Below are 249,622 nucleotides of genomic sequence, written 5' to 3'. Positions count from 1 at the left end.
TCAAAAACTATCAGGCCAGAAAAGCTCAAACTTGTGTGGAGGCATCCTCAGGTAGTGTAGATTCAAGTTTGTTCAAAGCATGGTCCCCAGGGGAAGGGATGGGGCCACAAGAGGGGGATCAAGTTTTACATAGGAATATATAGAGAAAATCTTTAAAAATCTTCTTCTCAAAAACTATCAGGCCAGAAAAGCTCAAATTAAAATGGGAGCATCCTCAGGTAGTGTAGATTCAAGTTTGTTCAAATCATGGTTCCCAGGGGTAGGGTGGGGCCTCAATTGGGGGATCAAGTTGTACATAGGAATATATGGAGAAAATCTTTAAAAATCTTCTTCTCAAAAACTATTAGGCCAGAAAAGCTCAAATTTAAATGGAAGCATCCTCAGGAAGTGTAGATTCAAAATTGTTCAAATCATGGTCCCCGGGGGTAGGGTGGGGCCACAATTGGGGGATCAAGTTGTACATAGGTATATATGGAGAAAATCTTTAAAAATCTTCTTCTCAAAAACTATTAGGCCAGAAAAGCTCAAATTTTAATGGAAGCATCCTCAGGAAGTGTAGATTCAAAATTGTTCAAATCATGGTCCCCGGGGGTAGGATGGGGCCACAATTGGGGGATCAAGTTTTCCATAGGAATATATAAAGAAAATCTTTAAAAATCTTCTTCTCAAAAACTATTAGGCCAGGAAAGCTCAACTTTGAGTGGAAGCATCCTCAGGTAGTGTTAATTCAAGTTTGTTTAAATCATGGTCCCCGGGGGAAGGGTGGGGCCACAATAGGGGGATCATGTTTTAAATAGGAATATATAGAGAAAATCTTTAAAAATCCTCTTCTCAGAAACTATTTGGCCAGATAAGCTCAAATTAAAATGGAAGCATCCTCAGGTAGTGTAGATTGAAGTCTGTTCAAATCATGATCCCCGGGGGTAGGGTGGGGCCAGAATTGGGGGATCAAGTTTTACATTGGAATATATGTAGAGAAAATCTTTAAAAATCTTATTCTCAAAATCTATTAGGCCAGATAAGCTCAAATTAAAATGGAAGCATCCTCAGGTAGTGTAGATTCACGTTTCTTCAAATCATAGTCCCCGGGGGTAGGGTGGGGCCACAATTGGGGGATCAATTTTTACATAAGAGTATATAGAGCAAATCTTTAAAAAATTTCTTTTAATAACTATTTGGCCAAGAAATCTCAAATTGGCGTGTAACCATCCTCAGATAATGTAGATTCAAGTTTGTTCAAATCATGGTCCCTGGGGGTAGGGCGGGGCCACAATGGGGGATACATTTTTATATATAGAGAAAATCTTTAAAAGTCTTCTTCTCAAAAGTATTAGGCCAGGAAAGCCCAAATTTGAGTGGAGGCATCCACAGATCATATAGATTCAAGTTTGTTTAAATAATAGTCCAGGGGTAGGATGAGGCCACAATGGGGGATGAAATTTTACTTAGGAATATATAGAGAAAATTTTTCAAAATCTTCTTTTTAAAGACTATTTGGCCAGAAAAGCTTAAACTTGTGTAGAGGCCTCCTCGGGTAGTGTAAATTCAAGTTTGCAAAATCACAGTCCCTAGTGGTAGGGCGGGACCTTGATGGCGGTTTGAATTTTTGCATAGGTATATATAGAGAAAATCTTTAAAAATATTCTGGGAAAGTTTTTGGTCCAAAACTCAGTACTTAGTGTGAAAGCACAGGTTATGAGATTAAAGGTAGATTTAAGTTTGATGAAACCATGATTCCCTAGAGAATAGTGGGGCCACGAAATGGGGGGGGGGGGTATATAGGAATAGAGAAAAATCTTAGAGGTACAACAACAAAAGGGGCTTGGTATTTACCAAAAAATAAGAGGTGGATAAAAATGGGCAGATTTTCAATTTTTTTTTAGCAAGATCTACTGTACTCAGTTGTCAAGATATTTTGATACTGTAATGCTAATTTGATCAGAATTAAGGCAATTGTTGCTCAGGTGAGCGATGTGGCCCCTGGGCCTCTTGTTAATACTAATCCATGTACCTTATACTTTAGTTGATTTAAAAGATCTGATAGTTTAAGTTGCAAGAAACAAATATTTAAATATGCTGTGCTTAGAATTTATGATATGATTTTACGCTTAGATTAATTCCTCACGTTTAATTAGGAATCTACAGTATTTGACTTAAATACTTCTCATGCACTAGCACCATGCTGTCTTTGATAATCAATTAATTTTCTGCTGATTTGAGAAACTATTTTAAGGTTTAGTAAGACACGTCATATCAGTGTTTACAGATTTGCCCCTTAGAATTGTGAATAAATAATTAAATACAGTGTGAATTTTAATTTTCAGGAAAGTCTTAGTGAAGCTTCAAAACTAGAACCATCAGACAAAGGTAAAGTATCAAATAGACAGGCCATTCCCTTTTCATTTTAATTATATAGAAAGTATTTTAAACTTCAATGAATCATTTCTTTAGAAATACAAACTTTCACATTTTTGTATCATTAAAAAAACAAATCTGTCACATGGTTTAATGAATAGTTTGTTCATAGGGTTTTTGCTGTATTAGATATGCAGATTTTAAAAACTTGCATGCAATGACTATTGCAGGTATTCAGCGAGAGCTAGCCAAAGTAAAGAAAGTCCTCGAGGAATATAAAACTAAGGAGAAGAAAATGTATGCAAAAATGTTTGCATGATAAGATTCCAATTGATATACACATATAAATTAATTTCAGCATATGTGTAGATGTCAGTAACTAGCACTGGACATTTCTTGTTCAAATGTATTAGAAGTACTATTATGTAGAGGTCATCATTTTTATGATGTCATAATAGTACTGTGGAAACAGTCCACTCAAAATAGAATACAAAGAGAGAGAGTAAAGAAACCAGTGTGAATGTTTCAGTAGATGTATTTGTAGTTACCAGGTTTACAGTTTGTTGTTATATGTGGGTAGGTAGTCTTACATGCACCCACCGTTGAACTGTATTGTTGGACAACATGTAGAGGCACTTGCTGATTCGTTACTGCCGTCTGTTTCATCTCATTTTTGTTTTGTTAGCTTTATCTGTCATTGTTCATTTAAAAAATAAATATGTTTCTGAATCCTTGTTGTGATATATTCCTTTTATGATATGAATCAAAGTTTGCAATTACTTGACAATTGTAACGAATTTTTCTTCAATATTTCAAATGTTTGTTTTAATCTTCTAAAATGTCTTTGTAATAAAATTTTAAAAATAGAATGAGTGATTTATTTGTGCGTGGGTTGAATTAACATTCGCCAGTAATAAACATTGTGGTCAACCATGGCCAAAAAGCTACGATTCTCTCCCATACAGGAGAGAGAGAAAAAGAGATGTAAACTCCGGCTTGGCTTAAGATGATGGGAGATAGAAAACAAATGAGCTGGATAAAAATCACATTCTACATATACATCATAAACCAAAATATGGGAAAGTTTGTACCCTTTATTCGATCACACAGCTTTGGATGGATGTATAATGGCATGGTGCCGATAGTTATTTGTACCCCACACATGACCAGCGACACTGATTACATGTACGGGGGGGGGGGGGGTGTTGGGGGGTGTTACCCTTTTGAACTTAGAATTTGGCCATTTAATGAATGTAGTAATGAGTTATTTGTCAGTGCAACTCTCTTAAACTACCGAACAGAATTTTGTGAAGATTTGTATTTTCGAAGAATTTTTAACCTAGAAATTGTTATTTTTTTAACATATGGAAGAAGATGTGGGAATAAGCGCAAATGCCCATTGGTTTAATCGTAAAATACAATTTAATTTTTTTTTTTCAATCAAATCTATTTGATAATTTGATAATTTTATAGCACAAGTTTGCAAAACACAAAATTCCTTACAATATTCATTTTGAATATTTAAACAAACTATAAGAAAAAATATCATTGCCTCAATATATTAATCCTCAGGTAATCGAACCCTCAACCTAAGAACCTTGTTCTATACCTTAGGTCTGGTGCCCTAACCACTGAGCCATTTCAGTCACAGTAAATGGCGATATCCGACGTTGGTATCGCGCTATGTAACCAGTATAAACAAATGGTTGAAACAAACGTTTTTTTGTCTAGTTTAATCGGTTATTGATGTAAATTGTCAATGTAGAAAGAAGATTGTGCAATTAAAGGATGCTGTTATACTAAAATAAAAAATAAAACTGTAGGGAGATTTTACGAGCGCGCATAATTGTATCATATCCAGGCACATACCATATGGTTTTTGAAAATGGATTGGGAGGGCGGGGTCTCATCAAAAGAATTTGACAAACCAAAAAAAAAGGAAAAAGAAAATTACAATTTCCCAAATCGTGAAAACCCTAATCCGTGTTTGTGTGTTGGGGGGTAGGGGGGGAGGGGTGGTAGTGTACTTTTCTGTACTGCATACCTTAATTAAATCATACCATCATTTCCTTCTTTTCACAGATTCACAATTTATTTACTAGCTACGAAAAATGTGGAAAAGGTGTGTGTGTGTGGGGGGGGGGGTGATATTCATGTTTATTCACTTTTTTATATGTAAATTTATGAAAAATATCTGTTGCAAGAAGAAGTTGGGAGGGTAGCCCCCCTCCCCCGTTGATGCCACCCGCCTACCATCTACCAAATAAAAAAACAGTGCTGGCGGTAAAGTGCATGGTTTCAGGAGAGCGCTGCTGATACATGTACATTGTATTATACAGAGAAGTGAACATGCAAAGCAATCCTAAAGACATGGATGGTTTTGTCTGTCCACCTGTCAAAAGAGAATGTTTCAATCTATCAGTAGGTCGAAGTACAAAGATAGGCATTATACCTACGTACGTATGTATCAACACTGATAATTGGCGGACCTTACTATACTTCATCTTGAATTAAGGATTTCATTTAGATTAATGAATGATTAATTTACATTTCATCGTCATTGGAATTTATGAAATAAATGATAACATCTGCAACCTAGCTTTTGCGCAATTTTTCGTATACACGCTTGCAATCATGTTTTCATTTAAAGTTGCGTTCCGATTTTGATCGACAACATTCTCGTTTATATTTATATATATAGTTCATTCCATTCTTAATTTTTCATGAAAAGTTTATTCCCTAAAATGGTGTTTGCTATAGATTGTACGTGAATAAAGTACAATTCAATTATATAAAGGGCACTGAGATAAATGATAAAAGTAATAAAGGTACGTGAAAGTAAAACAAACTACAAAAAATGCGTTTAAGCTGTCTCCTCAAAGACTTAAAAGAAAAAGGGTCTCTATTTTTAACCAAAGACAAATTGGAATTTCGATGAAATCCTATATTTAAAACACTGAGTTCTATTTTCAATGCTGTCATTCCTCTTAACCCTATAATACCGGTATCTATATTTATTCAACAAATCTGTTTTGTTGAGAAATTCAAATGATTGTCATCGATTAAACATCCTGCATGACAGGTACAGCTGCCTGAATTGATGACCGTCGGTGCCTGGTAAGATACCAATACCCACTGCGTGTGCACATATATGTATTTCTTTCATGAAAGCATGGCATGTCGAACGAATGCATCTCAACAGGCCAGCGCAAACATCGTATTTTGAAAGAGTGGGGGGGGGGGGGGGGGGGTGGAAGAGCAGACCAACCGAAAATCAAGACGAAAAACAATTAATAAATTTAAAAATTAATCAGTTCACAAATTATCAAAATCCCAGTCTGCGAAGTTAGCGGGAGGGGAGGGGGGGGGGGGGTCTCGTATATATGTATCTTTGAATTTAATCAGAATTATATATATGCATACTTTCCCTTAGGCCTATATTGATTTTGCGTTGTGCTAGAAAGAAAAAAAAATAGGGACAGTTCGTTAAGAATTTATATTTCTATATTTGATTTCTATAGGAAAAAGTTGATTTCATAGAAAAAAATGATTTTCAACTCCAGCCCTCTCCAATATATATATATAACATCTTTCATTTTTGCGTAACAGGTGGGTTCATTTTATCAGAGAAACCACTATAAATCCATCTGTTAGCTCACAAAAGGAGTAAGTAAAAAATAAGAATCGCAATGTCTTTCACTCGAAATGTTTGCCTATTAAGCAAAACTATGTACATCGCGTTATAAATTGTAATCAAACGCACACTTTGCAATCATTTTAATTTTTTAGATAACTTTTGATGTTTTCTGTTTGGAAATTTAAATATTATCAAATGTTTTTTGCTGTAAGAAAAGTCGTTATTAATTAACGTTGTATACGTAAACTCCCGCACTGTTTACTCATCTTCAAATGACCGGCAGTACTGCATGCATACCTGCTATGAGGGGAAGATAACTCTTTCAGTACGATAACTCTAGTTTATGGGAAGACCGAATAAAATGGTTTGAAACAGTTTACGCTTTTTATAAACCGCTTCGCGGTTTATAAAGCGTAAACTGTCTCATTCGCGGTTTATAAAGCGTAAACTTTCCCAAACCATTTTATATCGTATAAAACAAATAAATATTGAATTCATTCCTTAATGGTGGGTCGCGGGTTTACCCATTAAAAATTCTCACGAGAAAACATACCCTGAAAATTTGTCAACTCGTTCTGTAGCATTTAAAGTTCATTATTTAAAATATTTATCAAATTTGTCTACGCTGTTTTTATGCAATACCGCCTTGAACTTGGTATTGTTGATGGTGCTGTTTTGACGCTTTTCTAATGAATACATAGGAAAATGAGCATTTTTCAAGATGGAGTTATTTTGAGAAATTGCAAGTAACTTTAAATCAGTTAAGACAAATTTATCAACTGTTTCTGTGCGTAAAGAAAAAGTGATTTAAAATAAATTAATGTAAAAAAAATTATATGTGTTCTCGCTAGATTTTTTGCTATTTTATTTTTAATTTTTGATAATTTTACCAAAAATTGCCGTATTCTCGTATTTGACGTCGTGAGTACGACGTCATTTATTTTTAACCCGTTCCACTTATTTATTGATAACATCACTTAAAAATCAAATTTAGACTTCTTAAGTTTAAACTAGAAGCTTACATTTCTGAAAAAGCAATTTTAGAGAGAATGAAATTAATACGGAGATAAAAAAGCATATTTTTATTATGAATTCGAAGTTATAAGGCCTCCCGTGTACCCCCAGTTAGTATTGGCCTGTAAAAAACAATAATTTTAATTTTGCTTTTGTATTATAAAGACATTCTTTTAAATAATTGAAACGATTTGTTTAGTTGCTATTAAGAATATTAAATTAAAAAGCCCACTTTTGCCCTCTTATTCTAAATCAGAGAACGCAGAGCATAATATTTTTTTATCTAAAATTTAGAGGAAAGGATGGTTCCAAATTTTTAAGTAGGTTCCCAATTTCCACATTCTCTTTGTCAAATGTTATGTTAAATGTTAATGTAAATATATGCGAATAGTCTCAAATCTATAAAACGGATGATATTTGTAAGATATGGACTTTTATTTTGGTTATCAAAATCTTCACAATTATTGAACTAATTTAGAAAATTTAATTCCCCGGCTTTGCTCGTCTCTTTTTTCGGTCAAAATAGTTACGATATACTTACAATTAATGCTTGTAATTTTTTTTCTTTTGAAGAATTATTACTGACCAAAACTATTTTACAGACTCTCTCTCTCTCTCTCTCTCTCTCTCTCTCTCTCTCGTTTGAGACTACATGACTGTCATTACTTAGCTTTTATGTACAATTTCACATAGAGTTAAAATGTAAGTTCTTGCAAATAATCTACGTAGTTATGATGTATTGCTTCCAATCTGCATTTCCAACTTACGATTCCTACATGAAAACAAAAACTTGGTATGAATTACTACTTTAGTATTTACACTATATACCTACTAGTAAAATGGAATTACTTTATTAGATCTATAACTAAGAGTATTTGACGTTAGAAAATGTGAAGCGGGAAACCTTGAGATGTCTCCTTTATGACGTCATAAACAAATGTGCACAAAACAGCCAGTCGAGTTGTCTTAATTGAGTACAGAATTTGATGACGAAAGCAAACCCGCGACCCACCTTAAATAAAACATTCATATTTGAACTGCGTGCGCTATCATTATCAAAGGGAAACGCATCGCTCTTATGACGTCATAATAGCTGCTCTAATATGCATGCTCTATTATGACGTCATAATAGCTGCTCTAAGATGCATGATCAAACGGTAAGTATGTACGATATAGTTTTATCGACGGTATGATTTAGCTTTCTCTATCATGATATACGAATGAAGGTATGTTATATCATCACAAGGACAGCTATACAAAGCTGGTATGTCTCGCAAATGAAATCCCCACCAGCTGCAAGTCCGTCACATATTTCCTTGTCTCTATGGTAATCTCGGATTCTTTTCTTTGATGAAAAAGGAATCGGTGAACCTTTACTTCTTGTGTTTTAAATGAAGGGAGTAATTCTGAAATCAGTTTAATAAATAAGACAATTATCATTATTATTTTTACTCCGTTAGTAATATTTTTTTGACAGTTGCTAATTTTTCTTGGTTTTGTTTTGAGCTATACCTTTCATTCGCCTTATTTTTGAGAGACGAACACTTTATAAAGTTTCACACAAATTAATTCAAGTACAGATAATCATAAAAGTTTCTTATTCAATTATTCTTCATTAGGTTTAATTTTAAAACTTGTCGTATGATTATTATTATTATACGGAGGAAAAAGAGACACACAGAAATACTTTAAGTTAATAATTTTAGAGTCCGTCATTCGCGTGAACTTTTCAGATGGAAATATGCACTTTAATCAAAAGAATTTGCAAGTGCGTACATTTTATACACACCGTGCGAACTCTAGGAACGAGGAAATCTTAATAAGAAATCAATAAATATAATTACAATCGCACTTTTAGTACTGTCAAGTGCGTTGACAAAAATAAACTGTCGTGTCATTATAAGATATATTGTCAAGTCGTGAAATGTTGAATCATGTATATATCATTCAATAAAGTTTTGCATTTTTTTTTTACAATTTTGAAAAGTACTCTTAATATAAAATTCATATCAAGAATATTTTTAAATGAAAAATTAATCAGTTCATCTTTCTGTCACCTTTATTCCCTCAGTCTAGAATCTGAGCAAAGCTATATATACATGAAGATATATATTTATTTTTTTTGCGGAGAATAGACCATCTCATAAAAAAAAATTCTGGATATATAGTTTTTTTTTTTAAGAAATAAAGTTGCAGTTTGACGATATCTTAAATTACAAAACTTAAGAGTATTTGGTCGAACCACAGTCACCTGACGTTGTATATATTTCACATGAGTTAAAAAATATACCCTTACCTTATTATTGGTGGGGATATAAAGATATATAGGGTTGAACATAATATGTTCTTGCTAAATAAATCCCTTTTTGACCGTGAAGATAGTACATTACATTATTGATAGGCAGTGAAACTCTTCCCAAATTTGATTATTATTACATGAATTGCAAACGAAAAAGGTATAAAGAGAAAATATCATGTATGGATGTCAGTACATCATACATATCCTCTTTTAAATGATCCGCGCTTGGTTTTAAAACAACAAAAATAAATAATTTTTTAAAATAAAAAGTGATCGAATTGGTTGCAGGAAAAATAACTACCGCATTTGAAAAAAAGGGTTGCAGTGTGTTAATCTGAACAATATAATATATAATATATATTTGGTGAATAAACACATTAAACCCTGTAGAGCATTCATAAATATAATGAAAACATAATGATGGCAAAAACCCAGTTTTTCATCACCCTAAACGTAACGCTATAACTAGCCGTGGATAACTAGATAACTAGCCCCCTGCATTACCCTCACCAATCCTTTAATCAATGCGTGGTTGCGCGCGCATTCGCGTTTGTTGATGTTGAACAATCTAAAATCTTATACACGCGGATATAGGCTTGTGGAAAGGGATCACACGTGTAAGTAGATGTATAACAATTAAATTCCTAATATAATATGTTTGAGTATAATTAATTTGTATTAAATAAAACATGTACAGATTTATCTTCATTACGTAAATCGACGGATCAATATTGCCTTTTGAGGTTGATCGGTTGATTAATTTTATATAAATGTACACATGTACAACGAGACTTCGTAAAATCGAAAGAAGAAGACTTAGTTCTATGTATGTTATAAAGTTTATTGTGTTCATTGCAGTATCTTTGGATGGATTTGGGTTTTCTTTTTAATTATAGTATAATATATGTGAATCTTAAAGACGTTATTTAAACCATCAATAAAATTGATGATGAAATATTGTACCAAATATCATGCATGTACTTGCAAGTATTACATATTTCAGCTTCCGGGTAAACGATCGTCTCTTCTCAAAAATACCAAGGTTTTATAATTGATTGCAAGTGTCTCATTTCAAAGAGAGATATTACGTAGACACGTCAGAAAGACTTCTAAGCTACCCCAGTTGTATTTAATTAGTTAAACCATGGAATGACAATACGTAAATTAATTATTTAATCACATTGCTTCATTGTATTTATATGTACATATCGTATTATTATTATAGTGTTGTAGGAATCGATACCCATATATGGGAAGTGAGATTTGGGGGAAGCTAAATCAGAACTTGCCATTACTACAGCGTTCGCTTCATCTTCCCACCCTTCTCGATAATCTCGTCAGAAAAGGCCAGATCGACCAACAAACTAACAAAGATCTGCTAAACTTAGAGGTAGAGGAAGCCGTGCCGAAACTACTAGATCTGCTGATGTCTCGGAATCCGTCCAGCGCCAGAGACATGAGTGATGCTCTCCAAGAGACCCATCCAGATATTGCCGAAAAAGTGGGCCTCGGCTCACTGCCTGGTACTTGATTTCATCTAATTTATTGCTATACATTACGTAGATTCTATTATTTTATTCGATAATTGACGTATTACTACAAGATGAATGTATATATGTTATATAATCATCTACGAGAGAGAGAGAGAGAGAGAGAGAGAGAGAGAGAGAGAGAGAGAGAGAGAGAGAGAGAGAGAGAGATTATATACTGACACTCATCCCAAATCCATTGATTCGCTAACAATACTTTGATATGCCTTTCAGCCGCAGAGGATTGTAGCGAACCGTCGGAGCACAGCCACGTTGTGAAATCCTACCACGCGGTGCTGGCGATATCCACGGAGCCACACAAACACCAGGAGGGGAACCAGCTACACCACTCCCAGAACAAACACTCGGCCTTCATGTGAACGGTACGTCCTCAACACCTGGCATATCTCTAGCTTCATTGTCAGAAGATACGTCATAAAATCGATATACGTAAAGTTTACAAAACGAAAACCGATACATGTAAATACATGTATGTAGAATGTCTATAGCTTATATTTCATTGTTCCATTATAACAAAATATGAAATTGTACCTTTACAATATATTTATCTTTTTTCTTTAACAGTGTGAAGAGCACAACAACAGTAAAAATGGATGAAAGATATAGTTTCTGTATATTACAGACATAATCAAACACATTATAAACATTTAGTTCATAGAATCTCTCCAAGTGAAAGAATCTCCGTATTTATTGAAATTTACTAATGTTCTTTTGTTGTTCTTTGTTGTTTTATAATTGAATAAACATTCTTTTTATTTTGATTGAAAAGTTTTTCTTGTATTATCAAGTAGAGATGCAGTCTGATTAACCCCCCCCCCCCTTCTCCTTACACTCGTCGGTCTGATTAAAACTGGAATGGTTTCAGTTAGACTGGCCGAGATGCACTATCTGGAGGTTTGATGTCGGCAGTTTTATGGACAATATATTTTATATTTTTAAATTTACCGAGTTTAATTCCGTTTATTTCTTACGGAAACGTATAGTAATTCACACCTCTATAGAAACAGATAGGACTGAAAATGTGTCTGAAATCTACACGCCCCATTTATCCATTGGTCGAAACCTACTGTGACCTAAGCAAAATCATGGACTGCACGAAATAATCATGATGATGTCAGACTAAAAAACGTACAGTACTGATGTCCATTAACAGTAATCTCTTTATTTGAAAGAACGATGTAAAAATAAACAATAAAATGCTTTCTTTGATGATTCATGTGGGTTATGAAGGTATATAGAGATCATTGCTGAAGAAACCCCGTTAACTTGGGTTATGCATTTTTTCTGCAATATCGCCACCTTCATAACCCGCATGTAAATCACCGAAGAAAGCATTTCTTTGTTTAGATAACGCATGCTTTATTGATTTCATTCGGGTCTAAGATTGCAGTAAAAATGTTAGTGTTTACTGCTTAAATGAGAATGCTTATAGTTGTTTGTGACCTACTTTATAAAATGTTCATGTATTTGAAGAAATCAGATTGATGGTTAACTTAATTGTATTCATCAATACCCAGGAAAAGATGGACGCAGTAATTGTGGGTACAATCCAGTCACACTGTCACAGTATTAACAGACAATTTTCGATTGCTCTAAGTGGGACAAAGCATATACCATATGTCGTACAATAAAACCTCGCCCTTGATATTACTACTATAAGTCTGTCCCAGGCTACTGTTCCCGTCACTTTGTGTGGTAGTAAGCATTTAACATCCAATAGTTGGCTTTTGCTGGAATTCAATAAAAACGCCACTGGGTGGCTTGCTTTTAAAATTTTGAAATTAGGTTCACGTTCAAATTTACATTGACTTCATTCTTGGCTTTAAAAAACTACATGTACCCAAACTGAAAATCGATACTGTGCAAGAAAAAATCAAAGTTCTTCATAAATAATTAAAAACGTCCCTCTTTTTACCACTGAAAATTTACAAGAACGAATAATCCTCATTTGAAAACTATAAATCAAAATCATACCATGCATTTTAAACAATTCATTCATTCTTTCCTTAGTTAACGCTGTATCTACTCCTTGCGCATCGATCAGGGACATAGCATTAGGGGGGCGGGACTACCTGAATGTGAATTATCAAGGAGTTGCCCCCCCCCCACCCCCGAGACCGACTGAAAATTGAAAAGTAAATAACAAATTGAACAATGAAATTGAAGTACTACTACGCTACCAACCCCCACCCGATTAGGAATTTCGCGTGATTTTAGGAAGTTGCCTTTTTGTTATTTATTTTTTTTTTTATTATTTATTTATTTTTTTTTTTTTTTTGGCTTGTCAAGAATTTTTGGATGAGTCTGCCCCTCCACTTTCAAAACGATGCCTACTTGCTTGTCGATGCAATCTTCATTCAAGTTTAGTCCTATATACGTGTACATGCATACTTCCAAAGCTTGCTTGACAATATTGGACCCTAAAGCGAGCTCATACATGTAGGGGCTAAGTAAGTTTTTCATAGCGAGCTCGTTGTACCCATGTAGTTAAAATGTTTCAATTTATAAAGGTACATGTACACTTTTAAATGTGTTTGTCCCATATGAGCAAGCTTGGTGCGCATATACAATGTGTCCTTCAATGAAAAGGGAGTGTTCCAATAAAATAAACGAGGGATTTTTGTCTGTAGCTCCTTAATGTATATACATGTTTTGATCAACTTAGTTGGGTTTTTACAAGGGTGTTTATGAATATTAGATTGTCTGTTGTTGAAATAGAGAATTCATGTAGTATTTGTATGAGATACAAATGTCATGTCGAATTTTCCCACAGGGGCTTTTGTTGTTACTTACTGGAATAATTATTTTAGATATTCATTTTTTATCCCCAAGCCGCTTATTTGACATTTGTACAGTTTATTTATCATTATATCTTTCATTATCCAAAAATTTCCTTTTATTTTGAGTGACTTTTTCCAGGTGTGTTAATTATTCCACCTTAATCACGCGGGAACTTGAAAGGAGTAAAGACTCGAGGTTCCATACTTGGGTTGGGGGATGGAGGGGGTGGTCCTATCCTCAAGCACATGTTACCTGAACATGATAAATATTATGAAAAATTGTGAACAATATCTCAGTACATAATAAAAACACGTAATGAATACAAAACGAATGTTTTTAATTTAAACTAAACCGACACGAATACGTTATTGTACGATCGACTTATTTTCATTGAAGTAAAAACCCGAGGTGTTCTAAACTATCACGAGATAGTCCGAATAATAGCAAAACCCGGATGTAAACGTCATAGAGAAAAAAATCCCAGCCACAACAAAGATCTTTTGTGGCCAAAATATTAACATCAAAAGTGCTTCATCTGCTAGACTGTGATAATCTTATTTCGTCTTATTGTTTAAACTATGACTACACCAGCAAGACGACGATTAATGAGAGATTTCAAAAGGTAAATAGCTATTATATGAACTTGTTTTGATAGCCTTATGAAAAGTTCCAAGATGGCCCCTATTTATATATCTGCGTCATTAATGTTTATATTTTCCTGTGTAATAGGCTGCAAGAAGATCCCCCAGCTGGCGTGAGCGGTGCCCCAACAGAAAACAATATTATGCTATGGAATGCTGTGATATTTGGGTAATATTTGTGAAGTTTTAAAAATCGCTGATTCATTAATGTTCAGCGGTCATATCTGTTTTTCATCCACTATTTTCAAAAGGTGACTAGAAGTACAGAATAGCCTTGGATATTGAGAAATGGTTTTCTAACAAGAATTTATCCTCCCATTTCTTACCAAACACTTAATTTGTATTTAGATTTTAAGAGCAAATTCTGAATATTTTTTTTTTACACATATTCCCATAAGAATACAAAAACTACTATTGTTTTATGAGAACAGAATAATAAGAATACAAAACCAGTATTATGGTTTTATGAAAACAGAATGATGCAATAAGTACTGGAACAAAATGATGGAGTGTTTACATTTATAGGGACAGGTCAAACTTTAAACTTTAGTTTCCATGTTCAAATTTTTTTTTCTTTATGTATTAGTGATAAAACTTTAGTTTCCATGTTCAATTTTTCTTTCTTCATGTATTAGTGGTAACATCTAACACAATGTAAGATGACCTTTCCGTTGAATTACATTTTATAATCACAGAGGATTTGTCAGGACTGAGGTATAGCCTTTGTACCAGTACATACTAAGGCCTGATCTCAGTCCATATGTGCTGGATTCTTCAATGTTCTTTATTTTTCTAACTCTTTACTAAAGCATACTTTAAGCAGAATTCAGAAGCCAAATATTTTTGATGATGTTGATGTCGGGCTTGGTGCCAGCCAGCTCATTATTCTTATACCATTTCTATGCAAATAATCCTTGGAGAACATGTACAATGTACTCGAGCATTGTCATCTTTGAAAACATGGTTTTCAGACTTTCAGTCAGAGACTATTGGTTCCATGCCTCCACCAAATGAGGTCTTCAGCTCTCGCCTCTCTTTTTCCATCACAATCTCAGATTTGTCTGAAAACATTGCTGTCAACACATGTGTTCTTCCTCTTTTCTATTGAGTCCAGTTGTTCAATATGCATTTTTAAACTCCCAACAGTAGATTTTGGTATTTGATAGCTGCAGGTCTGTAGCTCCTGGTCTGAAAAAATTTGAGTGGACAGCCTGGGAGCTACAGTTCCGTACGTGTTAAAAAGTTGCAATTTATGGTGCACAAAAACTTGCGCAAGTTCTGGACTGATTAATTTCTGAACACTATATGTGCAAATATTTGATTTTAAAAAATCAATGGTTTTACATATTTCAAATACCTGGTAATTTCTGAGTGATTTCTTAATTTTTTTCGTCTGCAACTCATTTTTCTTTTGATGACTGATTAGTTTGCAAATGCAGATGAAATAGAAATCATGTTACATATAAACGTTATTGATGACTGAATACTATTAATAACTACTGAAAACCCAATTCTAATTATAACCAATTTATAATTCCCATTGAAAATGAGAAAATGACATGATGTAACATCGAGCCATTTTGTCCAAATACTTACTGCATCACACTATATTTATGGGCATCTATTTCCATGGATTTAGAAAAGTCATAGTTTCAAGGAAAATTAAATATTTATTCTACACTTATTATATTTTCCCCTTAAACATTGAGAGAAAAGAAAAAAGCTATCTTTTTAAGCTCCATCAATGACCCTCTCTCTCTAACATCCAGGCGATGCCAAGAAAAGATATTCATATTAGTTATAAAACTTGTTTATTAATTGTGGTGTATTAAAAGAAATAAAGTCCAGTTCAAGTTCTACCAGGTATGGGATAAGAAAGCCAAAGAAAGAGAAATAATTATTGCGAGATCATACTCATGGAAATGTCTTTGAAGACTTTTACCAATTCGTGCCATAATAACTGAAGAAAGCATTTTAGTTACTCATATATGGGTATGTAGGGGATTTCACAGGATATTGATTTGGATAATTTGTTTTACCACGCAACTATAAAATGACTTATATAGAAATCATATAACTTTTATTCTTGTTCATACTGCATGTGTAATCGTTCTATTTTTAGGCCACATGATACGCCATTTGAGGATGGAACTTTCAAACTTACAATTGAGTTCACAGAGGAATATCCAAACAAACCCCCAACAGTTCGATTTGTGTCAAAAATGTTTCATCCTAATGGTAAGCATAGACAGTAGTTGTCTAATTAAAAAATATTTTGAAGGTTTTTTAAAAATTATCGGCGAGTTTTTACTAAGACCATTATATGTTTCAGTTTATGCAGATGGCAGTATATGTTTAGATATATTACAAAATAGATGGAGTCCCACTTATGATGCTTCAGCTATTTTAACTTCTATACAAGTAAGTTATCCATGAGTCTGACGTATTTATTTGATATGGTATCAAATTTGATGAAATCATTCAAAGAGAGTTCCTAAAGATCAAATTGAATGTGTGACCATATAGGGTATCGTGTATAAAAAAGTATAGAAAATCAAAGTTGTTACATTTTAAATCAGTTTTCAAGCAAGCATAAAATAATTGCAGACTTTTAAAAATTGCTAAAAGAAAAACAAGACAAAAACATTATTATTTTGTTTGTAGTCTCTTCTTCATGACCCAAATCCGAATAGCCCTGCTAATAATGAGGCGGCTCAGTTATATAGAGAAAATAGACGAGAGTATGAGAAAAAAGTACAATGCATAGTACAGGAGAGCTGGAAAGATGATTCCGATGATGACGATGAAAATGACGATGATGGGGGTGATGATGAAGATGAGGAGATGAAGTCTTAGCAAACATTTATTATGTATTTTACATCTGCACCCTAAATTTCTTGTGTGAAAAATTATTTCTTACAAAAACACATTATCAATTGTACTATTATTTATATTTACACAGATCATGTGAGTAAATTGATTCAGGACTGCAAATCTCATCATGTGAGGAGTCTGTATTTTGTTGTCATTTAAAGTGGAATTTTTGAATGTTTTTTCGGGTTGTTTAATGCTAGCCTTTCCCCCCCTCATCCTCATCATTCCAAAACATCCTGCAATAATTTTGTTTTGTCTAAGATTTGTAGTTTGAGATATTGAATGGCAAGGAGTTTCTGGGTCATAAAAATCATATTCTGTGATAATGTTTCATATATTAGTGTATAGTTATCCTAATTTGATAGAAACCGCATTTTTACATTTCATAAAATAGAATGTGTGAGAAGGAAATGTTTACATGTCTATTGTCAAAATAATTATATGTACATATTGCAGGATGTTTTCATACTTTCATATTTTCTATGCATTTTGATTTATTTTTCTCCCCATTTCAATGAATTAACTCTGGATTTTTCAGTCATTACTGGATGAACCAAACCCCAACAGTCCCGCAAATAATGTAGCAGCTCAATTATATAAAGAAAATCGCCGTGAATATGAAAAACGAGTTAAGGTTGTGGTCGAAGAAAGCTGGATCTATCATGGCGATGTTGATTGATCACTGTGGGCTCAAAAATACCAAAAAAATAATGTTTGCTTTTTTGTGCTTTGTTTGTTGCATGTAATGAAAGACTTCAAATTAAAAAAAACCCTTCATCTACTAAAATGCTTCACCTTTTTAAACAGGAAACACTGTATTCTTGTTTTATCAGCAACTACAGACTTTATCTCAATCAATGCCCTTTACTGGTATTAAAAAAGACAAAGGCATTTGATATTTTTTAACTAAATGGTGTGTGAAAGTCTGTTATTCTTTTATATTAAATGTGCTGCTACTTAATGCGATATTAAGGAATTCTGTGATGTCTTTCATGTTTACTTTTTTTTGGTTCTATTATTAATGTCTGTCATTTGCTTGTTTGGCCATTTCATAGATTTTTTTTTTCAAGATCTAAGAAAATTAACTTGGATTCAGTGTATTGTTGAGATTGATGATAATATTCCACATAATACATGTATAATATACCGAGTGTCTGTGTACTTGGTATGCTGTACTTGCTGTGTGTTCTGCAGGTGCATTTTAATGTGTAGATCAAAGTTTGTTGTTAAGTCATGAAATAAAATATATTTAAATACTGGTGTATATATAGTGTGATGCTTGTTTTTTATTTATTTTATATTCTGATTTATTAAATTATAAAATTTTTATTCATTGTAGGAAAAATAAAGACATTAAGTAATTTGTTATCAAGATAAAAACATTTTGTATGGCTGCTTAGTATACCCATCAAGCATGTAAGCAAAGCTAAATGAAGAAAAAAGAAACATAATTTGTTGTGAAAAACCATGACTGAGCAAAGATAGGGGTGAAAATACATTGGTTATGAGATAAATACAAATACAAATATTTTATCGGCACAAACATAATTACAATAATTGGCAAAGGCCCAATGGATATACAGGAAAATCATTGTATGTTTACAATTACTGATCTATATAGATCAGTTTAACATTTCCTTAGACTACCGGTAATTGACATCTGTGTTCAAAGCAGTCATTAATGAATTTAACGGTAATTTTTAAAATGGTATATATTTCAATATTTAAACATAAATGTAAAATGTATTTTTCTTTGTCCAAGTTATTGGCAATATTTATTTTAATTATATTATAAAAATTACTTAAATAGCTGTTCCTTAAGTGAGAATAGGCTTTACATTGAAAAAGAAAATGAGTTTCATCTTCAGTTGCACCAGTTTTACAAGCATTATACAATATCTTTCATTCCTAAATGTGGCATTATATCTACCACTTTCTATCGCAAGTTTATGTGCACTTAATCTTATTCTACTAATAGAGGATCTCTCAGATCTTTTCCTGAGTATATCAACATAAGGACTTCTTTTTCTCATATATATCATTTTTGAAAAAAATGGAGGTTTTTCCGAACCAAAATTTTTTTTATGATTGCTCTTGGATACATTGGTCAATGATTCTATGCTTTATGTTTGGTAAAAAGTGTTGAATTGTGCTTTTATAATTACTAATGTTTGAGAATCCAAAATTATCTAGGATGCCATAAATTTTCTTAGTCCAGGAATTTGAATTGATTGTTACCTGATATAATTTAAGTGCCAAAGAATTAGATGTTATCAAGTGATTCCAATATTTAATGCTTGAGAATGAGATTTTAGACCAAAGTGGTAACCTGTTTGATTCTGCCGAACAACCAGCATTACAGTAGATGCTTTGCAATGTAATCCAAGTATATCTTTTACATGAAATTTTTTGATAACTGAAATATCTTTCAATGAGAGATCCACTCCCCATATTTCACAACAATAAAGAAGTACAGGAAGTACAATAGAATCAAAAAGTTTTTCTAAGAGCTTACATGGATTATCAATACCAATTATTTTTTTCATTTTAAAATATGCTTTTCTGGCAACATTAAAAAAGAAACCAAGTTTAATAAATGAAAATAAAAAATGTACATTGCTGTTTTAAAAAAACAAACCTCAATTTTTCATTTTCATTTATTAAACTTGGTTTCTTTTTTTTTTTTTTTTTAATTATAATAAAATCTGTAGCAATATTAATGCCTAGAGCACATTATGGATTATATATCGGATACTCAATAAGATATAGCCTTTTTAAATTGACAACGAAGACCTTTAGATGGCTAGTCTGTAACTGGATTTTTCACTCCAATTTTGTTGCATGTAATATGAATGACTAAATATTAACTTGTTTGAAAACTTCGTTTTAATTTTATCCTCCTTCCTTATAAGTTTGGTAATTTTAAGGTGATTTTAAACATAGAATTTACTTTGGGTAGCCTTTGTGGTGATCGAATAAGGTCACTATGTAATCAAATCCAACAAAGCCCAAAGGGCTTTATGATAGATTTCATCGCATTTGATAATATTTGATCATCTCATAACATTAAAAAAAAAATCATTTCGTATAATTACATAACTTTCAACAATTGTGCATCAAATATTAACATTATTACATTACTTTTGTTTTCTAAATAATTATGCACACTCCCTCCCTCCTTGTGCCTCGACAATCATTTGCATCATCAATGAAATGTATTGAACTCTACATTACAAATTTGATGCAGTGTTATAACACATACACTAGAAATTGTAAGTATAAAACCATAAAATGTTTTCTTTTGGTGTATACAATTGAGATATAATTCAAGCAAAATAATCCTGCTGGTTAATATTTCTTCTGCACTGCTTTAAATTCTCATACCATGAAAACCAACAAATAAGTAAAACATAATCATCTTATATTTTATTATACTTTCAAAGTATTATAATAAATAAAGGAAGTGTATAAGTTTTTTTTGTTGCTTCAAAATATGTTACAGTGTATTATGGTCCACATCTCATTTGAGATATAAGCATTCTTAACTACTGGCATCTTTTTATATAAACTTAAGGCCTTGTAAGACTGCAATGTTTTAAATTTTTAATAGAACTACCAAACATTTAATAATAATTAGCTAGCTAGCTAGCGAGTAGTGACAGCCGCCTCCAATTGTTAGTTTGTGATGAAATATTTCTATATGGTTCTAGATGACTTTGGGCCTCTGGGGTAGGCACATATTGTAGTGGGCTTTCTTGTCCCAAAAATCCATCCCCTTCCAACCACACCAACCCTGAGAAAAAATGTGTATAATTAGAAAAGCCAATATCTAATCATAAAAGATTTTTAAAATATTCATAATAACAAAATATCAATTGAAACTAGAAATAATTTTGTTTACCTTTTCTAAAATAACCTTCAAATCCTCTGCCCCTGTGTAATGAGGATCTAATATAAGGAATTTGACGTCACCAGTCACTTCATTGAAATCCACTCCCAGAATAGTGTGAGCAAGCACTCCCCCTCCTTTATCCAAAAAATATTTTTTAAAGTGCAATTTAATGTAGAATAATTTTTCTACCAAGTCCTCAATCTGAAATTTTTTAGCAATTTATTGCAAACAGTTGTGCCATCAAGAGATAACTGATGTTACCGATATTTAACAATGTTTTTACTGATTTCATGAGCACAGACATTCCATACCAACCTATCATCACTGGTGTTCCCTGAATTTGGAAATGCTGGGCAAGTTCCCTCCCTTTAGTGGCAAGTTCACTCCCTTCACTGACAAAAGCAATGCGTGATGTGACCTGTAAAATATTTAAAAATAAAAATGACAGTTACCTAAAGGAAAGTAGATATTATTTGATAAAAATATTTAATGATAGATGTAACATATACCACAGTCGTACACATTCATCATCTTCATATACCAGTATACATATGTACTTGCTATAAAGATAGAACAAAAAGAAATAAAAATTGTGATTTGTAACCAGATGATGAAAGGGATAACATCGGTTATATTGATCCCACGCCGTAGACCTGGCTGTGAATAAGTTTGACAGTTATTTGTACTTACTCCAATTAGATGGTCCAGATGTGAATAAGTTTGAAGGTTATTTGTACTTACTCCAATTAGATGGTCCAGACAGTAGCTGACCTCCATGGATCCAATCCACTGCCGAAATCCCACAAACTTGGGCTCTTTATCACCAACATCAACCAGTGCCTTGCATTTGAATAGAATGATTTATTTCGTTATTATGTAACTCATGCTAAAAGGTCATTCATAAAGACAGCTGCTGTGTATTTTCATAAACTCTTCTATTAATTATAATGAAAGCATAAATAACCACATTCAAATATATAGTTAACTAATAGAAAATAACTAGAATATGTCTTTTTGAAACACAGTGCCTCAAACAATATAATAGAGTCCCATTGAAGCCAATTAGTGCATGGTCTTTTGCCTGATTCTGACACACTGTTGACGGAATAATGGATGACGTCTCTATCATTTAAAGTTAAAAAATTATGTTAAGTTTAGAGCAGAAAGACAACGTAAGTAGCACCTGTTGTATTTCCCTGTGAGTGGGTATGGGTTTATCTGTGTAGCCCTGAAATCGGAACCAGGAGACTAGAGTTTGGAGAGATCTGTAGGCACAGCCCCACATGTTGTCATCAAAGCGATCCTGCATGTAGTGGTGGTAGCTATACAGACCTTGAACTAAGTACTGCTGACCATCTTTCACTGTAATTTACAGGAATTAGATTGCAACATGATTGTCAATAATCTATGCCTCCCCAATATGTTACAATATTTAAACAGAGAAAACATTATCAACTCCTTATAAAACAAGAGAGTTTTGTCAAACACATATATGCCCCCTCCCTTGAAGACCTCTACGAAGAAAATGAATGGAAACTGATAATGGACTGACCACTTCACTTTACAGGACTGGTGATGGTGTTTAAAAGAGTATCAGAGGCAAGTTAAGTGTCTATATTTGTAGTGTCAGAGAAATCTTTTGGAATCAAATATTTGTGAAGAAAGTGGTAGGAAATAAAATTAATCAGTCCAAAACTACCAATAGTGATGAATTGTTTGCCGTTAACTGCAGATTTTTACTCTGGTTGTTCATCTGAGTTTTTTTTAGACAGGGAGCTACGGACCTGCAGCTTACAGAACATATACATACTTGGTTGTGTGTTTATGTACTGATGAGGGTTTATGAGATAGCCATTTTGGTTGATGTCCTCTGGGAACAGGGAAACATTTCCTCTTCTAAACACTGGCCTTGATAACGGCAAACAAAACAAAGAATGTAATTCTCGACGTCTGCTTTCTAAAAGTATATACATAAGTCAATTAAATGATTTGAAAATTAAGATGGAATCAGTGACAAAATTAAGCTTTAAATACAATCAAAATTATACAGGAATATTACAATCATAGGGCTAAAAAGTCTCCATTTTGAGGAACATTGCAAACATTCTGAATTGACAATGATGATTGGAAAATTAACCTTCAATGTAGACAAAGATTAATTATAATAAATGCAGTTCCATAGATATTTATACCTAGTTTCTCTTCTGACTTTCCCTCTGGATAGATCACAGATACAATTGCTGTAGACTTCCATGGTTGAAAATGAAAAACCTGTACTTTTGGAGGTACATCTCCCTTTCATATGATAAAAAAAACCTCACAATAAAAAAACTGGAAAAATTTTCAATATCTATATTTTCATAACAACAATGTGTCTGCATTATATTCAACATAGAACAATCAGGTTTTATAAAAAAAATTTTCATTCAAAGATGTACACAAATAATTTTTTGTTATTTGCATCAAGAAAATATGGTGATATTAACAAAACAAGGTAAGGTTTGTTTACAAGGAATATTGTACAAAATTTCCTCTTCTTCACACAGAAAACAAACTGTAACATTGTATACCATGCATAAAAACATAAATGTATTTACCTCAACATATTGAACAAAGCAATCTTGCATTGCTCTGAGCTGGTTGCAGATTGCTGTTGTCATATACTGTCCCAAGGTCAATACCGTGGTGTCCGCGGTGACCTGACAGCACACATCAACAGGGAGAGTCAAGGTCACTGCCTGGAATTTTTCTGAAGGGAAACAAAAGTATAAGAAGATGTACCAGTAATTATAATCAGGGCGATTATAAAGTCTCCCAAATGAAAGAGGCCATCATTTGGAGTAAGGATGACCCATATGGGTCAAACTTTACAGACAAAAAGATTAAGAACTTGATTATTTTTATTTCTAAAGTTTCATAATGTTCCCCAGGGGTTCATTACTATACATCAGGTGAACCAATATGACCTAAGGAACAAGAATATATATTATGGTTAAGGGGTGGGGATCTTAACTGTTTTCAAGTTATTTGGGCACTTCCTGTTTTAAGGGGGGGGGGTCAGGACCACCCCTGGGGCCAATGACCTACATACCATTTGCATTTGATGCCTCTTAACACATGGAACAAGTATATGGTTTAGGGGTGGGGATCTTAACCGTTTTCAAGTTATTTGGGCACTTCCTGTTAGAGGGGGGTCAGGACCACCCCCTGGGCCCATGACCTACATACCATGTGATGCCCCTTAACACATGGAACAAGAATGTACTAGTATATGGTTCAGGGGTGGGTATCTCGACCATTTTCAAGATATTCTAGCACTTCCTGTTTGAGGGGGGTCAGGACCACCCCCAGGGCCCATGACCTACATACCATTTGATGCCACTTTACACATTAATCAAAAATACATATGGTTTAGGGGTGGGGATCTTGACCGTTTTCAAGATATTTGGGCACTTCCTGTTTGAGAGGGGTCAGGACCAACCCCGGGGCCCATGACCTACATACCATTTGATTCCCCTTAACATAAGAAACAAGAATATATATATGGTTTAGGGGTGGGGATGTCTGTCTGTCCATAACAAAAGTTCTGTCCAAAAATGGTAATGACAGTCATAAGGAATCTATATTTTGAACACAATATTTAGGACTTTCAATAAAAAAGTTAGAACATGTTTCATAATTGTTTCCACACGTCACAACTTGAGTTTTCTTACACATGTACTGCACTTTAATTAATATTTTCACTGAATTTTCACTCTCTGTTTTCACCCAGTAAAAACCTTTAAAAAAACTGTTATGATTCTCCCTTCCATATTTGCAATTAAATACATGTACCAAACTGTCACACTTCGCTTTAAAATTACCGTAATTTAATAATTATTTTTACCTTAAATTTGCAGAAATCAATGGCTACTGCTTTTGGGAAGAATTTTGAGAATACCCCACCCTATCTTTATTATTTCCTAATTAATCATGTAGTACAGTGGCTAGCTCTTCCTTTACACAAACAAGAAACCCCTTCCTTCAAGAATGGTTTTCAAAAAGGTCAGTTGAATTTTGTCCATTTATTCTGGAGAAAAAAAATATTAAAATCTTGCTTCACGATAAAGATGACAAGAGACACTAGAATATTTTGATCAGAAAAAGCTCAATGGAGCCTTCTGTTCAGCTGAACTAAAATGAAGACAATTTGTTGTAAAAAAAAACTATAAAGTACATAACATAATGAATGACTTTTCTTTATTAACCTTGCATGACTAAATAAATGAATACCTAAATTGTGTTGTATGATGGGGGCACACAGAGTTCCCTCGCCACTGTCATCAGCGATAGATATATTCTGAAGCACCCCACACTGCAAAGTTCTCTAAATGGCCAAAGTAAAAGGAAAACATAAACAAAAACTGAATCAAAACAATGAACTCACTGGTTTTAACTGTATTTATTGACCGTGCCTGTACTACATGTGCCACATTTAATAAATTTATATCCCATCCACAAAACTCAGGAGTGAACAGTATTCAATGAAGTGAAATCCCTTTCAAATTGTTTTCACTCATTACTAGATCATTTAAAGGATGTGTAGTTTTTTGCTGGCCTGATTGGTTTTGTTTTTGTTCAATTGATATTAGATATAAAAAAAAAGCTACCACCTGTGCAACCCTTACCTGTTTGTAAGATTTAGAATGTTTCTGTTTTCCACTGACAAATTCATCTTCATCTGAAGTTGTGAGATCGAGAAGCCTTGAGCACACTGCTTCATTGGGCAGTCCTACCAGACTCGAGGAATTGAACACTACTTCAGTATCCTGTACTCGGTACACAGCTGATGGCGAGGATAAAGTATTGCACAAATTCTCTATCACATTTGAAAGACTGTTTTTCAGGGAACCTGTAATATACATTTTTTTCATGTCATGAAATGTTCTCAGGTATAACTAAATAATTATGAAATATGGCACCTTTCAGCATTCAATATAATAAAATCATATATTACTGTGGTCTCATCAATATTCGTTGAATACCAATTTTCGTGGATTTCGCTGTTAAGTTGATCCACGAAATTAAATGTTCATTGAAATTCAATTTTCAACAAACATTTTGTATTGATAGGATCATTGGCCACGAAATTACGTATCCTTGAAACTATGGTTTTCAGAAAATCCACGAAAATTGATACCCACGAAAATTAATGAAACCACAGTATATGATTAATTCCTAGCTCTCTGATTGGCTGATCTCGATCCAACAATCTAGAAACAAGTAAAAAGCTGTCAATGTGACAACAAACCGGGTTTTCTTTTATGTGAACTGAATCCATAATCCATGTCAACCCTGAATTGATAAACACTACCAACCGTATCCAGTGAAATGGAGTACCCTATATGCAATATTTTGCCAAAAAATGACTAAGTTCACAATGCTAGTATTTTTTCATCAATTATCAGAAATCAAAATCCTAGCAATATGCACACCTCTAATATACATGTATGTACAACTAATCTGCAAATTAACAACTTCCTATCATGAAAACTGTAGGAGGAGTTATCCGTACATTGAGGGTACCCTGTATGCAATATTTTGTTAAAAAATGATTAAGTTCAAAAGCTGGTATTTTTTTCATAAGATATCAGAAATCAAAATCCTAGCAATATGCACAGCTCTGATATATGTTCAATTGACCTGCAAAAGAACAACTTCCTATCATGAAAACTGTAAGAGGAGTTATCCGTACAATGAGGGTACCCTATATGCAATATTTTGTAAAAAAAATGACTAAGTTCAAAAGCTGGTATTTTTTTCATAAATTATCAGAAATCAAAATCCTTGCAATATGCACACCTCTGATAAATGAACAATTGATCTGCAAAAGAACAACTTCCTATCTTGAAAACTGTAGGAGGAGTTATCCGTACAATGAGGGTACCCTTTTGGCAGCCGCCCTCCTCCCACACGCCCGCCATTTTCAGATTTTTCACCATTTTAATAACCGGATTTTTCCGTCGGAAAACAGTCGGTTAAAAATGAAATGTTATATTCACTTGTGACCTAGGAGGTCAATATAACATTTGATTTTCTATACATTGGACTAAAAATTAAAGTCCAAAGCAATGTCACTTATCTCAATTTGTTCAGCTATTGCTTCAATCTAAAATCTTTGATTCGCTTGATAACACTCAATTTGATACATTTGTATCAATTCATCGCTCAATCATATGACAAAGAACTACTGCTGGGTTTTTTTATCAATAAAATCATTTAGCTACCCTCGAAGAACAATATTCACCTCGCCTTCACAAGGAATATCGTATATCTTGGGTATACCTAAATCATCATATTGACCCCAAAACAGCAATAATTGTATATTATTCCACAAATATATTCATTAATCACCAATTTTCTCATTAATACTGTAAGTAAAATGTGCATCTTTCCAAAACCAGTGAATTTCCATATGTATACAGGGCTGTGATTTCCTGAACATGTGGTACTGGTATTTAAGATTACCTTTTGCAGCTACTTTTACTGAAATGGTAAGTGGACATCTGAGCCTGGCTGTGATGAGAGCTGGGAGGTCCTCGGTTATATCTATAACTTTGGGTTTCTCCACAGTGTTCTGATCAGGAGACACAAAAATGTTGTCCTCAGTCACCTTGTTGTCCTTGGGTTGTTTGACTAGGATCACCAAACCATTCTATCATAATAGATAACTAGTGATTATAAATGAAAGTTAAAAATTAACTAACAATCTATAAAAATTCTAATAAAAACTTGGAAAGGGAAATAATAATATATCGTGTCTCAATCATTTGACTTTTATCAAGATGTAACATTCATAGTAGGATCTGTTATCTTTATCTATAGGTACAAAAATGACCTTATGTCAAAATAAAACTGTGCTTATAAGTAAACTATACACTCAACAAAACTTTTAAGCGTTCATCCAGTATAATGTATAAAAAATTTACTATATAAAATAAGCACATTTATTTGTCTTGTTGTCGGGTGGACTAATTTCCACTTAATGTCCAAATAGTTAAAAACGGTGCTTGACCTTGACCTAAGATTGTGACCCAAAACCTTGACCTTTGCTAATTATCACAAACACTTCTGGTTTGGTTGAATTATGCTGATAGAAATGACATTACTTCTAGAGGAGAAAAATTTTATCAATACATGTACAACGTTTCCATTGTGTTGCATAATATTTAAAAAAATGTTGAGAACAAAATAAACAGTGAATACAATGTGTTATAGAAACAATACAGGCACCAATATTCCGACTGCTCTGGCTGTTTTCTCAATAATCATTTTGGCCATGCTACGTGTTTTTCTTTTTAAACTGTATTACTAATAAAAGATAAATATATCGATAAAAAACAAAAACACATCACACAAAATTGTCAATCTTATTGAGAACAAACAGAAAAATACCAAAAAATGTTTCGACGTTTTGTCATGGGTAATTGATTTTAATTGATTTTAATTTTTGTTGTCTTATTTTATCTGTGCTATTGACGAAAAGACATATCAGTTATGAAATGTTGAAACTTTCACATAATTTCATTTCATTATTTTTACATTGTTCTATTTATCAGGGTGAACACTTGTAAGCTTTATTGATGTATAAATATTCTTGACACTGATATTTGAATAATCATAAAAGTTTTAACCTGGTTTTGAAGAGGATATTTGCTGACTTTCTTGACAATATCATCTGCTTGCAGTGACTGATTTTCAAAAAATATTCCACAAACTAATAATCCTGGAATCAAAACATTCATTCAGTAATAATTTAAAATACAAGCTATTCACTCGGGCCATTTCAGTCCCTGAAACATTCTATTTTCTGACTTGAACAATGAGTGCATGAACAGTGACCGAATGTGGAGGGAATGCTGAATGAACACTGAGCAAACGCTCAGTACATGGTGTTTGAACTTTGATGGAATCTGGTGAGCGATTGGTGATCAATGGTGAGTGCATGAAGAATGGGCTGATGGGCTATGTATTATCTCCAAGATTAAAAAATAGTATTGATAAATCATTCACACTAAATACGGTACAAATTGCTTACTACATAGATTGAAGTGGTGAAAATGGTTTTATAACAAGAGGCCCAGGGGCCACATTGCTCTACTGAGCAACAAAAACCTTAACTCTGATGGAATTAGCATTACAGTATCAAAATTAAAATATCTTGACAATTAGGAACTCAAAATTTTTAAAAATCTGCCAATTTTTTTTCCACATATTTTTATGGCAAATACCAAGCCCTTTTGTTGTTGTACCTGTAAAAGGATTTTTCTCTATTCCTATACCCCCCCCCCCCCCCCCCCCCCACTTTGTGGCCCTCTTTTCTCTAGGAAATCATGGTTTGATCAAACTTAAATCTACACAACCTTTGCTTTCACACAAGTTTCTACTTTTTGGACTGAAAACTTTTAAAGATTTTCTCTATATATTCCTAGTATGTAAAAATTCATACCCCATTGTTGCCCCGTCCTACCTCTGGGGACTATGATTTAAACAAACTTGAATCTACACTGTCTGAGGACGCTTCCACTCCAATTTGAGCTTTTCTGACCTAATAGTTTTTGAGAAGATTTTTAAAGATTTTCTGTATATATTCCTATGTAAAAATTCACCCCCCCCCCATTGTGGCCCCATCCTACCCCTTGACCTTTCAGCTCAGGTGAGCTAAAAAGTATCTTTTCAGACATATTGAACCAAATGTGACAAAGTTTATACATTAGAATTTTACATAATCAATTTATAATAAATGTTTTTACATGATCCTAAAGCTTTGTTAAACACACAACATTTACACTGTATTTTAAATATAAATTATTTGTCATTATAAAGAACACATGCTCATTTTCGTTTTCCTGTTTTCCAAGATGATCTTTCTACTTCAGAGTTCTGAATGACAATGAAGATTAAAAAACATGAATGGTGAGCGAGCAGTGAACGATAGTTGAGCTCATACTGAACTTAATATAAGAAAACGCTGATTGCTTTCTAAACAGTCAGCGCGAACAGAGCAGAGCAGAGAGCAAAAACTGTGAATGATGAATGCAGGTTGAGTGAATGGTGAACACACACTGAGCACAAGGTGAATAGATGCTGAGCAAACGGTGAGGAAACACAAAAAGGGGACAAGGACTGTATCAAGGAACATTGAAATTGAATACACTGTCTCTGCATGTGCATTTGTCTACAATTCATACATGTATAATGAATATTTACACATAATTTTAAAACAAATACATTCTTTAAAATTGAAAAACTTTAAAAACTTGTTCATGACCACTTACCACCAGAGAGATATCGTGTGACGGAATCTTTTTGGTTGGTAAAGTTGTTTGGACTGGAGTCTGTGAAACAGCAGCACCCTGTGACATGCCAGCCAGCCTCTGACTCATGACCAAGCAACACCCCAAAAAAAGGATCAGCTGTATTGCTATAGGTAGCCAAAGTCTGAAATCAGAAATAAATATACTAGTACTGGTTTAAGTTTATGTTCCATCAAAGTACATGTATAACTTTTCTTGGGATTCTACCATTTTTATAGATGTTCTGGAAAAGCAAATGCAACAGTTTTCGCACCTGTTTGAGTAACACAGGTGAATTTTTGTCCTCAAACAAAGTGTGCTTACACTAAGATATAGTTCGGGTTGATTGCTTTTTCATGTAGTTAAGTATAAACCTGTACTTTTGCCATTGAAACATGTATCTTAAAATCAAAGAGCAAATGCGCATTTCAGGAGGAAGATCGAAATTAAATACAAAATACACAATTATGCATAAAAAAGAAGAGGTTTTATAGAATAACCATTAGGTTTAGATATTGTGTTAAAAAACAGAAATGTACAAATGTTTCAATTATAAAGGTTTTACTGATATGACAGCCCGTGCTTCACCTGGAAGGAAAATGTGCCAAAAAGTCAAAAACCCATGCATTTTGGTATATATTACGCACCCCTTTCTCACATAGAAATAGTCTAAAAAATAAAGTATGCATCATATTTGGCAAAATAGGCTTTAACGATTTTAATACAAACAAAATACAATATTTTAAACTGATATTCCTATTTAATTTGATCCAAATTTCATTTTAATACGATATACATATGTAACAATCAAAATATATAACGAGTTTCCTTGAAAAAGTTGTTGGGAAAATCATTGTGATTTATGAGTCATGGAAAAAACTTAAATGAATTTTGTTACTACTAGTTCGAATGAATCTTGGGAGGAGAATTTAACTGGAATAAGAGGCCACCTGTCTCAGTGGCCACTTTCAAAGTTTCTCCGAGGTGGCCTCTTAAAATATTTGTGACTGTATACAAAATACACAATTCTGCATAAGAAAGAAGAGGTGTTTATAAATGTCGTTAATTATAAAAAAGCACAAGTATGCCAACAGATGGAATCGAACCAGGGCACAAAAAAAAATATCATTTTACGATACATATCCAGCGGTTTAACCTACTGAGCTATCCAGAACTTACACTAGAGACCACATGATAGAAATCACATTCCAAAACTTTTGTTGGTTTTTTGCAAAATTCGACCACAGGGCCAACGTGCCCCTAAAAAAATTCTATCTCAATGCAAATTTGAAAAATGTTCAAATATGTATCAATTATAAAAATAACAAAAAAACTTCGATTTTCAAAAGTGATTTTTTTTCGGGAAATCCATCTCCCCTACAGGTCAATTCAATTGTTATTTGCAACATATCCTTTACTACATTCATGTTCTATATGGGAGTTTTGCTGCATCAGCTCAGCCATTCTATGAAAAGTTAATTGCAGCAAGCTTTCTCGAGAATAAAAAACTTTCTCTTCTGAAGAGAAGGAAGAGTTGTCATTAAAAGTCTTTCTGTCAGAAATCCTATTAATGAAACGTCATTTGATTAACAAGAATTTTATAAAACGTGTTTAATAGCGAGCGCAGCGAGGCGGCGCGAAGCGCCGCTCGCGTAGCGAGCTCATTGACAACGTGTACGAACGGAGGAAATTCGAGTTGAAATCTGCACATTGTTCAAATTAAATTTTGTGGACCCGCGTGAAAACGTTCTACTATCCCAGTGATCCTTTGCGGTGCATAGCAACATGGCGGAACAGGAAGCGTTTCTAAGGAAAATTCCTAACTGTAAATCGCATACATCATTTTCATTTAACAATAAAAAATCCTTTTAGAAACATTAAAGTAAACAACACATATGCTTACGTAAAAAACTGTACCTATGACGTCATTTCCTTCCCCGAATTTGTCCGACAATATACAAAAACTGTCGAGCGCAAAGTATGACGTACAGTGATCTCGCGTGTTATATTCCTGCGATACATTTAGAGGTGGATCAAGCATCTGTACTGAATGTAACGTGTAGGAAGTACTCAGTAGGGAGTTACCGTTAATACTGATACTGCGCTCGCTATTAACGGTGACTCTTTGGCTGATTAGTTTTGTTTTGATGATTTTTTTTTGCTCAGTAAATACACATGCAAGTTCCATGCTAAATTTATTGTCATATTGATCCAATCATTGTATACATTACTTGTCATTAGGTAGGTGACAAAAAATTATTAAAAAAGAAAAGTCTAATCGTTATTAGATCTACGTGTAGCCACGTCATTTTGTAATGAATAAATAAAAGAAAAAAATTCAACTGTTGAAATATCTACATGTATTTGTTATAGTTGCATATGTGGTCAAACCTTTCAATAATATTGGATATCACACACTAAAAAAAGGGGGAGGGCACATATGTCTGCAATGCTTATATAGCGTACAAAAATTATATAGATTAAAAACAAAATTGATGTCACATAGGAAAATAATTTTAAAACACCGGTAACAACAAGGAACAAAATGAGATATATATAACACAGACACACATTTTATTGATTTTAATGATCATTATTAAAAGGAAAAGGAGAGATAAAAAAAAAACCCGACTTTGTGTTTATCAAAATATTTTAATAAGTCTGTATAACATTTTATTAATGCTCAGTGGTAGTTTTTTGTTTGAGTGTATAAGCCTAGGAAGGAACCATTGGAATAAAAGTTTGATATCTTCCGGTTCCTTGCGGTGGTAAAAGTTTTCGAGACAAAGCCAAAGTTTTTTGGTTTGGTTAAGTCCACGGGTTGCATTTAACAATGATGACAGATGTGTGGCTCCTTCTGCGCTCGCCCCAACGGTCGCACCGTAAAACATATTAAACATGTATATATTATTAGTATCTTCAATGATATAAAATGGCTTCATCATTAACTCTATGATGTGTATACTTTAACTATAAACACGTAGCATATAGAACAGCTGTAAAAAAAAAATGCATGCTGTCCATATGTCGGCAAATGTTGGGGGTGGGGGGTTAGTTTTTATATTTTAAACATTTTCTACTGTAGTACATAAAAGCTCATTTTAATCAAGGATATCTTTATGAAATCGTTTAAAAGAATTTACGTATATCCTTACCTCTATCACATTTCTGTTGATGTGTACAGCTGCCATACCTTCTACTTTCACTTTCAATAAATAAAGTTAAGTTGTACTGTATGCAATTCATCATTTTTTATAATATCAAATTATTTTCGTTCGAATTGAATTTCTTCCAAGTGAAAATCATCAGAATAACAAAGAAAGTAATACAAGCCAATTGAAGAATTCTTTGATGACGAATTAAAGTCTTTTGAATTTTAGAAATTATATCAATTTTATTTCTTTTATATAATAAACAAGTTATTTTTAATTTTATTTTTTTATAAAATATATCAACATAGTTTAACCACATTTTTAAAAAAAATGGGATTTATAAACTTCTTTTGGTGCTATAGTGCATAAAACTTGACCTTTTTGTACTGAAAGTGCCGCGAACCTACATCTATGCCATGTGGTGATAATGAACAGTGCTTAAAGTCAAAAGTCCGAAGGAAAAATACAAAACAGGAGCAAAGCAAACACGGACCTTTAAAAAAAGAAAGAGGTAGGATCAGGTTCCATGGAGCATCTTTTGCTGACTGGTCACACCGGTACCCGCCGCTGTGTACACTTTGTCGTAATCGGGAAAACTGATGGAAAAGTCCGTAATCATAAATCGCTTTTCCATCTATTATAATATTCTTTTTTTTTTATCAGAATGAACCACGAATTTTGATATATTACACGTACATTAAATAACCGATTCAAACATTCTTACACCATAAACTAAATGACAAGTTAATTGTTCAAAATGTTCACTAAATTCTTTGAAATACACGTACTTCGAATTTTTTGTAACTTTCTACGCAAAATACAGCCTTAATGTAAAATATAGATGTGCTAGAAACTGAATTAATACGTATGTGATGGGCGAAAAAACCAATATGCTTGACAGTGATTGTAAATATTCTATACTAATGTGGTTATTTTACTTTTTCTTCTGCATTTAATACAAAATCACAACTCTAATATGAAAGTAAATTCTATCTAGATAGCACCACATCCAAAAAGGGTATCATCATAGACCCTTTACCTGTTGTTTCTTCTTTATTTAAAAATAAAGTTGAGGGGGATACTTTTATATATGTTTACCCTTTATGGTTTATGATAGTTTAATGACCTTATAATGATATGTATGTTTTATGTCTGTTCTGTATGAAATCCATGGACTTCATGGTCAACGGTTGATTAACCAACAAATGATCTCTTAGCTAACATTTAACCAGAGATATAAAAAACATTTAACCTAGAGCGAAGACCGCGCATTGTTCTAAGCAGTCTTCGATGGCAGAAGACTTAAATGAATCTGACTTTAATGAATCATCCACGGTCTACGAGAACAGGTTCTTGCCTAGAAACCACAGGGGCATCGTATCCGCTCAACACTCTATGACATATATATAATTAATAATAATTTATTATTTATATTTATATATATCATAGAGTGTAGAGCGGATACGATGCCCCTGTGCTAGAAACCCTGTAAAAATTGAAAAGGTACGTGGATATTCAAACACGAATATGCAAAGAGTAATCGTTTTTTATGTGATTTATTTTTGCGTTGAACAGTCTGGTCAACAATCAAACGCATTTTATTTTTTAATAATATAGATATTTTTGGAATTGGTTATTTATCCTATAAATTTCACTTTTCTGGGGATAAGGTGAGGGTTATTTGCAGGGGACGATTCAAAGAATTTTTTTCCGGTAATTTTACTATATGAATGTTATTGGTTTGAATAATACCCGGCAGGCAGGTAGCATCGTTTTTGAAAGTGGGGGGGGGGGGGGGCAGACTCATCCAAAAAATCTTAACAAGCAAAAAAAAAAAAAGGGAAATAAGACTTTCCCAAAATCTTCAAAATCCTAATCCGGGGGGGGGGGGGGGGGGGGGGGGGGGCTGGCGTAGTTTATAACTTTGATTTTAATCCTAATTTCCTTCTTTTCATATCAATTTTTTACCGTTGTGGGAAGACAGTATCGATACAACTCGGGTCTTCAGTTGTACATGTAAGTTACGTTGCTTTAGTTATAATCATACACAGGTGCCTGGAGGCAGGGTCTCTCTATAGAGAGGGTCAGATTTTTGGGAAATGTTTGTTTTAAGTAGTTTTGTGCAATGAATGGGAAGCTTATCTATACCCCCGGCGTCGGCGTCCGGACCTGGTTTAAGTTTTTGTTGTAAGTCCTGTATCTTAGTTATTACTTGTCCTAACTTCACCAAACTTGCATGGATGATGCATCTGGACCTACTTATGGACTTGAAAGACTTGGATGGTGAATTTGGGTCCTGAAAGGAGGTTAACGTTTTTGGAGCAAGTTAAAGTTTTTGGTGCAGGTGCTCTTTGATAGCAATTTCAATTGCAATCATTGTAAAAAAAAATTGCATTACCCGCTACCGCGGGTTATGTATCTTTTCTGCAATGTCGCCACCTTCATATCCCACTTGAAACATCAAAGCAAGCATTTTATTGAAAAGAAGCATTGAATGCTTTATTTTGGATGTCGTCGGTATTATAACGCACCAGGCTGTGCAGACAAATTATTTTGCTGCGCTATTTAAGATGTGTTATCTAAAATAGTTAATGATTTACATACTCCAGAGGTACAAATTTTATTAAAAATAATTTAAATTGAAACACATTAACAAAAACAAAATACATGTACGAGTGATATACAAATCTTGTTTATATCGCAATTGAACTGCAAAACAAAAGAACATTAGCTACATTGCTCGCCTGAGCAGAAATAGTAAATAAAAATCTGGATAATGTAGTAGATTTTAAATTGTACCAGTAATATCAAATAATGCATATAAATAAAAACCTACATCAAACTTGGACCCTCTTGTGGGGTCCTAGAATTGTTATGGGGCATCAGTTTAAACAATTAAGAATCAAGATCAAGATGTTAAAATGTCTACATATAATGAATAATACTAACATTTGAATTTCTGAGAGTAATCTGTTAAAATTTTTCTGTAAAATTCAACTCTACAATGTGGCCCTTCCCTACCTCCGAAGACCACTACTTTGACGATCTAACACTATCTGAAGTTGCTTTAACTGAAATTAGAGTTTTTCTGACCAAGTGGTTTTGAAAAGATTTTTCTCTATGTATTCCACTGTAAAATTTTGACTTTCTCCCATTGTGACCCCACCCTATCCCCAGGTGATTTAAACAATCTTGAATCTACGCTACCTGAGGATGCTTCCATACAAAAAAAAATGTTGGCAAATTGGTTTTGACAGGAAAATTTTTTAAAAATATTTTTCTTTAAATATTCCAATGTAAAATTCTGACACCTCCACCCCTATTGGCGCCCACTTTACTCAAAGGAATAATATACATGTAATTTTGAATTTTCAGTACCCGAGGATGCTTCCACAGGTTTAGTTACATCTTTACTGGGCATTGTGAAAAATATTATGGGCAATCGGACAGGCAGACTAACAGACAGATGCTGGGAAAAACTTATCATAATAGCTCACTTGAGCTTTTAGCTCAGGTAAGCTAAAAAGTTCTAATCTTGAAAAATTCAAAAAAAAAAACGACAATAAAAAATAACCGAATAGGTGTACTAGTACTCTTTATGCAATACCAGTACTATGTAAAGACATGGCTAAGCCCGGTTGGTATTTTTTTTGTAATAGTACATTTCCGAAACATGAACAATTGGTTTGCAATACAAAATTCTTTCTTTCTTGAAAACCGTTGGAGGAGTTATCCGTATGATAGGGACAATCATATTCAATACAATGTATTATGCAAAAAACAATCTCAACAGTTAGTATATATTTTTCATTTCTTATCAAAATACAATGATATATGTACAATTGATATACAAAACTAAAAACGTCTGATCTTGAAAACTGATGGAGGAGTTATCCGTACAAAAGGGGTACCCTTTGATTGACAGTCATTTTTCTCCCCAACGGAAAACTGGTAAAAATTGTCAATAAAGAAGATAAGAGAGCATGTGCGCTGTTATTATAACTTCTGAGTTCTTTTGGTAGCATTACTTAGTGACATTTAAATTATTTCATACGAACTATATATGCAAAGATCCAAAAACAAAGCAAGATATTGGAATGTCCGCAGCATCATTAAAATCATCGGGGAAAGCAGGTCAAATTGCAACAAGTGGTACCTGTATGATAAAGATGATAGGTCTATTATAATCTAGGAAAATAAATCTCACATTTATTGATATGTTAATACTGTGTTTGTTAAGTTTAATTCTTATGGTACATTGTTTAAACAGAAATAAATACTCTCTCTCTCTCTCTCTCTCTCTCTCTCTCTCTCTCTCTCTCTCTCTCTCTCTCTCTCTCTCTCTCTCTCTTTCTTACCAATTGTATTTCGATGATAATATCCAATGAGTTCAAGCACTGATGTAAACTCTTCTTTTCCAATGATAAAGAATCTATTTGGATCTGGGTTCTTAATTCGGTAAGTTTTGACTGTAACGCCGTCACTGTGAATATAAAATTCTCCAGGTATAATCATAAAACTATGGCACAGCCACTGATTGGCTCTTCCCGTCAAGTGAAAAGAAAAACATGACGGAAAACTTTGCTGTTTGAATTAATGTGAATTAATCATTAGTAGCTGGTAAAAGAAACTAAACTATTGTTAATGTACATCAATAAGTTAATGAAGAAACTACGAAAGACGAATTTGGCCACATACTAGTAACTAATTTTTCTCTCGTAATTTTGAGAAAAGATCTCGTTATTATGAGTTAATTATTACGAGATCTTTTTCTAGTAATAACGAGATATGTTCTTGTTATAACGAGATCTTTACCCTAATTACGAGATCTCTTCTCGTAATAACTAGATGGTTAACTCGTTATAACGAGATCTTTTCTCGTTATAGCGAGATCTATTATTGTTATTACGAGATCTTTGCTCGTAATTACGAGATAAAAATATTTTTTCAGGTGGCCTTATTCGTCTTTCGTAAGATATAGCCGAGTCTTCATATATGAGAATTCGAGTCTGGCATCATCATGATTATTTCGCGCAGTCCGTGATTATTCTTAAATAACGAAGGTTTCAACTAATCGAAAAATTGGTTAGACAGAACTCAATTGTGTAAATTTCAGCCCAGTCAGTTTCTATATCGCTGTAATTTGCATTCGGTTTACTTAAGAGATATAGTATAGTAGTAATTTAAGTACATGTAGCGAATGTCCAAATATTTTACATGCATGCTGAAAGTCTATAACTCGATCTCTAATTTTGACAGGAAGTTTGGGTTTCTACATGGTGTGAAACATGTTCCAAACATACTACATGTTAAAGGTTTGCGTGTTGTTTGTGTGCCATATTTATTATGTCATATATTATGTCATATTTAACATATTATATTAAAGATTTATTTAACGGGGTATTGGTTTTCATTGGCTTACTTTACCTGATAAATTAGTGGCCCGCTAAAAAAACCCAATCGCAAATACCCTTACCTAATAACTGAATAATAATAGCGGGGTTACATTATAGCATGCAAAACGCCAGCTTTACACTCGCTAAAACTGTATACGCATTCCTTCAATTATACAACGAACTTATGAAAAAAAATATTTTAACTCACAAAAAACTACAACAATAGCCACCCTCTGATGAATCGCGAACCAGGAAGCACCCGGTCCGTCCGTCCGTCTCCAGAGCAGACCGACACTCCTCTTTTGGTGTTTCGCCAAAATACCACCTGCAATAAGTTGGTGGAAAACTTGCATTAAAATTACCGGCAAAGCATCCAATTTCTTCACACATACCGTATACATGCATATACTTACTTGTAATTTTCTAGAGATGTGACTTCTTCTAGATAATTCTTTGGGACGTGACCGGTTTTTCTAAAGATAAAATGATTGAGTCTTTAGTATCCCTTTATTGGTGTTGATGTACTTTCAATGTTTCAATTGATTGATTTCAAGTTCATTATTTTGTTCAGCAATGGTGAATATTACTTGCCCGTTTTGAAAGTCAGTTGCAAACCACCAGTCGTCCAGCGAATTCTCTTCTACTTCATATAAATTGTCCTTATCATAAATTTGGAAATACTGATTGACGCATTTAAACAGATATACATAGTTATCTTTTTATTGATACAAATGTTATAGTAAGAAGATCCGTTCGAAACAGGTTTATGGCTACTTGTTTTTGGTCAATTATTTAAAATGCACCAGAAAACCATTCTATACATAAAAAACAAAAATAAAAATCTTGATCTTAAATCGTGTCCAAGTCCTTTTAAACACCCGGGCCCCATCATACAATCGATTTCAAACAGACGGTAAAATTTCTCTTCTGGATGGAAAGTTTTACGCCTGTCATTGAACAATAGCATCGCAAAAGGTAACGCCCACCGATCCCGAAAAAAGCAAAAACGATTGACTGTGTTCACCCACCGGAACGTGTTCAATACACAAACTCATTATTTTTTCCCTCGTTTCACTCCTCCGAAAATAAATCTTTTCTTGTCCAATTTAAAAAACAACAACAAAATGAAATAGGTTAGGTGCGTTCGTTACAAGATCGCATTTAATAACAATTAGACACAAATAATATAAAATAATTGCATACCATATAAACAAACATGTAAATTGTGCAATACAGTTTACAGGGCGGGCAGGGAGGGATACTATCAACTCCTTACAATCTTGTAACGAACGTCGCAATGACCAAAATCACGCATGAAAAACTATTTATACTACGCGCCAAGTCACTCGTGCGTGACGAAACTACTAATAATAGAATAAAGATTTCCGTATTGTCGTAAAATCAAAAACGTTAAGGTGGATCTCTACACCAAATAATTGTAGGAGATTTTTGTTGCATGCATTTGTTACTAATACTCGCCACAATATTCAACAATAATAGACCTCAAAATACAATACTCTATTTTCTAGAGAAATTCTAAAATATCAGTCTGGTTCCATATAACCCCTTATTTATCAATTTTTTAAACATTTCTGTTTTAAAATTCTTATGAAAGTGAAATGTCATTAAAGTTAGAAATAAAAGACAAAATCATCATGAATGAAGTTTGTATGATTTTTATTGGAATCCACATAAATATGAAACTTAAATATAAAAAAATTCTTTTAAGGCAAACTGCTGGACGAAATCCCTCAAAAATCTGAAAATATAAACATTATTCGTTGGTTAATAGGATGAAAAAAAGAAATTGAATGAAATTGAATGAAATTGAAAAATTAAAGAAAATACTGAATTATTATGAAAGATCCTGTTTAAGAGTTGTCTTTCTTTTTTTTTACATGGTCTCAAATATCTTGGGACCATCTTTTAATTAATAAAATTAAAGCTGAACACCGCTCGTAAATAGGCACTGTCCGCCATATTTCTCTTTAATCACTGCTGTCCCTACAACCCTTATATAAGGGACAGACCTCTAAACAGTTCAAAGTACTTCGCTGTAGAGGTCTCACCTGTGTGGACGTACATTTTGCCTCGCCGTGTTACCCGGTCGCGATGAAATTATCAAATTTTACGCACTTTTTGAAGCCAGGAGAATACTAACATCAAATAAATTGGTCAATGCATTATTTACGAACAGAAAATGAACATAGGATAAGAAAAAAAATGCATAAAATCTAAAGATCACGAAAGGAATACTACATGTCGGCCACGAGGTTCAGGTGTGCAATCGGGTGTAACGAAATCGAAGGGTTTATATACCAGGTATCTCTGTGACAGTGCCTATTTACGAGCGGTGTTCAGCTTTAACGAAGAAAAAAAGGGGGGGGGGCAAGTCTATGCTGAATTTGTATATATAAGATTTGTAGTGCTTATGATAATATTTGAAGATGAAAAGTTATATTTTTGATGAACACCTTATATATATTTAACTATTCAAAACAAAATATTAGAAGTGAAATTGCTTTTTACTTTTTTATAAACAATAGCAATTATAAACAACAACCATACGCATATTAATACATACATTAGATGTCCATAATGATAAACATGTATGTGTGGAAATGAAAAACATGCTCCTGTTAAGAATTCTGTCCCTATCTCAATTGGCTTGCAAATATTATCGTTTTACTAACAGCATGCCAGTTTGCTTGTCGGGCCGTGTTAAAATTTTGTATGTCGATTATTATATTCCTCACCGATTGGTTGTTCGATTTCATTGATGTGAATGCTGATTTGCATATCAAACACAGAACCCAGAAACGCACTGACCAATGACATTACATGTACATGATGTTTTGGTAGTGAATATCAACACGTGGACAGTCCAAAGCCCGTTGTTTGTTAAATTTATTTCTTTACGTTTTAATTTCGTTAATATCCAATAGTTTCCGTAATATTGGGTTTACTTCAAGACTGGTTATTTCATGCAAGAGCGCTTCCTATCCCAGTATAAAAAGATTTACCGGGGAGTATTCGATTATTGCGACGTTCGTTAAACAAGTAGAAACAGTGGAGGACGTTGATTTCATTTAACAAACAACAAGCTTTGGACTGTCCACGTGTTGATATTCACTACCCAAAAAATCATGTAATATCATTGGTCAGTGCGTTTCTGGGTTCTGTGCTTGATATGCAAATTAGTATTAACTTCAGTGAAATCTAACAACCAATCGATAAGTAATATGATAATCAGCTTACAAAATTTTAGCACGGCCCGACAAGCAAACTGGCACGCTGTTAGTAAAACGATAATACGGGCTTCCACTGCTATTGCTACATGTACCTAGCTTTTTCTATTTAAATAAAAATACATAAGTTTAATGTCTAAGTTTCAAAGCAAGTCGTTTACTGCAAATGTTTTACATTTGGGAAACTGGGATCAATTCAAGAGATCGTACTTACGGTACTTTCGTTTTATATTCATCATACATACATGTATATAGTTTACGTGAAAATATGATATCTGCTTACCTATATTGATAATCCGTCACAAATGTATGATCGTCTGTTGCAGATGACATGACTAAAAAGTATTGCCAATAGCGGTGAAACAGTAAATTATTTAAATTCCACGTTTTCCGTACAAAACAGCTGATAATCAATGTTAGTTGAAAGCTTTAAACAGGAAGAAAATTGACATACATAATAAGCGTTTTGGTGACTTTATTTCTATATCATCTCCCTCGTTAGAAGAGTTCAATTTAACGGTGTATAGCTATTTTGTACCACGACACAAAATTAATAATCCGGAACAATATGGCGTTTCGAACGGATGTCAGACATGTTGTGACGATGTAGCCTTCCACCTTAAGAAATTCATATACAAAGTTCGATTTACGTCTCAATGTCATAATTGCACACAAAATCCCGTCAGCCACGTGACCGATCGAGATGATCTCCCCCTGAAGAAAAGAAAACTTAATTTAAGACTTCGATATTTTCCGTTATTACTTTATGGTTGATTAAAAATAAAAAAAAGACGTGTGTGAATCATGTAAGACACTTAGTGTAGATATTTAATTTCAATAAACTAACAGGTAGTTACTTATTTATTATACGAATTTTGTTTTATTCAGTTTTCCTTTAAAATGTTAACTATTACAATATATATATATGTAAAATGAATTGGATTAAAAGAAGAATCCGTTGATTCGAGTTATATTTCATTTCAAAATTCTCTCTCTCTCTCTCTCTCTCTCTCTCTCTCTCTCTCTCTCTCTCGTAATGGCTACAAAAGATTGCTTTTAAAATTGCAAGTTTTACGTTAATCACCTATTTTACTTAAATGTAAAATATTTGCTTTGTTCAAAATGCAATGTCTATAAATAAAATGTACGACTTTGAATTTTACTTTTGCCAAGATTTTTCCTTATTTTAAGGGGATTCCGTTTTTTTCTTAATTTTATCAAATTGAATAATTTATCAGCAACAAATTAAGGAAGCGCAATTACATATTAATTTAAAAATGACTTATGGGAAAAGATATAATGTCCGGGTAGTGCTGTTGTAAGCGCATTCACATCTCACCGCTGCGATCCGAGTACGATCCCCGTGATCAGTAGTGGTTGTACGTGAGAGGGTATGGTGGTCGCCCGCTCGGACACGTGGGTTTTCTCCGGGCACTCTGGCTTCCTCTCAATGTGGACTAGAAAACGTCTTCAGTTTCTTATACGTTCTAGTGGGTGAACACAGTCAATCGTTTTTGCTTTCTTCGGGATCGGTGCGCGTTACCTTTTGCAATGCTATTGTTCAATGACAGGCGTAAAACTTTTCATCCAGAATAGAAATTTTACCACCTGTTTGAAATCGATTGTACGGCTTTTTCGAACGCGGAGGCTTATAGGAGACTTTCAAACGCTGAACAGTAAGAAGTTTTACCGTGTCACTTAAAAGTTAAATCATTCCTTTATGATTTCAATCTTATAAAAAAAACCTTTTACTTTTGATTGGAGAGTTTAAAGAAAAATGAAAGTAAAACGGACGAACCTTTACTAGTGCCATTTCACCAGCCGAACTTGGTTTAAAGTCATAAGACGCCCAGTATAATTTCTTGAATGTAGATATTTCTTGTGAAGGGGACTGTTTTATACTTCTACTGACCGACCTTCGCTCGTCTAAAGAATCACGAGTCGATGGTATTTTGGGGGGTGGCCTGTTGATATTAGCAGCCGACCTCTCGGTTTTTTCGTGATCAGCTGAAGTAATTCCTGTAACATGGCGATCATCAACTTTTTGTTATCTGAATATTTTGACGGTTAAATGACACCTGAACAAAAATGTGTTGTCCAACATACGACAATATAGCAATTACCGTCTTCAGACAGGTGCATCAATTCGCAGCCTTTTGTCAATATACTCTGGCCTCTACAGCAGGTAAAGGCGCCATCCACATGTACACCTGGATGAAAATTCTTCAGAAACTTGGCGCCCGCTGAAAGTGCACCTATATAAGTAAAGCAGAAAATAATGTTTATATTGTATTTATTCATTTTCTTCACTTCCAGCTTTGATTCGACTCATTTGACCAGCCTAAAGCTTGCAACATTTTACTTGCTAAGCTACTAAGTCCGTATATATAGGCTAGCAGCAAATAAGGAAATTCATCAAACAATTTTGGTTTTAACATTTTACTGATAAGATAGAAGATGGGTGAACAAATGGTGCAATTGTGTAATCGTAAAATACAATTTAAATGTTTAATTTTTCCAACTATTTTCTTTTAAATGATACATTTTAATTTGCAAAATCATAATTTTTTACTGTAGTCAGTTTGAATATTTTAACAAAACATGAAAACTAAAAACAGTATGAATAATTGCTTCAAGTTTTGGTGCTATCGAACATGCAATCTAAAATAGCCCAGCTCTATAAGACTATTGAACTATTGCGCTTACCACTGGCTGAGCCATTTCAGTTACAACAAACTGGTTTATTCAAATGATAAACGTAACTTTGATCAAGGCTTTACGGACTTCCATTATTTTCTCAAAACGTCCGATAATTAGGATAAAATAATATATTTCTGATGTATTGTGGGTCATCCCTCAAATTTTGTGCTGATTGAAATTAGTTCGTTTTCCATTAGACCTTAGTTAGGCTATGAAAAAATGGATCCCAGACCCACTCTATATGAAATGTTTAAGACCGCGGAACTTTAACTGGCAAGATTGGAAATATACAGCTTACGCCAGTTTCACTTATTTGAAATGGGCGGGAACAAATTGACACGGACGTCTGAGAAAACATTGGATTGAAACTGAACATGTAGTTATAGGAAATGTATTTTCAATCCACCTCGGCATTTCTAACTTGCAGGCACGTAGCATCAGGGGGGGCCAGGGGGGGCCTGGCCCCCCCCCCCCCCACTTTTTCTCGCCGCAACAATTTTTTTAATATCAACATATAAAAAAATGAATTATAATGGAGTTGGCCCCCCCACTTTTTTGGAAGTTAGTAAAAAATTGATATGAAAATAAGGAAATGAGTAGTCAAATTGAAGTAACCCCCCCCCCCCCCCCCCCCGACGGATTAGGAATTTCATGATTTGGAGGAAGAAAAAAATTTTGGTAGGGAAGATTTTTTGGGAAGTATAGTTGACTCTACCCCCCCCCCCCCCCCCCCCCCCCCCCGGATTAGGATTTTGAAGATTTTTGGAAACTTTTTTTTTTTTTGCTTGTCAAGATTTTTTGGAGGTCTGGCCCCCCCCCCCCCCCCCCCCCCCCCCCCCACTTTCAAAAACGATGCTACGTGCCTGACTTGCTATATACATGTTAATTAAAGCCATCGAAAAACATTATATTTAGTATCAGCAAAGTGATTGAAAAAAATTATTTTACCAATAAGTATATAATCAGCAAATATGAGAAGTTCTCAATTCGGGAGAGATAATACGCAAGGCATTGTCCGATGACTTCAGAGAATCAGTCGTCACAAGACTGATATCAAGTGGGGTTTATTCACAGAGAAGAACAATCAAAGTTCCCATTAATAAGATTAAAATTATATCCAATAATAGAATATATAAAATGCTTCATATAAGAAGTCATCGGACAATGCTTTGCCCTGCGTATGATATCTCCGAATTGGTATTTTTTAACATTTGCTGATTATATACTTATTGATGAAATAAAATATCTTTCAACCGCTTCTCTGATACTAATTAAAATGTTTTTCGATCGCTTTACATTAGTATGCAAGTTAGAAATGCTGAGGTGGATTGAAAATACATTTCCTATAACTACAGTTTCAATCCAATGTTTTCTCAGACGTCCGTGTCAATTTGTTCCCGCCCATTACAAATGTTTTGACTGTAACAAGTGAAACTGGCGTAGGCTGTATATTTCCAATCTTGCCAGTTAATGTTCCGCGGTCTTAAAATTTTGAATTGACTGGGTTGATGTAAATACAAAATTTACAACATGATAGAAATTCTCTAAACAATATAGCACCATTTGATGATTTTGGTACGCATACACCAGTTCAAATCATTATATTCCAGCTATTGAATATCTCCAAGGGTAAAAAAAAAACCAATACACGTGGTTTGGAACGAAGTTTAGAAAAAAAAACTATCAGATATTACTGGTAATTTTATTTTTCAGTATCTAATCCTTTTTAATATAAGCACTTTATCCGCCTTATTCCCCTATCATCTTTACTAATTCATCTAAATTGTCATTTTTGAATAATGTAGTATAATAATATAAGGTAAATACCCCTTTATCTTTAAATACATCAATGAATACCAGTGCATGGAAAGGACCTACAGGAATACTATTTCATGTTCTCAGGGTTGAATTGTTGAAGTTTTAGAATGTTGTAATTTTGCTGCTGCTTTGTGGCTGCTAGTTTTAATTAACCAGGTGCTTATGAATGATAGTTTTCTTGACCGAATTTCATTAAACTCTGTCATGATGATGCAATTTTGATTTAATCAAGTTCTCCTTTGGGAGATCTATTAAATCACTTGTGTGCGTGCGTTTACATTTATAAACAGTTGCAATATAGGTGCATCAATTACTAAACACCTCACCTTTCCGAATAGCACTGATCCATTTTTGTTGGTCTTCTTTGCCTCTAGTTATCAGGTACAATTTTAAAAAGTCGTATCTGCCTCTACACTGATGGATCACCTGTAGTTTATCAGAAAAAAATGTGTCCCATTAAAAAAGAGAAATTAAATATGAATTTGAATATGCATGAAAAAAATGACAATAACAAACTGTCAACCATCTCAAAAATCCATAAAACGAAATTAGGTGATTAATTATTCATACTTTGTAACTCTTCTGCTAATTTTTGGAATCGTCATTGCTGCATGATATACATGTTCATTTTTAATTGTTATGTATAAATCAGATTGTATCTACAATCATGGACTTGGTTTTTTCCTTTGGTGAGAGAAAATGATAACCATTTGCTACAAAATTTAATTTTTTTTACTAATAAAATGATGCTTATCGAATTACACAGAATATTTTCACCCCTGCGAATATTATTGTCATTTAAATTTTAGACCACGTGGTTTTATTTGACCCTTTCAGTTTCGCAGTAAAATCATGCCTCGTGTTTATAGTCTATTTCATAGAATCTATGGGTATTTGTAATCAAATATAAAATCTAGAGAGGTTTATTGATTTTAAACTTTATCTTCATTAATTGTTGGATATAAATGTGCAACAATTAACATGCTTTGTAGAGACCCCCTTGAGGATTAGTTTTCGATCCGCGCATGACCTAGTAATATCATCGATAGTGAAACAGACTATACTATTTTATGCAGAATGTTCCTTTAAAATGGCTCGATATACTAAGTTTTTATGCAAAACAGACACCAATTTTTTTTTTATACCAATATTGCCCTCCACAAGTATCAAACATGGCTATGATTTTAAGCAACCCAATGGTTATTTTTTCAACCAATCTACACGTGGTTGAACACGAACGATAACTCTGTTCTGAATATTATCGTTTGATATTAATAACCGCTAGATGGTGAGATAAGACATACATCTTAAAAGAATTTCATGTTTTAACATAAATCAAATTAGGATATGATATGAAAAACGACCAGTACTTACGTATTTTAAGAATATTATCCGAACACTTATACTTCCGCTCGAAATTTCACAGGAACTGAACAAATCTCGGTGAAGTCTCGTGAACTTTCATTCGAGCACCTCTGGATTTATTACATACTTAGCAACGATAAAGAAAACATTCCGAACACATTCGCAGGGGTGATTTTGCTTTAATTTTTAGCCGGGCTCTGCTGAAAGCAGAGTCCTGACTAGGCAGGCAAATCGCCAATGTTACTATAAATAGCACAACTTCAAATGTAAACAAAAAACCAAACAGCGTCAAAGTAAAAGCTTCCGCTATACTAAATAGTTACACAAAGAGCCATGTTTTGTCAAAAGTGTTGGCATTTTGTTTTTGCTTTTTAATTTCGAGAGAATTGTCTTTCTTTTTTAGTTTTCTTATTAAAGTAAATCCACCCTCCTGTGACGTCATACATTTTACATAAACCATGAATTCATTAAAATTCTTGCAAGTAGATTTGTAATTTCTATGTTATCATAGGTGCACATCAAAAACTCAAATCATTGTTTACTTGGAGATATTTATTAAGCGTTTTTCATCCTTATATTCGACATAATCCAATAATGACAAAGGGAAATAACTCTTTTCTACTTTTCTCTAAGTGATATATCTAAATGCTATAATTTTTGTAATGTAAACATTTTTTTTTTCTTTTTTTTAAATTAATTTTAGTTTTCTGGCATAGTAAGCAATAAAATTTGAATAGACAAACAAGTATCCATCCACTTATATTTAATTTTTAAACAAAAAAAGTGTGATTTTCAGATGATAATTTCAGCCTTTGGTTTTTATTCCCTTACATCTTAAATAGTATGGAAACATATATATTTTATTTATTTTTGACGAAATTAAAGTCCAATAAGTTAAAAAAAACGTTAATTTTTTAACTTTGAACCCATGATTTTAAAGGTACGGAGTTACCTTAATTAATAACGTGTTTTAAAAACAAGACTATGCATTTTGGACACATACAATGCGCATAAATTTTCACGAACTACTTTGCTGCGCATTGAAGAAATGTGGATTGAATATATACCGCTTGTTGCAAAATTTAAGGCAGAAACTGTTGAACTTTTTTCTACTAGAAGACATATTTTTGTTTATAGCCGCTTACAAAATTTGGTCGCTCTCTGACGCTTTGCCGACATTTAAAGCATGAGAGAGAGAGAGAGAGAGAGAGAGAGAGAGAGAGAGAGAGAGAGAGAGAGAGAGAGAGAGAGAGATTTACTACACAATATGCATTAAGACACACCAAAAGAGCCCGGCATTCAGTGCTTCAGTACTTTGATTTTAATAGTTTGCATTATGCACTTTGTAATTTCTTTGTTTCTCACCGATTACTGAAAAAATACCTATCATACATGCCCTTTTTGCAATCGCGCAAACTTCGGTGAAATTTATTCAAAATGAGTATTTGATACTTTATGTACGATTTCCAATATTTCAGTAAAAATTCACAGACCTGAATGACGTTAGTTTTTCCATCAAGATGACAATCATTGACCGCCTCGACTCCGCCGATCATACTCAACTTTATTTCTCCTTTTTTCTCCTCGTTCATTTTCTGTCATTTAAATTCAAGAATTATTGTTAACGATATTTTTTAATAGTTGAAATCATTACAACAGTATAGCAAGAATAATTTTCCGAAAATAAAAATCGATGAAAGACGCTAGTTGCTTTAATTCCTCCAATATCAAGATTCTCTCTCTCTCTCTCTCTCTCTCTCTCTCTCTCTCTCTCTCTCTCTCTCTCTCTCTCGTTTGAATTATTAAGAGCTTGCAGAGGGAGGGTGTACCTTTGATCTAAAACATGGATAGACATATGCTATAAAAATATACGGTCAAAAATTGATAAATAAAACCTCACCGTTATTTTGCCGTCAAAATAGCTCAAAGCTTCGTCATCCAAAACGAACCATCGATTATGGTAGCCCGGGTTGTGCACAAAAATATTTTTGTCCACGGACTTTTTCTCTAGGAAAGCTTTTAGTACTACCTTCTACACAGAAAAGAGATCTTTTAAAAAGTTGATAATTAAAGAAACACCAACTCAGTTTTTGGTTTCCTTACATCAGTTAAAGTCTTTTACTCTTGAATTTAAATATGTAATGCAATTCATCCCCAATTTGGCCCTTATACTTTCTTTCTTTGTTTATTTGCACAAGACATACATGTAACAGTTATGGCATAAGTTATTACATATACTTAATAACAATATTGAAATAATGGTATGGTACATGTAGAACACATTGACAATGCATATAAAATAAAATTTTACTAACAGATGAGAAAAAAAAAAGAAACCAGAGAATTTTTCTTAATTATCATGAATATTGAAAGCTAGATGGAGATACTTTTCCAAATTACACAGTTCTTTAAAATTTTGAACACTTAATAATTGTATATATTTGTATACAGACGGTTTTTTCCAATAGTATTTCTTAATATATTTTACTCAGATTTCTTTATACTGTCGGCATTTCAAAACAAAATGGAATTCATCTTCAATATCTGAACAAAATTTACATAAGCTTGTATTTGAAACTGTACAAGATCTTTCCCCTAATGTTATTCCATTCAATTTCCCAGTTTCTACAACTAAACAATGATTTGTTGTACAAACTTGTAGGAATATTTTTCTAAATTAAGTAGGTATAACTTGGTAAACTAAAATCATCTTCAAATATCCTATACACTTGTTAATAAGTTATTAATTTCAAGACCGCTTTTGAATAAATTGATCTTGTAAAATTCGATGGGAAGTTACTATATTTGATATTCAAGTTGAGACTTTGTTGAACATTTATTGTTTGTCATACCATATAAGAATTAAAAACAATCTTTAATTACGGAGTTTTTTAAGTTTCATAAAAATGTAATTTAGATATGTCGCAAACGTTTGGATGCTTAATTGGTTAATAGTTAATCAATAGTTGTACCTACACAAGTACATAATTTTTAACACAGTGCGATCGTGATGATACATATATTACAATCGAAATTAATAAAGCAAATATTAAACATATATATAGCTTTGCTGTATCATGTACATTTTCTATCAAACGAGCAGTTTAGTTACTGTAGGTAAAATAATTTAATTGTAAAATTAAAATCTTACCGACATTATTCCCGTTAAAACTGAAACAATGATACGCAGAAGTTAAGGAAAAATGTTGACATGCGACGACTTTGTAACAGATTATTTCAGGACGGAAGAAACTTCTTTGCTGATATGGAGGGATCGGGCACTCAGATTCCGGAGAGATACCAACCACTTCGCATTTCTTGTCAGAAACCGCCAAATTTCTGATTATTATATTGCTGTCATTTTTCTCAAAGTTTTTTTTATTATCATTATCATTAGAGCTCTTAAAATCTCAAGGTTTTTTTTTTAAAAACATTTCATTATATATCTGAACCTTTTCATGTTGAAGTTTACTAAAACTTATGATGACGAAGATGCAACAATATTTATGATACAGTGGCGTCGGAAGCAAACTAAAAGTGAAGGGGGGGGGGGGTTTAGACTTTTCCGAAATCTTGATAACCTAAAAAAACCAAACTATTTCCGCCAATCCTCAAAATCCTAATCCCGGGGGTGGGGGATATTGTAGTGTTTGTGTTTTAGAATGCTACTGCTCAGGTCATTTTTTTTTATTACTATAACATCGTAATATAGAATTGAACTGAACTTTATTTATTTTACAACGATTGATAAACAAGTTCTACAACTTATATGAATATCTCTCGTTGGCACGGATGTTAGCGCGATAATATAGATAATATAAAATTAAACAGTGAAGCTGTGCAAACGCAATTTTTTTTTTCTTCACATTTGTATCGATAGCTAGAGATGATCATTTCGTCAAGGACGGTTAAACGCCTTACTACAATTTCATTTTATTTTAAATGTAATTTTTTCTTTTTTTAATTCAAACCTACATTGTATTTGATAGTTTCGTAATAAGAGTTTGAAAAGGCGCAATTTCTAACTATATTTAGTTTTGAATATTTTAACAAACAATAAGAAAAAACATTCCCTCAAGTGTTTGTGGTATCGAGTAAGTTAGTTTTCCAGACCTTATTAATGCTACGACAAAGGTACTGAACATATTTCAGGGTAAAAAATCGATGTTACATAAAAATAGTACCATATTTTTAACGATTATTGAAAGAAAAATCAGATTTGTTGATATATTTTCATTTTACAATATCCTTTTCGTCTAAATATAAGAATTTTAATCGCCTTATCCCCCCACGCCTATGTAATAACAATTGTGATTTTTATGTCTTAACAGACCTTCTAAACAATATGTTCTCTCTGATTTTAAGGTACTTAATCATTGGCTTGTCTAATATCAATCCCGGTTCCAAGATTTTCTCTTTACAGAGTCAATCACAGTATCAATATCAAATAAAGTTAATCAAGTTATCTGAGGCTAAGGTAAATGTAAAAATAAGAATTAAGCCGTTAATTCAAGTTAAAATGAAGGTCAACATGAGAATATTATGACATCTAGAACTTTGACTAAATCGCTCAATGACCATATCTTTTTTCATTATGTTTTAATCAATGATTTTATTTCATATTCCTAAGTCTATCCCATTTTGCAGAGCTTAAGTGCCCCTTCCGCACACGTTGGGCTTCATTTACCTAATTAACATAGTCTTTAGTATGAACTAATCACTTGATCATGCATATAAAGTGATCCTTATCTACAAGATTTATTTTTCCTTGAAACACGATTTATCCCCCTTTATGATAAATCGATCCAGGGGATAGTGTCCGAGGTGATTCGAAAGACTCAATTCGAAGAGATTCAAATGCAACTTTCGTCTGCTTTTTAATATTAACGATGTGGACCTCGGTTGACCACAGAATCACTTATTTGCAAAGTTTTCTATGCGGTTCTACAGCAGGTGTGCTAGGTCGAACTGTGACCGCCCCACTGGATGTCCTAAAGATAACCTGTCAAGTGAAAGGTTCTCGAACTGGAATGCTTTCTGTGTGTAAACAAATTTATGCAATGGAAGGATGGAGAGGGTTTTTCAGAGGGAACTTATCAGCCTGTGTAAAGATATTTCCATATTATGCTGTTCAGGTTTGGTCTTACAAAAAGTTCCGTTGGTACATTCAAGATGATCTAGGGCGTTTAAATATTTCCGGTTCAGTTTCAGCAGCCACTCTCGCTGTGTTGAGCGCCACTGTGTTCACCTACCCGTTGGATTTGATAAAAACAAGACTGGTCGTCCAGCCGTATGGCAGACATAAGACTGTATACAAGGGTATCTCCCATGCTTTTCTCTCAATTATCAAAACAGAGGGCCCACGCACTCTCTATAATGGGCTATGGCCTACTCTGTTAGGTTTGTATCGTGTTACATGTATGTTGATGGCTATGGCATCTGCATGTAAACTTGTATTGAAATGCTGCGTGTGATATTTCTTCTTTTCTTCGTGTATTAATCATACAGTGTATTCAAGCTTACTTTTCTGTTTGATTGGCATTGTATTCAATAGATCCGTTTTCATATATTTATTATATCATTATTTCATGTTACATGTATTAGATTATTGTTATAAAGACCATGACCCCCTACAGTATAGATGAGTGCATGCGAGTTATAGTCTACTGCAGCATATATAGCTCCAAAATTTGTTCAATATTGCAAAACCATAATCTTCAAGAAATAGTATGACAACATACCACTCTGCATGGTCTGGTATAAATAATATGGGTATTGATTAGACTGTAATGTTTATACAGGTACAGTGCTGTATGCCTTCTGTACGTTTGTGACATACGAAGCACTGGACACGTACTGGTGGGACAGAAGACTCCGTCCATTAGAACTGGTTGTACAGAGTGCGGCGGTGTCCTCACTGGTCATCACCTTCACCTTCCCGTTTGATCTTGTCAGAAAAAGAATGCAGGTATTGCCCGTCTGCACGTGTGTTTACAGTGAACCCATCTTCATGCAGATTTGCATTTTCTTTTGATTTATATTAAAAGCTTGTCACTTCTCAGGGTTTTTTACTCTTGAAAATTTGTTCACCCATTTTGTCATTAAAAACGGTCATCTTAACATTGTAAAACGATGACCCCGCTCTACTAGTATAAATTCTGGTTTCTTCATATTTATTAAAGGAAAAATAATGTTTAAATTTATGTATGTACGTTTTGGGCGGTTTTTTTTTCAGGCAAAAAGCAGCAGTCTTCCTTGCAACGGTGGGGTAGGGATTAATTTCTCCAATGCCAGAACCTGCGTCCTCAACACGGTACAGAGCTCCGGTATACGTGGACTTTGGAAAGGACTTCTCCCCACTATAGTCAGAGTAGGTAGTTTGTGAGAGGATCAGTTAGTGTATCCTGTTTATACCCTTGTCTGTCGTTTATGTTTTGACATCGAAGACTTACATGGTCTAACTACATGTATTTAGACAAACAGTAATAAATTACTAAATGTAAATAAAAACCCTTTTTTTTAGACGGGGCCATACCATGCGCTGATTTTTCTGTCTTATGGTATGTGTAAATCGGCTTGTTTGTACAGGAATGGTTACAAGGGCGGCATAGATCCAAACATCGAGATGGAAGAGCTGCAGGAAGCGGCGGATTATGACGTAGATTTTGATCTACAGTTAGACGATTGATAAAATCTCACAAATAAAAAAAACCCATCTTCTACGTAGATGTACTGATATTAAAAGAGATTTTTTTCTTCCGTTATATACATCTACTAAGACGTACATGTATTTTCTAACACTTAATAAAAATTGTTCTTGATAATAGAGTGTTTCTCATTTTTAGACCCCCCGATTAACAATACATGTATATTGTCTTTGCTTAGAGAGGCTGTAGCTTAATAACATTTAAAACTTTCTTTATTCATTTACATATTTCTGAATATAAAAAAAATCTTGAAGTTTGTTATCGTATTTTTCCCCTAGTAATTAAAATACTGGTCATTACAAAATTGTTGACTGAACCTAAATTTTCCGCAAATAAAATTGTTGATAAAAAAAAATTATTTGATAATATGACCAAACAGTTATAAGAAGGCCCTGTTCCTCTGTTTTCCGTTAAATATGGAAACTTGGATACATATAAAATATATTTCTTCCAACCAAATAGAAAAGAGAAACAATCGGCATGTACCTGTAAATCACTCGCAGCAGGGTGTTGAACGACGACCCAAAGCATTCCTGCATGAATAACAACTTCCATTATACACGATAGTATACAGTTGAGCCACTTGACAAAGCTGAGAAGTATTCCTACGTGTCAAACAGTGGTTTTATTGTTTTAGAATGCAATATGTTATCATCATTAACAGTGGTAATAATGCTCTAGCATATGAAGCAGTCCATTTCCAGTGGATTTTGTGCGCAAACTTAAAATCGTATTTAAAAAATTTCTACAGTGATTTTTTGATTGCATTTTCTGTGTGTGTTTGTCACTAACCATTCTGTTTCAAAATGTGAAATTTCCAGTATATTATTTGTATTCTAAAGTGGCACAATCGGTTGAACCATTACCATTCTAAGTAGTACATGTATTCCGCTTTAAACCCAAATTTGGACATTCAAATGTTCTTCAAGCATTAAAAAAACCCAGTTCAGCATTATAAATAGAAAACTAGACACGATCTCGTTGCAAGCAACGAGGTGGTCTTCCGTGTGTTTTCGAACATGATATACATGTACGACCTTGGTTTTGCTATTTAACGTGATTTAACATATAAGACAAAGGTCTTCATTCTAAGGGCCAGATACTATTTTGTTTTAGATGTATGAGCTTTGGTTGAAAACATTTAGATCTCTAATTCGAGGGGCAGCCTCTTTTTCCTCGTATCAAATGAAAAGTCATTTACATTTAAAGATATTTTGTTCAACAAGTGTATAGAAATTTGTTACCATTCTTGAGATATCTCAGAAAGAGCGTTTTAGGGGCCGATCCCTTATCTCCTTATTGGGGTCGTTTAACGAAATTTTGAAGAATCCATATTGTTTAGTAGATCATTTTGAGTATCTTTTCTTCTATACTGCATTTCAAAATATATTTTTCCTTTCTGAGATATCGGTGATCAAAGTTTTGGATTTTGACCCCTTAAAAACCTTAATTACGTACCACATTATAAAATCATGACACTGCTTGGATACATAACTGTAAGATAAACATATTTGCTTCTATAATCTTTCACAAAATATATCTCAGTAAAGGGGCTATAGATGAAAGACTTGAGAGCCCTTTGGTCCCCTAATTTGAGGGGCCAGCCCCTTTGTCTTGATATCAAATAAAAGTTCTTATAAATATAAAAAAAAATTAACATTATATGTTTTAACAAAATATTATTCAGAAAAGATATAAACAAAGAAAACCAGAACAAATTATGATATTTGTTTAATCTCAATTTTTGGGTCCAGGCGAGCTTCGGCGCTTTTTGCGATCGAAATGATTTTAAACCTTTATGCACAATTTCAATCTTCCGTCTACCATCACTGAAAATCTTAAGTGTATGTCTGCTATAGTTTAAAAGGAGTACTGCCGAAAAAATACCTCTCTGAAAATCGACAAAACGACTATATCTCAAAACCTGAAGTGACGTCATCAATAAAAAAAATTTGCAATACGGTTCACATCGTCATCTATTAGATCGACAAGTTTCATAAAAATCAATTGAGTAGTTTTCGAGATCTTGCGTGCACAAAATTTTTAAGAAAAAAAATAATAATATAGAAGAATAGGGAAAAAGTAACAAAGCAATAACAATAAGGTTTTCCGTTGGAAACGGAAGACCTTAATAATAAGAAAAGTGAAAAAGAAACAATAGAATAATAGAAGAGTCATCCGCTGAAGACGGAAGACCCTAATAATTAAAGAATGTTATTGTCAAAAACGAGTGTTTTCAACTTGTACTTCAGTCCAACAACCCCTTTATTTTGAATATCATAGTTAGAAAGTCAAAAAAAAAAAAATGGAGAGAAGGAAATAGAGAGAAAGAACAAATCTTGGCTCAACACGGCCTTTGCAGGTGTCATAACAGTATTTCATCAAAGGTTCGCGTCAAAACATGGCTGACGCGAAATAATTCCCGAAAACAATGACTGATGCATTTTACACATGTATTTCAGAGTAGAGATTTTTCGTGTCGTTTACTATTATGTTTGACTGTTTTATATCAACAGGATTGATAAAATTCTTATAAATGTAGAAATAACGAAATCAGTAACACGTGAATTTATTCATTAGAAAATTGATGACAGTAATTTCCACAGTTCTAACATTCATAAGTAGTTCACACGCTATCGTAGATACAGACTAAACGGAAAACAAGAAATATACATGCAACAGAAATATTACGCGGTTGCTTACATCCCTTGCACTGTGTAAATTTTAAGTCCCCGTACAGGCTATACTCGCGGCTTGATATCGGAAATTTCTTCTTAATTGTTCAACCCGCTGCAAATTTGGCAGAAAAAAAAGAATGAGGTCCGAGGTACATTTCCACAAAATTTCATGAGGATTGAGTGAAGGGCTCAGGAGTTAGAATTTTTTTCTACAGTACATGTCAAACACGAAAATTAAAACTCAAATGCCAAAAAGTTCATACAATGTAACTCTGTTAATAATGAACAAATTGGTCTGGTAATTAGTGCGGTAATCTAGAATGGTACTAAGTTGAAATTAAAGGTCCGAGATCAAAGATCAAGTAAAATCGGGCCAGAAAAACTAAATGATTTTATGAAGGGTGGGGGGGGGGGGGGTGGTCGGTGACTTCTATATTAAACGGAAAATACTAAATTTCCAATATTACTAGAGTTTGAGATACATGCTTGACCTTTATTTTGCTATTTACCAGCTAAACATGATTTGGAAATAGAATGAAAAATCCTTTGATTTTAAACAGACTCTTTTCTTCAATTTCTATATCCTCTTTTTCTTTTACAAATAAATCATAAATGTATTGGACTTCTCGCCCTTGTTTTTTTCTGATATATGTATAAGAGCTTTGATTGAAACATTTAGAGCCCTCTTATCATTTAATTTGAGGGGCTAGCCCCTTTTTCTTGATATCAATGAAAGGTCCCTTAATATTAAACACATTTTGTTCAACAAGTGTTTAGAAATTTGTTACTGTTTTTGAGATATTAGGGAAAGATTGTTTTAGGGGCCGACTCTTTATCTCCTTATAAGGACCATTAAACGAAACTTTGGTGGTTAAATATTATTACGAATATTATTCTGAGTATCTTCTCTTCTATAATGCATTTCAAAATATTTCTCCTTTTTAAGAAATAAATGATCAAAATATTGGACTTCTAGCCCCTTTAAAATCCAAATTATGTAACATATCAGAAAACTCTTAACAAATATAGGTAGATAACTGGAAGATACACATTTTTGCTTCTTTAATACATTACAAAATATTTTTCATTAAAGAGATATAGATAAAAGACTTTAGACCCCTCTTGGCCCCTGATATGAGGGGTCAGCCCCTTTTGCTTGGTGTCAGTTGAAAGATCTTTTATAGATTAATTTTTGATGCTCTACATGTGTTAGCAAAATATTGATTAGAAGAAAGATATTCGTGATCAAATCTCAAATTTCGTAAAAATTGTCAAAAAAATTTAACATCAACATTTTCAGTTCCGGGCGAGCTTCAAGGATGATGACTCCTGGTCAAATCTAAAACAAGCAAGCAAATCTACCATAACCAATCTATCTTGCATATAAATTTCAAGTCCCTAACTATAACAGTTTTTGAGGAGATGCGTGAACAATATCATGTTCCAAAATACATGAAAAAGGGAGATAATTCAGACGCGGAAGTGAATTTTCAGACAGGAAGTAGGATGCAAAGAGATATTCACCTAAGACATCATCCCTGTAAAAATCATTAAAATCGATTGAGAAATGGCTGAGAAATTAAGGGTGACTACCAAGAAGAAAAATAACTAGACACGATCTCGTTGCGAGCAACGAGGAGGTCTTCCGTCTGATTTTTAGATGGAAATATGACATCATCGACTTTAATTTTTGACAACAAAACATGATATTGAAAAAGGAGAGAAGTACTAATGCTTTATTGTATCGCTTTTTATTAGTTCTCTTACATTGCTCTTTTAAATACTTGCATTTCTTCCAATTAAGATGAAAAAAATTAATCTTGTTTACCTCTGGTCCCTAAAAATCCTTATTGGGTAACACAAGAGGAAATCATTATATTGTGAGGATATATAAACGTATTATACCTAATCTAGCTTTAATAACCATTCACAAAATGGCTCTTATTAAAGGGCTATAGATAAAAGACTTTAGAGCCCTTTGATCCCCTAATTTAAGGGGCCAGCCCCTTTTTCGTGATATCAAATGAAAGGCCATTTAATTCTAAACAAATTTTGTTCAACAAGTGTTTAGAAATTCGTTACCGTTCTAGAGATATTTGAGAAAGAAGGTTTCAGGGGCCGATCCCTTATCTCCTTAAAGGGGCTGTTTAACGAAATTTTGAAGGTTGCATATCATTAAGAACATCATTTTAAACAAATTTTTTCCTGTGCTGACCTACAAAATATTTTTCCTTTCTGAGATATGGGTGATCAAATTTTTGGGACTTTCGGCCCCTAAAAATCCCTAATTACATAACACATGATAAAATCATTACATTACTTGGATACATAACTGTAAGATAAACATATTTGCTTCTATAACCTTTCACATAATATCTCTCAGTAAAGGGCTACAGATTAAAGACTTTAGAGCCCTTTGGTCCCCTAATTGGAGGGGCCAGCCCCTTTTTTTTTTATTTCAAATGAAAGGCTATTTAATTCTAAACAAATTTTGTTCAACAAGTGTTAAGAAATTTGTTACCGTTCTAGAGATATATGAGAATGAAGGTTTTAGGGGCCGATCCCTAATCTCCTTATAATGGCCGTTTAACGAAATTTTGAAGGTTGCATTTTGTTGAGAACATGATTTTGAACAACTTTTCTTCTGTACCGCATTTCAAAATATTTTTCCTTTCGGAGATATGGGTGATCAAAATTTTAGACTTTTGGCCCCTAAAAACCCTTAATCACGTGACACATGATAAAATCATTACATTACTTAGATACATAACTGTAAGATAAACACATTTGCTTCTATAACCTTTCACAAAATATCTCTCAGTAAAGGGCTACAGATAAAAAAACTTTAGAGCCATTTGGTCCCCTAATTGGAGGGGCCAGCCCCTTTTTCTTGATATCAAATGAAAGGTCCTGTAAATATAAACCTTTTTTACATTACATGTCTTAACAAAATTTTTTTCAGAAAAGAGATAAACAAAGAAAACCACAAAAAATACGACATTTTTTTAAAACTCAATTTTCGGGTCCAGGCGAGCTTCAGTGCCTTTCAATCCAGATCAAAATGAAAATAAAATTGCAAATCTACACTCTTTTGTCTACTATCCCTGAAAGTTTGAACTTAATATCTTTTATAGTTTAGGAGAAGTTAGAGGAACAAGCCACCCCTCTAAAAATCGCTAAAACGTCAATATCTCGAAAACGGAAGTGACGTCATCAATATAATAAAAAAGCTATAAGGTTCCGATCACTATCTATTATATCTAAAAGTTTCATGAAAATCGGTCGAGTCGTTTCTGAGCAATCGCGTGCACAAAATTTGTAAGAAAAAAAAAGAAAAATAATAATAACTAGATACGATCTCGTTACGAGTAACGAGTAGGTCTTCCGTTCAATTTTTAAACGATACGATTAAAATATCAATGAAATTTCAGAATTCTCCCTCAAACATCCCCATTCCGATAATGTATACGATTGTCAATATCATTTAAAATACATAACAAAGTGTTTTGCATTTTCAAATATTGCATATTCAAGATTTAAGAGTTTAGTCCCCTAAAATCCCTAATTATGTCATCAATTGGTTTGGAAATGATTTTTACAAACTGATATTTTTACGGTCAACAACTTTGTTTCTGTAATGCATTACAAAATCTTGATCGTTTTAAAGGTATGTGAAAAAGACTTTACGAGTGTCTTGGCCCCTAATGTACAGGGCCAGCCCCTTTTTCTTGAGTTCTTTCCAAAGGCGTCACAAATACTAACATTTTTTGTTCTTAAACCTATTTAAAATTGTTTATTATTTTTGAAATACAAGTGATTGAATATTTTATGGGCCAGCCCTCTAGATCCTTAATGGGGACAGAAATTTGAGTTTTGATTGATGGAATTGATTAGAATCATCAATGCGAGCATTTTCTCTTCTACAATGCTTAACAAAATATGTATCCATCTTTAGATCTATTGCGTCAAAGTTTTAGAACTTTGGCCCCTAAAAATCCCTAATTACGTAATAAATGGGCGTGGCAATGATTATTCCTGATAGATATTGTTACGGTCAACGACTTTGCTTCTATATTGCATTACAAAATCTTAATCGTTTTTAAGTTATCTGTAATAGCATTTACGAGTGTCTTGGCCCCTAATTTAAGGGGCCAGCCCCTTTTTCTTGAATTCAATTGAAAGGTCTCACAAATACTAACATGTTTTGTTCTTACACCTATTTAAAATTGTTTATTATTTTTGAGATACAAATGATTGACTATTTTAGGGGCCAGCCCTTTCGATCCTTAATGGGGACAGAGATTGGTGTTTTGATTGATGGAATCGATTAGAATCATCAATGCAAGCATTTTCTCTTCTACAATGCTTAACAAAATATGTCTCCTTCTCTAGATATATTGCGTCAAAGATTTAAGAGCTTTGGCCCCTAAAAATCCCTAATTACGTAACAAATGGGCGTGGCAATAATTTTTCCTGATAGATAGTGTTACGATCAAGAAGTTTGCTTCTATAATGCACTACAAAATCTTTATCGTTTTTAAGTTATTTGTAATATAGTTTACGAGTGCCTTGGCCCCTAAATAAAGGGGCCAGCCCCTATTTTTTTGATTTTGTTGGAAAGAACTTTCGATTATCTACCAATTTTGTTATATATGTTTTAACAAAATATTAACTCATAAAAAGATACAGATCAAAACATGTGAAAATTTTGAATCGAAATTCGAACCCAATTTTCGAGCTTAGGCGAGCTCAAAGAAATTGCGCCACTGGCGCCAAAAAACTACATTCTGCACACCTTCAAACTATGGTCTACCTATCCTGAAAATTTCATATTTATATCTCTGATAGTCTCTGAGTTTTTGTCTGCACAAAGTTGGTCGTAAAAACTTACAAAATTAGCCGTAAATCGGAACCGGAAGTGACGATTTCAAAATTTCAAAAAACTTCTAGAATTATGACAACTGGCAATCATCTGTGAAAAAATGGTCGAAATCGGCCGAATAGTTTTTGAGATATCGCGTGCACAAAATTTGTGGAAAAAAATAATAATAATAACTAGATACGATCTCGTTACGAGTAACGAGGAGGTCTTCCGTTCGATTTTTTGAAACGGTACGAATTATATATCGATAAAATAAAGAACCCCCCCCCCCCCTCCCCCGACTTTTTCAGATAAAATAAAAATTGCCAAAATCTTAACAATGCGTTATTTACTGGGTGGGTGCCAATACAAAAGTTAGATAAGATAATTACAGTTTTATCATATGAAGGTGGTATGGGATATTTAAGCCCCCCCCCCCCCCCCCCCCCCCAAAGAAATAGATCCGCGTAATAGGAAAAGGGAAATTCAAAAGGGAAAAAATTACGTCGCAGCACAAAGATACAATTTAACCATCGTCAGCTTTGACGTCACAATAAGCACCGATAAGGGGAAATTACTCTAATTGAAGTTATTGTAAATCTGCTGAAATGACCAAAATCCTCTTAAAATCTTGCAAAGGCTAAGCTAAAGACAGCTGAAGAATAAGGACATTTCTTCGGATACAGGAAACAGTTGTAAATTGCAATCATTTGGACGAATGTCCACATTTATTTTATTCACTATAATTACGGTAAATTCCTGGAACGTATACACGTAGCATCGCCTTTTTTTTTAAAGGGAGTGGGTGGGTGGATGGGTGGATGGCAGCATCATTCAAAAAATCTTTGCAAGCAAAAAGAAAAAAAAATCATGAAAATTCTAACCCTTCAGCTCTTTAGCAGTTCAATGGTTTCTTTATTTTCATTTATTACATATCTTTAAACGTAAATTAAAAAAAAATAATTAAACATTAATTCAAAAAAAGAAAATATTTTTATTTAACATGGGCGGGGGGGGGGGGGGCTCCATGATGAGTCTAGTTTTATATGTAGCTTTAAGAAAAAATGTCTACTGCAAAAAAAAGGGGGATGGACTGACAATTGTAACAATCACTTTAAATGAGGAGATACAGTGCAATGGATATTTATATATTAAAATCTTTATTATTCAACAACATTGTATCTGAGTTTAAACTACTATTCTACTTATAAATAAATAATTATAACAAATCTCATAAACTATGAATAATGAAAAATTACTGAAAAATAGGTATGTTTTATTTTTATTTTTTTGCATTCAAATTTTACGTTGTTCATTTTATTTTTATTGATTTATTATAAATCATTGTTTGATCACATGCTGTGCTCGCCCCAACGGTCGCACCGTAAAACATATTACTAATTCGAGCAAAGAAACATCATTCACGCGGGGATATTTCAGAAAACTAACCAATTCATCACAAAGATTTTCTGGCTACAGCGCTGGATCATCATTTTTTGTTGTTTTTTTTTTTTTTGTGGATAAGATTGTATTTATCAAGATAAAAGAGTTTGGCTGATGCTCGTGATTTTTTAATGTGACTCGATTTGAGTATAGCACTTTTACAATATTCTATGAAAACTAACTAAAGATGTTTGCAATCTCGAAAATTCCGAGATCAAATTCTCCCACGTCAACGTTATACACCCCCCCCCCCCCACCCCATCAACATACACTTTTTGGATGAATGCCAAAATTATTAAACAAAATATCAATAGATATAGAAATCTAATGCCCCCCTCCCCCACTTTAAAAGACGATGTTAGGCCTATTAAAAAAATTGATTTTTTTTTTCATTTTATTGTATTTTTGTGTCATATTTAAAAATGGGGTTTTAATAGAAATAATATAAGAATCACATTCGGATAAAAACAGATAGGATCGGGGCATATTTGTAGGTTAGGTCGGGTTACCCTAAACACACAATTTTTTTAGGCCTTACGTGACTGATAGTGTAATTTTCATTTTCCATCGTCTTTTGTGATAATGTACAGTTCCCCTAAGTATAATTATTTTACAAAAAATGTTCTGTAATGTAATTCATTATTAATTATTCATAAGATTGATTTTATTGGGATACTAATTCATTTGAATCGCCATTTGGGTCCATTTGGGTCCATTTGGGTAAATCGACGCACCGAGAATAAGCCAATCGGCATCAATTGGGTTTGTTGACAAAGAAGAGAAAAGTTCTGAGCTGCTTGAGCATTTATATTAAAATAGTTGCTTGTCAGAGTGATCGAAGTATAAAGTTGTAAAGAGATACATTCATCTAGCTTCAAAGAGCGTGGCTGCACCACAGCAATTGTAAGTATATGGGGTATATGCAAAATTAACTTATATAACTGAACTAGATGAATGCGCCATTTTGAAATAAGATTACAGCGGAGACGTACGACGTCTGACATAAGTGGGTCAGTTTTCATAAAAATAAAAGCACGGAATCAAAATTGAAAATATTGAATCGCTGAGTTATGTGTTGTTTTATTTTCTTGTAAAATATTGAATCGCTGAGTTATGTGTTGTTTTATTTTCTTGTATATGTCTAAGTTCGGTCCTAACAAAAAATAACAGGTTTTACAAGTGAGGGGCACCGAAGGGGATAAGTGCTCTAAGTTGTTGTAGAGCCGTGTTACCCTTGAACATCGAATGATTAATGATGTTGATAATTGTCTAATACAACCCTGCGAATTTTATTATCATTTAAATTGTAGACCACATGATTTTATATGACTTTTTGAAGTTTCAGTTTAGCAGTAAAAAGCTTGCCTCGTGTTTATAGTCTATTTCAGCTGTTCAGAGAATATAGGTACTTGTCGTCAAATATAAAATCTAGAGGTTTATTGATTTTAAACTTTATTTTCATTAATTAGTGGAGAAAATGAGTTCTAGAAATAAATGTGACAATACAAAAAATAGTTTTTTTCCTGCTCTTGAAACAATTAACATGCATAGTAGAGATCCCCTTATTGGTTTATTTTTGATTCGTGCCTGATCTACTGCAGTAATAGGATCAATAGTGAAACAGAATGTACTATTTTATACAGATTGTTCCTTGAAAATGGTTCGCTATACTAAGTTTTTATGCAAAACAGACACCAATTATTGTTTAAAAAACATGGTTTTACAGTAACACACAACAAGCATCAATTATTTAGCAACCAAATGTTTATATGTTCAATCACTCTACACGTGGTTGAACACGAACGATAACTCTGTTCTGAATATCATCGTTTAATTTTTAAAAAAACACCAGATGGTGAAATAAAACATACTTCTTAAAAGATTTTCATGTTTTTTACTTAAATCAAAGTAGAATATGATAAGAAAAACGACCAGTACTTGCGTATTTTGAGAATGTTATCCGAACACATATACTTCCGCTCGAAATTTCACAGGAACTGAACAAATCTCGGTGAAGTCTCGTGAACTTTCATTTGAGCACCTCTTGATTTATTATATACTTAACAACAATAAAGTAAACAGGTGTGTAATATACGAATTATAAACGTTTATTTCATGCCTCAAGATGTTTAGGCACCAGCAAAGATGTTAAGGCACTGTTTTTGGTATGATATATCACATATGTATCTTAGTTCCATGCATTGATAGTTGAAACATCACAATCACAGCTCTTGAGCAGTTTTTAGCAAATTAGTGCATTTTTGTTGAATTTTTGTAAAATAATTAAGTAAACATGGTTATGTCAGAGCTGCTATACTGAGATTCATGACTATAGCCTGTCCCAAGTTATTGCTTTAATCACTTTTTGATGATTTTTGAATAAAAATGCAGATACCTGTAAATTAAAGGCTGTAAAAGAAGTACAGTTGAAAAATATCCAAGATATCTTCATTGACTAATTGACCCTTTTCAATCATAAAAGTTTACAGGAACAAAAACAAATTTATAACAGTGTTTTATAATGGGAAAGGTTTACATATTTTCTCCGTTCGGAAGTGCTCAGGACACCTTGCACAAATTTTCAATGTTATCATCAGGGCTTATTAATGGCTGATGCAATGCAAAAACCCAATAGACTATTTATTTTGGGATGTCTATTGAAATACCTAGTCCGACATATGGATAAACAGTTAATATATAACTTGTAAATAATGGTAACTTCAGATTCAGAACTTGATAATGATTATTTTAATAGTGGATCAGGTGTAAGTTTTTTTTAAGTAAGTTGTCAGATACAGGGCCTGATATCCATTATCAAGGATGCTAAAAAACTTTGTCCTACCTCAGTTAATTTTGTTTGATAGATGTGTTTGTTGGTAAGTTGGGTTTTCATTAAAATTTAGAGTAAGTGAAAGAAAATGAATAGTAAGGGCCACTATTGAGAGCAGAAAGTCCCGACTGTTTGAACTGCAAGAAGTGGGTTGCTCACCATGCAGTCATAAAGTTTTCACCTTGGGCTTAGCATTCACTTATCATTCAGTGAGATTATATTATATACATATGCTGATAACAATACATACATGTAGTTTATTATACCCCCGCAAACGAAATTTAGGGGGGTATATTGGTTTCACCCTGTCCGTCTGTCTGTAGACGCAACTTTCTCCCCCCCCTATAGAATTTTTCATTACTGCATGGAACAGTTTGAAAATTTGTACACATGTTGAACACCATCTGAAGATGTGCACCTGCTATTTTTTTAAAATTAGACAAGATTTAATGATTTTATGACAGTTTTTATTTTCCTTATTTTATATATTGTACACTAATGTTGAAAAGTAAGGGAAGTAATCCTTACAGATTTTATTAATTAATTAATAGTATTAAACATTCTAAAATAAATTTATATAAATACATCCAGATGGAGGTTTTTTGTCTTTATGTCTTAATTAATAATTTTTTTAATTTTTTTATAAGTATTCTATCAAGTGACAATTCAAAGTTTTTGTTTGTCAATGATAAATTCTTAGAAGCTAATAAGAACATCAAAGACAAGAGTGGCTGAATTCATTTGTCCCAAGGGAGCCATTATCTGAGCCATGGTTCAGATGGAGCATGTGTTTAGGGTAATTTGATAATCTGTAAAATGGGTGATGGTTTTGGGGGCTATTTTAAATCTGTTTCATGTAAACCAAAAGTTCTATCATTATAAGGAAATAAATAATATTATTAATAAAGAAGTTAAACTATTTTTAGAGGTTGTTTAAATTTATTTGTCAAGTAAATTGATGAGGGACCCTATTGGGCATTAATTTAAATGAAATTCAAAATTACTGATATGATTGTAGTGTTTTGGCAATTTTAAAATTGTTTGTAATATTAAATTTTCTTTTTTGCATATTTTTACATAGTATGGTAATAATGGTAATGTTTTGGGAGTTTATTGAATTTAACAAGCTCATCAAAGAAAATCATAGTCCTATGGGATCAATTTTCTGATATGGAGTTCCATTGTGCCATAGGAGAAAGTGAGGAAAATTTGAAACAACTAATTGCATCTGTCAAGACTCTTATTAGAAAGATATTGAAAGTTTTATCAACAGAAGAGCATTGCTTGGCTACCAGTATTTCCATTTACTGCGAAGGGAGGGGTTATTGTTATTTTGTTGGTTTTTCTTTAAATCAATTAAATTTAAAAAAAAATGTATCATCAGATACATACATTTGTAAATGTATTACTGTTATAGATATGAATTTACAGTGAATTTTTGACAATTTTGATTTTAATTTTTCTTGTTAACTGATTTTTTTTTTACAATTCTAGAATTTGTTTTGGGTATGTGTTCCAAACCTTTATTATTCAATTCAATTATTTGTCCCATTTAAAATTAGCCTTGCGGGGGTATTAGTCCCATTAGGACAGTTCTAGTTTGTTATTTTTTTCCTGATTACCAACGACACACAATGAAAGGAAGACTCCTGAGGCACCAAATAAATTGTTCATCTTGCGTTCACATAGCATTCACATATCGTTCAGCATTCAGTTTGCACTCTGTGTTTGCTCACCGTTCAGCTTTCAAAGGTACTCACCAAATTTCGTTCAGCGTGTGCTGAGCGTTCGGTCACGGCCCAAATGTGAAACATTTTAGGGATTGTATATAACATCCTATATCAGCCTAAGGTCACTTTAGATCAGCCCGTGAGCTGTCAGGCCCGAGGGCAGATATACAGGGACCGAGGGCTAATATATAGGAATGCAATATAAAAAATGGCATTTTATGAATTTTATATCATTTACTTGTAGAAAATATTAAAGAAACAGTATATAAGGCCACATAAAATTAATGATTAGATTCTCATCCCTGATCGCCTCTCTGAAAATGGCGTGCCCCGATGCATTTTATTAACCGGGTTTTCTAACGAAAAAATCCGGTTATTAAAATGGTGAAAATGGCGGGTGGGCGGCTGCCAAAAGGGTACCCTCATTGTACGAATAACTCCTCCTACAGTTTTCAAGATAGGAAGTTGTTCTTTTGCAGAACAATTGAACATATATTAGAGGTGTGCATATTTCTAGTTTTTGATTTCTGATAATTTATGAAAAAAATACCAGCTTTTGAACTTACTCATTTTTTGGCAAAATATTGCATATAGGTTACTCCATTTCACTGGATACGGTTGGTAGTGTTTATCAATTTAGGGTTGACATGGATTATGGATACAGTTCACATAGAAGAAAACCTGGTTTGCTGTCACATTGACAGCTTTCCACTTGTTTCAGTTTGAAAGAAATATTGTGTGGGGTAGAAATCGGGCTCGGTATACAAAAAATTCAAAACATTTTAATAGCTGCCTAAGCATGTGGACTAAGGGTCCCTGTGGACTACTGATTCCAGTCATGTTTGTTATCATAAGGATACAAATGTCTTCATACATTAACAGCTAAGTTGAAATAAAATGGAAAAAAAGATTAAAAGTTGATTTTTGAACTCATTTTAGCATTAACAATTTAAAAGAATAGAGCAGTTGTTATTTTTAGAACATGAACTGTGAAAAAGGTGTTTTTAGAAAAATAATAGATAAAATTCGCCCACCTGCCCCATATTTTTTTGCAAGACAGGATGAGAATCTTAATATTAGTTTTATGTGACCTAACATCATTTGATGATTGATTATTGTAAACACATTAAATAGGGGTAGACAGTACCTTAAATTCCAAGGTTGCCTGCAGGGCTACCAAATTTTATTTTTTACTAGCCCTTTCCATGAATGAGTAACCCACAGCCATAGGCTATTGGTTGAGTCCAAGAGTGACGGGGGTGGGAGGGGAGGGGGAGAGAACCCTTTGAAAAATTTGAAAATAAAGATGCCAAATCCTGCATGCTGGGTTTTTTTTTTTTTTTAATCAAAATTGCAATTTTATCAATAAAAATAAGATGATTTTTTTGTACTTTAATGGAAGAAAAAAGTTTTTTATAGGCAAGTAAGCTTATATTTTTGATTTATTGAATACTGGTACCAAGATTTCTATCATGTGAATCCGTCTATTGTTCCCGAATAAAGAGATTCTAAAGAGTCATGATAATATCAAATGATAATAATATCAATTCTATGGTAATGATAGTAACCCATGATAATATCAAATCTTAAAGAAATATTGATATCGGTTACGTTAACAGCCTTAGAACCATCGGTGATATTCTTGATCTGCCAAGTAATTCCATATTTTTCCCAGATCAACCATATATACGACGGTGCAGTGCTTGCATTCTCTGTTTATTCATTATTATTTCAAATACTTTAATAATCAAAATTTTTGATAAGTGGGACCAAAACAATGTCAAATTTAGTAGAGAGACCGAGTTATATCTCACTGATGATTCAAAATCTTGGTAGTGAATATTTGGAATTTGTATATATGTATTACATTTTCAGAATATAAACACATTGCTTTGTGTGATAGTATGGTATTTAGAATTTCAGTAGCCCAGTAGGACAACCCTTATGACTTATTTGGTAGCCCGACCTCAAGTTTCAGGTGTCGCAGGCTAGTGGGCTACCGTGTGTGTCGAACCCTAGTGTATATACTTGTCTTCTATAAACTTTCCTGTCAATTTGCTTTTGCTGTTTAAATACCAAGTTAACATGTATGTAACTATTTGACGTCATACTCGAACATTATAATAGAAAGATGCATACTGAATTCTATGTCATAATGGCCGATGATTTGAAGGAAATGGGTTCGAATAACAATCGATATATTCTCTGAAAGTATAATATATTATACATTATTCTATATTATTCAAAATTGTATCTTATGAATAAATATAATAGTGTATGATATTTAATATATGCTATGATATGATATTGTTTCAAAACATTTTGTGTAATACGATATTTTATTATACTTCCATGTTAAATGCTGAAATCTGATTGGTTTAAACGCAGTTGATAATCCGTTCTATTACCCTCAGCGTTACCAACTCACCTAGCAACGGGTAACACAACGAATTGTTACATGCGCGTAAATCATGCGCGTACAGTTCGCCGTAGAATTCGGGTTATTTCCATATAAAAGCAGTAAAAAATTCTTTAAGATTTAGACATTCAGTGTAATAAAAGAAATAGTGCCTGTTTGGAGGATAACAGTAGAAATTGACACCCCTTGAAAACCATTGTCAACCAACGCGAAAACCATTGTCAGCCTCCGCTTCGCGTTGGTTGACCATGGTTTCCTCGGGGTGTCAATTTTAACTGTTACCCTCCCAAACAGGCACTATTTATATAGTGTGATATGATCTATCATTTGACACAGAAAGATGTATGATTTTGTATCATATGACATGATGCAATGAATCAAATTATATTACACCATATGAAACAAAATAAAATAATTGATTTATGATGTAATATAAAATAATATCACACTATATAATACCATATCATTCAATATGAAATGTGATATGTATTGTATAGTATGATATTATATTGAATCATAAAATGTAATATTGATATGTGAAATTATACAATTATGAACTTTATTGTAGGTTGATATATGGTTATAAGGACCCATGTCAAGTGATAAATGAATTGTACATTATGGTGTTAAAATAATCTGCAATCCTTTCAAATAATGAATGCATCAATTTCAAATTCAAACTATCCCTATTTTAATAATCACTGAAAACATATAACATCATTTACAAAACCGTTATCAATCCTACAGACTTAAAAAGATGAGAGATCAAATTGCTGAATAGCTTACTATGACGTCATCTGCCTATTGAAGTACAAAGTGAACAGTTTGTTAAGTTTTAAATAACAGTTTCTAAACAACAAAATTAGAAATTGTAGATGAATGGATAATGATTTAAGAATTTAATTTTTTCATTATTTTGATCATGTTGATATTCTGTATTTGATAATTGCCATTTTAACTTATCTATACAATAGCTAATTTTGTTGTTTCTGTCAAGTCGTGTGATATCATTTTTCGCGTCAATATCGTGGAAGAAGGAATGTCACATTATGTACTTTAAGCCAATGAAAACGTCTCAAATTATTGTCTTATGTAATATTATGCAATTTTCTTAAAACATAGTTCAATATCGTATCATTTATGATACAATATTTTATCTTGATGTGATGTCATATGACACAATATCATATTGTATCATTATGATAGATTACTATAGCATTGAATCATGATTTTTTGAAGTATACACTCTCATAACTGCAGCGGTGTGTGCATACAAATTGAGTAACGTGCGTTTGTATGCACACACCACTGCAGTAATGAGAGTGTATACTTCAAAAAATCATGATTTAATGCTTATATTTACATTTTTTAACTTCTTGCCTTGTCTGCAAATGTGATTCATACCTTAAAATTTCTATCTTATCTTAAGAGTAAGTTAATATTAATGGAAGAGCCACAGTAACAGTCACAAGCGTGAACTCTGATTTTCGCTTGTGACGTTGCAGTTTACAGCGGTCAACGTTTGTGACGTCATAATAAAACTCGTCAATTTGACTTTTGACTACTTGTTGCATTTAGAGGCATTTGAAGATCACAGAATTCAATGAAAAAACACAGTAGAATGTAAATATAGTATTATCTTGTATCATTTGATGTATTATTTAATATTCTATAGTACCATAGAATACAATACAGTATTACAGATAATATGATTTTTTTTCAATTTTGTATCATATGATATACAATATTATTTCAAACCACACTAATGTATCTAATCTTTCATCAAAGATCATTTACAGTGATTTTCATTTAAGGTAGTCCATCCATAACTACGGTAACTAAGGTGAATTTAACAATTTTGATTAATCTATAAATACATATTTTAAAGCTGTTATGAGGCTGAGATAGACCAAACTTGTGTGTATGTATGTAGTCAATTAAATGAAATTTTTGCACTTAAAACTTTTTTAAAGAGTTGTCTGCCCTCTAGGAAAATTTAATAATAAAAAAAAATTCTGAAAATATGTATGGTAAACTGTGAATTATTTCAGCATATTCGAATATGGAGAAAGCTTTTGCAACTTTTTACCAAGAAAAATGTGAGAAAATTACTTGTACTAAAGAAATATATTTAAAAAAGCATTTTACCATAGACTTCAATGAAAACTTCAACATATGATAGGTTTATTAAAATTATTTTTTTAAAGATTTCATTATTTGATAAACTCCTTAAAATCACACTAAGATTTTATTGATCAAACTTGCTATCTATTAGATATGAAATATGAAAGTTATAGATGGACTGCCTAAATTATTTATGTTTTTATGCTAGTAGATGGAGAATTTTTTTGTAAATGCCAGTAGTCGTTTAAAAAATTTAGTTGCCCTCTTTTGCTTTGTTAACATCAAAAGCATTAGAGAGAAAGGTGAGAGAGAAATTGCCAGTCGTTACAACTCAATATGCATAATAAAGCATCAAAGGGTTCGACTTTCAGTACTTAATGTCAAGATCTAGTAATTGATTCCAGAGTGTCTTTTTGCTGCTAGAAGTGTTTGATGTCATATTTGATTAAAAGAATCTATCTCCTGTATTTTACAGTTTCAAAGGAAATAGGTAGAAAATGACACAAATTCTTTACATTCTATCTTAAATCATGAAGATAGCAGCCCAGATACCTATAATCAATATGACATCATTTTAAAGAGGATGTCAAAAACTGGTTTTATGCTATTTTTGAGAGACTAATCATTCTAGATATATTTCAAAAGTCAAAAATGGACAATCCGAAATGTGTCAATTATTAATTACTTCATATTTCATAGGAAACCCAACGACAGTTGAAAACATAAGTTTTAATTGTGTTTACTACAAATTTAAGCCTCGACACAGTCAGACAAACCCTATCAAACAAACCAATTGTTAGGAGCATGATTGGAAGAATTAATATCTTGAATTTCATAAACCTGTATTCACCTTTCATTCAGTAGATTTGACCTTAAATACTTTGGTTGACATTTGGAATATATTCTGTAATAATTTCAAAGCCCACAACAATCCAGAGAGAATTTACTAGAGTTTACTCATTCCCAACTTTTCTTGTCTCTGTCTTTTAGATGCCAAAGAGAAAGCGAAAGGCCATTAATGAGAGAGTCGGACGCCTCAAAAACAGGCAGAGAATGAGAGATGCTAGGCAACAGCAGCCAATCCCTTCTGGCGATTTGGGAGAACAGCCTCTGCAAAATTCTGCTAAGTCTCTCGAAGTAGTAGAAGGAGCTGTCATAGCTCCCCTCGGTAATCTTCCGGGGAAGGTTTCCATGGGGTTTCCTCTGAAGGAAGAAAAACCCCTGGCCAGGATGCAGGCCTCTCTTTGTGAGAAAATGCATCCAAATGCCCTGAGTTCTGCATCTTCTCAGGGAAGTCGTCTGTGTGCCCAAAGCGGTGGCATGGCACCGTCCCCTGACTCCCCACCGTGGGTTTGTACCTCACCGAGGGTACCTGAGCCGGACACCGTGCACGTGTCTGGCTCAGCAGGTCAGGCGCAGCTGGATATGTCATCCTCCTTAAGTGGGGATGAGTCCAGCAGGATACCAATTGATGCACCCAGAAACTTGACGAGAACTAAAAAGTATACTGAACGGAAATCTTATGATACTGTATATATGAGAATTGATGATGATGATGATGATAATGATTATGGAAACAATGTCAATGGAACCTCAAGAACAAATAAGATATGTTTTTCTGTTCAAGGGTCTTATCATCAAGCTGACATCATTTTTGGTGAGAATGCAGGAACACAATGTGTTGCAAACTGTCTTGCTGCAGTATCATTTCAAAGGATTAAGGATGCTAGTTTATGGGAAAGAGGAGACATGAACACTGTTTTGTGCACAGGAAATGAGTTATATACTTACTTACAGCAAAGTTCAACAATTGTAAGTAGATACCTTCTGGTAAATGAATTGCCACAGTTTTTTGAGTGTTACAGTCAGACATTTGAGTTCAAAGCAAATGAATCATTACCTAGTCTGATCAGTTTATCTAGAGTTGAACCTGAATATGATGATTTCAATGCTTATCCACTTCTAGAGGCGCTTCAGATTGCTCTTGCAGACACAGATGGGTGCTTTGTTTGCTTTGGCGGAAATACGTTTTTGATAGGGAAGAGTATGAATGCATATTTTACGTTTGATTCCCATTCTAGATCTAAAAATGGGTTTTTGAGTGAAAGTGGAAAGAGTACACGGATGCTGTACAAGACGATCCTTGATTTATTAAATCATATTGTGACTTTAGCCAAGTCTATGGGGTATTCTGAAACTGTACAATGTGAAATTACTGGGGTGCACTGCTCAGTAAAACAATTTCAAAGTATGGAATTGCCTGTTCAAATGCAACAAAACAGAGAGTCTGTAGGTTTTATAGAAAATGAAAATGCTACAGAAGTGCACGTTGGAGAAAATTGCAATACAACATCAAAAAGACATGATGACATAGAATATGTGTGCAGTGAAAACAACGGTTATAATTTTAACCCTTTGTCAAATGTGAAGAAACAGCAGTTGTGCAATTCATTAGGAATTTTTTGTTCATTTGAAAATTCAAAAGACATGACGAATATGGTTGTTAACATGGAAAAGCCAGTTCTTATGAGAGACATAGATCAGGATGGAAATTGTTTGTTTAAGGCAATTTCATTTAGTTTGACTCAAGCACAAGATTATCATGAATTAATTCGTTCAGCGGTTTGCGATCATTTAATTCAAAACCAGTTGCATTTTAAACATTTTTTGAGACATGAAGAAGACTGTGTTGAGAACCATATATCAAACACTCGAATGTATGAAAATGGAACATGGGCAACTGAAATAGAAATTCTTGGACTTTCTCATTTGCTAAAGACAGATATATATACATATTCAAACAATCGGTGGGTTCTTTTCTCTGGACGAATGGTAGATCCAAATTTAGATATTGATCAATCAGGGTCAATTTATTTGCATCACAAAGATCAGACTCATTATGATGTTGTTACAATGGTGTCCAGTAGGTCTACTAATCTACCGCAGCAATCTTTGGCACAGAACGTTGAGGGCATGATTAAATATAATAAGAGATTAAACAATCGAGAAAGAATGAGAGAAAAACGCAACATAGTCTTTAAAGGGCAAAGTGAAGATTCCATAAAAGAAGTCGGAAAATTCAGGAAATCAAAACGTTTGCTTGAGAAGAAAACGCGGTACATGAATGATGAGGCATTTAGGTCAAAGACTAAGGAAACCAGTAAAGAAAAGTATCAGAGTGACAAAAATTACAGGGGAAATTTAAAAGATAAAAGCGTGCAAAAATATGCACTGGATGTTGAACATAGAATAACCATGAAGCAGAAAAGCATTGAAAAGTACAAGACAAACGAGTTGCATAGAGAGGACGTGAAAAGCAAAAGCAAAATTAAGTACGGAACAAATATCATACACAAAGAAGAGGTTAAAAGAAGAAGTACAGAAAAGTACAAATCAAATGATACGCATAGACAAAATGTCAAGGAAAGAAGTACAGAAAAGTACAAATCAAATGATACGCATAGACAAAATGTCAAGGAAAGAAGTACAGAAAAGTACAAATCAAATGATACGCATAGACAAAATGTCAAGGAAAGAAGTACAGAAAAGTACAAATCAAATGATACGCATAGACAAAATGTCAAGGAAAGAAGTACAGAAAAGTACAAATCAGATGATGCTCATAGACAAAATGTCAAGAAAAGAAGTACAGAAAAGTACAAATCAGATGATGCGCATAGACAAAATGTCAAGAAAAGAAGCACAGAAAAGTACAAATTAGATGAAGACCACAGAGAAAAAGTTAAAGTTGCAAGCAAAGCGAGTTACCATTCGAGTTCGCATGCCAAAAGATTAAAAAAAGAAACTGTTTCAAAGAATAGACAAGAACGGATGGAAAAACTGAAAGTTGAAGGCGAAGTAGTGAATTCGTTTAGAAATATCGTCAAGCAAGGGCCAGAGTATACATGTTGTTGTTGTCATCGTTTGATGTTTGAAAATCAAGTTCGTGGATGTACAACCGAAATGTATACAGTAGACCAGAAGGCAAAAAATGTTGCAGATAAGTGTACAGATGACAAATATGTTCACCAGTGTGGCAAGTCGTGTACAGATTATTGCCCGAGATCTTCATTGTGGGTATGTTTTACATGTCACAGAAAAATAATGAGTGGAAAAATCCCACAAGAGGCTGCAATTAATAAAATGTCACTCGAGGACATTCCATCAGAGCTCAGTGATTTGAATTCCTTAGAGCAACACCTCATTGCTTTACACATTCCTTTCATGAAAGTCATGTCGCTTCCACAAGGTGGTCAAAGAAATGTGCACGGACCTGTAGTGTGCGTTCCGTCAAATATTAAGAAAACAACAAGTTTGCCACTGAACGTTGATGACAATCTTTTATTAAGGGTGAAACTCAAACGAAAGCTATCATATAAAGGCTATCATGAATACCAGTTTGTAAGTCCCCAACACATTAAGGCTGCCCTTGAATTTTTGAAACAAAACAATAAATGGTACCAAGACGTTTCTGTTAACAGTAATTGGACTGACAGTGACGATCATTGTTTGCTGACCGATAGTATTGAAACATGTGAAAGCAACGAGGAAAGTCTAGAAATTGAGGGAAATCACAACCAGGAAGTCGCAACTGACACATGTTTACAACCTGTGGACATCGCGCAAGAAGTGCTCGATCATTACTTTGATGATGTCTATAATATTGCACCAGGTGAAGGACAAAACCCAGTTAAGATGTTACAGGAAGAAGGAAATGAAGCAAAGTCTTTCCCACATTTATTCCCATCTGGCAGATTCTCATGGAATGAAGAGAGAGATGAAAGGATAACACTTTCTAGATATTTTAACAACAGACTTATGAATACAGACAATAGATTCGCAAAGGATACGAATTACATATTTTTTGCGCAATTTATGTCAGAATTGAAACAAGTGATTGAAAAAACACAGATATCAATACGGAAGTCGTTGTCCAAAAGTAACGATGGAAAATTGGTGACATCAGACATGCTACAAGACCCAAGTATGCTGTCTAAACTTCTCAGAAATGACGAAGCTTTGCGATTCATGCAACCAATAAGAGGAACACCTGCATATTGGTCAACAACACAGAAAGATCTATTTGCAATGCTGCGACAATTAGGAATCCCTACATGGTTTTGTTCTTTTTCTGCTGCTGAATTCAGATGGAATGATATAGTGGGTTGTATTTTACATCATGAGGATGACAATAGAAGTCCATCTGATTTAGACTGGTCGGAAAAAAGTGAAATTCTTAGAAGAAATCCAGTCACTGTTGCCAGAATGTTTGAACACAGGTTTCATTTATTTCAAAGAGAGGTAATTCTGTCTCCAGCTAATCCCATAGGAAATGTCGTGGATTATTTTGTTCGAGTTGAATTCCAGCAAAGGGGTTCCCCACATATGCATTGCTTATATTGGGTTGAAGACGCACCAAAACTAGGGGAAGATAGTGAGGAACGGGTATGTGAGTTCATCGACAAGTATGTGACATGTTCCTTACCATCAGAAGATGCTGAGCAAGAACTAAGACAGACAGTGTTAAGTGTTCAACAACACAGCAAGAATCACTCTAAATCGTGTAGAAAAAAGGGAACAGAGTGCAGGTTTAACTTTCCAAGACCGCCATCAGAAAGAACTTTTATAGCTGAAAGATGTGAGGAAGAAGCGGAATGTCTACACACCAATGTGCAAATGAATACAGCAGAAGCCAAGGATATTTTACTTATGGTGTGGAATAAAGTTCTTGAAGATAGTAGTGCATCTCAAACAACTGAAGAGATATTTACAGATTTATCTTTGTCGCAAGAAGAGTATGAGATCGCCCATCGCGTACTAACATCAAGAACAACAACTATTCTGAAAAGAGACCCAGTGGAAATGTGGACAAATCAGTACAACGAATGTCTCCTGAAGTGCTGGGATGCCAACATGGACATTCAATATGTTCTTGACCCGTTTAGTTGCATTGTGTACATTATTTCGTATATCTCAAAATCAGAACGAGAAATGGGCATGCTATTAAAACAAACGAGAATCGAAGCAACTGAAGGAAATCTTAGTGCAAAGCAAACAATTAAAAAAATAGGATCAGCTTATTTAAACCACAGAGAAGTCAGTGCACAAGAGGCTGTGTACAGAGTATGCAACTTAAAAATGAAAGAGTGCTCAAGGAAAGTAGTTTTTATTCCTGTTGGGGATAATCCAACACGCTTAAGCAAACCTCTTTCACAGCTGAAAAGAACATCAAAGTCGGACGACAATGATGATGATGATGATGAAGACATTTGGATGACCAATATTGTAGAAAGATATGAAAATCGCCCACAGACTGACTATTTCAATCAGATGTGTCTTGCAGAGTTCTGCTCCTTGTTCAGGGTACTTGCAAAATCTCAAATTCCGCAGGTTGAAAAGGAAGGAGTATATGAATTACAAAATGGAAAAGGTTACATACAGAAAAGAACAAGAAGTAAACCAGCAGTCATAAGATACCCAAGGTTCAATGCTGAAAGTGCCCCAGAAAAGTACTTTCAATCAATACTTCAGCTGTTTCTGCCTTACATAAGCCAAATTCAACTGAAACCACAAGGTTTTGATCTGTATGAGTCATTTTATAGCAATGGATTTGTCAGAATGGGTAGCGGTTTACAAGCAGTAAAGGATGTGGTTAATGACAATCGGAATCAGTTTTCGAAAGACGAGAGAGCAATTGAAAATGCTGAAGAAATGTTTGAAATGATTGGCGAGCCTGAAGATGCATGGGCAAATCTTTGTCCCGAAACTGAAATGAACCGAGAAGAGTGTTTAATTCAGAAATCAAAATTAGAAACAGAAGACATTACAACTAAGGAAGTTACTAAAGAAGTTGAAAGTGAAGATTGTTCAGATTTTGTATATCACATCAGGGAAGCTTCAAATTCAAGACAAGAGATGCTACCTTTACTGCAAACCTTAAATGATAAACAAAAAGAAGTCTTTTATTCAGTGCGCGAATGGTGTCTGGAGAAAATATCTCAGGGAAAACCAGAACCATTTCATATTTTTATAACGGGCGGAGCAGGAACAGGAAAAAGTCACTTGATTAAAGCGATCAATTTTGAAGCTTCAAGGCTTCTTGGAAAAACATTGCCCATACCAAACGCCTTATCAGTTCTTCTAACTGCTTTCACAGGAACGGCTGCTTTTAACATTGGAGGAAGCACAATTCACCATGTTTTTTCGTTGACAAAAGCACTACCTATTCCATATGAACCCTTAAAAGAACAAACTTTAAATGCAATAAGGTCCAAATTAGAGAACGTGCAAATCTTGATCATAGACGAAGTATCAATGGTCTTTAAACGTCTGATGTATTACATACATGAACGACTTGTCCAAATTAGAAAATGCAAACAACCATTTGGTGGTATTTCTGTCATTGCTGTAGGAGATTTCTATCAGCTCCCCCCTGTAAAGCAGCGAAAAGACGAGAGATTGTATCAGGTAAATGACACATACCCTGTTGACTATTGGTTAGACTTCTTCAAAATCATTGAGCTAGACGAAATAATGCGCCAGAGAGACGACATTGAATTTGCTGCGGTTCTGAATTCTTTGCGTGTAAGAACAATTGAAGAGCAAATATCGAATGAAGCTTGGATTGTTCTGAGAGACTGCATCAGACAAGGTCCAGATGACGTGTTGCACGTTTATTCTACAAACGAAGAGGTAAATGATTTCAATCTTGAAAAGTTGCAAACGTGCTGTGAAGATTTGATAGAAGTAGATGCAGAGGACTATCAAAAAGACAAGACAACGGGAAGGTTAAAATTACGTGAGAAACCATTGATCACAATCAAAACAGATGGACTGTCATCTTCATTGCTTTTAGCTGTGAATGCAAGAGTTATGCTCACAAGAAATGTGAATGTGGAGGATGGACTTGTAAATGGTGCAATGGGTTATATATCGCACTTTGAGTTTGGAAGCGATCATCAAAGAAAAAACATTCAAGGAGTTGGAGTGATATTTGACAGTAAAGAAATCGGAAAATTGCACGGAAGGATTACCTCGCACGGAAATCAGATTGTGATTCAAAGAATTCAGGAAGATGTCAAGGACAAGAATACCAAAAATATAGTTCGACACCAGTTTCCCTTGAAACTGTCCTGGGCATGCACAGCACACAAAGTTCAAGGAATGACAACAGACAAAGTAGTGGTCAATTTGGATCGTACTTTTGCTGCTGGTCAGGCATATGTAGCCCTTAGTAGAGTGACTTCAAAGAATGGGTTATTCATAGAGACAGCAAATGAAGATAAACTTAAGAAGAAAATCTACGCTGATCCAGATGTTAAAGCATCATTGAGCACCATGCAAAAATTCATTCCAAGCGGAATAAGTGAAATTGGACAAATAAAGGCTGAAGAATGTAAAACGATCCTTCTACTTAATGTTCAAAGTCTAAGGGCACATATACAGGACATCAAATCAGACAACAGACTCAGGAAAGCAGACTTGATATGTTTGACGGAAACATGGCTGAGAGACCAGGAAGATTTGTCAGAATTCGAAATTCCAGGCTTTAATTTCTACAGCATTTCGAGAGGAGAGTGTTATGATGATTCATCAAACACATTTCGTAAATTAAGCCAAGCCAGAGGCGGGGGAATAGGTGTGTTCCAAAGGAAAGAGGAAAATATAAGATTTCATCAACTTCCCCTGAAGAATATTGAGGGTATGGCCGTAGAGCTTGGCAGCGAGAACATGATATTAATATTGATCTATCGACCTGCCAATATTACTGTTCGATTCTTTTTAGATACCCTTCAGAATGTTGTAAATGTTTTTCAAGAACGTGGATTTCAGTGTGTTGTTGTTGGAGATTTCAACGAAGACGCCCGATCAAAAGGTCCAATTACAAGTACTCTTCAGTCGAAAGGGTTTGAACAAAGAGTTGATTTTTCCACAACTGAAGGAGGGACTATCCTAGATCACATTTACGTTACTGAAGGAATGTCCGTTAAGGTTGTGAAAGTTCCTGTCTATTTCAGTTATCATGATGCTATTAAGATGTACTTTCAGTTATCACACCGGTAATCGACCAATCGAATGAACTTTGTAAATTTAGTTTCATATACCAGTTTTCTTCAGAATAATTTTTTACTATACTTTTTTTCATTCTCCTCTACTCAGATTAAAAAAACATGTTATAATAAGAAGAATAGTTTACGTATTTCATATAGATTACATCTTTTAGTCAGATGTGGCAGATTTGTTGTCTGTTTACATACAGACCGAAACCATTGTAGACTTGTAAGGAGCTAGATATTTAAAAACAAATCTTTTTCTTTTAGCTAATGCAATGTACAACAAAAAATATCTCCACCGAATATTTTATGAGTGTCACTAGCAAACACTGCTTGCAAGACATATGAGTGTAATCAGCAAGGATGACATAAATAAGATACAAAAAGAAATATTTATTTCCGACTTTTCATTTGCAACGAAACAAATATCCCACGTCTACACGAGTGCAATCAGAAATAATTGCAGGTGTTGCACAACTATTACGTAATTAAGAAAAAAAAATGGAAAAATATAGAAAAACGTGCACTCATTTACAATGAACAATTAATATTCCCGCTTAAAAGAAACTGCGTGATATTAAACGAACAGTAATCATGAAAATACGAATAAAAACGACATTCATTGCTTAAAAAATCGTCAATCAAACAGATATACTCTCAACAAAACATTTAAGTGTTCACCCAGTATAATGTATTTCCTATATGAAATAAGCACATTTATTTGTTTTGCCGTCAAGGAGAATGATTTCCACGTAACTTGCAAATTGTTAAAAACGATGCATTGACCTTGACCTCTGGTTGCGACCCGAGACCTTGACCTTTGCGAAATATCACTAACACTTCCGGTTCGTTTGAATTTCGTAAAGAGCTTTTGGATTGTTTTAAGTTACCAATTAAAATGATAATACGCTTATGAAATAGAAAAATCATATCAAAATAACATTTGCTTTGGACTGCTTGATATTTAAAACAATGTCGAGGACAAACTAAACAGCAAATAACCCTGTATATTCGAAATGGGAACAGACACAGGTGTTTTGATAAATGGAATCGATTAGAATCATCAATGCAGACATTTTCTTTGTTATAATGCTTATCAAAATATGTTTCCTTCTCTAGGTATATTGAGTCAAAGTTTAAGGACCTTTGCCCTTAAAATTCCCTAATTACGTAATAAATGTGCATGGCGATATTCTTTTCAAACAGATATTGTTACGATCAACAACCGTTGCTTTTAATATGCATTACAATATCTTTATCGTTTTTAAGTTGTTTGTAATAGAGTTTTCGAATGTCTCGGCCTCCAATTAAAAGGACCAGTCCATTATTCTTGCATTCAGTCGAAATGTCTAACGAATACGTACATTTTTTGTTCTTACACATATATACAATTGCTGTTCATTTTTTAGATACAAATGTTTGAATATTTTAGGGGCCAACCCTCTAGATCCTTAATGGGGACATACTTTGGTGTTTTGATTAGTGGAATCGATTAGAATCATCAATACAGACATTTTCTCTTCTACAATGCTTAACAAAATTTGTCTCCTTCTGTAGATATATTGCGTCAAAGTTAAAGTACTTTGGCCCCACAAAATCCCTAATTACGTAATATATGGGCGTCGCAATGATTTTACCTGATAAATATTGTTACGATCAAAAACTTTGCTTCTATAATGCATTACAAAATCTCTATCATTTTTAAGTTATCTGTAATAGAGTTAACGAGTGTCTTGGCCCCTAAATAAAGAATAAAGGGGTCAGCCCCTTTTTCTTGAATTCAGTCAAAAGGTCTCACAAAGTCTAACATTTTTTGTTCTTACACCTATTTAAAATTGTTGAACATTTTTGAGATACAAATGATTGAATATTTTAGGGGCCAGCCCTCTAGATCCTTAATGGGGACAAAGATTGGTGTTTTGATTGATGGAAAAGATTAAAATTGTCAATGCAAGCATTTTCTCTTCTACAATGCTTAACAAAATATGTATCCTTTTTTAAATATATTGCGTCAAAGTTTACGAACTTTGGCCCCTACAAATCCCTTATAATGTAATAAATGGGCGCGTCAAAGCTTTTACCTGAAAGATATTGTTACGGTCAACATCTTTGCTTTTATAATGCATTACAAAATATTTATCATCTTTAAGTTATCTGTATTAGAGTTTACGAGTGTCTTGGCCCCTAAATAAAGGGGCCAGCCCCTTTTTCTTGAATTCAATCTGAAGGTCTCACAAATTCTTACATTTTTTGTTCTTACACCTATTTAAAATTGTTTATTATTTTTGAGAAACAAATGATTGAATATTTTAGGGGCCAGCCCTCTAGATCCTTAATGGGGACAAAAATTTTTGTTTTGATTGATTGAATCAATTAGAATTGTCAATGCAAGCATTTTCTCTTCTACAATGCTGAACAAAATATGTCTCCTTCTCTAGATATATTGCATCAAAGTTTAAGGACTTTGGCCCCTAAAAATCCCTAATTACGTAACAAATGGGCGTGACAATGATTTTTTCTGATAGATATTGTTACGTTCAACAACTTTGCCTCTATAATGCATTACAAGATCTTTATAGTTTTTAAGTTATTTGTATTAGAGTTTACGAGTGCCTTGGCCCCTAAATAAAGGAGCTAGCCCCTATTTAATGATTTTGTTTGAAAGAACTTCTGATCATCTACTACTTTTGTTATATATGTCTTATCAAAATATTAACTGATAAAAAGATACTGATCAAAATGTATGAAAATTTTGATGCAAAATTTGTACCCAATTTTCGAGCGTAGGCGAGCTCAAAAGAATGGCGCCACCGGCGCCAAAAAAATACCTTGTGCACAACTACAAACTATGGTCTACCTATCCTGAAAATTTCATAATTATATCTCTGATAGTTTCTGAGTTTATGTCTGCACAAAATGGGTCGTTAAAACTTACAAAATCGGCCGTAAATCGGAACCGGAAGTGCCGATTTCAAATTTTAAAAAAACTTCTAGAATTATGACCACTAGCAATCATCTGTGAAAAAATGGTCGAAATCGGCCGAATAGTTTTCGAGATATCGCGTGCACAAAATTTGTGGAAAAAAATAATAATAATAATAATAATAATAATAATAAGAAACAGTACGAAAACAATAAGGTCTTCCGTTGGAAACGGAAGACCTTAATAATAAGAAACAGTACGAAAACAATAAGGTCTTCCGTTGGAAACGGAAGACCTTAACTAGACACGATCTCGTTGCGAGCAACGAGGAGGTCTTCCGTCCGATTTTTAGAACAGGAAATGACCTTGCCTTTTATCTTCATCAACGAAACATATCAGGAAATGCAGATGTGATCTAAAAGAGCGATGGATGAAGGATTATACACCTGTAGGATCCTTAATTTTAAGGACCAGTCCAATTTTATTTCATATTAAATAAGAGGTCTATTGACTTAATAACAGGTCTAATAACCTGTAATAAAAAGAAGCCGAAGAAAAAAAGAGGGCCTTCCTTTGTAAATGGAAGACCCTAATAACAATAAGAATAGAAGGGTCTTCCGCTGAAGACGGAAGACCCTAATAATAAAAGACTGTATTTGTCTAAATCTTAATTGAAGAGTGTTTTTCAACTTGTACTACAGTCCAACAACCCTTTTATGTTGATTATTTTAGTTAGAAAATAAAATAAAAAGGAGAGAAAGAAATAGAGAGAAAGAACAAATCTTGGCTCCGGCGAGATTAGAACACACAGCCTTTGCAGGTGTCTCAAAACATGGCTGACGCGAAATAATTCCCGAATTTGTGTTTGAATTTGGGGCGTTTCCGCCCGGGAGAAGAGCTGAGTTTTTGTATGAGATGAAAAACAAAGTGTAAGATGTCTGACTATTTAGGTTTGGTAACAGTGCGAGGTCATTTGAAATATTGACGCGTGTTTTTGTCTGGAGGGGGGTGAAAAGACCCGAGCTTGATTTTCGTCGTAAATAAATCGAAAATAGAATTTTGAGGTGTAGATCTCTGATTCGTGTAACAACTATTAGGGGAAGTCCTAAAACAATGACTGATGCAGTTTACCCATGTATTTCGGTGTTGAGAATTTTTGTTCGTGTCGTTTACTATTATGTTTGACTGTTTTATTTCAGCAGGATTGATAGAATCTTTATAAATGTAGAAATAACGAAATCAGTAACACGTAAATTTATTCGGTAAAAATTTGATGCAGTAATTTCCACAGTTCTAACATTCATAAGTAGTTCACACGCTATCGTAGATTCAGACTAAACGGAAAAAAAGAAATATACATGCAACAGAAATATTACGTGGCTGCACAGGGGCCAAGCCCATTTCAACATTAATTTCAATGAAACCATCCATAAAGAAAGAGGTCGAACTCTGACCCAGATAGAAAACTACCAGCTCGCTTCAAAATCCTAAAAAATCAATTAATCTTTAAAACACTCGCAACGTGCATGTATTTTTCATAAAAGTAATGTCTGAGATACACTCCTGCCGAATTTTAAGTTGATGGGTCTTACAATAGGGGAGATATACGCATTATTCTCTCGAAGTCGCCAGTTTATTTTTACTCGGACATTTACCGGTCCAGAGCTCACGATGGGATTTTGCCTATGACAACAGCAGTATTGCAACAAGTCGAGAAACATTTGCAATAATCTTTTAAAATCTTACATCAAACGCAATTTATGGATTTACTTTTTACTTTTAAAGTTTTCAGAAATAAAATATATAAAATGCCATAACATTTACATGCTAAACACTAAATATGTATGATGAGAGAGAGAGAGAGAGAGAGAGAGAGAGAGAGAGAGAGAGAGAGAGAGATTAATCAGAAATCGATTTGATCAGAGACATAAATAACATTTACGTCTCTGATTTGATAAAGAAATTTATAATTGTTTTATCTGCTTTTTCATATGTATTATATTTCTTTTTGTCTCAAGTTTTTCTTTGCCGACAATAACTGCATAATAAAAAATTCTGGTAAGTCAGCAAATAAAATAACCTACATCATTAGAAATATAGTATGATTATTTATTCCCCATTTTCCCGAATCCAAACGATACCCAAATGTTATGTCTAAATGACCAATGTTAAGCATTCAGTTGATAATAAAAACCGGGTTTTTTTTAATCCCAGTCAATAGATTTATTATTAAATCATTGAACAGTGAATTCCAAAAAATAACATCCGTAGACAATATCCCGTAACTAGAAAAAAATACGTATTTACTTTTTTTGACGTCAAATGTACATTAGCCTCTAGCCTCATTACTCCATGTTACCTGTAGTAGATCTTTTAGAGAGAGAGAGAGAGAGAGAGAGAGAGAGAGAGAGAGAGAGAGAGAGAGAGAGAGAGAGAGAGAGAGATTTTAGTGTTCAGGAATTCAATATAAACGCAACATTTGTCAATAAACGCATGTATACATGCATACATGTACACATCTAAATGTTTGAATAAATACAAAACAACCTTTCTTTTTAAGCCATGTGAAATACTAACAAGAGGCCCATGGGCCACATCGCTCACCTGAGGAACAATAGGTATGATAAAGTCAGCTACATGGAGTCATAAAACAAACAATCTGGACAATGTACAATAATACATGTAGATCCTGTATAAATAAAATCCATTTTTCCCCCTTGGAACTCGGATAGCCCTGATTGCTGCCAATATTTACAAGAGCAGACTTTAATCACCGCTCCTGCACATATATAGGGACTCAAAGTTACGCAGGCAGGGATGACCGCACACCTACGCAACTCAACAGGTACCAACGTTTACGCAAGCAGGGATGACCGCACACTTGCACCAACAGCTCAACCTAACGCAAGCAGGGAGTGCCGCACACTTGCGCTAGAAAGGCCTGAACACCAGCATGGATGACCATACATTAGTGCTCCGCCGCTACCACCACCAATACAAGCAGATGTGACTGCACACTTGTATTAATGCGATACAGTGCAGGAATGACCCAAACTTTGTATCGAAGGTTAGAAAACACTTAGATTAGATAGAGCAAGGATGTTCACACACTCAATCTATCCATACCTGTTCAAGTTTAACCCCAAACAGTCGCTCATCGAAATGCAATAGACACTGTCCCTATATATGTGTCAACCTAAAATAATTCATAGTATCTAAAAATTGGAAATCAAAAATAAACAAAATAATCTGGCCTTACCCAAAACTTCTTATGCAGAACAACTTATATACATTGAATATTTATTATTGTATAAAAATAATCATCACAATAATTGGTTAACAGTGGATGCATTAATTAAAATAATCAAGAATCAATAAATCAAGGGCAATAACTCAATACAGTAATACAAAAAGATTCTAATTAAAAAATAGCTGCCTGCTTCAATTCTATAGTCATATCACATGTTGAGTATTGCAGTTCTCAAAAAGATCCTTTACAATTGTTTATATATGGGATATTTAGCTACATCAAACTCTGAACCTTCTTGTGAGGCCGAAGAATTGTCCTGGAGCCAAAGTTTTAACAATGATAAAGAATCATCTTGCTGATTAGTTTCTGAGAAGAAGATTTTTAAAGATTTACTTTATATATTCCTATGTACAACTTTAACACCCCCCCCCCATGTGGCCTCACACTACCCCCAGGGATCATGATTTTCACAACTTTAAATCTACACTACCTGAGGATACTTCCACACAAGTTTCAACTTTCCTGGCTGATTAGTTTCTGAGAAGAAGATTTTTAAAGATTTACTCTATATATTCCTATGTAAAACTTCGACCCCCCATTGTGCCCCACCCTACCCCCAGGGATCATGGTTTTCACAACTTTGAATCTACACTACCTGAGGATGCTTCAACAACAGTTTCACCTTTCCTGGCTGATTAGTTTCTGAGAACAAGATTTTCAAAGATTTACTCTATATATTTCTATGTAAAATTTTAACACCCCCCCCCCCAATGTGGCCTCACCCTACCCCCTGGGATCATGATTTTCACAACTTTGAATCTACACTACCTGAGGATGCTTCCACACAAGTTTCAGCTTTCCTGGCTGTTTAGTTTCTGAGCAGATGATTTTTAAAGATTTACTCTATATATTCCTATGTAAAACTTCGACCCCCCCATTGTGGCCCCACCCTACCCTGGGGGTCATGAATTTCACAACTTTGAATCTACACTACCTGAGGATGCTTCCACACAAGTTTCAGCTTTCCTGGCTGTTTAGTTTCTGAGAAGAAGATTTTTAAAGATTTACTCTATATATTCCTATGTAAAACTTCGACCCCCCATTGTGGCCCCACCCTACCCCTGGGGGTCATGAATTTCACAACTTTGAATCTACACTACCTGAGGATGCTTCCACACAAGTTTCAGCTTTCCTGGCTGTTTAGTTTCAGAGAAGAAGATTTTTAAAGATTTACTCTATATATACCTATGTAAAACTTCGACCCCCCATTGTGGCCCCACCCTACCCCCGGGGGTCATGAATTTCACAACTTTGAATCTACACTACCTGAGGATGCTTCCACACAAGTTTCAGCTTTCCTGGCTTTCTGGTTCTTGAGAAGAAGATTTTTGAAAATTTCTCGAAATTTTTCATTAATTTCTAATTATCTCCCCTTGAAAACGGGTATGGCCCTTAATTTTCACAACTTTGAATCCCCTTTGCCTAAGGATGATTTGTGCCAAGTTTGGTTGAAATTGGCCAAGTAGTTCTTGAGAAGATGTTGAAAATGTGAAAAGTTTACGGACGGACGGACGGACAGACGGACAGACGGACAGACAGACGACAGACAAAATGTGATCAGAATAGCTCACTTGAGCTTTCAGCTCAGGTGAGCTAAAAACGTTGGTGCATTGCTAAATGTTGTGTGTATACAATCATTGAAATGGCGGCATTTCTTTGATGCCGGCAAAGCGATCCAGTGAACTCTAATGCGGTCGAACTGCAGGGGTGCTTCGGCGGCATGTCTTTGATGCCGGCAGTGCGACAATCGTCCGAATTTAGCGAGCAGTTGACAGAGAAGAGCTCTATGTTTGTACTGAAAAAAGCCGCTATTATTTTTATTTATGACAAAAAGACAACGGAAAACATTCAAATCCATCATTATAAAGATAAAATCGTTAAACAAAACACAGTTAAGCAAGAACAAATAATCGGCACTCGGGGACTGAACCCGGGTCGCCTGGACACAAGTCCACCACTCTAACGACTGAGCTACGCGGACTCTCGCTTCAGAACTTTGGAGCCCAAAATCTCGAGAATGCATGGATCGATTTTAAAACAGATTTCATATTCAGAGGTTTTTAGAGTGTCTCTATCGAATAGTAACATAAAAAAAATTCAAGTTCAAAAAATTGAAAAATTAAGGTTTTTCATTTCCTTCCGCTGACGACCGGAAGTGACGGCAGACGTTCGGATATGCGTAGTACACTGTGGCCGTTCACTCTCTACGATCTCTGAAAATTTGAAAGTTCTATCTTAAATACTTTTGGAGAAAACTCGTGAACAAGCAAAAACATAAAATCTTTAATATCTCGGGACCGGAAGTGACGACCAAAAAAATCCCACGTACTTTTCTTACAAATGTTGTCATAAACAAGATCTGAAAGTTTTATCAAAATCGACTGAAGCGTTTTCGAGAAAACGTGGGAGAAAAAAAAAATAATAATAATAATAGAGGAAAAGAAACAAAGCAAAAACAATAAGGTCTTCCGTTTCCAACGGAAGACCTTAACTAGACACGATCTCGTTGCGAGCAACGAGGAGGTCTTCCGTCCGATTTTTAGAAGGAAATATGACATCATCGACTTTGATTTTCAACAAAAAAAACATGAAATGAAGAAAAGTGTGAAGAACTTATGCTTTTTTGTATCGCATTTTATAACTTCTCTTATATTGCTTTTTCCAATACTTGCATTTCTCCAAATTGAGATAGAAAAGATTAAACTTGTTTACCTCTGGCTCCTAAAAACCCTTATGAGGTTACGCAAGAAAAAATCATTATATTATTAGGATATATAAACGTATTATACCTAATTCAGCTTAAATAACCTTTCACAAAATAGCTCTTAGTAAAACGCTATAGATTAAGGACTTTAGAGCTCTTTGATCCCCTAATTTAAGGGGCCAGTCCTTTTTTCTTGAAATCAAATGGAAGGTCATTTAATTCTGAAAATATTTTGTCGACAAATGTTTGGAAATTCGTTACCGTTCTTGAGTTATATGGGAAAGAAGGTTTCAGAGGCCAATCCCTTATCTCCTTATAGGGGCCGTTGAACGAAATTTTGTGGCTTGCATAAGGTTAAGAACATCATTTTGAACACCTTTTCTTCTGTACTGCATTTCAAAATATTTTTCCTTTCTGAAATATGGGTGATCAACATTTTGGACTTTTGGCCCCTAAAGACCCCTAATTACATAACACATGATAAAATCATTACATTGCTTGGATACATATCTGTGAGATAAACATATTTGCTTCTATAACATTTTACAAAATATCCCTCAGTAAAGGGCTATAGATCAAAGACTTTAGAACCCTTTGGATCCCTAATTTTAAGGGGCCAGCCCCTTTTTCTTGATATCAAATAAAATGTCATTTAATTCTAAACACATTTTGTTCAACAAGTGTTTAGAAATTTGTTACCGTTCTGGAGATATATGAGAAAGAAGGTTTTAGGGGCCGATCCCTTATCTCCTTATAGGGACCGTTTAACGAAATTGTGAAGGTTGCATATTGTTACCAACATCATTTTGAACAACTTTTTTTCTTTACTACATTTCAAAATAATTTTCCTTTCAGAGATATCAATGATCAGAGTGTTGGACTTTTGGCCCCTAAAAACCCCTAATTCCATAACACATGATAAAATCATTACATTGCCTGGATACATAACTGTGAGATAAACATATTTGTTTCTATAACATTTTACAAAATATCCCTCAGTAAAGGGCTATAGATCAAAGACTTTAGAACCCTTTGATTCCCTAATTCAAGGGGCCAGCCCCTTTTTCTTCATATCAAATAAAATGTCACTTAATTCTAAACACATTTTGTTCAACAAGTGTTTAGAAATTTGTTACCGTTCTGGAGATATATGAGAAAGAAGGCTTTAGGGGCTGATCCCTTATCTCCTTTAAGGGGCCGTTAAACGAAATTGTGAAGTTTGCATATTGTTAAGAACATCATTTTGAACAACTTTTCTTCTGTACTGCATTTCAAAATATTTTTCCTTTCTGAGATATGGGTGATCGAAATTTGGGACTTTCGGCCCCTAAAAACCCTTAATTACGTAACACATGGAAAAATCATTACATTGCTTGGATACATAACTGTGAGATGAACATAGTTGCTTCTATACCATTTTACAAAATATGCCTCAGTAAACTGCAATAGATAAAAGACTTTAGATCCCTTTAATTCCCTAATTTAAGGGGCCAGCCCCTTTTCCTTGATTTCAAAGAAAAGGTCTTGTAAATAAAAACTTTTTTTACATTACATGTTTTAACAAAATATTTTTCAGAAAAGAGATAGTTAAAGAAAACCACAAAAAATTAAGACTTTTTTTCATCTCAATTTTCGGGTCCAGGCGAGCTTCGGTGCCTTATAAGCCAGATCAAAATGAAAATAAAATTGCAAATCTACAATCTTTAGTCTATTTTCCCTGAAAGTTTGAACTCATTATCTTTTATAGTTTAGGAGAACTTAGAGGGACAAGCCACCCCTCTGAAAATCGCTAAAACGTCAGTTTCTCAAAAACGGAAGTGACGTCATCAATAAAATCAAAAACCTATAAGGTTCAGATCACTATCTATCAGATCTGAAAGTTTCATGAAAATCGGTCGAGCCGTTTCTGAGAAATCGCGTGCACAAAAATTGTAAGAAAAAAAAAGAAAAATAACTAGACACGATCTCGTTGCGAGCAACGAGGAGGTCTTCCGTCTGATTTTAGAATTTGAGATATATGTTAGATCTTGATATTGCTAAACATGATTTAGAATAGAAAAACGGGGTCTACATTCTAAGGGCCGGATACTATTTTGTTTCAGGGATAAGAGCTTTGTTCAACAAGTGTTTAGAAATTCGTCACCGTTCTTGAGATATCTGAGAAAAAAAAGTTTTAGGGGCGAGTCCCTTACCTCCTTATTGGAGCCGCTGAACCAAATTTTGAAGGTTGCATTTTGTAAAGTACATCATTTTGAGTATCTTTTCTTCTACACTGCATTTCAAAACATTTTCCTTTTTGAGATATAGCTGGTCATAGTTTATGGACCCTTGACCCCTAAAAAATCCTTATTCCATAACACATGAAAATATCATTACATTACTTGGATACAGAACTGTAAGATAAACATATTTGCTTCTATAGCCTTTCATTAAATTTCCCTCAGTAAAGAGCTACAGATGAAACATTTTAGAGCCCTTTAGTTTCCTAATTTTAGGGGCCAGCCCCTTTTTTGATATCAAATAAAAGGTCAATTGAATCTCAACACATTCTGTTCAACAACTGTTTAGAAATTCGTTACCGTTCATGAGATATATGGGAAAGAACGTTTGAGGGGCTGATCCCTTAACTCCTTATAGGGGCCATTTAACGAAATTTTGAAAATTGCATCTTATTAAGTACATCTTTCTGAGTATCTTTTCTTTACTGCATTTAAAAATATTTTTCCTTTCTGAGATATTGGTGATCAAAATTCTATAATTTTGGCCCCTAAGAAACCCTTATTATGTAACACATGATAAAATCATTACATTGCTTGGATACATAACTGTAAGATAAACATATTTGCTTCTATAACCGTTCACAAAATATCCCTCAGTAAAGGGCTACAGATTAAAGACTTTAGAGGCCTTTGGTCCCCTAATTTAAGGGGCCAGCCCCTTTTTCTTGGTATCAAATAAAAGGTCATTTAATTCTACACAAATTTTGTTCAACAAGTGTTTAAAATATCGTTACCGTTTTGGAGATATATGAGAAAGAAGGTTTTAGGGGCCGGTCCCTTAACTCCTAAAAGGGGCCGTTTAACTAAATTTTGACGGTTGCATTTTGTTGAGAACATCATTTTGAACAACTTTTTGTCTGTACTGCATTACAAAATATTTTCCTTTCTGAGATATGGGTGATCAAAATTTTAGACTTTTGGCCCCTAAAACCCCTTAATTACGTAACACATGATAACATCATTTCGTTGCTTGAATACATAACTATAAAATAAACACATTTGCTTCTACATCATTTCACAAAATATCTCTCAATAAAAGGCTACAGATTAAAGACTTTAGAGGCCTTTGGATCCCTAATTTAAGGGGCCAGCCCCTTTTTCTTGGTATCAAATAAAAGGTCATTTAATTCTACACAAATTTTGTTCAACAAGTGTTTAAAATATCGTTACCGTTTTGGAGATATATGAGAAAGAAGGTTTTAGGGGCTGGTCCCTTAACTCCTTTTAGGGGCCGTTTAACGAAATTTTGAAGGTTGCATTTTGTTAGAAACATCATTTGAAACAACTTCTCTTCTGTATTGCATTACAAAATATTTTTTCTTTCTGAGATATGGGTGATCAAAATTTTAGACTTTTGGCCCTTCAAAACCCTTAATTACGTAATATATGATAAAATCATTACATTACTTGGATACATTACTGTAAGATAAACATATTTGCTTCTATAACATTTCACAAAAAAATTCTCAGTAAAGGGCTACAGATAAAAGACTTTAAAGCCCTTTGGTCCCCTAATTTGAGGGGCCAGCCCCTTTTTCTTGATATCAAATGAAAGGTCCTGTAAATATTCACTTTTCTTACATTACATGTCTTAACAAAATATTTTTCAGAAAAGAGATAAACAAAGAAAACAAGAAAAAAATACGACATTTTTTTAAACTTAATTTTCGGGTCCAGGCGAGCTCCGGCGCCTTTCAATCCAGTTCAAAATGAAAATAAAATTGCAAATCTACAATCTGTTGTCTACCATTCCATGAAAGTTTGAACTCAATATCTTTTATAGTTTAGGAGGAGTTAGAGGAACAAGCCACCCCTCTAAAAATCGCTAAAACGTCAAAATTTCAAAAACGGAAGTGACGTCATCAATATCATAAAAAACCTATAAGGTTTAGATCACTATCTATCATATCTGAAAGTTTCATGAAAATCGGTCGAGCCGTTTCTGAGAAATCGCGTGCACAAAATTTGTAAGAAAAAAAAAGAAAAATAATAATAATAATAATAGGGAAAAAGAAACCGAACGAAAACAATAAGGTCTTCCGTTGGAAACGGAAGACCTTAATAATAATAGGGAAAAAGAAACCTAACGAAAACAATAAGGTCTTCCGTTGGAAACGGAAGACCTTAATAATAATAGGGAAAAAGAAACCGAACGAAAACAATAAGGTCTTCCGTTGGAAACGGAAGACCTTAATTACTAAATTTAAAAGCTTGGAGCTCAAATCTTAACAATGCCTATCTACTGCTTTGTTTTAAAATAATACATTCCTTGCCTCCTAGAAGCTTAATTCTAATGGGAATTTTAGACCCTCCTACAAAAAAAAATAATTTTCATAGACAATTTGGCGGAAATTATAAAATGAAGGTGCGGATCTAGCAATTGCGTGATTTATTATTTTCCAATTAATATTTGTACATCCTGCCTTTGATAAATAGGTTAATTAACAAAAAGAGAGCTCAAAAATGGTTGATTTAAGTGGACCAATATCCTAATACTGGTTCATTTCTTAGAATTCTAATCTTGGCTTCCAGTCAATGAATTTTATATGGAAGTTTATTAGGGCTAGAAATACTAGTAAACAACTTCAATGAAATTTCATATTATTTTGCATCATAAAGTAATACATAAATTAACAATGTTACTATAACAGTTCAAGAAAGAATGTTGGTATTGCAAGTAGTTATCAGCATACACGTATATATGATATACTCAACAGGTGATGTAACATGAAACTTTTCTAACTAAAATCACAGCATTAAATCAAATCTGGCAATCTACACAAATACTGCATGTACAAATGAAACATGAAATGAATAATCTACCTGGCATTACACTTGCACATCTTTTGTGCATTATTAATCGATAAACATTTATGTATAATTAAACTGATTTAATTCAACTGATTCAATTTAGATAAAGAAGATGGGGGAATAAGATGGTGCAAATGCCCATTGGTTTAATCGTAAAACACAATTTGTAAAGGGGTTTTTTTCCCACCAAAATTTATCTTTTAATAATATAATACAATTTTGCAAAAGCATAATTTCTTACTAAAGTCGGTTAATTTCAAATGACACAAAGAAAATAAGAAAATATTTGATGCAAGTTTTGATGGTATCGAAGCTTCAACCCAAAATGCCTAGCTCTTAAGAGATATCAAAGGTTTGATGCTCCAACCACTGAGCCATTTCAGTATCTACAAAATGCCTTATGTAAATGCTATACGTGACTTTGCATACGAATTTATGGATTGGTATTATTTTCCTAAAATATCAATTGTTGGGATACAAAATGTTATTTCTAATGTATATTGATCATCATTCAAAGTTTTTGTTGATTGAAAATGATTCGACTTCTATTTGACCTTAATTATACTAAGACAAAAAATATATTTAACAGATCCACTCTATAAAAAAATGGCATTGAGGGTCTAAAAAAAATGATACTAGTTGAAGATTTTGGTACAGATACAGCAGTTAAAACCAATATATTCCAAGTATTGAACCTATTTAAGGGTTATTTTTTGTAAAAGAATTATCAGATTTGTCGATATTTTTCAGTATCTTATCCATCCTGATACATGTATAGGCATTTTATATGCCTTATTCCCCCATCATCATTACAATGTTTCGGGAAAAAAATCTCTTCAGTCAAAAAAAAAAATAATGAAAATATTCATACATAGAAATATGAAGATTAAAAACATGTCCATATCATAAAGAATTGATAGAAAAAGTAAAACTCAGTGTATATTTATACATCATGATTAACTGACCACAGCTTTTTGTTCTTCGAAGTTCTTAACTGAGATTTGTTCATGTACATTTACATTAAACTTTTCATGAAAATGTTACTTCACAGTTATGAAGAAAAGTAATAGTAAATTTATATCAAGTAAAATTTTTGCGATTAAGAAGGTGGCAGAAGAAGTGAGGCACTCAAGCCCTTCTTCATTGCTAAAATTTTACTTTATATGAACTGACTTACTATAATGTATACAGATTAAAAAGAAAGACACCCTGCCCCTCTAATTCACAAATGAAGTACATGAAAGTATTTGGTATGATGATGTGTTATATGATGATTGATACCCAATTAAAACTTAGCAGACAATTAATAATCTACTTGCAAAAAAAAAGCATATAAAAAAGATCATAATTTTCACATAATAAATTTTAAATACATGTATATGATTTGAATATGCAGAAGTTCAATCTGACTTCAGAATGGCAATCAATATCAAAAAATATAGTCAATATTACAACAAGTACAAGTTAAAAAAACAAATATGGAAGAACAATGTCATGTTAACAGTTGTACTGTGGGGAAGCACTGTTTACAAGTATCAAAATTCTTTTTTTTTTTCTTTTATAAAACTTGATTGTTACACAAAATAACAAACTTGTGTAGATAAAAATGTAAAAAAAAAAATTGCTTAGTATAGCTTTTGCAAACTTTTGTTATACAGATTGCATAACAGAAATGCAAATATGTGCATAAACAATTATTTTGCAGTGAATAAACTCGTTTCCACACAAGCTTTTCAGAGAGTACCGGTAGCATAAAACTTTTTGGTAGGATTGTCATGGAAACCAATAACATGCTAAAGAGTTGAAATTATCCATTAAAAGAATTATTAGAGAAAACCTCTATAAATACTGGTTTATTGTAGAATAAAGCTAGGTTCACGTGCAATTCAACAATGCCAAATCTGTTGAGATCACAAACCAATTATGTACTAATATATGGATAGTTCCCTTGTTCAAGTAATCCACTTAAAAGCTGTAATAAATCACTAAATGATGGTCTCTTGTCTGCTTCCTGTGAGAGAAAAAAACAACATGCGATTACTTTATATTGTACATAAGGAGCAGTGCTTCTTAATTGATTTATTTTCATCAGAATGTACTCTAAGTTGTGTAGGAAGTACAAACATGCCTTTTCACACAGGCCTATTACCCCATAAAATCAATTACTGTGATTCTACCTTAGTGAACGAACAATAATACAAAAACCATACATGTTTTTTACAATTTTTTTTTTTTGGGGGGGGGGGGGTGGTGGTGGCATGGTTTTTGCATACTTTATGATGATATTACATGGATTTCCAAGTTAAAATAGAACCCCATATGCATTCTACAAAATACATGAGCGATATATTTATTTCAACAAGTGAATTTCAGCACATAATACCAGTACATGTAATAATTAATAATAATAATAACTATAGGGAAAATTGCTCGAGTCAAAATAAAATTAAACTAGTATTTTGCAACTATAGTTTCTGACAATAATTTAGCTACCAGACTAGTAAAATATTCACTTTAAGTCCCAAAGGCAAGGTTATCATTTTACTTACAGGGTAGCTAAGCATATGCTGCTCTATAAATAAAGTTTAACTTTACGAATCAGCGTTTTGATAGAACAAACTTATCCAACCGAGCTGTATCAAGGGAGACAATCATCATCACCATCTTCAGAAAGCTGGCTGAAGTCTTCACCTCAATGAGAGGTGCAAAATTTTGGTTAACTCAAACAAATACATTTGGTTGCAAATTCACCTGGAAGGTCATGTGCAGGTGAACTTAAATGTTTTTATGATTTCTAGAATTATTATATCAGGCAACTAGTGAGCTAGGAATTTTTCAATCATGCAAATAAAGGTACAACATACCTGGAATGATAAAACCAGTAATATTAATACTGGCTAAATAATACATTGTAATTATACGTTTTGCCAAATGACACAACTACAAAAGAATCAAATACATACATGTTGCCAGCATTGAAGCATGACTTTGTAAATTTTCTCCGGACAAGAAGCTGGCTTTTCTAATCGTTGTCTAGAATGGCATACGTAATCTACCACCTCCACATTCTTCATTTTATCATATGGCATAATTCCACCAGTAAATATTTCCCACATCAAAACACCTGAAATACATTTATATAGGATCAGTTTACAAACTGTTAAAAAAATCCACACGTACTTGCAGCATTAAAAACCTTCCTACCATATGCCCATACATCCGATTTGCTACTAAAGCGAGTGTAGCTTAGAACCTCAGGGGGTGCCCATTTGACAGGAAATTTGGTCCCTGTTGAACTGGTGTATTCATCATCTATCACATACCTGTAATTACAATGTAGTAAAGCAAATGATATATGTAAATAGTGATAATCCATTAAATGCAAAATCATGTGCCCTATCAATCTAGGCCTCTATAAACTGCACCATTCTTTAGTTTCTTCTAGGTTTAATTCAAACATAACAAGAGCACTGCTAAGTAAAGCACCCCCTTGTGGCAGGAAATAGTAGCATCTCCATGGAAAATAAACTTGGTATTGTCCTCATAGCCATTATATAAATGTATAAGATACTGAAGAACAAATGCAACTACATAAGCATGTACTCCACTTAATTACACTAAGTCTTGTAAATTACTTCAAATACATAATATACAAATGATATACCTTGCCAGTCCAAAGTCTGCCACTTTGACTACTGTGCTCTGTCCCACCAGGCAGTTTCTGGCAGCCAGGTCACGGTGTATGAATTTCCTCTTTTCTAGATAAGCCATTCCATTGCAAACTTGTGAACACATGTCCAGTAAAGTTGCAGTCTTAACCAACAAGCGAGCTTTATGTCTCCGTAAGTATGAAAGCAATGAGCCTAAAAAAACAAAACAAGAGGTTAGATTCACAATTTGTAAGAAATAAACTAAAAATGAACATATTTCCTTCCCTTTTATGGGAAAATATTTGATTTCAGATGAATATCTAAACATAAAATCAAAGGAATACTTAAAAATTTTTTTTTTACCATATTGCATAAGTTCTGTAACAATGATAAGTGGTTTCTTCTTGGTTACAATGCCATAAAGCTGGACTAAATTCTGGTGATTTAATTGTCTAAAAATGGATAAATGAAAATGTATCATATGTACAAAATAAGACTCAATCTTCCCCAAAAGTCAGCTAGGGGGAGTATATAACTGAGAGAAACACTATTAAATCATTCAAAACTTGAAATGTCCTTACGTCATGGTTTTAGCCTCCTCAATAAAACCCTCATCTGACATGGCTGTTTCTTTCATCATCTTTACAGCTACACGTTTGCCACGCCATTTACCTTCGTGAACAGTCTGTAACACAAACAGCATGTATTTATAGAGCACACTTGGGATGAGGCTAATGACAAAGGGAAGTAACTAATTATTATATTACATGTACAAGCATTTGGAAATATTTATCAAATGAAAATTATTAAATCAAAATCTTTCCAAATGTTATTAATTGAATTACAAATCACATTTAAAAACCCAATTTATCGACCTAAAACAAAACTTAACAGGCCAACCCCAATTCAGAAGTCAAAACATCCTTTCTTTTAACATGCTAAATTTCAGATAGATTTATGGGTTAGACTTGGTGCAAAACCGTCACTACAACGTAAATCTTGTCCACAATGCTAAACATACTTACTCCAAAGCAACCAGCCCCAAGCTGGTCTCCAATAGAAATCTCTAATGGGTCAATCTCAAATTTACCTGTAACATGACATTTATGAAATTATTCTCACCAAATTTCATAAAAAAGAAATTGGGACCGAGTCTCTCCTAGGTTATGTTAAAATCTAAGCACAAGATTCTACTTTCCAATTGGTATTTTACAGAAAGTGAATTTTTTTCTTTAGCATTTCTGTTGAATTCTTTTAAAGATTTAATATCAGTGAATAAATGAATAATACATGTAGCTTAAAAGTACGTGGATTGTAAAAATCATCATCATTTATCAAAGTGCATTTACAGACATCTTCCAGACAAACAAACAGTACTTACTAGAACTAAAGCCTGCCGTGGCAGGAGCTGCTGTGCCACTTCTTGTGGGCGGAGATTTTAAGCGGGTAGCAAGCCCTGTCAATCAAAATATCAAATATAATAGCATTATTTACTGCTCTAAAAGTATCTTAAAATCTCCTGTGATAAACAAACACTACTTACTGGTGCCATGATAATCCCATTTTGGTTTTGGTTTCAATCATCACAAAATTAACTAATACTTCTATATTTGCTTGATGGGAATTAAAATTCTGTTCATTTCTAAATACATGTACAGTAAAACTTGGTTATAGGAATGTCCTAGGGACCAATGAATTTACTTTGTTATATCCATTATTAGGAATTATTACGAATTCATAATACATGTAATATCTTTAGCAAATTCACTAAATACATGTTTTTTCACCAGACTACAATTTTTGCTAATTGAGGCTTAGAAGGAAAATACATTTTTTGGATACCTTTTATAATTGGATTGTAAATTGAAGAATTTATGTGAAAATAAATTCATTCAAACTATTATGTTGAATCGTAGTGCAAACTTTTTAAATCGTACAGAAATTCGTTATAAAATTTAAGTGTTAAATTTTGTCATTACTAACCGCTACAGGACTCAAAATCTGTTCGCTATATCTGTAAATCCAAATTTGTTATAACCGTAAAATTTTGCAAAGATTTGTTAACAATACATGTATTACTGTGGACTCAAAAACCTTCGCTATATCCAAAATTTCGCTATATATGTGTTCGTACTATTCGAGTTTTATTGTTAGTAGTATATTTCCAATACGGTTTTCTGTAAAATCATTTCAAACACTGTAGGCAATTTTTTTACTATTACTAATCTGTTAATTAGAAGATTTTGAGAGGCTTCAATATTCAAATATCCCAGGTATTTAGGAATTAAAGTCCTCATTCTCATTAGAAATGTGTTCTTAATCTGTTTCTTAATCTAATTTTTTTTTTTTTTTTACATATGACATTGCAATAATATCTACCCTAATTGAGAAATTTTCAGTACCTTGTAATTCTGAGTATTTTGCAGCATACCATATTTAAATGCAATGGATGAAGTTAAAATGCCAGTTGAAATTAATTAAGGAATTTGTATAACATAGCAATGCATGATTTTAAAAATGGACACATTTGGTGACAAAATATGTTAAACGATGTTTAAATAGTACACACTGTCAAGTGGATAAATATACTAAAGGTAAAAGGGAAGAAATTAAGGATGATGACGGATCAGAACCATGGACTTCCCTCTCTCAATGCATTTCTCAAACTAAAGCTCTAAGACAGAGACTTGGTTTACATGGTTACAACATTCAATGAGCCAGCCATTAAGGAAATACACACAGGGACGTAATTCACAAGTGGGTTCAAATTTATCCAAAGTATGTCTATTTGTAGTTTGCACTTTGAAAGGTGGTGACATGGATGTTATGTAATGTGCATATTTTTTTTTTTTTAGATGGAGTTGGTACATGTACATGATCAAATCTACAATAACGGTCAATCTTATTTGACATTGAGTTTGTACAATATCATATCCCAATATTAATGTAAACTTCATTCAAAATTTGGTTGAAGTGTTACAGTCTTTCAAGAGAAGATGAAAACATAATGCTGCATGTGATGACTGCAAAAAAAACTGGACAAATTTTGATCATAAAAAGCTTCAATTGACTTAGATTACATGTACCTTAGTTAAAAGAATTTTCTAAGTAAAACATGTCACTTACAGCCATTACATGTAGATAGTTGAAGACTTTATGATGGTAACTTACCCGCAGAATTGTGTTTATGATAATGCACAAGCTCAGATATTGAAGGAAATGCGTATTTTTCTGCTATGTAATAGTATCCTTGGTCATTCTTCTTTATATGATAATGACGAACTTGTCCATCACTGAAACAGTTAATTCAGATACATGTAGGAAGGAATTTTCGATCATTTGAAGGAAAAACATTATCAAACATGGGCAGTTATTATAATTTAATAACAAAACAATAATTAATTTCTGTTTCTCTCATGCACTACTTTTATGGTTATTAATGTATATATCTATAGCTGGGTGCTTTCACAGAGACTGTGACTCGACTGGATCACTACAAATTTACAATCTTACAAATTGCAAAATTGATAAAATCCACATTTTTCTACCATCATTTTAGGAACAGAGAGTGCCTAACAAAAATACACCCATACAAGAATTAAAGAATAATATTTACATTTTCAACTGTCTTTGTCTGTGATAACATTATGAATCAATTTTGAACCCAAAACCCAATAACTTCATAAAACATGAGTGACACAAAATGGGCGTGTCTTATAGCATAACCGAAAAACGGTAATGGCTTTCGCCGCATAGCAATACATACATGTAGCATGTGCTACATAAAAAAATAGTGGTTTTAAAATAATGTTGCTTTAAAGTGTACAAATTGGAAATAATATAAATATAAGTAATAAGGAATCATTCTTTGAATATTAAGAGGTGATAATTTTGGTCGGAGCATGGTTAAATCTATCATAAAGCCGTTTGGGCTTTATTGGATTTGACCACGCCCCAACCGAAATTATCACTTCATAATACTCAAAGAATGATTCCTTATTCCTTAATTAAATAGGCAGAGTTACAAATGCAATAATAGTTATAATACCTTTGCAGATGTCACATTAAATTGGTACTCACTTTTCTGTTGTAAGTAGGGATAATGTAAACATGCCGGGTGCACTTGATTCACGCACCAGAAAACAACCTTCCCTCTGTTCCTCTCTTAGTATGGCCTCACTTCTTTCACGTGTACAATTCTTATAATACCAACTAACAAATAAAAAAACCCCAGAATTACATGTAGATCACACACCACCATATAACCATTCAATGAATGCTACAGAAGATTCAATATTAATAATAGGTTTTTTTTCTTTGACTTGAAAGAGAAGAGGGGATAGAGGTATTAATAATTGATTGTTGATTTATCTTCATAAGATTGTATTTTCTTTCTACTTAATTTGTCAGTTCATATATTTTTGATGATCAAATGTTACTCAATATGTTGAATCTTAAAACTGATAACAGAAAATATCAGTCGAAAGTACTTTCAGTGACTTTCAAATTTTCCTTCAGAAGAAGTAAATTGCAAGAAGGTTTTAGAACATACATGTACCCAGAATAATTTTAGTAGCAGATACAGAAAGGCTTCCATTTGAAATAAAATAGAATTTGATATGAAAATACTTACTCAAACATTTCTAGATCAAATTTCTTTTTGACGTAGTTTGATGGTATATAACCAGATCTCCTACAATGGCAAACAATGGTATTCAGTTTTCTACATGTATGTATTTGTTTCTGTTGTTTTTAATTTATAAAGCACAGTCTCTTAAATGTGGGTTCATGAAAACCACAATCAGCCTTCAAATTCATCATCCATACACATACCCATCCTTGTCTTTGGCTCGCCACCAGTGTTCTCGAGAGTCATCCAAAATCTCATATTCTTCACCCTGCATGATAAACGTATAACTATAATGATATCGATTGAAATGAGCTGAATGTTCAAAATGAATTAATGTTTTCACCAGAATTCATTCAATTTAAATATTATAAGTTCATTTGAAAATGGTCTTATGAACAGCAGCCTTAAAGTTTTGAAGTCCTATTTCTCACTGTATAAAGATGGAGATTCAAAGATGCATTCATTTGATATGGTTTCTGTAAGTCCTGTATATAATCAGGCTTGTCAGTCTTTTCAGGAATAACTTACTTGCAAGAGTGCCAAGTCCTCATCTTCTGTGGGTGAAAAGTTGTAAACTGCTACCACCACCTTCTTGGGTGTGGGCTCTGGTGATGGGAGAGGGATGGAAGGGGGTGGGGGAAGGGCTGAGGAAACACCACCAAACTCTACATAAATACAAAACAAACAATAGAAAGACCCAATTCATTATCATTGCCTTTTCATGATATGATAGGATTTGGGTTAACTCCAAGGATAATGATACATAGGCGTCGGAACCGGGGGGAAGGGGGGGGGGGGGCTTAGCCCCCCCACTTTTGTGAAGTTAGACCTAACCATAAGGCATATAGCAGAATAGAAGGTTCAGCCCCCCCACTTTTTTTTTCGCAGTTCCTTAATTGTTTCTTAATGTACCTTCGAAATATTGAGAAGTTGGAGTCAAAGGCATACTAGACCCCCAATCCCCCACCCCCCCCCCCCCCCCCCCCCCCCGGATTAGGATTTTTATGATTTGGGAAAAGAAATGTTATGGCCAGAAAATTTTTTTATTTTGGAAGTATAGGGTTTACCTTCTTCCTCCCCCCCCCCCCCCCTTAGGATTTTCATGATTTTGGGAATTAGGATTTTTTCTCTCAATATTTTTTCTGAGGATCAGTCTAGTCCCCCCCCCCCCCCCCCCCCCCCCCCCCCACTTTCAATTTGCTTCCGACGCCAGTGTGATAGTTAAACAGTGCTTTATTTTGGTTCTGACACAAAGATCAAGAAATTTATGAGTGGGGAATCAGTTATCATGAAAAAAGAGGCCTTAAAGGTGGGTAAGAGCTGACCACAAAACATTGTTCAAAACAAAGCGATAATCAAATTGGTCATAATTTATATAATTATAATGAATAGAGGGGTACTTGGTAAATTAATTATGAACAGTTTACTTGACAGATATGACATAAATAGGTTTGAGAAACCAGCCTGACGGTACAACATATTGCAATACATGTACATGCACTAAGTCACTCAGAAAAAAATACCATTAATTTTACCTCTCTCTGTGGAAGTTACTTCACAGCCAATGGCATTCTTTGAAATCTGGTTACAGCAAGTATAACTGCCATTAATCCATACCCCTTTGTGATACTTTGGTATAAATGTCGCCTCAGCATTTTCAGCAGCTACAAAACATAGTGCGATCATCGAATACAAAGACCACATAGACCAGTGTTTAGGCTACTAAGCATATTTTTCTCTGAAAACATACGTATCTTTTTAAGTTAAAACCGCATAGTCTCAAGTAATATATTGACCATATATTATCAAAATAAATTGTACATGCTCAGCTATTTATTGATTTCTAGCAAAGGCAATGTATGACCTTTCATATCAGGTTCACGTTATAATTCTATAAGTATCAAAGTCATATACCCATTCATATGAATAGCCTTATTATTTACATCTACAGAGTATGATTCCCTCTATTTCTTACGGAAACTTAGAGTTAATTCATAGTAATACAGAAAAAGCCAGCCTGAATTGTACACACCCTATTTATTGATTGGTTGAAACATACAGCGACCCAAGAAAAACCAGGACTGCACGAAATAAACATGATAATATCAGACACAAATTCCCATAGCAGACAATATGGCTGTTTCATTTGGCTAACGTACTGATGTAATTTAACAATAATTTGGTTAAATTTTGTTCCTTTTTGCGATCAATTAATTAATTTCATAAAGAAATATATAATGTGAAAACGATTGTCAACCTACGCTTTGCGTCGGTTGACAATGGTTTTCGAGGGGTGTCAATTTCAACTGTTATCCTCCCAAACAGGCATTATTTATTTTATTATACTGAATGTCTTAATTTAAGAGATTTTTTACTGCTTTTATAGAGAAATGACGTGAATTCTACCGCGAACCGTACGTGCATAATCTATGCGCATGTAACAATTCGTTGTGTTACCCGTTGCTAAGTGTGTTGCTAACGCCAAGGGTAATAGAACTAATTATCAACTGCCTCTAAACCAATCAGATTTCAGTATTTAACATGAAAGTATAATAAATCAAATTGGTTATGTAAGGTTGAACGTTTCATTTAATCTTACAAAAATAAATATGTGTATACTCAAAACACTTGGTGACGTTTATATTTGTGCTCATGGCGCATGAATTAGTACTTTTTAAAGTGTATTCATAGTAACTTGAATGTCGCAGATTTCCAATGCAAACACAAGAGGAAATATACACTGAATGTAAATACATTAATTTTAATCCTTGCAAATTTAGTCAAGCTAAGGCAAATAATTTCCAGGAATTGACCTACTTGTTCTAAATTTAAACAAGGTCATCCAAATATACACCCATAAAGGTCATTTGCTGCAGCAATAATTGAAATCTGAATCATTTTTTTGCATATATATGATGCACCAATAATGCAAGTTTGGTCAAGAATGGCCCATAGTGACTTAGTAGTTGACCAGCCACTGTACATCTGAGAATTATGACTGGAATTGGTATTTTGCATCACAAGATACACAATACATGTATAGGCAAATTTGGAAAGAAGGGCTGTACGTTAAATATTTTAATTTCACAACTGTAGATGCATGCATTTTGATTTAGCAAATTTCATTTTACAGAGTCCACTGAAGTCCTGCAGCCAGCAATCCATTACTGACCTTTCCTGAGATGTGTGACCCAGTCTTGTCTCTGAGCATCATTTGTTGCAACAATATACAAGGTTAATATGTCACTACTCTTCGGGGAACCATGGACTACCTGAAACACATGTCAGATTATAAACAATATATGTGCAGTCCAAAAGCAAATATTGATTACATCTATCATACTTTTTTCTACCATATTTTTATGATTATCTGGGTCATACAGTCATATTCTGTATACAGGGAAATATTCGTCCCCGTTTTATTTTCGCCCCTTTCACCTTCATTGTCAGAAGGTGGATTTAAGACTGGGCGAATTCCAATGTCTCAAATCAGTTTCCTTTCAACACAACTGTGTCATAGCAAATTCAGGACAGCTAGAGTGAAACTGTTTGCAAGTGTAGAGCGGCGAAATTTAAATGAGGTGAAAATAACCCTGTATACAGTACTCAAACTTAGTTAATCTCCTTCACTATTCAAATTTGACATTTTGGTACAATAAATTTACAAGTTATAACACAATTGACTTCAAATGTGTTATTTGAAGGAAAGCTATATTTCTATAATATTATATTATAGAACATTTTAACAAGAGCTTGGACTTTTTGATAAAGATCGAGTTGAACATTTAAATATATATCACACATACCTGAAATACATTGGATTTCTTATCCAAAACAAAGTCATCTACAGTCTCAACTGCTTTGATTTTTCGTAACTCAACCCTGCCCTTTTCTTTATTTTGTTTCTGTAAATCATGGAAGAAATAATTATGAAACAATTAATGCTTAACATGGCAAAACATGCATGTATAAAATCAAGGGGTCTGGACAATTTTTGGTGCTTTTATTACAAGACAAGGTTGCTATAATTTGCCAAGTTTGGATGATATTTATTCAATGTTTCTAGGAAATATAAAATGATTAAAACAAGATATCTGTGAGCCAATGCTCACTAGTGATACCCCCACTCTGATGTGAATATGCAAAATAAGCAAAGTCAACATTTAACAGAAAGCTGGCATCCGATTGGTACAGAAATATATCCCACAATATGGCATGCCTAAACAAATACAACGTTGTGTGTTAAAATTTCAAGCATCTGCGATAAATAGCTGCTGAGAAATCTTTGTGGAAAATTTGTTTGAAAATTTTGGCTAAAATAAACAAAGTACTCATTTAACAGGAAGTTGACGTCCGATTGGTACAAAAATATATCCCACGATATGGCATGCCTTAACAAACACTGTGTAAAAATTTCAAGCATCTGCGATAAATAGTTGCTGAAATAAATGCGACAGAAATTTTTGTTACGGACGGACATACAGACAGACAGACACACAAGGGTAAAACAGTATACCCCCTCTCCTTCGGAGCGGGGGTATAAATATGTCAATAATTAAAAAAAGGAGGTCAACAATTTTTTCATCACAGTCCCAGGTGAGCTCAATAGTAAAGAAAAAGTGAAACTATACAGTCATGTATAACTTACAGACTAAACAAATAACAGGAGAGGAAACATTTGTAGTCTCTCTCACAGGGTACAATATGAATAAGTACTAAATAAATAAACCAGCTATCATTGTGATATATGTAATTTAAGATTAAATTCATCCAAATAATGCATGAATATTCTATTTCCTGATAAAAGGCATAAATTACATGAGTAGAGGATGATGCATGCACTGATGTTAGCTGTGTATGTATAACATCATAATACACAGAAGACAGAGAGACAGCTTCCTGGGCCCTCCGCTTCCTTGTTCACTATATACAGACTTATATGTATGACCTACTTTATCACCAAATTTCATTCAGTCACATTATTAGTGACAAAATTTTAAAAGACTGAAGTTTTTCATTCTTTTAATATCGTAGCATCATTTTCAGAAACCCAAAGCAATTCCATCTACATGTACTGAAACATCCCTCATAAACAGTGGCATGTTTGGCTTATATATCATGTTAATTAAAGGGCTTCAGTTTCTCGTAGGTGGATGAAAAATTTGACAGAGTTGGCCCCAGTCTGTAGAAGAATATGAATTTCTGACATTAAATTGTTCAACATCAATGCAAAATACCTGATTGTATTTATATATCATATGGGTTCATTATGCTCAGATGCTCATTTCAAAAGAGTAAGTTTATTTCTTGTCCAAATTCGACCCCTAACCTCCCTGAAAAATTACACAGATCTGGACAAGAACACCCCACCCTTCAAACAGCATGTATAATATGCAAACATGAACAGCTTGAATTCTAGTCCTATTTTGTAATATTAGCTGTACAATTCTTCCTGTTGAACCTGGCACTGGATAATAATTTATTTTAGACGCCACATTTGGGCTAAGTGTGTACATGAAATAAATTTAATATATATCATCATGACTGACTCCATGGTTAAATTATAGGACAGATTTACATGTAAATGAAATGTTGAAAAATGTATCGTGTACGTACTTCAAATATAGGCATAATAGCTTTTATATATGTACACTCATCTTGATTAACTAGAAAGCACAAAGACTGGTTGTGTGATCGGACTTCGTGGCTTTACAATCTCACCATGTTGGGTTTGTTGGATCAATCAATTCAAGTAACACTCCAAGATAGGATATAATTTGATGAAGATCACATTATACACAATACATGCATTCCATGTTTCTCAGTTTATGTACCATCTGATTTGCTGTAGTTTTATTTATAAATTTGCATGAACTCTACATTATATATGTATACGTTATCTCTCTGGCATATTTTTTTTTTGTACACAACTGATTTTTCAGTTATCAAAAAGGTCAAAACAATAAACCAATTTTAAGAGAGGTATTCATACAATATACACACATTATCTTTTCAAAGTTTGTACCACTGGCTTAGTGTATTTGTCTATGATGGATATGATTAGAATATGTTTACTTAACCTCTAAAATCTTCACTGAATTTCTTTGAACAGAAATACCGTCTTATTATTAGTATATACATAAAAATGCATTCAATGAATTCTCACTTTACACTGAAACATAGTTATTTTCTTTCCCAATGCAACATTCTTAAAATTCTTTGAAGATTGCTGAACTTAGATATATGATGAATTTGCTGATACTTTAATTGAATGCAAGAAAATTTTGTGAGTTAAGCAAAATCATCATTGATCGATGAATACACATATTTCTCATATAATTTAGTCCTTTATTGTGTCTCGCATCTGTTTATAATTTATCTTTACATAATCATTCTGATATTCTCAGCTGAAAAAATTATTTGCCAGTGGTCATTATACCAACCAGTTTGTAAATGAGAAATCACAAAATAACGAGGTCATGTAAACACTAAAGTTTGTTTATTGATTGATGCAGTTTTTGGTGATTTCATACCTGAAACGATTAAACATGAGACTGAAGGGCCTAGCTTGTAAGTCACCAAAATGAAATTAAATGAAAATATATTCAAGATGTTAATAGTCAATCAATACATATGAAGAAGAGGGGGATGATAATAGTGCATGATTTGGGGTTGCTTATTTATAATGACTTAATTACAGGACTGAGATCTGTTCAATCTGAGTTGTTTATTAAGGAATCAATAAAACTAACGAGTATGGCTCAATTTTAATATCATGGTTAATTTGTTGGTGACCCCCCCCCCCCCCCCCACCACAAATCTATGAATTACGAAAACAGTCTTTAATTAATATTGATAATATCAAATCCACAAAAGCAGGTCTATACAATAAACCTTTAAATTACTGGTAATTCATGAATTAAAAAAAAGACATACAAAATAAGAATCAAATGATTGGATTAAGGCAATTGATCTGAAAACAATCTATTAGGAACATTTTTTATTTGCCCTACGTGCTTAAGACAATGCTCTTGAGTAAGTTTATCTGCTAAATTACCTTATAAGGAACAGAATAGATAATTTTTGGAAAAAAATTATGCATTTTCACTCTTAAAGATTAAATGAGCCAGAGATATCCTTGCATAATTCTTATCACCACTCAGTTTCCTTGATAAATACCAAAGACTAGAATACAAGATTTTATTAAAAGTTTTAATGCATTTTCACTTCAACATCAACTGTGCCTAATCCAAGCATCAAATGCATGTATAAGCCTGTCTAAAGGGTAATGGATAAGTTGTGTTTGAAGTCTCCTTGCTCATAATAAAAACACAATGAACATCTTTTGCCTGCAAATAGCTGGCTTGGAGTAAAAAACAAGTTAAAAAATAAATAAACACATTTTCACTTCAATATGAATTGAGACCCAACCTAGGTAACGCAAGAAGTCCAAGCTGACCTGAGGCAAAAAATTTCTCTATTTTGGTACATATCAATATCATATAACCTGACCAAAAATTATTACCAAATTTTTCAGTGTCTTTGCCTGCGATAACTCTGCGTATCGATTTTGTACTATACAGTCCAATAATTTCAAATGACGTATAATTGGGGCGCAGGCGGAGTTTGCCTTTATAATTCAAATATCTAATGAATTACGTATATTAATATTATGAATACATGTATTAAGGAATCCTTCTTTGAATAATTTGAGGTGATAATTTTGGTTGGGTGTGCTCAAATCTATTTTAAAGCCCTTTGGGCTTTAATTATTTTATTTGAGCAAGCTCCGTCCAAAATTATCACCTCAATGACATAATTAATACTCAAAGAGTGGTTCTTTATTCCTTAATCAAATTTATATTTCTTCACTCTCTTTTGGTCTGATTTGTTGCTGGTAGGACCTCAAAGCACTAGCCTTTCAAATATAATTCATCCCTTACTAAAGATTCAAATTTCTACATTCACTTCTCAATACTCACTTCTATATCCACTTCCAAGACTAGTTATAGTTCTCTTAATGCTTTATCAATCATCTGATAGCAATTTTGGTGCTCAAGAGTTTTTGTTACATCAAGTTTTGTTGTTTCCCCATCAAATGGTGTATACCGTAATAAACCCAAACATGTCTGACCTGTCCAGACTCACAATATTTTAACCGCTGAATTGGCTGATGTTGTGACTATACACCAGGATGTTGTTAACATTATGTTATTAAAACAAAGGCGTATGAAGAATATAATTTTGAAAAGACTGTTATTCAGTGACCCCACAAAGAACAAACATGAAAGAATATAATTGACATATACTGTGAAAAATTAGTCTCATTTTCTTAAAATTTAACATTGTATAGCCTAGACCATTTATAAGCCAAATCTTGTTGATGAAAAAAGTACTTGCTCAAATATCAAGTCACTGCAAAACTGTAGTGGTTTGTGATTAATGTGAACTGTAATTACCAGTAAACATGCAAGTCAAACAAATAACATATTCTAGCTGCAGAATTATAACTCTCAAGAAAATCTGTCTAGTGACAAAAACTCTGTCCAAATGCCTAGACTTACATAAAAGGAGGAATGTTTAATCTAATAATTTCTTCTAAATACAGTAGATAAATCCTGAAGTGCATGTATACTGGCAGTACTGCTTCAGTTTTCAGCAAAACTGAATCAAATCCAAAAAAAAAATTCCATGTGATATAAACTAGCAACCCCAAAGCTTCAAAATCTTTCATTGTGATTTCATTTTTGAGGATATAATCATATGATAACTGTTATCATTAATTTATTATATGTGTACAGTAAATGTGGATTTTCCAGGCATTGTTATTTGCACAACTCCATAGTAAATGCTTCATACATCAAGATAACATTTATTTTTTTTTAATATTATTAATCCTGTTTCTCTGAGAAGATACCTACATGTACAGTAGGTAAATCAGTTCAGACCATCCTTTAAAAATATTTTGTTTGGAATTGCCGCCTGGAGGTTTCCAGACCCAGGAGGGAGGGAGGGAATTTTTTTCTGTTATATTTCAAACAGGAAGTTTATAATAAACTAATAAAAATTGGTAAAAATAGAAATCTCAATAAACAGTAGAAATTTAATGCCTATTTCTTTTCTTGTCATTTTTTCTTCAATTAAAAAAAGTTCTTAAATTTTTGCTTATGAAATTTTATCAGCAGGGGGTACGTATTTCAATGATGCATGATGATAATTTATTTTAGCCTCGCAGGTAAAATTTTACATGAATCTAACAAGATAATGCACTTACATCTAAAGTTCCGTCGAAGTATCTGAGGAATTGGTCATCTAGGATAAACCAGCGATTCTTGTAGTTTGAAGCACTAATGAAGGTGCCCTTATTCATGGCCCTTTTCATCATAAAGTCCTTCTTTGACTCCCCCATTGCTATACAGATAATTCCTTTATTACTAGTCACAAAACACTTTCTCTACTACTGGGATGTGGTTATTTTATGCTTTCTTGTTAAGATGACTACATTTTCATGACTGAAAAATAAAAAAATGAAAATATTTCTGAAAAAGAAATTCAAAATGTTATGTATAATTATTAGTGAAAATGTACACCTATGGATTCAGGGTCAATGATTAAAATGTCAAATAAGTCTTAGAACTCTTAATCTTTTAGAAATAATCTATTTACAGTGTCTTTGTAAGTTAATTAAGTATATATTATCAATAAAAGACAAGACCTGTCTAATATTACAAATAGGCGTCAATAAAAAATACAAAAAAAAGATGCGACAGAAATCAAAAATAATCTCTAATTAAGTGTTTATCTAGCTGCAGAACTGAAGCTCCATAAAAAATTCGGGTTGATGGACCATGGAGCTAGTTCCATCCATACAAAAACTGCATATACAGTGCACAAACGCTTTTGGACTTATGAAACTAATTTAGGAATATACAAGTATTCTGTAAATATTTTCATGCCAAAAAATTCCTGAAAATTTTTACTACTGATTCACCACTTTACTTAATTGCCCCAATTTTTTTTCCAAAACACCCTTATTTAACCAACCTAGGATAGTGAATTATGTTGCTTTAACATTAAGATCAAGAGTCACCATTTTTGACCTGTAAAGTGTAAACAATCCACATTGTTTCACTTTATGGGGCTATATATTGAGGGTGTTTAAAAAATATTCAGAGGCAAGTAAAGTAATGACAACTATATAGTAAAATGTCTCAGGAATCTTTTAATGTTGAAAATTTCACAGAATATCTGCCTAAATTAGTTTAAACTTAGTCCAAAGATATGCACAACTTTTCTGCGCAGTAAATATACAGGTTTTTTTTTCTATGGATGGAACTGTAGATCCACAGCCTGTCAACCCAAATTTCCTTATTGAGCTTCAGTTCGACAGCTACTGTTTATCAGAAAATCTGAAAAATATCGCAGTAACATATAATCTATCTTCAAAATGAATATGAATAATCAAGTCAAACAATACATAGCAGTCTGGGCGGACTCCGAAAACGGAGTAAACGGAAGTGATTTCTCAAAAGAAAAAATACTCCGAAAAAGGAGTTCGGCGCATGCCCAGTTAATCAAAATATCCCATTTTTACGTGAAAACAGGGCACTCAGGAAAATTGATTGTGCAAAGTGGATTATTCATATGCAGGTCTGAAAATACGTTTAAATGCTTCATAAGACATGTTTCAACAGAATGTATTTGGCAAAAATATACGTTCGTTGGGCAAATCAAATTTTATTTGCTGTCAAAGTTTGTCAATTCTGTTTCCGATGACGAAGCCAATAAAGTGAATAAATTAATGTTTTTTTCCATGATTTCACTATTATTAAAGATAATTTATGTGCTATGGTGTGAAATACACTATTACTGTTAGTTTTTTTTATCCCGTTTGTGGTCATTACACCGTTCTTTTGATCACGCGCTGACTCGCCAAGTCGGCACTTCTTAAAACCTTGTATACATCGTAATTTTGTCGTATTTAAAAAAAAATCATCTATATTAAAGGCTTGAATACTTACATTAGTGCAACAATTAATTTTCAATTTCCATACTTCCAAGTCTTAATTTGAAGTCCGATTTTCTTATCTTATAAGTCCTGGTCGACCACGTATGAGTTTTAATATTTGTATGTATTTTTCCTGTTGTTTACCGAAACATTTCCACTTTTTTAAAAGTATTTTCTTAAGATTAATCATTTCTGAGTCGTTTCCATATTTTTTTTCACGCTTCTGAAGGATTTCAATCTATTTTTCAATCACGTTTTTACGGGAAAGGGAGGCAACTCTCCATTATTTACATTAGCTACAAAACAGAAGTTGAGAAAATCGCAATGCATGACGGTGCCAAATACTCCGTTTTCGGAGTTTACTCCTTTTTCGGAGTCCGCCCAGACTGCATAGGGGACTTAATTGTTCTGAAATTTTGTAAATATTTAACTTCAAATATTAAACTTCAAATCAATAACAAGGAATCAGATATCAATTGGCGTATCATTATCATGTATTACTTAAGGATGTATATCAATAAATGCTCTACAGCAAAATTGTTTTAAAAGAAGATTTAGTTTTCAATAAAATGCAGCACAAATATTAACAGTTTGATATACTTAACCCCCAATAAGCCATGTCAAACAAATCATAACGCAAATTTTTTCGCCCAACAAATATATATTATCCGTATAATAAACGAGAACATGTTTTTATTATCACACTTAATCTCACTACCCTACAGAGATTAAACAACCAGGATGACGTTTATTGGCAACTTGTACTTATCCAGGAAGTGAATATTGTGTATAGTCAATATTTGGTGTTATAACAAGTGCATCTATAAATTAAAAAATATCTTAGAAAATATTAGTACTTACTGTTCTGCTTGTATATATTCAATCCCATCCAATAAACATGAGGAAACTGAGTGCTGAGACCATTTCCTTAAGGATGTACGGCTTCTTATCTGAAAGAGTGTTGTTTTAGTGTGAGAGTAACATCCCTTGAAATCAGAAATAGAGGAGAAAACGAAAAATAATAACTATTGATCCCGACTAAAATATAAATGTTAAATGTCAATAAATGGGTTGCATTATTTGTTTCAGGCTTTTAGTTGTTGCTTTTCTGCATCATATTAATACAAATACACACCATAAAAACCTAATAAGATTGGATATAATAACAAACACATATTTGAAATAAGTTCGGGTTCGGCATCTTTCATTCCACAAAGGACGGAAAACCGAAAAGAACAAAGGTATACCATGTATACACAAGTAATAGTTTTCCCAAAAGCTTGCCTGACTATACAACATTATTCAGTTGTAGCATGCATGCACCAATTAGACTATGTTATAAGAAATTAATTTTAATTTTCGCTGCTTATCATAAAATTCATAAACGTAACGTGCAGATTTCAGAAAAAAAATTCCCAGTCTTTTTCTCCAGTGCCTGTACATTTAAATCACTTGAAATTAAATTAGTTTTCATTGTAACTTCAATTCAATTAGAATTCTTTATTTTCATGTTCATTTATTACATTCTCCGACAAAAGTGGAGGGGGGGGGGGAATCCAATTGAATCCATGACATTTCCATTTTTTATCTGTTCATATGTAAAGTTACAGTGTCTGCTGCAGAAAAAAGTGGGGGATGAAGGCAGCAATGGTTTGAATGAACTCATCCATTGACAAAGATCCATTACAAGTAAATTACGAGGAAGTTGCCCCCCCCCCCCCAATTTTATGGCAGCTTGTAAAAATTTGAATTGAAAGGAAGGACATTGACAGTGAAATTGATGTTATATGAAGTTATAGTTATGCCATCTTAATTTACTTTTTTATATGCAAATCTTAAAAAAATGTTTACTGTGAGAAAAAGTTGGGGGGGGGAGGGATTGCTGATTGTTAATAAAACAATGAATTATAAATGAGGAAAACCTGGGACAGTTTTTATTGCGTTAAAAAATTTGCACTATTGAAAACGGGTAACGCCAGGATATATAATTTAAAGGTTGTAAACTATAGTTTACAAATGATAATTTAAGTTTATCTGTTTGCAAATAACGTTAACAATAGATTTTGCTGTTAAATGTAAACTATAATTTACATTCTTTCTATAGTTAAGAGTTGTTAATACAATGTAATAGTATAGATTAACAATGAATAAATTTCTCAGCTGATAAACTAGGTTTAAGACCCCTAAACTATAGTTAACTGTTAACTATAGTTTATGAACGATACGCTATATGTAAGGATTTGTCAACTATATTTAACAATTCGTTTACTATAGTTTTCATCTGTTAAACTGTATTTAATGGTTGAAAACTATAGTTTACGAATGATATTCAAAGTATTTCTGTCTGCAAATAATGTAACAATAGATTATGCTGATAGATATAGATTCTCATCTGTAAACTATAATTTACATTCATAAACTATAGTCATAGTTTTACAGTCATGAAACTATCTTTATCATTGTTTATCTAATAAACTATCTTTTGCAATAGCAAATGGTAGATTTTAGTGTTCATTTTAGTTTTATACACTTCTAAAACATAGATGATGGTGTTAACTATGGTTTACAGGTGTAAAATATAGATTTACATCGTTAACTGTAGTTTTCTGTCTGTAAACTATAATTTACAACCATTAAACCCAGTTTTTTAACTGTGAAACTATGATTAGCTTATTTTTGTGAATTTGGTGTGCCATGAAGATAAACTGTTAAATAAGTGCTCAGTACAACTTATAATAGTTTTTCAAATCAGCAGAAAATTACATGATTGTGTTAGATAGCGTGATGGAGGCAAAAAATGTTCAATTTTAGATAAAAAATTATATTTTCAAAAATTTAATTCAGTAATCATGAACAAAAGCTCCAGGCAGATTCGAACCCACAAAACATTTTAATCGTGATCTTGGAAAGTAGTGTCTTAAAACGTAAAATTCTAGGTATAGTGAAGTACATGTACCCTAACTGATCCAACAAAGAGTTTAAACCTGTAGACGTTTTAAATTGATACCAGTGTGTAATAGAGGAGGAGGAATGACCACAAGAAGGCTTGAACCCAGGACCCTTCAGTAAAACCAACGCTCTTCTGACTGAGCTGAAGGGTTAATTCACTAGCTACAGTGCTATAGTAGGAGCGTGGCAGTACTGAGCCTATTATAACCTATTATACACACTATTACAAGTGAATATAGCTATGCACACGGATGAAAAAACACATTTTATATTTGCTGTGGATTTGATTAAATTGAATTTCTCAAAAGATGAACCATTGATCATGGATCAAAATAGAGAGATTAAAAAAGAGAGAAAATTAAGTTCTGTTTGTATTTGCTACAGATCAACATCTTTATTTAATAAGTTTCCTTTGTTTCCTTATTATGTGTGAACCATTTAAGATTATATGTAACATAATGGCTCTCAAGCTTTCAGGCTAGGTATTAATACTCAATACATTTGATTTTGTTTTAAGCTGTAACTATGGCTGAAAACCAAGGTGTAAGTGCTTTTCCCCTTCCTCCCAGCAAGTATGTTAACATGTACACGGATGAAAATGTGAAGCGAGGGAGAGCACCATTACCACCCCCTCCTATTCAGGTCAGTTACTATAAAAAGGGCATGCATGGTCACGTTTCAGCTACAAGTTTTTCATATTTTATTTTCCATTTCTTTTGTAAATGATGCTAATAAGTAAAGTATTTCTACATCTACTAGTCAATTAAACTTGGAAAGTTAGTTGTCTTTTGTCCAGCTAAATAAAGATCTCACATTAATTTGTAATTCAAGTGAAATCATATGCAACAACGCTAATCTTTGTAGGGATTGTATGGACTAATATCAGTCCTAATATCAATTGGAGCTGTATCTCTACCGAGATTAGTAAAAAAGGCTTTTGCCATATTTTGATTACATATTCATATATTGATTGCTGAATAGAAAGTACCACACTTAATACAAAATAAAAGTATAACATTAGAATCACATAACATTGTTTGTTTTCATAGTTGACTCTGTCTCTTATGTACTTGTATTTATTTGTATTGTTGTTTAAGATATTTTGTATATGATTCCATAAAGCTTATTATGGGGATTGTTGCTCAGGTGAGCGATGTGGCCCATGGGCCTCTTGTTTAAGTAAAGGGTTTAAAATGGTTCTTTGATTCATTGGTTAAATTGTTGATTCAGAACTATTTATGAGTATATTTTTAACAGAAATCCTATGATTTAATATAACAGCAATTAATCATTTGATAATAATTATCATAGGAAAAAGAACATAATTGGCTTACACCAAGTTTCCATCTTTTTCTGCATAATTACCATCATATAAACTATCAAAGAAAGCATTTTATTGATTGAAAACCATGTGAGCAAATAGAGTAACTGTGTTACAAGAAATTTATATTTTATTTTTAGGACACATATACCATGTTTGGAGCTCAGTTCAATGCTGATGATGCTATTATCAGACCTTTAGAATCTCAGGGATTTCGAAGACTGCATCCTCAAAACTACGATCATAAAAGAGAGCTGAAGAAGTTGAATCATTCTATTCTTGTCAACTTCTTAGATTTGATAGACATTCTGATCAAGGCTCCAGACTCCACCAAGCGCACAGAGAAACTGGAGGACCTGAATTTGCTGTTCATTCACATGCACCATTTAATCAACGAGTTCCGGCCTCATCAGGCGCGCGAGACACTCCGTGTCATGATGGAGAGACAGAAAAAAGAGAGAGCACAAATATCTAAGAACTTTGAGACTCATCTAAATAAAGTAAAAGAACTGATTCAGACCAGTCTGCAAAGTTTGCCTGAGGACTTTAGCTTTGATTCCAAGAGTTTAGTCAAAACTGAACTTCTACAAGCATCTCAACATCACAATGGGTATGACATGGAGACTGAACCGTGTGACCAACTAGACAGAATGATGTGTGACATTGTAGATGGAATGGGATGAACTTAAGGGTTGCTTGATTTTCCAATATTGTAGCTAGAATGAGATAAACATTATTTGCCTACTTGTATACTAAGTTTGTTTGATAATGCTTTGTATTATCAACAGTACTGGTCTACTCTAAATATTATTGTGTGAATAGTTCATGAATACATGTACATGTGAAGTAAATTAACAATGATGCAAATAACATTGTGACACTGTGTATATTAAAATTGCATAAGCTCATAGGTAACTGTTATGTTTTTAAGAAAAAGCAAACATATGAAAGTTGACAGTTTTACTATGTACCAGTAGACAAAAAGTTATGTATGAAACTCATTAGCAGTCTTGCATAAGCGTATTGCCCATGTGCTAATTTGCTTATTTATTATATAATTATGAACAATTAAGGAAAGATATCTCTATTATCCATCTGAATCCCCCCTCCCTCCAACACAGAACTCTTGTCCTATGGGGCTAAGGCTTTTTCATGATAACTTAAATTTGATAGACACATTCATTTGCTTTCTAAATATTTATACATATCTTCTACTGAAATTCAACAGCCAAACAAAAGAATATGATATACAATTTGGAGCAGGCATCCTTTGATGACTATATCTTACTACTGGTTCTATCTTCACCAAACTTGCATGGATGTTGCTTTTGCACTTTACAGGCTTGAATGCTTAATTAAAGCCATGAATTTCAGAATTGGATGAGGTTATGTTTTTGGAGCTTGTTAAAGTTATTGGAGCAGGTGCCTACTACTGGTTGTAACTTCACCAAACTTGCATGGATGGTGTGTCTTATGATACTTATATGCACTTGCCAGGCTTCAAGCATTCGATGCTGAATCTGAGCTATAGGTTTTTGATGCTGGAGGAGGTTAAGGTTTTAATTTAAGAGCAGTCAAGCTTGAATAGTTGTATGTAAATGAGTCACAGAGGTAGCTACAGACACAGAGAGTGATCTTTAAGTTTTAAGCTATAGGTTTAAGCTTTTAAAACAACTCAAGTTTTGTTAGGATCTTTGAGCTGGTTACTAAATGAAGTTAATTCTGTTTATATATTACCCAGTCAGACTTAAACAGTCAATATAACTATGGATGTGTAAATAGAAGTAGTTTTGAACGGTGTTTTGAACTAGTTTCAGATACAGATCTTGATGGAGGAGCATTGAGTGCAAGTTTTTGGAGTAGTTAAACGCTGGTTTGAATGTTTGAAAAAAATGCTGTCCTGACCAACTTTCAAGGTTCATGTAACTAAAAATATGGATTTGAAACATATGGCTAGATGTAGATTCAGATCTCGATCTCCATTGTCATATCTCACTCAAACTGGGTTGATAGATGTGATATTGTTGATAAAAATTACCGGTATATAATGATTCCTATGATATTGAATCTTATGATTAAATATTTACCATTATTTGATATTATGTCAACTAATATGATAAGAGTATTGTATTATATATTATAATATTATATTTTATTATATGATTAATTAATTCATAGCTCTCTGATTGGCTCATATCCAACTATCTAGAAAAAATAGCACGTATTCACCTGCATGTGACCTAGGAAGTCAATTATATATCATTTGATTTTCTTTAAAAAAACAAACAAAAAAACCCCCAAAAAACTGAACTTTATTTATTTTACAACGATTGATAAGCAAGTTCTACAACTTATATTAATATCTCTCATTGGCAGGGATGTTAGCGCGAGGGGGTCATTGGTGTAGGAAGAAGCCAGAGTACCCGGAGAGAACCCACTTGTCCAAGTGGGCGACCGCCATACCTAGCTAGCTATCACATACAGCCACTGTCGATCACGGGAATCGAACTGGGGTCGCAGTGGTGATAAGCGAGTGCATTGTCCACTATGTTACTTGGACACCCTGTCTGTCGGTTGGTCCACCAAAAGTGTCTGTTCATTTTCTTTGCAGAGGATGCATATATTGAAATGAAATTTGGTTTTTAGGTTTATCATAATAATATCAAAGGTCAAGTTCGATTTTGGGTACGTTAAGCAATTTTTGTCATAGATAAGCCCCTTGAACATGGAAAAATTCCAATTATTTGCAGTTTCCGTTCATTTTCTTTGCAGAGGATGCATATATTGAAATGAAAGTTGGTATACATATTTACCATAATAATATCTAGGTCAAGTTATTTGCAGTTTCCGTTCATTTTCTACACAGAGGATGCACAAATTGAAATGAAATTTGGTATACAAGCTTATCTTACTAATATATCAAGGTCAAGTCTGATTTTGGGTTTGATCAAGCAATTTTTGACAGAGTTATACATGTACTCTTCGGACTTGGAAAAATTCCAATTATTTGCAGTTTCCGTTCATTTTCTTTGCAAGGGTTTCAATTACCGGGTATTTGCAGTTTAGATTCATTTTCTTCAAAGATATTACAAGGGAGGGGGCATAGGTATTTTACAAACATCTCTTATTTTATTATATATGCATCTTTAGTAAAGAGTAAATTTGTAAAAGCAACTAAATTATTGTAAATGTAAATCAGTATGTTAGATAAAAGAAATAACATACAAAGAAATTTGAGTCCGACATCATCATGATCGTTAGTGCAGTCTGTGAATTTTCTTTGGTTGCTGAAGGTTTTGACTGATCAATATGGTGGTTGAAACTTGATCATGTAGATTTCAGTGAACGTATTAGCTTCAACAGCACTAAGAATTACAATTACGATGTAATTTCCATAAGAAATAGAGGGAATCATACTTAATGGCTGTAAATATATTAATGTGAATTGATACAGCTTCCAAGTCACACTTAAATAAACATGAAAATCCTTAAATTTCCATTAAGGCCTAAAGTTTTTTGTTTGAGTTTGGTTAACATTGGCTCAGTGGTTCTAAATAAATTGTAAAAAGCCAACAAACTGACAACAGGTGATAAAAAAGTTTTCTTGATCCTATGGTTCAGGTGAGCTGAAACACTATAACCACGTATATTATGTACATCATTGTTACATCATCATTACATCATAAGGATCCTGGTTTATGTCTTCCTGGCTATAAACATGTTTTCCACTAGATTATCAAACCAAATATAACAAAAAGATATATATTTTCCATTATTTATACTGCAACATTTACTCATTGTCAACATATAAAAAATAAAATAAAATAATTACAAATCTTTCTCAATTGGAAATGAACACAAATGTGGCAAATTAAAACAGCTATAAAAAAAGGATACACTCCTTTATAAATAACTGAAAAAAATGGAGGTGTATACACAATTCTACTACAGTTATTGCCGAAATCGAAGAGATGCCGCGGACATTATTCTCCAATATACCACAAACGTCATCAGTAAAGTATCAGATCAGAAATACCTATTTGTCTCGCACTGATCATGAAAGTACAACTTCAAATCATAAAAAGTTTAAAACCATGTCAATTCCATGTGTTAGTTCCAGTCAAAACGATGTATTGCCTCAAATGCTTATTTTTAAGATATCAACGCGGCTGTTCCTAGGACCTCCCTAGCACATTTTCAATGCGTGCTTTTACATGAAATATATAAGTGTAGTCGTAATAATCATATTAAATTGCCCTTAAAATATTAGGAATATGATTCAAAGATTTTTTATAAATAAGTGAAGAGTATTAAAAATCCAAAGAAAAATTCTGTCGTCTGCATATATATACATTTTTTTCACTAATTTTTCTGAAGTTTGATGTGTTTGCATAAAATGTTGGCTGAATTAACCCAAGAAATCGTGGATGAAATTAGTTTGTATGGAAAATTATTTGAAAATAGCTATGAGAATCATAACAAGTAACTTAAAATGTGTTTAAGTTATACCATATTATGGTGGTGACCAAGAAACTTAATATTTTTCTCCCTCTTAATCTTGATAATGATTTAAGAAATAAAGTACGAGTTATTGTGAATGTTGCAGAATAACCTCCGAGGTCGAGAAATGTTGTTTTGAAATATAAAAGCCGAGACTTTAATATTTCAAACAACATTTTGAGACCGAGGAGGTTATCCTGCAACGTTCACGATAACAAGACTAAATAGACTGTGATATTCGATAAAATAAATGCAATGTAACACAAGATAAAAAAAATTCATAATTAAAAGGTAAAAAAAAAAAAATGACAAGGCGCACAATATAAGGAGTGTATCATCAGGTATGTGAAAAGTTATTGAACCAGCAGTATGCATACAAAAATTTACAACATGGATTATTGTAATTTTAATCTACAGGAAATATATTTACAGTATGTATTACATGTATTGACCTCCTTTCTTATTGACATTTTAGTACTGCAAATACATCTTTTTGTAAAAACTGCACTTTATCACAGAAATAACACAATCACATTAAAAGCTTTTTAAAAAAACATTCTTACAAATGTACTGTACAGATACATGTACAACACATGTAGACTATTTTAATTGCTGTAGTTTACCTTGCTACTACAATGTTACACATATATGTCTTGAATATAAACTGTTCATAAACTGGAACATTTTGTTGAATTTGTGAAATGAATATGAATGTTTTCTTCTTGCAACAGTTGTACCCAAAGAAAAACAAACCGTCCTTAGGTATATAAAATAGTAACTAATAGTTATTAAAATAATAACTGTTCTTCTTGCAACAATTGTACCCCAAAAAAACAACAAACTGTCTGTAGGTACATAAAATAGTTCAGTTTACATCTCCTTCACAAAAATGAAAACTGTTCAAAGGTCAAAATAATTTCCACATAACTGCAATTTTCATTTCCGTTCTGCTAATGGAGACCGTGGGAATAACTGTGCCTTAATGTTTGGCATGGACCAAGTAGCAGACATTTTCTGTCTTGTTGGAGTGCTTCGTGGGACTGGACTCCTGTAAAATACCACAGGACTCTCGGGGGCCTTGTGAGGGGAGGAAACTTGAGGAAAACTGGCGGACAAATTGCCCTGAAATCGGGAACGTGCAGGGCTTGGCCAACTGAAAAAAAACCCCATAACTTTATTAAGAAAGATCCTAAAAGAAGGCTAGATGGTGAACATATTAAACATTGGATCTGCCTTAAACTTTTAAATATGATATTTTGGTCTATTTAGTAAAGAAAAATCTAAATATTTTAACAGAATATTTTACATGTAAAAAAGGCTGCATATAGCAAATTTGCATTTTTATATGAACAGAATAAATATCATGGCACAATATGGATTCTTGGTTCTTCTTCATAAAATGTATCATTGATATTTAAATTAAAGCAAGAACATTATGCATTAATTACAATAAAAAACATTTTGTTAAGTACATTGTACAAAATATATCTTTGACCTTAAACTTTGACCAAGAAACTTGGTTCAAGGTCATTGCACAGCTTTTACCCAGGAGCACTCTACAACAAAGTAATGACATGAGGCTAATAGGACTTCAGAGAGAGAAAAATAATTGAATAAAGATTTTTCACAGAGCCTGACAGAGGCTATACACAGCAAAATGTGCCACATATATACCATATATGACCTCAACTGTCGACCTAGGAACTTGCTTCAAATTCAATGCATACCCATGTTCTTTAAGCCCTTTTTGAATGAAATTGAGCCAGATTGGTCAAGGGAAGAGAAAAACAGTCAGCTATTAGTCCTGCTTTGTCCTAGACCTTTAACCAAACTTTGTTTATGATCACAACAAATGCTTTAGAGAAAGGAACTTTTTAAAGAAGGGACAATGGGAGAAAAAATATATCATCCAGATATCAGTGGCTGAGTAAAGAAAAAAATTTGGGCCCTTTAATATAAATAAACCAAAATTTTAAATATTTTACTAACTATGTAAAAAAGATTGGGTACAAAGTTTTAGAACTTGGTCCTCTTCTTAATTAACAAATTTAAAACAAGTACCAGTACTGTAAAACAGCTGGCAGGTAAAACAAAATTACTCAAATGTGTACATTACACTGCCAGTATATGTATGGGAGTAATTTGAGATTATCAAAGATACATTGTACCCATATATATTTGAAGTCGATAAAAATTCACTGCATTCAAAAGAGCAAATTATTTATTTACATGTACTTCATACATTAAACAGTATCTGGATTTAACAAAAGAATACATGGATTTACTGACCAGCAATTGGGATTGGCCATTCTTGAGGATACCAATGCTCTCCACCTATGAACAAGTGGATAGTTTTCCTTCCCCACTTCCTTCCCTTGAACTGCTCTGTACACATCTAGGTCTGTTTTGCTTGGCTGGTACCTATTGTAAAATTTGAAAAACTTTTATCTCAAAAAGATATTAGAATTTACAAAATCACACTATACATTCAAGAAAAAAGTACTGTAGATTTTTTCATTTTTCTTCCATTAGCCTCAACAGTATTAAATATGTACCATACTATTGAATCAATATAGTACGTAGTTACTATTTTTAATTATAATGAAGAAGTTATACTTATTACACTTACCCGCTGATAAAATAAATTTTTCCTCTTGATTTATTTGCAACAGCCAAAGCTGATGTCACTGAATCTTTCACAAAATTGAAAACGACATCCACCATGGCGGGAAGTTGACTAGGAAAAGTGTTGCCAGGTTTGAACTGACTGCCACGTATCACGAAGAAGGGAATGTTAGAGAAGATCGTCATTTCTGCTACTGTTGAATTAGGAGGGACAATGGCTACATTAAGTACCACACTTGAGACATCTTCGAGGTTCTTTCCAGCAAGGTCTAAAATAATGTCTCGACTATATATCACACGCTTCTTTGGACCAGGCTTTTGATTTTCTAAAACTTTTCTCTCAGTCAGCATTTCAAACATGGATTGGAACTCAAAACTTGGAACCCTGTCTTTATCTAACTGGAGGGTGATGTCAAGGTGACATGTATTACATGTTTCCTCCATCTCCACGGAGCTCTCCATTTTATCCTCAGTGGTGTCCTCAGAAAATGTCAACCTCTTCCTCGGAGTTTGAAGTTCTTTATCTGACTTTACACTTGCACTGTCTTTGTTTGAGTCTACAGATGTGTCGAGGATGACTTTATCATTGAATTGATTCACAAGGTCATCTACCTGGTCATCTGGCTTCCTCTGAATTTTTGTTTGAACAATTTCATCCGTCTGACAACTTTCAACTACATGAGGTTCCTCCTCACAAGAAGAGGTGCTTGAAGTCTGAGTTTCCTCCCTCCAATTCCTATCTTCGGTGATATGATTTTGTACAGTGCCTGCATTGTCCATCACTATTGGACTATCAAGCTGCTCATCAGTCCTACTACCTACAGTATTCAGGTTGTCATCTACTACAAAAAGTTCAGTAGACTGATAACCATCCGTGTTTTGTTTCTGTTCTTTAGTGTTGCTGTTCTTCAGATCATCACAATTATTATTATCAGGCCGAAATTTAGCTTCCCTGATGTAAGTACGCTCACTGTCTTGAGTTTTATCCCCAGTGTCATGCACAACACTGCCATTACAATGAACATCCGATGCCTCCATTTTATTACGCTCACGCAATGTAGACTTAACACGTCCAGGATAACCAGCCCCCATGCAGGAAATACTCAAACATCCAGGTGATCCAGACAGCCTACTTTGTCTTCGTGACCTGTCAAGGAGGGAAAGCTTGGAGAACAGAGCAGACAGACAAGACATGGGAGTCAGGATACCTGTAAAGCTCTCTTGTGACCAGTCACTGCTGTCCATGGACCACTCCATGGACTGATTCATTCTCCCATATTCATAGATGTTCTTCTTTGGTGTAGTAAAAGATTCATCCAGTCGGACTGATTTTTTCATGGCTTCTGTGCTTGGCACTGTGCCATTAGAGGCGCGGCACTTCACCTGATCCATAATATTGCCATGCAGGTATTTATCAATGTCCACAAATTCATGTTCATGGATGGATTCCTCAATGTCAGTTAAAGGAGACATTAGCCAAGACCCATTGATGCTTCCAATGCCATCTTTACTCTGATTGACTGACATGTCCATCTGGTTGTATTTGAATGAATGAAAACTGTTGGAGAGTAAATCTAACTTCCCCAAAGCTTCCTCTATACAGAGGGCCAAGCTCTGCTTCTGAAGGTATTCCTCTAGAAGGTCAAGACCATCATCTGAAGTCATGTCTGTGTAGGTCTGTAGAAAATCCCAGTACTCCACCCACGGAATTCCCATGTCATGGGCCAGTTCCCTACAGAGATCAATACAGAATCATGTAAACAAAGTCAGGAGCATTAACACAAATGTTACTTGCCAAGAAATGTAAACTATGTGAAGAAGTTTGTGATGCTTGTTGAGCACATGTTTTACTTTAGTTTAAATACCGCAAATTCCTTATTTTACGCGAGTACTTAATTCCATGATTCCCCTGATTTGCATCAAAATGTGAGAATAAAAATAGCAAATACTAATTGCTTTTTTTTATAATTTCATATAGCTAAAAACTGTCTGAAAAATAAAAGCGAGATTTTGTATCGCACAAGGACTGCTTCTTGCGATTTTACATGGATAATAACTTCTTGGAATTTACAATACATGTAGCTGATCTACATATTGATATATCATTCTCTACTAATTATAAAATCACAGAATAAATCCATTTTCAGAAAAAATAGCTGGTCACATTGATGAGAAAGTCTGATTTTTCATCTGTAATAGTCGTAGGTTTTACCTTCCTATCCTTTCTAGGCCTTTTTCACTGTCTTCTCTTTTGGTGGAATAAAACTTGCGCTTGACATCTTTTGGACTGTTAGATGGGGGAGTATTCCACCTCTTGTGAAACAAATCCGCCTGAAAAATCAAACAAAATTTTATGTTTTCTTTTTTATACATGTATTAATGTTTCAACAACATCAATCAAATAATTAAAAATGATGCTTTGAATCATTGCAATTACCAATTAACATGTTTTCAAGATTCTCAAGTACTAGTAATCTATAAAACATGTATTTTTAAAGAATTTATAATTTAATTGTCCATAAATAAAATTACACCACTAATTACTTTAGATGGAGTCATGGGTCCGGCACATGCTTTGACGGCCATCAGTGGATCTCTGGGACTCCAGGACATGGGTGGTACATTGACCCCACACCGGGAACTCTCCGGGGACCAGGGGGTGCCAATGAATGGCTGGGAGGAGTTGTCCTCAGATCTCAGTAATGGAACAAAGTACTGGCCTGGAATAGGGATAAAAGTGCAGTATGCTTCAAGATTTTCAAATTAATGAAAATGATATTGAATTAAAGGTAAAAAAAACAACAACCGAAAACTTAGCCTACAGCTACAGTAAAACCTTGGTATCTCTTACTTATTGGGGCAGAGAAAAAAACTGAACATATCTGTGAGAGATGCAAGTAATCATACTGTAAAGATATCGTCAAGATATCAATATTAAAATATATACCGGTAGTCAGAAACAATGGTTAGGACCTCAAACTTCTGACATATCCAAGATTTTCAAGATATGGTACAATATACATTCAGGTGAAAAATACCAAAATTTGACTGATTTTTTTTTTGCCTTATTATACATTGATACAATATATCCATACACATTTTCTATTATATATATTGACTGTAAATAATGACCAATAGTATGTTTATTCAGAAAGTACAACTTTGGGCAATACAGCCCATCAGTATAAAATAATAATTATTATAAGTACAAGTATTCAACATTTATACTCCCTTGAGTCTACAATATAGAATACATTTTTTATAATAGTGATTGAATCTGTTTATGTTATTCTAATATAATAAACAAACAATACCTTCCATAAGTTCTCTTATTTCAGCTTTAAGATCAGCAGTTGCATTTTGTACTCTACTGCAGATAATCTAAAAATAAATTAATCATCAGAAAAAGTGCTGCACATTATTGCTTATGAATCTCATCATAGATAGAAATATGCTTCTCAGTCATGTCATAAAATTGCAAGTGAAAGTTGTTGATATACATGTAATAATTACATACATTTACTGGTAAGTTACACAGTCATTGTCTCATGTATTATAAGAATCAGTGACATGCTAAACAGAAACATACATTCATTATGAATGTGAAAATCTTAAAGATATTATAAAATGGTGTAGTACATTGCTCTAGCCCCAGCCATCTCACAGCAGCCATTTGCAGCTTATTCAAATTTTATCAACAAATTAGCAGAAAGAATGATGCATTTGTATGCAACAAGTTATGGATTATGGATATGCAAAAAACAGGAGTAATTGGTTCAAGGAAATTTTCTTTGTGTAAAATGTATGCAAGTTCAAGACTAAAAGACAGGTTGACAATGTAATGTCTGCACATCCTTATCTTTTCTTACCTCCTTAGGAGTTTCATTGTACTTATTCCTCACAGACTTGTCAGTTTTGGGATGAGATATCAGCACAGCCACAACTTCCGCAAAACCATGTTTACAAGCAAAATGTAAAGGGACTTCACAACCCTGCAACATAAATAAATGTTCACTACAGGCATCAGGTATGGACTGGCTTAAAGTGCACCATTATATGCTAACTTTCACTATTTTTTAAGCATTGTATTCAAAATAACAAATTATAAATCATTAACAAAATATGTAGCTGCTAAAGGACTATGTGCGGTTTTATGCATTTTATGCCCCCAAAATTAAAGTTTTATAAAGCGCATTAAAAATAAGGTGGAAAATAATTAGAATCATATTAAAAATAAAGGTGTAAAAGGTTATCACCTCAGTGACGACATAATGTAGATATGACGTAATGAAGATTGGCTAATTTTGATAAATTGATGTTTTGTAGCGAAATATGGGTGTTTTTCGATGGTTTTTCGACTGGGAAACATCGAGCGCATGCTTGCTCAAGTACCATTTTTTAATATAAAGTGTATAATTATCTGAAGAAAAACATATGATAAAATCTTACTAGAGCAGACCTGCGCTCTATACTTCAGAATGCAATATAAAGCAAAAATGAAAATATTTTCATTTGTTTCCAAATTTGTGGGAATTAGGTCATTTAGTTGACGTCATAGATAAATAGAGAATGAGCAATGATGACTAAAATCAAGATTACAGTGATAGGCGTCCACTGTACAATGATTGATAAAGATTTGATTTTTATACAACAGTATTTAAAAATTGCTTAAAATTGGGGGCAGATATTTGACCATACCGCACATAGTCCTTTTAAATATACTTACACTAGATGACCAGGGCTGTGTTTCACAAAAGAACTTACGACATACGACCAAATTAATGAATGCTAATTAAATCAATCACAAACTAATCAATGTTTTATTTTCATGGCTGTGGAATATTATTATGGACATCAGAGTATATGTAGTTGTGCAAATAAAGTTCTGTCTAAGTTTTATTCTTTATATATCATTTCATAAGACTGAAAATATCTATGACTTTGTCGTAAGTTCTTTTGTAAAACGCAGCCCTGAATTATACACACACTGGTACATTCAATTGAATGATGCATCCATTGCTTACCGCTTTGTCTGGTGTGTTGATGTAGAGGTCTACGATAAAATTAATTCTATTGCTTCTGGTGCTATCTGTTTCATTTGTGTGACCATACAACTTGTCAATAAAACTGGGATCTTCCAGGGTATCTAACAGAAGCTGACAAATTCCGGCTTGGTTGCTGCGAGCTGCAACGTGTAAGGCATTGTATCTGGGACCCTCCTGAAATATTCAAATAGATATCTTTCTATGAAAGAAATTCTTGTTCTGGAAAATTAAATCTGATTTATTTTAAGGTCACCCCATCAGAAAAAATAATGTACCTTTTCAACAAGTACACCCACCCACAGAATCAAAATAGTTAGATGGTGATTGCATGTAAACATGCACCATTACCTCATACTCTACCATATTCTGCATCCATTATTACCTGTAATATAACGGGTGTATCTCCACTGCTAACCAGAAATCTTGGATTATCCCACACTAACGATTCCACAGTTACTACATCTCCTGTCTCAATGGCTTTCCTTAGATTAGTGAGTTCCTGTGGTTTGGGACCCTTAAAAGGACTGCTCTCCACTGATACTCCAGTTCCCAGCGTAGCAATGGCTCCATTTCCATTCTAAAATCAAATTATTATTTATTAGAGCTTAAATAATCTAATACATGTATACATGTGTAATACAAAGCATTAAACCATCAAATTCTCTTAAATTCAAATAAATATAAAGAAACATCATTTTACAGTCACATCAACTTGATCACATATTCAAAATGTTCAACAAGTTCAATACCATAATTATATTATATTAAAATTTTTTAAAGATATACATTACATGCTCAATGTCTTGCTGATCAAACATGACGAAATGAATACTTTTAATGTTGTGAAGGATTTTTTTTCTGTGCAATATCTTTAGTTTCCATGTTCATGGTGTTTGTTAAACTCTTTCTCAATAAGTCATACATAATTAAACTTCAGAAAAACAACCCCATTAAACCTCTAGTCTACTATTCAATCTGATACAAATTTAATTTTTTGTCAAGAAGTCTTTGTCAACATCAGCTTTAGAAACAAACTTTGGATACACTAATTACTAGTATTACTTTAGTTGTAGGTTTCCATGGGGAAGCAATATCATCTGGTGACGAATTGGAAAACTTTTCAGCATCTTCCTTTGTTTTGAAGCATTTGAACCTAGCTCCAGAAAATTTCTTCACAGTTTGCAATGCCAGTTTTTTGTCCGTAAAAACAAAAGTTTGATCTGTAATATACAGAAAAGGTGTGGTTAAAATATATGTAACTACCAGGTAAACAAAATAATATCGTTTTCACAATTGTGAAACTATGATTAACAACTCTTAACTATAGTTAATGAATATAAATTAATTATATAGTTTATAGAAGTGAATCTATTGTTAACGTTATTTGCAGAACTTAGATTATCATTAGTTAACTATAGTTTATATCTTTAAATATGGTTTTATAGATGAAAACTATAGTTACCTGTCGATAAATCTAATTTTTCAAATGTGAAACTATGTTAAGCTCATTTTTGTGAATTTGGCAAGCCATACTCATCTGTTCAAACATGAACAAATACATGTGTACATAAATAGCACTGTAGCAGTTAGTATGTGCACCCCAGTTCAAAGAGAAATACAGAATTCAAGCTGTAAAAAGGGCACATACTGTTACTCTACAACTGCTCACCTTCTGTTTCATCCGAGTTGATACCAACATTAAGGGGCGGACAAACACCATAATACACAGTCACTTCTGCTACCGATAAGTCTTCTCGAGTCTGAGAAACTTCAGCAGGTTCAATTTTACAAGCATGTTCACTTGTCTTCGTGGAATCTGCTTCAGTATGCAATTCTTTGACATCAGTTTCACTTTGAGTTCCCTCTGCAGCATCGCATACAGGTTGTTGCTGTTCATATAGTTTCTTCGCAAGCTTTTTTTGAAAGATTAACTTAGTAGTTGGTAAAATTGGACCTACATTTACTCCAAAATCAGTCAGTTTTATTTTAAGGTCGTCAATACTTAGTTTTTTAACTGCTTCAAGAATTTGATCCATTCTTAATTGTCATGTATTTGCCTTAAGTCCCAAATGGCTCCATCGGCATCGTTATCCCCAACTTCCAATATACACCGCAAGACCTTTCTTATATGATATCTCATTGGACTACCGATTAATTATTCAACCAATCAGAATCGATTTTTAAAACGGGCACTTGTTGACTGGTTCCCTTGTTCGCATTTCTCTGGAGTTTACCTTACCTTGTGCTGAACATGACAGTCGTTGTAGAAAATTCATTCAAACATATTTCACATGAAACATTTTAATATTTTCATTGATATTAGGAAAATAGAAGTAGCAAAGACGCTGGAATTTTTAAGAAAGTGCGATCTTCTTTTATGCACGCAGATCGTAAGTATGAAGATAGATAGCAAGTGAAGTAACTTTCATGTGTGTGATAGAGCAGACGAAATCTTAAGGGAAACACCCCCTCAACGTTCAATGTCTTACTTTAAAAAAATCCGTTTTTGTCTCTTAATTTCTCTTAAATATAAAAAACTGAAATAGATATAGAGCGAAAGCGGACAAAACGTCTATTTCTACGAGCCCAAAGGCAATGCATGATTAATTTGATGATCATATTTAATGAACATACCCAAGTTCAGAAGTTTCTTTATACTCAGCATTGATTATATCCATAAGTATGGAGAGGAAAACATGTATTTGTGATTAAAAGAACATAATTTTATAATTGTATTTTTGATATCTTGACAGAAACATGAACAATTATGAGAAGTTTGAGGAAAATCGTGAACCAGAACCTGCCCCAGAATTAAGAGTAACATCAGAATATGCTGGGAATCAAGACAGTACTGGTGATGTACAAATCAAAGTGGAGGACAACACAGCAAGTGACGGACGGCTTCAAATTTATAAATCTGAAGCAAAAGATGACGTTGATTATGTGGAGGATCCTGGGTCAAAAGAAATTCCCAAGACTGGAATTGAGTAAGATGGATGCTCTTTGTGTGGAGAGAAATGAATAAAAATAAGCATGAAATTAGAAAAAGATATAGAAACATAAAAAATGTTTTATTTTCTTAGGAGATATAATTGCAGTGTATATTAATGCTTAAACTAAGATCATATTCCAGACATTATTAAAACACTTTTAACTTGAAATCTTAAAAAGAATAGGATATCATAGTTTGATATAATTTATGTTTCATTTACTTATGGTCTTTTTCACAGCATGATGATTTAATTATATGTGTTTGAATTTTTTAGGGGATTGCAGTGGATTGTAAAAAGTGTGCTTGAACACATTGCCTTCAGACTCATCACTGTTGTCCTGATTCTTTTGGACTTCATTTTTGTTATTGTGGAATTAGCAGACAATGATTGCAACAGTAACAAAGGGAAAGGGACTTTAGAACTTTTATCCCATATTCTGATCAGCTACTTCATGCTAGAAGTATTTTTCAGAATCTTTTACCAAGGGTATACATATTTATATACATTGTACACTAAAAAGTTCATGAAAAAAAAAATTAAAAAATAGAAAATACAGATTAGTAAAATGTAAATGCATATACATTTAATATAAATTTAAAGAGGATAAACCAAATATATGCATAATTGTGTTGTTAAAGATTGTTTCATCATGACTGGCTTACAATGTTCATACATTAGAATATATCATCATACACAAAGCTTTTTCTTTCAGAAAACAGTTGCTCACAGAATGCCGAGTTTTGGAAATGATTGATATTGCTGTTGTGACTGTTTCCTTTGTGGTAGATGTGGTGTTTCTGATTGTGGCAGAGGGAATGTCATGTGCTACCAATTATTCCAAGCAAGTCAAACATATGATTGCATGCATGCATAAATTTTGATTAATTTAGATCTGTAGAATTATGACTTTTCACACGTAATTACTGATTTAGATACCAATACTTTCTTTCCACTGAGAAATTAAACTGATCTGCTGATTCTCTGATGATGTTAATCATTGAATTATTCCATTTTATGTCCATTATTGCTTAACAATCAGCAAACAGTGCATGCACTCTTTGATTTTTTATGTAACCTCAGCTATTTCTATATGATAGATATGAGAGGTTTATTATTCAAGTTCAAATGTAATTCATTTTGATGTTCATGCAACTTATAAATAGTTTAATACAAGGATTTATGTAATGTACCGTTACGAGTAGGAATCAACTTTATCCAATAACATTTTGGTTGCTTTATAACGTATAGTCATTTGATTACCGTTACATTCACAAACAGTTGAATTTTTCTGGTATTTTTATTCCTTAAAAATTGATAATTTGGCTAGAGATACATTTACACATATCTATAAAATGTTGATGCATTAAAATGGATATAATTTATATTGAACAGGTTGCTTATAATAGGTCGTTTTGTGAGAATCATAAGAGTTGGAAGAATAATTTTCCTAATGATACAACAAAAGCGGCATATAGCCACTGCTTCCAGGAGAATTGTTTCCCAAAACAAAAGAAGATATCAGAGAGATGGATTCGATCTTGACCTTTGCTATATAACTGGTTAGTATGGAAAAGCATGAAAAAGGTTTCAGCATGTTGTTGAAATAAATACTGTATCTTGGTCTGTAATTGGTTGCTCTATATTAAAATTAATTCAAAACATGATCAAGGCATTTAAAGCAGCGAGTTATCATGGTTATATTTTGGCCCCCTAGGGCAGTAGTGATTGGGGGTTGTGTTCCTAATACTGATATACATATGTGAATTGGATTTTTGCTAACTCTGCAGCAGTCTACCAGTTTGTCTGTCAAGTGGCAGCTAGAGGTCACCATTAATCTTTCTAATGCATGTATGCATAAAAGATTGTGAACTTTTGCAGATCAGCTTATAAAAAGGTTCATGCAGGTTTGAATGATTCATACTGATAAATCTGTGTTGGTCTGATTATGATTTTGGGGTCAGAGGTCAGGAAAACATTGACTGATTAATAAATGAAAATGCTTTCCAGGTTTTAAAATAATTTCTTTCATGTAACCTATTTGTGTTTTTGCATGATGAAATACTTGAATGTTTCATATTGTGATAAGTATCAATTCTTTTTTACTATTTTCAGAGCGTGTGATTGCCATGTCTTTCCCATCGACCGGAATGATGGCTATGTATCGAAACAGTGTAAATGTAAGAAATTCATTTATTTCCCTCCAACGTGTATGTTTCAAAATTATATATTCTGATAGGATTTATTAGATATATGTATGTATATCATATACTATGTCAAATTAATATCAAATCCACACCCAACAATCAACTTTTTTTGTACCAGGTACAATGCTAGTATATAAATATGCATTAGGAAATGTAAATTTAGCCACAAATGAATTGATATTTTTTTCTGAAAGTGAAAAACCACAGGTACACATACATGTAACATTCAACTGAGGTACAAAACCAGACTGTAATTATCATTTCTCATGTCTCCATCTCTACATGTGTGATTTGTATGGCACTAGAAGTTAACTTGAAGGATTTTAATTTTGCAGGAAGTTGCAAGGTTCTTTAATACAAAACATAAAGATCACTACAGGATATATAACCTATGCAGTAAGTGTAATGTACAGTTGTCATATACATGTATCTCTTTAAGCTAGCTATGCCATACTTCAACAAATGCTTTCATTGTATAAATCGAACATTTTTACAGGTGAGCGAGATTACGATGAGTCGCTGTTCAACAATTGCGTAGAGAGAGTGTTTATAGATGACCACAATGTCCCACGACTTAGGTAAGAACTACATGAGGGATATAATTATGGATTAAATTAGCAGAGTAATTGTCAAAGAATAAAATAAACAGAATGAAGTTGATATGTAACCTACCAGCATCAAGTTAAAAGTTTTAAACTTGATTTATTCTCAATACAATATCCTGGTAAGGGGTTTAGTGCCTTTTCCCATTATTTCGCCTACATCCATGTTTGAACGGAAAGTACATGTACCTGTTACTAAGAAAAGATGCAGGTACCTGTCACAATAGGTATCATCATGTTGTCTGTAACCACTGATTTGTCATAAATTAAGGAAACCCCAGAAAAAGGCAATGCAATAATTGTGTAAGTGTAAATAGAGTATAGTGTTACTGAAGACACTCGATTATATTGAGTGTGCTCATTCTCAGAATTAAGGTAGTCCTATACTCGGCACTAAATGGGCTCAATCATTAAAAGCTTAGCTTTAAATGGTAGATATACATTCTAGCAATAGATATACAAAAGAAAATATGCATGTTTACATGCTAGTTTGTTGGTTATCACCTCTCAGACGGGTGTACCCCCTGGCGAAAATTATTGACAATAATGAAATTTGCCAGACGTCCGTTTTTCCTAAAAATAATTACCAATTTTGGGAAAATTAGAACTGAACATACAAAATAGAGTATAAATATTTATTTAAGCCATATCTCATCAATAATTTTGCGCAAATTTTTGTAAGTAAGTACGCTTTATGGACCTGATGTATCAAAATAGAATACAAAAAATGCAATGCTCGTATCGCGTTTGGTAATTTTTTTTACTATTTTATGGACTCAAACTTAAATTCATGGTGTTTATTCTATAGATTGACATCTTAGAAAAAAGATTTGGTAAAATAAATTATATGTTGACGGATTACTTTTCACGCTATAAGCGCTAAACCAAGTAGACCCTGACGAAAAAATCCAAAAAAATCCCATTTTGCTACAGTTTTCTGCCTAGATCTGTCAACAATGTTAGATATCATTTAAACATTAATTAATTGACAATTGATTAAATTCGAAATAGCTTCTGTTTCTAAATTTAAACCGGTTTTAGTAAAAGAAAAAGAAAATTTCGGGGGGTGGGGGCATCAAAACAAAGAAGATATAAGCATACCTGAGATCATGGTTAATCAGAAACTTCGTTTTTCATTTTACTTTAACAGAATCGAGTTTCTCAACATTAATCATTTCTATCTCTCATAGAATACATATATTACCGTTCTAATTGCTTATTACTGCCATTGTTTACAACAGCGATGTAGAGCAAAATCAATACCGGGTATCTAAAACGCTTTGTAAAAGTCGAACCAATATTGTAAAATCCGTATTATGACGTAGTGCGATACTCGGACTACTTTAAACAAGAGAATTTGAAAAAAAATTCCAGCAGATTAGATGCATGTAAGTTAAACTCTGTATTCTTAATATCATAATTCAGTGAAAAGAAGATAAAATTACTACTTGATGGAATTGATCCAGCAACTGCAAAATCAAAAAGACCTATACATTACTACTAGGCCACTTACCTATATAACATTTTCATACTGATAGGATGTTTTTTCAATATATATGGTTATATAAATAATTGTATTAGAAAAGTCACTTATGAAATATTTGTCTAATTTTCAGTACAAAGATCATAAACCAAAAATAATTCACCCTTAAGGTGTTCTACAATACCAGGTCCTGTAGAACATAATTTTAATCAAAATTTTTGGGGTTTAAAGTATGTGGTTCAAATAGTCAAATACCCAACTTTTAATTGCATATTTATTATTCTCATATATCTCTAGTAAAACCTGAATATTTTAATGATGTCATGTAAAATATATAATTTAGATCTTTTCAACATGGTAATTGTGTAATTTGCATTTCTTTAGTAAGTATATTTTAACTAAATATTATAAAATATTGAAAATGTCTGAAGTTTACAAATTCCCCAAATGTAGCGGAATTGTAAACTAAGTGCACAATACGTCTTTACATGGTGTAAGTTGTAAAATTCTTCAACATTCTAATTAATATGTGACTGTTATAGAATTAAAATGTATTTTAATGTTTGAAACTTTCTCTCTGGAACACAGATTTGCAGCTCAATAGGTATTATGGATGAATTAGTCTTGTCAGTGTTATTTATTTCTGCTTGTGATTTGATTCTCTCTAACAGTATCTATAATACACATAGATAGAGACTTTCTGATGTTGTCCACATTTTCTGTTAATTTTCACTGAATTTCAGTTATTGGCACATTAACATTATGATCTTGATTCAGATTTATGTATCTTTATATTGTGTGTGTGGTTTTTTTTTTATTTTCCTTACATGTATATTCAAAGGATAAAATGCTTTCTTTGGTGATTCATGCAGGATATGAAGGTAGCAATGTTGCATAGAAAATGTGGAACCCGCATGATTACGTAACCCACATTAGTGGGTTATGTAATTTTTTTTCTGCAATGAGAGCTACCTTCATAACCCGCATGAATCATCAAAAAAGCCATTTTATTGTTTATATTTACATTTTTCTTTTAACAAATTAATTAAATGATCATAAAGAGTAACTTATGAAAGTAACTAATTTATTATTTACAATAATTTTGTTTAGATAAAAGAAAAACTAGCCAAATCTCTATGAGAATTTTAGTCTGACATTAATTATCATGATTATTTGGTGCAGTCTGTGATTTTTCTTAAATTGCTGAATGTTTCGACCGATCAATAAACTTTTTAGTTAGCTTCTGGGTTGGTAGATGTAAATATGGTGCATTTAAAGATCCTTTAAATTTAATTTTTAAATGATTACCCTTGATTTCTACTCATTTTACAGTTTGTTATATGTACATCAAAAAGTTTATTAAATGTTTACAGTATAGGTACATCCTAATTTACCAAAATGTTTCTTAATTGGCTTGCATGTTTTCAATTACATGTAACAATATGCTAGTTTACAATTAAGTACTTCTGCCTTTCTTAAAAACATTTGAATTAAATTTTTAAAAGCTGGAGTTTCTCTTGAAAAGAGGGCTCTTATAAATGCAGGCCTGTTATTCTGTATTTTTGGAAATACAATGTAGACATAAATGATAATTTTTATCAGACTGTACGAACCTTTTTGTGATTTACTATTTCAAGCTAGTGCATGATTCACAGCTAGATCGAGACCAGTGGTTGTTAATTTGATGTGAATGATTGTCAGCATAAACAAGATATATATACAACAAATTCAGATTTTAAATATATTGATGCTTTTTAATGCTTTTTAGATGTTTTAATTATCCTTCAATATTATAATTTTTATACATACATTGTATATTCAAAGTTTTCATCTTTTATTATTTCTTTATTTATGTAAATAGATTTGATATTTATTATTGAATTTAATTTTAAGGCTTCCTAAAACAAGGGGCAAAGATGTTTATTTGTCAGTCAGTTGGTTTATTACAGTAATAGAAGAATTAGTAATAGCAAAAAAGTTTAACTGCAATATATTCCTCAAGAAATTTTTGGGACCAATTAGGTTTTCTTCGCCCAAAAAATGAACATTTAAAATGTTGACACTTTTCTTAGGGAGATGATAGATTTTTGTGCCAATGTTGAGGAGTGGATGGAAAAAGATAAACAGAACGTTATTGCCATCCACTGTAAGGGAGGCAAGGGTCGGACTGGCACCATGATCTGCACCTGGCTTGTGCACTGTGGGGTGTTTGAAGAAGCAAAGGTAAGTGGTGTGGATCCAGTGGTTTTAGGTAGCATATACCACATGAAGGCACCTGAAACTTAATTAATATGTCATAGTCAAATCGATCATTGGGTCAAAATTCCTCTGTGTTTCGATCTACATAGAGAGTACGTGTGTTTTTTATTCGCTTTGGCTGCATGTACATTACATGTATGGTGAAAGCATTTAAAGTTGGGGTCAATATTTGTGGATTGTAAAATTTCTTTAGGTCAGATGCAATGTAATTTTGTTGGTTTGCTCTTTTGTACCGTACAATGAATAAATGAATTTCTGTTGAGAATGCTAAATCATTGGAGATGATAATTCATGGGTAGGGGTTGCCCTTGAAATCAACAAAAATCGAGTAGCCACAAATAATAATGAATCCACAGTATTAAACTTCATGGTAAAATTTGAGGTGCTTTAGCGTGTCTCACCACTTCAATTACTACAGTATGTACATGTACTACATTTACACAGGTATATATTCATGTAATGTCTGAATTTCAATGAACAGGAAAGTTTGGATTATTTTGGAGATAGAAGAACGGACCTCTCTGTTGGAAAAACCTTTCAGGGTGTTGAAACTCCAAGTCAGGTAGGAAAGATAAAATGATGTACGTTTGAATTGTCATACGGAGAAAGAGAGAAACAGAAAATGAATTAAAGATCATATACAGAATATGTGGAACCTTGCAAACCTTCATTTTCAGTAAAATCTGTGTCACAAGGTTTATTTCAATTTGAAAAAGCACGACCAGTTTCTGTATGTAGCATATAAGATATACATGTACTATAATATTACATATTACTAGGATTGTGAAATTGCATATACATGTACAATCTTTTATTGCATGACCACAGAGCAGATATGTTGGATACTACGAGAGAGTGAAGAAAGATTTAGGAGGACATTTACCCCCTGAAACCAAAAAAAGAATTACATCTGTTAAGATTGAAGGACTTGAGGGTCAGTATCTAATTATTGCTTATATGCAATATGCTGTATCATATTCTCTTTTTATCTTAACCAGGCAAAATTAATACCGGTATCTGGTTTGAATTAACTGTATTTAAACATACATAAATATCATAAAAGTTGAAAATTGAAAAAAAATACAGTTTAGTAAATGAACAAGTGGGTTGTTTTGCCAGGTGTTGGAAATGGTGATGGAAGTGACTTATCAATGGAAATTCGATTGGATGGATTATTGATCTATGAATGTAAATTTGGAGATAACATCAACTGTCAGGTAAGTAAACCATATTATAGAAAGAGGGAAGTCCCTGACTAGTCACAGTATGTCCATATAATGATACAGACAGAGGCTGTACTGATCAAATTTGGAATTTTTGAAGTTATGAGTATTAATATGCATGGTGTTTGATTCCAGGTTACAAAGTACACAGATACACACACTGTAGTGGCCAACCTTCAAAATAGCCCTGTCATTTTTGACGACGTTAAAATCCGATTCTTTTCAACAGCTGTGAGTATAACAAAAAATTCTTCATGAAGTTAATTAAAAATTTCTGGGTATGTTTATTTTATTAAAGAAATTTAATTGAACATTTAGATTTAAATATTTGAATACAGCATTTTCATTAGATTTTATACATTATCATATATTTAAAACCACTGACATGATTTTTCATTGTATGATCATTTACATATGTATTTATTTCCTTTATAGAAAAACATTCCCCAGATTTATGATCATTGTGCATTCTTCTTCTGGTTTCACACCTATTTTATTGCCGACAACAAGTGAGTTTTACTTTCTAGCTAAAGCAGCTAGTAAATGAATACCTGCTCTATACATTTATTATATACCCATCAATTTTCCCTTGTAGATACTGTCAATTTTACAAAGTGTGATAAAATTTGCCGGATCACCACTCTGTGGGGTTCCAATTCTGTATCACCACTCTCTGAAACTGATGACGTAGTACCCATTAAACAATGTCTGTATTTTTAATAAGCACATTTAAGAGTTCGTTTCAAAATAGCTTTGTTATATAAGTAAACATCATAAGATTGATTTTGAAAAGATAGTTTTGTAATTGAAACTTTTAAATAGAAAAGGGTATCTTTACTACTATATTAAAATAATAGACTCAATTTTTTTAGCTTTAATACCAATTAATCGTAAGAGTACTGTCTTTTGTTTTATATATTCTAAACATCATTGGTACTTGAAGATTACCAATTTGATTTTATTTTTTCTCAATCAAGCTTCGCTAATTAATAATCAACGAAAATTCCTTAAAAAAAATCCGGAAATCATCTGAATTTTTTGGATTTTACAATTTTGCGCATGTGCATTACATTCACGGTAAATCACGGAAGGCTCTTTATTTTATGTTTCCACAATATCACATTTGCATGGATAAACTCAGAGACGATAAAACAAATGCGTATAAATTTTCATTAGAATTTTTTTTCTGTTCATCAAAGAAAATACGGGAGATAACTCTAACACAGTGCATTTACTATAAAAAAAATCCCGAGAGTTTTGATTGTCAACAAGGTGTGTAAAAAACGTTGTTGAAGAAATGTTGAATTCTGCAATTATGAAATTAAACTTTTCGAAGAAAGGTATTTACAGCTTCAACATGGTTTGTTATGAACAATTTGACTGTTATTTTCAATGCAACTTTATTAATTTTCTCCAAAATCGTTTTGGAGCGATTCTGCAATTTTCTGCTACATTACAGTACGGGTATATGGGAGGCAGACACAGATTACATTATTCCAACTCAGCAGAATGTAGTGAAATTAATAGCATTATTGTAGGCTTAAAGCTTGGTAATGCAAATGTCAACAATATACGGTGTGTCAATGTATCTATTTCGTAAATGTCCAATATCATATGCTATGTCAACCCGTGCACGCACGGGTCAAAATCTAGTATAATAAATTTATCATTATAACAGTAACTTAATTGATTAAAAGAGTTGGATCCCGTCTTGTTGCCAGGCGTGAATCATAAAAACAAAGTAGACGCTTGACGTCTCATTTGACCTGATGATCCGCACCTGGCAACTCAAAGTGATCCGACCCTTTGGATCATTTAGTTCCTGTTATAATGATATATTAGTACCAGTAAATGTTTTTAAATTAACATAAACAATGAAATTAAAAGTTAATGTATCAAGTTTTAACAACTGTGTGTTTATTTAAACCCATTACGCACACCCCCCCCCCCCCCCATTTCTTTTATGCACATGCACAAATCATGATCTGACCAGTTTAATGCAATTTGTATATATTGTGCAAGTGAATATACACGTAAGCATTCTTTGAATTTTTTGAAAATGTCTTCAAACACTGTGGGCGTGCTTAATTTTTCAATAAGGTGTACACTGTGTACACTTTTATAAATCAATTACCGGTAAGTGCAGTGGTGTAGTATTTGGTCTGGGTGTACACTTTTCTACACCAAGTCAGGGGAATGTGTTGTTGGGTGCAGCACTGAAACCAATATGGCGCATGAATGCTAGGATTAGACACTTCACAAATGATTTTTGGTATTACAACAGATTAGAAGTCACATACAAGATATCGTACGTTGACAGTGATTACATTTGAAATATGTTTATTTTATTGCATTTATATTAGGAAAAAGCCCCAGATCGTGGCTGAATACGAAATCCTTTGCTAAAACTGCATCCTTGTCTGCCACATGTACCGTTTTTTTTCGAAAATTAGGTCGATACGGTTTATTGGGCGAAGGAGGCCGTTTTTAGCCAAAAAATAAAAAAAAGTATAAATAGGTCGATTTCTAAGAAATGGTCGAAAAATTACCGCTAGTTCTAATGAATAAATGGTTTAAACCAATAACGTTATCATATAGTAACCTTTAATCTTATTTCACAGTTTTAAACAAAAGGGAAATAAAATGTATTTCTTGAAAACATCGTAAGAAAATGTCTGAAATTGCATCAAAATTTTCAAACCAATTAATTCAGTACGGCCGGTTTTAATCTAAGATCGGTATATTAACTTACCTACACTACACAATTTAAGCACACGTACTCGTTATCCAATACAAAACGTGTACACTCAGCTGAGCTAAATCAAGTGTGCCCATAGTGTACAAGGAGCTTAGTACAGCTGACTGATGATACTATGCCTGACTTTTTTGCAGACTTTACCTACAGCGAGATGAAATTGACAATCCTCACAAGAAAAAGGCAAAAGCTGTGTTCAAAGAAGATTTTGCTGTGGAGCTCAAGTTTGAGGATGTTAATGAATAAATATTTTTTACAGAAGCATTTGTACAAGCTAGCTCATTAAAATGTAGAACAAATATTTCTCAATGTTCATAGATATAATTAGCTCATATATGAACTGAAGCAAGAGTATTATTGGTTTGACTTTGTAAATTATATCATGTCAATTCTTGTTTATCTTTTGTGTCACAAAGAAAATACTACACCTGTGATATGTACTCAGCTGATTCAAACAACTCTCTGAGATTATCTATAGTACTTAGTACACATTTCTGTTTCTTTAATAATACTCATAGAATTAATGATAGGTGAACAAAAGTGTTTTTTAAAAATGTGCATGTGGATATGTAATGCAACTGTGATACAAAGAAACTTATTGGTCAAAATACCTCATAATTATATATCACACGTTCAAGGTTCAGTCACCTCCATAAAGGAATCTGGATTGTGTGCAATTAAGGAATGATAAGTCATTTTATTTTGGAAATACCATTATCACCAAGGCAAAATATTATACTCAATTGATAAGGTAAATCTTATACTTATTTAAGTATGTACACCACATTTTTATTTTAGATACTACATTTATACATTTTTGATAGTTTAAGATTTTAAATAATGAATTTCTAAAACACAATTTAATTAATCAAAATAGTCATTTAATAAGTGTACATGTATGATGTATAAATTTTGATGTGTGCCAAAACGTATCCGTATGACGTTATATTTAAATTTGTTAGTTAAGAACCCAATTTGTCTTATTTTTCTGTACTAAAAGATAATTTTTAAAAAATAAAAAAAAGTCTTGAATTAATGACTATAAAACTGGACTTGAATTGGTAATTAAGGCTTATTTACAAACTAGTTTGCAATCATTTTCTAGTTATCTTTTACTTTATTTTACAATTTTTTTTATATCCAAAAAAAATGAAATGAGAAATTTGAAGGTCCACATCTTGTGAAGACAATGTTTATTATTAGTTTTATGTTAAAGGCATGTTATAACATATTGTTCAACATAGTGATACAGAAAGTGGATAGATCGACATACAGTTATTCTACCTGGCATATCCATACAAGTCTGAAGAGTTTTAAGACTTGATAAAGCGTGGAATGTGAATGCATGAATATATGTTGGTAGGAGTCATTATAATTATAAGTCATGGTGTTATCATTGTTTTGTGGTTTTCAAAAATACATTAAAACCAGCTTAAAAAGTTTCAGTACATGTATTATATTTAGTTTGGCTGATTTCTCTTCTTATATTGTTGTAAATTATTAACAAATTATGACCATATACCGGTATATTAGATATATCAAATTCATATGCTTTAATTGATTAATTACTAAATATTTGTTCATTTACCTATACTGATTATCTAACTTGTAGACAAAGATAATAGTAATTTAAATAGACCGATGATTTCTGTATTAACTAAGGCAATTTTTTTTTTACAAACAAGTATTAAATAAAGTGATCGATACAAAAAATGTACATTTATGCACAATAAAATACTATACAGAAGTAGAAAATGTAACAACATGTATTGAATATTCATAAATATGTATATATATACACAATAAAGTAAAGTATTTTGCATTTGATCTTGTGCTCGTTACTTAACCTATCACATCCAAAATGTACCACCATCGTAAGGTATACAAAGTATAAGCATCAGTTTCATAAGTTTGATGCAGACGTGGATATCGTTTTTAGGGTGTTGTCATTGTACCTATCTTTATTTTTTCTGGTTGAGGCTCGCACAGTTTGTAGACATCAAGCTATACATTGTAATTTCTTTCGATGCTTGTAATTTTGGTGATTTCATAATTAAATATATTTACACCATACAAGTTAACCATGAATAAATTAATAAATTTATTTCCTTAATAATAAAATAATTAGTCGTATATATCAGGATTAATGGTAAAACAGACTACTAAAATTGTACACAATATGGGATCTTCTCCGTCTTGACAAGTTTAATTTTATAATTGCCGTTAATTGATGACTACATTATATTTTACACTCCATTTTTTTATGATCATTTGTGTGGTTACCTGGATTTTTTATGTTGTACTTCAGAATAACTTGAACTGCTGTGGTTATCTTCCAACTTGTCGAATTCGTTAACAACGACAATATTACGACAAAACAGGTAAATAGCAACAAAATAACAGCAAATACAATGTGCATATTGTACAGGAAGATTGCAGATTTGACAGAAAAAATTACATGAGCAAAACGCGTTGGACAGAAGTATTAATTGAAAAAGATTACGTGGTGCACATATTAATTCTTGAAAGACACACTGTCAGTGGTTTAATTGTCTGACGTCAGAAGCTGCCCGCGCGTGTCCTCATTGGCGGACAATGTCACAGAGAATCGACGTTAACGCCTGCTGGAGTTTCCACATATCGCATCGTTTCCTTGATTCTGTAGAGTTAACATCACGAGGTTCACGTTGAACTTAAATGGCCGTTCCTGTCGCAGACTGGTCACTTTGGTAAGAATCTAGCATGATCAGTTTTGCTGGTGATGTCGTCTGATACTGCAACGAAACAAGCGTAACAGTCGGTGTAGCCTTTTACATTTGTGAGAAACATCAGCTTAACATAGTTTACAGGAATATACAATAATTTTATATCAGTGATAAAACTAAAGCTTGCAAGATTATTGAAAATAACATATAGAGACATATACTAGAAATTGTATATGATATCACAAACACACCCCTTTGTTCTCTTGAGCTCCAGCTAACAGGTTTGGGCGAAGTGGCGTCTCTTCCCCAGAATATATGTTTTCCACTGCTTGTGGTTCCTTTTTACCATTCAACTTCTTTCCAAGTTCACCAAGTAAAGTTTTTGCCTTCTGAAATAACCATAGTAATGTAGATATGCACAATATTGTTACAATACGGGTATAAAAAGTATAACAAGTAAATTTTTCTGAGAGATATAGAAATGGGTTCTAATTTGTTACTTTGAGCTTGTAGCTTTGCTTCCGGATTCTTTTTTGAATAAGATATTCAAATACTGACGTCATCATTGCGATTATCAGTCCACCAATCAGGATGTGGAACATCCCTGATACGTTACTGAGGGTAAGCGACCTTTTCTTCCCTCCATCCTGAATAGAAGAGCAAAGTATTGATATACCTATCAAAATACGCGTCTGTCGATATTTAATGGGAGAGATCTAATGCTATTAGTGCCTATTACCCACGAGACTAAGTCAAGCAAACTAATTTCTTTTACAATATTTTGCGAAGTAAATTTGAATAAGTGCGTTAAAATGAAGAAAGCACCTGTGCCGTTGCTGCGCCACACCGGCCCTTCTCCACCCACCACCTGGTCTCCAGGCGCAGCAGCTCTCCCAGCTCCCGAAGCCTTAGCACTTCTAAATTCAACCTCTTTCTGCCAACAAAAAAAAACCAAACAAACAAATAAATAAAATTTTAAAAAAACCAAATAGAATATTTTTTAACCTTATAGGGTTACATCATCTACGAGGATTATAACACAAATAGAGAAATGCTATTTTATTATATATTTGTAGTTTTTTTTCATACTAACGTATGAAATGATACATACCCAAGTTCCTCCCTTCTCTTTCTGTTGATAGCTATACCATAGTCGATGTTATTTATGAGTCCTCCGGTTGGCATAGTTTTACAAGGTTTCTGTTGACTGAGATATTCATTAAACACCCCCTCAAGGATGAAGGCATACTTTCCCTTTTCCTCTATTACTTTCTGGTAGCCTTTCTCATTGCTCTCCATCAGGTAAGGGGGCATTACGCTCCACATCTGCTCGTATGTCGTCACCTTCGATTTCTGGAGTGGAAAATGCAAATTATCAAAAATGATATTTCATATAACAAACTAGAGGTTAATAAGAACCTGAATTGGTAAGGTTTTTTTCTTCATTCAATTGCAAACAAAAATACCGATGCAAGCATGCTTACAGAAGAAAATTTTCCTGTAACTATTATAATTACCCCTTAAAATAAACAAAGGAAAATTCAACAAAAATGTGGGATACCTTAAAACATTTGGAAGATATACATATATTGAAAATATTTACTACTAAGTACTTGTCCAGTTTTATGTGTAAATTACATGTATATATTGATTAAAGTCTGGTTAAAATTGATTTCATTATAAATTTATATTCTTAGATTAAAGGTAAAATCTGAGATCTGAGAATTGTTGGTTATAAAACATTGGTTTCAGCCATTTATTTTAGTTGGTCTTCAATATAAACCAGGAAACAAACAAAAGAAAATTAACTAGACTCGCACCCTGAAGAAATCCTCGGACGACCCGCCTTGTACGGTGCCGTATTTGACCTTGGTTTGAGATACAAGGTCATCAACGTTTCTTATTTTGAAATCCATGCTTTCCACTGTGAGGAACGCCGCCAGGTTGGCGGTGTAGGACGCCACCAGAATGAGCGTGAAGAACCACCATGCACTCTCCGCGCACCTCCCAGAGAAAGACCTGCATCAATTCTTATTTTCATAGTTAAAAAAAAAACATCTAAGACACAATATAAAACAGCGATATATTTAGTAATAAGATAAAATTTCCGAAAATAACCTTGGTGATATGTCCGACCCTTGCTGCATCAGGGCACCCAGCGTACTCCACAGGGAATTGGACATGCTAAACTCGCTTGATGGACCTTCTTCGGAGTTCTGGGACCACTCAAATGGACTAAACCGACCAATCAGAAACAGAATAACACTCGTCGTCAGAAAACCGATAGCAATACACAACCAAACGTTTTTGTGAAGGGGTTCTTTAAAGGAGAACATTCCGGGTTTTCTTTTGTCTGGTTTGTAGATCATTAGGCTCAGCCCTGTTCTCATGAAAGGCTTGGTAAAATCTACAATCTTCTGGCGTTCCTTTGTTATTGTAATTGGAGCAATAGCCAGATCTGCCTCCTACAGGATGGTAAATGCATTTGTCGTTTAATTAGTCTAAAATTTGCTTTTGCCGAACGATAAAAATGGGGTTCTAACAGTTTTCTTACTAGTCAATATTATGTCTTTTATAAAATTTTATATTCTTGATATTTAAAATTTGGAAGTCATTAACAAATCCTTAATGAACAATATGGCGTCTTGACTTACGTCATCCACAAGTTTCCTGATCATGTTACCGTAGGTTTTATTCTCCTGTGGATATATCTTAAACGGCCGTCTGAAAACATTGGACTGATTCAGAAGTTTAATCAAGTCTACGATGTATCCTTCCGCTGTGCCGTTGGGCGTCATTTTAAAAAACGGATCCTCCTTGATGTAACATTAAACAGGTTAAACATGTTCCATTATATAAATAGTGCCTGTTTGGGAGGGAACAGTTGAAATTGACACCCCGAGAAAACCATTGTCAACCGACGCGAAGCGGAGGTTGACAATGGTTTTCTCGGGGTGTCAATTTCAACTGTTATCCTCCCAAACAGGCACTATCTATTTTGTTATACTGAATGTCTTAATTTTTAAGAAAATTTTACTGCTTTTATATAGGAATAACGTGAATTCTACAGCGAACCGTACGCGCATAATTTTCGCGCATGTAACATTTTTTAATGTTACCCGTTGCTAAGTGCGTTACTAACGCTGAGGGTAATAGAAAATATTATTAACTGCGTCTTAACCAATCAGATTTCAGTATTTAACATGAAAGTATAACAATATATAAATAGTGCCTGTTTGAGAGGGTAACAGTTCAAATTGACACCCCGAGGAAACCATTGTCAACCAACGCGAAGCGGAGGTTGACAATGGTTATCGAGGGGTGTCAATTTCAACTGTTATCCTCCCAAACAGGCACTATTTATTTTATTATACTGAATGTCTCAATTTTAGAAAAATTTTATATTGCTTTTATATAGAAATGACGTGAATTCTACGGCGAACCGTACGCGCACAATTTACGCGCATGTAACAATTCGTTGTGTTACCCGTTGCTAAGTGTGTTGCATACGCTGAGAGTAATAGAACGGATTATCAACTGCGTCTTACGCTTAAGGAAAGCATTTCCAATGATCAAATGAAATTTGAGAGTCATTTGTAAAGTTATAAACAAGACACAGGGCTCACAATTCTTTGTCATATAAACAGGGCTCGTATTCTTTTTTTGTTTACATAGGTTCAATATATCTTAGTAAAAAATCTTCTTCAAGCTTATCTGTCTATCTTCTTATCCATTTTAAGCATAAATAAACAGTTTCTAACGTTTAACACATTCATTTTAGGTCTAAAATTGGAATTTTCACTTCAACATTCAAAATGTAAACAAAAGCTTCGTTTACATAGCAAAGAATGGCAAGCTCTGTACCTTGCTTATAACTCAACGAATGACACTCAAATTTTGGTTGCCTATTAAAAATGACTTCCAAAGCATTGTAAACATTAAAATTGGAGGGAAATTTTTTTTAACCAAAATCGTGACCATGCCCCTTTAATAAAAAACTTTTTAAAAAGCATACATTCTTCTGTTTTAAATTTAATACAACGAGGTGAGTTTATTTTGTGTGTAGAGGGTTTTTCTTTTAAATGAATGACGAGGAAGACATACATGTGCAACTTTTACGGAAAAACAACCCTCCAAAAACCCCACAAACAAGCCCCCCGCCCCCTCCCCCAAAAACCCCCAACCAGGTAAACATTACATTTACAGTACTGAGTTTAATACTTACTTCGATTGTTACAATGATAAGGGGCCCATTATCTGAGTTAGTCGTTTCCGTTTCGTTGTTTCTCTGCAACTGTATACCTGACGCCGATGTCCAATTTCCAATCTAATAAAAAAAATCCTCGGCATTAGACATGACAAGTGTACGTCTTACAACCTTTACAGATTTTGACAATACATACGAAGGTCCAGAAAAATTTAACCGGGGGGGGGGGGGGGGGGAGGGCGTATACAATGTATACGAAAGACGAATAGGGCCACGTAAATAAATGTTTTTATCTCGTAATTACGAGAAAATATCTCGTTATTACGAGTTAATTATCTCGTTATTACAAGGGAGCGAAAAGATCTCGTTATTACGAGTTCATTATCTCGTAATTGCGAAAAAGACCTCGTTATTACGAGAAAAGATCTCGTAATTACGAAAAAATAGCTCGTTATTAACGAGAAAAGATCTCGTTATTACGAGAAAAGATCTATATAAAATGGTGCTTTTCTGAATAGACCTCTACGTTATGATTCTTTTGTGTAGTCCGTGATTTTTCTTAGGTTGCGAAGGTTTCGACCAATTGATAACTGTTTAGAACTCAATCGTGTAGATTTCAGCCCTTAAAAATTGTCTGATGATTAAAACCATTCACCTTTTCGTTCATCTTTGCTAACGAATGTTTCAGTGAAGTATTATTTCCTCTATTTCTTTCGGACACATATCCCTATAGAAACAGCCAAACTGAAATCTACAATTTACACAACTCTTAAAAAATTATCGATTGGTCGAACCCTACAGCGACCTAAGAAAAATCACGGACTGTACGATAGAATCATGATGATGTTAGACTCAGTCTCACAGGAGACGGTTTGGCTGTTTCTTTTAGCTAACGTACTTATATACAATAACAGTAATTTAGTGAATTTTACTAACTTTTCATAATCAATTTATTAATTACTTAAAAGAAAGATGTTCATATAAACAATTAAATGCTTTCTTTGATGATTCATGCGGGTTATGAAGGTAGTGACATTGAAGAAAAAATACATAACCCGCGTTAGCAGGTTATGTAATTTTTTCTGCAATGATCATATCCGGAATGAATCACTAAACAAAGCATTTTATTAAATGAATACAATTGATTTTTTTAAGATATAGAAGGAAAATACCGGTACATCTATATTTTAAATTAAAGAATGATAAGTGCCTTTTAGGTATAAAATCATGTATATTTCACCAATGAGTTTTAAGTGTAAATGTTTTTATCATGAAGTTTCCGTGTAATTGCGGTTAGCCCGGTAGCATGCCATTCGGCTTTCTACTAAAATACTTTCACGAACGTATCTTGTATTTGATTTGTATTGTAACTGTAAATTGTAAGGTAAACGTTCGTAAAATCTATATGGTGAATTCAGGGGAAAGCTGACAATTCGTTACACTCGCTCAAGTTTACGTTGAATTAAAATGTCACGGTGTGAAATTCAATCTTTCAGACTATTTTTAATTATTGTGTAAATTATGTTTTTCGGACTTTGTGTTAATTGTTACAAAAACTTTTCATCTATTTCGACAACTGTTTTATAAACGTTATAAATTCCGCGCAGCATTAATCCCACCTGAGGCACAATCAGTGATGGACAGCTAATCTTTTAATTGACTTCTGTTTATGTTTATTGACACTTAAGCTTCTTTCATCTTATTAATCCTTTTATGTACATGCTGCTAAAATGTCCAGAGTTTCTCAATAGCTGTTTGATAATTGATTTACTTACATCTGTACTGCTTATGTTAATCCTTCATTGTGTTGTTCCATTGTTTATTATATATTATTCTGAATTGTAAATTATAGTCAGTTGGAATCAGACCTTCGGTGCTGATACATACCAAACTCACGTAAAAGTATATTTCATGTAAAGTCTATATAAAAGTCTGAATCTAAAACGCGTGTTGGCTTGTAAGAGGTTTTATGAGGCTGGGTCCAACAATAAGAGAATCAGCTCACGGTTGGCCCAGTGTTAGTCCTGTACGGGAGAGAGAGCGCCCCGTAATAAAAACTCCAAAACGAGACAAAAAGTTCAACAAGATGTATTTAAGTTGATGAAAAACACGGTACATGGTATTCCAATATAAAACGATTCTCGGAGTTCCGATATAACAACTTAATAACGTGCGGATGTTCCAGCACGGAGAGTTCGATATAATTCTGTAAACAAAATCGACACTAACGTGCGGAAATCCAGCACATCTATCCCGATATCACACGTAATCCACTAACGTGCGGGATTCCAGCAAAGTTAGCCCAGCATAACACTCTCTGTCCTAACTTGCGGGGTTCCAGCACAGTTAGCCCAACATAGCACACTACATGCTAACGTGCGGGGTTCCAGCACAGTTAGCCCAACATAACACACTCTATGCTAACGTGCGGGGTTCCAGCACAGTTAGCCCAACATAACACACTCTATGCTAACGTGCGGGGTTCCAGCACAGTTAGCCCAACCGTACTCCAAAAGATCTTAAACCATTCTCTTTTTTTTTTGAAAGGCATTGCTCTTTTTTATCGATAACAAAGATATGGTAGTGACATGCCAGAAAAATAAACATTCACACATATATCTATTTCGCACTTCTATTGTCCAACAATTATTTTATTTGCCTGGCGATTAAGTTTAGAAGATATCAAAGACTAGTGTCGATGGGATTACCATTTTGGTAACATGAAAGAATCTCGGACTTTTTTTTTTTTTTTTTTTTTTTTTTTTTTACTAATGTCACGTACGTTTATCTAACCGAGAAAAATATCAAACTTGTGTTATCATAGCAGCTAGTACATTTTAAATCTAAAACCCGTTACATTCAAAGTTTAATATCAAAGATTTCTAAACTTAACTATAACAATCTCTCTCAGACTGTTATAAATAAGTTTAGAAATCTTTGATTTCAAACTTTTAATGTAATATATAGTCATTTTGAAGACAGTAAAACAATCGAAAATAAAGCTATGCAATTTAGTATACCTCTTTCAAAGGTGACCGGAAACCAAATTTAAACAATCTTAGGCCATAATCTTTTCTGTATCCTTTGTCGTCAAATGCAATTTCCCCAGAGATTCCTTCAAATTTCATCTAAAAAAATACAATAATGACTGCGCATAATACCAGAAACTAAACTTAATATAAATAAACACATATTACGAGCATTACAGGCACGTAGCATCGATTTTGAAAGTGGGAAATCTTGACAAGCAAAATAAAAAAAATAAAAAAAAATAAAAATGAAAAGGCAGTTTCCCAAAATCTTCAAAATCTTAATTCCTGGCTCTCATTTCTATTCCAATTTTTTACATACTCCCAAAAAAGTGGGGGGGGGGGGGCATCTCCATGATAATTAAATTTTTACTATGTAAATTTAAGAAAATTATTTGGTGCGAGAAAAAGTGGGGGGCCAGCCCCCCCCCCCCCCCCTGGCCCCCCTGATGCTACGTGCCTGCATTAGAATATTGCCCAACAATATAGAAATTCAATGTACTTGTTTAAGCGTTTTGAGCAGCAGGTGCCCTGTTGCGTCCGTGCATAGGTTGTCGTGACAGTACCGACACCTCCTGATGATTCCTTGCCGGGGCCTCAGGCTGTTCTCGATACTGTGGAGGGCGTGGGAAAGAAGAGCCACGCCATCCATAAAAAGAGCCGCTTCTATCTAAGGAAAAAAAAAAAAAAAAAAAGAAAAGATAATACGGTGGATTTGTAATTTACATAAATTGTTGGTTCACTTTTATTCTGAATAATATAAGTTGATCGTTATTTTATAAGATTGTCAATGAAATTATTAATCGAAAAACTATTATATACTAAACCGGCATGTAGATTAAAAAAAAAACATATAAAAATAACGTTTTAAAAACATATTTATCATGTATGTATGTCGAAATATTACCGACATAGTGTAATTCTGTTCAACAGTGTTCTTTTTTTTAAGTTCTTTGGTGACAGCAACATCCCAATGCTTTTTTGTCAGGAATTTGAATCCAGTTATATTAACTCCACCGTGCAAAAATTTTTCATTTAAAAATTCTTCGTATTCCCCAATATTCTGGAAAAAATAAAGTTAAAATAAGAGATTCTGTTTTGCAATTTAAAATGTGCTTAAAATATTTTGAATGAAACAAATCAATATGACCTTTCACTTATTGGTAAATACATGATAACTGTATACTTACAAAACCACCAATGATGATATGATAACCGTTTCTGTTCATTCCAGAATCAATCATCTGTTTAAAAAGATGAATTTAACCTGGAACACATCTTTATCATGTATTCTATGAAATGTAAATAAAAGTGTTCTATTCTTACATAACTTTAATTCATACAGAATCTTTTTTCTTACCATTTTCATTACACGTGTTGTTGCAGATTTCGTCCCAAAATCCAGGATGAAAACTTTCTGTCGGACGGTGGCGTCTCTGCGGTCCATGTGGTAAAGATCCGAGTACACGAGGTGGTCGGCGTCCGACATCCGGTGGTACGACAACCGGAAACTCCCGAAATGTTTCCAGTAAAGCATGGCTAATTCTTCCATCCTCATCAAACCTAGAACAGCAGAATGTATAGGCTATATTGATAGAGGACGATGGTCACGACTGATATTGAACGAATAATGTCGAGTTAATAAAATTACAAACCTTTCACTCAGTTGATGTCAAATTCGATCAATTTCGATTACCATTCAATATTATTATACTTTCATGTTAAATACTGAAATCTTATGGTTTAGACGCAGTTGATAATCCGTTCTATCAACCTCAGCGTTAACAACACACTTAGCAACGGGTAACACAACGGATTGTTATATGCACGTAAATTATGCGCGTACGGTTCGCCGTAGAATTCACGTAAAGCAGTAAAAATTCTCTAAAATTAAGACATTCAGTATATTAATAAGGAATCATTCTTTGTATTATGAAAATCCAATAAAGCCCGAAGGGCTTTATGATAGATTTGATCACACCCCGACCGAAATTATCATCTCATAATATTCAAAGAATGATTCCTTATTACTTATATTTATATAATTTTAAGCCATCGTACGGTTATATATTTAAATATTAATAAGCAAATCCCGCTGGCGCCTCGATTTGGCGTCATTTGTATTATGGGTTATATAGTACAAAATCGATACGTAGTGTTATCCCAGGCAAAGACATTGGAAAATGTAAATATAAATGAATAGTGTCTGTTTGGGAGGATAACAGTTGAAGTTGACACCCCTCGAAAACCACTGTCAACCTCCCCTTCGCGTCAGTTGACAATGGTTTCCTCGGGTGTCAATTTCAATTATTAAACTTTCATGTTAAATACTGAAATCTGATTGGTTTAGACGCAGTTGATAATCCATTCTATTACCCTCAGCGTTAGCAACACACTTAGCAACGGGTAACACAACGAATTGTTACATGCGCGTAAATTGTGCGCGTACGGATCGCCGTAGAATTCACGTCATTTCTATATAAAAGCAGTAAAAATATTCTCTAAAATTAAGACATTAAGTATTATATCCCAAATAGTGCCTGTTTAGGAAGATAACAGTTGAAATTGACACCCCTCGAAAACCATTGTCAACCTCTTCTTCGCGTCGGTTGACGATGGTTTCCTCGGGGTGCCTATTTTAACTGTTATCCTCCCAAACAGGCACTATTTATATACTATTACCCTCCCAAACAGGCACTATTTATATAATCCTGTAGTCAACAAACATGAATTTAATTCAAAGATTTAGATGGTGCTATCAACACTGAAAAATGTAGAGAAAACAAACCTTCATTGCTATCATATATGAAGTAAACTCTTTTCCAATCATTGAATATGATATAGTCCACAATAGCCGGGATATAAGACGGTGTCATGAAAATGGTGGAGCTGTTGTCTTGGCGATGAACACGAGGACCAGTTGATACTATAAATGGTAAATCCAGAGTCGGACCAAAGCTGTTAATGACCTCCATGGTTTGTTTTGTCGCCATGGTGACTACGGCTATGGTTTCTTTTAGTTGTTTACATACTACAAGAGTTTTGATTTTAAAAAAAGAGAATCGTTACTATTATCAGTTATTAAAGATGAAAAATATTGATGAAAACTTGACAACTCTTAGTCTACACTTACCCACTTGACTGACATTGTAGTTGTCGCTTATGTTAGTTCGAACGATAGTGTCAAACAGGAAGATTTTCTTGGAACAATTGGTAATTCCGTTTTCACAGTCGCTGCCGCTAGCGTTGGAGATTTTTAGGGCCGTCTTTATGCCACTGTCGAGGTCTACGGGAACCCGGGAGTCTAAGATGAATCCTCAAGTAAAAGAAAATATACAATGAACTTTCAAAAGCAACTCCCTTTTTTGGAGTTCTTGTTACGGTTTTAAGACAAAAGAGTATGAGGAATTGTACTTGGTTTTTAGAAATTATAATAGGACAAACTGGATGTTAATCACATTAATGTTTCTTCTTCTGGAAGAATAAACAATCGATATGTGATTCGTAGATAGACTTTCAAAACAGAATATAAATTATAGATGTGTATTTCAAATAAAATTTCTTTACATTTATATCAGCCTTTTAGATGTGGCAGTTATGAACATCAAATGATTGAGAAAAAATGGGATGGGCTAGGGTTGGATGGGAAAGGCTACAGCCTTTTTTTTTGGAATACAAATGAATTTTCTGAAAAAATTGGAAAGAGGACGCAGTGAATATCTAGATCAGTTTTCGTAAAAATGTGAATATTTTGATTTTGTCAATCAATATTTATGTTTCCTCTCTATTGTCTTGGACGACTAAAACCACAACAAATGCCTACAGTGATAACACTCATACCAGGAATGACAATCAGCCAATTATTGGCTCTTCAATTACCCCCACATGTTCTAATTCATAAATGCGCAATGTCCAATGTCCAATTTTTCACTTTATTTTTCCATGATTCATAATTGCAAAATATTTTTTTAATTGTATATCAGCTATTGTGAAAAGCATTGAATTATATATTACTTAGAATTGTTAATATTAACTTCTTTAGTACGACAATCTGAAACTACTATCGAATGACAATTTCTGTCAGAGTAATGAATAATTGTAACCTCCAAGATTTCTTATCCTGGTGTCTGGTTTTTCTAGCTTTTTGATAACGTTATTCTCGATGGAATTCTTCGTGAATATCTGTTTGATACGCTCTTCCCTGACAGCCAACAGAAATACCAAAATACTCCGAGTTTTATCTTGTGATTGTGAGAACTAGTCATTTTTGTCGGGTAATAACTAAAACTTTTATTGTGTGAGAGAATCAGTTCAACACAACTTCCATTAGCACCTAGATGGAGAGCTGTAAATTATTTATGTCCCCGGAATGCGGATGAAATATCAGATACTGCCAAATTTATTGTTTTACATGTATTCCTGAAAAAGATATTTTCAGTTAAACTATTTTTAATGATTGTGGATTGAATTGGTGATTGTTTACAAAATTGCAGAGTTTTATGCCAGTAATTAACCACCCCCCCCCCCCTCAAAAAAAAAACAACGATAAAATTAAATAAAAAACGAACTTATACATTGCATCAGTCAGACGGCGACTTTTTCCTGTATAATTGAATGTACCGTAAAAAAAAATTGAAAAATGATTCAAGTTTCTGCAGTTAAAGTGGATATTTACCCTTGGGACCTTCTGTCATAAATCAGTAAAACTGGTCAAAATCTAATTAGAATTACTTTTTGCACATTAACTACTTGCACTTGGTACTTTGTGACTGTTCAGAGACATGGAGTACTTTTTGGAGGACACCAATCGTCGAGCAGTCTCATTCTAGCAGTTCTGATCAATAACTAAACAACTACGCCATCAGGGTTTGATGAGATATATGAGCTAGTTGAATTTGTAAATATATCTCTAGAATTATATGAAACAAGATCAGAGAGAGAATTGTCTTTTATAATTATTTCATTTTTCAAAACAATGATAAAGTTTTCATAAATCACTTTGGAAGCATAGCGCTTCTCAATAAAACTTTTCGTTACTAACACATGTAGGACTCTTTTTCATCATACCTGACGAAAGGACGACTGAACTAATGGTTATCTTTTTTTTTGGGGGGGGGGGGGAAGGGGGTAGTACATAAAAATATTTTAAAACAAAAACTAGCCATGCCGACCATTGGTTAATTGACCTGGTCAATGACTACAAATTATCTTCATATATTGAATTTACTTCTAGTAGTTTTTTTTTCATCTTGGTATAATATATACGTCCACACAAATATTTTAAGATTAAAGTGATGACGTACCTAAATATAAGTACGAGATATAGAATAAAACGCTTTGATTGTCGTTTTACAAAATGGAATGCAAATTTTTAAAGTTGAATGGTTTACATACCGACATTTACCGTTATGGTGGCTGGATGGACAAAAGAATAGGGAATTCCTAGAAACGTCAGGTATATTCCAACAAAACAGAGAGACGGATGTAGATCCATTCTTGTAAAAGGTCCAGTAAATATTTCCCGATTTCAAAGGTAAATCCCATTCTTATGCATGCCCATAATATCCTCAAAATTAGATTATTGAAGTGTGAAACACAGAAAAAGGCCACAGACTCATTTATATTTCATAATGACAAATTCGATAGTTTCTAAATACTGGAGTTTGGTTTTGCTGTTTTAATTGAATCAGCAGTGAACAGCAGAATGATTATGAACGACTCCTGGAAAAAGAGAGGTGCAATAATTATGAAAACAGACCAGCATTACTGCTCCGATGGGACAGCGGCAATCCAGAGAGGGATATGTGCGGATTCCGTGTCGGCGTTTGCTATAGGTCTCCAATCAAATTGTCTATTGATGCCAAAGCTGAGAGTTGTTAAAGCAAAGATTGAGTCAACTAAATAAGTCCTGTGTCATGGAGAAATTAATGGAGAAGTAACTTTGTTTTTGGAGAAGTAACTTTGGTTTTTTCAAAAGGCTATTCATTAATATAAGTGCTTTCTTTTCTTTCTTGAAAGCGATTGCAGCAGGTTCTTCAGTTAAAATCAATTTGGGTTTTGTATTTCAGCTGTATCGTAAATCTGAATTAATAATTCTGAAAATCGTATACTTTCTGCCATATACTGTAGTCGGGAGGGGTACTAGTATAGGGATATAAGGAGTTATGTTTGTGAAGGTTTGTCGGTAGGTACGTGCTTTTCACGGGGTCGGGTGCATGGGGGTGGGGTTAGGGAGCAACCCAACCGTTTATCATTAAGGAATACTACACTTCATTGAGAATATTTCTGCCAGAATATTATAAGAAAGATGGAAGTCTTGTAGACTTAGAGGAACTGACCACCAACCAGGCTTATTTTACATCTGTACTGCTGTCCCAAAGGACTCCCTAATCACAGGGAAATCGCGAATCATTGATCATTGGGAAGTGTATGATGCTAGTGTGTCAAAAGAAACAAGACGTAGAGTTCTGCTGTATACAGAACTGGTGACACCGCCACCATTACTGAGGAACCCTGCCATCGATCCACAGTAATCTAAATCTAGTTCTCTCACAGAAATGTGTAGTTTATCAATTTCGTTTTATCCGTAACATAAATTATCTGACAACAGTCTGTATCTTGCAAAATTGTCGATTTTTAGTTTAACATCCTCTTTTGGAGCTTTCAAACAAGCTTTGATATAAGATCAGAACATAATAATTACTCTTTCCAATTATAACGAAAACGAAGTTAGCTTTCTTTCTTGAACGCATCTGCACACCATACAAAATTATTTTATTACCACAAATATCAGTTAAAATCTAATACAAAATGTATTAACGTTCGGGAAGCATGTTATTTGCAAAAATGCAAAAGCCCGCAAAATGTTTGGTCAATACATCTGATTATTTCCTTGACGGAATGAGACTGTAAAGCCAATAATTGTCTTTGTTTGGCAGATACGTACCAATCTCACTTGAAATTTAGTGACATAAATACATGTACTTTTATTACTATCGGTTCAGGCAATTTTGAGTGAGCTTGGTGGCTTTGTATGTATTGACATGGTCAGGTTGAGAGTACAGTTTTGAAATGTATTATAAAACTTTTATTATCTTGAAACAATATATGGAAAATGATAAACACTGAAACAAGAAAGCCATGTAACATTGATTATGAAATCACATACAGATACAATTATGAGTAAACTTTACAGTTCTCTAAATTAACAATGTTCAGTGATAAAAAAAAAGTTGTTCAATAACGCACCAATTTAAGGTAGCGGTCAATTGATTCATTCTGAGTTGATTATTCTTAAAGTTTGAATGTACAACATACAAATATAACAGATAGTAAATAAAAAATGTTCTTTCAATTTCCAAAATAAGTTGACTACCACATTTGTCAAATATCGTGGTTTTCTAGCGTCATTTCTGACGTCATTGCTGCTGTCCCCTTTTTATGGATCCCGTGACACGGGGAGGTTTACACTTGTGTGTGGGTGTTGTTATCGGGATATGGTTCATATTCGGGAACTTGGACGGGTCCAGTGTAAGTGTACTAAAATAAAAAGTAATACCTGTCAGACTGATATATCAATGCTATATATTCAAACAGAAGCTTCAGGTATCATCATCATTTAAATCATGAAAAATTAGTATTTTATGCTATAAATATAAACTCTTGGAGGCTAATCAAGACAGAAAAGGCAATCGGTGTGAAATAGAACCCTGCAGGTCCTGTTAAATATATGGAAAGGGACACTTAAATGTTTGTGTACCGAATGTTATGATGGATATCATCTGATAGGAAAAAGTCATTGTTTCCTTGAATGTTTCTCAGACGCTACGCGTCAGAATCAATATTATAGATTAAATAACATTAATTAAAGGAAAATGCTTTCTTGGTTATTTTGACCATTTCTCAGTATGTTTACTAGATACACAGGAGTCGAAACGATGATTTTAAAAGTTTATCAAAAATGTAGAGATTACTTGGTATGTTGGGCATGGTAAAATGATAAAGGGGGGCACATAAAAATTGGTTGACATACCGTTGCTGTTTGTTTCTTCTGTGGGGTATTTGGGATGGAGCTGTCGTCCAGAGAACCACGGAATGACAAACGAGCCTTGCATCGAACCATGGATCCAAATGATGTCTGTCACAATAAAGAAAAACACAAATAAATAGAACAAATCATGATCCAAAGCTAACCAACATCGCAAATGGAAAGATGAAAAAAGTACTAGTATATAAACTAAATACCAGTTATCAATGTAATTGTTATGTTAAGGTAATTATACTGAGGTACAATTTCTAATCTTACGCTTTTATATCATACCTTTGCTTTTTTAGAATCAACCACTGATTTATATAGAAATTCTATGGCAGCGATAACAACAGACAGTGTCAACCCACAGGACAAAATGTAGAAGATGCCCGCCACGTTCTCCAGTGTTAATTCAGCTTGGGACGGGTCCTTGGTTCATTTTTATAAAAGAATGAATTAATTATGAATTAGATATATTATTTATTCCAAACATGACTGTATTTGCTTCAAAACATATTGAAAGCAATAAGATAATGATAAAAGAAAGTTTTATTCTGGTGTTTAAATCATGATGTATTCGTACCTCTTTTTAGTACTAGTGTTTAATTCATGATATGTATTTGTATACCTTTTTAGCACTAGTGTTTAAATCATGATATATGTCAGTATATCTTTTAAGCACTAGTGTTTAAACCATGATAGATGTATGTATTTGTATATCTTTTTAGCACTAATGTTTAAATCGTGTTATATATTTGTATATCTTTTTAGCACTAGTGTTAAATCATGATATATGTTTGAATATCTTTTCAGCACTAGTGTTAAATCATGATATATCTTAGTACATCTTTTTAGCACTAGTGTTTTTAATTATGATATATGTTAGTATATCTTTTTAGTATTAGAGTGATATCATGATATAAGTTACTATATCTTTTTAGCACTAGTGTTAAATCATGATATATGTAAGTATATCTTTTTAGCACTAGTGTTTAAATCCTGATATGTATTTGTATATATTTTTAGCACTAGTGTTAAATCATGATATGTATTTGTATATTTTTTCAGTACTGGTGTTAAATCATGATATATATATATATATATATATATATATATATATATATATATATATATATATATATATATATATATATATATATATATATATATATATAAATTAAGTATAAATAAAATAAAGTATAAATATAAAAAGATATATATATATATATATATATATATATATATATATGTGTGTGTGTGTGTGTGTGTGTGTGTGTGTGTGTGTGTGTGTGTGTGTATCTGTATACCCTTTCGGCACTAGTGTTTAAATCATGATATATATTTGTATACCTTTTCAGTATCAGGATCACACTGGGAATTTTCATACCACCATTTTTTCTTAAGGCGATCCAATTCTCCGTTTTCGCGAAGCTGCAACACAGCAAGTGTCAACGGGTCTCTGAAATTGAAATTGCAAAATTTTAACGGTCTCAAGAATATACATGACAACAGTTCTGTAAAATAGACACAAAAACGAATCTTAAAAATAGACATAAAAAGCGGCCTCTGAATAGACATGGCAACGGATCTCTAGAATATACATGTACATGACAACGTGTCCGTAAAATAAACATGATAACAATTCTGTAAAATAGACATGAAAACGGATCTCAAATAATAGACATAATAATCATGGCAACGGATCATTAAATTAGACATGACAACGGTCTTTAAAATAGGCACAACAATAGGCCTTTTTAACATAAAAATTGGCACGACAAAGGGTGTCTAATGTAGACATGATAACAGATCTCTAGAATAGGCATAAACATGTCTCTAAAAACTGAGGAACACCTAGAGTAGGCAAGAGCAACTAAACTGCTATCCACTCCAATTAATTTTTGCATGCGGTTACACGCACACAGTTCGTTTTGCGGTGAGGTATACCGGTAGAATTGAGGAATACAAATGTAGTCGATAAAGAGACAGTGTCTTCTGATACAAATTAATAATTATCCCACTTTCAATGTATCGATCTTTATTGTTTTGTTGTAAATGATACGAGAGAGAGAGAGAGAGAGAGAGAGAGAGAGAGAGAGAGATTTAATATTAAAAGAGATTTAATATTAAACACTCGCCTGAGTTGGGAATCGACGGGAGTAGCTATACCGTATCCCTTTGAATCTAGATTGGAGCCTACTTTCATGGTGTTGCACGGTTTCTGGTTGTTAATGTATTCGTTGGTTGTTGACTCCACCAGGAAGGCGTATTTCTTTCCATTCGAGGCTCTGACTTTCTCGTATCCCTCATCGTTTTCTTTTACAAACACGTTTTCTGCTGACGTCATATAAGCATACATCCTTTCATATAATGCAAACTTTGATTTCTGGAAGAAAAAACAACATTTCATAAGGATATCGTTAAACACATTTTCTTTACTAGCTGATTTGTAAAAGGACAGACAGTGTGTCACTTATACTTGCTTTGAAAAATTCATACGTAGCGCCACTTTTAAGACAGCCATACTGGATTTTTGTTTGTTTGGCAAGATCTTCGACTGAACTGATGGGCGTATTCATTCGGTCTACCGTCAAAAACGCTGCAAGATTGGCTGTGTACGATGAAATTATTATTAAGGTAAAAAACCACCAAACGCTCCCAACTATCCTCCCTGAAATAGCCCTGTAAATGGAATGATATATACAAGTAAAGAGGCAGCGAGATATATACAAGTAAAGGGGCAGCTAGCCCTGCTTCTTAAGTAAAATAAAACATCTGAATTCATTATGATACTCTTGTGTTAGTAACACTGTCACAAAAAATTATCTGTCATATTTTTATGACTATCATTACCCAATCATTAAAGTTCAAATATTACAAAATACATCATACATTTATACCCGTTTGTGTTAATAGTCCTAAGCAAATACATTCTATATCAAATAGTCTGTGCTTACTTTGGTGAAATATCACACCCTTGCTGCATGAACGCACCCAATGAATACCATAAACTGTTAGAGATGGTAAAGTCATTACTGATTGTCTTCTCGTCCACCTTCCACTCCGAAGGACTGAATCTACTAACCAAAAACAGAACCACACTCACTCCCACATAAGCAAATAAGATACACATCCAGATCTCAGAGGATAGCGGGTCCATAAAAGAGAAAATGTGAGCTCCTTCGTTAGCTGGTTTCTTTATCATGATGCTGATGCCCAGACTCATATAGGGCTTAGTGAAATCCACTACTCTTTCCCGTGTAGAAGATATTGTTATGGGTGCTACTGCCATGTCAGCTTTCTGAAAAGAGAATAATATGCGTTATTGATATTTAAAACAAAATAACCAACAAAAGAACAACAAAGTGCAGGTATTTATCACCATGTTGAAATTCATTTTACTGTCATGTTTAATGTATGTTTATATGTTAAAATATTTTTCCGACTGTATCAAATTTTTATTTCTTAATATGAAATAATAAACAAATACTAGAAAAGTAAAATATATTTAAGGAGGCCGACTTTAGTTTGCATTGCGCATGTTTTTGCGCATTCTAATATAATACAGTTGATTTATACTTCTTATGAATTTTTTTCGATATCATTTATAAAATTGAACACAATTAACAAAATACAGATAAAAATATTTAGATTTTTAAAAGGAAATTTTTATTTTTAACACGATTTTTACGTTGTGCGGTAGGGGAGCATTGCCATTGCGCTTTTATGACGTTATGATAAATTGAAGCTTTGTAGGAGTACGTTATAAAAAATAACATAAAAGAAAAAGTAAAAATTGTACGCTGTTGAAATTTTATATACAGAATCTATCCTCGAAAACATTTTCCTCATTTTTGGAATGAATCCGTTATACCAATCATCATTCGTGAAGATCCAAATATATAGCAAAATTTGGTGCATTTTAATATTTTGAGATGGACCTCACTGTGTGTGTGTGTGTGTGTGTGTGTGTGTGTGTGTGTGTGTGTGTGTGTGTGTGTGTGTGTGTTCATATATAATTTACACCCACACACACAATAACTCTATAAAATGTGGCTACAGTTCCTATTATTACCTTTTGCATCAGCTCTCCAATCATCCCATTCCACGTTTGGTTTGCCTGAATCGCCCCATATTGACCGTCTTGTACCAAACATACTGTGTAGTTTGTGATGTTGAGTATTTCTGTCACTTTCTGAGCCAGGTCAATACAGAACCCCTCAAAATAATGATTTCCGCAAACTCTTTTCCCTTCTTCTTTCATCTTATTTACTTCTTTGGCATATTTCTTTTTGATAAAGACATATGGTTTATCCTGAAAAATTCCAATATTTATGTTTTTTATTCCAATCAAATCATTTCTTTCTTTACAACCTTATATCAACTTTTATAACATAACTAAAAACGTAAGGGTTTTTGTGAAAAAATATTTTTCGACACTCTGTAATCCTTAAGAAAGATTTGCCCAATTCTCTATAGTTATATACTTCTCACATGTATGGTTGTGATGATGCGTTCTTGGCCTGTAGAGACTTTTATCTCTGTCTTTTCTTTGCGATGTTTTTGAACCTTTATCTGGGAGGTGTTCAGCATGTCCAGACGTGCTCCTATATCTTCGTAGGATACCCATTTCCCAATCTACGGTATATTATTGAATTGTAACTGAAAAGCCACAAAGGCTATGGATAATTTTTCCTAACAACACAAGTAATAAGTTAATCCGCTATCATAATTTTAAAAAAAATGTCTTATTGCTGCGAACAAGTATCATTTATTTTATGAAAAAACACATAGTAATTGTTAATTAACGCTGATAGAGCAACACTGATGTGATTTTTTTTTTACAACGCCCTGATTTAAGGTCAGACGACACGTTCCTCAATTTTAGATAACTTTTTCCAGGAATTTGTTAATGGTTTACAACTACTTTGACAAGCTTTCTTGCAAAAAATTAGGGTACCTTACCAGGCATTTCTGCAAAATACTAGAATATGCAATTTCCTATATAATCTTCTTGAAGATACACTTGAATTGCTGATATGAAAATAAATACATCTACAGCAAAGCTATATTCTCTAAAATAGAACTATATTTCCGCCGGGGCGGGGCTTTGAACTCACGACCTCTAGAACCTATACGCTACTGGAAGTGAGCGGCCACGGTTCTAACCACTTGACCATCAAGGCATATAACCAAATACAAGTAAATTTTGATCATTTTAAAAGTAATTATAAAATAATTTTTATTTGTTGGAACTCTTTATTACGAGGAGATACAAAAAAGATTCTCGAGGAACGTGTCGTCTGACCTTAATTCATTGAAAATAATCCATATTGGCTAGGCCATAACTGTACCTCTGATTAAAACATTTCTCAATAAAGAAAAATACCAAGGGGTATTCAAATAACCTTTGACTAAAAAGAAGCTTAAACCATGTAGATCAGACGTTGCAAGTCTCATTTTTAATAAATTTACGAAAATCCCGCTTAAAAAATAAATAATCCTCATTTTAGTAAAAATTATTGATTGATTGATTGATTGGTATTCAATGTTGATTCGCCGATTGATATCAAAATATCACATTTCACTAGAAATCAAGACATCACTTCTCGATGGATAACATCGAGCTTTCATCGATGTCAATATACTTTTTATAATAAAAATGGAATGAGCATAATGCTCCAGGTATTCGTTAAACTTAACGTATTCCATCACTTTGCAAAACAAAGGTATTCTTTTCTTCATATCTTATTTCAACATTAGTTCTTCGCACACATGATAGCCAATAATATAGTGAAGAGAGTAATTCAATTTATTTGCTTGTGAATTTCGTTTCTAGTACCTGGTAATATCGTTACCTGTGAAATTTGTTGCTTGGGAATTTCGTTACCGGTGAAATTTTTTTCCTGTTAATCCGTTACCTGCAAATTTCGTTGCTGTTCATTTTGTTGCCATGAATTATTGTATTACCTGTGCAATCTGTCTCGTAACCAGTGTCTCAATTAGACGCAAAGTAAAGTTTGCTCTAATTCCATCTTCATCAAAAATATATGGTCCACTAGCTCCGCTGTATCTCATCTATATGACAAGAAAATCATCTCAATAGTTAAGAATTAAACTCTTATTATCAACTAAAAAAAACAAGATATCTGTGAACCAAAGCTCACTAGTAAAACCCCCGCTCTGATGTGAATATGCAAAAATATGCAAACTCGACATTTAATAGGTCCCATTGGTACAAAAACATATCACATATGGTATGCCGAAACAAATAGTTTGTTAAAATTTCAAGCATCTGCAATAAACAGTTACTGAGAAATCTTTGACGAAAATTTGTTAAAAATTTAGACTGAAAATAAACGAAGTCGTCATTTAACAGGAAGTTGACATTCGATTTGCACAAAAATATATATAACTCACGATATGGTATGCCTAAACTGTGTTTAAAAGTGTGTTAAAATTTCAAATTTGTTCGAAAATTTATGCTGAAAATAAACAAAGTCGTAATTTAACTGGGAGTTTACGTCCGATTTATACTACAAAATATATCCGTAACAAATAGTGTGTTAAAATTTCAAGCATCTGCAATGAATAGTTGCTGAGAAAAATGCTACAGAAATGTTTGTTACGGACAGACAGACAGATAAGGTTAAAACAGTGTTCTCCCTTTTCTTCGGAGCGGGGGTACAAAATCCTCATAACCATGGCCATATTTTAAGGGTCATACACACCTCTTTAAGCGCCCCAATCAGTTTTTGTCTCTTTTCATGAGTATCATTACGGCTACTAAGACTCAATAAATCTCTGTATCCACTCAGCACTTCTCTTGCGAAGTTAAAGGTGTCCTTCATTAAAACCTGGCTATCCTGGCATAATGATCAAACAACGTAAATGACATGTACGAATGATGATAATTTAAACACTTCACAAATTTCTAAATTAATACAATTAAATATCTTTGGTGTTCATTAAAATTCTACTCAATAATTCCTCTATTCGGTTAGAGCATAAAATACACATGTAAGCATGTATATACGTGGACAAATTGTTTTTTTTTCATAAAACCCCAATAGAAGACATGATTGTATTTGAGCTATAAGAAGTTTTAGAACTTTATTAATCAAAAATATTAAAAAATGATTGTTAGAAAAAAAGATAAAAAGAGAGATTTTTTTTTATTAAAAGTGAAAGTAGAATATTCATCGTCTACAAATGATAAAACCAAATATACTCAAAGATTGAACAAAAACCTATAAACCCATTTCTTCAATGGAAACAAAATTATTTTAAATGTATTTCAAGGTATTGAATTATTTTTCAAAGAAATCAAAACACCAAGAAGTATGCTGACATATTGATAAAGACAAAACAGCTTATGCATTGGGCTACATTAATGTTACGTGTTTTGCATCAATTCTACAAGCGACTCAACCGTCAGTTTGATAAAATGTATCTCGAGATCCGCTCAAAGAAGAAATATAAATTGAATAAGGAATCATTCTTTGAATATTATGAGGTGATAATTTCGGTCGGGGCGTGATCAAATCTATCATAAAGCCCTTCGGGCTTTATTGGATTTGATCACGCCCCTACCGAAATTATCACCTCATAATATTCAAAGAATGATTCCTTATTACTTATATTTATATTTATATATTTACATTTTCCTATGTCTTTGTCTGTGATAACACTACGGATCGATTTTGTACTATATAACTCATAAAGCCAAATTGAGGCGCCAGCGGGGTTTGCTTATTTATATTTAAATGTTTAATCGTAGGATGGTTTAAAATTATATAAATATAAGTAATAAGGGATCATTCCTTGAATATAATGAGGTGATAATTTCGGTCGGGGCGTGATCAAATCTATCATAAAGCCCTTTGGGCTTTATTGGATTTGATCACGCACCGACCAAAATTATCACCTCATAAAACTCAAAGAATGATTCCTTATTCCTTATATAATTTCCAGCCATTGTACGATTAAATGTTAAAATGTAAATAAGCAAATCCCGCTGGCGCCCCAATCATACGTCATCTGAAGTTATTGGACTGTACAGTACAAAGTCGATACGTAGTATTATCACAGGCAAAGACACTGAAAAATGTAGGTACTGTGGCTTGACAACATGTGATACTTACGGTTATATTTATGTCAACGTCCAGTCTGAAGCCGGTAATATTGATGCCCTGGTTGTGAATACTCCCGTTCATGTTATAAATACCCTACAGTGGTCAACAAACTGTACTCGTAAACACCGGTATAACCAAATTCATTTAAGCGGATCAAATGTCTCGCCTTCTGAGTTTAAACATATGGACACAGAAACGGGAAGCATTTTTGTTTTAAAAACAATCCCCATACCATATGTAGAATAATTTGTAATGTATTCTAAAAGTAGTTGCCCTTTATTGGCGGAATGATCCAAGAATTAGTAGTGTCATTTTAACAAGAGTGGGATGTAACTATCTAGTTTGCTGATCAAAACAAGCTGTCAAATACCGAGTACTTTCTTATGGTGGCATATCTCTGCCCCTTGTGTGCAAGTTATTTTTCTATAAAATATGTCGACATGCAAGATGAATATGTTGACATGCAAGATAATAATGTCGACATGCAACATAACTATGTTGACATGCAAGAAAATTGCAATTAGAAAAGAATTATACAAAATCTCAAAAAATTTGAAATATCGCCCACCTGTGACATCCAAGATGCTATGCCGACATGCAACTTATTTATGTTAACATGCAAGATAAATATGCTGAAATGCAACTCATTTATGTCAACATGCAACTTATTTATGTCGACATGCAACTTATTTATGTCAACATGCAACTTACTTTTGTTGACATGCGAGATAAATATGTTGACATGCAACTTAGTTATGTTTACATGCAAGATAAATATGTTGACATGCAACTTATAAGTTGTATGTCAACATAACTTAGTTGCATGTCGACATAAATATGTTGCATGTCAACATATTTATCTTGCATGTTAACATAACTAAGTTGCATGTCGACATAAATAAGTTGCATGTCGACATAAAGAAGTTGCATGTTAACATAAAGAAGTTGCATGTTTACATAAATAAGTTGCATGTTGACATCAATAGGTAGCGTATCTAGCATCTTGGATGTCACATGTTGGCGATATTTGAGATTTTTTATAACTCTGATTTGATTGCAGTTTTCTTGCATATCAACATAGTTATGTTGCATGTTGCAAAACTATCTTGCATGTCAACATATTTATCTTGCATGTCGACATAATTAGTAGAAAAACAACTTGCACACAAGGGGCAGAGATATGCCACCATACCTTCTTTCTGATTCGCTGAGAGCTCATTAATATTCACAGACTATCGAGATTAAGAAGTCTGACTGTTCTATTTGTGCAAAATTGAAGGGTTTCAACTGAGATACACATCTCTTGATACGGTCGGACAATTGCATTCAATGTATTCATAAGTATTAGCCAATGACTGGAAATTAATCATGAGTAAAACCCACTTTCAAGTCCAAGCTCTTGTTAAAAAGTCCAAGTTCTTGTTAAAAACTTATCCTCTTTTGGTAAAATAAAAAGCAATCATAAGTCGCACTTATAATTATGCATGAGGTTTTACGTTCAATGAGTTGCCTAAAACAAATTGTTGCATTGCCCATGGGCTTTTTAAGTTTCTAGGAAAAATTACCTCTTAAATGATTGCATGTACGTACACTTTCTATTGTTGGCGCTGTAATAACAACTAGCTTGTATGCATATTGCTCAGGCACGTAGCATCAGGGGGGGCCAGGGGGGGCCTGGCCCCCCCCCCCCCCCCCCACTTTTTCCCGCAGCAACAAATTTTTTAAAATTTACATATAAAAAAATGAATTATGATGGAGTTGGCCCCCCCACTTTTTTGGAAGTTTGTAAAAAATTGATATGAGAATAAGGAAATGAGTAGTCAATTTGAAGTTACCTTCTCTCCCCCCCCCCCCCCGGATTAGGAATTTCATGATTTGGAGGAAAAAAAATTATGGTTGGGAAGAATTTTTTTTGGAAGTATAGTTGAGTCTTTACCCCCCCCCCCCCCCCCCCCCCCCCCCCCACGGATTAGGATTTTGAAGATTTCTGGAAACTTTAAATTTCCCTTTTTTTTTTCTTTTTTCTTTTTTGGGCTTGTCAAGATTTTTTGGATGGGTCTGGCCCCCCCCCCCACTTTCAAAAACGATGCTACGTGCCTGTTGCTGAACACATGCCTACAATGCCTATTTACAAGCTCAGCATATCCTTCGATATGAGGAGCTAAATAAAAAGTGTACGTTTCTCAAGTAGAAACAGCTGATGTGGATTAGGATATATAAAGTTGTTATTATTGAGGGTTGTAGCATATACATATGTATTTTCCTGTATTGAATCCAGTAAGAGAATATGCAGAAAATATTTTGATAAATAACACTCCAGAATTGAATATGAATTCTCATATATTACATTAGATACCCTTGATATCATAACAAACACAGATCTACGATATTGAGATCTACTGTTTGTGTGAGGACTTCATTACTTTAACTTCATTAAATATAATATACAATACTCACCAATTTAGAAAGCAGAAAGTGAAAGCGAAAATTATTTACACTGGGGTCGTCTTTCTGAAACAAAATCCAAGATGGAATTTAAACATACGGGCATGAAGGGTCAGTGCATGTACAGTGACTATATCATATATTGATTATTAAATTTTTGTGTAAAAACGTAAAATTTGAAAAAAGATAAATTAGGCAACTGACCAATCTTGATATTACTGATTGACTGTCCTCTGGTTGTAAATTCAGAAGAACCCGGATATTTCCAGGGTCGTCGTTATATATTCTGATCAGCCGCCTATAGCAGTCGTTTATACTACTGACACGCAATACAATCACGTCAAATATTAATTCTTGAGAATGAATTTCGTGCAACAGTTGTTCATACTGGAGAATCCCTGCAAGTAAAAGAAAAACACCCCACATGTTGTTGCAAAACTTTAGTAAGACTCTGAAGTTAGGTGTAAATTTTTGATTCCCTAACTCGCTTTCTTTTTGTGTTCCGTTGTCAATTATGTAATTATGTGTCATATAATTTGAAAAAGACGTTATTTACCTTCATCAGAGTCATATATGTAGTAAATGCCTTCCCATTCTTTGTAGAACATGACATCTACTAGACCTCCCACCAATGAAGGCATGGGAAACAAGTGGAAGGAACCGCTACGGAGTTCAGACTTAAGACTGCATGTAGGACCAATGAAGAGAAACGCTAAATTGTAGTAGTCCACGTACGACTGAAGAGTCGGTAAGTGACAGGTGCGACTCACCGCTATAATGCCTAGCAGCCAATTATTCTTTCGATCTTCTTCCTGAACTAGAAGAAAACATGAGATAAAATTAAAAAAAATCATTAATAATTAATCGAGCAAACCTGGCGCTTTATCCACTTGTAATGATATTTTAGTTGATTTTCATTTTAATTCAAAAGTTCTTCCTTCTATAGTACAAACATTGCATCCAATAGGATTAAATGACTATTGATTTCTTTATATTTTTATTCAAAAAAACCAAATCTAAATGCGTGTTCTAAAAGTAATCTTACTGCGGACAGACATTTTTATCATATCTTATGAAATATGATTCAGCAAAAGCATAAAAAATGAATACCTTTCATATAAAATATCTATTGAAACAGAAATCTGGTTAGTCATTATTATACTTAATTGTAACATACCCTTATTAAATCAAAATAGACTAATATAATTGTGAATGAATTTGATATATAACATGTGGAAGACAATATATAACATAAGAATAACAGTTTTGAATATTTTATAACAACATCTGATCAGAGTAATCGGAGAATGTATTTAAATAAATGGTAAAAGCACGCGATCAAATTCTGTCAGCGAAATTGTCTAGGTCCTCTGCATCATAGCTATAAAAACAGGAGTCCCACATTGCATGAAAGGAAACTGGTTCTCAAAATGCATGCAGTTAAATGTCAGCAAAGAATTTCAAGGGACCAAAGTAAAAACTACCTTATAGCCGTAATTCGTTACACATTTATTGCGAATTTGTAAGAAATTTTATAGCGAATTTGTTGTAAAATAATCAGCTGACAATATTTCAAACTATATCGTAAGTTATCAAATCAATATAACTGTCATTTACAAAAGTAGTCAATGTTACCTCTTCTTTTCAATTCAAAAAAATATAAAATACTCAAAATCATATATCCTACGATACTCAAATTATCTTAAATGAAATTTGATTTGAAAAATTATCGTTTTATTATAAATGATGAATTTCGTTCAAATTTTGCCAGCGGGGGTATAAAAATTACTTCGTTGTAGCATGTAAATTCGCTATGTCCGGTTTCTTATGTTCGAGTTTTTTTTTTCAGCAGAATATTATAATATTTCAAGGTGCTATTACTTTTAATTCTAAAAAGGCAAGGCAAGTTCAGGTGATAGTCATTAAAAAGAACAGCGCCCTTATATACAATATGTACGTATGATAATTATGTTATGTACTTTCCTACGACCAGATTTGCTAACATGTAAAATAATGCTGTTGACATTGTTGATAAACCAATACCTGCTTTTCCTACAGCTAGACTGTCGGTAAAGTTGACTTCCAAATCGTAAAAATCAACATCGTGTAGAGTGCTATTTCGGAAGATTCCCAGCTCGTTATCGGTGTTTAGGTCAAAGAATACAACTGGAAAGAACAAGGTTCATAAACAAACGTAGATTTTATAAATTATAAAGCAATTAATTTAAGAGAGAATGCAACCATAAAATTCGGCAACTCTTTACGAGTTCCTTGTCGGTCCATCGTACAGAAGCAATTCAAATAAAGAAATTAAAATTAGAAAGTGCTCTCATTTTGACGATATTGGCAGTAAACTCAATCTTATACGTTTGGTGGTAACGTGAATAGTCTATCTTTTAGGGAAAGACGTTAATATTTATCGATCGAGGCCAAATTCAATTGAGACATTCGAAGCTGCTCCTAATGGTTCTAGGAATGTGAGGATCAATAGAATTCCTCTATCTACCGCACCACATCAGTTTTATGAACAGTGCTTAATGCTTAGGATGAACTTGGTTGTTCATAGAAAAAGCAGACAATAGCGATGCTAGATATCTAATAAAAGAACAGATAAGATTTTAAAAGATACAATATTATGTTGTAGAAACTTATAAACGTTTTTTATTTAAAGTAAATATTTTATACGAGTTTCTATTTTAAGAAATGTCATTTTGATGATTTGCAAAAATTCTTACCGATTTTTTTACTCACTGTCGCGGAAACCTGAAAAGAACAGCACGTCAACAGAATTAGGTAAACGAACCAGCGCGCCATTTTCTCCTTATGATGTAATGCACGTGTTTGGGTATGACGGAATGCGATTAGATTGCAACCCTTCTACATTTCCGGTCTCGGTGATTACAGAATCGCACAAAAAATCGGTCGATGAAACAGAACCACGTGGTCTGAAAAGCTTCTGTAGAATATTGCAATTCTAACACCATCAACCATTGAGATATTTTTCCCAAACTAAAAAGTATATAAATGCCACTTCAATACGGATCTCTATTGATTTTTCTAATACCGTTTTGCCATTTTTTGGATGGTTAAGATGGGGCAAATGTCTGTGTGGAACTGAAATCAAATTAAAATCGAGGGGAACATTGATAAAGATTTTTTTTACAATATGTTTTATTAGAAATTCATTATACATTCTACATTTATACATTCTACATTTCTACATTTTATCCGTGAAGTAAATAAACATGTATTCTATTTCATCGATTTTGATGGACGGTAACAAGTTGATTTCGAGCTATAGATTCGTTTCCTCTATCCTTAAAAAATTACGAACCCCCCCCCCCCCCCCCTCCAGCAATCTAAAAATTTACACCTCTTGCCAAACGATATTATTTTTTGGCTTCATTGAAAGAGAATGAATTGAAAATAATTTCATTTAAGTTCATCATCAAATTATTATGCCGGTATTTAGAATTAAACACGTTCATTTTTTTTGCAAAAATTGTATCACTTAATCTAAAATTGAAATTATCATTTTTAATTTGTATTTGTGTAAGTGTAAAAATCATATCTCCACTTGGAGATAATCGTTATTAAATACCATTGCTTCTAATTCTATTCGTATAACTAAAGTATACATGTACATATATTGTTATTTTAATTGATTACTTGTATAATTTGTCAAATGTGTTACCTCTCTTAATGTATCATGCTTATATCATACCTATATCGTACTTATATCATACTTACGGCGACAAAGGCACTTCTCTACAGCTTTAGGAATATTTGTGCAGAGAACATAACAACCCACAAGTCCTTAGAATTCCTTGGACAGCAAAAGATGGCATACGTCATCATAATTCACAAAGTTTTGTATTTTTAAACAATTACATGTTACGACCACCGGTTATTTGTTCGTAACGATTAACCAATTGGATGTCATAATTTTCACTTTAAGTCATGAAAATTCTTGAGTAAGAAGACAATTTGTTATAAAGAAAAAACTTTTTTGCATATAGAATATCAATATTTATATTTAGAAATGTTTAAAAGATATATTCCAATAACAATATCTTGCGATTTTCGTTTAATATATCATGGGCTCTTATTGATTGATGTTTAGCAAATTGCTTTATCATACTGTACAACGTCTATGAAAATGTAATTCCTCCTGGAAGCTTTAACTCACATAATGTCAACTTTCGTCGCTACAATAACTAGTATTCAGTTCATATTTTAATTTTACCAAGTGAGCAATGCTGATTTAGCGATTCATCTTGTTTTTATTGAATACACAACGTCACAATACCTCGTTTCTATTTATATTTATTAAACAGTCTACAACTTCAAATACAGTATTTTCTTTATGACATATAGTTTTTGCATGGAATGACCTGTCATGTCAACTATATACATATGAACAAATGTTATAAAATTGTCTTCTAAAACTACAACAACCAATGCAAAAGTCCTTCAACTTTGATTTATTTTCTTTATATCTTAAACATTATTGTTTCTCGGTCCTGAATCATAGATACGAAAAAACATCTTAAACTCAAAACTCTGCAATATTGCTTGCACGAATGGACAAAACTGATGCACACGTGTAAAAAAATAGACAGTAACAATTTCATAAAGCCGTTAAATTAAACTTGGGTATGCGTTTGGAGGTCAGCATAAGGTTCGAAACCCGGGAGTTGATTTGGACCTGCATATGTGTACTGAAAAGAATAGAAACCTTGTTAAAGCTTTCTCATCAATATACAATTGAAATTCTATGTGCTGTTTAAATGCAATCAAAACCCTCCTCTTTCAACTCTAAATACATGTATAAAAAAAACAAGACAGAAGGAAATACTGTTATCAAAAAAAGTTTTATATAAAACATAAATACAGTGTATGCAAGGTTTACATCTCTTTAATAATGATTGCAGCAGCGTACACATTCTGTAATGTATATATACCGAGGGGTTGTTTTTCTTTAGGGGAGTTGTCTGTCCGGTAGTGGAGTCAATGGATCCCCTGAATGACATGCGAGCTTTGCACTTCAGCATGGACCCAAAAGTTGTCTGAAAAAAAAAGATTGTTTTAGTTGTAGTAAACAAAGAAAATTTCTACACTGGCACACATACATTTTAGTACTCTATTTCAATATTATACATGGTTCTGAGTACTGTGTTTATAAGAAGGTTAAAAAAAACCATTTCATTATTAAAATTCAGCCATTTATACTTGATTTATTGATTAACATTCTATTAATGCTGAAAATCATAATTATATATATATATATATATATATATATATATATATATATATATATATATATATATATATATATATATATATATATATATGCGATTAGTCAACAAAATGGGATATACTTTTGATTTTCTTGAATCTACAATTGTCTTGTACAGAAACTCGACACCCGCTACAACTATTGATATGATAAGTCCACACGACAGAATGTAAAATATTCCAGCGACGTTTTTTAGATTCAACGATGCTTGTGACCCATCCTGCAATATCAAAGATTGTTCGCTGATTAATTAAATAAGTCGGCATGTAATTCATAATAATTATACACTTTTGATATCTATACATTTTTTGAAATTGTTACATATATGAAAAAGTTGACCGTCATTTAAATGAATGACCATTCTGGGTTCTATTATTTCAGTTCACATCATTTAAAACCAAACAAAGAAGGATGCTCCAGAGTTGCTCTAGAGTAAAGAAATGACGAAAACCATGGATGACAGTGTATATTTACGTCAGGACTCTCCTGGGGACATTGGGACATGTCATCAAACCACCTCTTTTTTATTTGAGCCAGTTCTCCGGATTCACGTAACGCCAAGACAGCCAGGGTCAACGTGTCCCTATTGAAGAACAAAGACCAGATGTAAGCTCCCAGGTGTTAGATCATTGTAGATGCTGAAAGAAACTGAATCACTCCACTAACTTAGAAAAGGCGAATTATTGTTACATTACTGTATATGACATTAAAATGGTTTATACATATATTTCTTTGAACATTTTAGCCTTATAAAAGGAAGGTATTAACTTTAATATCGAGTTCGGAGGGGTTGCGATGCCATATCCTTTAGAGTCAAGGTTAGAACCAATTTTCATCGTATCGCAAGGTAGCCTTAGGTTAGTATATTCATTTGTTGTCGACTCAAGCAGAAACGCATATAGACCATTGGACTCCCTGACTTTCTTTTTACCAAGTTCCGTGGAATTCACAAACACATCTGGGACAGAATTCATGTATGCAAACATTCTCTCATACAGAGGAAATTTGGATTTCTGAAAAATAAGAAATGCTATTCAGATAATTTCAGATAATGGTAAAACTCAAGTCACTCAGCTGAAATTACATAAAGCATTAAAAATAGGAGAGAATAGAGTAGATGCGTTTCAAAGATTTCAAAGAAATTACATTGAAAAAGCTATACGTTGATCCATCTTTCAGAGCACCGTACTGAATCTTGGTTTGCTTGGCCAAGTCTTCAACAGAATTAATTGGCGTATTCATTCTGTCCACTGTCAGGAAGGCGGCCAGGTTCGCCGTGTAAGATGAAATGATGATCAATGTAAAGAACCACCACACACTACCTACAATCCTTCCTGACACTGCTCTGAAAACAGGAGGCACCAGGCATAAACATATACCTGAAAACCCTAACTTTGAAAAATTGCTATAAACTAATGAAGCAAATTTCAAGTTTTTGAATGCAAAAGGCAATCTTAATGACGTATGTAGTAAAATCATTGATCATTATGACAAAGATGTCGGAAAACCTTACATATTACAAACTTGTAAATGACACTTACGAAGGTGAGATGTCGCACCCCTGTTGCATAAAAGCACCCAGTGCATACCAGAGACTATTGGAAATTGTGAAGTCATTGGTTATGTTTGTGTTATCCACCTTCCATTCTGCGGGGCTAAACCTACTCACAAGGAACAATACCACACTCACACCGACGTAAGCAAACAAAATACACATCCATATCTCGGAGGACAGAGGCTCCATGAATGAGAAGATATGGGCTCCTTTATCCACGGGCTTTTTTATGATAATGCTTATTCCTAGATTTAAAAACGGTTTGGTAAAGTCCACGACCTTTTCCCTGTCTGACGTGATTGTTATCGGAGCAACAGCCATTTGCACTTTCTACAATAAAGTAAAATGCTGCGTTATGACCATCACGATACCATTTTTTCCCCTTTCCTTTTTTTATTGTTTTCTTTTGAAAATGGCAGTTAATCTGAATAAATTCAATGTATGTGGTATAAAATCATTGTTTATCAATTGAGTTTCGGTAAAAGAAAATTTCATTTTAATGTATTTAGCATAGGAGAAATTAGATAAAATACATTTTTTAAAAATAAGACACCTTTTCTAGAAGTTCGCCTATCATCCCATTCCATGATTTGTCTGCTAGTTCCGCTCCATACATGCCATCCTGTACCAGACAAATATCATACGTCATGTTTATTTTTTCAGCGACCTTTTGAGCTAGGTCTATACAGAATCCCAGGAAATAGTGCGTCCCGCAAACACGCGATCCGTTATCACGAAGTTTCTTCACCTCATCGCTATACTCAGGTTTGATCATGGCATAAGGTTCTTCCTGGTCAAATAAATAAGTTTTACAAGTATATTGAACAGGTATTGTAAGGCCTAGTTCTACATATATCGTTTCCAACTTCAACAGACTTTCCTTGAAAGGAAGAAAGTTTGAAATGAATAAGAATAAAATAATTTTTTAAAAACTGCTGGTCACTTACAGCGATTGTAGTTATATTTATTTTAATTTCTTTTGGCACCTTGGTTTTTCTGATTGGTTGTCTAGTGTGTTCCGACTTGTGTATTCGCAAGCGGCTACCTTTAAATGGGACTGGACTCCATTCCCCATCCTGAAAATTTTGAATGAAGATAATTAATCATTATAGGACTAATTGCTTTCACACCTTTTATATTGGTATCCTCTCAATTTACCACGCCTTACTTTTGCAAGCTCTTTTTCCTTATATGTCTCCATCACTTGAAGTTCAAAATTTCTTCTTCGACCAAAGTTATCAAATTCTATGTGCCCACTGAGGCCCTTGATTTTAGTCTGAAATTTTAAAAGAAAATACACCGTCATTTAACTTTCGGCCTCCATTTTCCTTAATCTTGCACTTTACTGTTTTTAGACTTGAAAAAGTTTATTTCCAGATCGCGTATATATATATATATATCTATATATATATCTATATATATATATATATATATATATATATATATATATATATATATGCATGTATATATATATATACCAATATATAGCTTCTGAAGATTTTAAAATGAAAGCGCTTAAGCTATATTGAACGTTTTTCCCGTTAATAAGGCTATTGGCCCTGATAATATCAGTCATAGAATGTTGAAATATACAAAATTTTCCATTTCAAAACCTTTATGTATGCTTTTTAACAAATCACTTGTTGAAAATTCATTTCCAAATTATTGGAAAATAGCTCATGTTCTACCGCTCTTTAAGAAAGATGATCCATCTGTTGCAAGTAACTACAGACCGGTATCCCTGCTAAGCTGTGTCAGCAAAATTATGGAAAGGATCATTTTTAAGCACGTTTATAATTTCTTTCACGAAAATAATTTATTCTATAAATACCAGGCAGGTTTTTTGCCTGGCCATTCCACGGTTTTCCAACTATTAGAGACATATCATAGCATTGTCAAAAGTATAGAAGATGGGAAAATGTGTTGTATGATTTTTTGTGATTTGTCTAAAGCTTTTGACAGGGTGTGGCACGAAGCCCTAATTTTTAAACTTCAAACTTATGGTATAAGTGGGCATCTTTTACAATGGTTTAAAAGTTACTTAAGTGATAGAACACAAAGGGTAATGTACAAAAACAAGTTATCATCAACGTTATGTATCAATGCTGGTGTTCCACAAGGGTCAGTATTAGGACCACTTTTATTTCTTATTTACATTAATGATGTAGCAACGAATATGTTATCATTTTGTAGACTTTATGCTGATGATAATTCATTACAGCATTGTGATTTATATACTAAAAACATTGAAATTGTATTGAACCATGATCTGAAAATTCTCAGCGATTGGTCTGACAAGTGGTTATTGAAATTTAATCCGTCTAAAACAAAAGCTGTTTTTTTCACTAAGAAACATGTAGAAGAATTTCCTAAGTTATTTTTTCAAGGGTGTCAACTGGACTATGTTTCAACCCACAGACATCTTGGTTTACTTTTTTCTAATGATTTAAGTTGGTCTCAATATATTAATAATATATTAAACAGTGCATACAAAAAATTAGGACTTTTGAAAAAACTTAAGTTTACTCTAGGTAGAACAAATTTATCAAAAATGTATATCACGTTTATTAGACCAGTTCTTGAATATGCTTCTGTAGTATGGGACGGTTGCAATATGTTTGACATGGAGAGATTAGAAAAAGTTCAATTAAGTGCTGCAAGGATTGTTACTGGTTTACCCATTTTAGCATCTACAGATTCTCTCTACACAGAAACTGGCTGGGAATCTCTGGTCAGTCGACGAAATAAGGCTAAATTAATAACCATGTTTAAAATTCATACAAATCAAGTACCTGAGTACTTGAGCAATATTATTCCTCCCGTAACAAAAAATGTCTCAATATATCACACAAGAAATAGCGAAAATTATAGTGTTCCAATCAGCAGATTAGAACTTTACAAAAAATCTTTTGTACCTGACACCATTCGGAAATGGAATTCTCTCAAATTAGAAGTTAGGGAAGCAACGTCTCTCAACATATTCAAGAAAAACATTACTGAAAGTATTCCTCAACCTCCAAAATATTTTTCATTTGGTAAACGCACTATTAATATTTTACATACCAAGTTGAGACACAACTGTATTTTGAATTATGATCTGTATAGAAGAAACATTATTGAATCACCCAATTGTATTTGTGGTCAAAAGGAGGATGTTTATCACTTTTTCTTTGTATGCAAGAATTATGTAAATGCAAGAAACAATCTTTTTGAATTACTTTTTAATAGGCTTGATGAAACAATTTTAATCAACTCACATTTGCTTCTTTGGGGTAGTGACAATTTGTCTTACAATACAAACTGCTTTATTTTTTCAGCAGTTCAAAAGTTCATTAATGAGTCTGGAAGATTTAATAATTAAATTCCTTTTTGCTTTTGCTTTCTATACTGTACATTAACGTTATCTACTATATATTTGCAATTACTTTGTAAATGTATGTCCATGAATTTAATTATTATAAAGTCAATAACTATAAGTAACATGTAATATTACATGTACTATGACAATTGTATATATTGTATGTATTATCATTAGGAGAGGAACTTGTAAGTTGCAAGAACTTGTTTCCGATCCTTTTGTGTTACTTACACAATAAAATATGTTCAAATCATTGAACGTTTTTCGTGTTTTCTTATTTAATTTTTATATATATATATATATATATATATATATATATATATATATATATATATATATATATATATATATATATATATAAAAACGAATAAGTCCTTGGTATAGGTAAAGATATAGAAAAATGTTTTCAGTAGACGATAACACAATAATCCATTTCTTTCAAATTTAATCCAGAGCGCTTTCGCCTGATCGGCTCTTCAGTGGATTTCAAATTTGAAATCCACTGAAGAGCCGATCAGGCGAAAGCGCTCTGGATTAAATTTGAAAGAAATGGATTATTGTGTTATCGTCTACTGAAAACATTTTTCTATATATATATATATATATATATATATATATATATATATATATATATATATATATATATATATATATATATATATATATATATATATATATATATAAGAACACCTTTCTCAGATCCTCTGTGAATACCTCCCGGTTCCTAGTAAGAGTTACAGTTTTATTGTTGTGTCGACAAGAGAGCTTCTGGTCACTGGCATGCTTATTGCGAAACCTTTGCGATGAATTTTTGTATGTGGAATCAAAGAAATCGAGGGCATCGCTCAGTAATGCATGCGTGGGCTAAAAAAGATTTCAAGTATCATATGTGATCAAATACAAAAACTAATTAAAGGTGTTTACATACTGTAACCTTTCAATATCACGATTCAAAATTGCTCATACAAATAGACTACAAACTCAGCTGTTCAACATTCATGCATTCGTTCTTTAGTTTTTATTTTATTTTGAATAAATTGTTTTTAATTCATATGATATTTTCTTACGTTAATTTTGTTTGTGTTAAATGTGTCAAACCACTCTCTTTCCTTCATCACGTCTTTCGACCAAAGCTTAAATCCAGTAAAGTTGGCCCCTTTTAAAATCACAGTTTCATTCAACTGAGATATTCCCTGAAAGAATATATGAATAGTAACCTTTTTTGTGTTTAAAATTTTTGCTATCTTATAATTTTAATCAACTTTACAATACAGTCGTACTTGAAGGATATACTTACCAATCTTGTCAAAAGAAAATGAAATCGGTTCATTACAACTTGTGGTGTCTTTGTCTATAAAAAGTAAATGAGCGATTCTTGTAAAAATGATACTGTTTCGGTTCTATATGCTCATTAATTAAGATAATCCAATACTTTATCACTGTTTAAATGTTTTCAAGAGACAATAATTCAATAAGTTAAGAGTACCAGTAATTCAATGGTCCTTTGAACTTTCTTGAACGGTAAATCAAGAAGGATCCGCAACTCTGAGTCATCATGTTTGTAAAATTGAAGGATTTTTTCATAACATGATTGTGCATTTGGAATTCTCAGGAAAATAATGTCTAGCTGGGGCGATTTCTGTGCATTGATAATGTTAAGGATATGTTGTAGTCTCAGCAAGCCTGATAATATAAAACCAAGGATGTAACCCTTGTTCAAATAGTCAATGATAAAGTTAAAGTTAAAAAAGTTTCTACAATCCAATGAAGTTAACAAATACATTTGTAAAGAATAAATAGAATTCATAAAGTTTCGCTAAACCTTCGTCTGTATCGTAAATATAGAACACTCTATGCCATTGTTTATATATGACAATATCTAGAAGTCCTTGGATGAAGACTGGTGTGAGGAAAAATTGAAAGGAATCGCTGGTGACGTCATCCGGAATTGGCGCACTGCTGATGAGTAAGAATGGTACTTGAAACGTGTCGCTGTATGACTGAATAGTGGCCAACGCACATTTTTCACAGACACCTATTATCCCAATGACATCATTCTCCAGTTGTGAACAAACTGAAAAAAAATGACAAAATTTATAAATATATGCAACAAATAGCACTTTCCATAAGTATGATAAAAATCAAGGTTAGTTTTAGTTCGGTAAAAAATAAACTACATGTATTTAAACAAAGTCAAAATTAAAACCATCAAAAAGAAGGAAAATATAAGCCTGATAAGTGATTTGTATTTACTAGTGTGTGTTTCCTATTTTTTTTTATTTCTTTTAAAGTATGAAGTTCTATGAATCATTTACTTAAAATTAGATTTTAAAATCGCTGTGAAAAATCAGTAGACCAATCGGTAAATGGGAGACGCGCGCAGAGTTAATTATGGTGGTATAATTCCCAATGGATCCTCTCCGCTATATTGCCAAGCTTCGCTCGTTTTCCAGCACATTCTCGGTGTAAATAAATCAATTTTCACATTGATATCTTCTTCAATTTTAGTTTCCATGGAAACGAATTTCTTGATTCCCTGTAGGAGAACGTAATTTGGTTAGAGATGATAATGGTCTATGGAACCTTGCGTCGCCGTGCTGTAGATCTAGTAAAACCATAGTCGTTTTATTCAAATAATTGCCTATTTCATCAGCTCCAATAAGTATGTTGTTTGTTAGAGGAGGCAAATGGATTTTAGTGTAGTTAAATGATACCCCTGATCAGCATGACGATTAATTAAATCGCCGATAATTAAGCTGAAAGTATGTTGTTTCCAAAGGTCCATCAAAACGTAAAACAATTTCAGATACAGTCTCCAGTTAGAAAAACATTTTTTTTTATGTAATATGCCTTCACATTACATTCGATTAAAACTACTTATTTTGTAATTGTTTAACAAGATTCTTGAATAAGATTTCATACATAAATTAGAGGCTAATTAAAACATATTTTGGATATGTTTATCTCACTAATTAATATATTGGTGTATAGTACTAGTATTCCATATTCCATTACTATTCCCATCTGTTATACATATAAGCTAATAACAGGTGTATTTTTAAAATAACATCATACATTTAAAAAACACAAATAAAAGCATAAGAACAGGTAGATGATATATTGTTTCACCCCATTTTTTCAAATGCTTATTAAAAGGTTTTTATACCAAAAATATTCATGTTCATGCACCCTTTTATAATTTCTAAAACCATTATCTGGTAAAGAATTTCAAAAATAAATAGAATTTCAATACAGTTTATTCTAAATAGGCAGCATCAATCGCTTAGGTAGCAAGGGGTATTTTCGTAAAATTGAGAGTTACTGTGCCTGAAGGCTTATGAGTGTTGCTAAAATTATAAAATGATTTTTGGGAGCTGATTTTAATCAACTCTCCTATGCAGTTACTCTGGTAAACAGAAAGTGAACCAGTGTTTGGACAAAAGCTCAAATATTCACCGCTAACAAGACTTAGTACTTTTAAGTACTCTAAAATAATCGATAATTTCGATGTTTTGTAATCAGAAGCATTGTTTCTCAAGGAAACTTATTTATAAATACCTTGAAAATTGTAAGTTTTTTAAATGGTACAATAATTTAGATATTTTGTAGTCGTATGTATTCGTACGACAAAGTTCAAGATTGCTTGGTTATAATTTAAAAAAAAAAATGTTTCGAGTACTAATACACTATGCATCGTTTAGTTTGTAGTTCATCGAGATATTAGAGAAAAATGTGCATAATTATTTAAATATACATATAACTACAAGAAACTAATTGCCATGCAAAATTAAATATCTTTGATTTAAAAACGACCAATATTCAATAAAATAAACTCCAGCCAGTACTATGATTAATGATTATCATTAGTAAGAGGGGATGTCTCTTGTTTAATTTGGGATGCAATATGTAGGCCCCTAATGTTCAGTACATAAGAATCAGAAATAAAATGCAAAACTTCCGGCTATGACTGTTGTGTTGACTCACACAGTAAAATTGCAAGTTACAGACAGGAGGTAAAAACATGAAAAGTAGGTGGATGGGACATAGTTACCTTTACACCGTTAAGTTTCTGACATTTCAAGGTGCAACATACGCATGGTATGGAATGTAAACCCTATGTAGGGAATAAGGTGGAGGAGGTCTAAAAAGCAGAAAAAATCACGAAAAATGGGCGAAATATGAAAGGGTCGAAATTTCAGAAACACCACTTTGTAGAGAGTTTTACATTTTCTCTTCAGAAATTAGTAACCGGCTTTATAAGGAGTAAAATTAAAGGTAGTTGTGCTCAATGGGAACTGGCTACAGTGAATTGTATGAAAAAAAGTCCCCTGCCACCTTAATAATTTAACGTCCGACATATTATGAGTATGAATGGATTACGAAATATTTGTATCATGGAACAAATATGCACAGATTGTGTAGTCTTAGCTCAAAAGCCAGATAAATCTTGTATCTTTTAAGAGCCATGGCCAAGTGGCCTGAATGAAATAGACAGGCCGTTGTCACAATGCTCTTTGACACAACTACCCAAAGTCCAAAGTCTTTTGTTGAAATGGTTCTAATACAGTATTTTCGGGTATTCTTCTAATGTCACAACATTTGCAATGGTGGAAAAATGCATCACTTTTTAAAATATGCATCAGACATTTTTTCGCGAATAAAAAGCTTTTTACAACAAACAATACCGGATAAAGTTCCTGTATATTGAATATTTTGCAATGTTGGTTCGGGGGAAAAAGCGAAAATTAAATAATTGCTAAAATAACAGGATATACATGTACGATATGTTTTCTATTTTGTCTGACAGTACATTATAATGAAGTTTTTTTGAGTAATTGCTTCGGACAACACTGATCTTCAATCATTATGCTTTATACCACAAGTATTCTGAAAGTAATATAATATCGATTTTTATTTAAGTGTTTTCTTTATATCCTGCCCTACGATATCCTCATTTTTACATTTTGCTTAGTTATTTGATAATTATAAATAACTCAGGGTTCAAACGTTGTTAATTCAAAAGTATGAAAAATTTCCAAGATTTCTCTTTTGAAATACCTCCTATCAGGTTTCAACACATGGCTAAAAAATGTTTTGTTCACGGCGATTTTGTACTGCAACAGGCCCAAATCATAACATTTAAAAACTATGCGAGGTATTCCTAGTGACTTCCGAATGGAGAAAAGGTGTCAACATTCTCTTTTATAAATCTCCGTAAGAAATCAGTTTTCGTTCCTGTAAAATTTTCCGTGTGAAAAATTATGATATGTAAATGAAATTATCTTGGAAATTTTTCCCTCCATCTATTTCAATTGCACTAATATCACAGGTATGCGTATTTTTATTAAAAATCGTCCAAACGTGCGGCATAAATATCTTGGGACAGACTTTTATATAGTTTTTCATCTGCTAATTAAACTTGCATTAAAAATTTAAAAAACCGATTTAAGAGGTTTACCTTATGCATATTTGCCTTAGATATTACAATTAAGACCAATGAAAGTGACAATAATTATGTACACTTTTATTTGATAATAAAGTAATAAAAAGAACCCATATAAAAAATTTGATATTTCCTTAGATATTACAATTAAGACCAATGAAAGTGACATTAATTATGTACACTTTTGTTTGATAATAAAGTAATAAAAAGAACCCATATAAAACATTTGATATTCCAATGTAGATATCAATCATATGTTATTTTTTGTGTAGCACAAAAATTAATTTCATGCAAACTTCTGTAATACACTTGCTTTCATTGCTGACGGCGAAGCTGTCGGACAAATCAATAACCTGGCTGATATACCTCGGTCTGTATTTGGTGAAAATTTGCATAGCATCCACTGAATCATGGTCGAAAATTATTCCTGAAAAAAAAATTCAAGAATTCATAAAATCAATTCTATTCATTAAACTGAAAGGATTGCAGTGCAACGATTCATAGCGTATCAGTTTAAAATCTAGATGATTTCAATTTTAACAATTTATTGTATCGACGACTATCATTTATTTGGCAATAGAGATAAAATCAATGTAATAATTTTTTTCTTCAATTATTTCTATTTATGTTGCTCACACTGCTTTAATATTTCAGTTAATAAAACCTTAAATTGTACAATATCTTTGAAATACATTTCAGAAAGGTATAGGTTCTAGTATGGTGTAGAACTACAGGGTGTTTTTATGGAATGTAAGAAAGTAACTGCCAAAATGTTGCATCAATCCAAGTTTTACATATATTTCTATAAGGAATATCACCAGTTGATTCATTCAAGAAGTATGATTAAATTGTGTAGCTTTGTATCTGAAAAATGCGAAGAAGTAATATGTTCCCCATGAGTACACTATTCATGTCTTGTATCTATTGCTTTCGTCATTACATGAACCTGTATAATTATTTCATCTCTTTGTATATTTATATGAATTGTACATGTATAGCATCTGTTTACAATGAAGTTGGTTGAACGGATAGATTAAATTAAGGTAAAAGTGACTTAAACCTCTAGGTTTTTTTCTTATCTGATAAGCCTTTGTCTGTTCGTTCCGTACGTGGTTTTATTTGTGTTGTATTAAGATAACAAAATATGGTTCACTTTTCGGGCGATGGCTACTAGTATTCTGAACGTGACAGTTTTTCTTATCCATTTCAGAAACGAAATGCAATTATAGATATGTACCTCTTCTATCAAAGCAGGTATGATTGATGCAATTGATGTGATAGACAATTCAAAAATTTCTTTCTATAATAACCATGAAACACTATCAAATGCTTAACCATAAAGTTACACTGTTTATGGAGCACCATCTTGTCATTCAAAGCATTATACCCGATACCCTGGACATACTATACTACGTCTCAATATTCCACCAATTTTTCTTAATATTTCTGTAATCATCAAACTTCTGTGCCCAAGCTACAACCATACAATACAATGAAAAAAATCCTGTTATCTGTTTTGGAACGTCCATTTATTGCTTAAGGATTTAAAGGGGCATGGTCACGCTTTTGGTCAAATTTTATTTTTCTGTTTGATCATTTACAATGCTTTAGGAATGCATTTCTAATAATCAAATGAAATTGGAGAGTCAGTAGTGAAGTTATAAGCAAGATACAGGACTCACAATTCTCTGTCATGTAAACAAAGCTCGTACCCTGTTTTTGTTTTTACATTAGTTTAATATACCTATAAACGTTCTTTTTCAAGCTGATTTTTCCATCTTCTTATTCATTTTAAGCATAAACAAACAGATCATAAAGTTTACTACATTCATTTTCGGTCTAAAACTTGAGTTTTCACTTCACCATTCAAAATGTTAACAAAAGCTTTGTTTACAAAGCAAAGAATTGTAAGCTCTATAACTCGCTTATAACTCAACGAATGACACTTAAATTTTGGTTGCCTATTCAAAATGCCTTACTGAGGCACTGTAAACATTAAAATCGGGAAAATAATTTTTGACCAAAATCGTGACCATGCCCCTTTAATACACAACCAACAAAAGACTACGAGGATTTTGCATTACAAACATTGAAAGTACCAAAAGAAACGAATTTCCTTCCTGTGAATTTCGTCGGGTATAAAGAGGGAACGTGTGAAAAAGAGATCTTAGAGTTTTTGCCATGTATTAATTTCAAATGCTTTTAACTGATAGAGGTGTATTCATATAAAAAAAAAATCAACAACAAGTGATGGAAACAGTAATCTGAATTGACTGTAGCAAGTAAGCATCCACTCGACTTACAATACATAAGATAATACATTCTAGATAAATCAAGCGATGTCCCTTTGATAGTACTGTTACTAGTATATGATTTGTAATTGTTGTTTGACTGTATAACTATTTTATATTTCTTGAGAATTTTAAAAATTAAATTTGAATAAAAAGTTCAAAACATCATACAAAAAACTCATATTTTTCTTTTTTTCTTCTTTTTTTTTATAATGACCTTTATGAAACCAAGTATGTTTTAATACATATAGAATTAAATCTGTTTGGAACATAAAAAAGAGAATCTTGATGTATAAATTAACCATCTCAAAAAACTAAAAGTGAATTAAAATATGTCAATTTGAGTAAATGTATAATGATGTAAAATAACTATGCCTGAATTTTTTTTATTTTTGCAAAATAATGTCTTTGAGATTTCCAATCACCAAAATTAAAACAAACTGCTTATTAAAAAATGATTAAAATTTATAATAAGATACTAATATTCTTATTGCTCTAGAAATCTATTGCAAGGCGTGAATTTTTATATACCGGATATATATTTTTGTGATGATAAAAATTAAAATAAAATCTTCAAACCTTTGATGCACATACATACAAGACCTTTCATGGTTCGTATAAAAAGTTCCTTATTAATAAAATAATTATGAAAGTTTGTGAAGACGGACATTTAGGCGGGCAAATACACAGCCAAACATTTAAAAAGGTAAAATATTTTATAGCTTTTCATATTAATTTGATTTTGATAAGACTAGTTCTTGTATATGGTGGAAATATGGGAAGGGATATCATAATACTATGTGCAGGAAATTAAAGTTCAACGCGTTACGGTTGTTGTGAAAGAGGAATTCTCAGCGTGACGAATCAATATATTTTTACACCCAAATTGGAGCTATGAGGTTTCTGTTGTGAACCAAGCAATTACACATCCAATCTTGTAGAAGTTAGGAAGATCGATACAGTGAAACGTTCGCCTTATACAAGCGCTTAAACTCCATTACGAATCATTTGGTGAACATTGATGGTTATTTGCTTTACTCGTGTCAGTTGTCACAAGATCTGCTTAATACAGTTTGGAAGCATTAGGTTCTGGTATTAACCATTACATGTTACAGTTGCCAACACACGCATTAAACAGTTATACAATGTGAATTTTTTTTTTTATATTTTAGAAAACTATTAATAAATGATACTTACCAAATTTTGCATCACTGCTTTCAGTGCATCTTAGTAACACCAAGGCCAACATTTTGAAAATCAATGACATCCAAAATAAATCCATGGTTAGAATTTGGTTGTCGTTGCTGTATCATATAATGCAATATTGGTTATCATTCGCCATTGCTTTTCAAATCAAATGTCCCTTTCTTAAGCCTTCGACTCTTAAAAACTGCAATTCAATTTAACAGTTAACGAAAAAGAAACACGTAGGCGAACAATCCAAATATCAGCAACCAAATACTTATTCTGTCCTAATTCGGATAAATGTGCAATTAAGACCGGCAACGAAACGCTTACACATACACAGGCGTGAAATCAATTAGAACCATCAGTGAACAATATGAAGATCTCCTGCTTGTGAATATGGAAGCGGACATGATTATTTGCTGTTTTCGGTATCAGCAACATAAAGTAGTCTATCATTGGTTAATGGTCCCCATTTGCTTCAATAGGGCCATGTAAACTTCGAACGGATTGGTGGAAATTGACAACGACATCTACAGTATTCCGGAAATGTGAATATTTTTTTTCAGACAATGAATTTCAGTTGTGATTTTTCAATGAAAGTTAATTAACAAAAACCCCAAAAGAATGATGATGGAATGTAAAAATGGTGATGAACCAAAAACAAACAATTCTTTGCATCATAATGTTTTGTAGTTCCTGTGCTGTGATCACATAGCCATGAATTCTAAGTGTGTTTTGGTCGGTTACTTTTGGACAATTTTTACAAGTTTTCTGGATTCAAATGTTCAATCAAGTGTTGTAAAAATTGGTGAGTAGCTTTTAACTTATTGATTGATACCAGTGTTTCTTTACAATAAAAGAGTTTCAAATTCATTTGAATACTGACATAAAAAAAGATTTTACCCACTAGGAAAAAAAACCATAAGGTAGCTGTCGATTAGAATTCATACGCACAGTTTATGGCAATGTATATCGTTTTTTTCATTACGTTATAGCCCAACATCTTTGAGCAATGGAATCGTAAGACAAAGAGAAAACTCATCGTATCCCACCTCACAGACGCCATAAGATTTTTATTGATTTCCAGTCCAATTCAAATAAATTTATTTACATTTAAGCACACAAGAATAACCAAGATATTTGGTATGGAGAATTCGATTAGTGGAATCTCCTGGGCTGAGAGTAATGACTATCGAGGGCAATAACTCAGAAGTAGTAATATTGTAAGGGTAATATTGTTCAGATATAGCAGCTTCACCGCATAAATGATTTCATCGTAGAGTTGAAGCAAACTGACGTCTGCGTTCTCGTTGGAACGAGGCTGTAGCAGTTTGCTAGAACTGAGGTGAAGAGATGAAATCACGATGCTATAGTATATGACGAGATTTGTCATCTATAAAAGAAAAAAATATAATAAAATACCTGAAATATGTACAAAGATCTAACAATTAATGTCATATTCCGTCCTAGATTTTTTTTTCAAAAAAAAAAGCTAATTTGATAATACGTGTCTTTTAGTGGTGTATGTTGGTTTGTAATACCCCAAACATTGCCCATAATGATTATCAATAGTATAATTACAGAAAATAAATTATTCTAAAACCCAACTACCTACCTCTTTTAAATATAAATAGACGAAAACATACTATTTAAAGGGCATCTTTTATGACTGACCTTTTCACCTATTGCAATGGTTAAAATCTTAACCTTAACCTCCCCCCACCCCAAACTATTCATCTGAATGAAAAAAGAATGCATAGAATAAAAATTCATGGAATAATTCAAATATTTTATTTATTCAAATTTCAATTAAATTTTCTGCATATTTTGAGTTTATAGAAAAAAAGATGGAAGAATGGATAAAAAGAAACAAATGTGCATCGGCAGTTTAACATCGGGTACTTCTTTTCTGCAGGTTTTATCATACATAAAGAAATAGAAGACTCTTCCAAACTGTGGAGCGCCATTGAATACAAATTTAAAAAGATGGAGACTTCAGTGGGCAGAGGCTGGGTCCAAATCCAGGCGACAGAGAAGAACAGAGATGAGGCGCTCTTTGATACAGAGGAAATATTTAAACTACATCAAAGTGGTATTCAAAAACATTCAAACTTTTATATTGGGGGTTCTATTGGAATATATATTTTATTTAAAACCAATCATGGCGATGCATATAATTTGCATCATATATTTTCTTTAAATATGTATTTTCAGTTTGTGCAAAGATAAGACAAGGAGCAAAAGCTCTTTTATTCGTTGGAACCAGCAAGTCGACTGTGGCCATGCACTCCATCGCATACAAGCTGTCCATTCCGGTGTTAATGCCGCTATCAACGAAGTACTCACAGACTCACAACGAGTTCACTGTATCTTTACAGCCGTCCCTCATCAGACCCATCATCGACGTCATCCAGAAAAATGGCTGGAAGCAAGTCTTTTATCTGTTTGACTCAGATGAAGGTATACGAGAAAACACATCATTGATAGTTGATGATTACAATAAAAAATACCCATTAGTATCATAATTTTTTTTTTTGTGTTTTGGTTTTTAAATGAGTGGCTTTGATTTTCTTTTGCTTTATTTTGCTTCTCTTTGGCCTTTAACTTATTGAAACATTCAAAACTATAGGATTTATAAAAAAGAATTTCATTTTATAAAATAAATATATCCATTAATTTTGTGTAGCATAATGTTAAATGGTGTGTTTTTCCACAAGGTTTACTGCGTCTGCAATCACTCTTCCAAGAGCTAGGTGAGAGACACTTGGCCAATGACGTCATAATTCGATCCCGCCGGATAACCAACATATCTGATAGTTACGAGTTGCTGCGCTCCGTGGATCGGCAGGAATTGAATTGTAGCAATCTGGAACCATGTCGGTGCACGCGACCAATTATACTAGACCTCTCCACAGTCGCTGCATTTAACGAAACACGCAAACAGGTTCTCGAACACCATCAGATAACAATGCTGAATCATAATTACAGCATTGTTCGTTAGACCCGATTGGCATTTAGTAAAGTTTTTAAGATGCACAATATTTTTTAATTATATTGTTAGGTAATTTAAGACAATGTGTTGATGAATTAACATTAAAAAAAAAATGTTTGTTTAGTTGATGCAATTACATCTGTAAACAACCATTAAGCAAAAAGTATTGCATTTCTCATAATTCATTGTCAAATGGATGCTTTTAAATACCGGATCTGTTTAAATTATATTTGATAATTGATCATTTCAAACAGAAAATTGTATTTTCAATTATTATTGTTATAGATCATCGACGTCGGAATGAACAGAGAACACTATCATTATTTATTAGCAAACCTGGTAAGAGCAATGGATGTAAAAATTACAAATCCATTATTTTTGTACAAAAATACATATGCATGACTTTGTATCTTCATGCGCAAAATATTTCAAACTCATATATGTTATTTGTCCTAAAAGGGTGCAGATGAGCTGGATTTGTCCTCTTTTAAATATGGAGGCATGAACGTAACTGGATTTTCCATTAAAGATCCTCCATTTGAAGAAAATTTCCAACAGAGCGATTGTTATTCATATAAAGGACTTTGTCCTGTTAGCGTAAGATGAGACTCAGAAAAATGTCTGGTTAATCTTATCTGTATTTGAAAAATATCACATGAACGAGAATATGTACACATCTTCCTAACAAAATCCTTAAAAAATACCGGTTTGAATATATGGAATACTTATTGCTTTATATCCTCTTACTTTTCAACAGCATAAATCAGCGCTTGTGATGGACACCCTGGAGTTCCTGAGTTACGCAGTCAACAAGACAGGGACCTACAATAACCCCTCCATGTTCACTCCAAACAGCAACGGCTGTGACGTGTCAGAACAACACAGAAATTTTGGACGAAAATTTCTGAATGCTATAAAAGAAGTGAGTAGATTTCAAGATAATTAAAAAAACAATGAGCTTTTTATGCCTTGAGATTAATATTGAAATTAAAGCATCGAGCTATGTTTGCTGTGAGGAAAACGTGAGATGATTAAAAAAACACCCATAAGCTAGATATACTGTTAATATGATAAAGATACACAAGTTCTCTACAGTTAACTGAAAACAAATAATGGCTTATGTATGCTTTAAATAGAATTTAGATAGAAACTGGAAGAATCAATGAGCTATATGTATGCTTTCAGTAGAATTTAATTATGAATTTAAAACAATGAGTTATGTTTGCTATGAAAGATCCCAATTACAACTTATTATAATCAGCTTTCTTCAAGAATGAGAGCATTTTTCCTGACCATTCAAGCAAGTCGAATTTTACTTAAACTTCATGTATTTGTTGCTTTGATACAAAAAATAATTTATCAAGATATAATATTTATAATCACGTAAACATGAACGGCGACGTTTTAAGTAAGGAAAGACAACTCTGTTTCAGACAAAAGTACAAGGTTCATCGAATATCGGGACAGGGACACTGGCTCTAGATAGCTATGGCAACAGGAAGGACTACGTGCTCAACGTCAAATTCTTTACTTTTAATTTTTCCAAGCTTGAAAAGGTAGATAAAAGATGGAAATGTCGCTAGTTTTGCAGAAGGTGCAATTTGAATATCGGGAGACTTTGAATTATCCTAAGTAACTTGGTTGCTGAGAGTTTTAAAAATTGTGAACCCTTATTTCATGATCGTATACATTATTATCTGTCATTTAACGTTAAAGTATGAAAAAGATGTTGAATAAAGAAGGTTACAAAGAAAGCACTCGAAATTAAAATATAATATTTTAATTTAAATAAAGGTTATATTTGGGAATATTGTAATCCAATAGGTGGGAATTTGGCAGGAAACGGGTCTCAGCATAAAGTTGCACTATTGTAAACCGTCCAAGGAGCCAGTAGCCAGCCATAACAGAACGTGGATCATCACAACAATTGTGGTAAAATTACCGAAAACAACACACTTAATAAGAGATGAGAAGCATATAGTGTATCTCACGTGCGGATCAAGAATATTTCCACGGTCGGGGAAGGGGAAAATGTTGTTTGCCGGTGAGGGTTGGGAATGGGGTCGTTGGTCCTTAGGCCTATTTTTGGTAACAATGCTATACCGGGTATGTGAATGTAATGTAAGTTTAAACGGAGTTTAATTAAAAAGTGTCCTGATTGGCTTTGGTGTCAAGAATGAAGATATAATTGGTTAAGAAATGGTGAAATGCTTCTAACTGCAGTTGATAAAAAATTATTATCGGTTAATATGTTTTACGGGCCACCGTTTTGACGAGCGCAACAACAATTACACATGATACCTTGCAACATTGTCAACTTAGTGATATTTTAACAGTTATTTACTAACATGAAAGATTTTTTTTTACAAAATATATAGATTTGCTTCCCTCTAGAACCGTTCCTTCCTTTTGGAGAGAATTGATCAGTCTGTAAAATGTAATTTGTTTAATTTTGGTCAAAAGTGTAAACAATAAGTATATACATTGTTATTTTTCTTTTGTGCCTTGTTGTTGTCTGCCTCTTATCCCCCCCCCCCCTTGGTTCATATTTTTAAAATGTTTTTTAAAAAAATTTGCCTTCTAATTACAATCGTTGAATGTGCCCCCAGTCCCTGTTTGTAGGTGTGTAATTTCCTATTTTTGAATTTAATGGTTCGACAATATGTAATATATGCATAGATTTTTTAAATGTTAATTTTTTCTCTTTATTATTTTTTTTTAGTTTAAAATGTACATGCATGCAAAATTAGCTAAAATTTGGATCGATAATATGACAGTTAAGTATGGCTCGTGCTTGTATATATATAGTATCTCTCTATTAAACCAAAAAAAAAAAATTAAAAACAAATCATATGAGGCAGTTATCCCAGTTTAGACTGAAAAAGCTAGTACACGCATTACAGATGTTTGATCCACCTCTTAATTTATCGTGGGAAATATAGCTCAAGATGATTGTGACGTCACACGTTATAATCAATAATTATTTGTATCTCGACTCAATACGAAGGAATGGAAGCATGGAAAAAATCTTTAGGGTCCCACCAATGCTTTTGCAATACTTAAAACGTGTCTTCAAACCTCAAGGCACCCTAAATTACGAGCTAAAAGTCAGCTATTTTTGGCATAGCACCATGGGAGAAAACAGCAGAGAGCATTATGGGACGTAGACAAAAATGATTTCTTATTGAATCTGTAGGTTTAGCTCGTCCTTTGCCCCGCGCGCACTGGTTCTCAGAGCTCGCTTAAAAGGGGCATGGTCACGATTTTGGTCAAAAATTATTTTTTATTTTTATTGTTTACAATGCTTTAGAATGGCATTTTTAATAGGCAACCAAAATTTGAATGTCATTCGTTGAGTTATAAGCAAGTTACAGAGCTTGCAATTCTTTGCTATGTAAACAAAGCCTTTGTTTACATTTTGAATGTTGAAGTGAAAAATTCAATTTAAGACCTAAAATGAATGTGTTAAACGTAAGAAACTGTTTATTTATGCTTAAAATGGATAAACAGATAGACAAAACAGCTTAAAAAAGATTTTTTACTGGTATATTGAACCTATGTAAACAAAAAAGGGCACGGGCCTTGTTTACATGACAAAGAATTGTGAGCCCTGTGTCTTGCTTATAACTTTCCGATTGACTCTCTTTCATTCGATCATTAAAAATGCTTTCATAAAGCATTTTAAATAATGAAAACAGATAAATAGAATTTAACCGAAATCGTGACCATGCCCCTCTAACTCTGCGAGTTGGGCCTTGTTTACATGACAAAGAATTGTGAGCCCTGTGTCTTGCTTATAACTTTCCGATTGACTCTCTTTCATTCGATCATTAGAAATGCTTTCATAAAGCATTTTAAATAATGAAAACAGATAAATAGAATTTAACCGAAATCGTGACCATGCCCCTCTAACTCTGCGAGTTGCGCTTGCTATTATGTATTATCTATTAACATCTAGGGTGAACCATTCGTACAAGATTTAAAATTAAAAGAAGGAAGCCAAGTCTCACAGCAAGGTGTGGCAATGATCAACGGGAAACTGTACGAGGGATTCTGTATAGAGGTAGCCGAGAAGATCAAAGAACGATATGAACGCTTAGAAGGCAAAGGCCCCGGATCATTCAACTATAAATTCAAGCTGGTGGACGATAATAATTTTGGAAGTGCAAACAAAACCGTTGGAACATGGAATGGAATGATAGGAGAGTTATTAGATCAGGTCAGTTGAAATACATGTAGGTAAATGATATCAATTTTATTATTTTCTTAAATAATACATCGCTTTCTTGAATTGTATATTAATTTATTGACTTCATCTTTACAGAAGGCAGACTTGGCTTTAGCTTCTTTAACAATTACCCGTGCAAGGCAAAGAGTTGTGGACTTTACCAAACCTTTCATGAAAATTGGCATCAGCATAATGATAAAAAAACCTGACAAACAGAAACCTGGCGTGTTTTCCTTTATGGAGCCTTTAGACTCCATGGTTTGGGTCTGTGTTAGTCTTGCTTTTACAGGTGTTAGTCTGGTACTATTTTTTATCGGGCGTTGGAGCCCGTTTGAATGGCGCGCCGAAGCGTCACGAAAAGAGATTTCAGTGACGAACGCCTTCACGTTGTCCAATACTTTGTGGTTTTCTTTAGGAGCATTGATGCAGCAAGGTTCTGATATTTTCCCAAGGTTAGTTTTGTCGATAGTATGCCTATCCTATTGGAGTATAAATTGTCTGTTGAGGTACAATGGTGTATTAAGCACAATCTGCAATTTGCACATTAGTTCCTAACGAATACAACACCTTTCCACTTTTTATATTTTACTGTTTAAATCACAAAATGCACATTTCCATTTATATAATGCACATAATTAAATCAATGTACTTTACCAGCCAACATATAATCCAATTTAAGAACATTGTTTACAGCCTTATAATATAAGCTTAGCCTATTTGAGCGAGCATTGTATATTTGAAAGATTTAGCTATCATTGAGAAAGTATCAGACCTTGGTTGCATCTACGCACTCCAGTGTGGCATCTTTTACCTCATTTTAATGTCCGTGATACAGGTCTATTTCAGGTCGGATCGTCGGCAGCGCCTGGTGGTTTTTTACCCTAATACTTATTTCGTCGTACACTGCCAATTTGGCCGCATTTTTGACCATTGAGAGACTTATTCCTCCAATACAAGGGGTTGAAGACCTGGTGAAGAGTAAAGATGTGGAGTATGGGACTTTCAAAGGTGGATCAACTGAGGCATTTTTCGAGGTAACATACTTGGTTTAAATCAACACTTACGTCATTTTTAAATGAATACAATATAATGTCACTTTTATATACAGTAAAACAATCCTAATATTGGTGACGTTTGGATTATAGTAGTTGTTATAAGCAAATGGATGTCAATATTTGAATACTTACATGTATATATCTGACTGTATATTCCTCAGATGTCTCAGGTGCCAATATACAGGCAAATGTACGAGTATATGAAATCAAAAGGGGACCAAGTAATGGTAAATTCAGATAAAGAAGGGTATGAAAAAGTTCGACAATCTAAAGGTGACTATGCATATCTTGTGGAATCTCCAAAAAATGATTATCAGAACCAGAAGAAACCATGTAACACCATGAAAGTGGGAGAAAACTTGGATCATAAAGGATACGGAATAGCAACTCCTCCATACTCTCCGCTCAGGTAATCATCTGTATTTCATAATTTTATCATATATGATAATTCTTATATATCTTTATATATTGTAATAATTAATAAATAAAAAAAATCAGTGAAAATAACTAGTTAAATCAAATTACCAAACAAGAAAGTCTAACAGTGCGGTGGTTCACATTTGTTGAATAAGAAAAACCATCAAATTGTGATAAGGTTTTTAGCCGGGCTCTGCTGAAAGCAGAAACTGGCTGAAGGCCTGTCTTTAAATCGCCAATGTTACTACATGAATAGCACAACCTCAAAAGTAAACAAAAAACCGAACAACGTTAAAAGTTTCCTCTATAACAAACAATTACACAAAGATCCATGTTTTGTCAAATGTATTCGGTTTTTTGTTTGCGAATGAATTTACCTTAGAGTGTTTTTGTTGTTGCTTTCTTATAAATTAGATGTTTTAAAAACCAAACTATGCAATTTGGACACATACAATGCGCATTAATTTTTATGAACTACTTTACAAAGCATTAGTATTTGGTTTCACATCGAAGAAATGGGAGATTGAGATTTTACAACGCTTGTTTCAAAATTCAATGCACCTTTGATTTTTTTTTTTACTTGACAGGCATATTTTGTTAATATAGCCTTTCAGTAGTTCAGTACTTTGATTTAAAATTTATAGAACTCTTTGAAAGGTAAACATTTGTTTCTAAACATTCAGGAAGGATTTAAACTTGGTTGTACTAATGTTACGTGAAGAAGGGGAACTTCACAAGCTACAGAGGAAGTGGTGGTTTGATAAGGGGGAGTGTGGTACGATGGACTCAAAGGTAAGAAAGCCCAGGTAAATGTGCGGTCACACGAAGCAATTTTGCGTCCGATTTTCCATCCGTTTTCCTCATCCGACTCGCTTTCGGAAACCAACGAGCAATAAATTTGAAATTTTATCACATGTTTAGCTCAATATGCAGTAGAAATCACTTATGTAATAAATTTTCATATTCCCCTGTATGTTCTGACGCCACTTGACGTCATAATTTTAAAAACATTACGTAGCTTTAGGCGGACTATTGATGTAGAATGAAAAAGTAACAAAATTATTCAATTGAAAAGTGTAGACTTATGAATTTGAAACATTTAATATTGTTGATTTTTTTCCAAAAGTTAATAAAAATATGTTCGAAAATTAATGAAATCCTAGTTTGTTAATCTTCATGGAACTTTTTTCCATGCATAAAGTTGTTGACGTCTTGAAGTGAATTATTGTATTTGCAGCTGACAATTATGATGTTTACAGAAAAGATTGTGGTTTAAAAAAAGACGTGGTAAAAAGTAATAAAAAGAATCCATTATAATTTTTGATAGTATATGATTTTTATCCAACTCGTTGTGTGTTTTTTTTTATCCCCTGCCAAGACTCGGGGATAGAAAAAACACAACTCGTTGGATAAAAATCATATACCATCGCAAATCATTTTTCTATTCAAAATGATTTTTTGCGATAAATTTTTGAGAAGTTAGGCTGTCAGTGGGGTTTATTGAAATGTTTGATTATATTTTAATCATTCATGAATTTGAACATTTGAAATGTCACGAAATATTAAATTGTCATGCATTATAACGCCACAGGACACTTCGAAGAGTCCGTTGACACTAAGCAACGTGTCTGGAATATTCCACATTTTGATTGGAGGACTAGTTCTCTCTATGATGGTATCACTTGTCGAGTACTCTGTCCATCGATTACGGAAACAACACAAACTTAGATTTCGGAAGGTAAATCAATTTAATCATGGAAAAAAGTGATTAAAATTCCGATTTAAAACAATTTTGAGCATGTTTTAAAGCGAAAAATGCGAACCTCTAATGACGTTTTTTTTTCAGCAAATGGATGCACCCAGACCTGCAATCAAAATTGAAAAGAAGAATCCCTTGGAAGTATTGAAAGCCGCTGGGTACACGGGTATCTGCGACAACACAGTTTCTGTGAGTGAACGCAAATATCTATCTATCTATCTATCCATTCATCTATCTATCTATCTATCTATCTATCTATCTATCTATCTATCTAACACAGGGTCGTAAAGAAATAACGATTGAAGACTTGGACTCGTGCTTATAGATGCTTTTATATGATATAAGAAAAAAAACAACTTAGAAAACACAGAAAACACATTCACAACACAACACACACACGTTGACGAGAGACAATTACATGTACTACATATTTCACTAAATTACAAACACAATGGTTTTCCCAATTATAATACCGGTGATTTACCGACAGTATCACTGAATATGATGTTTCAATAATATGTTTAACAGTGATCTTACCAGGTATCCAGGACTTTAAATAATAAATGGAATATACTGAATCTTTGAAGATCAGAAAAGATCATAAGTACACTGGTACATGAATCTTACGCCGTAAAGGGTAGAATCTGTGGGTTCTGGATTTGGCGGGACTTGCGCTTGTATAGTGAACGAAGTTAGTAACGCATGCATATTAATGACTTAAAAGTCGTCTGTCATTGGTCAATGAGACATATATACCTGGTCACTAATAAAAACCATGTGACATATCACAACATTCACACGTGCATTCATTTATACATGCAGCAATGCGTTCTATCAGCAATGCGCGCTGATGAATATTAAATAAATAAATATATATGAACTTTGACACATTTATCTATCTATCTATCTATCTATCTATCTATCTATCTATCTATCTATCTATCTATCTATCTATCTATCTATCTATCTATCTATCTATCTAAATCTGACTAAGCACAAAAGGCGATATGATTTTTTCTGAAATTTTTATAGATTATTCATTGAGCAAATATTAAATATCATGGTCAATTATTTTTTTTATATTTTTTAAGGAAAATTAAACAAACGAAATAATAGAAGTTGAATTTGATATTAATCCATAATTTTTGTTGCTAATAACTCAAACGAATTATGCAAAGTACCTATTAAAATGTTATGCAGGTATTTTTCAAAATATACAGTTAGAATGGTATATATTTACTATTCATATAATTTGCGACTAAAAAATATTTTAAAGTACCAACTTTTTCTTATATATGTTTTTTTAAAAAAGTAAGACATTGCAGTTATATCTATTACCATTTTTTTCAGTACACATTCAAACCACCTGAGCAGCTTACGACTTTCGAAAGTGGTAAAAACACTGAACTATGATTGGGTTTACATAGAGAATCACTCGCGTTTATTCATCAGTATATTTTCTTCCGAACATAGTGTAATGGAATTTAATAAAGTAGACTTATGTATCATATGCAACGTTTGGTGGAATGTAATTAATCATTAATATTGTATGTAAATCGAAATCAGCCATGCATTTTGTTGTTACTTTCCAAATATTTTCCGGTTCCGTATACACTGTATGTGTTTTGTTTTAGAATCTGCAGCATCCTCTTTTTTATTTTAAACGTTTACATGTATTCTGAAATTAAAAAAAAACCATCATTGTCAGTAATTCACCGTGTGAACACGAGTTTATAATTATTGATAGAGGCAACTACGATCAATAGCTTTATAATTTCTTAAAAGAGAACTAAGATTGGTAAACCATCACCGTCCATAATCAGAAATCGGAGCCGCTCCATCATGATGTCATCACAAGCATGGCGTTTATCCTCTGAAGAAGCTGCTGTCCTTGTGTTATTGTAGTGATGGATCATCATTAGATCCGGAATCTGTTTGCTTTTTTGCGCTGATCGCTGATTACTTTTGTTTGACTGATGTTGTTGACAGATTCAATAAACTGGTCAATATGTCCTCATGTCTTCTTTATTTCTCAAGAACTTCCTTGTATGGCATTTACTGAAATGGAAAATGGCCTGGAAAGATATAAAAGGAAATTACGAAGTATATTGCATTTTTTATTCAACCCTACGAAATTTAAATTTAAGCTTGAATAACTATTATCAAACCTAATTTTCATAAAGATAAACCGGTGAACTCATTTAAACAATAAAATGCTTTCTTTGGTGATTCCAGCAGGATATGAAGGTAGCGACATTGCAGAGAAAAATACATAACCCGCGTTTTAACAAATTAATTGTAAAAAGTCAGTAAAACTAACTAAAGTAATGTTAATGTACATCAGAACAATAGCTAAAACAAACAGCCAAAAGTCTCAAATAAGAATTTTTAGTCTGACATCATCATGATTATTTCGTGCAGTCAGTAGTGATTTTCTTAGGTCGCTGTAGGTTTCGACCAATCGATAAACAGGGCGTGTAGATTTCAGTCCTGTGAGTGTCTACAGAGCTATGAATTACAATAAGTTAAAATAAAATAAATGCATAAAGCCGTTATTCTAAAGTCCTTTTATGGTAGTTTGACCTCATGTTATTTAAACCTTGACTCCTGGTGAATTGAAAACAGATTTTAAGAATGTAAAAGATGTGAAGTGTGTCAAAATGCATTATTAATTTATTTCCCGTGTACTGATTTTCTCTCGTCAGATTGTATGGAATACTGATTGCCTTAAAAATAAAACTCGTTATCGTAAGAGTTAAACATGATCATATTTCTTCGGAAATTCTTGGAAAGATAAATGTATGTAAAATGACCAAGCCAATCCCAATCCTTGGATGTAAGAGAATTCTACAAATAAAATAATGTAAATATCTCAGCGGACTACAAAACAATCATAAGGCTGAGATGTTCCATTCACCAGTACAATAAGATGGCTTTATGTTCCTGAAGCAATATAGCCGGAGAGCCGGCGGAACGCTTAGCATTCATTACTGCTAATACAGAAAGTGTGAAGACGTATTATTAACCTATCACAGAAGATTTAAGCAGCCGTACTGTAAAGGCGGGCAGACTGATAAATCGATGCTGAATCTGTGTTCCAAAAAGTCCTCCACGTAGTCGCTAGAGGAACGGCGCAGAAGAAAAGACGCCTTTTTTGATTGAATCCAAAAAGTAAGGAAGCAAGTGGAGATCTCTATACGCATATGTAGGAAACGAACAGCAAATAACTTTGGTGTAAAAAAAAATCGCCACAGCCATAAACGAGCCTACATCGAGAAGAATTATTTTAATTCGAAGTATTTTCTTTCTTTTTTGTAATCCCAGGATCTGAATTTAAAAAGTCTTGCTTTTAGTATTTGGAGAGAATCTACCAATGAATCAATCAATGTAAAAATAGCACAATCAGAAAGTGTGTTACAGCCAGAATTAAATGATTTACAAATCATTATCGAAAATGTGTTCAATTTCTTAAATATAATTAGTAAAAACAGTTTCAAGTATTGAAAGTTGTGCTTGTATAACTACTTTTATCATCATAGTAGTGCTGGATCAGTTGCTCCAGTGAAAAGGAATTAGGAATATCATACTTAATGTTTAAGTCACAGATCTTCTGTATCTTAAGTAATCGGATATGAAGCATACCAAATGAAATTATTGAATCGTAAGTGTATCTGAGAGTCCAAATAAAAACGTGATTCGTCCGACAGTAACGACAAAAGCCATCTGATAGCCAATGCCTACATAATCTAAGTAACTTTTTACAGCGTGTTACCAATTTACTTGAATAAATACAGTTCGTGGAGCTATTGCATTAGATAGTGATTCCTTGTTCTTCACTAGCGTCTGGACAGACATTCAATCGACAAGCAAATATAATCTCTGTTTTCTTAAGAAATAGTAAAGGATCCCCGCGGTAATAATTCCCTTGCATTTGAGCCCCAAAAGAGGAAGATCGATTTATCCTCTACAAAACAAGACATCTCTCCAATTTAATTTCTCTTCCATTTTGACCGTTTTCTCTCTTTCCAATTTTTAACGGTTGCCCTGATGATAGAATCCTTGGGTTGTCTCTAATTGCTTCCGCCGTTTTTGTGCATCGTTATTTCGTAAAGCGCATTCATGATATGGCCAATTTCATGCAAATTGCCAAAATCCTGTGTACAAATGAACTTACACTAACTGATAGAAATATGTTCTAATATTGATTAAAAAACTGTCTTATCTTGTTACATTTTCATTTTTTTTAAATTAAAATTTGAATACAATTTTTATAACAATTATAATGCAAAGTTTGATATATTTTATGTAAACTTTGCTCGGCTGAATAGAACAATAAGCGTTCCGTAACAGGCATGGGATTATAGTTACCAAGTAATTGTACTCGATTCTATTGATTAAGTAATTGACAGTAATCTGTAATCGAAGAGATGTCCAATTACTTGTAATCGTTATTTAATCAATTACAGCCTAAAATTCAGTGAAATTCTTATTACTTTTTCGGTTTCTTCCGATTATTTTTTGATGCACTTTTGGCATGAATAAATACCCTACAAGTGTTGTTTATAATATATTTATTTCATAGAATACATTTTTTTACATTCTTTTGTTATGATTTTCCTCAATACTTACATGCAAGATATAAATGTAGGTTCATATGAGTACATAATTAGTTGTTCACTCCAGTTTTAACTCTCCGTGTTTTACTTTTTCCTATCTTCATTGTATATATTGTATATTTATGCTTATTTACTATTTATCTACTACTTATCTATTAATTTATTAAAAATGTACCTCTAACTTTTGAACTGTATATAAAGATTGACCTCATTTACCATTTCATGTTTTGGGCGAATACACTAAATTGAAATTGAACTCTTTATTGTAGATTTTTTAATCATTTTACACAATGACAATGACAATTTCTTTATTCTCGTAATAGCACAATTAACAGTGTTGAGAAAAATCCAACCAACAATAATACATGATAAAATACTTGCGATGAAGGGTGATAATACAGATAAGAGAAAGAAAAAGTAAAGAAAAAAGTTGACAATTAACATATGAAGTTAACTTTTAAATTACCTATTAAACTCGTAAACTTCCAGGAAAAAAATAGTTTAGAAAGTTAAATAGGCTGAAATATCTATATTGATTGCAGTTCGACATTTGAATTTTGAATAGGCAGTAGAAGTTATAAAACGATACCTTATCAAGAAGAAGACCGCTTCTTAAATGTTCATATCATTCATAGTAAAAACGCTAGTCTAAGATTCATTCTAACTTACACAATATGTAAAGAAGAGATATCGTGCACAATTTATATCTTCAAAAACCCATTGAAGTAATCGATTTTAATTGATAACATATTATAAAGAAATCGATTGTAATTAATTACAGGACATAAATGAGTGTAAATGACCGTAAATATGACTTAGATTAAAATCTAAATGTTTGAATCAAAACCATAGGGAAAAAAAGCTTTTAGCTTAAGTAAAGAGGTTTTGAATAAAAATTCGGCAAGAATCCAGAAAAAGGGTAGTCAGGTTAAGATAGATCATAAAAAAATGTAAAAAAAAAAACCAAAACCAAAAAACCCACAACACAACGAAGTACAGACATTCGCACGAACAAAATCAAATTCAAAAGATTTTCTATAGTATTTTAAAGTTGCAGGCCATAAATTCAATAGTAGTATTTGCCTTGCATTCAGACAATTTTAGATGTTTTGATAAATTATTTTTTTTTTAAAAATGGCATTCGCTATTATTAAAACTTATAAATAAACAAATGATGGTCTTATAATTACACAGCAAAATGTGCAACATGTGTTTACACTAATCATACGTGAAACATAATTATGTTGCACAATTTGCTGTATATGATTGCAAGCAAAATGTACAATTGTCAAAAGATACATGCATAGAGATCAACAAATATTGCTTATAAGATTCAGGCATTTTTTCATTCTGTTTTTGACCATCACTATATGATATATTCTGTCGAAGTACACAAATAGTAAAGGGCAATAGTTCAGAAGCATACATTTATGATTTCATTTACATGTACCACTAGTCTAAAAAATGGTTAAATAGATATCATTATAATATTCATTTGTTACATGACTCTCATTATTCGAGAAAGCTATGAATTACTCGAGCCAGTCAAATAATAAAACAACACACTCGCATTTATGATTAAACAGCGTCAACTTGTGCATTTGCATGTAGCCAACAGCATTTCTCGAGGGATGTCTCTCGCAAATAATTTGAAACTTAAACTATAAACAACGGATATAAAGAATTTGTTGGGTTTATATTTCCATTCCTATAAACGTCACACTTCAATGTCAATTTTAGTATCTGTGAAGCCATACTTGGCGTAGAAAAGCAAATTGGATTACACAGAGTCGTCGAGCTTCCCGACCAAAAACAAGCAGCAAGAGTAAGGAACATTGGAGGCCCAGGGTGTGCGTTACCAGTGTTTGTCATTTTTATGATTTCCATTGTTAAAGTTCCGTTTGTCCTACCACGGAAAAGATGAAATAGAAGCTGATCAATAAACGGGATTATTATGGACTCCAGTTCTAAGACTGCGTAAAATTGCTGAAATCCTGACCAGTAGAGCGACCCTTCGTTTCGATGCAGTGTTTGAGTATGGGTACAGTTGTATTAGCTGTACTCACTGTTTTGATTTCGTCCGCGGATTGTACAGACAATAGTGTTCAATATCAACACGGATTCCCAATAGGTATGTTTATTTTAAATGTTATTGAAAGACGTTAGATGAAACAAGACGGTTTGCTGACGTAAAATTATAAAATCAAAGTTTCATTTGCTAATTGAAAAAAAATGTTTTGAAATTGAAATCATTTTTTTTTTAACATTTGCAATCATTGTTCTTTTGATACAATATTAAAAAAAAGTCATTATAATTATCAGTGATACCATTGCTCATTCCGCCGTTAAATTGCAGAAATACCATATGCAGTTGTCTAGATATCACTAATGATTTAAACACATTTCTCATGACAAAAAACATTTTGAGAGCAAAAGGCAAATATTTGTTTCTGATCGTTTTAACTTTTTCCCATGACACACAGGTGCCATTTTTGATTGGAATGATGTCTACGCGGAGACCGGATTTCGCTACGCAATGAATAAAATATTGCGTCAGAAGAAAAATCATTTCAACTTCTCCACTATTATTGAGGATGTTTCCATTAACGACAGTTTTCAACTTGTCCAAAAGAGTAAGCCAATAATTGTTACAGTTTAGAACATCGTAACTTATGTTTGATGTACTGTTGATATGATATACACTGTCGAAATGTTAGTTGATTCAAATACATTTAACCAGCTAATTTCATTATCAGAATTATACATGTAGTAACATGTTTGACAACTATTCCTACTATCAGATCACCTACTATTTCACAGAAACTTGAGTATATACATGTAATATGCCCAACAAATGAAGACCGCTTGTACTTTTATTATACAATCAATAGAATTGAGAAGTTCCAAATAGGTGTTACATCATTCTATTTTATTGCCTATTTTATACATAAATGATACACATTTTTTGTTAAAATTTGAATATATATATATATATATATATATATATATATATATATATATATATATATATATATATATATATACACAAGCATAGACAAATGCATACAAATCTATTTATATCATTTACAAGTTCATAATTCTTATTAAAGAATTCATTGGATAATGGTTTTATCGCTTTACTACATTTATTTTTCTTTGTAAAACTCATATTACTTTAAAGGGGCATGATCACAATTTTGGTCAAATTTATTTTTTATTTTTTTTGTTTAGAATGCTTTAGTAATGCATTTTTGTGATCCAACAAAATCTGAGTGCCAGTTGTTGAATTATAAGCAAGATACAGAGCACACAATTTTTTTTTATATATATAAACATTCGTGCTTTGCATTTATTTACATTGGTTCATTATACCGTTAAGAGTTCATTTCTTATTTTTCTATCTGATAATTCATTTTGAACATAAATAAATAGTTCTTAGCATTTGCCACATTCATTGAAGGTCTGAACCCTGAGTTTTTATTTCAGCAGTCAAAATGCAAACAAAACAAACAAGGAATAGCTCTGTATCTCTCTTGTAATTGGACGACTGGTACTCAAATTTTATTATATTAGTAGGAAAACATTTTTTTATAAAAACTTTTAAATTGAATACAAATGTGTATTGAATGGCGATATACAAAGCTTTTCTTCTAAAAGAAATTATTTAATACAGTCTAAATGGTTATCCAGCCCTCTTGATTTATTTACCACACATACTAATTATTGGTGAATTTTCTTTTACCTCGTCATTATTAAAGGGCAATTGTTTTTATTTATTTGACCCATTTAAAAAGTCAATGCTTACAAGTACATGTAAATTATGCCAATCAGGATTTATTTTTCTATTATTGCTTATTAATTATCAACAAAAATTTAATTTAAGTACAAAAAATTCGGAATTTTAACCGGAGTGATGTTGAGTTTTGCAATCACGAAGACCTGAACCTCTGCTCCACATACAGGTCAGAGCGTACTTCATTTGTCCCATATCGGCGTACCGGGAACTACAGTTTTTTTAAAAGTAATTACTCCACAAAATTCTAAAATGAATGGGGGGGGGGGGGGGTATTTACTCCGTTTACCTTGTCGATGACGATAAAATCGTGTTTCGCCTTTTCACTTATAATTATCAATTCATATCGTTCTACATTAATCAATATCGGTTTTACAATGCTTCGAGTGTCATCTGATGTAAGATCTTATTTAAGACATGAAAAACGTGATTCTGATTTGAACATATTTTATTATGCAAATATACATTTACATAAATGGATTAGGCAGCAGGCAATGCCTATGTAAGCCTTCTCCAAAAACGTGATTATAAATTGTAATCAAACTGTTCTTCCATTGTTTTTTCTATGCTGGATTTTCCCGCACTCATGCGCATGCGCAGTGGCGTTAAAAAAGGCGAATCACTTTAACATTCATCGGACGAGTAGCAGAGTTTTGAGACAGTTAACTGAAGACAGAGCATGTTTTGGGGCAAAGAGTTGATGAAACGCCTAACTATAAACTTAATGTATATTTTAACTCAAACTCATGTCAAAAATTTAACCCCAGATACGCCACACATACCTTTAAACGTTATACATTGTACTATAACGATGTTGATGAAGTTAAAATATTGCGTTCAATTAATCAACATGTCAATTTATTAACAAATATCTGCATTTTTTATCTCATTACATCACCTAACCAAGAGCTTTCCGCCAGAATTGAAATAAATTGCAAATTCCACACCGGTCTGTTTAAACCGGCGAGATCGGCACACACCAGTGAACCTTCCCCGGTAAAATCAAGCAACAAGCCGGGCTACCAAAGGTCAAGCTATGCATCCAGAGTATGCCGGTTTGACAAACGAAGTCTTACATAGTTGGTAAATAGAGCGTTTTGCAGTTTTAAAAAAGTGTACATTCAAGTTCTTCAAATGATATTGCTGTCTATCATGGCTTGATAATAAAAGGAATCGCACAGGTTAAATCTAATATTTCTGAATGAAACACCACGATTATATGCAGTGAAAATCGTAAATTTACTATAACTTTTAAACTAATGTCCTTGTTGAGTTGTTGACCTGAATTTCTCTGCACTAATACGTTTGTCAGCTGATTACCTATAGTCCCAATCAGGCTTGCGGTAGTGCTAAATGTAATGGTAATTCATCGCAATGCAATACATGTTTTCAAACTAATGCTAGTAATGTAAAATGCCACAAATTTAGCATTTCAAGTAATGGTAATGTAATGCATTACGTCCAAAATCTAGTGTAATGCTGACATTAGATGGCATTACTTTACATTACTATGCTTATTTGCTATGCATGATCATTTTTATAAAATTGTGATGAATTAAAGAACTGAAATTGTATTTGATTAAAAATTGTTTCAAGGAAGAAAAAATAATTCTTGAGATATATTTTAGTTGTATGATTAATAAAAAAATAATTAAAAACCCATTCTTAAATTGTCAATATAACTAGCTATTACAACAACAAAATTTCATAATATTTTACAAGTGTTGTTATTGAGAATTTTATATCATTTGAAAAATTTACTCCAATTAGTAACCATTGTGCATTTAATGGATTCTCTACTGTGAAGAATGTATCAACCACACACAATGGCCTACGGATAATCTAAGTATCAAAACAATCTACTGTTTTAAGAGGTGTTAAACACTTTAATCCCCATCCTTCTCTTGGCTGTGTTCCATTAGAATAAAGGACAGTCATACACTCTTAAAAACAAAAAAGAATGCACTTAAGAGAATGCATTGTCAAACCATTGTCTCTGGGAGCTTAAAACTTACTTCTAGTATTATAACCCATTTGAAAATACATGTAATTTTATTCTCTCTCTCTCTAAATGTTATTTTATCTCTCTCTCTCTCTCTCTCTCTCAATATCTGTGTTGTATATTAAATACAATGGTTTGGACTGATAGAAAATACAAGATTCATGTATTTTTAAAGCGCTAAGCATAGCTCAGCGCTTTATTGTCGTTAGACTATTACTTCCGGTGCATCAAATAACCGCCCCCTATGAGCAGAAGTAAACATCATTTAAACTGGTTAGGGAACCAGTTTCAGGGGTTTATGCACATAAATGCACGGGCTATTGTGAATCTAATGTACGGGGTATTGTGAAGTTAATGTAGGGGGCTTACATATATCATTGCACGGGCTGCCACGCAGTGATGAGAAAATATACAGAAGCTGAAATGTTATACATGTATACATATATCTGTTATATACATACAGAAGCTTGGTTAGCGCTTTCCAGTACTATCAGTACTTTGATTTTCTATTATTGCCTATTACATCTTAGATTTTCAAACCCAGTTAAAAGATGAAACCTTTGAAATTTTGATGATCCTAAAGTGCAACAACAATCTTGTATAAGTCATTAAATTTGAACGTGATATTACACATGAACCTGTAAAATCGTGAAATCTATGTTTAATCGTGTTTTATATATGAAACATTTGCAAAAACTTTTAATCAGCTTTTAAATTACTTTTTCAAAACTTATTGACTTTTCACAAAGTAATGGTAATGGTAATACATTACTTTATTCATGAAATAGTAATGTAATGCATTACTTCAAGAAAATTAAGTGTTGGTAATTTAAAGGGACTTGGACACGATTTGACTTAAAATTTTCAAATTTTATTTTTCCATTTTCAATGTTTATACTGATAAATATAGAAGTTTATAATGCTATGTCAAAATTTGAAAGTCAAATATCAAATTATAAGCAAGATACAGAGTTCATTATTGTTTGTTTGTAAACAAAGCTCAATATTGTCATTTTTTACATATGTGTTGTATTGGTGTAAGTTTCAATCAAATTTATCTTTCTTTTGTTGATAATAGTATCTATGAAGATATTGAATTAGTTTAAATTGTTTATGCATGTCATTTTGTCTAAGAAATGGTAATTTTCTACATTACATTTTTTGTAAACAACTATAAGACTCGAGCTTTGTTTACATAACAACCAATTCTTACAGCTGTATCTTGCTTGTAACTTGAATTTAACATTCAATTTTTGGTCAATCATTTAAAATGCACCAGTTAACCATTTTATAGATAAAAAATAAAAATAAAATTTTTGATCTTAAATCATGTCCAAGTCCCTTTAATGCCCAAATTCATGAACTAATGGTAATGCAAGGCAATACTTTACAATGTAATTCGCCCCAAGGCTGGTCCCAACAGAAGATAAATGTAATGCATTCCGAGTGAAGTAACGATACTCTGGGTAGAGCAGAGAAGCACACTGTTATACATGTACTAGATGGTGAACATATACTGGTGATTTCAGAGCAAAAATATATATTTTTTTAAACTGTAAATGAGCACAACAGATTTTTAAAAAGCGATTTAACGACAAGCAAAGCTACATTGACCATTTCATCACTATAGTTTAACATATTTTCCCCTTAAAACATCTATACTTAATATCAAATAAGTTATAGCATTAAATGTTGAACTTACTTGTAAAGAGAGAGAGAGAGAGAGAGAGAGAGAGAGAGAGAGAGAGAGAGAGAGAGAGAGAGAGAGAGAGAGAGCGTGTGTGTGTGTGTACATACTTTTCACTGTTGTATAAATCCATTACAAAGGTAGATAGTGTTTATTAAACGCTGCGCGATAAAGACACATTAAGTTACTATTGTTAAATGATCAATGTCGAACAAACTGGAAGAAATCAAGCTAGCTTTGTATTTCGATTGATTTGAAGAAATCAAACTCTGTATTTCGATTGATATGTATTTGGATGCATGTATGAGATAAAAAAAAAATGCTAGGTAAATGTCGCGTGTACTTTTTACTGTAGAAAAAAATATCGTAAAAATATTATTTTTCTGCGTTACCTATAAAGAGTTAAATATAACATTGAAATTTCACGGATGATACTCGCAAGATTTTGCTTCCTTTTAGAAAACTACACTGTAGATCGTAAGTAATTCTGGTATTATACTTAAGTATAAAGAGTAGGAAGAAATTTCACCGAGCTTGGTATATACGAGAATACATCAATCATGATTTCTTTTAACCGTGAATTAGCCTTTGAATTGTGAAGATAAATGTTCGAGTAAAACTAATAAAAAAAAAATTCTCGCAACGACAGATCTTCAATTTGAAATTCAAGGAATCCACAACCCCGCGTTATATCCTACCCATTACACAAACAGCTTGTTAGGGTGTAGCAGTTATATTTTAGCTATTAATTGATTAGTGTTGCTGACCTGATTTAAATCAAAACATTAAATGTCTCTTCGAATCCCAAATTGATGTGTCCATTAGCGTGATGTGTTGGAATAGGGACTCCATTCGTGGCATCGCAATTTACAAGGATAACAAAGATAAGACCGAATAGAAAACTATATATTAGCAAGACGAACGTTCCTTCCTATTCATTAGTCTTCGATTCTAAATTGTAGGTCTATTGTGACATGTGCTCATTTTGCCTCTGGGGAGATCGAAATAATCAAAGATCTTAACCTATCCAAAACAAAAAAAAAATCTTTGTAACGATTTCTCATCCAAACCAAAATCTGAATGTTTCTTTAAGCGTGGTAGACTTTTATTCTGAACAGCTTCAAAGTTGATTGTCTGTAGCGCCCTTCTTTTGAAGCAGTATTAATTAAAAACGTGACAATTCAGCAGCATCCCCTATGGAAACATCTCCTCTTCTGTCGACTCTTTCTGCCGTAATAATGATCTTGGGGAAAACTGTTTACCAGGGGCACTTTATACTCTCTCTCTCTCTCTCTCTCTCTCTCTCTCTCTCTCTCTCTCTCTCTCTCTCGTTTCTTTTAACATTTACCATTTGTGACATATTTAAAAGGGAAAAAGCACTTATCAACAAGAAATACCGGTATGTTCAACAATCAGAATTTCGTTTAAATGAGAAAATATTGAAATGCATATAAATTGATTTTTCAGTTGTTACACTTTGTATACTAGTACTTTTAACTTGAATTCATAATTTTTGGAAGGTGTCAAACTACATTATCATCTTGAAACCTCTCTCAGTTTTATTGATTAATTTACAGTAATTGTTTGATTTATTTTGGTTAATGATTATTTTTCGTTTTGTCTATCATTAAGATAATACACCCAATAGGCTTAGAATATATCACGTCTGGTCCGAATGTCACCTGACCAATCCATTTGGGAGAAATACAAAATGTTATATTAGATTATAACCTCGTTTTGAGGACATGAAATAGAGACTTGATGACTCTGTAAGGAGATTAAAAGACAGTCCTATTGCAAGGAGTAATTTAAAACAGAGCCCGAAATTAAGAATGTTAGCTGAGTCTCACGATGAAGTTAGATCAGCAGTTACATATCCCTGTCCCCTCGAGGGTGCCAAAGTCCGTAAATATGGAGACCCTACAGGGCATGTAACAGAATATTATTCAGAAGTGCTAATGAGACGGCGAAGTGATGGGCTTTTTGTGAAATCTTCAGTGACAGCAAAAACAGGCCGTGGAGTGAGAAAGATTATAGCTTAATGACTCCCCGATCTGTTTTTCACAATAATTTCTTCGTGTTCCGTGTAATCCCGGCTATAAAATTTTCATCAAGACTCAGACTTAGTCTCATAAATTTGTCACGGCTAGTTTAATGAAAAACGTCTCCTGGATTAAATTTAAGAAATGAATTGCTATTGGAGCATATCACGTGATTGTAAGAATATGGCGATCTCAAGAAAATAAAACACAAATTTAAAATAGACATTTTATGTCAGGTAAATGTAGAGAGTAACTCTTTTGTTACCAAAATCTGTGCTTTTTTTTAAAGGAAGATTTATTGTGGAGTTTGATTCAGTGTAAAGTGTGTGTGGCTGATGTGTCATTACGCTCTGTTTTACTTCTTCTCTGTATGAACATCAATCATGGCGCCCGGGAAGCCCCTTCCGCTGCGCTAGATTGTTTGTCAGTAAAGTAGTCTAATAATTCCATGTCGTAACTGTTTCCATTGAAACAAAAATCGATAAGGAAACAAATTTTAATGCAAATTCTAGTGTCGCAAAATGACAGTCGAAGAAAGATAAAAATACAAGCAGAATATCACTTTGGTATATCTGCAATAAATCAAACTGTCAGTGCAATGGCAGTGTCAAATCACGTATAACGATTCTCTATGAACCTCTAATATATTGCGATAAATAATCACATTTTTCAAAGAACAAAATCAAGAAAGTGAGTTTTTGTTATTTCTCTACAAAAACAATAGATTTATAGAAATTAACTTCCAAAGACTATTAGCCAATAAAATAATTTCATTTATATAGTTTACGTTACGTTAATTGTGCAAAAACTTAAACAAATGTAAAAATGTGCTGTACTGAGATAATCAGTGTATCAAGAATGTACATCTCTTTACTCTAAAAGCACAAGGCGATTGCAACAACTTCCATTTCGGTCTATTTTATTTTGGCTGAATGTTGTCAAAGTTTGATCTATGTTCTTTGCATATTTAATGTATTTCTTAATATTATAAATGTTCATCTAGGAAAAAAAACAACTTTATTTGAAATATGCGTGAATTTAAACTGTAGTTGTTTTGATCCAGCATCTACATGCAGATAACAATGATGACTACATGTACTACTTACAATCAATGATGAAATCATAGTTTGTAGTTTATATCGGAACGCATATTTTTATACTTTGATTTAGATTTTAGGGGGCATTACGGTTTGAACAGCAGAAAGTGGGGTTTAAGTAATCTACGACATGCTAGTCTACAGCATGCAAACGTTTTCTGACAATAGATAATTATTATTTCCTTACAGTCTGTGACCACCTGTCTAACGGAGTCTTTGCCTTGGTCGGATCTCGCTCCTACGTTTCCCGCGAAGTCATAGACTCGTACACTCGTGTGTTCCATATGCCATACCTAAGCCCTTGCACAGATTATCACCCCAAAGACCACAAACCCTTTTCCATCTTCATGAAGCCGGATAACACTCGGGCTATTGCCTCGATTATCAATTATTTAGATTGGAAAGAATTTCATTATGTGTACGACACAGATTATGGTAAGTTCCTCATTATTTCTGGTCAATAAAAGAGCTGTATTTGATAGAGGAATTACATGTTTGTATGACATTGGTCTAATTGGTGCATGCATTGTATCAGTAGGTAATTAGTAACTTTTATATGAAGTCCAAGGGAATAAGAAAAACTGATTATTGGAAATAGCGTGTTTTCTACAGTGTTATCATATCCCAAAGCGAATCAGTGCTTAGTTTTAACTCTGTCAGAACAGTTCCTTGAGCAGTTATTTGATTGTCTCTGCACACAAGTCGAAGAAGATATCTGGTTCCGACTGGACGAAGTAAAGAGTCACCACGATTTCTAAAAACATTGGGATCAAAGGCTTTCAAAGACTTTTAAAACATACTGAATTCGTAACGTTCTAAAAAGATAATTGTACAAGTAATAAGTAATTCGTGTTCAGTATTTTCATAATGTCTAAGAACCGATTTTATTCGCATCCATATTTGAATTTAATCGTCGCATTCAGGCAAAATGCCGACTTTTCCCGTACATTGTGATTTCTTGGTAAAAATGCCACATAAATGTCTTCTTATTTTTGACTATTGACGTTTAAACATGTCTTATGAAGTCTTATTTGTCAAGATTAACAAGTTGCTAATCAAATTAAAATATATTAGGATACGTTAAATTTAGAGTTATTTTAAATCTGAAATATTTTATAGCTCCATCGCTTGATTAAAAAGAGGTTGTTCGTTCGAATGAAGATATCCAGATAGTGTTTAGTTGCTGAATTCCAGACATATGTTTGTTTTAAATATAATATTTAATGTCTTCTTCAACAGAAAATAACTTTGCCGAACAAGTTATATACATGTACATGTAGTAATCAAATGATGTATATGTATATAGATACTAGTATGTAGTTTGTCGAATGGAAGGTACTTGTAATTTGATACCACGGTCAGTTTGAATCTGTAGCAACACTGGCGTCGGAAGCAAATTGAAAGTGGGGGGGCTAGACTAATCCTCAGAAATATTGAGAAAAAAGTAATTCCCAAAATCATGGAAATCCTAATCCGTGGGGGGGGGGGGGGGGGGGGGAGTATACCTATACTTCCCAAAAAAATCATGAAATTCCTAATCCGGGGGGGGGGGGGGGGAGACTACTTTGTTTCTGAACCCAACTTCTCAATATTTCAAGATAAATTTAGGAAGATTTATCTCTCCTGCGAGAAAAAGTGGGGAAGCTGAACCCTCTATCATGCTATGTTTCTAATGGTTAGGTATAACTTTGCAAAAAAAGTGGGGGGGCTAAGCCCCCCCCCCCCCCCCCAGCCCCCCCCCCCCCGGTTCCGACGCCTATGAGCAAGAACACTAGCTGCTCTTTAACTACTGTGGCGTATAAAATAGTGTTAGATGATGCAAAATGAAGTACAATACCTTACTGATGTGGTTCATATAACCCAACCTGACATGTAATATATGCTGTGATCGGTTGAGTGCTCTCTAAAATTGTACGAAATTTCTATGATTTATGAGGAACATTTATTCGAAAGGTTTGTCTCGATTAATGGATTTGAAGCTTTGGCTGAAAGATGGGGAAAATCAGGTCAATGTGATCAGTACATGGCGCCTGCGCCGTATACAGGAAGTGCACAGGGACCTGAGAGCGCTGGACAAACAGTACGGGCCCCCTACCAACTTCACCCCCATCAACGTTGTGTTTGACTTGTCCAATGAAACTGCTTATGGTGCAGTGCTGGACAAGGTGAGAAGTTGTCAATGTATTTGGCCTAAAAGTATTCTAACTACGCCTTTATTTCTGTGATTTTATGAAGACATTTCTTTGAAACAACGTATTATTTTGTAGATTCGAAATGTGGGGATGAACAAAAAAGGCTACTCGTATCTGTTGGGAAGTTTGGTGGGTGCACCATTTCTGTGTCGTCACACGAACCCTGAGCGTGCATACCTTTGCAATTCTTTACCTATAATTATTTAGTATCTTTAATTTATTTATTAACCCCATTACATGTATAAATATAGCCAATCATGTAGTGTGGAATTATATAATTCAAATCATATATTACCTTATTGAGAAATAAGCTTTCTTTTTATTATATAGAATATGTCATTTTCCCAATGTACATGACAATCGTGTAGTGGTCCACATGTATAGCTAGTAGACAGACCTTCAAACTACATTGAGCTCACTCATCTAGAAAACGTATGTGATTATTACCATCTGCAATATCTCTCAGTCGTCTTGGACGCACGCTTGCAAATCAATAAATAAGATGAGTATCATATCGGACAAAAATGCAATAGTACACTGACCCTTCAAGATATGATTGAAGTAACATTCTGTAGCTCTGTAATATAAACTCTATCATTTAAAAATCTTATGAATAATACTTTTTATTTATCAACCATTTTTTTCTAAATTGAATTTTCTGCATTGATTATTGAAATTTATACTACAGGTACATTTATCAATAGGCTGAATGTTTACACTCTACATTGAGATTTCTATATAATTAAGCAGTAATGGTTGGAAGAGGTTATTCAACAAGATATTGTGTTTGCACAATTAAATTTCAAACATATCCGTTGCAGTAATTCTCAACAATTTCTTCACGGCAAAACGATATCTTAGGCGTCATTTTTTATCCATTCAGCAGGACTTTAATTAAGAGAGTGTTCATTTGCAAACTCAGAGAACGTTGTTTTGTAGGACATAGTGAACCATGACCTAGAACGGTTCTCTCATGGTGGAGTGAACATAACAGGTTTCCAGCTAGTAGACCACGAGTCGGCCACGGTCCAGAGTTTTCTGGAGGAGTGGAGCGAGCTACCACGCTCCATTTGGGAGGGCGCAGGGAGCACTGTCAGGGTTAGACTTCACCAAATACAAACCACATTATTGTACTGTGTGAATGAACTAGTTACCAACCAACCACACCATCATAATGTGGGTGAACTTGTCACAAACCACACTTTTGTACTGTGCTAGTTACCAAGCACACTATAATTGTTTTGTGTAATTTGAACTAGTCACCAACTATACACTTTTTTTACAGTGTGTGGAACTAGTCACCAAACACACTATTGTAATGTGTAATTGAACTAGTCACCAAACATGCACTATTGTACTGTGCAATTGAACTACTCACAAACACACTCTTGTATTATGTAACTGAATAAGTCACCAAACATGCTATTGTACTGTGTGATTGAACTAGTCACCAAACACACTATTGTACTGTGTAACTGAACTACTTACAAACACACTATTGGACTATGTAACTGAATTAGTCACCAAACACGCTATTGTACTGTGTAACTGAACTAGTCACCAATCACGCTATTGTACGGTGTGATTAAACTAGTCACCAACCACGCTATTGGACTGCGTGATTGAACTAGTCACCAACCACGCTATTATACTGTGTAACTGAACTAGTCACCAACCACGCTATTGTTTTGTGTGACTGAACTAGTTACAAATCATACTACTCACTATTGTACTGGTTGTGAACTAGTCACAAACCACACTGTTGCACCGTGTGAATGAACTTGTAATCGCGTTCATTTGTTAAATAGTCATTACTAAAAACAACCACACCATTCAAACGCCATTCGTTTTTCCTTAAGTTCGTAGATTGCAATGTTGAGCTAAAACTGAAATAATCTCTACATAATGTCTGTTTGAATCTACTCGTGCTCCATTAAGACATGAGCCACTTAATATGAATTTTACTATTATAATATAGTTTCTTGCACAACTGTTGTGGATAGAACAAAATTGAAAACAAAGTCAGAAATATTTTATGGATTTCTTGTTGAACATCTATAGATGGAGTCTGCCCTGCTTGTGGATACAGCCAGTCTGTTGCGAGAGACAATCCACACAATGTTAAAGAACGATTCCACGGTATTCCGATCTACATTCAGACGTGCCAAGGTCTACAACTATGATCTAACACAGGGCATACCATGTACGGGAAATAAGCCTTGGATGCATGGTCTAAAGATAATGGAAAATTTAAAAAAGGTATGTTTTGGTAGGAATACTTTTAAACAAATTGAATTAAGATACTTAAAAGAAAAAAAATCTGATCATGGACAAAAATTGAGTATGTTTGATTAAATATAAGAGTGACTTTGAAACAAGATATCTGTGAGCCACTGCTTACCAGTGATACCCCCGCTCTGATGTGAATTTACAAAATTAGCTAAATCGAAATTCATTAGGAAGTTGGCATTCGATTGGTACAAAAATATATCTCACAATATTGCAGGCCTAATTAAACATTGTGTTAAAATTTCAAGCATCTGCGATATATAGTTGCTGAGAAATCTTTGACGAAAATTTGTTTGAAATTTAAAGCTAAAAATAAACAAAGTCATCATTCAACAGGAAGTTGGAGTCTGATTGGTACAAAAATATATCCCACGATATAGCATGCCTAAATAACTACTGTCTTAACAGGAAGTTGGAGTCCAAATAATAAAAAAATATATCCCACGATATAGCATGCCTATATAAATACATCTTCCCAAGTCAAGGGTTTCTGATCCGCTTTGCTCTACATAAACCCTTGACTGAATAGGCAGAGTTTGACAGGGTTAGAAACCTCGCACGCTGGTTGGTGTCATACAAGTTGGCATGATCCAATAAGAAACGTTGTTTTAATAATGATGTTAATTGTGAATTGATCAATGTTGTACCGTTGTTAAATAAATTAGAGTATAGTTAGTATTTGACTTACTGTTATCGGTTTTTAGTCTGAGTGAATCCATATTCTCTACAAATTTGATTTTGTTCATGGGAGCAGCCATATTGCTATACTGTTTCTGTTTATAAAACATTCTCTGATTGGTCAGAACAAGAGGTCACAAAAGTTAAAAATGAGTACTCTCACTAGATGGCGTAATCGTTAACCATATGTGTTGTCTTTTCGGTCAAGGGTTTATGTAGAGCAGAGCGGATCAGAAACCCTTGACTTGGTAAGATAATATAAATACTGTGTTAAAATTTCAAGCATCTGCGAAATAGTTGCTGAGAAATCTTTGACGAAAATTTGTTTGAAAATTTAGGCTAAAAATAAAAGACATAATATATCCCACGATATGACATGCCTTAATGAATAGTGTGTTAAGCATCTGCAATAAACAGTTGCTGAGAAAAATGCGACTGAAACTTTTGTTACGGACGGAAATACTGACAGAAGGACAGACAAACAAGGGTAAAACAGTATACCCCTTCTCCTTCGGAGCAGGGATATAGAAAGTAAAAAAAAATGGCAAAAAACAAAACATTTTCCGGTTAGAAGATTTAATAAAGATATATGAAAATTCAAAAAGTTGCACAGAAGATGAAAATTTTGTGTTTTGCCACCGTAAATGGACAGGTGAGCATCAATGGACTTACAGGCGATGTTCATATAGACCAAGAAGGCCGTCGGCAGAATTACTCCATTGGTGTATACAGAGTCGGATTCAAAGAAAACCCTAGAAAGGTATCGATGGCTAAATTATAACCAAAACAATGTTTTATTAGCTAGTAAGTCTTAGAGCTTTTGTATCATTATTATTAGCAGTGCCGTTTGGGATGTTTGAACTTGCTTCATTTATATTTCTAATTATCTGCAATTTTACGAACATCATTTTTATAGAGTGCTTTTCTTTGTAAAGATAGGGAACTGGGTTGATAAAAAAGGCTTTGTCCCGGAGGGAACCAATGATACTCTTACGGAGGATGGTGATGATCTTTCCAGCCTGATAGTTACCAGTATATTTGTAAATATAGTATTATGTTCACTAGTATACCGTATTTGTATATGCCGTATTAAGACATTACGTTAGAGTCTTTCTGGGTGTTTTGTAACTTTTTTGATTAATATCCATTTGTTTTACAGGAGAGACCATTTCTGCAGTACAAAAAAGAATACGAAAATCCAGAAAATAGAAAAAATGTGAAGAACCCAAACGACCTGTACGAGGGTATTCCAATGATGATTCCAAGACTTCCATTACTTTCAGCATAATTATCATTAAAAATTTAAATTGAATAAATCTAACAAAAGGAATATCATTTACATATATAAATCAGTACTAGTATAAAGATTATGCACGTGAAGAATATGTAAATTAAATCTTATCATAGATATTAACTACCAGGCACATAGCATCGTTTTTTTTCAAAAGAGGACACTCATCCAAAATACCCTGACAAGCTAAAAAAAAAAAGAAGGAAATTTGCAAATAAAGAAAACCCTAATCGGGAAGGGGGGGGGGGGGGTGGGGTGACGTTTACCTTCAACTTTAATTTCACTGATAATTTTTCTTAATTTCATTCGATTTTTTTTACGAAAGAGAGAGGGGGACAACGTCATAATTTAAGAAAATATTTGCTGCAAGAAAAAGTCGGGGGATGGGGGGGGGGTCCTCCGATGCTACATTCTTGACTACCTTATGTAACCCCCAAAAATTAGAACAAGACAAGTGTCAATTATGATTTTATTATCCAATAAATCGCTTTTATATAAATTCGTCGTTGGAAATACCATTTTCGTCATAAACCCGTTGGATACAATTTTATTTAATATTTAAAAGATTATGACCATAAGAACTGAAACCGCGATTCTGTTTATCATTGGTAAATTGCGAATAAAAGTCAGTCAATAATTATACATGATTTTTTTCTCGTCACCGTTTACTGTTGATTATTCCAGGCTACTGTGTGGATCTTATTGCCGCCGTATCTGAACAGTTAGGGGGATTCAAGTACACCATCAGACCAATCAAAAGCTCGGTGTACGGAGCCAAGGTCAACGGAACGTGGACGGGCATGATTGCGGAGCTCGTTAATAGGGTGATACAATTGGCTCTAATATCATTGTCTCTGAGTGAATCAAAATACAGAAAAATTATTATTTTTTAAATCTACTTGATAAAAAATATTTGATATAAATATACTCTTTTTTACTGGAAAAATCATATTTAAGTTTGAAATTGATAATAGAAAATTGTAACAAAAAAAACAAAACAAAAAAAAAGGTTATAAAGTGTTGAAAGTATAAAACAATTTAATTTTTCATTTGTATCAGAAAGCTGATTTAGCAGTTGCTCCCCTTACGATAACAAAACAACGGGAGGAGGATATTGCCTTCACCAAACCCTTTATGAACAGTGGTATCAGCATCATGATAAAGAAGCCAGAAATCCAAAAACCCGGGGTGTTCTCTTTTCTAAAGCCGTTTTCGATTCCTCTTTGGATGTGCATCATCGCAGGATATTTTTGCGTTAGTTTTGGGATGTTCATAGTCAGTCGCTTTAGTCCCGCGGAATGGAGGCGAAAGTGTCTCCGAGTGGACAATGGCGTCGTCAACAAGTTCACATTAGAGAGTTCCCTCTGGTTCACTATGGGGGCTCTTATGTTACAAGGAAGTGATACCTGTCCAAGGTAAGCTTGGAAATGGTAAATATTGAGATATTCATTATGGTCGGTGACAAGCTTTAATATTTGTAAGGTTTTTTAAATTTCCCCTTAGGTCGGTGGCTGGTCGTATCATAGGTGGAACTTGGTGGTTCGCTGTTCTGATAGTCATTTCTTCTTACACAGCAAATCTAGCTGCATTCCTCACAATAGACAAATTATTAACCCCGATACAAAACGCAGACGATCTAGCAGCGCAGACAGAAATTACCTATGGTACGCTTGAGTCCGGATCTACACAGTCGTTCTTTAAGGTACCTTGATGAAAATTTTATTCTTGTCTAAATTTTGAGATGTATATATACAAAACCATTTCTAAATGAATATTAAAGAACGCTTTGTTCTGACTGTAGGACTCCAAAGTACCGACTTATCAGAAGATGTGGGCGTATATGTCCACGGCGTACCCTAGGGTCTTTGTGAAGACCACGGCGGAAGGTGTTCGAAAGGTCCGTGAAATGAAGGGAAAATACGCTTTTCTACTTGAGTCAGTGTATAACGAATACTTCGGCCAAAGAGAGCCCTGTGACGTCATGCAGGTTGGTCCACCTCTGAATACAAAAGGATACGGCATTGCAACACCAAAAACATCCAAACATCAGGAACTTTCGTAAGGCATAAAATAATTTTTAAAAAAATAAATTCTAATTAACTATTTTTTTTTTACATACACTTTTTCAATCTTTTTCGTAAAAGATACAAATATTCTTCAATATAGTGAAAAAATGTCCATTGCAATACTTCAACTTAAAGAGAATGGGTCTTTGATTAAAATGAAGAGACGATGGTGGATAGATAAAGGAGAGTGTGGAGTTCAGGAAGATAACCAGGTGGGAATCACAAAAGTTCCCAGTCCTTGCATTATTTTTTTAAAGCAATCTCCTGTAGCTTTATCATTATGATAAAAGTATATCTATCTGTTACTTCAAGTTGTGTATACTTGTATACAACACCAACTCATTTCTGTTTTACACACAGGGCAATAAAAAGAAGAAATCGTTATCGCTGAGTAACTTGGCTGGGGTTTTCTTTATCCTCATAAGCGGCCTGGTGTTCTCGATTATTCTTGCCGTCTGTCATTTTCTGCGTTCAAGGTCCAACAACAAACAAGGGGTAGGTAAACTTGAAAGCATCTCAAGAAAGACAGGAAATCATATTGACGCAAGCGTCAAATGGGCCGCAAAAAATATAATTGTTGTATGAATCATCATTGGTTGTTTACATAAAAACCCACCACAAAGAAAAAAAAAACGAGTTGGTTGTGCTAATTTTTATGGTAAATTTTAATACATTTTCAGCAACACGTTTTGAAGTTTAACATTTTACTGTTGTTATTGAGAATCGAGTACGTTACTGTAAGCATTTCTAACGGTAATTGTATGATCATTACCATAGTATAAGTAATGAATTGATTTGTACATTATTCTAATACAAGTTCAACTCATAATTATTCTCTTGAAGATTATGTATTTCAAACCATTTTGATTTTTTTCGTTGCATGGTAGTTGTTAAAACTTAATGCATTAGTTAATAGGATTTCAAGGGACCACATAATAATATAGAAATGGATTATTTTAAAGATACATGTAAGAACATGTTCATCCTGTAGCATCTGCACATTAATCTTGTCTACAGGCCATTTTATGAAGATAATCGTGGTTATTTCATTGCACGAGGTTCTCAAAAGAATTAAAAATAAATCCAGATAGCTGGATTTTCCAGGCAACTTCAAATTTCCAGTTTCCTTCATAATTTTGCGTAAATGATTGATATGGATGTCATATCATAATATTTTTTCTATCACATTTCACATGGAAATATAATAAATACATGGAAAAGGCCTAAATTTGAATATATTTCTACATGCAAATTTACTTTTAATTCATAAAAATAAGCATAATATTAATTCTAAAAAAAAGACTACCTTGCAGAAACGCAGCTACAAAATTTAAATGTATATCAAATAACGGACCGCCTCCTGGCGGCCCGTAATAACTCTGTAACAATCAACTGGACTATATTATGCGACATTCAGTTAAAGCTGACATGGTTATGAATTCTTATTTCCTATGTAGCTTGTAAAAGGAGATTTGATTGGCTAACAAGTCGGGTGTAAATTTCCGTACACCCGACTTCAGCCAGGGTTGCGTTCAAGATCATAGCTGCTACGTAGGGCTACGTAGTTGAACGGTAAGCTAGCCTAGCCGCTAGATTGATATTTGTAGCCTAAATATTTTAGGCTAAGCATCGAATACAAGATGGGCACCTTAGTTACTTGTTTGTAACACACATGAAATCTATTTATTTAGTGATATTTTATTCTTCCTTTAAGTGAAAATGAATTTTAATGTATATCTCCGCTTGAAATTAACAAATTATGTCGATGTAATTAGTCTTAAATTGAATATTTTCAACTTCAAATCTGAGACCTAGCGGCTAACCTAGCAGTCCGTTCAACAGACCTAGATACATGTATCTACGACCTAGCGGCAAGGCTAACAGCTACGATCTCGAACGCAGCCCAGGTGAAATAAAATGTGACGTCACAATGCAATTCTTATTAACTTTACAAGTGAACCTGTAAATCTGTGCGAAAAATAATGTAACTTTTAATGAGGTAAATGAAGAAATTATTTGTCAGAATCCCTCTTTCCAGGGACATATATACTAAAATTTCTTAATATTTTATTGTTATAAATAAATGGTTTTCATCACAATTTCAATTTATTAATTGATTTTCAAGCTGCAAAGCACTGGTAAAACAATATAATTTTAAAATTTGTTTCACATAGGAAATAAATGCGTTACCCATGATAACTAATAATATAAACGCATTATTTACCTTTTATCTCCGACTACCGCAATTTATATTGTTACGTTCATCGCTACACATTCCTTTTAAAAGGGATTAAAGCTGGCATCATTTGGTCGCCATATTAGCTTTGATCGCTCCTTAACTGCCAATGGGATATACTAGTCGAGAAAGTTACGGTCGGTTGCTTTCCGATCGAGGCATTCAGATTGCACGGACTTCTAAATACATGAACTAAAATGGTAGGCATATATTCGTAAAAAATAAATAAAAATTAAAAAGATGGTGATTCCAAAAAAGTAACAACGTAACATCGTTTCCATCGGTTTCAACAAAACACTAAAATTCATGCGGTCATTGGTATTTTTTCATCTGCCACATTGTACGGTTGGCACATCAGCGATATTATAGAGGATTCTTGAAATAAGTGTGCCTGAACTATCTCTTGTTTCGCACTTTACTGGATATACCTTACCAGTGCAGTGTTTGTCATATTATTTTTGTGCAAGACGCTTTCTGCAAGTCTTTTCGTCCTATGTAACGTATGCGGGTGAATGAAATACGTGAATGCGGTAAAGCAAGATGACGATATGGCCATATTGGCCGTAGGACCTGAGCCTCTAACCATGAATTTCACAATATAGGTTGAATACTAGATATCATATCCATGCAGTAAGATTTTCACAAACGTTGTATGGGAGTAGAAAAGAAGATGTTTAAAGATCTAATACATTTTAACTTTATGGCTATATTGGCCCCGCCCTATGGTCTGTACCCTTGTGCCAGGGGTTATGAGTTTCACAATTTAGTTTGAGGATTTCATGGACAACATAACCATGCATTTTGTTTTTCACAAATATAAAGGGAGTAGAGAAGATTTCATAAGATCTGATACATTTTTATTGTATGGCTATACTAGTATTGGCCTCCACCGAGGGTCTAAACCTCCTGACCAAGGGGCCATTAATTTTATAATATTGGTAGAGGACTTAAAGGACTTAATGGACATTATAATTATGCATTTAGTGTTTTCCCAACATGTAAAGGAATATATAGAGCAGAAGAACTGAAAATTTGGCGCTTTTTTGCATATATGGCCCCTCCTACGGCGCCCTAGGGGTGGTAGAGCCATGAATTTTACAGTTTATATATTTTTCTTACCATAGAGACGATTCATACCAAAAATTATAACAATTGGCCTTGTAGTCTTCAAGAAGTTAAAAATGAAAAATTGTTAACGAACGACGCACGACGATGCATGGAATAAGACAAATTATAGGTCACCTGATTCTAGTGACCTAAAAAGGTGCTACGTCGTTTCTTTCTTGGATTTACTGTCACTTATGGACTGTGTTGGTTGTAGTGCGGACGGGATCTACAATAAGATTTAGACGTTATGCACGCTGTAATTTCGCATTTTAATCAATTAAGTCAAATGATATCACTCGATTGTCCAAGCCATGAGCTCTGCGTTAGGAAAGCGAACAAATACGCAATTGCAACGCGTTTTTGAAGAAATTTCCTATTTCGCGTTTACCCACCTCTAATTCATATATCACTCGTCATATAAAACTTTTTTCCACAAATATTTGCTTTCTTACCCTTATCGAATGCTGTCAATACCCACTTTCTACGATTTCCCACACATCTGTTCTATTGAGAAGCCATTGCGTGACGTCACTTTTACTGCGTATGGTACAGATAATTATCTTGAAAGAATAAACCATTATAGAGTTGGCAGTTTCTGTCATGGCTTTATTAAGTTTCTGTATTTCAGTATGTACATTTCATAAAATGAAAAATGGATCCTCAATATGCCTTTGGCGCTTTCAGTTAGTTAATTAGTTACTAGTATTATATATAATGATAACAAAGAGTCATGTATAGTTGACAACCCTGGAAGGTGAACAGAAGTTGCCAGCAATGACTTGTTGCAAAATTCTGCCAAGTGGATTGCGGGACCTGAGACACGGGTACCGCAATATATCCGCCACTGAAAAGGACGAACAAGACGTCATGCCTTTTAATGCAACGCAATTTTAATACATCGCAACAATTTACAAAAAACAGTGAAAATGATTTCAAGAAATGAATTCAGTTCAATACTTCAAGACAAGTAACAACGAGAAAAATCACTTCGTCATGTTCAATCATGGCAAATAGCAATTATGTTTCTAATTCATCAAACACTTTGGAGATGCACAATGTCTCCAATACACATATATCCAATTGGGAGTTGCATTATTAAAATCAATAAGGTATTTATAGATAGGTTGAAACAGGGTGTAACGGGGCAGTAGGTTTTGTTCAAAAACAAAGTTTTGGACAACCACAAACAGATACCGCCGAATTAAAGGCATGGGTAGACATTTTGTTTCGCTGTAAAGACTTATTGGGGACAGTTTTAATGACATTTGTAAATATGAAGTTAAAGTAATGATAAATAAACACAATTTTGGAATAACTTTGACTGGTTGGTATCAATATCTTGATGACGTATTAGTGCCCCGTTGAGTTTTTTTAAGAAACACATAACCCCGATGAGCTATTTATTCGTTATTTTGCCTGTTCTGCTACTATGCTTGATATAATGTTGACGTTTTTTAAGTGATACAAGCCCAACACTGTTACCACAGCAGTGAATGTGCCATTCTCCTGATGCAGTAGTGAAATATGATCTTCCAAGTTCTTCCCATTTTAGACCACCCCTTCCTGATCAATTCACTATGATCATTAAGGATTCCAGAGACAAGTACCTAACCTAAGTTATGCAAAGTAGATATGCAAGTTATAAACTGCAGAGAAAGCGAGAAAGTTCTAGTATCTTTTTTATGTTTGATTTTGAAACGGTATTCAAAGCCGTTTAGTAATTCATAAGCTGTATTTTTGATCTGAATAATTACTAAGCATTGAATTTAAGACATTAAGTTCGACCAGGGTTGGAGCCATGTCCCATAGGTCGTGTGTTGGCCTTTGACTGCCCACGGCCTTACTTCTATATGGGAATTGTCGTATGTGGTCAAATGCAGGGGTGTTCCCTTTCTCTTGGCAAAGGGGTTGGTAGTTGTTTACCCTGCAGTAAATAGAAGGATGGTTGTTGGTGCAATTCAGACACACGTGGTGATAATTACAGTATGCACCACTGCACGAACCTTGGTAATAAATTCAAAGCTTTTGGCCGATTTTATTTTCGAAAACTTTGACATTTGCGGGCTTGTGAGGAAAGTGCTACGTAAAAAAGCCAAAGCTCAGTATGGATAGAACCCCAGTCTATAGTTTGATTTCGAGAGCATTTGAATCGGAGCTATATGTCGTAATTTAACCCGTTAAATGTGCATGTAAACAAATTCATTTTTACAAATACATTTGGATGTGAATCATAACAGGTTTGGCCATATCGGGATTGGTAAGACGTCCACAGTTCGTTAATGGCGTTAAAAAGTTCATCAAAAGTCCTTATGTTTCGGACAGTACTTCGAAGCTCTCTTGTAATACGAAGCCATATATTCTCTATAACATTTAGGTCTGGAGCATGGGCAAGCAAAGTCAAAGAAACTAATATTATTGTCACGCTTGTTTTCTTCTATAATTCTTTCTCAATGCACAGGTGCATTGTCGTCCTGAAATATATACATTACATTCCATCGGTGAAATGACGAGCTTAAACCGACAAAAGGTTGTTTTCAAGAATTCCTTGATCTTTTATGGCATATATTCTTCCATTTGATTTGCATAAAGTTTCGACAACATGTGACAATTTGCAATCTCATATCACTTGCTTCCATTCATTCTAAACTGACTATTTTCTCCTTGCCAGACACCACGAAAGTCGCTTTCTTCTGTTCACCTCCCCGACCACCATTTTCTTCCTAATAGCTTACCTATAAACCATATTGTGGTGCAATATTCTTTAGACAGTGTGTGATGGACATTTACTGTAACTTTCGGAGGTCTCCCGAAATGGGACAGATTTTCCACATTTCTTGTCGTGCAAATATTTTGCCATATAGATCTAGCTGTTGTTGACTCAGATATATTCAACAATCTCCAAATTTCACAGTTTCTGTGTACCTTCTCTTTAAATCTACAACCACTTGTTAAAGCTCAGTACTAATTTCTTTTGACTTTCGCTCTATGTTGGAAATATCGTGTGATAAATATAACAGAAGACAACAATGATACGTCATATGGTCTGGTGAATATCCACGTGATATGTGTGGGAGATAACCTAAATTAGTAAACACGCGAAATGTTTAGATGTGATTCATTTCTATGATTTAATGTTTTAAAAAAAATACGCCGCCATTTTGTTTTTCTACGAATATTTTAGCAGCAGCGCTGAACATGGGTACCAAATGCATCTTTTATGCTACATATTATTTGCATGTCGTTACTTAAAGCATTGGTACAATTTTCAATAGCATTGATTTTACCAGATGAATGGGCTGCCATGACGATGGTGGTCCAAGTAAGAGTGGTAGATGAAAAGCTGGACCACTGCCATCAGAATGGGTCTCTAAAGTCAAGGATTCAATTGCCCTTGCTACTGTCAGGGTCATCGGTCGCTATTTCTGACTGACCCAGTTGCGGCGGTTGTTTTTCTGGCTGCAGGCATATGGTAATTTCGACCTATTTAAAGGTTACATCGTATTTAAAACGTTTGCCAATAATTAGTTTAATTCTACAGGTAAACATTATTCGATCTTTATATATATATATATATATATATATATATATATATATATATATATATATATATATATATATATATATATATGTGTGTGTGTGTGTGTGTGTTTGTGTGTGTGTTTGTGTGTGTGTTATGTAGAACAAGCTAAATTGGTTTATAATAAAATATTTGTATTTGCACATGATTAATTTATTAAAATATTTTTTTAAGTCGAAGTCTTATTGATAAAATTAACGAAATGAAAATTTCGTAAATATCCTTTTCCATGGAGTGAACGAAACGCCCAAATTGCTTCCACCGCCTCATCAAATTTATAAACTGTTTAACAATACATACCAAATTTTCAATACATACAAACTAGTATTTTGGAATTACTGATCTGTCGACCCACGTCCGTCATCTGTTCGATATCGACCGCAGGTAACAAATCGATAATTGCACATGTAATAATGACATCATTACATAAATGACAATTAAGTACCCGCTTTTATTATTTTAGAGTTATAGCGCTTGAATAAAATATTGATTACTTTAATTATTAGAGTTATGCCGCTTGGTTTATTCTTCTTTGAAAAATGGTATTTACCGTATATAGCGATAAATATATATAACTTGCTTTCAGATTACTGTGGATTTTTTAAAGACATGCATGACATCTTGAATGAAGAATTTGCCATGCTCCCTGAAATAAATATCCATAAATATCCAGTTAGAGTTTTGTGGCTTCTGTGGGAAAAGCATGGTGACAAATGAGCGATTTGTATATGCACTGTCGGCCATGACATGGTCAACAGCTATTCATGTCACCCAGTAGATCTACACATTTTTAGAACGCTGTGTACAGTTGATGAGCTGTAGCCGGATTGGCACCAAAGAAATCAACTGGCCACCTTTAGTAAAGAATGAATATTGTACATGTACATTGTATATCAAAACTCATTTTCTTCCAAAATAAAGTAAGACTTTTATAAATGTAAAAAAATGAAATCTCTTAATCTGCTGCATTTCTCTATATCATTTTTCATAAATTCATTCCGGTTCTTTGATATATAATTAAATCTCTAAACAGTAGATATTGATTGCCTACAAATACCTTTTAATTATAATATATCAGTACCTGGAGACAGTAAATCCATGGAAGATGAACTTGAGAGCATGAGTTGTTAGCTGAACTTTCCTCTGTCCGTTAGAAATGATGTTGATACTGCCGGTAGTGTAAATATGAAAGTATCTCACCATATTCTTGGGATCACCAGACTTTGTTATAATCAAGTCATCTTGAATAGTCATTTCATCGATGACTATGCCTCCATGGCAACCGAATTCTGAAATGTTTTGTTTCTATATTTCTTTCTTCATCCATGTTGTTTGCTTCATTAAAACTGATAGTCTGCTTGACAGAGTTTTTGTAGCATTGTAATTATCATTTAGAAGGAATTTAAAGAAAGTTTTCCCCAGATATTTATTTACAAAAGTAAATGTTACAAAAAAATATATTTTTTACTCTTGGATAATTAATAATTCTTGGTTTTGCAATGCAACAAAAGTAAATTATACATGGCAGTGGTGTCATTTCTAATAGAGTAAAAAACCGAGAACTAAGAGTTTCCATTTAACATCAAAACCAAAAAAATTGCTCACTAATATCCATGTATGTTGTACATTAACACACTAAAAAATAAAGTGATGTGAATGTTCAACTTTTTCTGTACATATTTTACACATATAATCACAACTTTTATTAATCTTACTTACAAAATGATTATTTGAAAGTAGATAATTTAACAATTTGTAATAAAATTCCAAATTATTTTTGTCTTGTAGTGAAACAATTTTATACATATAAATATTTTCTCAATCGCTTTTTAAGAATATCAAGTTCCTTGTACAGTTGTATTTTGATTGCATGGTTGGTATTTGAAATTTCTTCTTTATAAACTGTTTCTAGAAATCTTTTGTTGATTATTATTTTTCTTTATTATTAAAATAAAATTTCGACAACAAAAAAGATATTTGACAGCACTGTCTTCTTCCCCTTTTCATTGTGCATGCTTTTTAAATCCTTCTGTAGATTCTTTAATCTAAATATTGGACCTTGATAAACAAATGTTCATCCATTTAAAAAAGTTTTCCCTAAAAATCCAATTTTTCGTGTTTTAAATAAAAAAAATTCCATTCTACTGAATCAAAAGCTTTTTCAAAGTCTATAAATAACAGGATCCACTCTTTGTTAAAATTTTCACAATATTCAGATTTATCCCAAATAAAACGTGTATTTATACCTATATATCGGCCTTTAATATATGTAATAGCTGTTAGCTTTGAAATAAAGGTTTGTAGTTTACGTGCAAAAATGAATGCTTTGATTTTGTAGTCTGTATTAGTTTGGTCGGTAATCTTTAAATTCATTTTTCTTCCTTTTTTATGTATAAGGGAGATAACTGCTTGTCTTTGAGAAAATGTCATTTACCGTTCAAAAAAATTCCTTTATCATCTTATAAAATAAAGAGGATAATTGATGCCAAAAACATTGAGAAAATTTATTTGGCAAACCTTTGAGGCCCTTTGAAGTTGAAGAAAGTTGGACTTTCTCAGATCCTCATACGCTTGAGGCGAGCGTATGTACAAGGTGAGACGGAGACGACTAATAACTTTAGAGTCTCACCTTCTTTGGTGTATTTCCAACTCCTTGCTACAATTTTTGTAATTGAGACTTTAGCAAGACTACAAACTCTTCTGGTAGATCACATTTTGCCACAAAGTTCAAGATTCTTGTGATCTTCTTCATCAAGGGTAATGACTCTGTCCTTAAATGATCACTCTGTTGACACGATGAGCTTTCCAACATTGAAGAATCTGTAACTTTCTATGTGTCCCACTCTGGCTCTGTGTCAGAACAGGGACGTTCATTCTCTTTATTTTCTTTCTCGTTTTTCTCTTCAATTTTTTTTCTCTTCTCTTCCTTGTATGATGCAGTTCGTGAAAGGAAGAACAAGTTATTTTCCTAGTTACCAGCTAGTCCAATATTAAGTGCTTAAATGTGTTGTTCCTGAAATCCTGCTACTTGAGGAAGGCACACAAGTAATTTTGGTAAAGAACATAGCAAAGGGTTGTTTAATGGGATGACAGGGACTGTTCATCATTCAGAGAAGGGAAGCACACAGAAGGTAACCTTAACGGCAACTTAGTCACAGTATCCGAGACCACATTTGAAGTACTAGTATATGAGAGTAGACAACAGAATAATTTAGCCAGTCGTACACAGATTCATCTGATTTTAGCGTTTGCATTAACTGTTCACTGTGCTCTGGGACAAACATTGCACCACATTACAGTCGACTGTTAATCGTATTTTGCCCCTTGACAAATTGATGTTGCGATTGGACGAGCCGTGTCATAATGTGGTTTACGCGTCTCTAAATCCTTAACTTTACAAAAGGCAGCAGGCACTAATTATTCGAATATGCATGTAGTTTATGAATTTCATGAAAGACAATTTATGAATTCTAGAGGTGACTTACTTTCTTGTAGCCAAAGACCACTTTTATTACAATCTTCAAGTAATAATATTTCAGAGGAATCAAGTTCATTAAAAATATCCATCAAGCTTGCAATCTTTTGCTGATATACCCACCCATTTCTCCTACAAAGTCCAAACTCTTGAGATTGAAGGAGGTTTGTCAGGTCTTTAAAATCTGAGAAATATAGCTGAATTCCGCACTGTTTAGAGCATCTTGGAATATTCATGACTTTGTAAATCCTTTCATTGTCAACATACACAAGGACTTTTTTCTTCAAGTTTGGTGTTGGATCGTATCGATTTCTTGTACTTTAAGATCCAGAAAATCATCAATGACCTAACAAAATCACCACAATAATAGGCGCAGTCATTCACCAAACTGATTTGTTTTGATGTCTGTGAAGAGCCTTTTCTAAAATTTGATAAATGGAAAATAAATTGTCAAAAAAATTAGCATACTGGATAATGGACAAGAGATTGAAAAGAGGGCAAGGGATATAGTACAGAAACAAGCAGAAGAAGCAGAGGAACTAGAAACTTCTATGTTATGATAAAGGGAAGATTTGGTATCTTGCTGGTACCAACATACAGAGTCAACAAGCGAATTAAAGAATCTGTGTTAAGATTAGTTGGCAAGTGCGGCATAAAAAGTAGAACACTACGTAAACTAAATTACAAGAAACAGACAATTTTAAAGAGTTTCTGTGTTAGTGGGGAAGACATTGATACAAGTGTAGACACCATGAATGCCCTCTCATGGACTTAACATTGTTAGTGAGCCAGTGTATAATATTTTTTGTAATGGTAATGTTAAACCAAGTCATCCAATAAAGTTTGAGTGCTAAACAATTTTATTTACATTATGAAGATTTGCATGTATACGAATGTAGGGATGCTGCAGATTCAGACAACACATTAATTGATATTTGGATTTTCACTGCTTCAAAATGTTAATCTCATCCCAGTGCTGATTCTGAAATACAAGATGATCTCTTTACATATCATGGAACTTTTTAACAGATGTCACAGAACATTTGTTTGAATTGACTTTGTTGATGCACAGTGTGCCGCGTTGCATTCCTGTTCGCTATTCATACGGTTACTCATGGTTCAGTCAGTAAAGTCAATTTTTTTTGTTATATTGATAAAAATTCGAACTCCTGTTGTATACCATTTTCCTGTGTCGTACAATTACATTATCGCACATGCGCAAACAACACAATGTACAGTAGCAGGTCGTGAAGTGATATCATGAATTTTAGAAAATTTATACGGAGTGTTATTGTAGATATATAAAAACGGTGCTACGTTGTTTCTTGAATCTACTGTCAGTTATGTTCTGTGTCGGATGTAGTGCTGCCAGGATGTAGTGCGGCCAGGATGTAGTGCGGCCATGATGTAGACGTTATGCTTTCTTTAAGAGAAGCAAAACGTATTATGTGCAAGATAATAATGAAATCTTGGAAATTCTTTCAAACAATATAGTTGTTTAATTTTAATTGATTATTGTTTCCTTTATTTTGTTTTTACAAAAATATTACTACAATTGTAGTTCATGCATTTAGAAGTCCATGCAAACGGAATGCAACCTACCGTAAAGTTTCTTGACCGGTATACATGAATTTACCCTAATGGCAGCTAGGGAGCGATCGATACTAATATGGTGACCAAATACTTCCGTCCTTTGATGTCAGCTATATGTATAATTGTATATGCTGTTATTTCGATAACACCTATTGTTTTTTTCTGAAATCTTTAAATTATATTTTATTCTATTACCACTCGGAAATAATGAAGCAATTTTTCTATTGATATGTAATAGTAGACAAAGTATATGTACATTATAATTTTTGTTAAGGGGTTTCTGATGCTCGGAAATGACGCAACAAACATGTACTGTGGCCATTTTGGATACCCTGTTGAGGAACGGAGCAATGGAATGAGTCCAAAAGTGCCTGGAGGGGTTAGAACTTCAAACGTGTTCTCAAGCTTTAATGATTGATTTAATTTGTTGGTTATTTACTCATTCTTTATTTATTGTTCTGAGGAGACGTAATACAAAGTCCAAGGCTGCTTATTGATTTTGCCTACATTTAGTTCTATTTTATTTTAGTCTGTTCATGTTTTGACAGATCTTATCCAACGCAGAAAAACAAGACTGGCCGGAAGAAAGTAACCATAAAATCAACCACATTCACGCCACCAGCCTCCTCTGAGACCTTTTCGTAGTCATTAGCTTTTTTAAAAACATCATTTTGCTTTATTTTTCTCATTTCATTGTTCAAATCTCTATAATGCATTTATATTAAAAAGAATGTGCGATGACATGTGACTTATGAAGAATTTATTTATAGATTATGCTACATGTAAGAAACGACTGGCTATATTATCTGAAAAAAAATATCACTCTGCATTATCTTCTAATGAATTTTCTTGAAACGTTCAAGAAAACTATTCTAAGAAGAGTTGCTTACGAGTGGTAAATGATGCCGATACAATACTTGAATGTATGTCGTACAGTGAGATCCTTAAACTACTCGGCAAAACAAATATATGGTGTTGAGAGATGCTTTGGTTTTCACAAATACCAATTAACTTTTTCTAAAGTCTTTATTTCCATTAGAATTAGTCAATTTTTCATTTAGCAAGAAACAATTGTAATCGATAGCATGGAATACGTCCACGAATTTTCTGTTGAATACAGTATGTACATTTTTCCAGAAAAAAACTGAAAATAATGAAAACAGATATCTCAGGAAGACCTGACACTTTTGATTTATTCGAAATTTCTCAAAACACCTGCACAATTTTTCAATATTTCTTCGATTGAAGTAATTGCATTTTTTTTCCAACGGAAAATCCGGTTATTGAAATGGTAAAAATGGCGGGCGGGCGGCTGCCAAAAGGGTACCCTCATTGTACGGATAACTCCTCCTACAGTTTTCAAGATAGGAGGTTGTTCTTTTGCAGATTTATTGTACATATATCAGAGGTTTGCATATTGCTAGAATTTTGATTTCTGATAATTTATGAAAAAATACCAGGTTTTGAACTTGGTCTTTTTTGGCAAAATATTGCATATAGGGTACTCCATTTCACCGGATACGGTTGGTAGTGTTTATCAATTCAGGATTGACATGGATTATGGATACAGTTCACATATAAGAAAACCCGGTTTGCCGTCACATTGACAGCTTTTCACTTGTTTTAAATAAAATATTTTGTTAAATAATCGTAAACTTTATTTTTCAATTCCTGTTCTTCAATCTAAAACAATATTCTCGGAGGGTTTTTATACACGGAATTCGTTTTGATTGTTGTTTTTACTCAATATTATATATAAACCTTGAAATGTTTTGCAAAATGTTATTGGCACAAAAACAATACAGTGTATAGTCCAGTAGACGTACACTGTATGATAAAAGATAAAAATAAGTTATATAAATTGTAACAAAATTCATAATATAATAATGATAATGCCTTTTATTTATACGCAGGATAGCACAATTAGCTTACAAAACTAGTTCTTATGGTGGTCCTAAAAACGAATTTACTGACAGCAACTATATACAGATACAATAATTGGAATATAATATTTATTCTTATGACATATTAAAATGTCTTATTATGATAAAACAATTATGATAATAACGCTTTAATGATACATGATGTTCAGATTATTCTTGGAGACAAAAACCATAGGTATACATTGTTGCATTGTCACTTTTACTCTTGGGTTAATGATGTGCATTTTTCATGACTTTTTAACAGCCTTGAAACGCTTTCATAACTTGGCGCGTGCCACCTTGGCCTTAATTTTGTTCGTGTATAGACCCTGGCGTCACTCACGTACGGACCTTCGTGATCAGGTTCATTATTCAAACTTCAATAAATTCTGATTTCCCGTTAGTTAGGCAATGAGATATTAACAGTCTTTTAGAAAAAGATTTAGACAAAGAAAAATCTAAATTGATGCCCGCCTTCGGTGCAAGGAATGATTTGCAATGAATTCTAGAGTACCTTGTACTTTAGGTTTTGCGTTGCCTAAGTTTACTGGGAAGGCTTTTGGTGTACGTGTGTAACTTTAAACTGACGACAAATTGTCTCAAATTGCAAAAATTGACTATGATGATACATCAGAGTTTGATCTCGACTTTGTCACTATTGATAGTAAAAACAATTTGTTTATCATCCATGTAAAGTTTAATTAAGTATGATCAAGACCAAAGGAGAATGCTTTTAGATGTAAAGTGATTAAACAAAATCCATAGTTTACGCATCTTCTCGCTACGGGGCTAATTTCATATAATATCACCTTTTTCATAAGGTAGAACGTTAGCGAGTCGATATTCCTTACCATAAGTCGCTTTTTCTTGCTAGAAGTATTAATTACCATACCTGAATCATTAAACATTTTACAAGATAAAACTCTGTCGTACAGCCAACAAAGTAGTGACTGTAAGTAACGTGAAGATGATAGAATGATTCAGTACCATTCAGTTGGCTGAGTGACAGTCTCATCTTCTGAATTTGTTAGTTTTGACAAATGTACATGTATCATATAATTGTTAGCTCAGACACAGAGACGTGTACAATTTTTTACATTTATTTACTTTCTAAACCGGAAGTACCAAACTACAGCACCAATACCAACAGACAATAACGCTAAAATTGCAATGACAATGCCTACGACGAGTCCAGCATTAGTTTTGTGTTTTAATTGTTCATCACCATCCGTGTCCGCTGCTTTTATTGTTGGCTTTTTGTGTGTTATTTCAACAACGTCTTTGATTGGACTGTGACTTGTCGTGGTCGGTACAGGCGGAGATCCCGGTATATCGCACTGCAGGACACAAGGATTGCACCCGACAACTGGAGATACGGACAATGCAGGCATATCGCTGCTCCCTGGAAACACAGACATTGTGAAACCTTCTAAAATTCATAAAATTTACATGAACTGAAAAGTTCTGTTATTTTTTTTATTACAATCCTCTCTAATTATTTTTGCAACAATGTCACCCCTGCGAATGTTATTGTCATTCAAATTTTAGACCACGTGGTTTTATTTGACCCTTTCAGTTTCGCAGTAAAAATCGTACCTCGTGTATAAAGTCTATTTCACAGTCCATGTATCTAGGTTCTTAATATAGTAGTCAAATATAAAATCTAGAGATTTATTGATTTTAAACTTTATCTTCATCAATTGGTGAATAAAATGTGTTCTAGAAAGAAATGTGACTATACAAAAATTAGTTATTGTCTGCTGTTTCAACAACTAACATGCTTAAAAGAGATCCCTCCTGAGGATTAATTTTCGATCCGCGCCTGACCTAGTAATAACACCATAGTGAAACAGACTATACCATTTTATGCAGAATGTACCTTGAAAATGGCTCGATATACTAAGTTTTAATGCAAAACAGACACCCATTATTTTTTTTAAAACATGGTATTGCACACCACAAGCATCAAACATGGCTATGAATTTATTAAGCAACACAATGGTTATATTTTCAACCACTCTACACGTGTTTGCACACGAACGATAACTCTGTTCTGAATATTATCGTTTAATATAAATAACTGCTAGATGGTAAAATAAGACATACATCTTGAAAGCTTTTCCCGTTTTAACATAAATCACAGTAGGATATGATATGAAAAACGACCAGTACTTACGTATTTTGAGAATATTATCCGAACACTTATACTTCCGCTCGAAATTTCACAGGAAGTGAACAAATATTGGTGAAGTCTCGTGAACTTTCATTCGAGCACCTCTGGATTTATTACTTACTTAGCAACGATAAAGAAAACATTCCGAACACATTCGCAGGGGTGAATGTGTCAACGGTAATGAGGTATCATTTGTCTGTATTTTATGTCCACAGCTTTAATGATCTTTTTTTTTTTATAGATTTTGGAAAATGTAAAATGGCAATGAATTCATAAGCTAACCCTTTGAATTAGTAAAGTGAAATTTTACATAAAGAGGTGTAAAGTATTTAGAAGACATGTGATCTAGCGTGATAACAAAATTAACGTATTTAAATGCTCTTTATGTCATATCAAGAAGAGGTTGATGAATCAAGCTTTAATACTATTATAATTATACAATGCAGAATCCAAACAATGATTTGCTAGAGAAAAAAGTGGACTTATTTTCACAACGACAATAAGTAAACAGTGAGTTTGAAGATGAGTGTGTGGATCATTAAATCAACCACCCTTCCTCCTTTACTTGATCATGCCGTGCTCAATTTGTTTCATTCATACAACGATAAATGAACGGCAGACTGTCGCCTTTACCTTCGATTGTGTAGAGATACGTTTAATATGAGGCATCTACTGCCAACTCTACTGATAGTTTTTAAATACCCAACTCCATCAATTGTCCAAGAACAGTTGCTGCTCATGCTTTTGTTTAAACACTAAGGTCATAAAATTGTATCTGTAAAACATGTGATTTGTATTTGTTGTATTTTCGGACGTCCGATCTCAAAAAAAATATTTTTTCTATGTTTGACTATATTTTTACTCTTATTCTCTCAATAGATAATAAGTTACGACTAGGTCGTCCATCCGAATATTTTCAGACCAGGAGCAATTGACCTGCAGCTATTGTCTAATAGAGGCGTAATTCATCCAATATTTCCAAATAAGTTCGTGTTAAACAAGTGATAAAAATGGGAGAATGAAGCTATAAAAATGTAAGAGGATCAAATGCTATGATTTTATGTGGAAAACGATGTGCACGTGGATGAATGAGCTGGTCGCGTGTTTTTATGGGTTTTATTACCTTCTTTGACCAGAACTCGGAACTCCTCATCAGTCGGGGAAGAAGCAGAATTACACACGGTACAAACTCCACTGATGTCCGCTGCAGTCACGTGAACCCTTTCTTTCCCAGCATTTTCCTCCTCATCTTTTGTTCAGATGTAATGTAATTATATCAAACTTATAAAGTCACTCAGAATTAATTAAAATTAGTTCTTTTTCGTTGATTTACCAATGGGGCATTATATTTTTTATTTATTAAATACTTATCAAAGTTTTACTTATACAGTCAGCTGTATGTATTATTTTATTATAATGACATTTTTTCAATGATCTATGATTTTATTATTTTTCATACCTGTCATTGTATAGTAATAAATGGCGTTCTCCCCAATCAAACTCGGCTTCTGACAGAGATAGGCATGCACCTCCGCTCCAAATACTTTAATTGTTGTAGTTGACCTAACAGAAATATGAACATACACATAATTATACATGTGTATTAGTTTCTTACGTACCATTTGCACGCATCATAAAAACATATAATTTTCTTTCGATGAAAATGTGAAAGGAAAAAGTGTTTACTTGCAACATGCAGCTATTTATTTTAGATATATCACTAAAGGATAGGACAATTTTTTCTAGCGCTCGAGAGCGCAAGAAGCTACGTTACTCTATATTTCTGGTATGTCCGACTTAACGGTCCTCTGGGAAAACTACTATAGTTAGAGTGTTCGATGCCAGTTTCGAAAAAATAGATATTATCCGAATTCTCATATAAGGCCAAGATTGTAGAGATCAACTAGGCTTCCTTACTGTTGCTATTACTAAAATTCCATCTTTCTCGATAATTCCGGCAAGCTAAAAACATAAACAAGAATATCTTTACAGAGTTTATCACATATATTTCGGAAAGACAAAGAGCGAATCGGATTGGTACAATGCAGTGCTTACACTGATATAATTTTTTTTAATTTTTCCTTTTCTTGACGGAAAAGCCCGATTATTATGAGAAAAAAAAACGACATTCAAGCGGGTGATTTTACGTCGAAGCACAAACAAAGATAATTTCTCATTGGTCAATTTTGCTTGAGTCTATCATGCGGAATAATCCAAGCCAAAAAAAAACCACCCAAAAAAACATCAACATACTCACGCAATAAATTTCTCTCCGACGCTTTATTTATTGATTTATTTTTTATGCCCTCTTCGAAGAAGAAAGGGCATATTGCTTTGATGCTATCTGTCGTTCGGTTTGGACCACTGACTGGTTACAAAATATATTTGAATGTTACAGTGTAACACAAAATAGGCTGTGCACAGTCTATTATTTAAAAGAAACATTACTGTTTTAACTCGGATACCTATATTGAGGCAGCGCCCCCCCCCCACCCCCCACCCGGGCCACTTCTCCATAATTTTAACGTTATAGGATTCAGCAAAATTACCCAGTTGGTCACATGTATAGAAATGGCTACAGCGCAAGCTAAACTATCTTTAGTAAAAGAGAAGCTCGGGGTCAAATTATGTACCTTGAGACAATGAAGTGGTCATCTTTAAGGAAGCACTCCCAGTCTGAGATTAGCTGAGAGAAGGCGTAGAAGGCCCAGCCTGTCATGGTTTGGTCCCCGTACACCACGCGACCCTTTGTGCTGTCCAGCCAAGTAGTATTCTGGATGTACTGTGGGTAGGAGCAGCTTTGTCCTCCATCTGATGAATATAAAGCAACACAATTACTTTGGTAAAATGGGCCATCCTTTATAAATCCGTCTTTGTTATCCAATATAATGATTTTAATTTGAGTGTAAATGACAAAATGAAACAGAATTTGATATTTTAACATTACCAAGCACCGCGAGGAGTGAAAGTATCAACAACCAGGAATCCATTTTGTTTTTTTTTTTTGTTTTGTTAAAACCCATCTGAGGGCTGAGCAGCAAGTTATTAATCCGTCTTAAACTTGCAAATCCGCAATCATTCATACAGACTTAACAGAGAAGTGCGATGGCATTTAATACATGGATTGTGAATTAGTGTGAAGGTTTAAACCCTTGAAGGTCAGACGCGACCCATCTTCTATTATTTTCTTTTTACACCCTATCTAATTATAACTAAGTGATTACATAATCATATTTCATATTATATGATATATTCTTTTCATTTGGATATATAGTTTCAAGTTTCAATGGAAACTATAAACTATGACTTTATTTATAAGCATTCAATTGCATTTTGTATGCTATTATAAGGAAAATCCAAAACATTCCAACTTCAAAAATAGCCTGGCAATGTACTCTGTATTTTTGGGTATTAACAGGTTTAATTGCTAATAAGGAAAAACAAATCATGGAAAATTATTAAAAATGGAGAACGTTTCATGTGTTCTTAATATTTTTGTTTATATTTATCATGAGTTAAAACGTTTAAACGTCATACGTGCACAATTTGTGTCAGTAAGTCCATGCAATATACAAGGGAGATTCTGTTTGACCCCTTCCTGTCACCAAGGATTATTATTCATATTTAAATATACATGTAATATGAAACTTGGTCTCACTTTACTCGGCCTCCATTCTCGATACTAACCTTTATATTTACGAGGGTCAATTCAAATACGTAGACTGGACCATTGCATTTTTATCTAATATAAGTTTTGAAGACAAAATTAGACAATAAATCACTTATTTTAATAAAGGGTGCATGACAATCATTTTGTTAAATTAGTGACAAAACTATTTTTGCATCATGATACATGTACATCATGATTCACTGTAGAAAACTAATTCGAATTATTATATAAATCTGTGTTTTTAGTAATACTAGATCATCTTTCAATACGGTAGTAGTACTATCATTTGTAACATCTTTAAAAGTAACTTTTGGAATTGCAAATTTTAATAATGATTCATTCAAGAGAACAATTGATAAATTTTCAATAAAAGCCGAGTTGTGTACTACCTTGTATGGTGGCATATATTTTAGGATTACATCTGTGTATCCAGCGGTGACCAAAAAACGTAGCATAAGGATTGGTTGAAAAGCGCCATCTTCTTCGAAAACTGAAAGGTTTCTGTTCTGTGAAAGCGGAGCAATGCGGTAAAAAATAACACCGACGAATTAACATGATTCATGAACAATTGTCATCAATCAATTTTGATACCAGGTGTGTGGTGAGGGTGGGGCATTTAGTGTAAGATAAAAGGGGTACTTGTTGGTTTGGGTTTTTTTATTTCCGTGCTGGTATTACATGCTGCTTTTTTAAATCTGAAAACAGAAGTACACTTCAATACATGTGTAAATAGATAGAAATGGAACGTATATTTTCAAGTAAACATGTTCATATACATGTAAATGTTTGTGCAAGTTAAATATTTGGGTACTAAAAAATTACAACTTTTGAAATTTCTCTGTTTTCTTTCTTAATGAAGATTCGGATCTTTTACTCGATGCTTTACAGATTCATCTGTCATGACCCCTCCTTGTTTTTTTGTGTCTGTGGAAGTAGCCCCGCCCCAGACAAATTTATCTGTCATGACCCCTCCTTGTTTTTGTCTGTCTGTGGAAGTAGCCCCGCCCCAGACAAATTCATCTGTCATGACCCCTCCTTGATTTTGTCTGTCTGTGGAAGTAGCCCCGCCCCAGACGAATTCATCTGTCATGACCCCTCCTTGTTTTTGTCTGTCTGTGGAAGTAGCCTCGCCCCAGACAAATTCATCTGTCATGACCCCTCCTTGTTTTTGTCTGTCTGTGGAAGTAGCCTCGCCCCCGTCAACGAACTCCGGATTCAAACAAATAAAACAATTAAAAAGATTTGCGGCTAGCAATTCTATTTTATTTTTTAGTAATTATACCAAAGTTAAACACCATTTTGTCCACTACAATTAAGTCTCTCGAGTTCATGATTTCAAACTGTTATTTTGATAAAATGTTAACAATTTTGTGAAAATATGTACATTTTTATATTTGACTAGTTTGAAGTTTGTTTTATGCTTAAACTGTTCGAAAATAGTGTCACTATTTACTAGTATATTATGATTATTTTTTATTCATTTCTAATAAATTTAATTTAAACATATTTTATTGAGTAATCAATGCAAATGGATTAGGCAACAGGCAAAGCCTATATAAACCCTCTCCAAAATACAAAGTCAAGAAGTGGTGTTATAAAATAATCATAGAATATAGTATATAGTATGTAGTATAATTTACCAGTTTACAGAGTGATATATTTGTATACAAGACAAAGGATAATTGGATAATAAATAATAAGCTTGACTTATGTCATATGATGATAAATTAACTTGTTGTTTAGCATATACATGAACACATTCATTCCTTCATTTATAAACCCATCACCTCAATCATTCATACCGACAGACAGACATAGAATATTGGTGTCATGATCCAAACCATTTGAAAAAAAAAATCAAAAACGGTTAGAAGCTATGATATAACTATGAACATAAGAAACAATTTTACAATTTAAGTTGTATGAAAAGCCAGAACTACCAAGAATATAGTTGATATGAAAAGGTACACTAATGTCATTAAATTGATTAAAAAGTTTAACTCTTTGTTGAGTGTATCTTTTACATTCAAGAAAAAAATGTATATATTACCTTCAGATTCAGACCCACAGTTTGTACATCAACTATCAGCAGTTAAAAAATCCTTAAATAAATGAGCATTTAAATTGCTAGCTTTATTCCGTAATTGACATAAAATAATATTTTCTTTCCTATTGCCAAAGCTGTAGTGTTTGCAAGTTTTGGGTATATTTTGGTTTTTGAGTTTTGACTTAAAAATAGACAAAGATGATGAATTTCTGCATCAAGATTATTCCATAATTTAATTGTAGACGGAATAAAGCTATTGTAATAAGAAGTAGTCCGACATAGTGGCAGAGAGTAAAAATTGGCATTAGACCTAAGATTATATGCATGTTCAGTTGGAAAGTATGGTTGAATTAAGTCTAACATTGTACAAGTACTGCGGTGCAAAACCATGAATTATTTTGTAGAAAAGAATAAGCTTATGTTTATCCCTTCGAGATCGAAGGGTTTCCTAGCCAAGTTCGCTATATTAAATACTTCTAGATGAGTTAACTCTCCACCCTGTTATTATTCTGGCTGCTTCAATTTGTACTTTTTCAAGCAATTCAGATTTTTCTTTGGTACAGTTGCCCCACACAACATCACCATATTCCAGTATAGGTCTGATAAAAGCCATATATATTTTAACCAGTATTTCTCTATCAATTGTATGCTTGAGCAATCTTAATATATTCAACCTTTTGCGTGCTTTTTCATAAATACCGTTAATATGATTGGACCAACCACCATCAGACTGTAGACTGCAAACCTAAGTGTACATG

At 33.3% G+C, this 249,622-nt stretch overlaps 15 protein-coding genes across 19 annotated transcripts in view; 8 read left to right on the top strand and 7 right to left on the bottom strand.

Moving 5' to 3' along the window:
* LOC128192368 (peptidyl-prolyl cis-trans isomerase D-like) overlaps window positions 1-3,224 on the top strand; it is a 15,120-nt gene extending 11,896 nt beyond the window's left edge. The window contains exons 10-11 of the mRNA XM_052864978.1: window positions 2,325-2,367; window positions 2,586-3,224. Coding sequence (XP_052720938.1) covers window positions 2,325-2,367; window positions 2,586-2,674 — 132 coding nt within the window. The 3' untranslated portion in view covers window positions 2,675-3,224. The remainder of the gene's footprint in view (window positions 1-2,324; window positions 2,368-2,585) is intronic.
* A 6,539-nt stretch (window positions 3,225-9,763) lies between these two features.
* LOC128155850 (uncharacterized) lies at window positions 9,764-11,616 on the top strand. Of its 2 annotated transcripts, none has more exons than XM_052817726.1 (4): window positions 9,764-9,922; window positions 10,531-10,828; window positions 11,069-11,217; window positions 11,420-11,616. In XM_052817726.1, exons 2-3 carry the CDS (start codon window positions 10,555-10,557, stop codon window positions 11,212-11,214), a joined length of 420 nt encoding a protein of 139 aa, XP_052673686.1. In that variant the 5' UTR covers window positions 9,764-9,922; window positions 10,531-10,554; the 3' UTR covers window positions 11,215-11,217; window positions 11,420-11,616. The 2 variants fall into 2 exon arrangements, with proteins under 2 accessions (XP_052673686.1, XP_052673687.1); XM_052817727.1 differs by having other exon boundaries at window positions 9,842-9,922; window positions 10,539-10,828.
* Window positions 11,617-14,067: 2,451 nt separating this feature from the next.
* LOC128193121 (ubiquitin-conjugating enzyme E2-17 kDa) lies at window positions 14,068-18,415 on the top strand. 2 transcript variants are annotated; one of them, XM_052866381.1, is made up of 5 exons: window positions 14,068-14,258; window positions 14,366-14,446; window positions 16,400-16,515; window positions 16,610-16,698; window positions 17,690-18,415. In XM_052866381.1, exons 1-5 carry the CDS (start codon window positions 14,215-14,217, stop codon window positions 17,828-17,830), a joined length of 471 nt encoding a protein of 156 aa, XP_052722341.1. In that variant the 5' UTR covers window positions 14,068-14,214; the 3' UTR covers window positions 17,831-18,415. The 2 variants fall into 2 exon arrangements, with proteins under 2 accessions (XP_052722341.1, XP_052722340.1); XM_052866380.1 differs by lacking the exon at window positions 17,690-18,415 and adding an exon at window positions 16,942-17,161 and having other exon boundaries at window positions 14,070-14,258.
* Window positions 18,416-20,564: 2,149 nt separating this feature from the next.
* On the bottom strand, window positions 20,565-33,615 carry LOC128193120 (ufm1-specific protease 2-like). Its single transcript, XM_052866379.1, has 14 exons — window positions 33,534-33,615; window positions 30,361-30,523; window positions 28,717-28,808; window positions 27,551-27,737; window positions 25,711-25,934; window positions 25,316-25,409; window positions 23,641-23,792; window positions 23,236-23,338; window positions 22,854-23,000; window positions 22,227-22,405; window positions 21,785-21,883; window positions 21,359-21,461; window positions 21,053-21,177; window positions 20,565-20,944 (listed from the first exon to the last, which is right to left on the bottom strand). The coding sequence occupies exons 1-14, from the start codon at window positions 33,567-33,569 to the stop codon at window positions 20,858-20,860; spliced, it is 1,791 nt and encodes a 596-aa protein (XP_052722339.1). The 5' UTR covers window positions 33,570-33,615; the 3' UTR covers window positions 20,565-20,857.
* A 2,513-nt stretch (window positions 33,616-36,128) lies between these two features.
* Window positions 36,129-51,327, bottom strand: LOC128192047 (tyrosine-protein kinase Tec-like). Its single transcript, XM_052864457.1, has 11 exons — window positions 51,209-51,327; window positions 49,958-50,089; window positions 49,551-49,652; window positions 47,019-47,118; window positions 44,298-44,429; window positions 43,973-44,193; window positions 39,518-39,585; window positions 39,340-39,399; window positions 39,135-39,251; window positions 37,889-38,013; window positions 36,129-37,686 (listed from the first exon to the last, which is right to left on the bottom strand). The coding sequence occupies exons 1-11, from the start codon at window positions 51,212-51,214 to the stop codon at window positions 37,649-37,651; spliced, it is 1,101 nt and encodes a 366-aa protein (XP_052720417.1). The 5' UTR covers window positions 51,215-51,327; the 3' UTR covers window positions 36,129-37,648.
* A 1,512-nt stretch (window positions 51,328-52,839) lies between these two features.
* Window positions 52,840-54,895, top strand: LOC128192048 (solute carrier family 25 member 43-like). Of its 2 annotated transcripts, none has more exons than XM_052864458.1 (4): window positions 52,840-53,457; window positions 53,859-54,025; window positions 54,293-54,427; window positions 54,581-54,895. In XM_052864458.1, the coding sequence occupies exons 1-4, from the start codon at window positions 52,947-52,949 to the stop codon at window positions 54,743-54,745; spliced, it is 978 nt and encodes a 325-aa protein (XP_052720418.1). In that variant the 5' UTR covers window positions 52,840-52,946; the 3' UTR covers window positions 54,746-54,895. The 2 variants fall into 2 exon arrangements, with proteins under 2 accessions (XP_052720418.1, XP_052720419.1); XM_052864459.1 differs by having other exon boundaries at window positions 52,841-53,376; window positions 54,581-54,893.
* A 40,803-nt stretch (window positions 54,896-95,698) lies between these two features.
* Window positions 95,699-116,217, bottom strand: LOC128192044 (tyrosine-protein kinase Tec-like). Its single transcript, XM_052864456.1, has 18 exons — window positions 116,079-116,217; window positions 113,484-113,721; window positions 108,016-108,114; window positions 107,382-107,481; window positions 105,745-105,873; window positions 104,738-104,874; window positions 104,413-104,477; window positions 104,213-104,272; window positions 103,660-103,791; window positions 102,751-102,872; window positions 100,961-101,035; window positions 100,605-100,669; window positions 100,161-100,264; window positions 99,943-100,031; window positions 99,594-99,792; window positions 99,134-99,252; window positions 98,893-99,053; window positions 95,699-97,940 (listed from the first exon to the last, which is right to left on the bottom strand). The coding sequence occupies exons 2-18, from the start codon at window positions 113,616-113,618 to the stop codon at window positions 97,851-97,853; spliced, it is 1,881 nt and encodes a 626-aa protein (XP_052720416.1). The 5' UTR covers window positions 113,619-113,721; window positions 116,079-116,217; the 3' UTR covers window positions 95,699-97,850.
* Window positions 116,218-118,683: 2,466 nt separating this feature from the next.
* LOC128157500 (mediator of RNA polymerase II transcription subunit 7-like) lies at window positions 118,684-120,397 on the top strand. Its single transcript, XM_052820078.1, has 2 exons — window positions 118,684-118,808; window positions 119,628-120,397. The coding sequence occupies exons 1-2, from the start codon at window positions 118,692-118,694 to the stop codon at window positions 120,168-120,170; spliced, it is 660 nt and encodes a 219-aa protein (XP_052676038.1). The 5' UTR covers window positions 118,684-118,691; the 3' UTR covers window positions 120,171-120,397.
* Window positions 120,398-123,248: 2,851 nt separating this feature from the next.
* Window positions 123,249-133,815, bottom strand: LOC128157237 (uncharacterized). Of its 2 annotated transcripts, XR_008239808.1 has the most exons (12): window positions 133,327-133,815; window positions 132,720-132,877; window positions 132,040-132,234; window positions 131,637-131,831; window positions 130,482-130,604; window positions 129,927-129,993; window positions 129,157-129,332; window positions 128,825-128,943; window positions 126,617-128,344; window positions 126,277-126,408; window positions 124,204-125,140; window positions 123,249-124,099 (listed from the first exon to the last, which is right to left on the bottom strand). XR_008239808.1 is itself a non-coding variant. In XM_052819696.1 (11 exons), exons 1-11 carry the CDS (start codon window positions 133,691-133,693, stop codon window positions 124,924-124,926), a joined length of 3,477 nt encoding a protein of 1,158 aa, XP_052675656.1. In that variant the 5' UTR covers window positions 133,694-133,815; the 3' UTR covers window positions 123,249-124,923. The 2 variants fall into 2 exon arrangements, 1 of the variants encoding a protein (XP_052675656.1); XM_052819696.1 differs by having other exon boundaries at window positions 123,249-125,140.
* Window positions 133,816-133,894: 79 nt separating this feature from the next.
* On the top strand, window positions 133,895-147,001 carry LOC128157241 (phosphatidylinositol 3,4,5-trisphosphate 3-phosphatase TPTE2-like). The gene is made up of 15 exons (XM_052819699.1): window positions 133,895-134,047; window positions 134,411-134,644; window positions 134,924-135,136; window positions 135,363-135,491; window positions 136,043-136,209; window positions 136,763-136,827; window positions 137,190-137,250; window positions 137,351-137,432; window positions 141,012-141,162; window positions 141,680-141,760; window positions 142,027-142,132; window positions 142,318-142,415; window positions 142,557-142,652; window positions 142,857-142,930; window positions 145,314-147,001. The coding sequence occupies exons 2-15, from the start codon at window positions 134,415-134,417 to the stop codon at window positions 145,420-145,422; spliced, it is 1,662 nt and encodes a 553-aa protein (XP_052675659.1). The 5' UTR covers window positions 133,895-134,047; window positions 134,411-134,414; the 3' UTR covers window positions 145,423-147,001.
* Window positions 146,330-160,896, bottom strand: LOC128157239 (glutamate receptor-like). Its single transcript, XM_052819698.1, has 17 exons — window positions 160,512-160,896; window positions 158,251-158,433; window positions 157,906-158,148; window positions 156,478-156,680; window positions 156,308-156,361; window positions 156,025-156,180; window positions 155,620-155,787; window positions 155,109-155,216; window positions 152,107-152,208; window positions 150,536-150,697; window positions 150,000-150,346; window positions 149,702-149,900; window positions 148,993-149,234; window positions 148,707-148,815; window positions 148,382-148,528; window positions 148,133-148,270; window positions 146,330-147,950 (listed from the first exon to the last, which is right to left on the bottom strand). The coding sequence occupies exons 1-17, from the start codon at window positions 160,609-160,611 to the stop codon at window positions 147,870-147,872; spliced, it is 2,742 nt and encodes a 913-aa protein (XP_052675658.1). The 5' UTR covers window positions 160,612-160,896; the 3' UTR covers window positions 146,330-147,869.
* Window positions 160,897-162,188: 1,292 nt separating this feature from the next.
* LOC128157242 (glutamate receptor-like) lies at window positions 162,189-193,275 on the bottom strand. The gene is made up of 33 exons (XM_052819700.1): window positions 192,870-193,275; window positions 189,695-189,808; window positions 185,761-186,012; window positions 185,425-185,621; window positions 185,236-185,289; window positions 185,006-185,131; window positions 184,629-184,802; window positions 181,749-181,856; window positions 181,528-181,656; window positions 181,134-181,370; window positions 180,567-180,910; window positions 180,172-180,370; window positions 179,794-180,038; window positions 179,500-179,608; window positions 179,108-179,245; window positions 178,691-178,795; window positions 176,462-176,489; window positions 175,770-175,892; window positions 174,283-174,543; window positions 173,931-174,124; window positions 173,739-173,792; window positions 171,291-171,374; window positions 169,878-170,012; window positions 169,117-169,224; window positions 167,641-167,784; window positions 167,222-167,461; window positions 166,104-166,447; window positions 165,630-165,828; window positions 165,285-165,532; window positions 164,497-164,605; window positions 163,438-163,575; window positions 163,150-163,254; window positions 162,189-162,656 (listed from the first exon to the last, which is right to left on the bottom strand). Exons 1-33 carry the CDS (start codon window positions 192,952-192,954, stop codon window positions 162,582-162,584), a joined length of 5,205 nt encoding a protein of 1,734 aa, XP_052675660.1. The 5' UTR covers window positions 192,955-193,275; the 3' UTR covers window positions 162,189-162,581.
* Window positions 193,276-193,382: 107 nt separating this feature from the next.
* On the top strand, window positions 193,383-205,324 carry LOC128157238 (glutamate receptor 3-like). The gene is made up of 17 exons (XM_052819697.1): window positions 193,383-193,668; window positions 194,776-194,952; window positions 195,075-195,320; window positions 195,578-195,804; window positions 196,138-196,191; window positions 196,312-196,449; window positions 196,610-196,774; window positions 197,286-197,408; window positions 197,677-197,784; window positions 199,811-200,071; window positions 200,177-200,532; window positions 200,916-201,114; window positions 201,297-201,544; window positions 202,236-202,344; window positions 203,144-203,290; window positions 203,399-203,500; window positions 204,662-205,324. Exons 1-17 carry the CDS (start codon window positions 193,578-193,580, stop codon window positions 204,722-204,724), a joined length of 2,814 nt encoding a protein of 937 aa, XP_052675657.1. The 5' UTR covers window positions 193,383-193,577; the 3' UTR covers window positions 204,725-205,324.
* A 4,378-nt stretch (window positions 205,325-209,702) lies between these two features.
* LOC128193102 (glutamate receptor 2-like) lies at window positions 209,703-239,791 on the top strand. Its single transcript, XM_052866355.1, has 18 exons — window positions 209,703-210,058; window positions 210,411-210,560; window positions 218,738-218,983; window positions 220,502-220,713; window positions 220,816-220,869; window positions 221,680-221,838; window positions 222,802-222,999; window positions 224,360-224,467; window positions 224,643-224,747; window positions 224,867-224,951; window positions 225,683-225,822; window positions 226,058-226,413; window positions 226,502-226,700; window positions 226,800-227,056; window positions 227,165-227,276; window positions 227,425-227,559; window positions 239,327-239,431; window positions 239,601-239,791. The coding sequence occupies exons 1-18, from the start codon at window positions 209,950-209,952 to the stop codon at window positions 239,682-239,684; spliced, it is 2,814 nt and encodes a 937-aa protein (XP_052722315.1). The 5' UTR covers window positions 209,703-209,949; the 3' UTR covers window positions 239,685-239,791.
* Window positions 239,792-240,931: 1,140 nt separating this feature from the next.
* Window positions 240,932-246,228, bottom strand: LOC128193104 (uncharacterized). The gene is made up of 5 exons (XM_052866357.1): window positions 246,095-246,228; window positions 245,781-245,958; window positions 244,607-244,710; window positions 244,271-244,396; window positions 240,932-242,376 (listed from the first exon to the last, which is right to left on the bottom strand). Exons 1-5 carry the CDS (start codon window positions 246,168-246,170, stop codon window positions 242,078-242,080), a joined length of 783 nt encoding a protein of 260 aa, XP_052722317.1. The 5' UTR covers window positions 246,171-246,228; the 3' UTR covers window positions 240,932-242,077.
* Between the last annotated feature and the right edge of the window lie 3,394 nt (window positions 246,229-249,622).

Source organism: Crassostrea angulata, chromosome 7 (assembly GCF_025612915.1).
Source record: "Crassostrea angulata isolate pt1a10 chromosome 7, ASM2561291v2, whole genome shotgun sequence".
Classification (NCBI taxonomy): Eukaryota; Metazoa; Mollusca; class Bivalvia; order Ostreida; family Ostreidae; genus Magallana; species Magallana angulata.
Note: the sequence above shows the minus strand (reverse complement) of the source record. Positions and strands in the feature narration are given on the sequence as shown.

Excerpts from the sequence above, each read along its gene's own strand:
- LOC128192044 (XM_052864456.1), bottom strand. The coding sequence starts at position 113,618 with ATGGGGGAGTCAAAGAAGGACTTTATGATGAAAAGGGCCATGAATAAG. Across the intron at positions 103,792-104,212 it reads TTTGATCTAGAAATGTTTGA|TTGGTATTATAAGAATTGTA; the intron begins GTAAGTATTTTC and ends TTTATTTGTTAG. Across the intron at positions 101,036-102,750 it reads TCATAAACACAATTCTGCGG|GGCTTGCTACCCGCTTAAAA; the intron begins GTAAGTTACCAT and ends TTTGATTGACAG.
- LOC128157500 (XM_052820078.1), top strand. The coding sequence starts at position 118,692 with ATGGCTGAAAACCAAGGTGTAAGTGCTTTTCCCCTTCCTCCCAGCAAG. Across the intron at positions 118,809-119,627 it reads TACCACCCCCTCCTATTCAG|GACACATATACCATGTTTGG; the intron begins GTCAGTTACTAT and ends TTTTATTTTTAG.
- LOC128157239 (XM_052819698.1), bottom strand. The coding sequence starts at position 160,611 with ATGGATCTACATCCGTCTCTCTGTTTTGTTGGAATATACCTGACGTTT. Across the intron at positions 148,529-148,706 it reads GTGGCGCAGCAACGGCACAG|GATGGAGGGAAGAAAAGGTC; the intron begins GTGCTTTCTTCA and ends TCTTCTATTCAG. Across the intron at positions 148,271-148,381 it reads AGCAAAGCTACAAGCTCAAA|AAGGCAAAAACTTTACTTGG; the intron begins GTAACAAATTAG and ends TGGTTATTTCAG.
- LOC128192048 (XM_052864458.1), top strand. The coding sequence starts at position 52,947 with ATGTGGACCTCGGTTGACCACAGAATCACTTATTTGCAAAGTTTTCTA. Across the intron at positions 53,458-53,858 it reads GCTATGGCCTACTCTGTTAG|GTACAGTGCTGTATGCCTTC; the intron begins GTTTGTATCGTG and ends ATGTTTATACAG. Across the intron at positions 54,428-54,580 it reads TTCTCCCCACTATAGTCAGA|ACGGGGCCATACCATGCGCT; the intron begins GTAGGTAGTTTG and ends CCTTTTTTTTAG.
- LOC128193121 (XM_052866380.1), top strand. The coding sequence starts at position 14,215 with ATGACTACACCAGCAAGACGACGATTAATGAGAGATTTCAAAAG. Across the intron at positions 16,516-16,609 it reads AAAAATGTTTCATCCTAATG|TTTATGCAGATGGCAGTATA; the intron begins GTAAGCATAGAC and ends TATATGTTTCAG. Across the intron at positions 16,699-16,941 it reads CTATTTTAACTTCTATACAA|TCTCTTCTTCATGACCCAAA; the intron begins GTAAGTTATCCA and ends TTTTGTTTGTAG.
- LOC128157241 (XM_052819699.1), top strand. The coding sequence starts at position 134,415 with ATGAACAATTATGAGAAGTTTGAGGAAAATCGTGAACCAGAACCTGCC. Across the intron at positions 137,433-141,011 it reads CACAATGTCCCACGACTTAG|GGAGATGATAGATTTTTGTG; the intron begins GTAAGAACTACA and ends CACTTTTCTTAG. Across the intron at positions 142,416-142,556 it reads GAGATAACATCAACTGTCAG|GTTACAAAGTACACAGATAC; the intron begins GTAAGTAAACCA and ends GTTTGATTCCAG.
- LOC128157242 (XM_052819700.1), bottom strand. The coding sequence starts at position 192,954 with ATGGATTTATTTTGGATGTCATTGATTTTCAAAATGTTGGCCTTGGTG. Across the intron at positions 181,371-181,527 it reads TAAATATAACTACAATCGCT|GAAGAACCTTATGCCATGAT; the intron begins GTAAGTGACCAG and ends TTATTTGACCAG. Across the intron at positions 173,793-173,930 it reads AATCAGTAATATCAAGATTG|AAAGACGACCCCAGTGTAAA; the intron begins GTCAGTTGCCTA and ends ATTTTGTTTCAG.
- LOC128192047 (XM_052864457.1), bottom strand. Across the intron at positions 44,430-47,018 it reads GATCAGTGCTATTCGGAAAG|GTGCACTTTCAGCGGGCGCC; the intron begins GTGAGGTGTTTA and ends TTACTTATATAG. Across the intron at positions 39,586-43,972 it reads GTGAAATGGCACTAGTAAAG|GACAATTTATATGAAGTAGA; the intron begins GTTCGTCCGTTT and ends ATTTATGATAAG.
- LOC128157237 (XM_052819696.1), bottom strand. The coding sequence starts at position 133,693 with ATGGATCAAATTCTTGAAGCAGTTAAAAAACTAAGTATTGACGACCTT. Across the intron at positions 129,333-129,926 it reads AATAAGAGAACTTATGGAAG|GCCAGTACTTTGTTCCATTA; the intron begins GTATTGTTTGTT and ends TCCCTATTCCAG. Across the intron at positions 125,141-126,276 it reads ATGGCCAATCCCAATTGCTG|TTGGCCAAGCCCTGCACGTT; the intron begins GTCAGTAAATCC and ends GTTTTTTTTCAG.
- LOC128193104 (XM_052866357.1), bottom strand. The coding sequence starts at position 246,170 with ATGGGTTTTAACAAAACAAAAAAAAAAAACAAAATGGATTCCTGGTTG. Across the intron at positions 244,711-245,780 it reads GACCACTTCATTGTCTCAAG|GTCAACTACAACAATTAAAG; the intron begins GTACATAATTTG and ends TATTTCTGTTAG. Across the intron at positions 242,377-244,270 it reads CCGAGTTCTGGTCAAAGAAG|GGAGCAGCGATATGCCTGCA; the intron begins GTAATAAAACCC and ends CTGTGTTTCCAG.
- LOC128193120 (XM_052866379.1), bottom strand. The coding sequence starts at position 33,569 with ATGGCAGCTGTACACATCAACAGAAATGTGATAGAG. Across the intron at positions 22,406-22,853 it reads GTACATAAACACACAACCAA|TGAAAGATGGTCAGCAGTAC; the intron begins GTATGTATATGT and ends TGTAAATTACAG. Across the intron at positions 21,462-21,784 it reads GTCTGGACCATCTAATTGGA|GTCACATCACGCATTGCTTT; the intron begins GTAAGTACAAAT and ends AATATTTTACAG.
- LOC128193102 (XM_052866355.1), top strand. The coding sequence starts at position 209,950 with ATGCAGTGTTTGAGTATGGGTACAGTTGTATTAGCTGTACTCACTGTT. Across the intron at positions 210,059-210,410 it reads TCAACACGGATTCCCAATAG|GTGCCATTTTTGATTGGAAT; the intron begins GTATGTTTATTT and ends CATGACACACAG. Across the intron at positions 224,748-224,866 it reads TGATAGTTACCAGTATATTT|GAGAGACCATTTCTGCAGTA; the intron begins GTAAATATAGTA and ends TTTGTTTTACAG.
- LOC128157238 (XM_052819697.1), top strand. The coding sequence starts at position 193,578 with ATGAATTCTAAGTGTGTTTTGGTCGGTTACTTTTGGACAATTTTTACA. Across the intron at positions 196,192-196,311 it reads ATTATTTATTAGCAAACCTG|GGTGCAGATGAGCTGGATTT; the intron begins GTAAGAGCAATG and ends TTGTCCTAAAAG. Across the intron at positions 200,533-200,915 it reads GGTTCTGATATTTTCCCAAG|GTCTATTTCAGGTCGGATCG; the intron begins GTTAGTTTTGTC and ends TCCGTGATACAG.
- LOC128155850 (XM_052817726.1), top strand. The coding sequence starts at position 10,555 with ATGGGAAGTGAGATTTGGGGGAAGCTAAATCAGAACTTGCCATTACTA. Across the intron at positions 10,829-11,068 it reads GGGCCTCGGCTCACTGCCTG|CCGCAGAGGATTGTAGCGAA; the intron begins GTACTTGATTTC and ends TATGCCTTTCAG.